Here is a 285,641-nt window from a genome sequence, read left to right on the forward strand (position 1 = left end):
TTTTTGATCATGGTGAATTGTGTCTCGGTTTATTTTCTTCTCACAATTATCCATTTTTGTGCCTAAATTTAACGATGTTTCAATCTATTTAGTATCACAGAAATTGAATGAGTAAAATTTATCTCTTGGTATTTTGCCTTGTCTTATTGAAGAATACTACATTGAAACTAATTTGTTTTTACTACAAATATGATCAGTGTATCTAAATATAATATGTCAAAATCGTTTATGATGATATTGTTTACACTGAAGGTATCAATTCATCTGTTTAAACATTATGCTAACAATATTAAGAGTTTGTCGACGCATACTGTCAATGTACTCTTGGATCGTGGTGTCGATCTGACTAGCTTCGTTTTTTTCTACTTAAAGTAACTTCGATGAGGAATTGAAATCAGGGAATTATAATATTGATGTCAAATTTTGTTTAGTGTCCAGTGTTCCGATCATCGTTTAACGATTTGAAAAAATAAAACGATAAAAGCTGGAACGAAGCGACGCGCCCGAACGATCATAAAATTGTTCGTTAATTACGAATTGTTTGAGAACTCGGTGGAAAAATTTCAGTACGATGATGTTCGCGACCTGATCAGATTACGACTCAATTGTACAGTTAACATAACTTATTCAACATTTTTTAAATCTTCTTTTAAAATGATATATTCAATGATTTTATATTCCCTTTATTGACTAAACAACGACAAAAAAACTGCGGTCAATTCATAGGCAAAAAGCTTCCTCCTACTTTTATAAAATATAATGCCAATAAAACAAGCACAAACAACTTATTTGAAAAAATTATTTGGAACCATGGCCATTGGACGAGAAAAGCAATTTTTTAAAAGTGGTCTTACTTCTGTAGCAGGCTCTCCGGAGGAGCCGGCGGTCGTCGTCGTGGCAAAGCTGCGTCGCCTCGGGCACGCGTCCCGAACGTGAGGAGGTTGCTCGAGAGGAATAAGTTGGAGTCGTAGTTGAGCTTAAGGAGCTAAACTTTATTGCGTGATTGTGCGGGCCATGCCGCCGTCGGTACAAGACTGACTCTGCAGCGCACTGGGCCGTACGCGGCCGTGCGCTGCGCGCACGAACACGTAGGCAGCCGCCGACACTTCATACATTATTAATTTCAAAGTTATGCTGAAGAAAACATAACTCATCTGGTTGAAATTTTAACAAATAGTCGTGTACAGATAAGATTTATTCGAACGACAAACAATAAACCAAGTTTTAAAAATGGGAATCTTTCACTATAGCGCCGAGGTTGGAATCAAAATTTGCCAAAACCAATGAGCGAATTTTCGTCGAGTGTAAAAATGTAATACCAACACTTTACAGGAAACAATATGATGTATATTGATAAGTAGCACACAGTTCGAGGTAAGATACAGTCACATTGACTATAATTTTATTTCAGAAAGTTGCGGCATCAATTTGAACACTTGTCAAAAAAAATTATAAACGCTTTCAATTCTTTCATACATGAAATATCTAAAAGACTATTCAGCACGTATGATTGAAAAAAGGTTTGAGTTACTCGTTATAAAAATGCATTATTTGTATCATAAAAAATTTATAATTGCGTCTCCCTTGACATCATACGCAACGGCGCATGCTGGCGATTCACGAAGAAAATTGGGTGGTTCTTCACCTTCACTCGTTGCGAGTCACGAGCTTTTTTTTGACTTGGCTCCAGCTTTTTTTTTTTTTTTTTTTTGACAACGATCGTTGGTATCGACAAACTAAACAATTATAGCATCTATCGGTAAGATTGTCTTTGCGATTTTTCTTGGATTTTTTTCTTCTTCCAATCGAATTCGATGTAGGCTTAGATTTCCTTTTGATCTCGTTCGTTAATTCATCTTTGCGACATTTGTGGACTGTTTCTCGATGTCGTATCAAACCGCTTTGAATGCTAAATATCTGCTCGCACTTGTCGCATGTGTAATCTTTGCGGCCATTGTCTACTATTAATTGGTGTCCATGAACAACATTTTTTTGATCCCCGAATTTTTCTTCGTTCTTATCGCTTGCTAAATCCATGCGATCTTGTCTTTCGGAGGATCTTGTCTTATGGTAGATGATCGAATTTTTTGAATCACCTAATTTCTGCTCGCCTTTGTCGATTGCGTAATCTTTGCGACTTTTGTTTGCAGCTTCGTGAACCTTCAGGTGCAAGATCAAGCTTGATTTGTGTCCAAATTTCTTCTCGCAATGGTCACATTGGTAATGATCTTTGCGCACAAGGGTCTTTGGGTGTCTGATCGATTTCATTTCAAGTCCGAATTTCTTCTCGCAATAGTTGCTTTCAAAATCTTGGTGACTTTTGTGGACTGTCTTTTGGTGTCTGATCAATTTGCTTTGAATCCCAAATTTCTTTTCGCACTTGTCGCATGCGTGGTCTTTGCGACCTTCGTGTACTGCTCTTTGGTGACAGAGCAAATTAGATTTTATTTCAAATACCTTCTCGCATTTGTTGCATGAGTAGTCTTTGCGACCTTCGTGTACTGTTCTTTGGTGATCGAGCAAATGTGATTTATGTCCGAATTTTTTCTCGCATTTGTCACATTCAAAATCTTTGCGACCTTCGTGAACTGTCTTTTGGTGTCTAATCAATTTCGATTTTTGTCCAAATTTCTTTTCGCACTTGTCGCATGCAAAAACTTTGAGATTTTCGTGTACTGTTTTTTGGTGCTTAACCATGTCTGATTTATATCCAAATTTCTTCTCGCATCTATCACACGCGTAATCTTTGCGACCTTCGTGGATTGTTCTTTTGTGAAAAACTAAAGATGACTTTTGTCCAAACTTCTTCTCGCACTTATCACACGCGTAATCTTTCCGTCTATCGTGGACTGTTTTTTGGTGCTCAATCAAATGCGATTTTTGTCCAAATTTCTTCTCGCATTTGTCGCACGCATAATCTTTACGACCCTCGTGTATTGTCTTTTGGTGTTTTATCAAATTGTGTTTAATCCCAAATTTTTTCCCGCACTTGTCACATGCGTAATTTTTTTGACCTTCGTGGACTGTCTTTTGATGCTGAACCAAAATCCATTTTCTTCCAAATTTATTCTTGCAGTTATTGCATTCGTAATCTTTCCGACCTTCATGTACTGCCTTTTGGTGCTGCAACAAATGATGTTTATATCCAAATTTCTTCTCACACTCGTCACATGCGAAGTCTTTGCGACCCTCGTGCACCGTCCTTTGGTGAGTGAGCAAATAAATTTGCCGCGCAAATCTTTTCTCGCACTTGTTGCATGAGTAGTCTTTGTGACTTTTGTGTACTGTCTTTTGGTTTCTTATCATAGTTTCTTCCTGTGCAAATGATTCCAGAAAAATATCACGAACTACTGTCGATTTTTTTTTACTAATATTTATGTCGGTGCCTAAATTTACCAATCGATTCTTCTATTTAATGTCACGAAATATGAATAAATACAATTTATTTTCTGGTATTATGTGTTGTTTGGACGTTAAGACAAAACTCACTCTATAATTTGGTCGGTTAGAAACATGCTCTGTGTTTGAAGAGGCCCTGTCGTGACTCTTAATAATCGTGTTGTTGACAATCAAGTTTAAAATTTATTTATTTGTATATTGCCCGCACATCTTTGAACTAAGTGAAAATTCCTTGTCTAGCGATGATTGGAAATAATTTTTTAGTCTTATAAAACCAAGTACTTACAAAAAGTTCCCAGTAATATAAAAAGTACATTTTTACATTTATAACTATGTAATCATATTGATAGATTCGAAATTTTTTAAACTTATCTGCGTGATCGGTTATTAAATATTAACCATTTGTCAGGGACTTTTTTACTTTAACAAAATGGTTCAAAAATCTCTGTAAGGTTGCTTCAAAATTTTTTAAAATCTATATAGATACATTGTGACAATTCTAGAAAACTTGATGTTTTTTAGATTTTCAAACCACAAAATAGCGCGAAATACAAAAGTGAATGTTATAATCTTTTATATCAACTTAAAATTATTACGCTTAAACTTATAAATATTGAGACTACAATGCTATCACTTAATATATCTTAAATTTTACACTCTATATCATGGAAAAATTTACCAATACATTTCATTATTTTCGATTGTCAACTAGTGTCATCTGTGTCTCGCGAGCGGCCGCGCGTGTACCACGGCCAATGTAACGGCCGCGTGCAATATAGCAATCAAAGATAAAGCAGATCTCTCTCGACTTTTTGCAGACAAGATCTCTATATAACATTTATCATTGGCTTAAAATCTTTAAAAAATCAAATCAATCTTTGACTTTAGCGATCAAACTCGATCCATCCCTCCATGTATCGAGGTACTTTCAAACACGTTTATACTTTTATAAAAATAATGAATAAGCTGGGCCCGATCTCGCGTAGTCGGCTATTCGGCACGCGCTCAACGGTCAAAGAAAGAAAACAACGAGCACAAAAAAAAAGAAGAATTATCCGCAGCTGGAAGCTTCGAATTAATCGATGCATAAGATAATTGCGAAATTCGCGTAAATGACTCGCGGAAACGCGCGCAGACTCTCGCGCAGATATATAAAAGAAAGCTTCCGTTGTTGTCTACGCCCGTGCATCTGTGCGTCTGTGTGTGTGTGCGCGCGTACGAGCGTACAGTTTTTTCTCCCGCCTGTACGCGCATAGATTTTTATACCGATAAAGCGCAGGTAACAATCATCGGTACGGCGATTCGCAGAGACTCGCTATCGCGCGAGTGATTATAATGCGCGCGTATCGAAAAAAAAGGAGGAAAGATCCTGGAAAATCCGATCGAAAGCGAGCGTTACAATGCGCGCGCGCTTACGCTGGAAAGAGCTGCCGATTTTTTTTTTTTAGTTTTTAGTTTTTACTGGAGAGTCACGAAAATCGCTCTCACTTATACGATCGCGAAAGATTGCAAAAAAAAAAAAAATCGGTCATCGCGTCGCTGTCCCCCTGTATAAAAACAAAAATTTGATAATCCCATAAAAAATCCGCTCGAGGTTTATAACGCGGTGCGTGTATACACACAGCTCGAGCGAGCCTCCGTGTGCATTATCAGCGGTAAAAATCGAGATCGCAGTTTTTTTATTTTCGTGAACGTATTATACGTATGTGTGTGTGCTCGGTACCGCCGCGAGAGAAAGTGTTTTCGAGCCGTATAAATGCTCCGCGCGTTATCTTTTCACTCGCGGATTATAAGGCTCGCGCGCGGCACGCGTGGATTAATTCAATTAATTTGAATAAAAAGTGTATCGAGTAAAGCCGGAGGGGCCGCCGGCGCGAAGGAAGATTTTGGAAATGAAACGCTTTTCTGCGAGTGTAAAACAAACGTGGTTTGCTTTTTTGATTTATTTTAAAACTACAAGGAGCATATGCATTAGAATGAAAATGCAATTTTGTCACGAATCGAGTCAACGCCACTGCTTACATCACTTTAACGTCAAAATACTTTTATACATTTTTCCACTCATAAATTACATATGAGTATTATTAGTGGCTGCATTTTTCCATTCACAATTATATTAATATTTATTTGTGTCCTTCCCTTGGATTCCTATGCCGAATCGATTGATCGCTATTGTGCTGCAAATTGTTGTGTATTTGTGGATGAGCGTTAGTTACGAATACTGCGTTGAGAAATGGGAGGGACTGTGGTCGAAATGGATTAAAATTTGGAAATTGCATCGGACCTTGTGGGAGGGAAGGAAGCATATTGTTATTGATTTCAAGATTCATATTAAAATGTGTGTTGAAATTTGGAAATTGCGTGGGACCCTGTGAAATGGGTGGAAACATATTGTTATGGATATGAGGATTTATAACAGTTTGGTTATCAAAATTTGGAAATGGCGTGGGACATTGTGAGATAGGTGGTAACATATTGTTATTGATTTGAAGATTTACATTAAAATGTGTATTAAAATTTGGAAATTGCGTCGGACCTTGTGAGATGTAAGGAAACATATTGTTATTGATTTGAGGATTTTTATCAGTTTGGTTATCAACATTTTGAAATGGCATGGGACCTTGCGGAATGGAAGGAAATATATTGTTATTGTGTTGAGGATATTCATTAAAATGTGTATTAAAATTTGGAAATTGCGTGGGACCTTGCGGAATGGAAGGAAAATTGATATTATGTTGGGAATAGTTAGTAGAGTATGTACTAACATTTGAAAATTGGATGGAACCTTGTGAATTGGAAGGAAAATTGATATTGTGTTGGGAATAATTAGTAGAATATGTAATAACATTTGAAAATTGGATGAAACCTTGTGAAATGGGTGGAAACATATTGTTATTGTTTTGGGGATTATTTTCGAAATGCGTATGAAAATTTGAAGATTTCTTGGGACCCCATGAAACGGGTGAACAATTTTTAAGAATATATATGAGTTTTTGATTCGGTGGCTGTCCATTCAAGATACGACCCTGATCCTCGAGACACATGTTCTTCAATTTACTTCTAGGAGAAACAGACGGAGGAGAAGACGACTTCGTCGTCGATGAAATTTCGGTTCTCTCGTCGCTCGGATTTTTTTCTTCGGTTAATTCACGTTGATCCTCGCCCCGCCAAAAAGCTATCAATTCTTTTGCCGTACGAATATCATCGCGATCGGGAACTGGTGTCAGTCGTTGACAATCGATCTGCGACAAAGTTTTTTTTTTCTTGCAAACCAAGTGGATATAATTTCGAAATTAATTTGAACTTACGTCCTTACTGTACGCTGCGAAGGGATCGTGTGGGTCGAAAGGCTCTTTTTTACGCGGAGTCTCTTCCAAACTCATATGACGAAATGCCGCATCGAGCTGTCGCTCACTTGGGTCCGTAGGATTCCTCATTCTGTTTTCCAATTTGTTTGTAACTATTTTTAAAAATTGACGAACTACTAGAAATTATTTATTATTAAAGAGTGCATTAAAACGGAAAAACTAATGAATTAAAAAGAAAAAACTAACTAACACTGTTGTCACTGTGTCACGAAAATTAAATTGTAAACTTAAGCCTTGGGGCAGTACTTCGAGCCCTGCTTGAGACCGGACTGTCGTGTTTATGTTTTCTTCGTTTCTCTAGATCGGTAGAACTTTCACGAAATACAAACGAGCAGTGACAGCAACCCTCCCGTTGTATTCGCGCAGCTCTTAGTCGTTATAGCGCGTAAATTTAAAGTATATTTTACAAAAATAAAAAAAGCTCATATACGATTGCTCTCGATGGACTCGCAGCAATTTTACAAAAGCTCGATACAGCAACGTAACGATTTACGAGCAGAGTTATTTCGTCAGCCGATAAAACACGAAACAATAAAAAAAAATACGCATCTCGGCATCGGCGCGTCTCAATTGTATCGCGTGTCAAAGGACGATCATACCTATCCTACCTACCTGTACCGATCTCTCGGCGTATAAGATCGGATTTACAAAATACAATTGAATCTCGGCTCAGCTATTCGCACGATACACGCGTACCTATACATATACAACGATATAAAGACGATCCGTACGGATGATGATGATGATGATCCTCGCCTCGCGTGGTCTCGCACGCGCTCGCCATATTTTTTTTTCTTCTTCTTCTTCTTTCTTTTTTCCTCTATCTTGTGTGTATATAGTATACACTGCTGCTGCTGCTTGCGCTTATGCGGCTTAACGGTTCCAGGCCGGCGCGCAGCGGAAACCGTAATGTTTTCCTCCACCTCGATCTCGACGCTGCACACTGTGCGCTCTCGGAGCTCTCTCGCTGCGGCATCGAGAGCTGCATCTCTCTGTATTATATTATACTACGTTCGTATACGCGCCGTGAGGAGATTACGTCCGGCTATTCCCAATATCATATACTCGTTGTGCGGTGTGCCTATTATACGATCCCGAGAATTCCATGAAACTTGTATTCGAATGGATTTGGACGGTAGCTGTCGCACGTGTATATTTTAAAAGCCTGAAAAGCCTCGAGAGCGAGACAACGCGTCGGGCGCGATAATTGCTTTATTTATTTTTTTTTTTTTTTTTTGTGTTACACATTAGACATTAACGAGCGCATCTCGGACGTCAATCTCTCTCGCGATACGTTATTATGTAGCTCGCGACGGCGCGAATCCGTGACGCGTCTTACGAAATCTCGCGCTATACGGACAGAGAGAATCTAGGATTTTTATATCGTTCATGTATATATAATAATGTTACCGGTGAAATGACGATCGATCGAGCGAATTACGTTGTCTACGCGATGAATATTGGACGCGCGACTTTGCATTGTTATACGAATTCACTTTCGTTTTTTTTTTTTTTTTTTTTGTTAAGCGACACCGACGACGACGCACCTGTCGCGCGAAAGTAAAAATGTACGCCAATGCTGGGTGATAGTTATCGTAATTTCCAAAAAGAAAGAAAGAAAAGATTGAAAAAAATCGGTATACGCACTCGGGTCGATATTTTTATTTAATACACAACGCAAAGGATGTGTGCCATGTGCCGCGTGTAGTCCTCGTCATCGTCGTCGTCTGATAATCGTAATAAATGAGCTCAGCAAAGTCTCTTTAATAATGAACAGGTGAGTTAGAGAGAGAGATCCTCGTAGAGCAAACTAGTCCCTCTCTCTCTCTCTCTCTCTCTCTCTCTCTCTCTCTCTCTCTATACATTTTCTGCAGCAGCATGAACAGCAGCAGTCTCCGCCGCTCCGACTTTCTGCAACGCGCCGCGCGGGAGAGTAGAGTCGCGGTATATACCTGCCTGCCTGCGCGCGATATAGGCCTACGGACCGTAGCCGCGGCGTCAGTCGTTGTTAAGCGGTCGCTCGAGTTCGTTGCCGTTTCGTTGCGCGTTTTACACGCGAGAGAGTATAAAACTCGTACATCGTGTGCAGCCTATAACAAAACACACACACAACATCGTGTGTATCGTATATATTATACTGTTTCATATATAGATGTACACTCGTGGCAGGTGTCGAACGGTATAATACATCGGAGTCGCAGCAGTTCGTGGTCCAGATTGATATTTCTACTTGTGGGTGATTCTAATATATTGTATGCGATTGATAAAAAAAAAGAGTGACCGAAATAAAAGAAGAAGAAGAGAAAATTGAAGTGTCTCTTCTTGTATTTATGATGATATATAGTGCGGAGATGTGAAGATTTGATCGGTGTGCTCCGATACATAGATAGCTTATACATCCAGCGACAAACGGATCTTTTACGGCTCTCTTCGTTCCGATGGGGCAAGGACTCGACGACGACGAGCACGATTGACTTTTCGCATCATTGGAATATATATGGTAAGTGCCATCGCACGACTGTTACGATATAGTCTCGCGGGTTCACGAATCTTGTCGAAAAAACGTGAAAATGTTAAAAGGCACACAAATTTCTTGATGTATTTGTTTAATATTTCAACTCCGACAGAATAGCATAAATACGATGCAGCATACGAAAATGTTGAGCGGAAAATTTAGAAAGTTTCACTTGTTTGTGTGTATTATAGGTGTATTGCGCGTGTACAAGCGGCGTCAGTTTGATGGAGCCTTTTTATATCGTGCGCGTCTGGAGTATAATTTTTAATATCCAAACTGACATCGATATGAGCAGAAATTGGTTTACTTTTTACACTCAAAAGATTCGTCTCGTACTCCCGTGCGAAAGCTCAAAAGACCGCGGAAAGAAAGAAAATTAAAAAAAAAAGAAAAGAAACGAGAAGAAATGCAGAATCGTCCGTCTGTGCTCTCTCGCGCGGCTACTTAACTGCGGCAGCAATGAAAGTCACACACTAATCACGTACAGCACGGCCGATAATTACGATCCTCGTGCACTGCGCTTCGCTCGTGAGCAACAATATACAACATAATGCACATAATAATATAATATAATGCGATGCTGCTGCTATATAGGCCTATATAGGCAACACACGCACAAGTGCACCCGCGATGTATATAGCTGCTCTGCGCGTTTGCGCGTGTTGTACACCAAAGTCACGTCTTACCTCAGCCTCTTTTTTTTACCTTCGCCGTTTTCGTGCGCCTATTCGTCTCTCCCTCGTTTTTTGCCGCTCAATTAACAACGATATTTATATGTAATAACGCCCTGTGGCGCGCGCGTAATGCAACGCGGTATATCGCACGATATTCGAAGCACCTGTATACATATAGTTCTAAGACGAAAAGATTTAATATCGCTGCAGCGTAACAACGACGACAACGACGACGAAAAAATACGGCATCAAATTTTTCCCTCCGAGCTTTTCTCCCGCGCTCCCGCGCATGGATCGTCAACGGCATCGTGCGCTCGCGCTGCGTACATATACCGATACTTACCGATCCGTATATCAACGATATAAACACACGTACGACTCACGTATGTGATCGGGTTTTTTTAATTTTTTTTTTTTTTCCTCGAGAAGCTGGAATTTTTTTTTTCGCGAGAAAACGATCTCGGGCGTAATTATCGTCCGATGCTCGTTTAATACCGGCAAAGAAAGTTATTAGTGAGAGTTCGCGCTGCTGCTACTTCTGCTGCTCTTACGCTGCGCAGATGTATGTACGAGCTGCGTATATATATGGCTAAGACGCAATAATATACACACACACGCGTTGCAGATGAAAGTTTTGCAAGAAATAGGTGCATTTTCGCTGCACGTGCTGCTTAACTCGTATCTATATATACCGTAAGAAGTTTTTAATTACAAAAGATTCGAGTCGATTTTTCAAAAATCGAATAAATTTTTGGTGTCGCATACCGATACCAATACCGATCTTTCTCTCGTTCGCCTCGAAAAACTAGATCGATCGATGCTTTCGGCACGTAATGTATCGCGTGCATGCGTATAAACTTCGAGCAATCGAACTGCCTCCGCGTGGGGATGCGCAACGGCTTATAACGCAACGTTATACATATCTATACACAACAACAATAACAATCGCCACGAAGTAGGCCTATCCGCGCGCGAGCGTATACAGAAGCGATTGGGATTCCCCACGTGCAAAGTTGCGTGGTAAGCTCCCATCATCATCATCATCATCTTCGCGAGAGAAGAATAGGATCGACGGGAGATGTATAGACTCCCGTGTATAAGTAATCGACGGCTTGGATTCGGCCGTAGTAGTAAGAGATAGAGAGAAAGGGGGACACGGAAAATGCGCTAAAATAGATGCTTTTCGTCGTGGCGCGTTGAAGCCGATTCTCTCTCGTTTTTTTACGAGCGATTATCGCGTTCTTGTGTTATAATAACTCGGGCGCCGAGTGTATACAGTTTTTCGTGCGAGAGAGAGAGATATAGAGACCATGTTATATTATAAACAATATTGTGTCAAGACATGTAGGCTAATTGTTTCGACGCGCGTTAATGGTCATAGGATTTTATTATCCGAAGGAACTCATATATCTATCGTGAATATATTTATTAGAATTAATTATACGGATAAAAAATAATAATTCACGCTCGCGTGGATATGCGGTGGTGCCCGCGCGCGTACCGTGCAGATTTTTAAAACCGCGACGTCGATCGGCCGACTTTAGAAAAACGATCGAGCTCTTTTATTAATGTATTTTATTAATACACAAAGAGCTTCGATCGCGGTTACTCGTTTTTTTCTTAATTGAAAAAAAAAAAAAAAATAATAACGATAAGCAACGAAATCACGCTATTTAACGTTCGTTTTGTATTAAATGAAAATAAAAAAAAAAAATTAGCTACCGCGCACACACACGGTGCTGTATATCATTAAGGTACAAACGCGTTACAATCGCCAGCTAGAATCGCCTCGAGCGGTTATTCGCACCTTGCACCTCGTTAAAATAAAAGAATGCGAAAAAGAAGAAAAAAAAACGAAGAAGATTAAACAGATGTAACGCGTTTTGCCGTTATATCCGCGTGATAATCGAGGCAATAATAGCTCGCGCACATAACGCGCGTTGCGGCACGTGTGCGCGTGCAGCAGCAGGATCGAAGCGCGAAGATTCGTTTGGACGTCCGACACGACGACCTTCACCCACTTCGGCGGCGGCGCACTGGGCATCGACGTTTATATCGTTGAAATAAATGCATTGTCTTGAATATAACGAAACGATCGTCTTTTCGGACTAATCGTCCGGGGGGGACTTTATTACACATCGTGTCGCATTGTTTCAATTTGTGTTTATTTATTAACTTTTAGGTTGTATAATAAAACATAGATCATAAGCGCTAGAGTATAAATCGAAATGAAAATGACAAATGGGTCACGCCGCGTGAAGCTTTGACAATAGCTTCACAAATCAAATTAATGCTCGCAACGTTTACAATACCCATACACACACACATGAATTATATACGCAAACGAGGCAACAACAATACAAAAAAAATAATAATAATTCTAAAAGTATAGCAACATCCATCACTCGCGCGCTAATATATATCTAAACTTTTTTTGCTCGCGAGTACAATATAACGTGCTCTGGATGCTTCCAAACGCATCTTTCTCGCTTGGATATATACTAACTACGTGTGTGTGTGCATTTTTTTCTCCATCGTTCGGAACTCTGCGCGCTATAAGGCGTGTTAAGCGCGAGCTCGGCGCCCGAGAAAGAGGAGTTTCACTTTGTGCAGTGTACTTGTGTGTATGTGTGTGCACGAGAGAGAAAGAGAGAGAGAGAACAGACAGGATGGAAATGGATTTTACGAGGCAATTACATCGACTTTCGCGCGCTGTCAGCCACACGAATCGCTTCACTACTTCGCGCTACGGCGCCGAGCAGAGCTCGCGAGGTTTATATATATCTATAAGCTTGTGCGTATGTGTGTTTATAATATAAAGCCGCGATTATTTTTTGTCACTCGACAACTTCTTGACTCTTTTTTTTTTTAACATTTCCTTCTCGATTTTGCGAGAAAATTTTAATTAACGAATGTGGCCGCTGATCGCAAAATTCGATCGACGAGATTTCGCGCACGGCGCGGCGAAAAATTGAAAAAAGAAACGATCCGCGCGCGCGCGCCAGCGAATCGTTATTAAAATTTTACACATATTTTTAATTCTTTTTTTTTCCCCCTTTTTTTTTCAATTGTCTCGAAAGCGAGGAGAGGCGCAGTCGTGCGTATAAAATAACTAGCATTTTCGTAACGCCATTATAAACACGCAAATTTCTCCCCACTACTACGCGCGCGAGCTGACAATGAGAGAGAGAAAGAGAGAGAGAGAGAGAAATAATAAAATACAATGCGCGCGCGTTTTACGCGGCCGGCAATGGCCCGTTGAGAATTGACAAAAAAAACAACAACAGGAGATAATTAAATCGCTATGAATCGAAATGCGTACACGCCGAGGCGCCGCAAATTCATAACTCGAAAGCGTTTCATTTTTTGTTTGGTTTCGTGAATATATTATATTGAATTTGCTTGTCGGTAAAACGATTTTGCATTCGTGTACGTATCTGACATTAATATACAGCTGAAATATTTTCACTTTGACTCCGGAAGAGTAATAAACAATCGTTGTAAGCTTGGAATAAAATCAATTTTTACGTAGGCGATCGACACTTTTTGAAATACGTATTTATGTACCAGAAACACCGCTCGGATGATCGATGCATCTGCTGCGGTACATCACATGCAAATAGTGATTTTATTTCGACACGCGCCAGATTACTTTTCAAGTCACGAACTTTCACTCTATACGTGCACGATTAGTTTCTCTCAATAGACACAATACGAATACCTTCGGGTCCAAATCGATGAATATCATTGAGAGTGATTGCATTTGATTAATTCGCATTAATAATGCAGGAAAATATATGTTTCATGGTGCGTTTAAATTGACAAGAATTTATTAAAGTTATAGGCAATATTGTAATTGTAATTACATCAACATACAAGTGATATGCTCATAAAGAAAGCTGTTTGAACATTAAACATAATAAATGGTGATATTGATAAATATTTACTCATCTAACATTTTTCAGTTTGCAGTTCATGCACATACTGTTTATAAATGGACAATATTGTATTATTATCTAAATTCTCCAATATAATCTCACAACAAAGATCTGGTAGATACATTTGGGTCAACAATCGTACAAGATTAGCCTCTCTTGCTACTTTTTCAAAAAATCCGCGAATTAAACTTTGAAGTATGTGACCTTTGAATATTCCATTAATGTCACCAAATTTTTTTTCAAAATCTTCTGAATTTACTACAGACGAATAATCACAATGATCTAATAATCGGTATGTTTTCCTTAAGTTTAAAGAGCATAAATCATGGAGTGATAAGGTACTATTAATCATTGTTTTTTTGGCTTTGTCAAAGAAGATTTCATATTTGTTCATATCATTTTTGTACTTATAGATTGTATTAATCATCTGTAATTTCTCTTGAAGATAATTTCGCATTCCTGGATCCAAGTATACCTTTCCAATTTTTATAATATCCAGATACTTTCTGATAGAATAGTACACTTGGTCTTCATCTATGTAAAAGAATTTTTTCCCATTGATGCATCTATCAATTGTGGTTACATATCCTGAAAAAAGAATATTTCATTAATCACTATATAATTTTTGCCAATTAATTAAGTAAATAATAGCAGTCAACAGTAAACCTAGTAAATAAGTACCAGAAGATTAAACATTTTTAATTGAATGTACAAATATAATTCTCAATTATAATTTGTCTATGAATAATATCTTATTTTTACCTGATTCTATCTGGTTATAAGGATGAATTTCTTCATAGGTTTCATCAAATCCATTAAAAAATTGCATGACATTGAGCTTTTGATGATTATTTATTAAAAATCCTTTGCTCTTTAAAAGTTCTATGATAGCTAATAGATTTTGAGTCATTTCCAAATTTCGTAAAGTCATTTTACGGATTCCACTAGAAGGTTCTAATAAACCTCCTTTAAAGTTCACAGCCTCAATCAAAGCGTCATGTTCCAACAGAATTTTAACTGCATCATAGTTGCAGTATGAGACAGCCACATTCAATGGAGTATTTCCATCATGATCTTGAATGTTTACATTTGCTCCATGCTCTAATAGCATTTCTACTACCTCATTTATATTGACATTACTTTTTTGAAATTCTTTTACATTAAAAGCAGCATCTGTCTTTTTCCTACGAAGAACCAAGTGCAATACTGTTTCACCTTTGTTATTGACATGTGTTACATCAGCATTATATTGCAGAAGCAGTTTCAATGCTTCCTTTTGTGATTCGCTTACATCAGAATGGCAGCGAATTAGGTTTATTATTGGACTATATCCATTTTCATCTTTGATATTAACATCAGATTTATACTGAAGTAACCTTTGGATAGTGGACAAGTGAAAATGGTTATCTTGAGTAAATAGTTGAATTCGTAAGCATATACTATTCAAAAGTGTCAAGTCTTGACTCAATTTAACATTAGGGTCTGCACCATTACTCAACAGCATAATAACTGCATCTATTTGACTGGAGCATGAAGCCAAAGACAGTGGCGTTTTTACTATAAATTTATCATGGCGTTCAGTTGTAGAGAACCAAAGTTCAGTTATACTTTGATTCACGTCGACGCCTTGATCAATAAACCTTTGGATCACATTAACATCGCCAATTAGACAGGCCATATGAAAATGAGATAATCCTTTCTCATCGGTATAATTAAAATGATCGTAAATGTTGAATAGTACACGCACAACTTCTCGTTTTTCCACGCTCATGAATACGTCCTCTGCGAGCAAAACGTGTCTATCTTCTTTGCTGCGAGGTGAATTGCCGTTTCCGTTGACTCGTCGAGACGACCGACTTTGATCTCAGCTCGAACAAAATATCTCACAATTCGAAATAATTCTTGCTCGACAGCGCATTTTAGTATCCAATTGAGGTCCGCGTGACTGATATGAAGCAAATCCTCATTGAAAAAAGAAATAGGAAGATCGTTGACGTCCTCCACGTTGTAACACACCGACGTCATTTTATTCAAGAGTTTCTCCCTTGCACTTGTTGCACTCATTGTAAGTATTGTCTGCTATTAGATCAGAATTTTAAATATCAATCGGTACTTCTCACTTTGTTTAACAAACGCGACTTATAGTTTACAGAGTTATACGTGTTTATATGTAAAAGTGAATGGCGGAGGGAATCCCGCGTTAATAGCTGCATTGCCGTATGTGGCGCCACAGGGGCGATATTGTGTAAGCCACGAACTAATAAGAGGCGTCCCGCGTCATACAATATCAAAATCGTCATTAACTGAATTTCTTTTGATTTTTGCCTATATTTGTTTGTCAGGGTCAATTAAAAAATAAGGACACATAAGAATTGAATAAAAATTGTAAAAACAAAAAATATCAAGAAATGATTAAAATATCTCGATCTAATGTAAAGCCACCGAAATTAAATTATTCACTAGCTAGGAACTAACCCGTATATAATGTAAACACAATTTATCATATAAAATGATAGACACAATTAGCAGTGGCAAATTAGAAAAAGTACCGCCCCCAGGCTAACTTTCTGCTACTCGTAGCAGAAATAATCAGTCCGTGAATAAATTTATCAGAATCGTCCACTAACAAAGATTTGATAAATTTGGAGTAGAGGGTCATTTCGTGAAGTTATCAAAATTCCCATAGCCACCTAAATGATCGCCCACTTATAGTTTCGAACAAGACGCGAAAAAATTCTCAAATCGGGTCATGAAGTGCTGTTGGAATGATAAAAAGAAGTATAAGAAAATACACCGAGAATATTAATTTCCAGTACGCCCGAGGTTCAGCGACATGATCGTTTTGGCACAATTTTTATTAAAACTTCAGAAAAACATATGTAATCATATGTCAACATATATATCAATACATATTTACAATTGTCAATTATCAGTTGTTCTCGCAATTTTGGCACGCTTAATCTTTGCAATCTTCGAGTATTTTCTCTTGGTGTCTGAGCAATTGAATTTTGTGTCCGAATTTCTTCTCGCATTGGTCGCATGCGAATTCTTTGCGACCTTCGTGGACTGTTTTTTGGTGGTCAAGTAAATGATTTTTACGTCCAAATTTCTTCACGCACTTATCACATGCGTAATCTTTGCGACCTTCATGCACTGTTTTTTGGTGGTCAAGTAAATGATTTTTACGTCCAAATTTCTTCTCGCACTTGTCACAAGCATAATCTTTCTGACCTTCATGTACTATTCTTTGGTGCGCCAACAACTCTGATTTTCGTCCAAATTTCTTCTCGCATTTGTTACATGCATAATCTTTCTGACCTTCGTGTACTGTTCTTTGGTGCATCAACAAATCTGATTTTCTTCCAAATTTCTTCTCACACTTATCACAAGCATAATCTTTGCGACCTTCGTGGACTGTTTTTTGGTGCAAAAGCAAATGCAGTTTACGTCCAAATTTCTTCTCGCAGTTGTTGCATGCGAAATCTTTACGACCCTCATGTACTGTCCTTTGGTGCTTAAATAAATGCGATTTTTGTCCAAATTTCTTCTCGCACTTGTTGCATGTGTGATCTCTGCGACCCTCATGGACTGTTGCCACGTGTAACAGTAAATTCCGATTGTTTGCAAATTTCTTTCCACAATCGTCACATAAGTAATCTTTGAAGATTTTGGCGGCAAAATCTTTCTGACCTTCATGAACTGTATTTTGGTGCGTAATCAAATCTGGTATTGATCCAAATTTTTTATCACAAGTGAAATCTTTGCAACACTCATGGGCTGTCTTTATGTGCGCGAGCAAACTCTGCTTATTTCCAAATCTCTTGGCGCACTTTTCACACAAATAATCTTTGAAAACTTCGTGGAATATCTTAATGTGTTTGAGTAAAGTTGATTTATTTTCAAATTTCTTCTCGCATTTTTTGCACGTCAAATCCTCGCGACTTTTGTGTACTAATTTTTGATGCGTAAATAAACTCGATTTTTTTACAAATTTCTTGTCGCACTGGTCACATGCAAAATCTTTGCAGCCTTTGTGTACTGATATTTGGTGTCTACTTAAATGACTTCGGAACTCGAATTTCTCTTCGCACTTGTCGCAAGCAAAATCTTTTTCATTATGATGAAGTGTATTTTGAATTGTCATCATGCTTGATTCGAGTGTGAATACCTCCTGATAAATGTCACAAACTTGTTGTTTGTCGTCCGAAACCCTAATTTCATGATCACTTAAATTATTTTCCGAGACGTCTCCCTCGAGGTTTTGTTTACGTTTGTACAATTTAAAGTCTCAAATAAACGACGGATTTTTCTGTTTAGAAAATTATATGAGTAAAATCTATCTTATGGTGTTATAACTTGTTTCATCTGGGAAGACGACATTCAAACTAATTTATTTTTACTATAATCATGATCTAAGTGTGTCGAGGAACTATTTAGAAATCGTTTATGATCTTATTGTTTACACAAAGGTACTAATTTATCTGTTTATTCTTTGTTCTTACAAAATTTGAAACAATTTAAAATTCTAACTTGGCAACCATTCCTTTGGGAAATTTTTTGAAAACTTTTCTTTTCAAATTTTTTGGGAACTTTTTAACGAAAAAATCGTTACTAACATTACTCAAAAATTGGACAGGAATGCATTCGACAATAAGAGATGGAGCTGCACTACAGAATCCAAAAATCATTATTATGCCTTCTACTTTATTTGTTTCTATCAGCATCGTAGCCTGATAATAGAACAATAAACAATGATAAGTGTGATTTTCGCAGGGATTTGAAAAGAAATCTGCAGTTGAAATAACTTCATAAGAAATAGTAGATTACAGTTACACGGACTCTGAGGCTTCCCAATTTATCGCTTCCTATGCTCGTAATCCACTATTTTTTCTTCTATATTTGATAGTACAATGCAAGATTCAAAGGTTATATTAGTTTACCTTAAGCTCCACTTATAACGAGATTTAAAAATCTTGAGACTAAAGCCACAAGCATGACAGGACTAACGATGTCCTTTAAATATATCAAAATCTTTCACTAAAGTGAGTTTGATCAATTCGCGGTCGCGCGTCATTTCACGAGGTTTATCAAAGATCCAGTACACAATTAAGTCCTTGCCCTAATCACAGTTCCAAACAGGATATGATACAAATTCTCGGTTGATCGTTGCATGCAAGACATGTAAAAAGTATCAAAAAATATATCTGTAATAGATTCACATCGTCAGTGTATAAAGGTGTAATAATAGTTGTACGCCTGAGGTTCAGCGACATTATCGTTTTGGCACAATTTTTATTAAAAGTTTAGAAAAATATATGCACAAATATCAATACATATTCGCAATTGTCAATTATCATTTCTTCTCGCAATTTTGGCATGATTAATCGTTGCAATCTTCGTGTATTTTCCTTTGGTGTCTGAGCAATTGCATTTTTTGTCCAAATTTTTTCTCGCAATGGTCGCATGCAAAATCTTTGCGACCTTCGTGGACTGTCCTTCGGTGGATAAGCAAATGATGTTTATGTCCAAATTTTTTTTCACACTTGTTGCATGCATAATCTTTACGACTTTCGTGCACGGTTCTTTGGTGCTTCAACAAATCTGCTTTGTATCCAAATTTATTCTCACACTTATCGCATGCATAATCTTTCTGACCTTCGTGAACGGTTTTTTGGTGCTTCAACAAATCTGCTTTGTATCCAAATTTCTTCTCACACTTATCACATGCGTAATCTTTCCGACCTTCATGTATTGTCTTTTGGTGCAAAAGCAAATTCTGTTTAAGTCCAAATTTCTTCTCGCACTTATCGCATCCGTAATCTTTACGACCTTCGTGGACTATTCTTCGGTGTCTTCTGAAATTGCTTTTATCCCCAAATTTTTTCTCGCATTTGTCGCACACAAAATCTCTGCGACCCTCGTGTACTGTTTTTTGGTGCTTTGACAAATCTAATTTATCTTCAAAGTTTGTATAGCGCTTGTCACATATGTAATCTTTGCGACCTTCGTGGACTGTTTTTTGGTGTAATAGCAAATGCGGTTTTTGTCCAAATTTCTTCTCACACCTGTCGCATGCGTAATCTCTCTGACCTTCATGTACTGTCTTTTGATGGAGAAGCAAATACTGTTTAGATCCAAATTGCTTCTCGCATCTATCACACGCGTAATCTTTCCGTCCTTCGTGGATTGTTCTTTGGTGCCTAGACAAATCTGTTTTTAGTCCAAATTTCTTCGCGCACTTGTCACACGCGTAATCTTTGCGATCTTCGTGTACTATCTTTTGGTGCTGCAACAAATGATGTTTATATCCAAATTTTTTCTCACACTTATTGCATGCATAATCTTTTTGACCTTCGTGGACTGTTCTTTGGTGATTAAGCAACTGCTGCTTATGTACAAATTTCTTGTCACATTGGTCGCATGCGTAATCTTTCTCACCTTCATGTACTGTCTTTTGATGGAAAAGCAAATACCGTTTAGATCCAAATTTCTTCTCGCATCTAATACACGCGTAATCTTTCTCACCTTTGTGAACTGTTCTTTGGTGCATCAACAAATCTGATTTTCTTCCAAATTTCTTCTCACACTTATCACAAGCATAATCTTTGCGACCTTCGTGGACTGTCTTTTGGTGCAAAAGCAAATACAGTTTACGTCCAAATTTCTTTTCACATTTGTCGCATGGGTAATCTTTGCGACCTTCGTGTACTGTTTTTAGGTGAACTTGCAAATGGGGTTTTCGTCCAAATTTTTTCTCGCACTTATCACAAGTATAATTTTTGCGACCCTCGTGGACTGTTGTCACGTGTAAGAGTAAATTTCGTTTAGCTGCGAATTTTTTTCCACAATCGTCACATGAGTAATCTTTAAAGATTTTGGAGGCGAAATCTTTCTGACCATCGTGTACTGTCTTTATGTGCACGAGCAAACGATGTTTATTTCCAAATCTTTCTGCGCACTTTTCGCATAAGTAATCTTTGCAACCATCGTGTACTGTTTTTATGTGTAAGAGCAAACTATGTTTAGTATCAAATCTCTTCGCGCACATTTCACACAAGTAATTTTTGAAAACTTCATGGAATATTTTTTTGTGTTTGAGTAAAGTTGATTTATTCTCAAATTTCTTCTCGCACTTTTTGCACGTCAAATCTTCGCGATCTTTATGAACTAATTTTTGGTGCGTAATTAAACTCGATTTTTTCACAAATTTCATATCGCACTGGTCGCATGTAAAGTCTTTGCAGCTTTTATGTTCCGATATTTGGTGTCTACTCAAATGACTTCGAAACTCAAATTTCTCTTCGCACTTGTTACATTCATAATTTTTTTGTTCATTGTGAACTCTGTCTCGGTGTGTTATCATGCTTGATTCTAGTAAAAATGTGTCTTCACAGAAATCATAAACGTGTTGTTTGTCGTCCGAAACCATAATATCATGATCACTGAAATTATTTTTAGAGACGTCTTCTTTGGGGTTCTTTTCACGTTTATCCATTTTAGTCCCCCAAATAAACGACGGATTCTTCTATTTAGAAAATTATATGAGTAAAATCTATCTTATGTTGTTATAGCTTGTTTGATCTGGGAAGACGACATTCAAACTAATTTGTTTTTATTATAAACATGATCTCAGTGTGTCGAGGAACTATGTAGAAAACGTTTATGATCATATTATTACAATTTAGGTACCGATTCATCTGTTTATACATTATTCTTGAAAAATTTGAAACAGTTTAAAATTCTAACTTGTCGTCCATGCATGTTAGAAAAATGAGGCCCTTCGCATGAACTAGTGGCTCGACAAAAAAATATGCAGCGAGATACGTGGGTGTATTCTACTTTTTAAATATTTGCTTCTAGTCTTCGAAATTGAATAATAATTATCTTACCTATGAAATATTTTTAAACGATTGCTTATAAGGTTAAATTCTCAAAACAATAAACACCCTTGAACTGCTCTGAAAAATGAATAATTGATTTATGTATCTTGCAGCTCAATAAGTACTTGACATTCCCGATTTAAAAATTTTTTTGAAATAAATACAGCTGTTTCAAAGATAGCCAAAGTTTATAAAAAAAGTTTCTCCTTTCAACAAAACGTTACGATCGATAAAAGTTACATTTTTTAATTTAAATCACGTGAAGATCCTGTCTACTGGATCGAATAAGTATGTTGAAAACAGAGAGATTCTTATTCAATTCATGCATGCCACTAGTTCGAAAAGTACATGAAAAATTATGAAAGCTACTTTTTTACATCCGTTGTAAAACCAAAATGTTCAAAAGAATGGCCGACTGATCTATAGTTTCATGCTTTCAATAACGATCGTTGGCTTAGTAATTATATTTGTTATAATGCTTGCACCCACCATTTACGTTAATATATTCAAAGGTTTATCCCGACGATTGTTTTAGAAATTAATAAAGTATAGTATTTATTGACAGTTTTCTTTTGGCGCAGACTTTATTTGAATTCATATATTTGGCAGCAATTCAAAAACATAAAAAATGCATTTCTGAATGAAAGGAAAAAAAAACAAGAAATCTTTGTACTCCGAAGAACTTCATTACGCCGCAGCCGTAAGAAATGAGATTTTCTTCGACGCAACTTTCGATCGGAAGATTTTCTTCGCGAGTAGACGATGATGTATCCTTCCCCGAGCACACGAGTCGTCCACGCTCGCAACAACAAAAAAGTACCGCAAGCGCCGCACTCGGACGTCTATTTTAGATGTACTCTCTTATTGCTCCTCGAGAATCGCCGACCTCGCGAGTCCTCGTCTTTTCACGTACACGTCGTAAATTGCCCGAGCTATTCGCGTACCTATGTGTGTACACGCAGCTGGTAAACGAGAAAAATCCTCGCGCATCGTGTAAATCACGAGCCGAAGTAGCGGTCGCGGCCACTCGTAGTGCTGCATTTTCCACGTGCTCGTACACATATATAGCTGCAGCGGTTATAATTTAAGCTCGAGCTGCGCGTTATATATACTTGTGTGCATTTAGCTATATGTACGCATTGAATCTCGCACACCTGCTTATGCAGCACGAAGCTTAGAAAATTGTAAAAATTGCGAGATAAATTCGGTCGATCGTTCCAAGGAGCTGCGCTCGCGGATCCTCGTTTTATATATTACCTCGTAAATTGAATTATTTAATTTTTATCTTTTATAATATCCCGTACGTAAGACGCATGAGTTTGTTTATCAGTGGCCACAGAGTCGCGAGTTCAAATATTTATTTCACTGATTGGTGATGCATCGCTGTTTAAAAGGAAGTTTCGATATATGCCCTGCAGTGGTGGATTAGAAAAAGAGCCGTCCCATTCAAACTTTCATCCGCTGCTCACGCAATTCGAAAACGATTATGAGAGCAAAACGAAATTAGATTTGACTAATTTTTCAGACACTTTGAAAACATTTTTGGGCTTAAATTAAATTATTAAATGGTTTCTACATTGGTATTTCAGGTAAAAACTGATTCTTACAACCAAATACGTCTCTCGTAGCAGACATTTCATGAGGCTTATCACAAAACCAATAGCCAACTAAATGATCGCCCCTATTCCTAGTTTTGAATAAGACATGGAAAAAACTCTCGGCTGATCGTTGTAAAAGGAGCTAAAAACTAAGTAGCAAAAAATGAACAGAAACTATAGTAATTAGTGGTGCGCGAAATCTGAAAACAAACCACAACGCCAAAGTACAAAGGGGTAATTATATAGTTGAACGAACGAGCTTCGGGTAATAAATAATCATTTCAGCGCAATTTTTATTGAAATTAAAAAAAATTGTCAATTATCATTTCTTCTCGCAATTTTGGCATGCTCAATCTATGCGACCTTCGTGGACTGTTTTTTGGTGGTAGAGCAGATGATGTTTATGACCAAATTTCTTCTCGCACTTGTCGCACCCGTAATCTTTCCATCCTTCGTGAATTGTTCTTTGGTGCTTCAACAAATCTGCTTTGTATCCAAATTTCTTCTCACACTTATCGCATGCGTAATCTTTCCGACCTTCGTGTATTGTTTTTATGTGCAGGATCAAAGTATATTTGTATCCAAATTTCTTCTCGCACTTATCGCATGCATAATTTTTTTGACCTTCGTGGACTGTTTTTTGATGGTAGAGCAGATGATGTTTAAGTCCAAATTTCTTCTCGCACCTGTCGCACGCGTAATCTTTCCGTCCTTCGTGGATTGTTCTTTGGTGCCTGGACAAATCTGTTTTTAGTCCAAATTTCTTCGCGCACTTGTCACACGCGTAATCTTTGCGATCTTCGTGTACTGTTCTTTTGTGAAAAACTAGAGATGACTTTTGTCCAAACTTCTTCTCGCACTTATCACACGCGTAATCTTTCCGTCCTTCGTGGACTGTTTTTTGGTGGTAGAGCAGATGATGTTTAAGTCCAAATTTCTTCTCGCAATTGTCGCATGCAAAATCTTTGCAACTTTCGTGGACTACTTTTTGGTGTATTATCAAATTGTGTTTAGTTCCAAATTTTTTCTCGCACTTGTCACATGCGTAATCTTTTTGACCTTCGTGGACTATTTTTTGGTGATCGAGCAAATGTGATTTCCTTCCATATTTATTCTTGCAGTTATTGCATTCGTAATCTTTCCGACCTTCATGTACTGTCTTTTGGTGGGAGAGCAAACTCTGTTTTTGTGTAAATTTCTTCCTGCACTTGTCACACGCGTAATCTTTCTGACCTTTGTGAACTGTCTTTTGGTGCATATGCAAATTCGATTTAAGTCCAAATTTCTTATCACACCTGTCGCATGTAAAATCTTTACGACCCTCGTGGACTATTTTTTGGTGTCGTCTAAAATTGCTTAAATTCCCATATTTTTTCTCGCATTTGTCACATGAGTAATCTTTGCAAATGTGTACTGTCTTTTGGTGGTAGAGCAGACTCGGTTTTTGTGTGCATTTTTTTGCTGTATTTTGGTGCTTAATCAAATCTGGTGTTGATCCAAATTTCTTCTCGCGCTCATCACAAGTGAAATCTTTGCAACCCTCATGGACTGTTTGTATATGCACGAGCAAACGATGTTTATTTCCAAATCTCTTGGCGCACTTTTCACACAAATAATCTTTGAAAATTTCGTGGAATATCTTATTGTGTTTGAGTAAAGTTGATTTATTTTCAAATTTTTTCTCGCATTTTTTGCACGTGAAATCTTTGCTATTTTTGTGGATCAATTTTTGGTGCGTAAATAAACTCGATTTTTTTACAAATTTCTTCTCGCACTGGTCACATACAAAATCTTTGCAGCCTTTGTGTACTGATATTTGGTGTCTACTCAAATGACTTCGGAACTCAAATTTCTTCTCGCACTTGTTACATTCATAATTTGTTCGTTCGTTGTGAATTGTGTCTCGGTGTGTTATCATACTTGATTGTAGAGTAAATCCCTCCTGGAAAATATCACAAACGTGTTGTTTGTCGTCAGAAAAAACAATGTCGTGTTCACTTGAGTTATCTTTCGAGACAACTTCTTCGGATTTCTTCTGACTTTTATCCATTTTGTAGCCTAAATTTAACGATAGATTTTTGGTATTTATGGCTTGTTCCATCCGGAAGTACGAAATTCAATCTAGTTCATGCTCAGTATAAACAAATCAGTGTGTCGAGGGACTTAAGTCAAAATTATTTTTGATCATATTGTTTACTTCAAGGTACTCATTTATCCGCTTATACATTGTTGTTACAACATTCGAAACAATTTAAAATTTTCACGTGGTGACGATTTCTTCGAGGAATTTTTTGGCTTTTTAAAACCAAGTACCAACAAAAAAACTGACAGACAACATCGAGATCATACAAAGAAATATTTTGTAAATAGATTCACATGTGACGTATTCCACGCTCGACCAGGCAGTGCGCTCGCGCGGGGCATTTTTTAATGAATCGCCACTTTTCTAACTCACCGTGGCTGGCGCAATTATGTCTGAAAAAATATTGCGCACATGCATTGCGATAGATATTCGTCTGTTCTTTCCAATGATGATATCAATTTTTCAAAAAAAGTTAATTTTCATGGAGAAAATTGAAGGCAAGTATGCCCGCTTCGATTTTATTCGTAGATGTCTCAATCGATAGGTAATCTAATAACAAAGGTCTGTATAAAATTTCAAGTTGGAGACGCAAACGGTTCAAAAGATATGAACAATTAAGTAGCAAAAAACGTGGTTTTCGGACGAATTCCGGCCGAGCGCGTCTATTCTCGTTGACTCCTGTTACCCCCTCTTCTACCGGCTGAGCGGAGAGCAGCCGCGCGCGGCCGGAATTCGTCCGAAAACCGACGACCATCTACCACTCTCTTCGAGAAGTCTTAAAATCTATAAAAAAGCGTCAAATTTGGGCCTCTTGAATTAAGTAATAAATGGTTCCAAAAATTCTGAAAAAATTCAAGGATTCTTTGAAAAATTTTAAAACTTTTTATCTTTGCACTTTTTCGTTTCAATACTTCTATATTGATATAGAAATTAACAAAGATTTTTTTATAATGTAGAAAATCCTCTGAAAAATGGGCCCTAAGGCCCATGAGATCAAACTAAGCACAGAGAGCTTCAATATTGGGTACCAGGAGACCCCAAAAAAATTTTGGAACAAATCCATGACCCGGAGCTGGGGTGGTCTCCTTGTAAGTAGCAAAAAATGAACAGAAAGTATAGTAATTAGTGGTGCGCGAAATCTGAAAACAAACGACAACGCCAAAGTACAATGGTGTAATTATAGTTGAACGAACGAGCTTCGGGTAATAAATAATCAATTCAGCGCAATTTTTATTGAAATTAAAAACAATTGTCAATTATCATTTCTTCTAGCAATTTTGGCATGCTCAATCTTTGCGACCTTCGTGGACTGTTTTTTGGTGGTAGAGCAGATGATGTTTATGACCAAATTTCTTCTCGCACTTGTCGCACCCGTAATCTTTCCGTCCTTCGTGAATTGTTCTTTGGTGCTTCAACAAATCTAATCTCTGTCCAAATTTCTTCTCGCACTTATCGCATGCGTAATCTTTCCGACCTTCATGGACTGTTCTTTTGTGAAAAAGCAAAGATGACTTTTGTCCAAACTTCTTCTCGCATTCGTCGCATGCGTAATCTTTGCAACCCTCGTGTACTGTCTTCTGGTGCACAAGCAGATAATATTTTTGTCCAAATACTTTCTTGCACATGTTGCATGCGAAATCTTTTCGACTTTCATGCACGGTTCTTTGGTGCTTCAACAAATCTGCTTTGTATCCAAATTTCTTCTCACACTTATCGCATGCATAATCTTTCTGACCTTCGTGAACGGTTTTTTGGTGTTTTATCAAATTGTATTTAGTCCCAAATTTTTTCTCGCACTCGTTACATGCGTAATCTTTTTGACCTTCGTGGACAATTTTTTGGTGATTAAGCAAATGTGATTTCCTTCCAAATTTCTTCTCGCAGTTATTGCATTCGTAATTTTTCTGACCTTCGTGAACTGTTTTTTGATGTAAGAGCAAGTACGATTTTATTCCAAATTTCTTCTCGCACTTGTCACACGCGTAATCTTTGCGACCTTCATGGACTATTTTTTGATGTCTAGTCAAATAGCATTGTTTTCCAAATTTCTTCTCGCAATTGTCACACGAATAATCGTTGCAACTGCTGTGTACTGTCTTTTGGTGGTAGAGCAGACTTGGTTTTTGTGTGCATTTTTTTTCTGTATTTTGGTGCTTAATCAAATTTGGTGTTGATCCAAATTTCTTCTGGCGCTCATCACAAGTGAAATCTTTGCAACACTCATGGACTGTTTTTATATGCAAGAGCAAACTCCGTTCGTTTCCAAATCTCTTCGCGCATCTTTCACATAAATAATCTTTGAAGACTTCGTGGAATATTTTATAGTGCTTTAGTAAAGTTGATTTATTTTCAAATTTCTTCTCGCACTTGTTACAAGTGAAATTTTCACGATCTTTATGAACTAATTTTTGATGCGTAAACAAACTCGATTTTTTCACAAATTTCATATCGCACTGGTCGCATGTAAAGTCTTTGCAGCTTTTATGTTCCGATATTTGGTGTCTACTCAAATGACTCCGAAACTCGAATTTCTCTTCGCACTTGTTACATTCATAATTTTTTTGTTCATTGTGAACTCTGTCTTGATGTGTTATCATGTTTGATTCTAGTAAAAATGTCTCTTGACAAAAATCACAAACGTGTTGTTTGTCGTCGGAAAAAACAATGTCGTGTTCACTTGAGTTATCTTTTGAGACAACTTCTTCGGATTTCTTCTCACTTTTATCCATTTTGTAGCCTAAATTTAACGATAGATTTTTGGTACTTATGGCTTGTTTCATCCGGAAGTACAAAATTTAGTCTAATTCATGCTCAGTATAAACAAATCAGTGTGTCGAGGGACTTTAGTCAAAATTATTTTTGATCATATTGTTTACTTCGAGGTACTCATTTATCCGCTTATACATTGTTGTTACAACATTCGAAACAATTTAAAATTTTCACGTGGTGACGATTTCTTCGAGGAATTTTTTGGCTTTTTAAAACCAAGTACCTACAAAAAAACTGACAGCTGACAACATCGAGATCATACAAAGAAATATTTTGTAAATAGATTCACATGTACACATGTATAATAAAAAAAAATTGTTATTCAATCTAAAATTTGTCACTCCTACGCCATGACGCGATTGGCGTGTTCCATAACTCACCACTGTATATCTCAGCTAGGGTTCTTACCTGCATTCCTCACTGTTTTCAACCGTAAAAATAGATAAAGCTGGGGTTTTCATGGCATAAAAAACATATTTCAAAACTCAAATTTTCTAGTAATGACGCATAGTTTATAAAGTTGAATTCTTGAGTTATTTCTAATATACATTGCTCTACATCAATGTTGGACAATGAAAAAAGTCTTGAGTGTACAAATTAGCTATAATCTAGCTAAAAACGATCTTCTAAAGTTACTTGTGTCATATTTTGTCTGATGCATATTTAGCGTATTAAAAATCGTTAAAAATTTGAAAATGAGCCCATTTGAATTTCGTTAAAGTATTTTTATTTATATCATAGCATAAAGATCATTCTTAAACTTTACTTTCAGAGAAGGATATATGGTTAATAAATAGTAATAATAATAATAATACGATTCACTCGAATAATTAAAAAACAAAAATATTCAACTTATAAATAATCTTAAATTTTCTTATATCGTCTTCCCGTGGAAATTCTGCAAATTTCACCTCTGCTAATTAATACCCGATAAAAGCGAATAATTACTGCACGATCGATCAAGCCCAAGTCGGTATTATTTCAGAATTACTGCACACGAAGTCGTGTTTTTCGCTCGTTCGCTCATTAATTCATGCGTTTTTTTTTTAACATTTACACGCGTATTATAACGATTCGCTTTCGGTTCGGCTTGCATTTGCATACGTTATAACGTAGCATCGCGAACACGCATTTCCAATTTCACTCGATCCGTCGTAATTTTCCAAGCAGGCCTATCCCGATGTATCTCTCTCCCTCTCTTTTTTCTCTTCGTTTTCCTTTTCGTTTTCGAGAAGCCGATGTATATACGATATAGAATTATCCTCGCGCGAGGCGAACTTCCGACGAGTATAGCTTTGCGCGCAGTGAAAGTGAAAATGTATACATGTATATCGATGATTTGGATCGCGTTTAAAATTGAATGTACACAGAGCGGGGACGATCGATTGCATCATAATTGTTCGTCGGTAGAGGTGAAATTTTTCAATGTTAACCGCATCTCTACCGGTGTGCGCACAATTGAAAAAGTCGCCGATGTGAAAAGTTCGTTACGTGCTGACTCGATGATTATGAACGATTGTCGAGGGGATCTAGTATAGGGAATAAAACTGAAAAAGAAAACGGAAAAAACGATGATAGTTTCATCAGAAATCTGAATCAACGAAAAATTAAAAAATACAACTCGCAGTAAATTTTCCACGTCTCATGCATGTATTTTACCGATAGATTATATCTGAAAAATTATTTGTATCGTTCGTTTACTTTTCGAAATTCACTTTCAGCTATCGATTAATCGCCCCTACATGCATTACATTTATAAATAAAATACACAATTCCGAATAATCCAATCCTCCTGCGATATCCATAACTTTTCTTTCTCCGATCGTCGTAAATATATTATAATCAGCGCTGCTCCCCGAGAGTTCGAGAAAGCGCACTAGAGCGAGCTGCGAATAATAATATTTCCATCGATATTTTTCAATTTCTCTCGAAAATAAATTCACCTCCAGATCTGCGTTATTATTATACACGTTAGATTTACAATGTATGCATGAAACGCAGACTCGTTGCGTAACTCGCGCGAAGATTTATGAATTTTGCGTACATGAATTTGTACGCGCGGAGAAAGGTAAAACGTATACGCGTTACGATGCGTGCCGAAAGATTGTTATTCTATATACTTTTATTGCCAAGGGCGTGACTCTCTTAACACGTGTGTTCATCGCACATGTGTTGAGGCAGATCCTCTCGCGGGTCTATTTGTTGTAGCGAGCACAGAGAATTATCATCGATGCAATAATGCATTAGCTTTCGATTCCCACGCGCAGCTGGCAGCAGTGCTATGTAACTCCAGCCTTGTGTACACACGTAGACACCCACGCGTGATTATTAGTTAAATTTCACCTCTACACTCGAGCCCTTATAATTATTTTTTTTTTTGTCGCAATATCAACGAGTTTACGAACGTTTTAACATTTTTAATTGTCATCGCGACGGTTGGCGCATGAGTCAAATTATCCGCGCTAGCAATTTACCGCGCGCGCGTTTTATACAGGTGTACGACCTTTTTTTTTGCGAAACTCAACGATTCGCACACGACGTTCGTTGGTACCGGGGAGTTGGCGTCGTTTGACGATAATTACGTCACGACTTTGTTCCTATTTTTTTTTTTTTTTCTACCGAACGAATTGTGTCTAGACCCGCGAGTATTTCGAGCTTTTTTTAACGATCTCGCTGTTTCCGAGCGTAGGATCGGTGGCTCAATTAGACTCGTAATAACGAACGATCATCGGTGCAGCGGTGTCGAAGCGTATTAACTTGTCAATTTCGCAGAGTGCAATAGCGAGATCAGTGCTAAAACGCGACCTCGAAATGTGTTTTTTTTTTTCTCTCTCTCTCTTTCTCCGTGTCTCACTTTCTTTCATTGGAAGCGATTGAGACATTACATTATATTGTTTCTCGTCGGTATATAATAGCGCGGCCTGACCCCGATTCGTTCGTATTTATTTATTTTTCTTTGCTTTTTTCGCAACTATTCCAACGTTTGACATAATTAAATACGGACGACGATCCGTTGCCGCCGCCGCTATAAGGTGTATAATGCACAAGATGCGCTATTCTATTGTCACGTAATTCAATTGCCAAATCGATTATAAATCATTCGTAGCCATATATTTATTGATGTATATTATAATATTTTATTGCGTCGCGTGCACGTTCGTTGGTATAGAAATTCTCGATACATCAATAGTGGCCTGGTGGTCAAAAAATGATAATTTAACATGTTCACCGATAATTGACTTATTTTTTCTGATACAACTGTACTTAAAAAATTTAGACCAGTTTTCAACCACTTTAAGCCTCAACCGTTAGAGGGCAAATACCCATATTTCTGTAAATCTGCAAGTGGCAAAGTCAAAATAATGGTATAAGTCGAAGAACGGTTTTAATAAATTTCAGCATTAGATTTTTTTTAAAATGTGTTAAAATATGTTAAATGTTAATAAATTCAAAAATTAGCCTAAAGCAAATATACATTAACAATTAGTGGTAACATGGGCGCCTACACTATCTACAAAAATTTTGTACATTAAGCTTCAAATCGTGCTTAGCACGCAAATGTATTACACCATCGTAATAAAAACATATATAAAAACTAAGAACTGATAAATTTCAGCATCACGAGACCCTCCCAATTTATTTAATGTTCTTCTTCTCATCCTCGCAGGAGGTGATAAGCAGCGAATCGGTTCAATGTCAGCAGCGTCGCGCGCCGGGCGTCTGCCAGTTCGGATCACCGCGGGCTTCTTCTTCTGGTACTGAATTCGCCGGGCAGCTGCTTACCCGAGAGCATGAGCGAAGCCACGTCCTGTAGCTGCGTCGCCAGCTCCATTGGAAAGGTATACGACGATTCACTTTCCTTACCGATTTTTCGATAAACATTCCGAATAGTTGCGATACCGATCTCTCTCTATATATATCCGCCGGCAGGGCTCGTTACACAGCGGTAACAACGGAGTAGGTGGAAGCAACGGCGGCAGCAGCGCCATGTTCCAAGAGCCGTTCTTCCTTCATCCACCGGGCTCGCGTGCCCGGGACGGCCTCTACATCAATCCCATGACGGCGAACGCCTTCGTGGTGGCCCCGACGACGACGCTGCCCTTGCCTCTGCGTCTGAATAGCAACGGCGTTAATCACAAGGATCAGTTGATACTGTCGTCGAGCGCCTCGCAGTCCAACGGAATCAGCAGCTTGGGCAGTGCCGCGAGCAGCGGCAACAACACCATCGCCACCGGGGGCAGCAGCAGCGGCTCGTTTTTCCTGCACAGCCCGCACGAGCTGGTCTACACGCGGGTGGCTCATCTGTTCGACGACGCCGGTGGTATCGCGAACACCGGTGCCGGCGACATCATCGACTCGTCGAGTTGTCCGATTCGTGGCTCCGTCGAGAGGAAGGACGAGATAACCGGTGAGATATAACGACGTGACATTTTCTGATTTTCTTTGCGCAGCTTGTTTACGTTGTTGCTTGTTTCCAGTGAAAGCCGACGTGCATCATCATCAGCATCATATCAACGGCGGTAGCAGCCCCAGCGTCAGCAACAGCAGCACCGCCAAGTCCTGCAAGAGCGTCAAGATGACGAACGGCGGTGGCCTGGCGTCGGATTATTCCAAGGACAGCGTGAGCGAGCACGCCTACGAGCAGATTCCCCAAGACGACGATGAATCCGACGAAGACGACGGCGACGATGTGATCGAAGACGTCAACGAGGACGTCAGGACGCCGACAGCGGCGAAACGCGGCTCGAGTCCGGCCAAGTACAATAATAATAACAACAACAACAACAACAACAACAACTCGATGTCGTCGCCGTCGCAGCTGAAGAAAATCATGGAAAACGGCAACGAGATCGGGTAAACAATTCATGCGTTATATATTTTTAACGATTTTTAACCATCGTCGAACGTCGCGACTAAAGAATCGTTCATTATTTTTTTTTTTCCACTGCAGCAGGTGTCGGTACGGCAGATCGAGCAGCGCCAGCGAGTCGTCCTCGTCGACGGTCAGCAGCAGCGAGACCCCGGGCGGCTACTCGTCCAGCGCCTCGACGCCCCCGCTGTCACGCAACAGCAGCAACGAGCGTATGAATAACAACAACAACAATATAAACAACATCAACAATAGAAATAAATTAGTCAAAGTTACAGGTAATTACGATCCGACACCTGCGATCGATATAACGATCGTTTTTAATTATTCAACGTCATCTATGTGGATATCGTAATCGAAATTTAGAGCCTCGCTCGTATAGATAATTTCTTCTTTTTCTTGACAAATGTATCATAGTCTTATATACCAATCGATAAGCGCTAATGCATTCGTCAATATATATATATCGTGCATTTACAAATACGAGTCGGTGCTCGCCGCTACTATTTTGTAAAGTAATTGGCATTTTTATACGATTAGAAAACTCGCTCCGGAAGTGAAAGCGCGCCAAAGCGTATGTACACACAAACGTATGTGCACGGGCATAGATACAAATATAGTAGTCTAGTACACGCCGATACGTGCATTATTATCGTACATTTGATTACCGATCGATCGAGGTGAATAGAAAAAAAAATGTTAGCCGCGATTGTGTCTGACGTATGAAAAAAAAATAATAACCATCATTTGTTGGTATATAATATAAAGGATTCTTGTTTTATCTATTCGACTCATATTCGTTTCGCTTATCTCGTTGCAGAGCGCAAAAATCCAGCGACGACGGGCCCGACGAGGGTAGAAAGTGAAAAGGATACGAAACCGGCAATCTCCGGACCAGGGTAAGTAGGCCGACTGCTCGATACCTGTACAGGATACTTTGTAATAATGAGCGATCGAGATGTATATCTGATGTATTGGACTTGTCGATCATGTCTGTGTGTGCTGCTATATGGGCTCGCGCGCATATATATAGCATCGAGTCGTAATTACTCGACATCTGTGTGTATAATGTATACGAGTCGAAACTCGAAATGTACTTAGTTTTAACGCGTTTGCAATTTTACAAATGCGCGAACGACGCCTGTGTATATTCAGCTTTCTATTTTGCGCGATGTCGTTGGTCTTTATGACGAAGGAATCTTGGTAGAAATGCTCGACTTATCGTAGCTATAAGTTTTTGGTTTTTGGAATGCAAAAGAGTCATTGGAACTGGGGATATGTGCTGACAAGCAGTGAAACAATAATAGCTCCACAATTTTTGGAAGATCGCTTTCGACGATATAAAATTCGCCCAATATTACATTTTCACAGTCGTGCAATTGTTATTTTTAATTTTCTAGATTTCAAGTATAAAACGTTAATAACAATAAGATTCTCAAAATTGTTTTAGGAAATATAGTGACCCAAAAGCTCGCTTTGATTTATACAATTATTTTGAGATTGCCACATGCACATTTACAGAAATAAGGATACTCGCCATCTAGTGTTGGATGCTGGCATTAATTATGATTGAATTCTTATAAACTTGTGAGCATTTTCAGTCAAAATTGATGAGAATAAAGTTTGACGGGTAAAAGCTGAGATCTAAGCTACAATGTGAACAGATTATTGATTAATTTGACTATTTAATTTGTTTATTATTGGGACCGTGGGGTATAAACCCCATACGGCCCCGAGGTAGATTGATACAGATATTAAGAAGATCTGATAGTTATGTTCGTAAAAACCGTGTTTTGACTTATACGATCATTTTGACTTTGCCACTTGCACATATACAGAAATAAGAGTACTCGTCATCTAGCGGTGGATACTCAAAATGGTATTATCGTATTGAAAGTGGTTGAAAACTGGTCTAAATTTTTTTAAACGGTTAAATTAATATTGCTAACATAATATTGCTAAAATAATTGTAATAGAAAAATCTCTAAAAACAAGCCAATTAATGACAATGTAATTAAAACACTTTAAATGACCATTTTTTGGCTATTAGGTCGTAATCAATCTTGAGCATTTCTACCAAGAATCTTACACTGAATAATTAGAGATGACGAACGAAACAAAAAATTCATTCGTTGAATTAAATTCTTTGTGCAGCGGATTTTTCGGATCTGTACCGCCCCCGCCACCGCCTCCCCTGCCACCGGCACCGGAAAACAGCGAGGAAAGCTCACGGAGCTGCAGCAAAAATTCCGCTCACGGCGAGAACTCGACGAAGGACGAGAAGAAAGACGGCAGCTTCGACCAGGTGGCCAATAGCCGAGAGTCAAAATGCGAAACCACTGCGATATCCGGTAAGTAACATAACGAAGTATACATATGTTATTACGTACACGCATAATACGGAGCATTCCTCTGCTTTTTTTTCGCGTGATTCTATTGTCCAAATTGAGCACGTGAGAGAATACGATGTTCACGCCCACGACTAATAAACAGGTTTCTCGATGGGAAGCATTTTTTTTTCTACCGATCTTTTGGCATTTTTACGAGGTTTATTTTTTGTGCCGTATCGCGGCAGTGCGAAATCGATTAATTATCAAAACGAACACGCGACAACGTCGTTCGAACGATTTTTTTACTCTTTCTGAAAAATCTCGAGGCGATACAAGATCGAGACCAAGGTTGAAGTGAACCGCGTTCGAACGAGTTTTCCCAGATATCCACTTGACATTTTCCTTATAAAACGTAGCCACTCGCGTAGCTTTATATCTAAAAACGCATCGAGTGGAAATGCCGGAAAACTCGTGTATAAAAATGTTCACCTCAACCTTCTCGGCTTCTTGATATATCTCCTCTTGTACACACGTAGCGTACGTATACGAAAACTCGGCGCGTGAATTATCTCTGATTCCGCGTCAATCAAGCCATTATCAGAGCGAGCTGCGGCTGCCTCTCCGCTCGGTGCTGCTGCGTGCTTTGCATGCCTCGGTAATGTACCTACATATACATAAGCGCAGGCCCGAGGCGAGGAAAAGCGACGCTCCGTCTGTCTGTGTTGCTGTGTGTGTATGCATGTATAATACCTCGTTTATAAAAGCGTCGGACTGGTACTGGTACTGGTACTGCTGCACTTATACACACATATGTATACGCATCGTATCGCGTTTAATTGGGCCCCGTTTTTCTACGTGTCCGCGCGCGCGTCGAAGAGGCGGTTCCCCCCGCATACATATACACACATGCCTCACTGCCAGGATACACACACACATGTGGCAGATATATACACGTGTGTGTGTGTGCGTGTATTGGTTCGGTGCGGCTATTATGGATGTGCGCGCGGCTATTACTAGACCATGGCGCTCAGGCGGGCATACAATACACTTACCTAGATTTCACTCCGACTCTGATCTATGCGCGTGTACTACGTGTATGCATGTGTGCGTTTTGTACGTAATATAATGTTTTCTCACGTCTAAAGGAGCGAACGAGGAGGAGTCCACAACTACTGCTGGTGGTGGTGGTAGTCGTCATCACCACCAACATCATCCTCATAATCATCACAGTCACAACAATCATCATCATCATCATCATCATAACAATCATCATCCGGAAGTCCATGAAAGCTCATCGACGCCCGCGTCGTCGTCAGTCGCGAGCCGAGCCGTCAACGCCAATGGTTGTAGTAACAGTAGTAGTAGTAGTAGTGTCGCCGCAGTGCCACCCGCACCGCCGCCCCCTGTAATCGCAGCCGTGATCCTCGCCACCACCACTACGGCTACGATCATCGAGGAAGAGGATCAAGATAATCAGCCTCAGCAGCAGCAACAACAGAGCAGCAATTCCAGCTGCAGCAGCAGTAGCGTTGGCAACAACGGCGGCAAGAACCAGGTGACAGCGCACCTGGTCAACAGGCACATGGTGCTGCCCTTCATACCGCCCCAGTTCGCCAGCCAGGCCGCCGACTCGGAGACGCTGCTCAAGCCGTCCGAGTATCTGCGCAGCATATGCAAGTCCACGGTGCAGCTCGCCCATCGTCATCATCAGCACAACAGCTTGTCCAAGGCCAGGTTGGTATACGGATAAACATCTTTCGATCGAACGCCTACCGTTGTCGTCGTCGTTGTTGTTGTTTTTTTTTGCCTCCGTTTTCAATCGAGCGTAATAATGTATAAGGTGAAAAATCCTTGCGGTCGGCGCGAGCGCGCGATACACACGAGATTCGAAAGTTGCGCGCAATTTTCCCTTTTGGCTTTTATGTACGTGTGCGTGTGTGTATTTATTATATCGAGGCCACTTTTTTTAACGTGCTATCGCGCGCGTTGTAAACGTATAGGCCTTTTTTTTGCTTTCTTTATTATTATTGCCACCTTTAATTTTCATCCCATACGCTATGACATAATTACTCGCGCGGGTCTCGTCGATTATTGTTTCTCTCGTCGCGCGTATACGTACACCTAATTAACGATCTCCATCCGATTTCGAAAACTCACTAAAAACGACGACGAGTAAACAAACTTTCGTCGTTTCGTGGTCGTGAAAACATTACATTAAGTACACACACACACACACACAACGATCCTGACAAAAGTAATAATATTCAATTCCATAAAGTAGCCCATGCGGATATAATATTTGAATTATAATCCTGCCACGCGGAGCGGAGGAAACGCGATCGCTAATATTCATTCTGCTGTTGCTCGCGTGCGCGTCACGCTGCAGAGAGCTCGCGATATTTTGACTCTATGTGTGTGTGTGTGTGTGTGTGTGTAGGTGTATGTATCTATCTAATTTTTTTTTTGCACGTGATCCACTTTTTTTCTTTAATGCAACTGCACATTAAGGTATGATCAATTTTTATCCAAGATCGAGGGATCGATTTTGTGCATTGTATGATATCGGTATATAAAGAGAGAAGATACATTATTGTACAAAGGAGACACGTGATACTCTGCAAGGCGATGTATGCGTCTATGTACAGTGAGCGAGCAGAGGGGAAACTCATCGGTCTGTAAAATCAAGAACGCGGAATCTTGTAAATTATTCGCGCTGAATAGAAAAAAAGTAGAACAAGAGTAGAGTGTATGAGGATAGCCGAGAGCCCCGCGTGCCAACGCGTACGAACCGATCGACGATCTACACTCGTATATAAACGAATTTAATGCATTATACCTCGTTTCGATTCTCATATTTCTTTTTTTTTCCTCTTTTTTTTTTTTAAATTCAGATCGGTAGACAATTTGGATCTGCAGGGCCGCCTGGTGGTCGAATCGATACGGCGCAAGAGCGAGTGCACCGAGGAAGCGGCCGAGGAAGAGGAAGAAGAGCAGCAGCAGCGACCACATCAAGAGGAAGAGGAGGAGGAGGAGGAGGAAACCGCAGCTACCGGCAGCAAAGAGGGGCGAGCGACGAATGGAGAGACTTTGGGACCGCCACCGCCGCCGCTACCGCCACCGCCCATGGGTCCGCTTTCGAACGGTGGCAACGGCGTCAACAATAATAATTCGAGCGTCGGTGCCGCCGCCGCCGCCGCAGCCGATCGACAGCAGCAGCAGCAATTGAGACAGCAGCAGCCGCTCGCCACCATCAGCATACAGGATCTCACGAGCGTGCAGCTGAGACGGACCAACAACAAGATGCACGCGGCCAAGACCTTCTCGGCGCCACCGAATCGCAGCGTGTCCATGACCAACGGTGAGTGCGAGCGAACTCGCGATGATTTTTTCGTTGCTTATTATAATTGGTGTTCTCGTTGGTGCAGTGTCGGAATCGTTCTTCGTCCAAAAAACCGATCTGATCGCCGAGTTGAAGAAGACGAAGGACATACCCGGCATCAAGAAGATGAAGGTCCAGCGGGCCCAGGTGGAAAAGTCCCAGGAGCAAAATATGATGTCGGAAATCAGCAAGACTTTCAGTATAGCCAACTTCGTCGATCAAGTGAGTAATAAACATTTTTATGTATCCACTTATCAATACCGATCAGATCTGCTAGAAAACTCGACGAGAAATTTTGCTTTCAGATCCCAGAAAAAGATAGCTCCGGCAACGTCATACCGATCTGGAAGCGGCAGATGCTGGCGCGCAAGGCCGCCGAGCGGGCCAAGAAGGAGCTCGAGGAGCAGATCGCCCGCGAGAACGAGGAGAAACGACAGAAGGCGATACCGCCCTGGAAGAGGCAGCTGCTCGCCAAGAAGGAGAGCTGCGGCGGCGACGCCAAGACAGCGACGACGGCGACGACGGTGCTACCGACGCCGAGGATCGAAGTGCCGATCGTGGCGAAGAAGAGCGAGCCGGCGGTGCTGGAAATTCCGCCGCCGCCGATCGAAGACAACAGCGGGAATAACAACGGCTTGAGCAACGGAAAGGCCGAAGAGACGACGACGACGACGTGCAACAACAATAACAACAATAATAATAATAACAATCACAAACGACCGAACAACGACGAGGACGACGACAACGAGACCGTGCACATCATACCCTGGAGGGCGCAGCTGCGCAAGACCAACAGCAAGCTCAACATCCTCGACTGAGGGGGCAGCTGCCGATCGACGAACGAACTTATATTTTTAGCAAAGAAAAAATGACGATGATAATATTGATAACGATTTAACGATAAGGATGTGTGTTACTCGATGCGCGAAGTAACTACACGTATGTGCTAAGGACGAAGAAAAAGAAAAATCAAAAGATGATTGTGTTTCGTTGAGTGTCTATCTATCGCGATACAAGCGAATGGAATGCGATGAAATTTGTTTAGCGTAAGAAACGAAAGATGAAAGATGTATCGTGAGATTTTTCAACGGTTGACCTTCTCTCTATTCACTTCTAATGCTGTACTCCATTATTATCATTAATTCATAAATTAATTACAATTGTAATAATTCGTTAGGTGTAAATAAAATTTATTTCGTTTATATGACTCAGGCGTACTTGATTAATCTGATTTTTTTGTGATTGGGGTATATATACAAGGGTTGAACGAATAATTGACACTTGGCTCGATGTATAAGATAGTATTGTTTTTTTTTATTCGAATGATTTTATACAAGGCAGTTACGGAAAAAGATTTTTATACAAAGAAAAGTCGAGTCGACTCCCCCTCCCCTTCCGGCATTTCGCACGAAGGAGAGTATTTCCTTACACTTTATATGAACGATATAAAAAAAAGAAAAAACAGAGAGAGGAAAAAAAAACAGAAATAAATCCTTCGTACAAATCACTGTTTCTTAGAATCTAAAAGTCAGTATGATAAAAAGGTATGTATAATGTATAATATGTATATAATAATTATTTATAAATATATTAGACGCAGATTTCATATTAAATTATACACGAAGAAAAGTATAAATGATATTAATCGTAATTTCAATGATCACCGTATCATTTTATCCGACGTAAAAAGACAAGAGTGCAAAGCGCGATCGTGTGTACATCATTAGTGTATCATGGTAATATATAAATACAATTGTCGTGGTAAAAAAAAAAAATTAACGAGACAAAAATAAAAGTAAAGGAAGAAATTGATCGATGAAGATGTCTGCGTAACTTCTCAAATCGGGTGACAGAACTCATGACGCGTGAATTACGGACCAATAATCGTCGTTCGACCAATTACAAATTACAACATGGCTCTCCGCTGACGCTCATTATCGTTCGATATTTCAGTACATTACAATGTATGCTTTATGATTTTTCGTCCTTTTATATCGCCGATTTCGCGCATCATCATCGCGAAGTCCAATAAAAGTAGCGGTGGAGAAAATATTTTCGGGATATCTCGTACCACGCCGCGTTTCATTTATTTCCTTTCCTTTTCAATACCACGATACCAACATTATCATACGTTACATATCGTTATCTATAATATTGATCCTTAACGGCTAATGTTTTTTTTCTCTCTTTCTTACTCGCATCGTTCGATAAATGTACAAACTCTCGTCGGTCGCATATACACATTATAATGTACGGGCACTTTCACTCGGAGTAACAAAAATGGAAAAGTGAACTCACACCTTTACTAGTACGCAGGATTATATCGCTCGTTTTTGACGTTTAATTTTACTTCTTTTTTTCCCTCCTTTTGATATCTTATTTGTATTGTATATCGTTTATCGTGTATATAATATTTTATGTATATAATATATTTTTCATGTCCATCGTTTTTTTATTTTATTCGTTATTGTATGTAACGTATCCGTCGCACTCTCACTTGCACATGGTACAAAAAAACACTGGCACACAAATACGCACGCACACGCACATTGATAGCGGTAAATTTTTTTATTTATAATTATTTATATCACACTCGCGTGCGTTGTGAATCAATCGTCCGAAATATTTTCTCCAATCGGAATTGTGTTCGTCGTTCAGCGCGACGCAGCAGCGGAGGAGAGATACGTCGAAAAATTTTGGTTCTCGATTGCAACTATAATACCGGCGTTCGTCACGCGATTTTTCATTGATTTTTATTTTTCCTTTATTTTTCAGGTCTTGGCCGCGCTTTGCGATATGTACATTTACATTTAGTCTAAATTTTTTTGTCTCAAATTTTTTCTAGCTCTTCGGCTCGCGATCATCGATCGATATCGTTTTTAATTTTCAACTAACTACTGGTAATACCTCTTCTAGACCTCGTGTTCGCTCAAACTCGATAACGAATCATTTTTTTTTGCGTCGTACGCGGCTTTCGATTTCTAATTATCAACACAAAAATGTTCGAATTTCGAACGGAAACCTTTTTGCTATTACAAACATTTGTTCGTCGCAGATTTATTCGAATTGGCACAAACATCAAGAATTATTTATTTTCTTTTTTAAGTCGTCAATTATCAACAAAAATCACGCACGATATTGATGTTCAGTAAGTTCATTTACTCTTGTCTTGCTTTTTTTTTCATTTATACGCGAAGCAGTTTCGATTATAAATCGGTAAATCTTATTCATAATAGTCCAGTAATAGAGAGAGAGAGAAGAGAGAGACAGAAACAACGCGTCGCTTAAAAAACCCGAGCGTTGAAATTCAAAGTCTTACGTGGTCCGCTAATATGAATTACAGTTCTGTTCTCGAGGAAGATTTTTGTCGTTGGATTCGTGAATCAGTTGTGTTATTTATACATTTTTAATTCGATGAAAAATGATTTGATTGAGTCTCCGTACAAGAATACAATTGGTGAATCGATGAATTGGTTTTTTTTTGATTTTTAGCGTCTCTCGAGTGATATCGTCGAATCCATAGACAAAGATTGACTGAATATATCTTATCCGTATTTGTTATGTTTGCATGTGTTTTTTTTTTCGTTTCGCAAAACCCTGATGGATACAAAAAATGAGTCGATGAAGTGCGATGAATTGTCGTATGTTGTGATTTATTTTTTTTGTGTATACTTTCGTCCACGGAGTAATTGGTAGACTTTTGAAAAATGCTGCAATTACTTTTTTTTTTAATTTTAATGTTCTCTTATCGTGTAAAGTCTCACGTATAGTGTGTAAAAGTTTGGCTGCAAAAGTCTGTAAAAACGTACAAACGTACAAGAATGCAATTATCAAAAACTTCACTCGTCCGTTCATTCCATATTAAATTTTTTTTTGCATTTTTTCCCGCTTTTTTTATTCCAATAATTTTCATTTTATAATAGGTTCTTAAACGTTAGGAGAAAAATCGTTTTTCATATTACGTCGCGTGACAGTCCATTATCGAAGTCTCTAAGTTACAAAGCTTTCGTTCTATACGCTTGTTATAATGTTAAGAATTTTTTTTTTTGTTTTTTTTTCGGGATTATTTTGTTATTAACTTTTTTTTCTTCTTATTCATTCTTAAACGTTAATAAGTATGTTGTGTATCAAAGTCGAATACGTCGTACGTAAAAGTAGATTAATCGGTAGACGTTTATTATTCATATACCATGTATATTATAGCATAATTACTATAGGTGTATTTTTCATCTCTTATCGCTTCAAAGTGTCAGCATTACCATTTTACTTGATTATTGTAAGAATATTTCAGCTTTACATTATATCGTACAAAGAATTTAGAAACTGTTTTTTGTTTAATATTTATATACGAATATAGATATCATATGTGTGTATACGTAGCCAAAAAGTTTTCACTACCGTACGGGTATTATCAAAGTTTTTGAGAAAAAAATTGACGTTTTTTGTGTGAAAAAAGCTTATTATTATTTGTAATTATCTTTTTTTTTTAGAAGCACGCGTTGTACTAAATTTTGCCTAATACAACGAATACCGATTGGGTTCTTATCGTAAGTTAGTCGTTTGCAGTCTCTGTCTATTTATTCAGTTACTTTTTTTTTTAATTAAATCAGTTCATTTTTTCTCCAAATATAGTCATGCATCACCTCTCGTTCTCTCTGTTTTTTTTAATCATTTTTATTATTTATTTATTTTTTTTTTTTTTTAATTTTCCAAACCCTAGCTTGTTTTATCTTCTCACACTATAGCTGTAGTTATTTTAAAGACACGCTCTTTGCAAGTTAAACAAATTTAATATCATGAAATTACGACTTTAACACAGCCAAAATCTCCTTGTATTACAGAAAAAAACCGCTCGCAATTTTTTACGGATGTTTTTTCCCCCTGTAACAAAGCTGCACGATGAAAAATTAACGTCAGACGTCGGCATCCCCCCTGTCATTTATGCAAGTGTACATTATATTATTTAATCAACAGTACGTACGTGTAACTTTTCATCATTTACCAATTATTTCTTCATTTTATTTTCATACTTTCAAGTGGTATAATTCGAGACAAGATCGAACCGAGCTCGCTGCCTTTAACGTCCCCAAAACAGCACACGCAATTAATCGTCATTGAACACTTGGTGGTTCTATATGAATTTTTTTTTTCTTCATAACGTTATTTTATTCTTTATCTTAAATTGTCGTACGAGACCAGCTAACAAATTACGGAAAACTCTATCTCGTATCGTAACACTATTATTATTGTACGAACCCTTTCTCGATTATCAAGAGTGATAATAATATAATAATAATTACTTTATCATTTGGCGCGTTTGAAAAACAAATACGCAGCAATTTTTCTTTTAAATTCAACTTGTCAATTAACTCTCGATAAATAATTGCAGTAATACAACTATCTTTGTGTAACAAAAATTTCAACTTGCATGCATACGTGGCCCATAGAAAGAAAATCGCACACCTGCAAAATCCTGCTAGAAACGCTGAACATTTAATGGCTACTTTTTAGTTATTAAACCGTTCATATTAATGATCGATTCATTAAAGTTGGTATCTGGTGCTTTGACTTATACAATTATTTCAACTTTGCCACTTGCAGATTACAGAAATAAAAATACTCGTCATCTAGTGGCGAAGTGATGAGGTTACGGTATAGTAGTAAGCTCCTCGATTTAAGGTGGTTGAGAACTGATTTAAAATTTGGTCTAAACTGTAATTTTCAAGTCATTTAAAATGCGCTTAATTTTTTTAATATATTTGTGATAATAAAACGGGCCAAAAACAAGCCACAACAATTTACTGAAAGGTAATTTAATACAATTGAAATGCCCATTTTTTGGACGTTAAGTCATCATTAATGTTCAGCATTTCTTAACAACTTTTGATTAAAAAAAAATCAAAAAAATGAAAGATCTATGGCGTTGGAAAAAATACTAATAGTCTTATTTGGAATTAATGATGCGTGCCAATAATTAAAAAGAAAAGTATCTATTTATGGTACTCAAAAGTTTCTTTATAAAAATTATATTATATTATATTTTTGTTTCATTATAATAGTAGCAATAATGATAATGATAGTAGTAATAAAAATAATAATAATGATCGTAATAGCTAATAATAATAATAATAGTCCAATTACAATATTAATGACAATAATAATAGCTAATATATATAATAACATAATTGCTGGATTCAACTTAACACTAAATAATAATGAGTATTGATGCGTGTGCAGAGATGTCAATGTGATTCACATTTCATAATAAATAAGTTAACGTGTCAAACGTAATAATCTTTAAAAAAAAAATTGATATTGTACATGGGTATTTTATAATCTACAAGTGACTTACATGAGTGTGTATCAATAATAAGCATCAAACGACTACGTGAAAAATTTTACATACGATTTTCTTTCTAGGATCGAGTTTCATTGATTTTCCCTTCTTTCTCATCTTTTTCTCCTTTATTAACAAACGCGCCTAATGTAATACAAGAAAACACACTCTGCATATTTTCCAGCTTCGCCGATGCGACCAACGCCCGAAATGTCATTTCGTCGCGCGCGTTTTCTCGAATCGAATTTCACGTGGCCTAAAAATCATCGTCGTCATCATCGTCGCTATTTTGCTAAGACTTCGTCGCTACATTCTTCGTCCCTTTCATTTTTGCTAAAAAACTTTTAACATTCGTCATCGTAATTAATAATTGTTTAATTTTTCTTTAATTCATTTATTTTTTTCCGTTATAAATACGAGCCTCCGCGTGCGAGGGCGTCTCGCGTCCGCGAGAGGCACTTAACACGCATATAAAGTTAATAGATATATTTTTTTTTGATAATGAATAGATCTAAAAATGTACAAAGTCGCAATTTTATTATTATTATTATTATTCTTTTCATTTTTTCCACATTTTTATGTGTGTTTGTGCACGCGGGTGTACGTGCTCGACAGCGCGAGAGCCGAGCGTACGATTAAAAAGCAGCGTATGTCCAATGAGTCGTTCAATTTCTCCAACCCTGTCCGTGTCACGACAAAATTTATTTTTCCGATCGGACAAAATTTTTCGCATCTTATTGTGATAGCCCACTTCTGAACGTTCAACGTTCGAATTGTGCCGTGATATTTCACAAAATTTTTTCTATACGATGCTTCGTGCACATCTAGACGCTTTTTTGTTCTCGATCATCGCGCTGACCCACGTACAATGCTTACACAGACACACACGCGCATCTTAGCGTAATTTTCCTAAAGTTTACATGGCAGTATTGGTGGTTTACTTTTTTTCTTTACATTTTTTTCACCTTGTCGCAAGGGTAAGAAAAATTTTCCTTTTTTTCTCTGTCAATTGTGTTCGTGTGTATCTGTACGTGTGAAGGGTGTGTGTTGTGTGAGTGTTACTTATGAGTATATACGTTTAAATGACAATGACAACAACTACATGCTAACGTGTACGCGCGTTTCATTACATTTAAAAATAAGAAAGTATTCAAGTATAAAATTATCATAGAAAAAGAAAGGGTATATTTTATTAATTGCAAATTAACGACGGATCTAATCGGTACCGCATCGCCTATTATTCATATATATAAAAAAAAACTCTTACAGCATAAAGTTTTGGGGTTTTCATCGATAATCCGCGATTGAACAAACGAAAATTATACAAAACGATCGTTTTCAATCATGTTACTTCGATTGTATCATATAAAACCTTCGAATCGCACGTGTGTGTTTTTTTTCTTTCATTTCTTTGTATAAAAATCTGCGCGCGTATTTATAAAAAAAAGGTATAAATAGGATCGTTTTATCGAAATCTACTTGTCATTATTTATACATCGCTATCGGTTTGTTTCACGTTCGTGATTCAAGACTTAGCTTATATTGATATAAGAGCTGTGCGCGGAATCGCCTCCGTCTGTGTATTCGTCAACATTTTATATTTATAATATATTAATAATTATAATCGAAAATTTCAAACCGTGAAAGCCTCTATATTTTTTAGTCTTTAATTTTGTAAAAATCGAACTTTCTCAGTTCTCCAATAACGCATACTTAAAGTTTTTGTTATTTTTTTTTTACCTTTATTTTTCCTGCGCTCGCTTATCAATTATATATCATTTAACGCATTTGATAATAATAATAATTATTTCTTTTATGAATTATTTTTACTATAAAAAAGTCGCGAGATGACATAAATTTCGATTCACGCATCTCGTTTAGTCTAAAATGCAACGGTATTTATAAATCGACTTACCGCAATTGTACACTCTCTCACATACCTTCGTTTTTTTCCTACGCTTACAATATATTTATAATATTCATCATATATATCTTATATATATACGCAATCGTACATTACAATTCTTACGAGCTAACTTTTTTATATAATTTATATATAATTTATATAATATATGCTTGGTAAAAAATTTTTACAATATAGTCTTGTCCGCCAAGTCTCTTAGTCTCGCTTAACACTGTATTGCTATCATACAAAATCACTTACAATAGACGAAAAAAAAAAAAAATCGAAAGAAAGAAAAAGAAAAAGAAGAACCGATCGCCAATGCCGCCCACACAGCCGAGACACGCGCGTCGTGACGCTCGTATCAATAGTGTTGTCCGATGTGCGTATAAAAATTTCTCTCCTTTCGTCAACGAATTCGAGAAAGAGAGAAAATGAGAAATGTATGTTTGTGTATGTATATTATTAATAATAGTCGAAATAGTATCGTGCGTCGTCGTACACACGCGTACGCATCGCTGCCACTTGGCGAGCATTGACAATCGTATCAAGCGCTTGATTATTTTTTATTTTTATTTTTCCTTCTCCTCGCGTCTTAGACATTAACCGCAATTCGCTTACCTATCAACAGTAAGAGTGAATAATATTTCGTGTCACAAAAATAACTAATAATCATAATGAGAGTAATCATAAATAACGTAGACGCATAGTAATAATCATGATGATAAATCGTAGCAGTAATCGTAATAATAATAAATATCGGTGATAATAATGTTTGACAATATGTAGCCAAGATAATAATCTAGTATAAGGTAGCAAATATAATAAATATGTAATAATAAAAAAAAAAATGACGAATTATCATGATTCGTGAACAAAGTTTAAAAACAGAAGGGTAAATTGTGATTAGTCTCTCTCTTGGCGTATATTTTTGCACGGACTTTATCTATGATGTACGTGCAAAATATCGCTTGGTATAATTCTTTCGACAGTAAAAAATCACACAGACACGCGTATACACACTCATACACAGAAATGGTCGTGGCATTATTATTGTTTTTTTTTTCTTTTTCATTATCGTGGAGCGTAGAATTGAAAAAAAAACAGAAATAACGAAGAAAAAAAAACACATAATTTCTACACAGCACACAATATCATTCAGTTACACCAGCTTGCCACACATACACACACATCATCGTAATAATAATCATACACACAGATCACACAAACTTGTACGCCGAGCTTACTTGGCTAATGGAGTGAGTGAAAAAAAAAAAACAAGTAAAATATGTATATATTTATATGTATAATTTTAAAAGCGGCTTCACTTTGGTACGCGATAGTAGCGAAGCACGAGGTAACCCATCGTCCTGAACACGATCAGGAAGGCCAGCAGCACCGCCGTGTTGGCCCAGAGTGGCAGTCCCTGGCCGCTGGCGCCGCCCTGCGCCTCCAGGATCGACTCGACGCGTATCGTCGTGCCGTTCTTGCACTCGGCGAACTTGCTCGGCTGCGAGCACCTGCAATGCGCGCCACACACGCACACACACACACATGATTAAAATAATGTTTGTACAAAAAAAAAAAAAACGTTTATAATAACGAGAGAAATTAGAGAGAAAGAGAAGGGAAAACTCACAGTACGGGCCCGCCGACGCCGAACTCGAGTATCTGCATGTTCTGATAGGCGTAGTGTACCATGCTGGCGTAGCGCGCCCAGGCCAGCCAGGGTGGCACCGCCGTGGCCAGATAGCCGCCCAGCAGCTGCGTCGCCAGCGTGTAGAGCGCCGAGGCCGTTATGCTCACCTGCAGATCCAGACAGCAGGCGCCCACGAAGAAGCCCACGCTCTATATGACAAAGAGAGTGACAAAATTATCATCATCATTACGTTTAAGTACGTTGCAGAAGAAAATTATGGAGCTTTTTTTCTGTATATATACCTGAGCCACGACGGTATTGAGCAGCAGGAAGCCGAGCAGAGTGAGAAACACGCCCATGCTCTGGAAGCCGAGCATCGGATAGCTGATCATGTGGTAGACGGCGGGCAGGGTGATGGTGAGCGGCAGCTCGCCGACCATCTTGGCCATGTAGTAGGCCGACAGCCGATACGAGCCCGACAGCCGCTCCTTGTTGATCACCTCGCGCTCCGGTGGAACTGGACGGATGACAAAAAAAAAAAATTTTTCATTATCGTCGTTGCGTCGATAGCGTCGTTATATTATATACCGGTAGAAATGCTAACGTGACTTAATTACCCAAAAAAATGACCATTCAAAATATTTTAAAATATATAAAAATTTTGTGTTTTACGACCCGAAAATTAATGTAAAGTTTTCAAGCGCTTTAGATACGGTAATATCACTTCGAGTCTCTACCACTAGATGGCGAGTACCCTTATTTCTGTAAATCTGCAACTGGCAAAGTCGACATAACTGTACAAGTTGTAGCCGTTCTAATGGCCTTTTATTTTAAGATATTGAGTGACTTTGAATTTGATTGAGTGACCAGAAAAATCATATCGTGCAAAAATATAAAATGAACAACTATTCAACGACGATAATATTATACTACTACACGCACAGCTCGAGAGGGCGCCGAAGTGCGCGAACAGCATCCAGTAGGTCGTGCTGAAGAACATCCAGCCCTGTATGTCGTGGAGGGAGGCCTCGGTGCGCGGCAGCCGGAACCAGAGCAGACCAGCGAGCAGGCCCAGCGCGATCGTCTGCAGCCAGTTGAGGCGCGACAGCATTCGCGGCCTCGCCTCCTGGAAATTTCTCTCCGATAATACCTGTCGCAAAAAAAACATGTCATTTATTACTCTATCCCATGTGAAATTGTATACTATACATTTATTTTATTATTATTTCGCGTACTTTGAATTGGGACCAGAAGCTCGTGGGCCACTGCCAGCTGTAGTCGTCGTCGGCCGAGCTGGCGTTACTGCTGGCGTGGCTCTGCGTGTCCAGCCACAGTGTGCGTCCCTCGTCTTCCTTGACTGTTGTTGTTGTTGTTGTTGTTGCGTCGTCGTACCCCGATTCGCAGATGGTGTGTGTATCCAAAAAAAATGCAAAGAGAAACAAAATGCTCAGACACGTTAATCATATACACACACGATGATTTGCCCAAGCCAAATGTCGTGCGCTGGCCACACATTGTATTATAGACGGGACAGGTATATATGTAGGTAGGCAGGTGGGCTCGTATTACGATAATTAGGATCTTTCCTTCCTTTTTTTTTTGCATACACACAAACGCACAAGGTCAAGGACGCAGACGTTTTATAGACGTATACTTTTCTAGTCTGCTGAGCATTAGTGGGTCATCGACACACACACACACACCGGGGCGGGATCGTGACGCGGAGGTAACAGGTTAATTATAACTCGATTCGGTGTATTGTAATGGACGATTGTATTTACGACGACGTTGACGAGTCGACGTCGACAACGTGTAAGAAAGTATAAGTATGTATTTGCAATATGTCGCGCATTTCGCATAATAAAAAGGAGCCGCGTACCATGTACTTCCGCGTCTGGCGGTAAAGAAAGCACCGAACAACGACGATACCGGGGGTAGGACGTCTCGAATCGATCATTAAGCAAAAGACACGTTATTGCAGCTCGCGTGAATTATAATAATGCGGGAGCAGCATCTATACGTGGTTCTCGCCCCCCCAAAAAATTAATCGTACAACGTACCATTATTGGTGATGTGATGCTCGTGATAATGGATGAGATGCTCGCAGAGCTGGGTCTGGCTTGGATTGTAATCCGGGCGCAGTTCCGGCGGGCAGTCGGGTCCCTGGCGGGCGGCCCGCGCCGCCGCCACGATCCGATCCCTCACCTCCTCCGGGCCCTTTATCTGTTCCACTGTAATATAAGAGACAACATTTTAACCTTATGTTCTTGAAGAAAATCATCGGTGTTTGCGCGCGATAATGATCGGTATTTATTTTATATTGATATGTACGTGCGATGCCGATTTTGCAACCGACGAAAAAAAAGAAGAAGTAGGAGAAGAAGAAACCCCAGCTGCATTTCCGTTGCGACTGCGGTCGCGCGTTAATGACCGATATCGTACGTTATCTGCACTGGACGTATGCGAAGCGAAAAAAAATGTAACGTGTATATCATCAAAATACACACACACGAGTCGCCACGACGCGAATATGTAATGCAACGTATAATATATTTTTGAGCATTTCGTCGAGTTATTTTTGCGCGCGGGTCAACGAACCGTAACAAAAAAAGAAAAGAAAAGAACGAAAAGAAAGAAAGAAAGAAAGAAACAACGAAAAATAAAAATTGCTCGTAAAAAATATAACGGATGTGCTCTCTTTCTCCTCGGCTGCAGCGTTCAATCAAGTCCTCTTCGCGCACTCGCGAGTGAGAGAGAGGCAATCATTCGCAGCGCGAGAGAAGCACCAAGAGAATAAAAAGATTTTACTTTTCTTTGGGCGACTTTCTTGGGCGCGCAGCAGCAGCAGAAGTGCATGAGTGAGTAAGCGAGAGAAAATTATCATTACTCAAATTGAGAGAAGCTGCGCATATTACGTTTTTATTATTTCTGCGTCCCAAATTGATTTTTCTTCGGTGTATACAGTGCAGCGCAGCGCGAAACAAAAGAAATACTTACACACGTATATTTGTAATAATAATAAGTCGAGTACTCGTAAACCTATATAACACAAATTACTCGGCAGCTCGCGATTATTACTCGGTCGTGTGCCTTCGTTATACATATCTCGCTCGCGTTCCTATTATCATCATTATCATCATTATCGTCATCGTTTCCTCGTAATAATTAATATCGAACGAATGTAAAAAAACTTATATATTATATGCTCACGTATAAGATCGGCAGGATTGTAATGTGGCAGGAGATTGAGGCCGATGGTGGAGAAGAAGCGGCCGATGTTGGCCGTCGAGCCGTAATAGGCCACCTGGCCGCGACTCAGCAGCAGCAGCTTGTTGAAGCTGTGAAACATTCGAGAGCTCGGCTGGTGCACCGTGACGACGATGCTCTTGCCCTCCTGCTCGGCGTACTTCTTCAGTCGGGATATCAGCGCCTGGGCGGAATGCGAGTCCAGGCCGCTCGTCGGTTCCTGCGGCGGCGACGAGATCATTATTTTTTTGTAAATTTTAATTCGCACGCGAGTGAGAAGAATGAAAAAAAGAGAGAGAGAGAGAAATGAAGTCTCGCGAGTTTCACCCAAATTCGCAGGATTGATGGGATGATGATTCTTCATTTTCTTTCTCTCTCTTTCTTTTTCTTTTTTCGTCATTACGTATGTGCATAATTCGTACATACGTATACAGCAACAAAGTACAGTATGAAAGTTTTCACTTGGTGTCGACAGCGTTGAAAAAAAATAATTAAAAAATATGTACACAATACTTACGTCGAGGAGCATCAACGACGGATTCGTAAGCAGCTCGCAGGCTATGCTCGTTCGTTTTTTCTCGCCACCCGACAGACCTCGTTTCGTGTAATCTCCAACGACTGCGGGAATGAGAAGAAGAAAAAGAAAATAATAATAAGACATGCAACACGTATTAATCACTTACATTATCGATCGCTTCTAATCGTGCGTAATGAAGAATTTTAATGCGATATGAAAAAAAAATATATACTCACTGGTATCCTGACAAGCACCAAGATCGAGGACCTCGATTATATGATCGACGCATTGCATCTTCTGCGAATGAGAAAGTGTATCCGGAAGCCTGAGGCGCGCCTGGTACTGAAACGAGACCAAGCGCAACATCGTCGTTTTAATAATGCGTATATATTCATTTATTTATCGGTACGCGGCTGCACCTCGCGTGCCACAGCCGTGTTCAGTTTATTTTTATACTAGTACTATTTCTTCATATTATTTTTTTTTTTGTGTTACATTAATATTATACAGGTTTCTAGCAGTACGGTCGTGCGCGCCATTGGAACGTATGCAAACATTTTTCTTTATTCTTTCAAACATTTTGTACTCGCTGCTATATAATATGAAGCTCCAAAGCAAGATGGTCAATGAACTCGTTCGACGATGAACGCATAAATCATACGATCGTTACGTATATCGGTTGGACTTTCAACGATCGTATTCTGTGCATTATATTTTATAAACAAATCAGGGCCCCACTTAAACACACGGACGTACGATGGGAGGGTAAAATCGCGGCGCCGGAGGGCATTGGACTTGGAATTACGATTTTGCGACCTAGTTTTGTTACACACGCACACACACACACATATTTATATATTATGAGTATAACTCTCGTGCCGGCGCAATGAAAATATTTAATTGCGGCTTTTGTGTTTATGCCTCTTACACGAGCTGCTACACACACACACACAAATGTAATATACATAACATCTCGATGTACACGTGAGCAGTGGCACGTACGTATAGAGCGCGGCATTACTCCCTCTCTCGAGCTTTCGAATAAAAAAAAAGAAGAAGAGATGTATAGGAATTCTAAAGCGACAAAAGGATCACCTCGTGTTTATAATAATATTCTACGAACGCTCGAAAAATCCTGTCCCATTTAATATGTAATATATAACGATCGAGTCTGGCCTAATAGTGTACTATACTACTTGATACGAGCTAAATAAAACTCGATGCCGCTTCTAAATATTCACGCATACGCGTTCGCAATTACATATACATCGGACAGCAGCAGCAGCGGACTCGATTCTATCTAGACAAGCCGATCGTCGTTAATTGCATTAGAGTATGCGCGCATACACGTATATGTATGTAGGTAAAATAAACCAAATTGAGCTTTGATCGAGCTCGCAACGAGCCATATGTAAACGAGCGAGGCCTGCGCACATTTGGAAAGTTCTATTAATCGGAGCTCGTATATAATATACATATGGATATTATTTAAGCGTGTGTGTGTTTATGTATGTGCTGCAGTCGCTGCAATATGCGCGTCTCAACGGGCGAGATGCTGCCGCTGCTGCTGCTGAACATCGTTTTGATATATTGTAACGTTACATACTGCTCCCGTACATATAATATGTGCGCAGTTGCGACGTTATCCAAACTTTTGCGCGATATTATGTACACATAGCGTATGCGCGAGCGTGTGTGTGGATGTGTGAATTTTGAGACGCGCCCGCGAGCGACACATGCAAAATAGCACTTCACGTGCACGAGAGAGAGAGAAAACTCGACGTCATAACTCGGTCAGTGAACCTTTTTCCCGTTTAACGACGTTGCGCTCGTTCGCCATCGGTAAATACGCGTGTGTACGTGTGTGCGCGCGTTTGTGTTTACACACATACGAAAATGCGAGCGTTACACATATAATAACCGCGTGGTATACGTTTGCGCGAGAAACATGTTTGCCGCTGGAGCTTTTTTAAAAATATGTATACTTACAAATTCGCCAGCGGCAAGTGGGAGGCGGGGACAAAAAAAAACGAACGAGTTCGCGCGAAACGCGTCTATTTTGTCGGTTTTGATTATATATCCGACGAGATCGGATTTTATCACTGTCTTATACGAACGCTTTTTTTGTGGCGCGAATTCCAAAGGAAAAAAAGAAAAAGTAGAAACGCTTAACATTGATTATGTCCAAAAAGTGACCATTTAAATTTACAGTGTTTTAAATTACACCATAATTTTTCTGTTGCAGTTATCTTGCAAATACATTTTAAATGATCTGAAAATGACAATTTAATTGTTTCGAAAAATGCAGACAAGTCAATACTTATACTTCGAGCCTTCTCCGCTAGATGGCGAGTACCTTAATTCTATAAATCCACGAATGGGGTGTGTATTGAAGCCAATAAAGCTTCAATTCCAAATAGAGTACTTATAAAGTGATAAACATATAATTCAGAGTTCAAAAATTTGAAACGGATGTGCCTACATCAACTGTCTCAAAAAAATTGATTAATGAAATCATTGTAACAAATTATTCAGCATACCTTACTCTTAAAAATATAATAGAAAGGATAATCGGAATTAACGATGTCTTCTATATTAGCCATTCGATTGAAAACCCAAGACATAGGCATAATTTTAAGAGTTTCATAATCAACTCACAACAATTTAGGACTATTGGTTGCCAAATATAAGCGTCAATGTTATTGAATTCAATATTTATTGACGTTTTACATTTCAAATGTGAAAATTTTTATATCGGTCCAAAAATGATTACGAAATGTCTAGAAGAACTTTTTCGTTAGCCAAAAACTATAGCCACAAAATATCGATCATAATTTCTACCCAGTACATTCGCGTGAACTCGAGCTTGAGCAAACTCTCTTCAACGCACAAACTACACACACACACAGATACATTTTCGGCCGAGCTATGTTTATATTGCATATTTTTGCGTGCGTGCGTGCACAGAACGTACATACGCGTACGTGCACGAGCAGCACTCGAGGCCCAAATGGTCCTCCTCCTCCCCGAAAAAAAGGCCCGTTACTCGAGTGCACATTCGACGCACGCGCGTATATACGTACTTTAATACGCATCGAAACGCACGAAGAACGAGAGAGAGAGAGAGAAAGAACGCGGAAGGAAGGGCCAAATAATAGTACGGCATTATGCGATATGTATTTGCAGCGCGCGAAACGAGACCGGCGCATTCGCTCACGCGTCGTACGCATTTGCGCGAATGATTTTCTTTTCTTTTCTTTTCTTTGCATCTGCGTAATTGTCGATAATTTAATGCCGATTTGTGATTATACCTTACCGATCATTTCGTCATTTTTGACCTTACGCCGTATCAATCCTATTATTTAAATTTTCTTTTATAAGAAAATAATGTACAAATTCGTTTATCCTTTGTCTGAAATGTATTAAATATATATTGGTCGAATTCGTGAATCTATATATACGCGTTAGTATCCGCGTGTAAGTGTGTGTGTGTGTGTGTGTGTGTGCGAGTGTGTTTGCGCAGAGATCGGTAACGGTGTATTATTTACGCGTCGCCGTTTCTCAATATAAACCACGACCTTCTTGAAATTCATGGAATTCAAGGTCGGACATTGACTATATAACACACACATACAAACACACACGAACACTCGTGTACAAGTGTGTGTGTGTGTATGCAATATATGCAGCAGGCCCCGCGAGTCCAGACCCATGTGTATACATATACCCACACGCGTGCAGTGCGTAAATGTGCGTGTATATATATGCGAAATGCTCGACCAAACGGTATATTACCGACGCCCGCTTGCGATACAACGAACGTGCTGCAGCAGCAGCAGCAGCAGCGAAAGAAGCAGCTCTCGGCGCGCATCAGCTGCGAGCGAGCGCGAAAAACCAGTTCGGACAAAAGGTGGCTTTTATGCTCGCGTAACAGTATTATATATCGCGTATAAGTGTGTGTGTGCGTGCGTGCGTGTGTAAAATGCACAAACACAGGCGGCGCTCGATGCACTGCAGCGGCAGCAGCGCCCGCAAACGAAAGAAAGAAAGAAAGAAAGAAAGAAAGATGGAAGGAAGAGAAAAAAAAAAGCGCGTGCGTACAAAGTGTAGTAGAAGGCAAAGATGGAACGAAAGAAGACGAGAGGACGGAGGAAGAGGACGAAGTAAGAAAAGGATAGAAGCTGGTCCAAGATAGTATACATGTAGTATAAGTGCGCGGGGTGAAAAGAAAGAGAGAAATGTAACAGTGACCGTAATTTCGCGCGCAGTGTGCGTGCCGTATACGAAACTGCACGGTGCATAATGCATAAGCACGACTCTCCCTCTCCCTGAGCAGTAAACACACACACACACACATACATTTATACTCGAGAGAGACTCGAACTCGGAGAGGGACGTGACGAATGCACGCACACACTATATACACGATGCAAATGCATTAGTGTGCACGTGCGCTTATATATATGCTATATACATGTAAATGAGCAGCTGCGCTTTTTTCGCGGTTTCCGCTATTGTCGTCTCGAGAGAGAGAGAGAGAGAGGAGGCCGCATCGCGTGCGCTACGGATCCACTACGGGGCATGCGTATATAATATAAACTCGGCCCAAGCCCAAGATGACGACGAGTGTATAATGTTTGCGGGGGAAAAAGGTAGAGAGAGAGCGAGAGAGCAAGAAAGAAAAAAAGTTTGAAAAGACTCGTTCTTTCATCTTTTTATGGGTCATTTCTTTCGGCAGCTCGGGCGCAGCGCGGCAGCGGCAGCAGCTTTTCCATTAGGTACGCACCAGGAGTTGAAAAGACCACAAGAGAGAGAAAGAGGCAAAAAAGAGCAAGAACATAGTTATAGCTTTCGGTAAGATTGTAATGCACCGAAAAAAAAAAAAAAAAAAAAAAAACTGGTGAGAAAAATTAATNAAAAAAAAAAAGGAAGGAGGAAAAGAAACGGGGCTTTTTTCGGCATTACTCTCGAGAGCATTATGCGCAGGTACGTGTGTGTGCATATGCACACGCGAGAGAGAGAGAGAGAGAGAGAAAATGTACGGAATATGAGAAAAGACAGGCGTTGATGTACAAAGAACGACGCAGCACACGTGTGCGGAGGTAGGCGATGCACATACAAGCTCGATATGCAAATGGGGACTATAACGTCGAAGCTTTTCGCTCCGAAACGACGAGAAACACACACGTGCGCGTGTGTATCGCGCTGCGAAAAGCTGGAAAAACGATAATGATACGGGCCGGGGAGTGTAGAGAAAAGAAGAGCTACTGCGTATTACGCGTCATTTGCCCGCGCGACGATGATCGGCACACAAAGGTATAGTACTGCACGATAGCACGCGTCGCGAAATTCGCAAGTTGACGATCTTTTTCTATCTCTCTGTCCAGCTATCTAGGCACATTTCATGAGACGTACAGTGCATAGCCGCGACGGCGCCGGAAAATATCATAATCTAGCCTGACGTAACGCGTGTGTGTCTGCACATGCACGATGCCCGAAATTTATCGTAAATACGAGTAGGAGAAAACCCCCAGAGCGAATAGGTGAAAAAAGAGCGAAACGATATAATAAATAAGCGTTCGGAGCGGGAGGTAAAGAAAATCTTACATAAATCCGACGACTGCGTGTACACGTATATACGTGAGAATTGCCGATGTGCCGTTTGTGCGAATAAACGCCGCGCGCGTACTACGCGTAAAATAGAGAAAACGTCGCGCGCGCGCGTAAATAAGCTCTCCATCGCGACGAAATAAAGAGAGAAAGAAAAATTCATGCGTATAATAACACGCGGTATACGGGCACCGCACCGAGAAAGAGAAAAGAAAAGCAAAGCCGCACGCGGGACGGAGACACGACACACACGACAAAAAAAAATGAAGAAGAAAAAGAGGCGCCGTGTGCTTATACATATACCTATATAGAGAAAAGCTCGGCCAATTGCACAACTCGTGTCATTCGTTAAATCACGTCGTCCGTTTGTGCGTGCGACTATACCGCGATCGTATCCTATCCACAGCAACCAGCCACTACTACAACGCGGCAAATATTCTATTAATGTAATTGTATATCTATACACGACTACCTGGCGCTTATAGGTGACGTGTTTTGCGCTGCTTACAGCACATATATGTATATACGCACATTGGAGAAAATCTAACCGATTTCACCGGATGAACAGGTCGATGTTGCTGCTGCTGTTGCTACGACGGCGGCTATAATATTGTATCCTGCTGCTGCTGCGATTTCTATAATGATAACCCGCTGCGATCGACGACGCGTAGGTATATAATACATATGTGTGTGCGACGACGACCCCTTGTTCCGGGGGACTCCTATATATGCGATATACATAAGATTTAATTACCGCAGTGGCGGCAGTAGTAGCAGCAGCAAACGATCTCCGGATCGTAAATATGTTTTTCTCTCTCTCTCTCTTATCTCTTTCACTCTCACGAGAATATCTTTCTTTCTTTTTCTCTCTATACGTTCAGGCTCGATTCTCGATTCTCGCGCGCGCGAGAAGAAATCAATGTGTCTCCGAGCGCGCTTACGTACAGCAGCAGCAGCACACATAATTGAACTTCCTTCTCTTCGCGCATATGTATAGATATCCAATACATAAATGTTTTCCCTTGGGACGCATAGCTTCGGTGGCAACTGTATACACTACCTGCTGCCGGCTTTCACGAAAGAATCGCAGAGGAGCTGACTCTTCTTAATACTAGTCTCTTCCTCGAGCGCACGCAGTCGATATAGCAGCTTGTGGCTGTGGCAGCTAAAGCAGCAGCAGCAGCAGCAGCAAAGGCAATATATTAAAACAGGAATGGAGCTGAAATTTTCATGGGGGATATACGTGTTTGTGGGACAGGTCGACGCTTCGTTGAGCTCTGTGTGACTGCGCACAGACACAGACACACAGTCGTAGCACAGCCACGACTCCAGTGTGGCGAGGCACATACAACAAGGATATCCTAGTAGAAAGGATCGGAAAGTAGGATTTCGTATACGATTATCAATATTTATTGGCCTACTATTTGCCGCGGCGCAACCTGTATACATACACACGCGGTATCGCGAAGAAAACGTCCGCACGCGCGCGTTTATTTATACAGACGCGAGAGAGAGAGAGCGGCAGAGACGATAATTATTTTTAACAAATCGATAAATCGCAGCGATCGTTAATTGCTTATCTTTAATTCGATACAGCATGAATACGCGATTTATGCAAGCACGTCTTCCTCGATCAACGGCGACAAATTATCATAACGGTATGACACAAACCCGTCGCGCTAAAATTCATCCTATTTTTCCCAACGTCATATGTATGTACGTACCTCGAGCGTCTGCCTCAGGGTGAGATCCGGAAAGAAGACGTCCTGCTGCTGCACGTAGCAGATGCGCCGGCGCCAGCGCTTGGTCAGTCGCTCGCGATTCATCCAGATCTCGCCGCTGTCGTGGCCTATCCTGCCCGACAGGCAGTTGAGGAGGGTCGACTTGCCGCAGCCCGACGGTCCCATGACGGCCAGTAGCTCGCCGGGCTTGACGACGCCCGAGACGTCGCGCAGCAGCGAGCGCTTCTCCTTGACCACTTGCAGATTGCGGAAGACCAATTGGACCGGGCGCGAGTCCAGCGGACACGCCAACTGTAACGCCGAGCTTTCCACTCTGAAATACGAAATTACATCGATATTAAGTATATGATTTTCAGTTCGATTATGCAATTTATCGATACTTATACGTATATAAGCTTGTAATAACGGTAATTTGGATGTCGGTGCGCACATAAATGTGCGTCAAAATATTAATCGAATATCAATTCGCATCGTTAATCAAAAGGGGGGGGGGGGNAAGGGGGGGGGGGGGTATCGTAACGTTATATTCCCCACCGCGAGGCGATAATTACGTTTTGTGCTCGACGACTCGAGCACCGAGCCTCGCGATGTGCGTCCGCGTGTGCGCACATTATTATATTATGTACATATGAATGTGTCTGACTTGACTCTCTCTCTGTCTCTCTCTCGAGTAGCGGCCAATCGATAAATCGATTATAACGTAGGCCGCGATGCACTCGACGATCGTAAAATATTCCTATATAAATGCATATAACTCGGTTATGTATAAATTTTTTACCATCGCGAAAATTGTCAAAATAAAACGCGTCTGTTTATATGTTATTTATATGCATCGACGATTAAATAGACATCGCTATGCTGAAATTACGTAGCGAGTCTCTCTCGCGCGATTTCTTATTGCCTCCGCCACATACGCTGCGTCGAAAGAAAAGAGAGAAGCTGCAGCAGCAACGATGAGAAAAAAAAGGCGTTGACATAATCTTGAAATGACGAACGATGGAAAGCTGTATTACATGGACGTGAACGTTCGTGGCATTTAGGATATTTCCACGTCCGCGTATCTCTCAAGGTCACGCAGCAGCGGCAGCGATGCATGTGGAACGCGCGAAAGAATTTTCTTCCTTTCTTTCGCTATATACTTCGCTTCTTTCTTTCTCTCTCTCTCTCTCTCTCTCTCTCTCTCGTGTTCCTATCTTTCTCGCTCGCTATGCGTCGCAATTCACGACGACGATGATGATGATGATGCGCGCCTGTCATCGTGTATACGCGACTTTCTAACGAAATACCAGAGTCGCAAAAAAGAGCTATGCGCTATACGAGTGAGGCAAAGTTTTGCGTTTATCGTACGAATAAGTGTGCATTCTAATGGAATAATCGAAGTGGGTATATTTTGGGGAACGTGATACACCGGATTATTTATTTTCGTAAGAAAAAGTTACAATTTTTCAAGGGAAACTAGAGTTTTCTAGGGTTATTTGGGGTTAAAATTAAATTAAAAAAGCAAGTAAACATTTCATCCCGATGTAAACAACTTCGAAAAAGCACTATCAGCAATTTCTGTACTACTCGAGTCTCTTTCTCTATTTTCTCCTATTTTCCTCTCTCTCTCCAACTCGTATTTATTTTTCCTCGCGCGAGCTTTGTTCTTTTTCCGCTGCCGATCGTCGCGTGCCTCGTTGCGTATACACATTTGCTAATACCGATCGCGCGCTCGCGCTCGCGTACGTGATGCACACACACACACATGCGGCAACAGCAGTACACATCATCATCGAGTGTAACAGTTTTCATTTTCTTTCCTTATATATACCGCTCGAAGCACGTATATATATATAAAATAGTTTACGCGCGCGCGCTCGCGTGAAAGTGAGAGAGAAGTTAAAGAGCGCATGTAATTGCTCTATTCTAAGGCCGGCACAGCTTCGCGCGGGTTGTCTTTGAGTCCCGATAATTGCGAATTGATCCGACGATTACAAATTGCGACCGATCGAGACAAAAAATACATGTATCTATGTGTGTGAATGTGTGTGTAAGCTACGTGCGATCGATCGCTTTAATGTACGAAAAGGTCACTAGCCTCTTTTTCTTTCGCTCGCGATTTTCTCTCTCTCTCTCTCCCTCTTCCTTTGGTTATCGATACTCGAGTAGCTTTTTTTTTCGCACGCGCACTCACACATCCCGAATAATGTACACAAACAAAAGGTTCGATTACCGATCGCGAACGCTGCTACTTGCTGTTGCCGCCATCGCCTCGAAGACTCCCCCTACTCGACTTTTCGCTTCTCCGATCTTTTTTTTTCTTTCTTTCTTTCTTTCTGTTCCTCGCGTGTACACGAGCTCTCTTTCTCTCTCTCTCTCTCTCTCTCTCTGTATATATACGTATGTATATCATGCGATACATATAGCCGATATAATACAGGCGTAATGTGGGGCTCTCGAATTTCGGCCCCAAAGTGTGTATTGTGTGCGCGCGTGCACGCGCGTGCATTTTCGGTGTCTTTGACCTCTGCCTGCTGCTGCTGCTGCTGCTGCTGCGTACTCGGTGTGTGCGCCATGGGCCGTTTTATATATACAAAAAATATATATATAGATATAGATAGATGTATACAGTGCAGTTAGGAATTAATTACCCATTGTCGAGAAATAAAGACAACGACGGCGGTGCACGTGTGTGCGCGCCTGCATGGAAACTATATTCTGTATCGTACTTGTATTTATATATATACGACGATGATGATAAGCGACTCGAGCGCGCGCGACATCTGCGGCGGCGGCGGCGGTGTTGGTTGGTTCATATTATAAATATATAGGCATATGTTTTCAAGTGCAATGCACCCGCACGACATCTGCATGTGTGTATACGTGTGTATGCACATATATAAAGCGACAACGATTTTTGCGCCGATGGGAGAGAGAGAGAGAGAGAGAGAGAGAGAGAGAAAGGAAAGCGTATGCATCAACAACAATAACAACAACGACGAAAAAAAATGAAGACTCCCTGCGTGCAGTGCTCGATTATATATACACACACACACACACACACAATATGCATTAAAGGCAAAAGCAGCACATAGGAGAGCGTGTTATATATGAATTGCCACGGCAATATCGCGTCATCTTTCACGCCGACGACGACTACTACTACTCCCGGCTGCGGCTCTCGCTCGAGTCGTCGTCGTCGTCGGTTCGTTGAACCGCCTCTCTCGCTCGCGACTGCACTCCGTGTTGCTCCGCTGCCGCTGCTGCTGCTGCTGCACTTTTGCGATATGTATAACGTTCGACTCTATATATTGCACTGCGCACAGCTTCTTAGCTCGTGCGTACGCATACGTGCGCGTTGTAATATACGACGCGTGGGTATCTATTGCAGCAGCAACAGCAGCAGCTTCTATGTGTACTGCGGCGACTCTCGTTAATGCGGACGATATATTTATCGATGTATATATATTTCCGTCTCGCGCGATAAACATTGCGAGGGACGATGATGGTCAATGATCCAAACCGTGTACTACGCATACGGAAAAAATACTTTTAGAAATTTCTACGCAAGGAGGAGCTTTTATCTCCAAAGTCACTCGTCCGTTTGTTTTCCTACCGATTGGAAACACCTCGTACGCGAAGAGCTCATCGCGAAATCGAACCCAAAGTACCCGAACTCGGAGCGAAAAAAAAATATATATCGGTGAGTACATATATTACACGGTGCAGTATATGCGCGTCCGATATAACGGAGCGTCCGTTTTCTCTCTCGGCCTGCATGTTCGCATGCGAATTCTTCGAAGTTTGCTCGAAAGCTCGTTTTCATCGATCGATCGACGCGAGCTTTGTGTGTGCACATTACGTGCAACAGCAGCAGCAGCAGAACACGTTGAAAAACAAAAGCCTACACCGAAGAGTAAAAGAGAGAACGAGAGAGAGGGAGAAAGGCTTGTGAGCCGCTCTCTCAGGGCGGCGGCGTCGGCAGCGGCGGTGCTTTAAAATGTAGGCTAATATTAGACGCTCGCTCGCGCGCGCGCAAGAGCTAATAAGACGTATACACACACATACACGAGTTTCGAGAAAAGTATATAGCGCGCGCCTCGAGTCTCGTGGAGAGAAAATTGCGCGCTTCGAGGCGCTTGATGAATTGAAACGTATTTTTCAATTACCGCGGCCGGCGTAGTAGGAGAAAGAGAGAGAGAGAGAGAGAGACCGAGCTTTCGGACGAATGTATTATATACACGAGAATGTATGTATAAAAGCTCGGTCGCTCGACTCGAGAGCGAAATAGTTTGTAAACTCGTCACGAAAGTTGTTCTCTCGTGCCTGTGTATCTCGTGTCGCGCGCGATGCATTTATAAAAGAAACGCGCCCGCGCGCGCAATTATATAAATGTAATTTCGTACATCTCTTTCTTTCGTGTAGAATAGATACTGCGCTCTACGCGGGAGCTTCTGTCGATCGATTGTATAAACTTCGAGAGCAACGGCAGAGAGAGAGAGAGAGAGAGAGAGAAAAGAAGCAGAGAAGAAGAAAAAAACAACGATACAAACATAGTATAAAGTGAAAGCAGGGAGAGCCGTTTAAATTGACCTTTTTTTATTTTCATTTTTTTTTTTTGTTTTGTTTACCCACGCAAGACTTATCTTATCTCGAACGGTTGTGTATTTGCTCGAACGCGAACCCGAACTACCTGCTCCACTGTGCGTATCGATACGCGTGTGCATCAGCGAACGACTTGCAGGAAAAAAAGCGCAGACCAAACGTGCCGAGGAACGCGACGGCGAGCTTAAAAACGACATGCCCGCGCGTGGGCGAACGTTAAAAGAGAGAAGCCGAGAAAGAAAGAGTGGATTATCGATCGAATTGTAAACGCAGAGACGTAATCTTCGGTCAAACGCGTAATACTTACATCTTTATTATGATGTATACGAACGCGAGCAGGAATCTCAATTTTTGTCATGTTGTTTTCGTGTTGTGTACGTTTATAAAAGCTCTCGTGTGTATCGAATTTTTCAGAGCGAACGTGTGCCTACGCATAACGCATGCGAATCATCTCGCAACATAACAGGAGTATAGGTATATCGCTTATTGTAACATCCAAAAGTTTTTATACGTTTTCGCATCGATCGACGATATTCGGACACGGGGAATGGACGAACGTATCGCGTTTACGCGCAACTTTACTAAAGGCCGCGTACATCCATTCTTCCTTCCTTTTTTTTTATTCCTTCTTGTCTCTTATTCTTCTACTTTTTTTTTGTACGCTCGTCGATGCTCAGCCTCGACGCGCATATAAACGTAAAAGCGCCCGAGAAATCAAGCGTACGCCTGTTTTCGGAAGCCTTGGTTGGATGGAAAAGCTTTCGAAAGCTCACAGCCACTCAAAGGCACACACAAACACAAACATAAAGCCACACACTTATCATCATCGATGCTGCCACTGCTACTCAGCTACCGCTCGGCCTCAGACTACTCGAGAAAGCTCGAGAGAGGCATATATACTACGTACATATATTGCGTATATATATATATATATGTACAGACGCAGTAGATATTATCTCTCTGCCAAGCAAATTAAGCTCGATACACACGGAGCTTTCTCTCTATTACGTACCGTCCGCAGAGCGAGCGAGCGAGCGAGATAGGGAACGAAGTTTATGTATGTGTGTATGTGTGCTAGTGTAGGATATATGGAAGCGATCGCCGACGCGCGCGAACGGCCAACAGTCGTTGTCGGAGTTCGTTGAACCTTTCCCTATTGCTATAAGGTGATCGAACCTGTGCCTCATGTGTGTGTGTGTATATTGCGATATATAGAATTCTCTCTCTCTACGCGAGGCTGATGCTGCTGATGCTGATGCCGATGCTCTCGGCACTTGCAGTCGGTGCATTTGAGAAACTTTGAACCTAACGGTATATACGTGTACTGACTCTTTGGCTCCGATCTTGCGCTGCTGCTGCCGCTTGATTTATGCGCGCCGTGAGGCATTAATACATGCATAATATATCTGTGTGTGTGTTTGTACGTGTATATAAAGGAGACCCGATGACCTTGATAGACGTCGCGTTTGAGCTCGTCACGAGCAGCAGCAGCAGCGGAGACGGAAAAAAGATCCAGATGATAAATGGATCGTGATGCATACATACACATGGCAGCGATAACACCTTTCTCGTAACGAAGATACTACTACTTTTTCTTCCTCCCATTTCTTTTTATTCTCCCTTCCCGTTTCGTTTCGTTTCGTTTCGTTTCGTTTCGTTTCGTTGAGGTGCATCGAGCTGAAAGTAAGCTCTCTGTGTTCGGCTGCTATTTTTTTTTATTTTTATTTTTGTTTTTAATTTTCTCCAGCACTGCTGCTGCTGTTACAAATGCTGCTGCTGCTGCTGCTGCTGACCTCGATGTGCAAGTTGTACACCCCGTAATTACATGCATTCTTTCTCTTTCTCTCTTGTTCTCTTCGTCTAATGTACATATCGAGCGCGCGCCTGCCTCTTGGAATATATATGTATACGTGCACGCGCGTACATGAATTTTTGCCATTTCACGCGAGTCTGCGCTCGCGCGCATATTTTTACAGACGCATATTACAAACGCGCGACGCGTAAAAATCTCGGTGACTATTCTTCTAACCAAAGCTCGAGCTTTTCGGCTCGAGATCGAAGGATATATCTCAAGGTTCACGACTCGAAAGTACAGAAAAGACACTTTTAGACGGATCTCGAATCGTAGCGGTGTCTCGCACTTCGCCATATTCTATTTTCGCATAACGCGCGTATTATATGCGCGCGCGAGGAGCACGTGAAAGCTGCGACGACGAACAAATGCGCAGCGAGCCCGAGTGAAAAACGCACACTGCAAGCGCAAACGTGCATATGAAACCGTGCATTATTTCATGCAGCTCGTGTATTCATGTGCCGTGAAAACATCACATGGGATTCTCAACGCTCGCAAAAAAGCTCGCGCGTACAAAATTTCTCGATGGGCGTTCGAAATTTTCACGAGTTACGGACGAATCCATGCGAATGCGTACGTACGAGGCTCGAGCTTTTGTTTTTAACGTAAAAATGCGTTACATTTAATTTGCTGCTAGATACGCTTTGTAAACATCAAAGTAGCGCACATGCGACTCGTTGGAATCGGTACGAATGGCGCCACGATTAAACACTCGTGTGATCTTTTTTTGTTTTGGCTTCTTGCTGCTAAAACGCGATTCAATGGTTCAATCGATTGATGCGCGTTTTGCATATGTACATGCACGAACGACACTTTTAAAAGGACAAAGAAATGTTCGAACTACAATGGTGTACGTACACATGTGCGTCATAGGTGCAGAGTGAAAGCTGCAAACGCGTAGAGCGTTATTTTTTCATTTTGCGTCGACGTAAACAACTCTATACAACAACAACAACTGCTTTACGACGCTCAGAAGTGCTCATTACGTATACACTTTGATTTTTTAATTTTAAATATTTCTTATATGTTTTTTTTAATTTACTTCATTAAAAAATATATTAAACAGAAAGAAAAACGCTTAAATATACTATAAATTTGGTTTGTAGCTACACGTATATAAACATACACTGCAATGATTGGAAACTTACATGCATCTGTCCATACAATTTATATAAAAGTAGATCGACTACATTGTTTACGTTAAGAGATACGACATCTATTGGTGATTACTGTCATTACAAGTTTGAAAACTAAGGTATCACAACATTGATTAAATTTATTATCCGGCACCTTCCAAAAATCTACAGATGTCCATACGTATTTTTACTTCAGTTATACAATGTTCAACATAGACATAGACATTGTTGTACAATATCACATGTATGACTCAATTATGCATTGTGTCGGTGTGAGTTCAGAGATATATATGATTCTTTTGCGTGAATATTTCTCTGCATATATCGCAAGTATGCGCAAGCAAATTATGCGCCTGTACGAACGACATCTTCATTACAGTTTCGGTGTATAAGTTCGGCGAGTTCCTTTATTTAACGCAGTACATGACTGCGTATGGGATGTCGACGGTAGAGGGGGAAAATATCACTGAAGAGCTATCCCAATTACGGCGTCTCCTCGCTAATATACGCAGTAGTGCGTTCAGTCTCTAGCGAGTATACGAATTAGTCGGTAAACAAGTGCTCATAAGGTGAAATCGAGGTTCAGTGTTGTCAACTCGAGGCGTATAACCTCAAATATTTTCTTTGCAATTCACAGTGGAAAACCCGTATGATTAAGGCGAGAGATGGAAAACCAGAAGGACACAGTTAGGTATGATTTTTTTGTGTACATATGCAATGATATTTTTCCAAGTGATCGTCTCATCGAACTTGATTATTTTCCAGAATAAAGGAAGAACCGTACGATAATTGGCCAGATGTAGACCACGATTGTAATTTCGATTCGACGGAATTCGGCGAAGTACAAAACGTTGAAACATTAAACGTGAGTTCAATCATTTGGATTATGTTTTGTTTTTTCACTATCCAAAACTATTGCAAAATTTTAATTTTAGACAAATAACATAAATGAGGTTATGGCGTCACAGGAAAATTTAGATGAAAAAATATTCCCGTATTTTGAGTGCAAAGATGTTAAACTTGAACTGCCGTCTCTATCGACAATCATCTGCAAATCTGAGGACCAAAGTTATTTACCTATTTTGAAAAAAGAAAAACAAATACGTACTAATTACTTGAAAGATAAGGAACTGATAATTTTGATAAAAAAAGAATTCGATTATTATAATAAGTGTCAATTTCAAGTACATGAGTTCAAAAAGTGTCCAAAAACTTATAAAGAAAAAGCGAGTCTAAAAAGACACATCAATACGATACATAAAAACATTGGACCGTATGAATCTGATCTTGGCCACGAGACATTTGCACACAAACGTAGCCTTGAAGCTAACATAAAAATTATACATAATCCTAGAAAACCCTTCGAGTGTAACATTTGTCATACATCATTTGGACAAAAATGGCTCCGCAACCGTCACGTGAATATAGTACATAATCGTATAAGTCCTTTTCAGTGTGAAATTTGCCATAAATCATTCGGACGAAAAGATCATCTCAAAGTTCATATAAATGCAGTACATGATCGTACTAAACCTTACGAGTGTGATATTTGTCAGAAATCATTTGGATATAGCAATGACCTCAAGAAACACATAAATGTAGTACATAATCGTAGCAAACCTTTTGAATGTGACATTTGTCATAAATCATTTGGACAAAAAAGTCACCTTGAAAGACACGTAAATACAGTTCACAATCGAAAAAACCTTTCAAATGTGACATTTGTCACAAATAATTTGGATTCAATAGTCATCTCAAAATTCACCTAGTCCAAATACATAATTATGGAAAATGATCCGAATGTGAGATGTGTCATAAACGATTTGGATACAAAGATAACTTCAAGAAACACTAAATTTTTTTCACCAACTAGTACGTTGGTGACCCTAGGACCCCTAGGAAACCCTAGGAGGCTGACATTTGTCTGGAGACGTGTAAACGCAATGAAGACTTCTGTAACTAAATTAATACGCTACGTGATTGTCGAAAATTTTTCCATATGCTTCAATTTTGGGAGGAATAATAAAGTATTTAAAATTATTATTAATTTTTTTGTTGCGTTAAAAAACCTTTCCGCTCGCCTATCTTACATTCATCAAAATATAAATAATATTTCCTAACTATCTTCCTCTTATTAGTATACGCCCGTACATTCACAAAATTTAACAGCATCAATGCCCATGAAAATACGTTTTTCTAGGCCCACCCCTAGCGCAATCGACAATAACTGCAATTTTTCCAATACGATTTTACATTTTTATGACTCGCGGTATTTTTTTTCTCCACCTCCCTCATCCTCTTCTTCTTCTTCGCCGTAGCGATCGCGAGCTAGAAGCAGCACGCGGAAAACTCGTTCTCCTTTCTCGATACGATCCTTACCACCAGTTGCTGTTGCTCGCGTATAATATAGGCGCGGCTCTCCGAACTATATCGTCGCTCTACGCAGCTATATGCATTCACCAGTTTTGAATTATTTCATTCAGCGTCCATTCATACACGCATTACACGCTTATATACATAGCCAAGCCGCTCGTTTCCAAGATAGCTTCGTCCCCTTCTCTCGATCTTCAGCAATAAAGTACACGAGTTACCCGCGAAAAAGTCAACGACCCCAACGCCGACTTATTTTCATTTCGTCCTCGTTGTTGTTGCTGTTATCGCGTTGTTACGGTTGTAGTCAACGATTTTCAATACATACGCACGATCCAATTGAATTTCCGTTTCGATCCGCGAGCCAATTAACTCTTTTCCCGATATCCGTCGAAAATTGCCTCCGATATAACTTGTCTAATTATATAAAGCTGCACAGACACACACACACACACGTGCGGGCGGGGGGGATCGATCGATGAAGCGTATAAATTTACTAATTATTCGTAAATACGCTCGCGCGCGTGCTCCGTCACTCGTGAGAGTAATCAATTTCCGCGAGCGATGATGTAACTCGGCCACCGCACGTGAGCGCGTTTGCGAGCCGTTCGCTCGACGATAACAAAAAAAAAAAAAAAAAACAGAAGAAGAAGAAGAAGAAAAACTTGAGTAAAAACACGAGCCTCTAATCATCCGCGACAAGTGTTTATTTTGGCACGAACTCGAGCTCGTCGCGTAGAAAAAAAACCAGCAATCCGTAATATGAACAAAAAAAAAACGAGAGAAGGAAAGAAAGAAAGAAGACAATGACCGCAGCGACGAAACCGGTGATCGTGCGCTGCGCGAGAGGGCGGACAAATCCCTATTACGCTTCGCAGAAGAGGATCAAAACGAAGCGCGTTATACGTATATGTATAATCTATAAATGTAACGCGTTATACGCACCGGCTCGAGCTCTCACGCCTCATTTATCTCTCTCTCTCTCTCTCTCTTTCCCCTCCCAACAACGATGTACAACGTACCAACGACCCAACGACAACACGCGTATTACGTGGATGTGTATACCTGCCACCGCCGAGCTTGCAAAAATGTGTGTGTGTGTGTGTGTGTGCTCGGCCCGCAAGGAACGGGGTGACACGACCTATAGGCGTGTATAATGTATCACACGCGCGCGCGAGAGGTCAACGAACTCGATAATATAACCCGAGAGAGCCCGAGAGCGATGCGCGGCGCTGCCGAGGTGTATCTCCTCCGCAGGTGCTGCTACACGCGCACATGCATGTGTGTACGCGGAATGACACTTTAACCGGCGAAAAAAGAAAGAGAGAGAAAAGAAAAAAACGAAGTAAGTGTAACGTAAGAAGGCCGCGGAGGAGAAGGAGAGGGCTTTACGTGTGTGTATACACTCCGAACAAAAAAAAGAATAATACAGTCCACGTGCGACGCACACACATACACGCGCATATACCGTACACATTTCGGCTTTATATAATTTATTCTAGAGACTGCACAATGGGCTCCGGGGCGCGTCCGATATATATATATATACGCATGTAGCGCCTCGCGTGACGATATACTTTTACACACGCGCATTCATCGTCGTCGCGTATATAGATATCGTGCGAATGATATACGCGATACACGTGCGCTCGTTGTATATATACGAAAACGTACCGTAAACGATCTCGCTGCGCGTTTGTGTGTACGCGCGCGGGGGTGGCGGGTGAGATAATTAGCGAACGTCGCATCACTGGAGCCATCGAAGTCGAGGAGGCGCATTCAATTTATGTAATGTACTTTTTCGGGTAGTTTTATTATAAGGAGTGTAAAGGGTGTATCCGTCGTAGCCGTCGGGATTAAATTACTTAAAGTTTGATTGAACATTTGTATTTATACTGATCGAAAATTCGTTTGCCACTTGCGGATTCGTCGTACTCCATCTGTCGACGGAATCAAAAATCTGGCACCGTACACGTTTTATAAACGTCGGAACTCGATTTACGAAAGTCTTCGGATACTGTCGTTTGTTTACAATACGTAGAGTTTGTACACAGTGCTCAAATTCTCGACACTCATGGTTATGGCTCTATAGTCGATATGTTTCTGCGATTATCGCGCTCGCTCGTCTTCCTCGTCAACCAAAGTTACCATTCTCGTAAAAGACGGATTTCTTGATAGATTTCTTGACGGATTTCTTGATAGATTTCTTGACGGATTTCTTGGCTCTATTATTTCTAAAACTTTGCCTTTTCTCTTGCGATTTCCGAAAATTCGGGTAGCGCCATCTAGCCTTGACTTAGGTACCATTTCGGATGATTCGCTCGACAAGAACAAGGTTTACTATAACCTCTCAAAAAATACTTACAACAATCTCATAATTTGAAAATTGTTGAATCAATCGTTCGAATCGTGTAATTTTCGTAATATTTACGTAATATTTTCGTAATTCAAATGCGATGAAAAAATTGTAAGTATAATCGATACGAACAAACGATCCTACATCGGATATATACGTCTTTCTCTTTGACTTTTTCTTTCAACTCTCTCCAATCTCTCGTTCATTCAATCCGAGAGCTTTCTCGATCGTAAAAGCTCCCCAAGAAAATAGCCGAGCATTTTTATCGGCCTGCAGGAAAATTCTAATTTTTCTCCGATATCGCGCGCGAGACGAGATCAATTTTCGACCTCGATTCCGCTCGGTGATGCGTAATGTATAGGAAAAAATCATTTTCTCACGCGCTCGTAAATCAGACGCATCGCTTTACGAATGCGACTGATCGATGCGTACGTATCGACGGATCGGTAATTAAAATTTCATCCACGGACGTATATATAATGCTCGAGCGAGATATCGTCGGATAGAATCGAGCCGATGGCCATATATATAATAATAAATAAATATCATCGAGCTCGAGAGCTTGCGAAGAGTCGAAGAGCCAATTCACGAGTAAAATGCGCGCGAGTCCCAATAATGTACCACGATAGCTGAAAATTCAATGGATCTCATTCAGTTGATATAGCGAGCTCATCACGCAGTCCTGAGAGCTATTTCACCGCGATGCTTATATTGCACGCGAATATAATTTGTCCGATATAGGATTAAATATAGAGAGCGCAGCAATCCCATCGCGAGCTTTCGGCCATCTCCGAGGCTAATGCGCAAAAGTATTTAGAAAACCCCGTTACGAATGACCTACAATCGTGGATCGGCTCTCTTCCTTGCGACAAAAAATAAAAATAAATAATCGACGATGCGTAAAAAAAAAGCTCTTTCGCATTTATATACAGGCGCAACTTTGGACAGAGACAGAGCGCGTTAGCTGTATATATAGTCGCGCTTTGGCGCAGGGAAAGAAAGAGGAGCGGGCAAGACGAAAAATCCAATCAGCTAATTGAGAGAAAGAGAAGAGAAGAGAAGGAGGGTAATGAAAAGAGACTCGTAGAAACAGTCAAGCTCGAGTTTAGCATATCTACGTGCATAAATCAACATGAGTAAGTATATGTATTGTAATATATGCCGACTGACCCGATAGGTCGAAAAATATAAATTTTTATATATCGGCCCAAAGTAGGCCCCCATTTGCGATCTCTCGCTAGTAAGTCAACACTTAGAGATGGAGATGGAGAGAAAGAGCAGCAGCTGTAATAGATGCACACGTGTAACGATATTACGCGCGCGCGTTCCTGCTATAAGAGACACGCCGCCGACTCGCTGTCGTGAGCCACCGGCGCCTTTTTGCTTCTCTATATATAATATCGTGCGTATACGCTCATTTGAATACTCATTTATCGTTTGCTCGTGTGCACCGGCATGCATGGCTAGACCCGCGTGTGCAGAGACAAATGAGTCACACACTAACCTAGTTCCATATAGAGTCTAATAGAGCTTTACGTACGGCGAGTTTTCACGAGTTGTTAAAAAGGTTGTGCCGTATACGCACGATTCGCTCCCGAGCGTTATATATACGTTATAAGTCCTGATACGTATGGACGTAAGGTACAACGAGGTTTATTGCAGCGAGATATCTTTGTGATGTATCGTACGAGTGTATACGTGCATTATCATCATAACGGAATCGAAGGTTCGTATTGTATCAAAGATTTGCACCTCGGTACAATACACGGCTAATACCCACTCGAGTGTCTCTCTCTCTCTCTTTCTTCTGAGTAGGCCTAATCTCGGGCTACAAATCCCTTCCGAGCACTTCCTGCCCACTTGTACACACACACACACACATTTATTTCTAAGCCGTATTGTTCGAGTATATACAAGTCCGATTGGAGAGCGAGAAAAAAGAAGTGGCAAGAACCAAGAAGAAGAAGAATAAGAAACGAAATGGAACACGACAATAGAAGAGACTCGGAGTTGAGAGAGATAGATAGAGAAAGAGAGAAAATAGATCGAGATATATAAAGTATATGTATACTGTCGCGAGAGACAGTTACGGGGGCGGACCATAATGCCGTGAGACGCGCACGACGGACGAGTAGCTGCACACACTATATGTAGGTGCCATATAACAGCTGTACGAAGAAAGAGAGAGAAAGAGAGTTTGAGTTTGACAAGGTTTATTCAAGTTCATCTCATAGAGATAGTGAACTAATACCAATTAAATTACATACAATTTTACATAGTGTTGCGTTGCATAATAGATAAAAGTCGCCACACATTGGATTCAAGCCCATATTGCACAACAACGAACGTTATTCGAATAATTATTTTAAGATTTCGAGTTATGGTCATCGCCCCGGCTCGCTAGCGACGGCTCGCAAGGTAGGTGCGCAATCGGCGTCGGAATAGCGGGAGCGACTCGGTGTCGCGAACCGCCAGCGGCAGCTCGTTCCACAATCTTGCGCCCATGATGGAGAAAGAGCGCCTTCGCACCTCCGAGCTCGAGTCAGGCACCGTCAATTGGGGCAGGGAACTGCTCCTGGTTTGCGGCGCGATCCTCGTGTCCCGGCGCTGAAACATCTCGCTGAGGTATTGGGGGCGTCGCAACGATACAGCCCGGTACATCTGTAAGCCCAGGAAAAATTTTCTTCTTTCCTCGAGACTGGCACAGCCCATCCTTTCCAGGAAAGGGGCCAATCGGTCGTCGCGGCGGAGGCCAAAAACGAATCGCACGGCCAAGAGACAAGGTATTATCTATTCCGCCGAGCGGGTCGTGGGTGTCTATCGTAGTGCTACAATATACATGCACATAGACGCAAAAAAAAAATAAATAAAAATAAATAAATAAATGAAAAAATAAAAAAATCAACAAAGTCGTTGCTGCTGCTGCTGCTGCCGCTGGCCCACATTACAACGTACTACATTACAGACGCGTGCATATATGTATGCAAGCCGCCCATATCGCGCCTACGAGACAAGCCTGCGCGGAGAGCTATAGGTTGACTTGTCAGTCGTGTATCGCGTTCCGCTAGATCACTTCTCGAGCCGCGAGGCTTGAAGTGAAAAAAAACAACGACGTGGTACATTGGAGGCAACATCGTTCGGAGAGCAGAGAGAGACGAAAAAAATCATTCGGGATTTAGACGCGCTGAGGCTGCACTGCAGGGATAGAAAAGTGCGCGCGATGCCGTTAACGCGTGCGGCGCGAAAATTTCACTCGGACAATTTATGCGGCGGCCTGCTGCTGGGACGACGCAGAGGCGGCTAATTTTTCCTTTTTTCATACTTTTTGTCGTTATTCTTTTTTTTATTGCGGCTGCGTTATAGAGTCCGTCTATAATTTTATTTTTTTGTTGCCAGATGAATAACGCCGTCGTTGTCGTCGACGTCGTCGTTGCGTCCGAGAAGCCAATAACACGTATACGCGTTTATAATAATTATGCAAATTTGTTGTTCTTTTCTTTTGTTTTTTTTCTCTCGTTTTCTTTCGCTCGGTCTCGAATGTATATTAGCGTATGTATCTCGCGTGAAAGTTGAGCGCCTGCGTTTATGCGTGGCTTTTTCTACTTACGCATTCCTATACATGTAAATGGCAATTATTGTCGCGTACGATGGAAAAGCTACGCGTGTGGAAATATTTGTAAAATTCAATTCCCCGACAATAAATGCCCCGTGTCCCAATACCTTGAGTCGCATTGAAATGATCAACGAATTTTGTGTACAGCCGTCTTACCTGCAACAGAAAGGAGAAATAGATTTTTAGTTAAAGAGCTTTACGTTATAGTACAATTGATTATATTGGAGAATAACTTGGTTGAAGTATTCAACATTAATAATTTTCCAATGACCATTCAAAATGTTTTCAAATATATTATTATTATTATTAATAATTGGTGCGTCAATATTGATATTTCTTATTACAATTATGTTGGAAATAAAAAGCACATTTTAAATTATCTGAAAATGAAAATTTAGCCGATTCAAAATTTTATATCATTGAAAAATACGATGCCACTACTTTCAGTCTCCACCACTAGAGGGCGACTACCTTAATCTATAAAAATCCGCAAGTGACAAAGTAAAAATAATAGTATAAAGCAGAGCACGGTTTTAAGAAATTAACTTTTCTGTTCGATTTTATAAAAATTGCACTCGATTCGTCTTAGTCGCACCGGCTACACTAACTATAAGTAAACAAAATTTCGTTATACGTTCGCAAGCGTTTATTATAAAGCCCGACGGCACGCGCCGCGTCGATATACTCGCATACGTCGCGCGCTGCGTCGAAAATTGCATAACGACGTTACGACGTTTTGGGGGGGAGGTCGAAGTTCGCGCGCTTTATTATAAGCTCGGGATAATAATATTGCGCAAACGTACGCGTGCATTATTGCACAATTACGCAGACGAGATCGGCGCGTACGACGACGACTATAACAATACCCAATACGAGTTTACTTCGAACTCGTGCGTTGTAATATCGGTGAATTTTCTCCCGAAGCGGGAGAGGCAGGATAAATTTACGCAGTGACTCGAGAGCACTGGAGGCACGTACGGATATTACATATTATTATAAAAGTGCCCAGCCGCGACGAGTGTGTGCACATACGTACGCTACCATACCGTCTTGGCGTCCTCATAATAAGAGACTCTCAGTATATTCTATTCTCTGCGTACCCATGACCGAACGTATGCATATAAAGTATGCGGAAACGAAACCTTTTCCTTTTCTTTACATTTCAAATGTTTTTTTTTCTGCTCCTCGTTATTTTTGTTCCGAGTTAAATACAAAATTTCCTACGTCTGCGGCTACGCCGGTATCAATTATTTTAATTTCGTGCGCAGCAGGCGAACGTCGCGAAAGTTCCAAAAAAAAAAAAAACCCCCCCTACTGCAAGAAACGATCGAGAGGAGGATGCGCTCCCATGGAATACAACGGGGCAGCTGAGTAGAAATCCGCAGTGGCGTACAGTTGGGCGCTATTATGTTGCATATTATATATACGTATATCTATACATCGATCGAGAATTGCCCGGTGCCCGATGGTGGTGACCGCAGGAAGAGAGAAGAGAACTCTGCGCCGCTCGCAGTAGTATAACAGTGCCGCGCCTCTCTCTCTATACACTTCTCGTGCTGCGGTCGTTTTTCCTATACATATATATATCGTTCGTTTGTCTGCGAAGCGGGTCCTGTTGCTGCCACTGCTGTTGTTGTTTTCGTGCTCCACTGACCCATTTGCCGTGTGCGGCGCAGCAGTTGCAGCGGTATATGTTGTATGGCGCTTTGTATATAAGTACGCGCGGGTGGATACAAATGAACCTAAGCGCGAGCGTCTTATCCTCGTTTCGTGAGTATTATAATGGCAGTGAGATAGAGAGAGGGACTTTGATCCCGTGGTAAATACACAAAGCGCATGATGTATTAGGTTCGACGCTTTGTATTATGTACTTGACGTTGATTCGTTAACGTTCGTTGAGCATCCACCTGTAGAAATGCTCGGCATTAGTATAAGCCTATACTGATTATGGAATTACCATTAAAAAGGTTTCAAAAAAGTATTATCATTAATTCTCTTTTTTTGGCGATTTTTTGTAACAATTATATTACAAAATGTTAAACTTCACTTTTCAGCCGCTTTAAATATTATAAGAACACTTTAAGGATCCACCACCAGATGGCGAGTATATACATTTTTGTAAATCTGCAAATGACAGAGTCAAAGTAAGTGTATAAGCAAAAGCAAGGTTTCGTGAAAATATGAGTTTTATGCAAAAGAATTGGTCGAACAAAAAGAGAGGGAGAGAGAGATACCTCACGCTTTATCCTTCGATAGAGGGCGAGCAAACAATCGAGTACAAATTGAGATTGCATTTATTTATTCGCACAGGCGCACGATCATTCATTCGCCTCAATCAAAGAACCAGGGGCCTATATTGTACAATGAGATATCGAACGCGAATTTTCTCCTCCCTCGTTCACGACGTTTTATACCGTACGCGTCTTTGTAATCGTGTTTTATGGCGTAGGTATATATATCGCGAGTGCTTATCACGCTTCCTCGCTGCTGGTCTATAAAAGCAAAAAAATTGGTAAGAGAGAAGGAGAGAGGCCAAGATTTTTCGTCGCTTTATATATTGCACGACGATATACATACGGTACCGCTAGTCGACCTATCTTCTCTCTCTACTGTATATTGCCTTACACTCACGCACAATTGCAATATCATCTCGTCCGGCATCTCGTTGTAATACCGAACAATACACTCAACACACACACACACGAGTGTATATATATAATGTTGTCCGCTGCTCGGCACACGGACCTGTCCTGCGCGTCTAATCTATTATAATATGTATCGCTCACGGGCTAAAACATTTTTATGACCTCGAATCATCGAGTTTACGATTCGTGCGTGTGCGAGCGAGTGGGTGTAATGTAATGCGTGTTATACGGTATACAGAGCCTCGAGTAAAGTAGAGAGAGAGATGAAGGATGTATATCGTATGATATATATAAACTAGGATAGGATATAGGCTACGTCGATTCTTCCGCAAATGTTACATATATGTATAAGCGCGTGTGTGTGTAATGTAGGTGTCGAGGCTGCGTAGAGAGCTCAACGCCCTCGAATAATGCGCCTCTCCGCACCGAGGATATATACAACGCATATAATGGAGAGGCCGAGCTGCGAGAGAGCATCTGCCTGTTTTATACGATTTTTCTCTTCTCCCGCCTTCTTTCCCTTCTGTGCTTTTTTTCCATTACCGGTATTATGCGAATATATTTTCAAATCCACGTGCATTACATACAGTCGTGCGGCGCAGCTGCATCTCTATTCGATGTATGTACACACACACACACACACACACACACACACAGATCGTAAGGAGCACAGTATGTGTATACGTTTTGAAGCAAAGATTAAAATCACGTTGCGCTTAGAACGGCCTCTGAGCTCTGTGTGTAGTACATATAGCCTGGATAAAGATAGATGCAACACGAGAGAGAGAGAGAGAGAGAGAATTGGGTTTCTAGTGTGCGAGCCTACTATACTTGCAATACACAGTACACACACGTGCGAGCGTGTGTGTTTGCAAAGCAGCGGGAGTTAATCTGGGATGAAAAATCTTTATATATGTACCGGGGCGCGCGTACAGTGCAACGTGCTTAATTGACTAGCAGAAAGAGAGAGAGAGGACGCTTACACGAGATTTGCTGCTGCAGCAGCAGCTCACAGATCTTATATATACACTACTCTGCCGCATGTATAACATACACGTGTGCGATATATTGGATGTTGTGTGTTTATAAGCCTATATATACGGCCTGTATACGGAGGCACGTATATCCTGTTGGACGTCTCGGAGGTAATACACGGTAATATTATTAAATACGTCCCGCGTGGCAAATTGTTTTTCCTAAACATCGTGAGCGAGCGAGCGAGCCATCGTATAATAATGATATAAGCGGGGGCATTAACTGCTCGACGTCGTTGCTGCGAGCTCTGCCGGATAAAAACAAGTAGAAAAGTGCGATATTAGTCAGACACTCGCGCGCGCAGTCGTCGTTGGCCCAGATGCCTGGCGATATCTCCTATGTATATACATAAATGAATCGCGAATTCGGAACGCTAATGCGCATAAACGCCAGGCACGTATGTTTCTAATCGCTCTTCGGCTATACGGCTCGTGTATAAATTAGATTAAATTTTATCCGCGCCGAGAACTAATAAAGCTCGCTGCGTTTGCTCGTACACACGCGCGCGTATATTATAAACGTGTGCGTGTGCAATGTGTATCGTATACTTGCACGTGTATCATATATAGGCTCTTTCAATGCGGTCTTTCTTCGCTCAACGAGTCGAGTGCGTGACCCGTTTTTCCTGCGCTGTGTTACAGACACTATATTGGCCTGCCGGTCTGACTACTCGTCTTGGGGTCAGCGGGCGTTACAATGTATTTGTGCTCAAGTTTTTAGAGATGTATTTATCGAGCGCTGATTATTCCTATATGTGCATGTGTAATGTAACGCGAGATCGTTTATTTCTCTTTTCGGTACTTTTGAAGTGAAACGTCCGCGTTGAATAGAGGTAGTAAACTCGTAAAAACCGGCATACGAGCGAGCCTCAGGGCGATTCTACATGAGATTTTCATCTGAGTTTCGGGCTCCGGACGCATCGAACCGATAGTGCCAACTTAAGATTTAACCTCACAATAGAATAAAATACAATAGAAGGAATATTTATTATTCGAAGTTGGCACTATCCATCCGATGCGTCCGGAGCCCAAAACTCAGATGAAAATCGTATGTAGAATCGCTCTCAGGAATGTTTAGATACTTCGCGGGCTGCGTATATTAATGCCGACTTTCGGATATCACTCGCGACTGCTGCTTGACGCTCGACGCATTTGCCACAGCGTTGCAAATCTCAGCGTCGCGCTCATTTGTTTGCGCTGCGGCGCTGCGCTCACACACGTTCGTTCGCGTGTTATATAGTCGGTACACGTTACGACGCCGCAGCGCAAACAACGAAGGAAGATTGCAGGGAACGATTTACGTGAAAAAAAAATCTTGTGTTCTGTGCGAGTGCGCAAAAAAATGTCCACGTCCGACGTGCCGATAGTTGGGAAGATCAAAGAAGAGCGTCACCGATTACTCCTTCGACTGGACACTTTAATGGATAATTGGAAGGGCCAACTTCCTAAACTCCTGGATATTTTTCAAAAGGAAGAAATCGAGCGGCTTCTTACGGATTGCGTAAATTCTAAAGAGGAATGGAAGAACAACGATGCGGGTGAGCGATTTATCGAGTTCGTGGTAAGGACCGGATACAAAGACGTGCCCGACGAAGACGGCGAGCCATCGTCGTCGCTTCGCACCACACCGATTCATCGCGCGGCCAGACTCGACCACGACCACATGGTACGCGAGCTTTTCAAAGTGTACGACGGATTCGACGTGAATTACGTCGACGAGTCCGGCTACACGCACTTCCACGCGGCTTGCCAGTCCAGCTGCGTCGTCGCCGTCGAGAAATTTCTCGAGCACGGCCAGGATCCCAATCTCCGCGTGCCCGAAACGGGAGATACGCCGCTTCATTTGGCTCTGAACCACGACTACAGGTTGAAGATCGTCGCGTTGCTGCTGAGAAGAGGCGCGGATCCGAATATAGCTAATTCGAAGGGAACGACGCCGCTGCACGTACTAAGCGATGGATACTACGGCAACGATTTGGAACGTATTTTCTTCGAGATAATCGACGAACAACATCGAACGCTGGAGGTCGACGCGCGAGACAAAAAAGGCAACACACCGCTGCACTTGGCTCTGCGCAACGACAACACGAGCACGGCCGAGTCGCTGCTGCGACGAGGCGCCGACCCGAACTTGGCGGACGCGGACGGCGCGACAGCTCTGCACCTCGTTTGCCGTAGAGACAAGGACGACGGCTCGTTGCTGCGATTCTTCAAGATCTGCGACGAGAGACATCGGCCCGTGAAGATCGACGTCCGGGATAAGTTGGGTCGGACACCGCTGCAATGGGCCGTGGCGAATTTTTTGCCGGACGCCGTGGATACGCTCTTGGATCGGGGTGCCGATCTGGCCGAGTTCGTGTTTCCCGATGCCAGTTACTTCGGCGAGGGACGAGGCCCGAAACATCACGTGTGGGGCGATTTCGAATTGAATCTGGCTGCCGGAGCCATGATCGTCGTCGAACGCCTCGCGAAACGAGGATACGGGCTGCGCCGAAACGACGCGCTGATGATCATGGAAATGTTCTCCAAGTGCAAAATGTTCCACAAGTACGAGGACCTCGAGGAGCGTTGGTACGACGAGCCGTGCTTCAAGAGAGAAGCCAAAGAGACGACGATCGTTCCCGGTCTGTCGCTCTACGATCTCATACAGTTGCGACCCGACGACGACGAGGCGGCTAAACTGCTCACGTACGAGGACTACTTTCGTTTCGCGAGCTCGGGCCTGATCGTCATGGTCTCCTCGAGGAAGTACAGAAAGGTTTGCGCCAATGATCTGTGCGAGAAACTAACGAGAGAATTTTACCGGCGATGGGCACTGGAATCTTTCTCGGAGAAGACTCGCTACCTGGGAAACGAAGATTTGCATAAAATTTGTTTGGAGGCTATAAAGTGATGCTCGCGATGGCGATCGTACACGTATTTGCCATTCTTTTTTCATGTAATAAGCTAATGTTGAATATTTTTCGTATCGCTAATATAAAGTAATCAATAAAAAACATTTTTGATTTTTCTATTAATTGTGATTCTATTTTTATTTGTTTTATATTTCCTTCAATACTACGAAATTCTCGTAAAATTTAATCATTTAAAAAATCATCAATTTTGTGAAATCCAATCGTTTCGAATTTTTAATTACTGCATGCGGAGTATCTCGTGTATATAATATTCCATTTGTAAATTGAAAATCCAGTTCCGAGCCGCAGAGAGGTCCATTAAGAGTACGCTATTTAGAGATGATATTTCATTTTTGGACTGCATCAATCCAACCGTAATTCGGTCCACATAAACGTGCGTACACAGCTTGCGAGACTCGTATATATTATTATTGTACGTAATAATATTCATGCAACGATCTGGCGATTATTTTACAGGTCGTTATAACTACGCCGCCGCGTTACAACTTCGTTCCCGCGTGCGTATCTGCGCCTGTACGTTCTACATAATATATATGCTCATCGTGCCTTTTGCGCAACGCGAAAATCTAATTCGTCGCTGCTCGGCGTCAGTTAATAATTATATATGCGCATGTGTATGTGACAAGTGCCACGTGCAGCGTCTGATTGCAAATCGCGTTGTATCATATAGGCTGTTTTCAGAGACCGTCACTAATCGCTTCGCACGAACAGCTGATTTGCCTGTAGGCATAACAAACCGAGCTTCCATTCACTTTATATGTTAAGTCGATTAGTTTGACTGCAAATTACAAATAAATGAGATGCTCTAAAAATATATAAAAAATATGTCTATGTAGAGGAAGACTTCATCTTTTCATCTATCGAAGCGGAATTTACGATTTCTCTTTAGTTATTACAAAAAAAAATTGTTGAAATTTCGGTTATTTCGGAGTTTTACTCGCTGCTCGGCTGCTGTCAACACCGAGTTGCGCGTGTCCGTGATCGTTTTAGCGATATTTGAGATTTGATTTCGTTTTTTTTTTATCAATCTGCAATCATAAAATAATAAATGGTGTTGAGGTGTTATGTAACAGGATGCAAAGCAAATTCCCAAAATGGAAAGTTTTCCTTCTTTTGTATACCAACAGGAAAGCCGAAAAATAATAGAAATTCTGAAGAATTAAGGGAACTGAGTCAAAAAAGGCAATATACTCATGCTTTAATATTTAAATGTATTTTCAAATATCGCTAAAACAATCACGGACACGCGCAAGTCAGTGTTGACAGCAGCTCAGTAGCGAGTTCGACTCTGAAATGACCGAAATTTCAACAATTTTTTTTGCAATAACTAAAGAGAAATCGTAAAATCCGCTTCGATAGATGAAAAGATGAAGTCTTCCTCTACATCGACATATTTTTTATATATTTTTAGAGCATCTCATTTATTTGTAATTTGCAGTCAAACTAATCGACTTAACATATAAAGTATATGGAAACTCGGTTTGTTGTGCCTACAGGCAAATCAGCTGTTCAATCCTGACCGTCAGTAACGCTTTGTGAAAACGCCCTATACATTATATACGCTGCTTAGTTATATAGGATAGAGAAAATATGTAACGCGAATCGCGCGCGCAGCTGACACTTTAATGAAACGAGAAATGGACATTTATATCAAACAAGAACAAGCACAATTTGAAGATTTGAGTAGTTTTGAAGAAAAAATTACAGAACTGCAATATGAAATAGACGATGATATTGATTCGGATTCAAATTCAGCGAGATTGAATTATCATTTGATAGAATTGAATTCAGCTTCTCTGAGAAATAATCCACAAGACGTTTTTGATTGGTTCAAACGAGTAGAACTGTTTGAACTGTTTGATCCTGAGAAAGCTTTTGGAGAATTACCTAGTTTGTGGGTGGCGAAAAAACTTGTGAAAAATACCGTGGTGAATTTTTCAAAGTAAGGTCCCTGCTTGTACATTTAGAAGAAAATTGTGGAACCTTTGAAACTTGTAAAGCAGCGTATGAAGGTTACCATGCAATTATAAATATAATGTCCCACGACAAATGTATAATTCCCGTATAAAAAATGTATAATCTTCGTTATTGTGTACGGGTTTCTCGAAAATTAAGACAAATCCATCTGGCGGTTGGTTGCGGTACTTTCTTTACTCGTTAGTTTAGGCGAATTGATTTCATAGAGGGAGCTGTGTGAATTTACCTACTTTGTTTCTTAGATACCATTTGAATTTTCTCATTATTTTTATTAAATCTAATTACAAACGAGCTTGACAATCGAATTTTTCGTCGAACCGTCTTCGTATGACCAAGTTCTCATTAAAGTTAATGACACAAAATGAGTCGTTACTTATATATACAGCTATTATTTCGCGTAGCCATGTGCAGCTGCAACGCGATAAAAAGAGCGAGAGAAACGACACTAGTGCTGATTTAGGTGTTACAATATATACCTACATCTTTCTACGCACCGAGCATATTACGAACCTCCACACGGGTTTGATTTACACCCGCGAAAAATCTGCGCTTGCACTCCCAGCATCGCATCGTCGTCCCGTGTATATCGTATAAAATATTTTGTTTACGGGCGTATCAAATGCGACACGGATTTTTTTTTTGCTCTTTATCGTACTCCGCGGTAACTCTATACATATTATACCGCTAAGCTAAGATGCTTCAGCTGTTACGTATTATGGTATATACAAAAATGTGCAAGCGTTTGCAAATCCCGCGAGTGTCATTGCCCTCTCCATCTCTCTCTTTATCATCAAGCTTCTTCTATTATCCTCGTCTCTCTCGAGACGCGTTATAATAATAATAATACATAAATTTTCTATTACGGGCCCGTAAAAGCTGCGTCGTTGCGTTACAAGCACACGCGCTTTATATAGGGTAAGCGCGCAGCTGAAAGATGTTTTCCCGATCCATATACCTTCCTCTTTCCCTTCCTTCTCCTTATTCTCCGTTTTTTATCGGAGCTTTTTCTCTGAAAAGCTCTACGCAGACTCGAGCTTTTTTGGCTTACAATCGCGCACTCTCTATTGGCAGAGCTGTGGCCGGTCGAGCAGCAAGCTTCTCTATATAAATTTAATATATTCATCGACTTTGGGATCGCCGCGCGCGTGCGATATTAATACACACAGGGTATGCATTATGCACCTGGTACGAGCTCTTTCAATACATACGCGGCTCAAAAATATCCGAAAGTCCTTTTCAAAGCCTCTGCGCGCCCATGTCCCATTACTGCCGATGCTGGGAGCTATGTACAGCTGTTGCTACGTCCGTTTTTTTTTTTTTTTTTTTTTTTTNTTTTTTTTTTTTTTTTTTTTTGCTTCCTTACCCTCGCGTCGACGCGACGCTGCACTCGTAATCAAGAACATCTCTCTCTCTCTCGCTCTTGCCGCTCTCTGTCTACGTATACATACATACTCGTGTCTGCCGCTCGTTGCAGCTCTTCTGCCTCTTCTTTTACTGTACTACTATGCTACGCTATATATACACCTCGCAGTCACTCTCTCTCTTCTACTCTTATATATATGTGTGTGTGTGTATTATATACAGCCCATAGCCGGCGTATACACGTAAAACCGGAAGCATCGCAGACCCTCCGTCGTTTTCCCTTTCTAAGACCTTCGCGTGCAGTTGCTCGTGTATGTGTGTCTATATGTATGTGTGTGTACGCGCCTACCGCTAGAACGACTACTACTACCGCCTTTCGTCACTCGTGTTATACACACGTGCATAGCTGCGTATATGGAGTCTATAAAATCCCCCCGCGTGCGCGATGCAAGTTTAAAAAAAAAAAGCAAAAGCAAAAGCAAAAGGGAGCTTTTTTCGCGAGAACTACAGCGACGATCGCGTCTCATCAGAGAGGGTACGTGTACTATACAGAGAGGAAAGTCAGCTCTTTTTTCCCCTCTTTCTCTCTCTCTCTCTCTCTCTCGTTTTGCGAGCTCGCTAGACTGCTGCTGCGATGATGATAATACGTCATCGTCGTCGTCGACGTCGTCTTTCAACGCTACGCTACTATACTCCCCCTTTCGACTTCGCGTATATATATACCAACTATATACACATAGAGCTTAAGTAAGGGATGGGGTTAAGGTTGTGCGCGCAGAGGCAGGTAGTTACGAGAAAGAAAGAAAGCGAGAGGCTTATAATGTATATGCTATATACAAAGCCCCGTGTGGTGCGCGCGACTCGGTAACCTTGGATCGAGATATAGTTTTTGAGTTTTTAATTAGCCGCAGCGCACCGGTGGCGCCGCCGCCACCGCCGCCGTCGCTGCTGAATATAACGCACACGTGTATAATAATCAATTTTTTAAAACGACCTCCGACGCGATACACGATCCTTTTATGTTTTCATGCCTTTTTATCGTCGTGTATCGTATAATACACACAACACACGCGTATACATCGGCGCAGTCGGATGAATTCGATTGCTGCTGCTGCTGCTGCTGGTGACGGCGGTGGTAGTGGTGGGGGGGGGGGCTCAGGTTGTTGCACCCTATATACACACGTACATCCGTACATATATGCATGTGCGCGACGAGGCTATAAGTGCACCGCACTCGCAGGATGTACGTGGGCGCTACGCGTATACACACGCGCGATGCACCGCCAGGAGGGGAAGGGGCGCCCCGACAACGACGGGCGATGACGATGACGCGAGACAGACACAAAGCTCTTTTCGCTCCTGTTTATATACCATCGCGTACACGTGTATTTGTGCGTGTGCGTTAGACGAGAGACCCATCGCGTATACATGTAGAGTGTAAAACTACGCGAGAGCGAAAGAGAGAAAGATGCGAAAGACGACGAGAGAGAGAGTGTGAGAGATGATGCTAATACCATGTTTACTATATTTACATGACGAATGGATTAAAAAAAGGAGATAAGTTGCTGCTGCTGGTGTCTCTGTGTCGTTTTCCTTACTTCGTTGTCTTTTCCTTTATTTTATAATAATTAATTGCAAGTTTGGAATATGGGCGTGTGCAATACGAGCCTGGTGCGTGTAATCGAGCCGAAATGTGTGTGAAATTGATGCGAAATAAGCCGCGTTTGACTTATACTGTAATTATTACTTTGCCACTTGCAGATTTACGGAATTAAGGCACTCGCCATCTAGTGGTAAGGCCTTCAAGTGTTATCGTCGTATACGAAGTGGTTAAAAACTGGTCTAAATTTTTTAGAAAATGATGAAATTGTAATAGTGCAGTAATTTATTTTAAAGCAATTGAAACTGTAATTTTTCGGTCATTGATGGTGTCTCTGTGTCGGGATGCGCACAACGCCATTTCGCCAAAGCTCCATTTCGTAAACAAAATTACTCAAGAATTGTTTATAACGATGCGGGCTTGTATCGAAACAGATCGCGCGGTGGGAAGGACCTACTCGAACGTAAATATTTTCAATCTCGTCCCGCTCGCGGTATACACAGTCTCAACGCGATCGTGTCGTAAAAGCCCGAAGTCACAACTGTATATACACAGTCGCGAGGAAAAATCGTGTCCGTCCGTGCGTGCGTGCGTGCCCCCCGTTGAAAAATGGTGATTAAAACAAGTTTGATACTGCTCTACAAGGCGATACTGGCACTGAGCAGCTCGAAGGTGGACGTGTTCGGGCTCGGCGATCACGGTGATCTGCCGGCCGTGCTGAGGTCGCTGAGCAACCACGAGCTCAACTCGATGCTGATCCTGGCCTGCCAGGAGGGCCACGAGTTCGTCGTCGGCTTCATCCAGGTCTGCCGTATCAAGATACGCGGCTTGCCGAGGGCGTGTCGCACGGCGATCCACGAGGCGGCCAAGTCGCGCCAGGTCCAGATCTTCAACAGGCTCTGCCACATCTACGACGCGCGGGTGAATCATCGGGAGACCCAGGGCGACTTCACGCACCTGCGGGCGGCCTGCAGGATGGGCCACGTGGGCCTGGTCGAGCAGCTGCTCGGCACCGGCCGCGACAAGTACCGGGAGGATCTGAGCCACGTGCTGTCGAGCGTCACCATCGGGCCGGCGCCCCAGCAGCTCGATACCCGGGTGCTGGATCTGCTGCTGTGCCACGGCGCTCGAGCGGATGTGGCCGACGGCGCGGGCGCCACGCTGTTGGCGCGCCTCTGCCGCCAGTTGGCCACGAATCTGAACGTGGCCCAGGACGACAAGGTCGACGATCATCTCGAGATGATCCGCCTGCTGCTGAGGCACGGGGCCGACGCGAACGCCATCGATCGGCACGGCGTGTCCCCCGCGCAGCAGCTCTATCGCTACGGCATCATGGCGCCGGAGCTGCAGCTCGGGGCGCTCCGCCTACTACTCGAGGCCGGGGCGGACACGCGACACCGCGACAATCGACGGGAGACGCTGGTCCATTACGCGCTGCGTAGACATCATCTGCGCCGCCTGCACGGCCCCGTGTTCGATCCACCGAGGCACACCTGGAACGTGCAGCAGGTGCTGCGGATGCTCGTCATGGGCGAGCACAGCGCCGAGCTGCTCGAGGCCTGCAACGAGGAGGGCCACACGCCCCTCGGTCTCGCCGTGTCCCACTGCGACCTGGACGCCGTGGAGACGCTGCTCGAGTTGGGCGCCGATCCGCGCCGGGTGAGCTTCGAGGGCAACTTTTTGGAGCCGATCAACGAGATTCTGAGGAATTTGGAGCTGGCCCAGAATCTGCTGGCGATAATCGAGCTGCTGAAGGCGAAGGGATTCGTGATGAAGGAGAGGCACGAGGCCAGGGTGTTGAAGTTCCTGCTGGGATTCGAGACGACGCGGCCATACTTCGACACGGCCTACGTCATAGCTTTAGGTATGAAACGTCGTGTTTGAAATACGGCGATGATTAATGATGATAAAAGGAATGATTTTTCGTATACAGCGTCGAACGCGACGACGATAAAGAACCACTGCGCAATGGCCAAGAGGCGCGGCAACTCGGTGCTCCGCGCCATCGGCAATCATCTGAGAATCGTCCATCTCGGCAATATGTACATAAGCCAGGGCGTCAAGAAGTGCCTGCTCAACATGTCGCTGGGCGCGAACAAGAAGGATGATAATTCGAGCGCCGTGGAAGAGGAGAAGACGAAGACGACGAGCAAGCTGCCGAAGTCGAGGAATAATCGTCCGTGCGGCCGAATCCACGCCGAGGCGCAGATCCTCGAGGAGTTGGCGCGAGCGCGCGGAACGATGATCAAGGAGTCGGTGTCGCTGCTGGACGTATGCACCTGTCCGCCCGATGAGGCCTACCGGCTGCTGGAGAACTCGTGCTGGGAGAGATGGTTGGCCAACGCGGGCGCCTTCGACAGCCACTTCAGATGCATCGGACCCACGATCAAGGGCTACATCGCGCGAGCACTGGCGAGGAGATACTTGGACGGGCTGAAGCCCGAGGTGGCCGCCATGGCCCTGGCAGAGGAGTATTTCTGATTTTTACGTATATTATTTGTACGTATTTTATACGAACGCTCGATTGTACACTTTGTGATTGTGATGTGTAATTTTAAACGTTCTGTAACGATATGATCTTTTTTACTTGTGAATAAAAATTACGCGGTTCGATAATTTTATCTATAAACGCGGAATTTTTTCTATTAGGGAAACTTTATTAGGGTGAGGGAAACTTTACGATTTTTCGGGCGACGCATACGGCGCGCACACACGACTTTGACCTTTTTTTTTCTTGCTGGTCGCGGTGTATAAGGGAAGGTCGTCGGTGGGCACAATTTTCATGTTTCACGCGAGCATGTATGCGTATCCGAGTTTTATGAAAGGTTTTTACGATCTCGAAAATGCGTGAGCGACGCGTATGCCGTGGCTGTACGTCGTGTCATATTATATATCTATGCAAGATTTACGGAAATTTTTATTTGAAAAGAATGGCATACGGTAGTGGCGTATAGGTGGTGATGAAAAAAAAAAAAAAAAAAAAAGAAACCAAGAGAGGTTCGATAAGACGCGGTTATATGGGCCAAGCCGAGCCTATGATTCACCGCGTTCTCGAGCAGCAGCGCCGAGTATAATCGGTCGGGCGCATGTAATACATTTTTTTATTGTCGTGCGCTTTAACGGCCTGCCGAGTCGATGGCTTTTGTTTTTTTGCTTTCGTCTTTACTATGTTCTTTATTTCTTCTTTTTCGCTGCCGCAGTAACGAAACGTGGATATATCCAAAAAAGACGTCGACTCGCGTTATGGAATAATAAAAAAAAGTACGTATTTCGTTGCTCATGGAGGCAGCTTATTCTATATAACGGTAATTCGCGTGCACCGCGAGAGCACAATGGTCGTCGCGGCGTTCCGCGACGTGCCTCGAGTACCCGAAATTTTCCATTCTATTCAAATGGATACAACCCGCGCGCGCCACGCAATACAATCGAGACATCGGGAAAAATCATAATCCTCGATCTCCGCGAGCTTGTCCATAAACAAGCGCAGACAATGGTGGAAAAAAAATATCTACATAATACTGCTGCTACGGGCCATCGTTGGAATATTAATCAAAAGCGAATGGTGCATTATGATCGTCGCCTCTATATAGCCCCGGTCGATTTCCTGCACTTCCCCTGCAGATCTAATCGGCTCGTATCGTAAAATGTGCGCGCATTAACGTATTTAATTATTCGTATCGCGAACGATTCGCGATTGCGCTTTGGCACTTTGACGCTCGCTCGTAATAATTATACCTCGAGCGTGGAGTATATATATATCGTCGTAGATGAATATAAGGAGGTTGCATTGTGTGAGTCGCGCATTAAAAGAAAAAACAATTTTTTCTTTTCCTCTGTTTACGCATTATCGAGTACGACAACCTTTTGCAAAACGCGTCAATGAACCTTTTACGTATTATGTACGAGTGCTTGGTGGCGTTTGATTTTCTCCGTAGGTCTGCGCGGAGAGAAATACTGTATTGAATGACTTTTCACATTCGTTAGGCAAAAATTGTTATGTTTCACTGGGAAAGGAGTCACACACACATTGACCTACAGTAACAATTTTGAGATTCGTTAAGATTAGTATTTCAAAATGCGTATTGTATTGTCAACACGATTTATCATCAGAGCTTTTTGAATACATCAACAGATGGAGTACTGTAAATCCACAAGTGGCAAAACAACGTTTTGGTAGGTATAAATAACAATTTTTCGAAGATTCTTCCTCACTTTGAATAGCCATAATACGGAAATATTGTATTATAATTTGTCAAAAATTGTTATGAACATATCAAAAATGGCGAGGAAAAAATGACTTCACACCAACTGCCGGTATAATTCTGTGAAATTTCTGAAATTCTCTGGAAGAAAAATGCGCTTCATATCGCCGGGTGTCGTAAAACCCCAAATTTTCACGCGGCACGAAAAAAAGTCAACTGCCACGGGGGAAATTTTTTTCGTAGTAACGAGAAAATTTCAGTTATCATTCTCCCCACGACGCGAAACACATTTTTCCGGTTAACGAACCGACGAATTCCACTCAGCGCGCAGTCGGCACGCACGATCGGCTCGAGAAAGGGACATTTCTAAAAATATATATATTAATAACAACCAGAGACCTAGTTCTTCAATAGGCTGCGCTCTCGTGTGCACGGAATCCATTGGTCAGAAAACACTCGTTCTTTCCGCTTTTCATCTGTTACCATAAATTTTTATATTACGCTCGGCGCAAAGAACACGATAATAAATATACACCACAAGTGGCCTCGGCTCTCGTATAGACTCGCTGCACACTGCAACCTCTTTTTTTTCTTTTCCTCGACTAGCGTCGCTCGCTTGAGCTTTCTCTCTCTTTTCTCGAGCGAGTTTCTTCGTTATCGTCGCGCGTTTTCTCGTCTTCGTTGTGTATATAATGCACATACGCAGCGGCGCAAGAAAAATCCAATGCGTCACGAGGCGCTTGATGTATAGCGTGCAAGAACGGCTAGGCAAGTATGTACCGAGCTTTTACGCAGCAGCTGCTTTCTCGAGTGTTCGTTGATGTATGAAACATTTTTTTTTACGTTACTCAAATTAATAACAACGAAAATTCGATCGTGCAGCATAAAGGATTGAAAATTTTCAGATGAGTTTTCCGACATCTGTTCTACATATTTTTCTCAAAAGCTGTACGTTCGTTTCTGGAGAACAACGAAGCAAATTTTCATTCTTCCTCGCGGAAACCTCTTAAATATTGAAATTATGCGCATTTCGTTAGATCGACGTATCATGAAACCCTGTTGTATGCAATTTTACAACGCCCGCCGCTCGGGCGCTGGAGTAAACTATGATTACAAAATGAGGGGGGAAAAAAAATCATAAAATAAAGAAATGCGGGCAGAAAGAGAGAGAGAGAGAGAAGAGAAAAGAAGTTACGCGCTCGAGCGAAGTTTTATACCGCGCAGGCAGCAGGCAGGCAAGCTTTCTCGCAGAAATGAAGTTGCCCCGCGCACTTCCACGTTGTTGTAACTCGTTCGCTCGCGGAAAAGTCGGAAGTAAATTGCGTGAAGTATTACGAACTCTGACACACCCGCAGAAACACGCACACAAATACAAGTGGGGGTTTGTATATACGCAGATGTATATTTAAACGCAAAATGTTGCAGCGGGTGGGTGAGGAAAAGGGCGCACACAGTAGTTACGTGCATAAATCGTAGCTTGCCAAGTCGTTTTCTCGCGCAACGACATTTTTACGTGTAAAAGTATGCGGCTCCGTTGGAATGCGTGCGTTTTTCCGGTATTTATACTGTGGTAAGACAGGTATATAAGGAGAGTCCAGTCTCTCTCTCGGTTACCGAATGTCGGCCTTGACCTCCTTCGATAATAGATTCGTTCATCGTTCGCGCGTATATAAATATAATACAATAACCAAAGGAGCGCACAAGAAATCGCGTCGATCGACCAAATATACAAGGAGAAACAAAAAGACGCGTACGAGACAACGAGCCGGAACGACGACGATTCACGCCGGTGTAATGGATGCAGACGCGTAACGCCGTAATAAGCGCGCGGAAGATGCAACTCTGGCCGAAAGTGCGCTCGTAAAGGGTCAATTGATTGATCGGCGCAAAACGCATTTACCGAGTACTTGCGACGCGTAATACACGCGCGGCGGCGGCGGCGGCTGCTGCTGCATACGCAAGAAAGGAAAAGAATAATCAGAAGAAGAAAACAACCGACGACGACGACGGAGAACAAATGGCAATTATTACGCGGCGCGAGGCGCAAGTATTGCACAAGTCTCTCTCTCTCTTTTGGTGCGTAATGTAATATATATTATCTGCTGCATCGGGCATTATTACACACGCACACGCACACGCACACGCACACGCGAGACGCGCTATAATCTCATTTATTTTGTGTACGAGGCAAAAAGAGAGAAAGACAAGACGAGAAAGGGATGATTGCTTCAATTGAAAAATGACACTTGTTACGAGCAGAGTGTGCGATATATATAATATACGTGCGAGGCGTATACACACAGCGATCGCATCGTTGCGCTTGGTACACGACTCGAGAGCCGATTCGGAGTTTTATCTCGGAGTTTCTCTCACGCGCCGGCCCGAGAATAAAAGTACCCGTTGCTAGATATGTATTTTTTTCATCTATACTTGTGTAGGAATGCTAAAAATCGTATGTCAAGTTTTTTTACTGATGAAAAAGTTTCTTGAACATGAAATAAAAGGGCAACGATAACTGGACATGCACTTACCAAAAAGGTAATATGACAATACCATAAGGGTACATTTTTTCAACTTTTATGGCCATACGATGCTCCACCGTATAATAGTTGCGTAAATTACCCTTATCTGGAGATTTCCAAAGACAGATAATTAAAGTTGTATTGAAACTGCGTTTGACTTATACTGTAATTTTTACTTTGCCACTTGCAGATTTAAAGAATTAAGGCACTCGCCATCTAGTGGTAAGGACTAGAAGTGTTATCGTCGTCTACGAAGTCGTTAAAAACTGGTCTACATTTTGTAAAAACGATGCAATTGTTATAGTGCAATAATTTATTTTAAAGCAATTCAAACGGTCATTTTTCGGTTAATAGGACATTAATAATGTTCACTTTTTTTTTACCAAAATAATAATTTCTTATATTGGTCAAACCTAACCGTGCGAGCGCGCGTCGACGATAGAAAGGCAGAAAGAAAAACAGATTATAGAGAAGAGCATAGAAGAAGACGCAGCAAAAAAAAAACAGAAAAAGAAGACAGCTTACAAAACGAATAACGCGCATTTGTAATTGTGAAATTTGATGTAGCAACGTGAGAGGCTCTCTCGTGCGCGCGGCTATCGCCGTCGATGCACACACACACACACACACGTATAAACAGACACGCGGTCGCGTCGTCGTCGTCATTGGCTACTCTCTCGCGAACTACTACATTAATTGCAAAGTCTTGTGCAAGTTGCCACTAGTAGTATTATACACAGCACGCGGTTATATGCGTACTAAAAGAAAACATTTATCATATCATTCGATTGAACCGAGAAAAGAGAGAGAGAGAAAAAAATACGAAGAAAATTAACGTTAATGCCTCTTTGATATATATTTTACTATTAACGACGAGATGCGCTCGACTCCGCGACGTATATGAAATAAATATAAATAAGGGAAATTGCGCCGTATACGCGCGCGGCTAGCCGAACGATTGTGCAATATATAGGCACATCTATGTGCGCGCGGCGTCAAGAAAATCTGAGAAATCACCGAGAGTTTAGCGAGACGCGAGATTACGGTAATTTTTCGAATCGATTCGCTATACGCATGATATCGTGCGATATCGAACCCCCCGCCAATAATTTTTCATCCAAATCCTCGAGTTATACCTTCGAGTTTCTTTCATTCGTACGCGCATTGCATAATCGAGAGTATACATTATAAGCCCTCGGGCGGTCGAACGATTATATACCCGCGGACAAAGGTATATATTTTTTTGGGCTCTTTTTTTTTCGTACATGCAGCAGCAGTAGCAGCAGCGCAGCACCGGCTTTGTTACACACACGATCTGTGCCGGGCTGTTTTTTAGTATACGTATAGAAACTGCACGAGGGCGGCTGCACTATCTATATACCGGCGCGCTCTCGACGAGCTCTGTGTGTGTGTGTGCTCTACCACGGTACTCTCTGCCACGCGCGTGCTGGCTATCGACCCGTACTCGGGTCGCCGACCTCTCTCTCTCTCTCTATCCGTCACCTTCCCACCCCACTGCACTGCTGCTGCCTGCCTGCCTGACTGCCTGTGCCTGCTACTATTACTACTATACAGCCACCGACGACGACGACGACGACGCCGCCACCCCCTACCCCCCTGCGCGCTCGTGCACCCCCACGTTTTCGAACGAGCCGGCGTGTGCGCTTTTCAACCCTCTTTTCGGTCTCTCTCTCTCTCTCTCTCTCTCTCTTTCACTGCTTTGCTTGTGTATGTGTATGCGGCCGATGCCAGTTCAACCCTATGCGCTGTATACACACACACATGTACTACCCTCCCTCATTTCGGTCTATGCGCGCGTGTGCACGAGGCGCGCGCTCCAACCCTATCATCCGAAGCGGTCCTATATATATATACTTGTGTCCGTGTGTGTACATGCACACACGAACGCACTTTGTTCATCCCAACCAGCCACCGCCGCTGCTGTTGCACAAATTTATACACATACACTTGCTGCATCTTTGGTGCACATTTATCGACACGGTTATTGCGCATGTATAATTTATATTTATATTTATATTATAATGCCCGCTCGGTGTATAGAGTTATTTACTCGCGACGAGTTGGATCGAGTTGATTTTTTCCTTTTTTGCTTGTATCTCGTCGACGCGTGCAAAGGAATGATGATTCCATCATTTATACGTCATTATTTTACAGGGTAATAATGACGATATCGGAAAAGCGATGAAACGCGCGAACAGATTGAATCGATAATTGATTGGGTGTCGGAGGAATCGGACCCTTCGGGGCTCAATATTTATCTTTCTCTCGCTATACGCACGCGAGACATCGTGGGCGAGAATCGCTTTCGGAATGTTTTATATATATAACACACGCACACACACACTCGAGCTTTATTATATGCAGACGACACGCGCATGCATACATGGACGTAGGCCGAGCCGGTGGCGATCGGGCAAAGGGTTGCTGCTGCCTGCCGTTTGCATACATTAACCCGCAAGGCAGGCGCGCGGAGGCGTTTATTCCACGGGTAAATAGGCTCAAACGTTCGGGATGATTTGACTTGTACCGAGGGCGCGAGCACAACACGAGTACAGAGAGAGAGAGAGAGAGCGAAGTAACGAATCGCGAAATAACTCCGTCCGCCTGTAATATATACACATTTTGCCAGCCGTGTGCGCATGCGGACGACGACAACGACGACACGTCGCTCTGATGCGCAATAAAAGTTCAATCGCTCGGCGATCGTCGCGTACTCGCCGAACGAGTCAACAAATCAAGGCGCGCATGCACACGAGTGCAAATATTGTCGCGTCGCGTCGACAATCGTTAGAGAGAGGTGCATTTTGATTGCGAGTCAACGGTTATGTACGCACGTTATTACGAGCGCACACACACATATAGACGCACTTTCGTCGTTACATATATTTTATTAATTTGGGCCGTGGAAAAAAGTGGATAGGGCGATGCGACGGAAAATCAAGTCGTGATTCGCTGCTGCAGACGATTAGATCGCCTCGTGCTCGGACGAGTAAATAAACGACGTAATATTCGACTGTGTCATGAGCGTGTGTGCGTTGTATTTTGCTCGAGGCCAATCGTTCATCGACCAATGAGAGAGAAAATAAAAAAAAAAATAAACAACAACAATCATAATCGCAGACAGTTACCGAAAAGCAGACGATTGAATTTCTCTCTCTCTCTGTTTCAACGCACTCGTACAAAAACGGCTATTTCGACCCTCTGTATGCACAGACACACACGCAGCACCGCAGTTATGCTCTGCGTCGATTTTCGACGAATGCACGATGTATCGACTCTCTATGTACAATCTGTATAACGTAATATAAATCGATCCATTATTATTACGAAAGGCGCCCGCCGCATCGTCTGTCTCTCTATTTTTGGATTCGTGGGATAAATCGAGCATAAAAAAAAAATAATAATAATGATTAAATTACGTCAAAATGAAACGCAAAAAAAAAAATTCAAGACGCGAGTGTACGCGGGGGGTCCGTGCGGGGTAAAATGCATACAACACAGCGTACAACGTAGAGGCACGTGTGTATGTGTCTCGAGCTATATATATACTCGTGAGTGTGTGTATGCGTGCCGGAGGGGGATGATGGTGGTACGCTGCTGCTGCTGCTGCTGCCTGCCTGGAGAGAGAAAGATAGGAGGAACATATACAGATATATACGTACACGTGCAGCGTGTAAATATAATAGAAAGAGGAGAAAAGGAGGTGGGGCGGGTGGGTAGCAAAACGTCGGGACTATATACCGGCCGGTCGATACAGGCTGCGCGCAGCAGCAGCAGCAGCAGCAGCAGCAGACGAGGAAGCGGAGCCCGGGCATCAACCTCTCTTTCTCTCTCTCCTCCGTTGCTGCTGCTGCTGTTGTTCACCCTCTGTGCACGTATATACACGTATTGTATGTATATATGTGCTTTTAGTTGTGCTGCTGCTGCTGCTGCGAGTATTATAATGCAAGAAGAGAGTAAGATAGAGAGAGAGAAAATAAGAGTCAGATCCCCATGGGAGCTTGCGACCGACCGAATACACACGCGCGCGCAGCAGCAGCAGCGGCACTCGCCGATCTATATATCGCGTGGTATTAGAGCTTCTCTCTTGGATTTTGAACTTTGCGCAAAGATCGGCCTCTGCGCCATGCCCACCTATATATACCCAACCCATTGTTATCGCGAATCTCGTATATATGTATATAGCTGTGAAAATTTCAACGATTTTCATTAGCGGGAATTTGCTAATTATATATACAGTGACATATTTTTGCAGCTTAAACAAACGCTCGCTCGCGCGCGCAGACACAATAGCCCTCGCTGTGCACAATTTATATTATAATACGTGCACCTCCTTTGAGTGCAAAGCTCGCTTGACACACACACACACAGACACACAGACACACATAGACACTGCACTCGCCGGCGCTGTGCATTGTTTGTCACGACGTATACGTGTATTGCGCTAAACATCGTTCGAGTTCGATATATATGTATAAAATACGAAGTAAGGAGAGCCATGCGCTACTAGGCGCCTATCGCAAATACCTCGTCGCGATGTGTCTGCAGCGAGGCGCGAGCTCCAATCGATGCATCGATTATTTCTTTTCTATGCTACGTACGTTGTGTATCGACGCGCCGGTAGAACTCCTCCGCTTCTTCAATTCCGTTTAACTTTTCGCTCTCTTCCTCCGCTTCTTCCACTTTTTATCCTTATCTTCGACGCGACATAAAATGAAAACGGAATGCGAGTTTCGAAACGTTCCACGCGCGCGCGCGGGCCGATCGATATTTTTATATATAAATAAAACGCCGGCGCGAGCGACGCGCTGGATAATTGCGATCGACGTATGCGAGCTGCCGCAAGCTCGCCGATACCGTTTCTATATACGCGTGTTTTGCGCGACTCACTGATACATTCCGAACGTACGTGAGTGTGTGTGTGTGTACAGCATGTAAACGACGTCTAGACGGGCCGCGTTCGATACGTACACCTGACGTTTTCATTTAATAATTAAGTCGACGCGAGCTTTGAAAGCCGCATCGGGGTTCTCTCTCTCTCCATTAAGCCGCGGCGTGGCTAGCTCTGCGCGAGAATACACGTATATATACGTACGAGGAGGCGAGTGCTGATTAATATACACATACATGTATACGCGTTAAAGATGTGTAAGCACAGGTTGCGGACTGTGGAGCAGTGCAAAAAGCTCTCCTGGCGAACGCGATCGAGCTTGCAGTCGACCGTACGTATATAAACGTACGGAGCTTTAGCGTGGAATTTGCGCAACTTTACGTACTACGTGTAAGCGCGTATATGTCCGTGTGAATAGGCAAACTTTCGACTGCTTACCGCGCGGGCGGATGAAAAATTTATCGAAAGTATGATTTTTGCCGGCCGAGCTTTTTTGCGGGATGAAACGAGAATAATTCGTAATTCTACGGTCATTTTTTTTCTTCTTCCTTTTACTTCGTGCTCGTTTTCGCAAGCTCGCGTTCTCGGCTGATGTATAATATGCGCCGAGCGTAGAGCGTGGTTACGACCCGACGAATTTTCAATTTTCATCCTAAATGAGCGTGGGCGCGCGAGGTGAAAATTTCAATTTGAAATACCGAGTGCCGAGTGGGTACACGAGCGAATGCAAATTTCAGCTAGCTTTTTTCCGTGCGATGCTCGTGGTTTATTATTTAAGTTCATATTTTGAAAGTACCACGGAATCGAAGCGTTATTTTGTATTGAATCAATTTTCATTCGCAATTTGTATAAGAGTAAATTCGATTCCGATTTGAATAAAACGCACGCCCCGCGTCGATACCCTTTACCAAAATTAGAATTCATGAGAAACCCGCAACTGGGGCACGCGTATACGGATAGATGAATTGTACGCAGTTTCTGTATAGAAAAACAACCGCAGAAACAGAGAGACCAAGTACTCGAGAGAGTTTGAACATTTCAACTCTACACTATTTCAATAATAATAATAATGAGTAATAAAAAAAAAAGGGAAAAAACAACCGACGGAGAGTAGAACACGCTCGGAGATAAGGTAATTTTAGCTTCTCATCGATGCGCGCAAAGAGACGCGTATACATGTATACGATACTTTTCTTTTTTCCCTCAAAGAAATCTTTATTATCGCGCGCGCGTGTGTATGTAGTTTTTCATGAATATTTTATTCCGACTCATTCAAACTGATACACTCTTCCTTCTTTCTTTCTTTTTTTATGCTTCTTATCGCTTCTCTGTGCCGCGCGCGCGTGCACGACCCTTTCGCAGAATGAATATACGATTTGCTCCGGCATATATGTAAATGAGAATCGAGCATCGGTATGGAAGAAGAAGAAGAAGAAGCTGTATCGGCTCGCGCACACACACACACGCACACCATCGAGCACGCAGGATATTATGACACGTGTATCATACTCACACACGCGCAGGCGACGATCTACCGATTGGAATTTACATGAAAATATAAGAACAACTTCTCCCTTTTGAAAAGTGTATAAAAGAAAGTTTCGAGTTAGTACAGTCTCGTGAATTTTTTTTCTCTTTTTTTTTCTCTACTTGCAAAAAAGCACCACACACGGGTGCGCGTGTACAAGTGTGAATCTATCTCTCTTCCTCTCGTTTCCGATACCCGATTTATTCGCAAAATATATACGCGTATCGTATCACGGATAAATCTATACGTACTCGTCGTTCAAATCAAATATAATAATCCTCTTCCTATATACGGACGATGGGAGTACGCGTACAGTCGTATGCGTGCATCGCAAGCTTGCGTTCAGAGTTTGATGCCCTCTTTTAAACTAGCTTAATAGACGAATGGAATATAATAGCCATCGCAGCCGCATGAGCCATCGTCGTCGTCGTCGTCGTCGTCGTCAGTGGTGGTGGTGGGCAGCTTACGCGCGCGCAAGCTCGCATGTACTCTCTTTCTCTCTCTCTCTCTCTCTGTCGTTCGAACAAATGGTGTATTATAAAGCGAAAGAGAGAGAGAAAACTGTCTCTACGCATGTGTGTGCGTAGTTTGATTCTTTGACACTCACGCCTGTGTGTGTGTGAGTACGTGCGTCGATGATCGTTCTTAGAAACGATCGCTGCACACAGTTTTATATGTATAGTATATATCGCATCGGTACCGCACACTCTGCAGCGCGCGCGTCTCGGGCGTCGAGAGAGGAAATCGTTGCTGCTGCAGTACAGTGCGTTGGCATCGCGTCGGAAACGACATGCAGCAGCATCGAGATAATAATAAGCGTACGCGTGTGCGTGTGTGTACGTGCATCGACACTGCCGATCGCATAGTACAAACGCTAGGCTATACTACCACTGCGCTATTTGCTTTGAAGGAACTATACATACAGAGAAAGAGAAATGGAATCTTGCGCCGTATATAACGCGTATATATACGTCGAGCTTAGAGACGCGTAAGTGTAAATACGTTTGAAATGAATCGTGTATATATACGTCATGTGTATAAGCTCGTTTTCTTTCTGGGAAGAGATGCGCACTGCGGCTACTAGCTAGCTCTCGGCTAGTTATGAGCGCTTCTCTATACGGTTGCGAGCTGCAGCGAGCGCGATAAAAGTGTCCCCTCTTTTCTCCTCGCGCGAGAATATACGCAATATTTTTGTATCGAGGGGGACATTGGCCTTATCGTATGTCTGTAAACACGCGTATACGCGTTCGAAGCAAAATCGAATTTAATCGAAGAAACGAATCTTTGTAGTTTGCGCAATTGTAGTACAATATCTCCATACATCTAATTAGCGTCAACGTAATTAGCTGCAACGTATCAAGCCCATATAATAATGTAGGCGAAAAGTGCCGCAACGCAATTACATTTTAATAATTGCACGTGTTTACAAACGCGATAATAAATTGTCTTTTCGCGTTATATTATACGTATACGTATACGGTGGGCGCGCAAATACGAGCGAGAAGCTGTGTGCGGGGGTCGGGTAATTAGAAGCGCGATCCAAGAAGTGCACAAACACACACGCATGCACGATGCATGTGGTTATCGCGTTGTAATATCAAAAGGCACGACTGTTATTAAATTAGTAACGTATATAAACGCGACTTTGATTGACAATGAAACGCGATCGCGCGCAGCTTGTAAATATATAGCTGGTATTCACAGAGAGAGTCGCATAATTGTGTATTAATATTATAATATAATCGATCTCCGCATATATACGCACACGGCTCGTTATATTCCAACGCAATTAACACGATCATTTATACATTATAATTATAATCACGAGGTATTATACATTATACACGGTTCGAAAATGTAACGCAGCATGGCTTGTAATACGTTTTTTTCTTTTCGCAGCGACGAAACGATCGCGCGCGGCAGCTGCGAACACGGTATACGTGTATTATATATATATGCTGATGCATGCGAGCGTATATATATATACGCGATCGGTTAACACACTGCCACACTAACCGCGAGAAAAAGAGAGAGAGAGAGAGAGATGCCCTAACGGTACACGCGAGCTCGTGCTACCGTTCCTCGTATACTCGCTCGTGTATATACAGCACGGAGTCTTTTATAAACCAGCATCACAGCAGCTTCTCTCTCTCTCTCTCTCCCTTTGAGTTGTGTACGTGTACTTGGTTTTTCCTACTCCTCCCTTCTTCTCCCTTCTCTCTAGCTTCTCTAGCTTCTTCTATTACTCGGGCACGGCGGCAGCTTGTGCTATATATGTATAATGTATACTGCGGTACGCGGCTCTAGCCGATCTCCGCACGGTTGAGTCCACTGTACCGGCCTTTTTTGCTGCACCATCTATCCTCTGTAAATTATGTACTGCTTTCTATTGTAATTTTTTTATGTATTGCTTAAACACACACACACGCGCGTTTAATATATAGTTATAATCGAGCTGTGTGAGTATGGCTCGTGTGACATCATTGATTCGCGGTTGTGCACTGTACGTATAAAGATAATAGCTTTAAGTTTCACGCGAGCAGCTACACCTTCTGAAATTGTTCGAGGCAAAAAAACACTCGATAGCCGCAAATCGATTACGGTACAATTATCGGGCTTCAATTTGAATGAAAAAGCGCTAAAAAGTTCGTGTAATATGCTGCACAATCAGCGTAGAATTTATGCACCTGTGTGTATAATTTAGCCATGCGCTGCTAAAACTTGTTGAATTTCGATTGAAAATAGCTCTCCTCATTTATATGAGTACACACACACACACACACACACACACACACACACACACACACAATCGAGTCCGATAGAAAAGTCCTGTACGCGTATATAATTGGACGTGACATCATCGCGAAAGCATACACACTCATATATACCATATATAAACGCACTTTATTATATACGTCGATCGAAGCTGCTGCTGCTGCTGCTGCTGCTGCGCTTCAAGAGTATACGCGCGTGACAAACTACACGTACGCACGCGGGTAAACAAAGATGCTTATAAAACCCCGTTGACGTATAGCGACCAAGACTAGAGAAAGAGAAAAAGACGAATAAATGGGAAGCATTGAATTAGCCAAAGCTCGGCGCATATATATACAATAAAGTAATATAACGTCCTTTGGGCTCCGATGCCCAGCGGCAAGTCGCGTAATATATTTAAATAATTATTGTACTTAGCTCACACATGTATGTGTGTGTGTGTGTAACGTGAAAGGCCGTGCAGTACGTTGAATTAATATACGCATGCAGCTGACAAAGTAAAACTGCGTATATAATACTATATACAGGCGTATATACTGCAGGCGATAGTCCCTTTATACGCGCTACGTATATGCACGCGATAAAAGCTCGTCGCCTGTAGCAGCATACGACGCGAGGAAGATTCTCTATTCGCTCGAAGCGCACAAACTGCACCTTATACGCTCGCGCGTATTGCATATTACCCACACACGTGCATATTGCGGAGGGGTTTAAAAATAAAATAAAGAGCCGGGGCATATCGTATCTGCTGCTCGACCTAGTCCCTCTACACATCTATACTCGCGGCACATATTGCGCGTCGCAGCTACTCCTCCGACATCGCCACAGCCGTTTTTCCATCCCTTTTTTCTCTCTCTCCTTCTCTCTTCGCTATGTGTGTGTGTGTACCGAGACAGCTCGTATAGTAAGGTACAAATAAGCGCGCATAACTTTTCCCCGCGCACACGTTGAATTACAACGAGATCGAGTCACACGGCATATAGAGCCTCGAGTCGCGTGCAACAGCGAAAAGTAGCCGAGTAGAAAATGGAAATTTAACGAAAATATATTGCGCTCGACGAGAACGACTGCGCGAGAACCGAGAGAGAGAGAGAAGATCCGTACGCATATATATGAACGTGCCTGAGGTACAAATTTCACTTTTTCCATGTCTTTTCTTCCTCTCGATTTTTTCCCTCTTCCTTCTCCTTTTTTACCACACGCTGCTGGGTGACGAGCTTTTTCGCGCTGCCACTGCACTTTGGAGCTCTCGAAATACACATCGCACGCACACGGTACACGATGTGTACAACAGCTGACGCGCATGCAAAGAGCCTAACGCAGCTGTGTACTCTTTGATATAGGTACGATGTGTACGGTCAGCGTACAACACGACTGCATCGCTGCGCGGGTGGCATAGATTTATTCGCTTCTCTCGGCTCTTCGTGTAGAGGGGGAATAGCATCTAGCGCGGGATGCGACAAATAAACGACGTATTCAAGGATAAAAGTATAGGTGGTACGATCGCAGCAACGAGTCTTGTGCACGTGAGCTGAGACGCGTACGGCGTCGCGATTGACATTCGCGAGCGTCGTCGCGACGTACGGAGAGAGAGAGATCATCGGCCGCCCGTTGCCAATTGTCAATCATTATACATTCGACACTTTTTTCTCGCTCATTCGTTTATATATACTTCGGAGAGAGAGAAAACGTGAGTACGCTCGTTGATGTCGAGGAAAATTCTCGATCATATACCCGTCAATTGTGTGACCCGAGTTTTATCGGCCTTGAACTCTTCTCTCTGATATTTCACAAGTCAAATGAGAAAATGAGAGAGAGAGAGAGAGAACAACGTAAATTTGCCTCTAAATTATATATCATATATTATATATGCGTATGTCATACGGCGAGCTCGCAAGTTTGACGCGAGATATACATTCGCGAACAACTTTTACTTCCTCCTCCCTTTCTCGGCAGCGTGGCGCGCGGTACTTCTCTCTCTCTCTCTCTCTCTCTCTCTCTTGGCCGCGCTATGGGGCACTAAAAATATGTGTCATACATGTGCGCGTATGTAAGTGAAAAATTCGCACGTTATATACGCGTGAGCAGGAACTCGAGAACCTTCCAGCGCACGCACACATCGTTTTATTACAATGCCTTTATGTACGATATAATATACGTACAGACAGGCACAGGACTGACGCGTCATACTTGTATACATTGCGAAACGTATTATAATACAATAATGATAAACGCGAGAGTGCGCGAACGTCGAGTTTACATCGACGACGTCGAATAACGTACGACATCGGATAAACAATTAGCATCTTGTATTATTATTATAATGTACGCGAGAGCAATGTGTACGTATTTTGTCTCCGTCGCACCAAAAAGTGAAAGAAAGTCGACCGCTTGCGTATATATATCTATATGCGCGATACGGTAGTCCTTGATAGTGTCGAGTGCAGCGCAAGTAGCAGTGCAACGCGACCTTATAATGTACATCCGCCAATAATGTCATCCTGCAAGAGAGAACGGATAATATAATCGAATATATAGTATCAGCCGTCTTTGTACTTGCGGGTATCAGATGCGCCATCTACAAGTGATTTGATACAATTTGACTGTATAAAAGTATACTTGAAAACTACAAATGATGCATATAAATGATGCAATGATCTAAGCTGATTGTATTCGAAAATTCTCTTCATTTCTTTGACTTATACAATTATTTCGACTTTGCCTCTTGCAGATTTATGAAAATAAAGTTGCTCGCCATCTAGTGGCGAAAGCTCCATTAAACCTCCTAAAAACCAGATGTTTCAAAGTTTATCAAAACCATGATCTGACATATACAGTTAGTTTCACTTGGGCACTTGCAGATTTGAACTTATACAGGTCCTCGACATCTAACGGTGGAGGCTTAAATTGGTATTATCGTATTCAACGTGGCAGCTGGTTTGAATTTTTCGGAGCCATTAAATATTTATTTTCAAGTCGTTTAAAATGCACAGCATATTTGTCACATAATTGTTACAGAAAAATCACTACTATCTAGCGAATTAATGTGTTCATGTACTTAAAACATTTTAAACTGTCATTTTTTATCATTAGGCCATTATTAATATACAGCATTTCAGTCGCGTCGCGTAAACAGGGTACCAAGACATCAGATTTCCACCGATTAAGATTTTCGCTACAATATCTCGGTCTTGCGCCGCTACGCCGGGGCTGAAATTCATCTTACTCCCGCGACGAAAAGGTGTAAACAACATGTCCGCGTTTCAACGCACGAACGCAAGCGCCACTGCTCGTCTACGAATGTTAATCCGCGTTACTCGTCGTATCGGTTCGCAAGCTCCGGTAGCTTTGGATACACAGCAAAGCAATATTAATCAAGTAATCAAGCTCGCATACGCGAAGCTTATATTTACGCCAGAACGACGACAAAATTTCAAAATCTCTCTCTCTCGCGCGCGCGTGTGTCCGTGCGTGTATATTTGTCATGCAACAACCTGTCGGGCTTGCAGCCAAGAAGCCGCCGGGGAGGCGCCTCTCGCGAATGCACACACGCTTGCGCGCGCAGCGAAATACATACGTATATATATATAGCATGCGCGAATTCGACCGGCGCTGCGTACATCTATATACATGTCGTGGCGTTATATTACCGTGTACACATACCACCGGCTCGTTTGAAAGAGTACAATGAAAGGCTTGTATTTCGATCGTTATGGATAGCAGCTGACAGCAGCGATCGAAAAGCTCGCTCGAATTGCGTAATTCCTCGATTACGCCGGCCGGCCGGTCGAGGAAGGACAGCTCAGCGCGCTGCATTAGAATAAAGTAACATCTTCTCTCTCTCTCTCTCTCTCTCTTTCTTTCTTTGTTTCTTTCTTTCTTTCGCCGGGCGTGAGCAATTGCACGAAGATGAAACGCGACACTGCCAGTCACTAACTAACCAACGACGACGAGGACGGCGGCTTCGTCGCCGACGAATAAAAGAGGAAAGGTACGCGAATAAAGCTCTACGCTGGCAAACGAGGGATACGGAGATAGAGAGATGCGCGAGCAATGTTTTGACCGTGCGTCGCACGCAGAGACTGGCACGTCGTCGTCGTCGTCGTCTTTGGCCAAAGATAGGCGAGTCTCGAGTGTGCGAGCCGAAAGCTCCCCGAACTTGATACATTATGCATGCGCATTTCGTATACAACGCTCGCAAGCTCGTGCGTATACACATTTACTGCATTATGTTACAGAGCTCGAGTCGCGAGTCCAAAAGTTCGCGGCGTATACGCGCAATGTATACGAGCTTGAATAAGAGCAAAAATTGCATTCACGACGCGGCGAGCTTTTTTACCGCGCGTGGATGCAACGTTCGTTACTGTATCGAGTTATGCGCGCGCGCGCACATAGCTATGAAAGCCGAGAAAGAGATATACGGACGCGCGCGTGCAGTGTGCATTTACAAATATGTACACGGGGAATTAGCGCGACGGACGTGCTTTATTAACGATCTCGGGGCTTGGGCGCGAGCTCCAAACTCCAACTTTCACGAGCCCTAGGCTGCATGCGTGTGTGTGTGCGTGTGCGCACGTGAATAATCACGAAGCACGAGGGAGGTGCAGAGAGGGCGAGAGAGAGAGAGAGCGACAGGACACTCCGTGCATGTATATAGGCTTGACTGATGACGTGACTGCACATACTCACGTACATACCAACTAATACGCCGCTGCATATTACGTACTACTGCGAGCTGTGCTGTATATATAGCTGCAAACGTATGTAATGCGGCGCTCGACGCCCGAGGAATGCTCGCTATTTTCTTCGGAAGGTAAATATTATCGTAAACGCGTTGTGTGTAGCGTGCACACGAGCGAGAGAGGCGCGCACTTTGACCTCGTTTTGCCTGCAGACGCGATGCTAAAAACTATATAGCCAGTGCTACTACTTACACTGCGTATAGGAGTAGCAGGAGTTGTTCTTTTGCTCTTTATGCCTTTTTTCGGCCTATCCTGTCGCCCGAAACGTGCTGAGAATTTCGAAAGTTCTTTCGTTAAAAACACCCACGTTGACGAGTGCACGATGTAGTTTTATTTTATATCACTCGATCTAATTGTAATTTTACCATAATCGTGCACAATGCCGAAAGTTAGTTACGAATGAAAATTTTAGATGTAACGTGGAGCTTGCGCCGAAGAAAAAAGCTCGTGACCATGCTCGAGCCGCTGTCCGAGCTTGCGAGCACGAGACGAGAGCGCGCGGGGGGGCCTTTGCAAAACAAAACAAACAAAAAATATACAAAAGACTGCTGCTGCTCGGCTGCGCTCGAGCCACCGGATCGAGCTGTGACAAGTTCAAGGTTGCGCATCGAGCCGCGCGCGAGAAAAATACGGCCATTCGATTCACGCGGCACACACAGCGACGAGAAGATGACGGCGCGACGACGATGATCGGGACGCTGTGCAAGCTCGCACACGTACGTGTCAATAAATAAAGACGCGCAAGCAGGCTGCACACACACACGACAAGAAAGAGAGAGAGAGAGTGAAAAAAGCTTTCGCAATCGCCGCAAAAAGCTCGCGTAAAATGCGTGTACGGGCGCGCGCGAGGGGGTGGATTAAAATTAGACGCGCGTCTTGAAACGATCGCTACCGCGCGAGCAATAAAGCAGAGTACAATAAATACATGGCACGAAAAAAAAAGCGATGATCTGCTGTGGAAGCAAATTCGAAGCCTTTTGTTCGTTACGAATTCGCTCGAGAAAGAGAGAGAGAGCTTTTTTGATGTTACGAGCTTGCGCTATCTTGAACTCACGATTGTCGAAAAAGCTCGATCAACGAAATTCAGAAAATAACGTAGATCGAGCAGGGAAAAAAAATCGACCCTTTGATTAAACATGTGTTTCGGCCCCGTTCACGGCGCTAAAGAGAATACATTCGAGTACGCAAACACACAACGGAGAGCTGCTGCTGCGCGTACGTGCACACAGGCCGGCTTTCGGCGAGGGTATTTTAAGAAAATCGCCGAAGTGACTTTAGCTTCTCTTTCGCTATAACGTATACACACATGAGCACGCACACAGAGACACACACATTTGTGTATGTACACGTGAACGAGCGACGTTCCGAGAAGCAATTTCGATCTTTACGATGCTTACATTACTGTATAGCGAGCGCGGGCATGGCGCGCGTTTGGGTGCGGTCATGCGCCCGATAGCCTGCGTGTGTATACGCGCCTAAAAAAAAAGAAAGAGAGAGAGAGAGAGAGACATTTTTTTCAGCTTCCTTTTTTTTCCTTTTTTTTCTCGTCGTTAAAGAAGACTTTTCATCTTGGAGAGCCCTGTGCTCGAGACTCGGTAATGTACATAAGAGGTTAATAACTCGCAAGGGAATGTGTACTTGTTATTTTTCCCTTTTTTCTCTCTCCTCCCCGTTTTTTTTTTTTTTTTTTACTTTTTACTCTGCAGGGGTGTGCTACTGCTGCCGCTGCTGGTGACACGAGACACGTCGCGAAATTTCTGCTCCAAGGAAAAATTATCCTTCCGTTGAAAGGAGTGTGCGTGCGCGTACTTGTAGTACGTTTCATTAGTAAGAGTTTTATTAAAAGGCGACGAGTAGTTTTAATTTTGCTCGACGGCGCGCGTTGATTCACGGGAAAAGCATCTCGATATGCGTATAATGATGTCGAACGTCGTCGCGAGACGATCGTTACTTTAATCGACAGCACAAATATGCACATACGCGCACGAGCGTACTGTGTGTGTATAATTGATTTCGGCAGGCTGAAAAAACGTTGGACGCGGATAAAAGCGCGCGTGATATATTTTTAGCCTCGTGCTTACGAGCGCGTACAAAAATTATCGCGAGGTTTTAAATTATTACGTGTTCGATTTCGCGCGTCAATGTCATTTTACACGAACAATCGGTCGAAGACGAATATGGTCAGGGTGAGTTTTTCAATGATTATAGGTTGGGAAGTTTACTGTTAAAAAAAAAAAAACGTTAAATTTGATGCAGATATAATGCAAAGTCAGGAATTAAAATTGAAGTAACCAATACGGAATTTAATTTGAGGCATTCAATTTTTTATCTTGATTGCTCGAAAAATTCATGAAAATCCAATCATAATAAGTATCGGTCTTGGCCGATAGATGGCGGGAACCTTTATCTGTAAATCTGCAAGTGACAAAAAGACAAAAGGTGTATAAATAAACGCAGATTTGGAAGGGATCAGTACTCATGGATAAATCTTGATTTCGGAAAGTCTTATCAAATTCAAAATGTAGAAAACTAAAAAATCACATGAAAATAAAAGTAAATTACAAGAATTAAGCTTTAAGAACTTTGACTAAAATTTAATGGAATATGATTCGTAAAAAAAAGCATATTAACTTCAATGCTTTCACATAAATTTCAATGCATCTACGCAAATGATAAAAACTTACACTGCCATTAGATTAATTTTCATGTAAATATTTTGACAGTGCACAGTAAAATCGTCCGAACCTCTTAATGAGAAATTTCGGATGCTGCTCCACAAACCCAAAGAAGGGGAGGAGTGAAAGATCAACAAAAAAAGCTTCGAAATTAGAAAGTTCAACGGTTCACCGGGCTTCAGTCTAAACATCGAAACATATCGTGCGCGGGCTCTGTAAACGATGTACCTAAAGCAGACATCGTGGCAATTGCAGCAGCAGCAGCAGCAGCAGTAGCAGCTCGAGTGTTGTATACTTGTACAACATACACACGTTGAAAAACGAGCGATACTTTTTCATACGCGCCGCGCGTGCGAATATCTCGACAAAGACATTTTTACGAAAGGCTCGAGTTGTGAGCAACAGCAATATAGCAGCAGCTGGCGGGGGAGGGAGGAGAGAATAATATACAAGGCATACCTTGTGCGAGCTTCTTCGATAATTACGCATGCAAATCTTGAACGGATGAAAAATTGTCTTTTGCTCGGCAGCTGCTGCTGCTGCTGCTATATATACGCCGTCGCGCATACATCACATTGTTTAAGAGACGGGATAAAAAATCTCCGACATCGTTCAACTGTCAGATGTGCGAGAGAGAGAGGGAGGGAGAGCAGAGGGAAGCTCAAAGAGATTCCGGCTCGTCGTCTTTTCGATATCATTTTTCATCGGATTGCGTACCCCCCCTATCCTCCCCTCTGAACACCCCCGCTCGTGCATAAGTATACGTTCTAGATTGCAATTTGCATGAGGCATTCCTGCGAACCGAGTGAAAATTTTTCACGGCTCGTTGCGCGCGTACATAATATATATTTTATAAGGAAATAGTTCAGGATCGACTTACCGGTGCCCCAGAGGTGCCACACGAGCGAGCGAGAGAGCACAGAAAAAAAATCGTACCAGTGACCGATATAAGAAACGGCGGCGGTGGTGTACGTGCGACTATACGTCTCTGTGCGCGCAATTTCGTAATATCGATATGCAGCTGCAGCACCACCACAATTGTGCGGTGCACACGCGTTTCCCATTCCACGATATATTAACATGTACCAACCTGCAACAAAGAAACAGAGAGAGAAAAAAATTAGGAGTCAGTGATGTATTTCGTTAATTATATTCCATTCGCATGGCCAAGCATGAAGAATTAGGTGTATGTATAAGAAAATATATAGGATATAAGCGCAGAATCGCGCGGCGAGAGAAAAATTCTATTAATACCGCGTGCATGTGCATTTAGCGCTCACAATGTAACTTACTGCACCGATACATCGACACGCGTACGTGTCCATGTGTATATAATATAATATATATAAAATAGAGTCTGCGCAACGGCTCGAGAACGCGGTAATCGCAGCCTTGTGCACATTCAAAACCTTCACAGTGCATTAACTTTTTTTTTCCTTCTTCTTCTACTGTATAGCGTGTACAGTCGATTTGAGCCGCTGTAGCCGCTGCTCGTTCGCTCGCGCTCGCACACGTACGCGCGTCCATTATACGTATTACATTCAATTTTACGTACGATTGAATCGTTACGGCGATAAGTACGAGCGCGCAGTACTACCCATGTTATTATAATGCGCGAGGCAATTCGTTACCTCTTTTTTTTTTCGCTCTTCTGTCTTTCATTCCGTGGGATGCCTCTCGTTCGCGAGAGAGAGTGAGATCGTTATAAGGATGAAGAAAGAGAGAGAGAGAGAGAGAGAGAGAGATAAGTCGTGAATCATCATCGACTCCAATATATCATAACTCGAGAGCTTGCAATTTCGATCCTTTTGACTGATTCGACGTTCGAGAAAAGTACGTATATCAAGTATGGTAGAAACGTACCATAAGAACGAAGATCGACTCAATTTATATACCTACTCACGAGCGATAACAGTAAAATGAAGATACCCTTCAAAAAGTGTATCGGGCAATCATCACGATATCGTGTATGCACACTCGAGTCAAAAGCTCCAAAAACAATGGACGTGCACACGACAAAGTGTTTAATTGGCTCTGCAGCCGCGGAAAGAAGTTGTTCGTACCCGTGTATCTGTGCATTTTTGTTCGTGTATGTGTCAACACACACACACACACACAGCCATACACACGAACCACGTCATGGTCGCAACGCGGCGCGTGCGCCGACCTTGCGAGATCCGGTTTTTTCGCGCTCGCAAAATTTTATGATACTAAAGGAGCAGGAACAGCAGCCGCCACCGCTCGTATCGCGCCTATATAGTGTGCGCGGCGTAAAAAATCCGACAAAAGGCCGGGCCATGATACACACACACACACACACACACGTGCGCGCATTAAGTTCACATGGCTTTGAAAGAGGCGAGCGGGCCAAACTTACGTATACGAGACGTCGGCGTTATAATGGCCATTAATCGGGTGCAAGATCATCTCTCTCTCTATACTCGCGCGCGTAAGTTAAATTGCGCCCACGCGTGTGCGATTGTTTCGAGCCGAAATATCTCGAGTACTACCCTTTGCGAGGCCGAATCGACTTACTTATATATAGTGATCCGAAATATTCTTACCACTTGGGGGTGCGAGGTACGCCCTCTAGGAGAATTATCGAAACTTTGGTCGAGGGTGTGTACGTAAGTTGGTGGTAAGTCTGTAGGGACGAGGTGGTGTAAGTTGGTCAGTTTTATTATCCAGCCTCGAAGATTCACTTTCTTTAAATAGAGACGAGCACGCCCACGAGATCTCGAAAAAAATGTAAGGTATTCAAGGAAATGTTTCAAAAATCCATAAGAAAATTGGACGAGTTGGGACTATTTTGTTAGCAAGATTCATGAAAACTTTAAGATTTTATAAATTTCACGGTTCACATTCGATGTAATTTTGAAGTCACATAAATTGTTTATGTAACGCTGTGCGATTGTGAATGTGACTAGTACAGCTGAGCGCTGCAGTACCGAAAAGAAGTATAGCGCTTGGATGCAAAAGTTCGACGCGTAGCGTGAATCATTATACATATGGATGCGCTCGCGCACCTCTCAAGATTAGCGAGAAAAAATGAAAAGGAAGGCATATAGTCTAAACCCTTGAGAAAAAATAATACATGTTGCAGGGTTGATTACTCATTCGCTGATACATCTCGTCTGACAGACCAATTTATATTATTGTTTACAAAAAAAGAAAGAAAGAAAGATGGGCGTGAGATAGATCGTAGACTAAAAAAAAAATATCTTTAGAATATGCTGGAAGAATATATAGATCTTTCCAACGTCGAAGAGTAATCGTTTAGAATATCGGATTTGAATATTTCGAGGGGGTCGGCTAAGCGCTACACATAGTAAAATGATCATCGAGAGGATGCGCCGCTATAGCTCTTTTTTCAATAACAATAATTCCGAATCGATCTGCGTACGATACGCGTACGTCATATACGTCAACCGAAAATGAGCCGAGAGAGAGAGAGAGAGGGGGAAAAGGAACTTGACCTTAGCGCGCAGCGCGACCAATTACGTCTCATTAGTAGCGATACTTATTATCCGCGCGCTCGTTTCGAGGAATATTTATAACGTCGTGCGGAGAGAGAGAGAGAGAGAGATCGGAGATGGAGAAAGACGGAGAAAGAGCAAGTACCTCTGCGTCAAGGTAAACTTCAAAATTTTACCCTTCGCACCTCTGTACGCGTATATACACCGCACGGCGTTCGATAACGAGGAATATTTTAATCCTTCGATATTATTTTATTTTCTCTCTATCGACTTCCCGTCGTTATATCGTACGAAGGTGCACGTGTACTCGGGTTTTATATGTGTTTACAAGGTATGCAGCTGCAGAAGAGTCAGTCACTGGTTGCGGTATATATAGCAACGCGTGTGCCTCGCGAGTGCAATATACTCTTGCTCCGTAAGTGTCCAAGTGTTGCTGCTGCTGCTGCTGCTGCTGCAGCTTCTGCCGTGTTAATGCCGCGTATGCAGCGACTACATAGATGAGCAAAAACTACACACTCACACACACACACGTGTGCATGCGTGAACACACACAAGATCCGAGGCGCAATCACCGCGGCGGCGTTTCGCGAAGTTGCCGCGCGTCGCCTCTCTGCGCGCGTTTATACGTATACAATGCGACCTTGGACCCTCAACGCCGAGTCCTTGGGTCTCTTGCCGTGGGTATGCGTGTGTGCATGTGCAGAGTGCCGCGCGCTACACACACACACATAAGCAACGCGTGGAATGCAGAACTTCTAGAGATCCGGCTGTTATATATAATATACATAGGTATATATATTGTATATAGGCAGGACATAGGCACAGCAGCAGCAGCAGCCATGCCGATCTCTTCGGCTAACTTCTCGAGCGGCTCTCTCGTGTGCACTCCCTTGCACACACACATATATATATACGTCGTACTTCGATTACACATGTATATATATGGGTCAAAATAATACTTTTTTACAAAACCGTGCGCACGTATGTCACCGATCTTGACGCGCTTTTGGTATGTTATAGTACATGGTAAAAAGGTCCCAAAAACAAAATTTTAGACCCCCTCCCCCCTCCTACCCCCCACTTCCGGTATAAACGTCCATTTTCGATCTATATTTTTTCTGAGGACATGAAGCAAGTAAAAAATCTGAAAAAATTCATAAAAATACTTTTCCACAATCCAAACAACCTTGAATTTTTTCAGATTTTTTGAGTGCTTCAGGCCTTCAGAAAAAATTATTGAAAATTTCAAAAATCGAGATACGGCGGTATGAGCCGATGTAGTACTCGGAAATTTTTTCAGTTATTTTTCGCATTAAAAAACATAACCTCAATTTTTTTCAGATTTTTTCAGATTACCTAACGCACCTTTTGAAGCCAAAAACCGATTTTTTTGACGAAAATAATTTTTTTAGGACAGTACGGAGCCTCGAAAAATCTGAAAAAAATTTTTTCTTGTTTTTTTCATCAAAATACGTAATCTCAAATTTTTTCAGATTTTTTAATTGAAGGCGATAGCTTCTAGGGCCGAAAAATGCTATTTTTAACAAAAAATGGTTCCTAGAACCCGATGGTTCCGGTGAAAAAATTTGAAAATATTTTTTTTGAATTCCTTGTCAAATTTTAATAAATTTTGACCGTTTCAAAAGTTCGATTGAAGCTTCCTAGCTCATTTTAGAGCATCAAACGAGTTTTATCATTCCTTAATGTCTTCAGAAACGTCTTCAGATATTTTGCACTAATCTTTGTCCTGCTCTAAAATGAGCTAGGAAGCTTCAATCGAACTTTTGAAACGGTCAAAATTTATTAAAATTTGACAAGGAATTCAAAAAAAATATTTTCAAATTTTTTCACCGGAACCATCGGGTTCTAGGAACCATTTTTTGTTAAAAATAGCATTTTTCGGCCCTAGAAGCTATCGCCTTCAATTAAAAAATCTGAAAAAATTTGAGATTACGTATTTTGATGAAAAAAACAAGAAAAAATTTTTTTCAGATTTTTCGAGGCTCCGTACTGTCCTAAAAAAATTATTTTCGTCAAAAAAATCGGTTTTTGGCTTCAAAAGGTGCGTTAGGTAATCTGAAAAAATCTGAAAAAAATTGAGGTTATGTTTTTTAATGCGAAAAATAACTGAAAAAATTTCCGAGTACTACATCGGCTCATACCGCCGTATCTCGATTTTTGAAATTTTCAATGATTTTATCTGAAGGCCTGAAGCACTCAAAAAATCTGAAAAAATTCAAGGTTGTTTGGATTGTGGAAAAGTATTTTTATGAATTTTTTCAGATTTTTTACTTGCTTCATGTCCTCAGAAAAAATATAGATCGAAAATGGACGTTTATACCGGAAGTGGGGGGTAGGAGGGGGGAGGGGGTCTAAAAATTTTTTTTTGGGACCTTTTTACCATGTACTATAACATACCAAAAGCGCGTCAAGATCGGTGACATACGTGCGCACGGTTTTGTAAAAAAGTATTATTTTGACCCATATGCATCTACACGCGTGCGTGTTCGTACGATATATTTTCTTGTATACGGCACATACTCGCGCTCCTTCTGGAGTCTCATCTTATCCGCTCGCGCGTCTTGCAGCGTATAAGAGAGAGCCTCGACTGACCTATGCGCGTCCTTTTTTTTTCTCTCTCTGTTCGCGATCGGCTTTAATTTATTCATTTCGTTACATTTATAATCGTGCCGCTGCAGCAGTCGCGGCGATATGTAGAACATTTACCCCCGCGTGAGCTTCGCTGCATAAATATACATATACGCCGCGGCGTGTATATACACACATATACGAAACTTAATGGAATGTTCGTTTTTTCTTCCTCTTTTTTTTTTTTTGGTATTCGCTTTATCGCGTGTCTGTGCCCTCCTACGTATATACACACACACAATATACAGATGCATGTGTGTATGCGAGCCTGTTGTATTTGTATCATATATGTATATATGATACGTGCGTCGCATCCGCTAATATGAATCGGAATTCATAGAAACGATCTAATCTCTCTCTCTCTCTCTCGCTCGCTCTCAGTCACTGTGCCATGCGTGCGGCTGCAAAATTTCATGGGAAACAAGGCTGCGCGCCGAAGAATTACTGGTATGCAGAACGGATAACAAAATAACAAAAAAAAAGTTGCGGAGGGACAGACGGAGAGAGAGAGAGAGAGAGAGAGAGAGAACGAGGTGAATCACACAAAATTTCCTCCGCGCGGCGCGCAAGAGCTGCACTGCGAACGACGACAAGTCGAGCGCATAATATATATTTTCGACAAATAACATTAGCCACCTACGTATGTATGTGCGCTTGTTTAATTCGCGAGAACGTTGCTTGATTATTTTATATTATATGCACGACGTACTCGAAGGTTAATGGAAAATCGGGATTTTTCTGCGCTTATTAATGATTGAGCCGCGCTGCAGCGGCAGCGGCTGAATAATTGGGTCTCTCTCTCTCGGATTCATCGTCGTGGCGCACACATCGCGATTAAATTATCTCGCGAATATATCGCAAGAGAGACGGAGGAGATAGTCCGATCAATGTCAAGTTTCGTTTATTAATGTACGCGAGAAATTATTAATAATTTTTCCTTTTTTTTTTTTTTTTGCTCGGCGTTGTCGCTGTCGCTCAATAATTTCCGACGCGCACGTCAGAAAATATATATATGCTCCGCGTGCTTAAACGTCGTCGTCGAGGAATGTTCTCGAAACTGGTTGACGCTCGAGTCACCGCCAATGCTGCTGCAGTTGCTGCTGCGGTTCAATAATCGTCATTAACGAAATGAATTTTTTTTCGGCGGAAAAATCACACCGAGAGAGAGAGACGAGGAGGGCTGCTGCTGCTGCTGCGAGACGGAAAGTTTCCTCGCGCTTCTTTCCAAGAACAAGAAGAAGAAAAAAGGATGGGAGAGACCGAGTGAGGTAAGAGAAGGAAGGAAGAAGAAGAAGAAGAAGAGGAAAAAAAGGACGCGCTAGCGCACGAGCAACGATCGAAAATTCGAAAGCAACGAACTCCGCGCGCGGCGCGCAGTGTCGATTCTCCCCGCAGATGTGCTGCTGCAGCGGCAGCGGCGGCCTAACATATTTCCCATTCTGATCTCTCTCTGCAGCAACAGAGCTCTCCTCGAGTATTTTTATTGCTAAAATATTGACGCAAGAGCGAGAACGCCGAGGCAAAAAAAAGAAAGGAAAAAAGGTAACCAAAACAAAAAAAGGAAGAATAGCCGGGGAAACGAGTAAGCCAAAAGGAAGAGCGACGAAAAAAAAACACACACGCACACGCACACGCACACACGCGGACGCCAGAGAGTCCCTATGTATATCGGAGCGAGAGAGCCGCTGCTGCTGCTGCGCGGCTACACGGAGTCTGGGCTGTGTGTCGTGTGCGAGGAGCGCGCGCGCGCGCGAGCCGCGGCAGAAATCGTGCGTGTGTTCGTGCGTGTGCGTATATATATGTGCGTGATACACATGAACACAGGCGCAGAGGCGAAAAGCGAGAGAGCGGCAGCAGCCAGCCAGCAGCAGCGGTGTGGTGGCGGCCGTTGTGCAGCGGCAGCAATCCCAGATGCAGAACACGAAAACAGGTTCGGCGAGTCGCGCGCTCTGCTCTCGCGCGCGCCAGCGTAGGCACACTCGTGTGCGATATACGTATACGTAAGTGTGAATGCATATACATGCACACGCACACGCACACGCGCGTTTATTTATTGCACGTATACATATCTCTCGCGCTCCGAGAGCCGATGATGCCGAGGAAGAAATATTTTTTTGACGAAAGAGATGATGAGTTGTCGTCATCTCTTCGGTGCATATACGCACACGCGCATGCATATGGTATATATATAGGTATATAAGACGTAGAGCTCAATTTTGCGCGTGCGCCACCGCCGATGCTGCTGCTGCTGCTGCTATTATTATTGTGTGCCGTAGTATAAGGCCGGGGACGACTTGAAAATTCTTCTTACACGCCGAGGGAATAAATTAAAACTTCTCTCTCTCTCTCTCTCTTGCGCCCGTCTCGAGTCTCGAACTCGAGCAGAAAAAATGAGAGGGACGAGGAGAGAGAGAAAAAGAAATGCACAACTTCGGGCTCGGAAGAGTACGAACAATTATCTTCGAATACATTTGCAGAGGTCGTGCACGAGCTAGTAGCAGCAGCAGTGGCGCGGCGGTGGTTAAAAAATAAATAATAAAAAACGAAGAAAAAAAAAGAGGTGCGTAAGCCAACGCACAATTCATAAAGTTTAACGATTGCCCTCCCTCCCTTCCCTCCCTGTCTCTCGCTCGCATATATATAATATAATATAGAGAGGTACACTGCGCCGTGGACTGTATAGAGGCGCGCGCTGTGCAAACAAAATATTCCACTCCATAAAATTATCCTTCTCTCCCTTTTGCTTCTTCTCTTGCGCTCCTATGTGTGTATAAATGTGTATATGGCCGATTCTCCGTGAAATCGAGCGGCTCGAGATATTTCGCGTTGTTAGCAAGAATGAGCAACTTGTAGTTGACGCGTCCAAAAATGTTATTACAATTTTAGGTACCTTGTCTACTCCTTCCTTTTTCTGAGGTCCGAGGTTGGCATTTTTTCGAATGCTGTGATATTAACTATGATGTTTGCATAGTCCTAGCTCGCCATTCAGTCACTTTGGAAAAGAGAGCGTTACACCTTTTCGATTGAAAGCTTCGATAATTTTTAAAAAAAGCTCTCGAGCTTTTTTTCCACCAAAAGTCACTCGAAACTGAGATGAGAATTTTTTAAATATTAACAATAATCATGAATTGCGAGAAATTGCCAACTTAACCTCTCTGGTGTCAGATTATTGACGGTCCCGAAAACTTTCAATAAAATTAGAAGAAATTAAGTTCCCGAAGTTAATTTTTTTTTCAAGCCATTCGATTTCGCCGAGAATCGGCCATATACGTACTCGGGCACCGGATCGGCCTCTCTCGCAAGTACTCTTGCACTCGTGCAGTGCCATACGTATCCCCGTATCCACACGTATATACTCTCTGCAAGTTCCTCGCTGAACTTTTTTCTCTCCTCTGTATATACGCGTGTTCCCCCCCGGACGAGAACAGCGCCTAGCGGGGGTGTGCTTGCGCGTATATTACACACAATAAACGATCGAAAAGGAACAACTTTTTCGGCTCTACGCGTACGGAAGATCAGCTTTTTTTATTCTTATTATTATTTTTATATACGAGTGCTCGATGCAGCGTGCACGCGCGCGCGTGTACGCGGGAAGGTCGATGACCCTATCCACAGCCGCTGCCGCCGCCGCCGCCGCCGCCCCACCTTCCCCCCGCGGAACACGACCGGCGCAAAAGTCGACAGCTGCCATTGTCACACGGGCTCGCGCACTATAATGTGACAAAAACGATAAACTCGACGCAGGTTTCTTTCGAATGTAACGCGCGCGATATTACGTGTGTACCTCGACGCATGCACATTATAGATACCAAGTGCTACGAGCTTCTCGGCGAGCGAAATGTTTCTGCGATACACTTGTGTGTGTGTGTGTCGTATGCGTGTGTGCACAGCTTTCGCTTCGTTAATATTATCGGGACTGTAAAACGAGCACTCGAGACTCGTGCGTAATTTTGAGCGCAGCTCACGAGGCTTGCGGCAGCGTCGAAGGCGTATTATATCATTGCGCTTTACGTTGTATAGCTGAAACTGCGATTTCTCGGTAGAAAACAAACCGTTCGAAAATGTATTTTACCATTTAATTGGTTTATTTTTGGCGATTTATCTTTCGCAACGATGCTAGAGATATTAAGCGCATTTAAAGTAAGCCAACATCTTTTAATACGATCGCACCCATTTTAAGCTTTTACCGCTAGATGGCGAGTACCTTAATTTCAGTAGATCTGCAAGTGATAAAGTCAAAATAATTGTATATAAGTCTGTAACTTTCTTGTAACACTTCGAAATGTTAAGGACAATACGATTTTCAATATTTTATTTCTCCCTTAAACTTCGTTCGCGAATGTACCCGGGGGTAAGAAGGACTTCACAATTGTATACGAATCCCATTACGAACCGGTTGATCCGATGCGCGCACGCCAGAATGACTACATCATCATCATCATCATCATCTTGGTCGTTCGTAAAATTAAGAAAGAAAAAAGGTAATAATTGAAAGTGAAACGCGCGCGCCCACTCATCGCTCATGAATTATGCGCGCGCGCGCTTAAATATATACCAAACGAGAGATAAGATTATTGACTGAGACGCGTACGAGGGGGTAACCATTTTTTTATTATTATTGTTATAATTCACGAAAAACGAGTGTGATCGTCTCATTGATTCATCGTCTGTTTGTACGATCGCGACGCAGAGCCATTGCGGTCATTGTCTCGTTACTATACGATTAAAAAAAAGGGAAAGGGCAGATTTCGATATTGCAAATTACCCGCTTAATCATCTCGCAGCGTGCACACGCTCGAATCCTATATTTCTGCGCACGCAGCAGAATCTCAAATCGGTGCCGAGGTAAACAAAAATTTAACGTATGGTCAAAAACTTGTAACCTAGCGTAAGTAATAAATACCATTCCAAAAAAAGCACAAAGATTACAATAAAAATTACAAAACGAACGGCTCCACTGCTGCTTCTGCGGTGGCTGGCATGTTACATACATCAACGTGCTCTCGTGCGTGCGCACAGCTCAAGCTAGCATACAGCGGGAGCGGTGGCAGCGGCGGCCGTTGTCCTAGTTTTTAAAGGCTGCATTATATGTACATACGTATAGTACGTTTATATACATATATAAAAATTTTTTTTTATATATGCACGCGTGCGCGCGCGTATACGCGCATGCGAATGCTCTTGTGTGTGCACTTTAAAGCTGCTGCTGCTTTTACTGTATATAGCTGCTCGGTCGCTCTCGCAGCCGATTATAACAAATTCGATTTGCTCGACTTTATAGAGACTGAAAATTCTCGCGCGTACAGGCCGATTGTCTGCAGCTTTTCATTTATTATTACTATTTTTTTTTGTACCAGCCACTGCGTTGCTATCTCGTTATAATTATTCCTTAAAAATGACGAAATAAACAAACGTAATCGGGAGAACAGCGCGAGTGCGATACGCGATGATCGTTTTCTATTATTGGCCAAAGCCATCATCCGCATACATTGTTATACATCATTGTGCCGCAGCTAATAACAAAAGTAAAAATAATTGTAAAACAAGAAGAAAAAGAAAAATCGCTCCGGAGAAAGAGCTCGCGCGAGACGATAAGCGCGCTGAGTTTAGTGCGCTCCACGCCGCGGCGAGCTGATAGCGCGCGGCTAAAGTCTATACTCGCATGCATGCATATTGCGCTATGTAACGCAAGTGCATATATATAGCCACGACGAGAGTACATATTATATACATGCATAGAAAACGCCAAGTTTTGTTACACGGCTCGTGCAGTCAACAGGTTGTTTACATTGGACTGTTGCTGCTGCTGCGTCGCAAGCTCATATTTTTTAGATTCGCGGAAACTCGCGTGTGTCGAGACGGTATTCCTCTTCCTCTGTTTTTTTTTCGGGAGTTTGCATATTATTTAGTTCTAAAGCGAGAGTGACAAAATACTTAGACTACAGATTTCATCGGTAAATTTTTTTCTCCTTTTTTTCTCTCTCTCTCTCTCTTTCTCTTTTCAGCGAGAGACTTTACGTAAGCCAGTGACCCTCTCGAGGTCTCGAAGCCACTGGATAAACATTATATATACGTATAGACATTCAGTTTTCTCGGAATGATGCATACTTTCATACGTGACAAATTGCAAAAGTCCCAGACTTGCATCATCGGACGCGGCAATAGTATAGTAGTAGTCTCTCTCTCTCTTTCCAAGCAATGCTCGTACGCACACGCGCAGAATCAGACAGACAAACACAGAGAGAGAGAGACGTGCAGATACTCGCGCGCGACCTGCAAACATTCTAATTAAAACTAGAACCAAGCGGTGTATCCAACTTTTCTTTTCCATTGGCTCTGTTTTTTCTTTCTTTCTCGTAGTCGTGAGATTTGAATTGGTTTTTTAAACGATGCGAGTTTCGAGAGAGCTTTCATCGATGCGGAGTAGCACGTATTGGTATTTTTTGCGTGCGAATAAAACGATCGATGATCGAGTCCATCCCCACGAGCGTTGCAATAGTATCGCATATAAAATATAACCTTCTAATAAAAATAAATAGAGAGGAAAGCAAAAAGCGTTAAAAAAAGGCTCAAAATCTGATAATTTAGGGCTCGTTCGTTCGCTTGACCGACTGCCGAAAGTCTCGCGCATTTGTTTTACAATCCTATCCTGGATATATATATTTGTGTGTATGTACACGTGTGTGTTAGTTGCGTTACGGACCGCGAGCAGCAGATCGTGTCGTGTGTCTTTTGCATTCACATTATATATATGTAGGCTATAGATTTTTTCTTCGATTACGTAAAGCTCGCGAGTACTGCGCAGGCGCAGCGCGTCGAGTTCTAAACTCGATTTTACGAGCAACTGAACGGACTCGTTTTCTCCTTTCTTTCCTCCCTTTTTCAAAAAATTTAGACCAGTTTTCAAGCGCTTTAAATATGACAATACCATTGGGGCCAGATAGGGTTATACCCAAAGGTCCCTAATAAAAAGTCAATCAATCAATCAATACCACTTCAAGACTCCGCCACTAGATGGCGAGTACCTTATTTCTGTGCATCTGCAAGTGGCTAAGTCAAAATAATTCTATAAATCAGAAAGCACGATTTTGAAAAAATAGAGACTTCTGAAAGTGTCATTGAAGGCTGAGCACGCGCAAAAGCTCAATTTGGGCCTCATTCGTACAAATATAAAAGCGTCGAATAACATTTAAGCGTACAGCTCGTCAACGTGCCACGAATGACGAATCGTTCGCTTCTGTCTGCCTCGTATTCGTGTTACACCGTATTTATATATACATCGCACTTTGTGCGCATCGAAAAAGATTAGCGCATCGTGCGTCCGTGCGCCTGCTTGTATCGTAATATATAATATATATCGTACATCCTCCTGACACTGCTGACTGAATTTCTCTTTTGGCGACGACGACGACGACGAAGATCGTCATTTTAGATTGAGTAATCGACCGGCACTCGTTATTGTTACACGTCGAGCAGCCGTCGTCGGGGGGCCCAATTGACCGATACTACGTGCGCCGAAATAAAAAAAAACAACAAACAACAACGAGATAATCGTAATATCAAAGCGAAAAAAAAAAGAGAAAGAGAGAGAAACAAGTGCGAATCGCTTCGTTGCAATCCTCGTTACTACTATACGCGCTCGCTTCGGTTTAGCTTCGTTTTCGTTTAATAATTTTTCATTTCTTTTTTTTTTTTCGTCAAGGGCAATTCGCCACTCGACCGGGTGATGGTCTCGTACTCTCGTCCCTGAACTTTTCGCCATTACTTTATCACACGTTATATAGCTATATACGCAAGCGCATCGGTGTTTATATGCGCTCGAGTTCTCGTGCATCGCGTCGCACGTTCGATTCGCTTCGAGGCGCGCGGGGGTGTGTAACGATATGATTTATGTAACGCGCCGCGGGATTACATGCACAGACTGCGCGCGCACACACACACACACACACACCGACCAATGCAAACGGATAATGCAGACGCGTCGACGTGGCATAAGTTTGACTGCGGATATAGTACCGTAATGGTCAATTGGCCCGAATACTCCGAGAGAGTGAGAGAACGAATTGGCTCCTCCGAAACGGACGCACATTTTTGCGCACTTATATTATAATACGTACTGTGCAGTGGGTCTGCACTCGTCGCACGCAAGTGCACCGCCGCGCGCGTTATGTCAAATGTTACATTACGCGCGTAAGTACATATACGGGATTATTTGTGCGTGCACGTACATATATACACATACAAGAGGTGGTGGCGGCGGCGGCGGCGGCGGGTACTTTTTCGGGGTTAGCCGCAGAGCGAGTACACAGACCCTTTCTTTGGCGATTTTTCAATGAACGAATTAACTTTAATCACATGTACTGCGCATATACACACACACACATACGATCGGGACACACATCCTCCGAGTCTCTCGCGGTTTCTCTGCTTCCTCGTTGTTGCGCGCTCTTGCCTTCCTTTTTTTTCTCTTTCTCTCTTTCCTTTTTTTTTCTCTCTCTCGCGACTCTTACATACACCCGCATCTCATTACAAGTATATGCAACTTCTCTCTGCATCTCTTTCTTTCTCTCTCTGTCTCAGGGGGAGAAGAAATGGCGAATTTAAATTTTTCGATCTCGCGCGCGCGCCTTGTGCTTTGCATTGTGTTGTTGTGTGTTTTGAGCCGGTGGCCGCACACAGACACACACACACACACGGCGAAACTGTTCTTCGGAGAAATTGTTACTCATTACTTTTGTTCAGCTGCGAACTTATATCCTTTCCTTTTTTTTCCTTTTTCGCTTACTCTTTATCTCTTTTTGGTCTCGGGTCTAATGGTACATTTTCTCCGTATATATATAAGAAGAATAAGAAGAAGAGTCGCCCGAGCGAGTGAAAAAGAAAAAGAGGATACAAAAAAGAAACGTTTAAAAAATCCAACGAGAATATAAACGCTCGATACTGGCTAGCTTCCTCTTCACCTTTTGCAATTACTCAACTATGAGGGTAAAAGGCGCAATGTAAGTCTCGAGTTTTTCCTCGAGTATTATTACGTCTGCCGAACGATTATTGTAAGAATTATTGCACGCCCCGCTAATATGTAAGAAAAAAAGTCATCGTTTATCGCGCGACGCTCGTATTAGCCGCGAGATTTAATTGTCGGTATAACAATAGACGTGTATAAAAAAAAAACAAACAACAGAAATAATCGAGCTAACAACGGCATGATACAACGCTGTATACGTATACCGACCTGAAGGAGGGAGAAGCAAGACCGAGAGAGAGAGAGAGAGAGAGAGACACTTGTTGACTCGCTGACTGAGTAAACTAATGACATCGTTACTGAGTGCCCTGGGCCTGTAACTTTACTCTATCTTTATATTCAAGCCTTTCTCTTCTATACGCACGCGCGCACACACACTCGCGCAGCGGACTACTCACACTTATACACGTAAAGATTGCTCCTCTTCGCTTTTCTCGTTTCTTCTCGTCTCTTTCAAATTTATAAATTTTTTTTCTTTTCGCTGCTACGCTTATTCATCTTTTCTCTCTCTCTCTCTCTCTCTCTCTTGCATTCCTTTTTCTACGCCGTTCGATTCTTTTTTTTTTCCTCTTGCCAATTCCGAGCGTTACATCTCGGCCAGGCGCGCTCGAGCGCGGGGTCATGCAGCGCCAAGGAGAAGGAGGAAGAAGGGGATGACCTTTTTCGGGGTCCGGTGCAACGTACAAGACCACGACGGCGATGTATCTCTATATACATACTGTACTCTCTGCGCGGTCGATCGAGCATCGATGATATTGCGGATGAATAAAACGCACGAATTTTAAAAATAATATAAATCAATAAAATATCGAGAAATTCAGCCGTGGTTCTCAATTTTGCTCGATCGCGTGGGGTACGCGCTTGTGTTTGTATGTATATAGTATTATACAGGTATATATATATATTTGTGTATAACAACAACGTTTCGATAAAACAAAAGTCGCGTATATATTTGTGTATGCACTTACACACACTTACACACACCTACGTACACTCGGTGCATAAAAGTGTTCGACCTCAAGCTCTGCAGCGTACATTGCCCCCCGCGGCAGCAGCAGCAGCAGTCTCACGTCGTTCACAAGCGTTGCCACACTATAATATCGTACCTCCTCCTCCTCCTTCTCTCGTCGGCCTCACAGTCATTCCGTATACACACACATATATATCTATATCTCCTCTCTCGCTCTTTCTCACATGGTAAATTGCAGTGGCCTGCCTCCTGTATGCATGTGTGTAAATGTGTGTCCGTGTGTATTTGTGTGCCGTCCGTATGCACTCGCATAGATATATATATAGTTCCGTTCGGCAGCAGCAGCAGCAGCAGTGCCCTGACTTTGCGACTCTGTTCACAATATGTAATACACAGATGTTGTATATCGGTAAGCATATACATGTGCAATAACATTTTCCTATTTAATATTGCACTTCACTTCCTCGGCCGACTCGGGTTCATGTGTGTGCCGAGATACTCTCGATCGGCTTTCTTATCACGGTTCAAAGTATATTTCCCTCTCTCTCTCCCTCTCTTTCGCCAGCTCACGGTGTATTATACCACGCGCGCACTTTATATAACATTTTTGTCTATTATTACTGATATTATAATAATTATTATTATCGATATTGTTAACGTTCAATGGCAATGCTAAATGTTGATTATGGCCGGACGAACGAAAAATTACAATTCAATATGCTAAAAAATACACGACTATTCATAAAGTTACAATTTTTTTATAATAGTCATGTCACAAATATTAACCGAATTTTAAAGGTTCTAAAAAGAACAATTTAACTGTATGAAAAAAATGTAGATCAGTTTTCAAACACTTTAAATATCGTTAGATCGTATTTGAAACTTCACCGCTAGATGGCGAGTACCACTATCTGTATAATCCGCAAGTGGTAAAGTCAAAATAATTGTATAAGTATATAAGTAAAGCATGATTTCGTACCTGCTGCGTATACGCAGTCACACGATGCATTATTATATTATAAAATAAGATCGCGACAATCGATTCCTCATCAGAGAGAAAGAAATGTCCCACGCACTCACGCGCACGAAGCGATTTTTTCTCCACGCGTCAAAGCTGCGATTACTGCACCTCTATAGACTACCCGTGAAGATATATCTATATACGGAGAGGAAGGGGGGATGTCCGCGACGCGAAACTGCACTCGTGCACCGTATAGTACTCTCCGTGACCGATACCGCACGATCAGCTCGCATGGCGAGTTTGCACAGATCATCATCCATCGAGGCCCCTGAGACAGCTCGCACGATCACCGCGACGACGACGACGATCGTCGTGCGTGTTATGCACGCGGCCGCCCCGAGTTTATTACAAAAGTTTGTGTATTCATGATAAGCGCATTAATGATAGATAATACATACTTCGCACAAAAAAAAACAGGAAAATGTAGTTCGTTTCGTAGCGAGCGTATATATTTTATGAATTTATAAAGTATATACATAAAATATTTATATCGAAGTATACTATACGCTCGTACTAAAAGTCCAAACGCATAATGTGTATCATATGTGGGTTGGCAGCCGCAGGTTTCCCTATAAACACACACACACATAATGCAATATACGCATCGCGAGTGTTGGTGCCACACGGGCTGCTTGGGTCAGAAAGTCGCGCGCGCCTGCATTATTACGATATTCTCCTAACCGCGCGATTCCAGGTGCACTGCACACACACACACACACACACACACACACACACACTCGAGATATCGTATTATATACACGCCGCGATGCTTCGTATATCAACTGTGCATTATAAAATATCCGGCGAGGAGAGCATAACACAGTTCACACGATTGATTCATTGTTTTTTCATCGATTTCGACTCCGAAATATTCTCCGCGGCGGAGAGCTCGATTAGCTCGATTCGGTATATACCCATCGTATTATAGGCTCGACAGTTATCGATCGTTCGAGACATTTGAGGACCATCGGCCACACGCTCTCGAGTTCCATCGTATTATAATGCGATAATAATTGCGCAGTTGCGTTACACGATATTGAATATATATGTAGTATACGCGCACACGCAAAAACTTCCTAAGCTGCACTTGCGTGTGCATGCATGACAATTTTGTATACGCGCGCATATAGTTGGCGCAACTCTTGGTTTACATACATATGTATCTGTGTGTGTTTGTGTGTGTGTACGCCGATACATATGCGCAACTCTCGGCTCTCGGTCTGCAGAAACTCTTATAACGTGTGTGTGTGTGTGTGTGTATGCGCGTGCAAGACGGCAGCCTCCGGTGGGTCGCCTCGGCAGCAGCAGCCGCACACCAGCAGTGTACGAGAGAGAGAGAGAAGTAGTAGTAGTAGTTGTAGTAGTAGTAGTCGTAGCAGTAGTAGTATGAGAGTTCAACGCACTTCGCACTCCCTCTACATTACTCTTTCTTTCGTTTTCTCTCTCTCTTTCCCTCTCCGTTGGCTTTGGCTGCCGCTGCTGCTGCTGCTACTCGCCACACGAGAGCTAAAGTCCACTCCCGATGTGTGAGTGCAGTTTGCTGGCTCTCTGTCCTTTTTTCTTTTTCTTTTTCTTTTTTTTTTTTTTTTTACTTCTTCTTCCATCTCTCTCTTTCTCCCATATATCTCGTGTATGTATATATATGCACTGTGCACTAGTGCACTCGTGTAGCAGCAGCAGCAGCACACACGCACTCACTCACACATACACAAATGCGTAAGGCTCTTATATACTTTGCGAAAACGAGCTCTCTGGGTGTTGGTGCATGCGGTGCAGCAGCAGCAGCAGCCTGCAGTGCAGCCAGACACGTACACGTACACACATGTATAGACTTCTTCCTTTTTTACACCGCAACTCAGTTATATCCCGTTCGACTGCGGCTGCTGCTGCTGCTGCTGATGCCGATGATGCTGCCGCTTCTGCTCTTGCTGCGCTTCTCCTCTTCGTCGTCGTCGTCGTCGTCGTCGTCGTTTGCGTTCGTTGTTTTTCCCGATGCTGCTTGTACAGACGAGAAACTCCAAAGACGAAGACGACGACGACGAGCGGCAAGAGCAGTTCAGAGCCCAGAGTGTAGCAGACGAGGAAAGACGCGGTGGTGGTTTTTAATTTTCAAGGTGCCTTGCACATATCCGTCGTATAATATACGAGTCGGCATCTTTCTTTCTTTTTTTATTCATTATTTTACGCACAAGGCGTCAAAAATTGGTACAACAACGAAGCCGAGATAGCGCGAGAGAAACGAGGGGGGATAAGGGAGAAAAAAGCTTTTTCAATTCAAGATGTATACGGACAAAAAAAATTGGAGTTTCCGACGCCGAAAAATACCGCGCAGCCACGATTCGGGGAGAAATGCGGGAACACGAGCTGCAGCAGCACACGAGGCGAATTTGCGATCGCGCGGCGCGTGCCGAGATAGTATAGTAAGCCGCGGCGGAGGCAGTTACAGCTGCTTGCGCGAGCCAAATCGACTTTCTAATTACGCTGTATGTACCAAATGTCTATGTGTGTCTGTGTGTGTGTGTGTATGCAAGTGAGCCCGTGCGAGTTTTTCACGCGTGCACACGGGCGCGAAATTAGGTAGCGCCTTTTTCTCTCTCGCTCGCTCGCTCCTTTTGGTTCTTGCTTTATTTTTCTACAATCGTCCGACGAATAGGCGCATACGCGGGGGGTTTTCCGGGTCTCGAGAGCTTTATATACACAGTACAACACTGTATACGAACCAAAGAACACAAACTCCGTGTCTGTTTAACGCCTATCGACGCGTTAATATAGACGCGTACATTACGTGCTTGGTCCACTCGGGTACACGAGGATTTTTTTTTATTTTCACCCGATCCAATCGCGCATACATTAATGTTACAGGCTTCGTCATCTCGCAGCGCGCACGCGCGATTTCGCGAATCGTATATATACATACGCATGCGCGGGTGCGGTGAACTTCGACCGATAAGATAACGATCCTCGAGCAACATTTCTTTTTTTTATATAACGTATTTTCTTACGATTTTGTTGTTTTTTTTCCTTCTTCTTCTTCTTTTTTTTTAGCGGTACTTTGTTTACTATACATATATTTATACGCGAGGCCTGATAAAAAAAAAAGACGAATGAATAAAAAAAAATCGTATATCGAGCCGTGAGAGAGAGACGCGAGAATTTCGTCGAGCGAAAAAAATAAATAAATTCCGCGTTGATGATGTATTTAACAATGTTAAATTTTTTAATCGTGCGCATGCCTTACCCCGATATTCGTTCACTGGGTTCAAAGTTCGTAATGAAACATTCCTCGGTGTTAATGAACAACCTTCTCTCTTTTTTCTCTCGCTTTTTTTTTCCTGATCGAACGTTGACACGAACGCTTACCTGAAACATGGCAAGAAAAAGACAGGTGGATTAACAATTATTTTCAATCAATCACGGGTAATCATCGATTAAAAATATTTCCTCGTCGCGCCTGTATTTTACGAACTCATGGTCGACGAGTGTAAAAAAAAGTCGAAATAAAAATAGCTGCGAGTTATAGCGAGAGAAAAAAAATAATAATAAAAAAAAAAAAGAAATACGTTCACGCGTGTGTGTGACATAATAACCGGCGTAATCGTGCAGCCGTTTTTTGATAAGAGCTTTTTAGCCGTATATATGTATGTACATACATTATGATCTGTGTACGCAAGTATTATATACAGGAGAGCACGAAACGCGCGCATGGCAATGATGGCTGTACACAAAAGGAGCTGAGATGGAATAAAGAGGCTTCGTAATATCGCATACATCGTCACGTGGATGTACGAGAATTTTTCGGCTCTCTGCGATTCGTATCGCGTTCGAAGTCGTGTTGCTTCTCTCGCACGCGTCTCTCGGAACATCGAGTACATCGCGACCGGTATATAAATACATTACACGGCGCGTATATGCGAGAAAATCGATATATCGATCATATATTTATGTTCTTTTTTTTCAAACAAAGATAAGGTCATCGTCGCTCCGCAAAATACTTTTTCGCTGCATGTCATGAAGAGAGAGAGAGAGAGAGAGAAAAGTATACACGTAAGAAAAAGGAGCGGAATAAATAAAAAAAAAAATAGCCGAGCCAGCGATCGGTATCTTCAGAACGCGTCATTGCTTGGGTATAGTTCTCTCTCTCTTGATCTCAGGGTGCTTCGAAGAGGCTCTCTTTCTCTCTCGCTTGCCTTCGGCTCGACTATACACACACACGCATACATATACGCACGCACGCAGTGCACATCTCTTTCTCTCGCGCATTCTTCGACGGAAATAAACTTCACCGGTGTATTTGAGTTTGGTTAAAGAATTGTTGGTGTATATATAAGTTCGGGGGCTCCGAGGCAGCAGTAGCAGCAGCAGCAGCGGCAGCAAAAGAGACATGAAGAGGTGTTGAGAGATCGGCGTACGGGATTTCGCAGATGATGTGCTCAAAGGCCGCCCGAGCGCCTACCGCGATCGCATTCGTTTAATATTATCGGGCGGTGCGCGCCTCTATAAATTCGCCAGTGATTTATCTTCTTTTTATCGGTTGTATTTACGATAATATTAATTAGAATGGTGCTTAGACTTATACAATTATTTTCACATCGACAATTGCGGATTTACAGATAACGATACTCCCCATGATGCCAAATTCTTCTACTCGGCTTTGACTTATACAGTCATTTTGACTTTGTCACTTGCAGATTCATATAGACGAGGGCGCTCGCCATCTGGCGGTGAAAGCTCAAAGTAGCAAAATCGTATCTCAAGAGGTTGAGAATTGGTCGACAATTTTGGAACGATCATTTTTGTCGATCATTCACCTATCGCGGTATCGATTGTACAATTTGTGCGTCTCTATCGGACGCACTCGGGGTTGCCACTAGTACTTTCTACAAGCTTATACGTAAGTTCCATGCGTCTTTCTCCGATTCATCTCGAGAATGAATTGATGATTTCCAGAGCTAATATCGCGGTATAACCATGTCGCGTTCTCGCTACGATCGTAAATCTCTAAAATATATCTCCGCGTCGTATCTTGCATAAAGCACGTGCGTATACGTACTGCCGCCTAATCTCTTCGTTCGCGATCGCGAGAGTCTTGCCCTCTTCCCCCCATTCGCTCGCTCTGTAAACGATCTCATTGTTTCGACCCCCGGCGTGCGCTCTCGAACGCCGAAAAATAAAAAATAACTCTCGTACGTTATAATGCGACTTGCGTTATATAAACTCTTCTGTTCTTTTTATTTTTGGGAATACAAAAATTGACAACGCCCCTGCATCACAAAAGAAATGAACACACGCGTGTGTGTGTTGTATCCGTGCGCGCTTAAATCACATTTATATGTATTTGCGCGAACGCGGGGCATTTTCGCGCGCATCTCTCTCTCTTTCTCTGGTTATAACGGTAAAACCCCATTCATACGTTTTCGTTTCTCCTCTGTTATAAGTATCGTTCTCTCGACTCTTCGTTTCTCTCTCTCTTACAACAGACTGTCATTTAACTCGGCATAATGCAAACGTATTATATGTACAAGAGACTCTCCTTGCTCATTGTATGTGCACTGGCGTGCGCATGTGTATACACTGCCTTCTGGCTGAGGAAGAAGTAAAAAAAAAAAAAAAAAATCGCGTACGTATATATGCGTATTTAAGTACGTATACACACACACGCTTTTATATTACAATATACGATATCATTGCGGACGCATCGACCGATTCAGCCTCAGATATATCGCGTGTAATAATGTACACGCGGTTCGAGAAAAGAGAGAGAAAAAATTGTTACGAGAAATTATTTCTCTCCGTGCGCGTATATACACGGCAGCATTGTGACAGCCCGTGTGCGCGAAATATGCATACGCGATATAATAATATCATAGAGAGTGGGGCAAAAAAAAGAAGTAGTAGAAGAAGAAGAAAAAAGAGAGAGAGAGAGAGAGAAAAAGTGGGACGATGACGATGCGGCGCAGCTAGAAAAAAAGTACCACCGCCGCGCCCCGCAAGCACGCGCATGCTATGCACGTATGCATGTATGTGCTTGCGCGAAACTGCCTAGAGAGATAACACGAGCGAGCACTTGGTCGTTTCAGCGGCAAAAGCACGCGGATGGAGAGAGAGAGAGAGAGAGAGAGAGAGAGAGAGAGGCACCGCATACACATACAGCGGTGAGAGCTTTTCACATACGAGAGCTTTATCCTATATATCTTGGCCGTATAGTCGAGCTTTTTTTTCTCTCCTCTTCTTAACATGCATCTCGAAAGGGCCTACATACGCGCGGCCAAATATAATCTTTGCACTTGTGGCTTTGGCTCGTGTGTGTATATCATCGCACTTTACACGCGTAAAATTCAAGCGAGCTTTTTGCCTAGATATATTATATCTCGAGCGCGTCATCGGCAGGCCGATCCCCAGCTTTTAATTTCGCGCGAATGAGAGCTTTGCGAAATCACGTTACACGGCGCGTGACAGCTGAAAAAAAAGTTACCTTTGGCGCCTCGTGTCGCGATAAATACGCACAGAATCCGAGCTTTCGAGGAGACTTATACTTTCGACGTGGAATTCCCAATCGCTGTTACGACCTGCGCACGTATCTATATTTTATCACCGGTGGGTGTTAGCCTCGATCGGTCGGCAATGCGATATCTCGTGGGCAGACAGCTACAGCCTGTTCGACGTCGTATAGTAGCTGGACTTTTTGAGCGTGGTTTGGATAAGATATGCAAAAAAAAAGCCAAGAGGAAAACGAAGAATATAAGTATAGCTAGATTTTACGTTCGCGAGAGATGACCTTTTTGAGCTTTCGTTTTTGGAGTGCGCGCGTGTCCCGTAAATCGCGCCGACGAGACGTTCACTGCGCAGGATCATTAATTGAATTACGCATCATGCTCACCGTGTATAATACACAGTTATAGATTAACATTGTTATACACATATAATTATAAGATCGGGTTGTGCGGGTATATACTGATGTATGTTGTGCGATGAGACGATCATGGTTCGCGTTGACATTGTTATGATCAGTAAATTAGTAAGCATCGACGCCGCTAGGCGGCAGACTACTGCTTGTCGCGATTCCCATTAACAGAAATGCAAACAAGTTGTTATAATTGTATTCAGAGAAACCTCATCAATAATTACTCCAATGCCACCACCATGTATATCGTCGATACTCGGAGCTTTCTCTTTATACGAATGAAATAAACAACAACAGGCCATGCGTGTGCATGCGTGTGGGAGCAATTGGCACGTACCTACGCGAAAGGGTGCGATAGATAACTCGAGCCGATCGATACGATGATAAATACACATTTCGTGCGAACGGAGAGGAAGCGTAACGATCATCGCTTCGCGCTTCGTCGCCGTTGTTGGCTGTTGTTGTTATTGCCGAAAGAAGAAGAATGCGCGCGAACAGGCTCGTATATTATATACATACAGGCGCTTGTTATCTCTCGCGCGTCCAAATTGTATTTCATATACATTCTAATAAAGATATATTTTATACGCCTCGTTCCTCGGAATTGTCATCGCTCGTTCCACAATGCCCACGACCGGGCGATCGGCGCACGGGGGAAAAAAAAGTGAAAGAAATGAAGAACGAGAAGAAAAAAAAGCTCGTTCTAAGAACGTCGAGGAGAGCGTACATATATACGAAATATTTTTGTCAACCAACGAGTTAGCCACTGCTGCTGCTGCTGCTTCTGCGATCAATAATAAAGAGCTTTAATTCGAAATGATGATGGTGGGCCTTCCCCGCATATACGCGCGGCGATGACCAATTATTCTCGCGGCGAACGGACGATTAGACACATATACGAGTCAAAAAGCATATATACACAAGAAATCATTATTATAACGTGGCAGCTGCCGCTCTGCCACTGGCCGATACATAAAAGTTGTGTATTAAAAAAAAAAAAAAAAAAATATGTTATATGTATTTTGGCAAGTGTTCTTCGCGAGCCGGAGCGGGCGCAAAATAATGTACGTTATATACGATCGAGTTGCGAGCGCGGGTGACTGAGGTCACTGACACGGAGTGAGTTAACGCAACCGCTCTCACACACACACACATATAGCACTGCCCTATTATAATATATACGGGCACACGAGCGATAAATGTTACAATATATACACAACGCAACACGTCGACTCTCCCTCCGATCGCCGTGCACGATCTGCGACGATGTGATCCCTTTTTCTCCTGCGTGGGACCACGCAGTAGTATGTATGTTTGTATGTTGTAATGGGCTGCATGGCGAGCCGTTATTGCTCCCTTCGATCGGCCACGATTTTTTTTCGCGCTCTCTAATCGTCATTCGGTTCGGCTCAAATTTGCAAATCGATGTTCGAGAAAATGTCTACGCACACGGGACAAAATTTGTATTAGTAATAGATATGCAATCGCGAGCTTTTCTTCTAATTATTGTGCCACACTTGAATAAATCGTCAAAGGGCCCGCCGCGGCGGTGGTAAAGATGCGATGTATGTACACATGCAAACGTACTATTTTGGCGGCGCATACGCGTCTAAAAATAAGCTCCTGACGACGATGGCTATATAACGTGGTCGGCTCGTGTATTAGCTGTGTACGCGACTTTTACACACCAGCGTCATTGTTAAAAGAATCTCACGCACTCTCTCTCTCTCTCGTGTATAACGACGGCGAGTACACATGCGCGCGGACGATATCGCGCGACGAACCCTATGACCTTGCCTCCATCTATGTATATATATAAATGCACACATACCGCTCGACATTAACTCGTTCGCGTACGTATAGAGATCGGAGCTCGTCGACTGCGGCGGCGGCGGCAGATAAGTAGGAATTTCTCTAAAAACTTACTGCACTTATTTATACATACGTAAACACGGTGTATAAAACGAAAATCTCGACTATATAGCATAGAGAGAGAGAGAGAGAGAGAGAAAAGTAATGAGGCGCCGACGCGATCGCCGGGCGCGCGACTCGAGAGAGAGAGACACATATGCCGATCGTGTCCTTGAACGTACCACTGAACTCGCTCAGGCATTTTATATAGTATACACACGTATACACATACACACATATATATGTATTTGTTTTAATGCGATCTATAGCGCGTATGGTATTGTATGCTGATGTCGCGCTCACGTTTTGTGTTATTATTATTAACGGATACGCGCGCGCGTGCGCCTGGCACACCGCCGCACATTAATTAATTGAATATAAATAAATTATATCGCGACGAGCTGCTGCGACAATTCGTACGCGATCGAGACGATCCACGATCCGGTCTTTGTCTCGAACCGTATGATGCACAAGTCATAAGTACATTATATATATTCCCGAGCGAACGAGGCTGCATGCCATCGGTCCTATATATTTCGGTTCTTCTAAATAAGGCAGGCGCGATATACAATATGCAAGTGTATCAAATACATCGCTCGTCGATCGAGTCATTCGTTATTCCCTTTTTCTTCTCTCTCTGCGCGATATTGTATTAGGTATATATCGAAGCCGGGAGAGGGCCAATCGATACATGTATTTACCGAATATAATATCGCTCCGTTGCTGCTGCCTGCACTGCGCTGCGCTGCACTGCTCTGTCTCTCTCCCACCACCCTTTTGGTGTGCGGCTTTCTCCGCAGCAGCAGCAGTAGCGGCTATAATACCGTCGCAGCCGCTGCTTACTGCACTCGACTGCTGCCTGCAGCCGATCTGTTGCGGCAATGCGAGAGCCCCGCGGAGTGCATTGCACTCGCGGACAAAAATTAGCCTAACGGAGTTTGAAGAAAAACGGAGAGCTGCTGCTGCTACTGCACACAAACTCTCCGCAGTCCTCTCTCTCTCTCTCTTACACCACTGCTTTCGCATTATTACGATCAATCTCTCGTTGCTGCCGCGCTTGATTCTCTCTCTCTCTTTTTTTTCATTCTTTTTTTTTTCTTTTCCTTTTTTTTTTTTTTTATTCATTCTGCTTCCCCAAGGGGGGTCATTATACTCGAGCTCGCTTGCCAGAATCTCGCTGGAATCGGTTCTGTGCGGGCATATATACACGTACGAGCGAGCGAGATTATATCGAGAAATCGGAAGGTAGAGCCAGAGAGAGAGAGAGAGAAAGAGAGAAGGGGAGCGCGCGCGCGCGACTTGCGCAACAACATCGTAAAAACCGCATCTAATAGTTTCGCGATCTCGCGCAAAAGCTGTGTGCGCCGCTGCTGCCTGACTGCCTGCCTGGCTGCGAAATGGGGAACACGAGGACGGAAAAAAAATCATCTGGCAGCAAATATCGTACGACAGGATGGAGAAGGAAAAAAAAGGCCGAATTATAATTATCGCGCATAAATAAATTGATCTTAGCGTCTTTGCATGGGCGTGTGTGTTCGTGCGTTCGTGCGAACGCGACTATAACAGTAAAATTACGAATATAGTATCAGCGAGATGATAAAAACACGAAAAAAAAAGTTGGTATAGAAAAAAAAGCCAGCGAGAGAGACCGAGAGAGAGAGAGAAGAACGAAGCGAGACTCTCTAACAGTAAAAAGATGCAGGTGGTGGGTGATATTTAGACACATAAACACACACACACACACACTCACATGTAGTGCAGTCATTGCCTCGCGTCCAAGAGAGAGAGAGAAAGAGAGCTTATCGTTGTATTTTATCTAACGCGGGTATATAATATACGCACATGGCGAGCGAGAAAGAGAAAGAGAGAGAGAGATTCTGGTTTGCCGCTGCTGCTGCTGCTGATGCTGCTCCCGCTGATGTTAACGGCTACGAATCTAGCGCGATTAACGGTTTGTCAGAAGTGCATACACACACACACAGAGCTTGATTATATACATACATATACTAACACGAGTGTGTATGCGCGTTAAAGGCTGAAAAAAGCGTCGAACGCGGCCGGCGCGGCGACCGACGAGATCGGGATCGACGATTTTTCAATTCGTATACGCGACGCGAAGCAGATATATATATATACGACCCACGCGCGCACGCAGTGATTAGATCGGTCGCTCGAATGATTTGCGCCTCGCGTTTACAAAAAAAAAAAACATCGAATTATGTTCGGGAATGCGTACGAATAAATGTGTTTACATAAATTATCGCGATCGTAAAAGATTAATGAGATGTATAAAGTGGCAAACGAATCAAGACTCCGACAAAATATCATCGACCCACAGATCGAGCAGGTATAATCATTCGCGTAAACGACAATAATTCTGATGTAAACTGTCGAAAGGATTGCGAATAAAAAATTATAATGAAATAAGAAGCACGAGAAAAATTCGGCAACGAAGTATCGCGCGTTCGGTAGCTGATTGTGGAGAACGTCAACCACGTCATGGCACGAGGACGGCAACGAATAAGGGTGGCGAATTTTTGAATGAATATTACAATTTTTTGTAATTCATGATACATTGTATAAGGATCTAGTGAAGTACATTTAGTTTTAGAAAGCCGAAAAATTTCCTCTAAGAAATCGTCTCAACTCATGAAAGGAGAATGAATAAACATATCGATCGACAACTTGATTGTAAACAAAATATGATTTGATATCGTCCCTCAAACTCTGATCATGTTTATATAGTGAAAATTGATTAGTTTGAATGTTGTCGTTCCCTATGAAGCAAGTCATAATACCAAAAGATTAATTTTACTCGTTTAATTTTCGTGGCACTAAATAGAAAAATCCATCGTTCAATTTAGGCACCAAAATGGATATAAGTGAGGAGAAATCCTTGGAAGTGGTCTCAGACAACAAAAAACATGTTTGTGATGTTTGTCAGGAGGTATTTACACTTAAATTAAGTATGATGATACACCGATACACAATTCACTATGAACGAACAGATTACCCATGCGACAGATGCGAGAAGAAATTTGTGAGTCAATCGTGTTTATTTATGCACCAAAAATTAGTACATAGAAATCGCGAGGGTTTCACGAACAACAAATGCGAGGATACGTTTGAAAAAGAATCAAATTTAATGAATCACAAAAAATGGTTACACGAAATATTGAAGAATTACTTATGTACAATGTGCGCAAAGGAATTTGGAAATAAACATAGTTTGCTCTTGCACATAAAAACAGTCCACGAAGGTCGCCAAGATCACGCATGTGATAAGTGCGAGAAGAAATTTTCACATAAAGCGAGTTTGCTCTACCACCAAAAGCTAGTACACGAGAGTCGAAAATATTACGCATGCGACAAGTGTGACAAGACATTTGTGACTCAAGGCGTTTTGAATACGCACCGAGAAATGATCCATGAAAATCGAAAAAATTACTCATGCGACGATTGCGAAAAAACGTTTGAAAATGAATCAAATTTACTCCAGCACAGAAAAGTATTCCACGAAGTTTTCAAAGATTATTTATGTGAAATATGTTTGAAACGATTTAATACTACACATAGTTTGCTCTTGCATATGAAGACTGTCCACGATGGTCGCAAAGATTTTGCGTGCGACGAATGTGAGAAAAAATTTGGACGAAAAATGCTATTGATGAGGCACCTGAGAATAGTCCATGAAGGTCGTAAAAATTACGCATGCGACAAATGTGGGAAGAAATTTGAACAAAAACCGCATTTGCTTGTCCACCAAAAAACAGTCCACGAGGGTCGCAAGGATTATGCATGCGACAAGTGTGAAAATAAATTTTCACAAAAAAATAATTTGCTCTACCACCAAAAGACAGTACACGAAGGTCGAAAAGATTACGCGTGCAATAAATGCGAGGAAAAATTTGGACAAATATCTTCCATGCTCTCCCACCAAAAAACAGTACACAAGCGCTGCAAAGATTACGCATGCGACGAATGCGAGAAGAAATTTACACATAAGTCATCTTTGCTTTTTCACAAAAGAACAATCCATGAAGGTCGGAAAAATTACGCATGCGACAAATGTGGGAAGAAATTTGGACAAAAACCGCATTTGCTTGTCCACCAAAAAACAGTCCACGAAGGTCGCAAAGATTACGCATGCGACGAATGTGAGAAAAAATTTGGACAAAAATCGAATCTGGTAAAGCACCAAAAAATTATCCACGATGGTCAGAGAGATTACGCATGCGACAGGTGTGAGAAGAAATTTGGATGTAAACGGCATTTGCTTGTCCACCAAAGGACAGTTCATGAAGGTCGCAAAGATTTCGCATGCGACAAGTGTGAAAAAAAATTTGGACAAAAATCACATTTGTTTCGGCACTTAAGTATAGTCCATGAAGGACGAAAAGATTTCGCATGCAACGATTGCGAGAAGAAGTTTAGACATAAACAACATTTACTTTTCCATCAAAAGACAGTCCACGAAGGTAGGAAAGATTTCGCATGCGACAAGTGTGAAAAAAAAATTTGGACGTGAACATCATTTGCTGGAGCATAACAAAATAGTACACGAAAGTCGCAAAGATTTTGCATGTGACAAATGTGAGAAGAAATTTGGACGAAAAGCCGATTTGTTTGGGCACAAAAAGATAATACACGAAGTTCGAAAAGATTATGCTTGTGATAAGTGCGAGAACAAATTTGGACGTACAAATGATTTACTCCGCCACCAAAAGACAGTGCACGAAGGCCGCAAAGATTACGCATGCGACGAATGTGAGAAAAAATTTGGACGTACATCAGATTTGTTGAGGCATCAAAGGACAGTACACGAAGGTCGGAAGTATTTCGCATGTGACAGGTGCGTGAAGAAATTTACAGAAAAAAAAGGTTTGTTTGTACACGTGAAGATCATTCATGAGGGTCGGAAAGATTAGGCTTGTGACAAGTGCGAGAAAAAATGTGGACATAAACCGTGCTTGCTCAGCCACTAAAGGACAGTCCATGAAGGTTAGAAAGATTATACATGTGACATTTGCGAGTAAAAATTTGAACATAAGTATCATTTGCTTGAGCACCAAAAAACAGTTCATGAAGGTCGGTAAGGGCATACGAAAATGAAAAGAAGAAATTCGGATAAAAAATGAATTTGACCAGGCACCAGAAGACAATACATGAAGATCATTAAAATTTTGTGTATCTCTAACGATATTAAGTTGACACCGAAAAACAGTCTGACTGAAAAATTCTCAGAGAATACCTATCGGACATTTTCGAAATCTTGTAAGCTAGCGTATATGCTGAATACGCTTTTTTCTGATCATATTCGATAATATTTGCATCTAATTTAAGGTCATTTTTTTAAGATAATATGCTTGAAATAAGCGAAATAACTAAATGCGTTCATTTTTTTGCCAATTGTAAATATGATTAGATACTTATATGGATGTTGAAGTAGACTTTTCTTCTAAAATTGAAATGAAAATAGTATGATTGTATCTCATTTGAACCTCTTACTATGAACTATCTTTACAATCTTATCTTGTTTGAGCCTCAGATGGGACGAGAGAAAGATTAAAAATTACGTGATTGGTACTAACAATAATTTTTTATTGAAAAAAATCAACGTGGAAACCATTTTTTTATTTAACCGAAACCATTAAGTGTTTTTTACATTCTTGAAAATTATTAGAAGTCTCCTAATTGATACATTGCTTTTCGTAGTACTTTACAAATTCTTATTTTAATTACGGTTTGATTTCAATTTTCCGAGTTTTCAAAAATCAACTGCCTTAACTGAGCGGCAAATAATGATTTGCGTGGGGTGGCCCTTTCTCTAATTCACCACTGATTGTGTTGTGACAAATTAATTTTGTATCGTGACTAACCGCGACGTCTCGATATAGGTACTGCGCGCCTGACCGATCCAACCGATTCGCGTGCCGATCGATCGAAAAATAAAAAGGAAAATGAATAACCAAGTTTTACATTTTCATTCATACTTAGCACGCGTGCTTGCACAGAAAGACGTAACGTTAGTAAAAAAACCGAAAACCGTAATTAGATTCGTGTACATGAGCAATGGCAGGTGCAGCTTTGAGTAAGGGCTAAATCAGAAAATGATTTATCATAATTAAAATTGGGTCAGTTGTCTACGAAGATGGTACCTTAGACTTATTTTTTTGGCAAGATATTAGTATTTCTTATCAATTAATTTTTTACTGTATTGGTTTATCCAAGGTATACGTGATCTCTTAAGCAGATATTTTTACAAAAGTAATTCGTAGAACCTTAATATTAGTTCATACTTTTGAAAGCAGTCTAATGTAGACAGATAGATTGTGTTTCATCCAAAGAAACATCGGGTGGTCTTGATTCTTCTAGTGAAAACCGTTATATACATTGTCAGTTCACGTATGAATTTTATTTAGCTAATTCAAAATCGAATCGGATACATTGAAATTGTTTTGTTTACACTCGAGTATCAAAGTATACCATTGTATAATGAATTTTCCAACGCTTGGATTTTTGACGCGAGCTTGAGACCATTCAAAATTCAAGACTTGTAAATTAATTATCATCACCCAAGTTCAAGTGTTGACCACTAGATGTCGAGTTTTATTTTTATGTAAACTCGCAAGTGGCAAAGTAAAAATAAGTGTATAACTAGAGCATGGAAAATATTATGCTTATTCTGTTAATTCTAAACATAATTTCCAGCTGCGGGGCGAAGCGAACGCCTATCAGTACAAAGGGATTAATCGAGAAAATAAAGCACAGATCGAAAGGGGATCAGGGGGGGGCTTCGCCCGAGCTCGACTGCTCAGCACAGCAAGAGGAGAAACTAATCAATGGTGTACGCGCGAGGCGATCCCGCAGATAATTGAAACAAAGTGATCTGCCCTCTCGCACCATCACCACCACCGCCGAATCTCGCTCAAAGTGAATTTTATCGTTTATTCGCGAAATCACGTAGTCGTCGTCTTATATATATTATGCGATATATTATATAGTCTCCGCGAGTCTCGTCGCCTCTGCAGCTCTCTCGATATATATATATATCGTGCGCCGCCGCCGCTGCTGCGCGCTTCGACGAGTACGTTGACCTGAAATCGAGCCGCGTGTGTATATATGTGTTATATATATATATGCACGCGCGCACACCGAGAGCGCCACGTTATTTCTTTATGCTCGATAAATATATGGGCTATTCCACAACAGGTGTTGCAGGCCCAAAAAATGAAGTTGAAAGTAACCATTTACTCTTCAAGAACACAATGAAAAATGAAAATCCTGAAGGGCACAGCCCCCTAGGTCCAACCCTTATGGATCTACAGGGGCTCAAAGTTGGATTTTCATGGTATGAGGATATTCTGCTTCTTACTCTGCTTTTCTGGGGGGACATAAGAAAAAATTTTTAAACCATGTTTTTTCATGTAAAATTTGATGTAGAATTCAAATCTGTACTCAAATGAGACATTCATAAGCTCAAAACCCCTTGAAATAGAAAGTATGGTGTAATAGGACATAAATGTCAAAAAAAAAACATGTTCGTATACCTCAAATCAACCCATATTGTAATATGTTCATCGATACACCAAAATACAACTTCTGATAAAGTTTGGTAACTGAGTCTCCATTACAGATCATTTTGAAGCTTTTGAAAGCCCAAAAAACATGGTTTTTTCCTCATTTTCCATGTTTTTTGCCTCTTCGCTAGCTACCAAATTGTCTCTATTAGAGACTCAGTTACCAAACTTTATCAGAAGTTGTATTTTGGTGTATCGATGAACATATTACAATATGGGCTGATTTGAGGTATACGAACATATTTTTTTTTTTGACATTTATGTCCTATTACACCATACTTTCTATTTCAAGGGGTTTTGAGGTTATTAATGTCTCATCTGAGTACAGATTTGAATTCTACATCAAATTTTACATGAAAAAACATGGTTTGAAATTTTTTTCATATTCACCCCAAAAAAGCAGAGTAACAAGCAGAATATCCTCAAAACATAAAAATCCAACTTTGAGTCCATGTAGATCCATGAGGGTTGGTCATAGAGGGCTGTGCTCTTCAGGATTTTCATTTTTCATTGTGTTCTTGAAAAGTAAATGGTTATTTTCAACTTCATTTTTTGGGCCTGCAACAACTGTTGTGGAATAGCCCATATAGATGTATTCGCGAGAGCTGTGTGTCGTAGCGAAAAAATTTTTTATCTTTCTCCGTCTCTCTCTCTGTCGACAGCGCCAACTTGCCGATATATCTCTATACATATAATAAGATATACATAAGGCCGTAGGCAAAAAAAAAAGCTCTACCTCTCTCTGTCTTTAGGCTGTGTGGTCAATTCGATCTGGCAAGCGACCAAAGCTTCGCGAAGATCCACGAGCAAAAGAAATCTCTCTCTCTGTCTCTCGCTTATTTATTATTCATTAATTTTAGTTTATTTCTTTTTTTTTTTGTAAACCCAGAAAACAATTCAGTCAATCTCTGTAGAGCCGAGCACGGATTGCGCAAAATGTATACCTAAAATGTTATATAGTATTTCTCGCGCGCGAACAACAACCGCGCGAGCGCAATCTAATTCCCACAGATGACTGCATGCATATACCACTGCACGGGGAGGAGGAGGCGAGGGAAAAAGAAGATCGACGCACGTGCAGTGCGGTGAGTCGCAGAGATATAAGGAGAGCTTGAAAAACAATAACACGATTTTTATGTGTGTGTGTACGACCGACCGGCGCTACATTTATATACATGCTATATACGAGACTGCTGACAATTAGAAGCAAACGCAACAAAAAAAAAATCGTCCTCGACACGTTGCTGGATTAGTGCAATTCCGCGCGCATAATGCGCATACTACCGTAGACAAAGCAGAAAAATCAGCGTTATTATCGAAACCCAAATGTTCGTGTGTACGAGCACGATTATGTACACGACTGCGTAATTTTTTTCTTCTCCTTTTTTTTTTTTTTTATTATTTACTTGTCTCTTCGTAACGTAATATATTATTATATTATATATAAGCGCGTATATGTAAGAAGGAAAGAGAGAGAAAAAAAAATTAAAATAAGCTGACGCGAGCCACTATATGTACGACGCCACCGCCGCTGCGCAAGCAAAAGTCTGCGAGGCAAAAATTTTCAATTCTAATGACACAATGCGAATAATATACAGACGGAGAGAAAGAGAGAGAGAGAGAGAGAGACAGACAGCGAGAGACACACACAGTGCACTGATAGTACACGGCGCGCAGGTTGTAAACTCGGTCGCGCACACATTAACCTGCGACGCCAAAGCACAACTCTAGATATATGTATAATAATACTGAGGCAGAGTCTGACAAGTCTCTGGGATTATTCTTCTCTCTCTCTCTCTTTCTACGTTATATGCACCGATGTCGGATCGTTTCAAGGCCACTACGTATATATGCATATACTCGGCGTCGTCGCGGGTTTTATAAGTAAAGGAAAATTGAAACTACTGCTGCTGCTGCTGCTGCGCTACGACGCGAGAGACTATATAACTTGGACACACAGCCGCACACACATATATTAATATAAGCCACCTTATTAGTGCCGCGAGTACAAAAATTTTTCGCTCCCTTTGCGGTCTTATATTATCGCGGGCATCGGCGGCGCACCACCACCGCCACCGTTAATAAACCGCGCGCCGTAGTAGTAGTTGCCGTTGCGGCACTCATTGTTTGCGCGTCTGTGCGCATATAATATAATAATGACACAAACACACACACACAAGCCATAACGTGTACACGATATTATTATTTTTCTTTTGCCGCGCGCTCGGTCTCGATACTGCAGCAGCAGCAGCAGCTGTGTGAGTGTGGTTTAAATAGCCTCGATCTTCTTTTTTTTTTCTTTTATTTCAGCCGTGCGCGCCAATTATACGCAAAAATCTCGAGGAATACAAGATGGAAAGAATGCCGTGTGCATGTATGTATACGCGAGTTCTATTTTTAAATCTCGGAAAGTCGTGTGGTCTCGTGCACAGATACACGCGCTAATTTTTCCATCTGCTTTGATAATTTTTTTTTTTTTTGCATTCGTCATTATGATAATATTTCGCGAACAGCGTGCGGAGAGAGAGGCAGCAACGAGTTTTATAAACCATGTCGCAGTATATATACTGTAACGACTAAATTTTCAGATCTCTCTCGCTCTCGTTCGAGTCGAGACTCGCGATTTAATTGCCCTCCCTGTATATATACACGTCTCTGCGCGCGAGCTTTATATTTTACTCGGCTCGACTTGCAAGGACGGGTGATTAATTTCGATTAGAGATTTAATGCTCGTGTATATATTTGAGCGCGCGACCGGCTAGCGCGAGAATCGAAAGATATATGTTACGCAGAGAGAGAGAGAGAAACAACAACAAAAAAAAGACAATTAATCAGCAATTTTAATTCGATGAATTCGGGTATATAGGATAGAGAATTCGAGTCAATGACCCACATTTATATACGTGTGCGTAAATACATACATGTATGCGAGCGACGATCGCGCGTTAAAGCTCCTTTCGTCAGCCTCGGCTCTCTGTTATGCATAAACAGTTTGGTGGATCTACGAGTTCATTAACACGGCGTATTAGACTCGAAATCGGACAGGCGGAGACTAAATACCGAACGACGCGCGTGCCGCTTCGTTTTATTTATTTTTCTTTCTTTCGCAAAATACGATAGATCGTTTTTCACTTCCGTTAAAGATTTTTCTTTTCCTCCTCCTCTTCTTTTTCTTGCTCGTCTTCGTATACAAGAATTACAACATAATAATAACGCGAAGCGTTCAAGGTTTTTCTTTGCTACTTGCGTTATATAGCGTAAAGCTCTGTGGCAGCGTTGATCTCTGCAGCAGCCCCTCCCCCCGCGAGCGCTCGAACTTCGAAGATTTTCATTGGATTTTTACAGAAGAAAAAAATAACGAACGAATTAATGCATATATGTACAACACACGCACCGCTAGATACGTCAATTAGAGAACGTTCAACGTTATTAAGTATGTTATGTGCCGCCAAAGCGAAACGCGCGCGCAGTATCGATATCGCAGCAGCAGCAGCAGCAGCAACTACGTGTACCGACCTCGAGCTTATTGATAAACAACCGTAAATATCGCGAATCGAGGTGATTTTTTATTCTGCTTCTTCATCTTCCCTCCCTTTTTTTCTTTTCTTGTGCTGCGCGATTCGTCGTATTGTACGGCGCGTCTCTGTCTCTTTCTTTCGCCCTGGTATAGAAGTGTGTTCAACATTTTATGGCTAGTTTTTGGCTATAAAAAAGGTTCTTCAACGTTAAAGGGCCATCGAATTGGATAGTCTAAGTTAAACATCGCTTCGGTTGTGTTCTTCTTACGTGATTTATACAATAATTTTGACTTTGCCACTTGCAGATTTACAGAAATATAGGTATTCGCCATCTATCGGTAAAGACTTGAACTGTTATTAACGTATTGCAAGTGCCTGAAAACTGGTCTAAATTTGAAAACTATTTAACTGGCTTGTTGGCTCTTTTAAAATGCTCTCCATATTGTTATCATTTGGTCATCAGGTCATTGTTGATGTTGCAACTTCTTTTACTCCTCCTCCTTCTTCAATGAGTGCCCGTGAATTTTGTAATCGCGAAGCATGATTTCGGGCCATTGCGTTTGATTTTATATGTATCGTCAAAAACACCGTAAGAACTGCAAAATTTCAGGCTAAGTATTGGCATTTCACGCGTCGACGGATCGATATATCCTTGTCACGAGCATTATAGACGCACGAACTGACGCTTATATTCTGCCACAAAAATGTCTGTCCGGCTGCTCGTCGCGTCGTCGTCGTTCCTCTCATCTTTTCTCTTTGTGCGGCAACATTAGGGATACACATACATATACACGGCCATGTAGCTCTCTCTTTTTGTCGCTTTGGGGCTCTTTTATTAACAAAGGGACATCCCTCGTGTCGCGTCGACTGCTGCTGCTGCTGCATTTAAATACGCTACTATCTACACACTCCGCTCCGCTGTAGGCTGCGATGATGGGTGCACTTTTAAATACGGCGCCGAGGTATATAATATTGGCTGCTCCTACACTTACGGCGCGACGGCGCGAGGAGGAGGTCGATACAATCTGTCGTCTGTGTGCAGCAAAATTCGAAGCTCGACCGAGAGCTTTTTATTCTTTCTTTTTTTTTGTTCATATGCAGATAGAGCGAAAAAGTTAAACCGACGGTGAAATACGACGTACTACGATTCATTGAAAAATATTTTTTTGTAAGTCTAATCTGGAAACCCGGGTGGGTGTGTATTTTCCAGCAGATCGAGTTCTACCTATATATACGTAGCAGCAACATCGACAGCACTGCGGACGTAGGCGTATATTCGTCCTTTTTAACGCGAAACTGCATTTTTTTCCCCTAGCTCCATCTCTCTCTTGCAGTCTTGTCTGTTTCAGTCTGCTGTCTCTGCGCGCACATACGCGTATAGGCCTTCCGTCACACACAAATACGAGACACGCTGCGCGCGCGCAAGGGAGAGGTGAGAGCGAGTCGTAACTGCACGCGGTAAAAAAAAAAGCTCGCCGGGTATCTCTTTTCTTTTTTTTTTCAAATTTGCGCACAGCAGTCTGTGCAAAGGGACTCTCGTGTATATGGATGCGTCTACACGCACACATACTTATAAACGGTATATATAGAGGCGTTAATATTTAGCATGGAGCCGGAGAGAGAGAGACAGAGCGGACAGACAGGGAAAAGAGGAAGAGAACCGAGCGTGAATACTTCATGTCAGACAGGACGCGCCGTGAAACGTTCCCCCGAGGGATGCTGACGTTGCCACACTGCGCCGTCGGCTCTCTTCTCTCTCTATCTCTTGCTCTCACTCCTTCCTTCGTTCGAGCTTTCAGTGTGTGTAAGTGTGTGTGCGGCGTTATGTAATTTTCATCGGCCCTGCAACGACGTCGCCACCACCGCCGCCACTGCTGCTGCATCGAAATTTCCAAATTCTTCTAGAGCTTGCGATGCTCGCAGTATACAGCGTTAGATCGTAAGCGCGGCGCGTTAACCGCGACCAACGCGAAAAGAAAAGCTCATTTTGCGCGAGTGCATCCGAAGACTCGACGCTGCAGCTGCTCGTTTATATAAACGAAATTTCAAAAGGATTTAGATTGATCGATCGTCGTCGTGGTTTTTCGCTCGGAACGTATATGAAAAAGCTCATCCCGCAGCCCCGAAGCAGCTAGATCCAAGCTCTAATACTTTTCAGTCAGTCAGAGTCAGCGTCGCAATGTGTAAACGCGAGCGCAGGAGTCGAGCTTATACCTATACGTAAACCGCGCGGCGCTCGCGGGCTACGCGATATCATTAATCACCCGACGCGAGCTTTTAAAGCTTGCCTCGTGGCCGGAGCTTTGCCGTATTGTACGTCCGAGCGCTTGAGAGAGAGAGATAGAGAGGTGACGCGCGTGGACAGGAGAAATATTTTTTTACAAATATGTGAGAAAACGGAATGTGTTATTTTTTCGCAATTCGAAACTTGGAGGAAGTAGCCGTCTTCTAACTTATTCGTTTTTTCTTCTTTCTTTATTTTTTTTTTGTTTGTAACAAGAAGAAGATGAAAAAAAGCTCGTGTCTCTCTCTCATTCTCGTCCGTGCTTATGCTTATTCATGAAACTTTTATCGGTCGGTCGCTAATTTTTTTGTCAAATCGTCGTCTCTCGTATACACACGGTCACACATATACATTACAGTTTGCCAGCTGATCTCGATGTAGTTTTAAAAATAGCTACAACTATTAGTTGTGTTTTGCTGCTGCTGCTGCTGCTGCGTTCATCTCGTCTCGTCTCGTCTGCGCGCGCCGCAGTCTGCCGCAGAGAGAGAGAGAAAGAGTTCGCAGAGTAGTAAAGTCGCAGCAGCGCCGACGCCGATCGACATGCGTAAAAATGTAATTTGCATTCGCGACTTTTACACCGATCGGGGTCCGCTGCGGCCGGAGAGAGGTGTATACGAGGAAGAGAAAAAAACGAAGTCGCCAAGACAAAGGCGACACTCACGCAACGAAATATCGCGGGCTCGACTTAGCACTGGGTTCTTTCTCTCTCTCTCTCTCTCTCTTTCACTCGCTCGGTCTTCTTTTTTTTCTTAATTCATGATAAAGATAACCGCGATCCACTACTACCGGCGACCAAAGTCAACTTTGCGACGCACACACACATACACGCTGGCGCATACATACATACGGTTATAATAAACTCTTCTTTTGCCCGCGGTTGTCATTCGGCTCCGAGAGGTTGACTCACTTCTCTCTCTGTCTCTCTCGTTCTCCGCAACGCGAGGTGCGTATGTATAATAACTTTTGCTTTCGATCAATGATGTTCGTTTTTTTTTCACTTCATTGTTGAGTAGGTGTTAGAATGAAAAATATTCATAGAAATTTTGCCCCCTCGAATGCACCCCCTCGAATAAATTTTATCGCTTCACAATTTCCCCGACCTTGGTAGAAATTTTCATGGCCTAATGACAAAAAAATGAACATTTTAAAGTTTTTTAAGTATATGAACATTTTCAACCACCAGAAAATGACAATTTAACTGCTTCAAAAAATTTAGACCAGTTTTCAATTGCTTTAAATACGATTATATCGATTCGTAATTTCAGCCTTCACCGCTAGATGGCGAGTACCTTGTTCTGTAAATATGCAAGTGGGAAAGTAAAAATTATTTTATATAACTCAAGATATAGTTTCAAAATAACATTGAAACAAAAAATGCAGCCAGAAAATATGTAAAATATTACACTTTTGGTTAGTATATATGTTCAGTTTTAATGACTCTTTCTAGCCCAAGAAACTTTTGAGTCAAAAATGAGAAAATGTTGAGCATTTCTACCTGGGGTAACGAGCCTGCTTCTCGAAAAAGTCAAGGTTTTCATTTATGCTCATGCTTCAGATAAGGATTTTCATATTTTTTCACTATACCGTACGAGAAGAACGCTATTCGATTGATACTCCTCATTTCTTCGACCTATCGTGCCTTATCGCAATACCTTTAATATCATAGGCGCGTAGTAACAATAACGGCTCCCGGAACACGCCGATCGTTATCGAGTAATAATTTTCTTCGATTTTTTTGTGCCTTCGCACGTTGCTTCATATATATATGTCACGAGTGGGTGTGCGTAAGTGTGCGCGGTGGGATTCGTAATTGCACACTGTGTGTGTGTGTGTGTGTATTATAGCCATTTCATCGATTATCGACCACTCACCCGATACCGATTAAAATCGAGTCGAGTCGAGTTATTCACTTTTCGAGAGAGGATAATACCACGTATCGCGCGAAAGATGATGATATATACAAAATACATATAGCGTATATATATATATATATTGCACTTTATTGTGTATTGACGAAGGAGGAAAAAATTTCAGAGCTGCCGAGAGCCGACTATTTTCACATGCATGACCTCACGCGAGCTCGAACGACAAACGACGACAACGAAATCGGTCTCTCTGTTAAAAAAAAAAAAAAAAAAAGAAAAGGTTTAACTCGCCGCCGCGCGCGAAGGTGTACGAGTGACCAATATCTGTATACACACACACACACATTTACACGTATAACATGTGCATTTAGGTGTGTGTACGCTTTATTGTTTACACAACCTACTTATCGTCGGGTGAAGATTCTTTTCCTCGTGCGCAGTTTTTTAAACTCGCAGACGACGATCCTCCTCCTCCTCCATCTTCGAAATTCTGTATTCGTATATCATATATGGGTCGTATCGCGTCGTATCGCGACCCAACTGCATGTCCGCACGGTACTCGTCGTAATTGTAAACGAGAGCAATAGACGAGACATTCGCGAACGATTCTAAATATAGACTCGCGTTACATTTATAGAAACTTTAACTTTGACCCTCTTAGTTTCTCGACCGATCGCGGCGGGGAGCGTGCGTTTTCGATAACGAAGTTCGAGGTACCTTTTTGAATTTTTTTTGGCAGGGTCAATCATTTTTTTTTTTTTTTCATACACATATCTCAAGTTGTATCGCAGTTGATGCAATATGGTAATATTACATAGAGAAAAACACTGCGTTAGTTGTTATCACATTCGCTAGTGAAAATTGGTATGTTGTCCGAAAAAAGAGTCACGGAGTCGAATTTATAGGGTTCACCTGCTACGTGAATGCTAAATATTACTGTTGATACCAGTTCTTTTTGTATATCTGCGTTTCTGGTAATATTTCGGAATGGGTTTATATTGTTGCAAGATTTCTCATAATGAAAGCTTTTTGAATTCACTAATAGATGGAGTATCGTAAACTCGTAAAAGAAAAAAGTTTCCGTTAATTTATAGGAAGTAAAATTTTATAATTATGATGAATTCAAGGAGGTAAATACATCGGTGACGATCAATTATTTGGTTCATTTGGAGCGCAATTTATAATTTATCGATACTATGACACGTTCGAGTGGCTTCCGTTAAATAAAATTATTTTCAAAACGAAAAAAAGTTGACAGGGGCAACGGCAGCGAGAAGAAACAAGTCGACGCTTTATGAATATTTAATTCAAAAATTCAAAGTCACTTCAAGCGGGTAATACACTCGCGATATGCACAACGCACAGACCCGTGAAAGTTACGGCGCAAACGCACACGCGGTTATAACGACGCGTATACAGAGGACCGTAAAAGTCATAAACATCGATCATACGTTTACTTTTTTCCAATTTTTTATTTATTTATTTATTTATTTTTTTTTTTTCAACAAAGTACGACGTAACGTACGATACACATCCCGCGGTAGTTAATATTTTGTGCGCGGACGAGCTCGCGGTCGAGCGATTTCTCATTTATCCAGCCGCGAGAGACGTTTTAATTGGCGCGCGAGGCGCGAGAGACTACCTCGCTTGCGCGCGCGGCCCGCGATATACTTGCATTAATACGGGTATGAGTGTGTGTATGTGTGTGTGTGTGTGTGCGTTAAAAAGTTGAGAAAATCTTTTCGTTGTACGCACACACACATACATACATATTTCTATATATATTCAAAGGCAAGTAACAGCTGCAGCTCGTCAGCCGCCTATTGGACAAGCGTATATGTATGAAAAACCAGTATTACCACCGCTCGCGAGAGAGAATTCAGGTTTTATGCTTTTAAGGATAATAATTCGTTTCTCTCGATGCATTATATGCAGAGCGAAGGAGCTGCGGTGCGTGAACGATCAGGCGCTGGTGGTGGTGGTGGTGGTGGTGCTTGTAGGGAAAGACCGAGCGAGCGAGATAGAGAGACTCGCTCGATTTAATTATTTAATATACATCGATTGGAAAAAAGTTTAAAATATATTTTCTTCGACATTCTTGCTGGAGTAAATGTGTGTGTATTAATGTATATCCATATGCAGCTCCGTCTCGTTTGACACTTTATCGAGTTTCTCTCGTCTTCTTCTCCTTTTTTTTTTGTATCTCTTTAACGTCGATAGGCCCCCCCTCTAATCTATCAGTTCGATGACGTTTAATTAATTAATTTCTTCATCTTCTTTTCTTTTTTTGTATACTTAATCGTTATCGGGCAGAGAGTTTAATGCGACGAACGATTCGCGTGACTTTGGCTACGTGTATTATTATATACAATAAAAACGTGACTAATCTATCTCTCGGCGTTGCATGAAAAAAAAGAGACGAAGACAAAAAAATTAATACAATAATTACGATACAATAATGCACGCGTCCCGAAATTAAAATATATACAATAATAATGACAAAATGCAAGAGGATCCCATGGCAAAATATTTTGTCGATCGATCGCGGCATATCGTCACGTTTTCGACGATGCGAATTACAATTTATAAGTTTTATCGTTATTATTATTATAAACAATTTTTTTTGCAAAACATAAATATAGCAATAATCTCTGTCTGTCTGTCTCTTTCTCTCGGCTGATCGGTGCGCGCACACGGTCGTCGTCTGCGCGCTTCGCTCGCGCTTGCAATATAAAGTCGCGTGTGCGTGTATAAAGGTCATGGAAAAAAGGAAGACGAATCGCCGCCGACGCCGCCGCGAGCCATGCCAGTGTGCAACGCGCTGCGAGACTATGAATAAATGCAATATAAAAGAAAAAGAGCGAGTGAGAGAGAGAGTCAGAAGAAGAAATAACAATTGTTATTGCCAATGACTATCGTTGCGCACACAGACACACGCGCTATATAACGCTCGTTGCATATTATTAAATGCACACATACTCTGCCACGAACCGGACTCTCGTATTATACGAACATGTGTTGGTGTGTGCGCAGTGCGCGCGTAGAAAATCTCAGGGGGATCCCTTCTTTGTCTCGTACTCGTACTCGCTCGCTCGTACGATAAATTTTACGACGGGATGCAGTCGTCTCGCTTACTCGCACACACACACACGATGCATAAATGTGGATGCATATATGTACAGTCGACTGGAGCGAAATTTTTCGACTCGTCGGCGCGAAGATATATATTAATGATAATAATAGAAGCGCAAAATAATACAACTGCCCCACGTACCTGGGAGGATTGATGATCGGCCGTCCCATTGTCCGCTGCTGCTGGCGCTTCTCGTTGCTGGGAAGGCGCAGGTAGTCTTGGTCGCCGAGGAGGAAGAGATCCTTTGAAATAATCATGTCCACTGCACTCCTCGATGCGGGGGCTGGCTAAGCTGCGTCGCTTCGCCTTGGGGCCGCCACAGCTCTTTTTTCACACACGCGCGCGACAATCGACGACGAGACGCGCGTACACGAGGGAAGAAACAGCCAAAAGCACAGAGAGACGGAAGATTTTTTTTTCTCGCAGCTTCTCTCGTTGCACCACTTCCTTATTTTGATTTTCTTCGATTTTAATAATTAATATATTGTATAAAAAAAATGCACGCGCTGAAATTCAATTATTTTTTTTTTTATCCTCGATGCCGCCTGGATTTATTTATATTTTTATTTTTACTTTTATCACAGCACGTATCATCAGCACAATTTTTCTTTCTTGCCTTCGACTTCTCTTGATTAAACTTTTGTACGACTCGTATTATAATGATAATAATAATATATCGTGTACTCGAGCTCTCTCTTGGCTCGATTGCGATCGCTGTTGTTTCGGGTAACTTTTTACTTCTTCTTCTTTTATCGCTCGTTGCAGTATCTCTCCCGTGCGACTTGTTCTGCTCGTTCGCACACGCGCCGCAGGAAAATCTTGACTCGACTCTTCTTCTTCTTCTTCTTCTTCTGTCGTTTTCACAGATTTAAATGAGTTTCCGCGAGTCTCGAGGTCTGCTCGTGATACCGCTGCTGCAGTAACGACGACGACAACGACGACGACGACCGGTACGATATCATGCTGTTTCACTTCCCAATCGGATCGATCGATCTTCAATGATCCAACGGACCGCACTTTTCTTTTTTTTTTTAATTAGATTAAAATACGAACAACAACATTAACAACAACATCAACAACGAAAAAATGGCCCTGGGTAATAAAATCACGCGCACAAATCGGAGATAGAGACGACGATATAGAAATACACACAATGAAACACGCGCACTCGTCGATGTCCCCTTTGAATCTCGAACGAGACGAGATATTAATGAATAATTTTTGTAATTTTTCTTTTTGGCGTTTGGTAACTGTCGGATAGATCGCACGGAGTAACGAGCGCCTCTCACTGGTATTAGTAGCTATGCTGCTGCTGCACTCGAGGCTGCTGCTGCTTCGCTCGATTAAACTTTGGGTCGGAGAGAAGATGGCACTGCTGCAGCCCGCTGCTACTCGCACGACATTTATCTGGAAAATTAAACATTGGCAATTGTTGTAGTGACGTTTTTTTTTTTCTTTCGTGCACACATAAATATATCGAATTCGTTGATAAACGATGGATGGCAGGGACTGTATTTTAATGTCTCATTATTTCTATCGTCGCGAAGAATATTGTAATAAATTTATATCGCATCTACCCCCCTTTTTTCATTAATTTTTGCGCGTAGCTTGTATTATTAGCGTTGTGTATAGTTCCGTTGTTGTGGTGTGCGCAACGTGCGCACGTACGTACGCACATATAAACGTCGATTCAAACAGTTGTAAATCTTGTCCTCTCTTATCGTAATTCAAGTTAAACACGCAGACGCGTTTTCACGAGGCGCAACGATATTAATAAGACCGAAAGAATTAAGAAAGAAAGAGAAAGAGAGAAACGATAGCGAGGAATTACACGTCGGATAAGTCAGGAAAATCTATACTGAACGAAAAAAAAAAAAGAGCCGACTAGTTTTTCAACGTGTTTTTCAGCGTGTAGTTGTTTTTTGGTGGCTGCGCGCGGACTTTAATAAACTCCGCGCGCCAGAAGGTAAACGATTTCGACCGAAAAGCAAAGAAAGGAAATTTATAAAAGCTTTTAGCTTCGGAGTCGGTCCGACGAAGAAACGCGTTTTACAAAAAAAAAATCCTTGCACACCGATACGTGCATTTTTTGTGCGTACGTATGTATGAGCGACCGGTGTTATATAGGAAGCTGCATAACGTAGATACAAGCTACTATATACGCGCGTGCGATCGTGCGCATAAAAGATGCACGTAAAATCCCTTCCCCCATCCACCTTTTTTCCGAGAGATAGGGCAAAAAAAAAAAATTTCTCAAAAAAAAGCTCGAAAGAAAGAGAGAAGGAAAACGAGGAAGAAACGCTCGAAAAATATCGCGTATAAAAAAGAGCGCACGTATATCTATAAAAACGTAGTATACGAGGCGAGCGCGTGTACACACACACACACACACACGCGTACATAGTATAGATGCTATATAGGAGCGAGAGAACGAGCGAGCGAGAAAGAGAAAGAGAGCGTCGCAGTTTTTAGCTCTTTCGGGTTCAACAATCTGTGTCAAACACAAACAAGGCGACTGCTGCCTGCTGCCTGCCGCTGCCTGCCTATGTGCCTCTCTCGCAGCCGTGTGTCTGCGCGCCTCTGTCCGTGTGTGTGCATGTGTGTCGGTGTTTCAGCTCGGTGTGCGCGCGGCGCAACGCGAGAGAGCTTACTGCACTCACCGAGTCGACACACACACACACAAAGTGCATATAAGCGAGCGGCAGCAAGAGTCCGCCGACGCTCGCTCGGCGTTTAGTAGTAGTATAAGTCGGCTCGCGCGCGCATGCACTCGCTCCGGCTTACGTGTGTATGTATGTGTGTGTGTGTGTGTGCTTTAACGCCGCATTAAAATACATACGTATACGAAATATATATATGCACTGGCGTACTCGTACATATATACATTTTGTATATTAATTATATATTTACGCGACGGCCGCGTGCGCGCATATATTATTGTTACATCGAAATGCAAGCACCAGAATGTACATGTACACGAGTGTGTATACAAATGCACGTTTATAGGTAAATATGTATATGTATGCAAGCGTGTTCGGTCGTTACTTTTGTCAACGCATCGACGGGACGAGAGGTCCAAGGCGAGAAAAAAAAGATTTAGAAAAGTTGTAAAAATATTCGTAATCGGTCACCTATATAACGCGCGAATGTTACACGAGATACGTATAGACGAATAATTCACAACACCCACGCACTGCGTAACACTCTCGCACACACGAAAAATTCCTCGACTCGCGCGGGAGATTGCGTCGCAAACGCGCATTACAGCTGCTACGTATAGCAGTCGATCGATCGATACGGAGATGAAAATTTTTTAATGGATGAAAACGACTCCTCTCTTTTTTCGCTCGCTCACGCGCTTTTTTTATGCAACGACGAGAAAAACAGAAAGAGCATAACGAAAGAAAGGAAAAAGAGGAAAAACACCGTCGCCGCGGAAAATACGTCCATTCCCTTGGACGAACTTTTATCGCGTGTATATGTGTAGCCTAGTGCCGCTGCTGCTGCATACGACTCGAGCGAGCGAGAGGAAGAGAGAGAGAGAGAGAGAGAGAGAGACAAGCCTCCCGGCCGGTGCATAACGATTGCGCAGTCGCCGTGGCTGCAGTCGAAGCGGCAGCGGCAGCAGCATCAGCATCAAAACAAAACTATCCGTTATTATACGTGTGTATGTGTGTGTGTGTATGTATGGGTCTATGGGTCCGTCCGTTCGTCCGTTCGTTTGTTCGTTCGACACACCGTATAAAACTTGTACTGCTGTTTATGCTGTTTTATATGTGTAATAACGATATATTTATATATGAGATAACGCACTGTTCCGTCCAATACAGTCGCTATATAGCGGCAGCAACTACACTATATAACGCGCTCATATATATACCTATGCACTCGCCGGTGTGTGTAATATACTCTCCCGATCTGCTAAAGCTGTGCAAATGTGCTGTGTGCACTATTGCCTGCGCTGCAGCAGCAGCAGCAACACACTGTGAGCAACACACACACACACACACACACACCTTTCGCTTTCTTCGCGCCGCAGATCGACCTACTTTCATCGGCTCGTGTGTGTACGTGTGTGTCTGTGTGTGTGTGTGTATAAACGCGCGCCGTACATTATTTAAACATATATACTATATTGCAATGCGTTTCACTGTGTCTGTGTGTGCATATACATATATACGTATACAACATTATATACGTATGTATGCACACACGTTGGTGCATGTCAAAGTCTCGCGCACTCTGTATGCTGCTGCTGCTGCAGACTGCTGCACACACCGTATGTAACGCGCAGTAGATCCAACTTCCCAACCGAAGTGTTATTACGTGCACACGCACTTATGCATATATTTGTCTATGTACGTGTGTATGTGTTTGCAGTTATGTATCGACAGTCGCGAGCGCGCACGCCGGCCCATCGATTTTCGAGATATATACATTATCCCACAAGAGCAGCGAAAAAATCGTATCGTCTCTTTTACTCGACTCATTTTGAATTGTATTATTTTACGCACACCTGCACTTTACAAATTTATCTCTCACAATTATATTGCGATACGAACCTAGAGCTAAACTGCAGCAGGGGCGCGGACCGACACGCAGTGCAACGTCTCTTTGCGCGCGTCGATGTGTATGTGTATGCGGTTCGTTCGTATATGAGTCTAGATGCATCTCTATACACACACGGGTGTGACTCTCCCGGCTGCAGCTGTGGTCTTTTTCGCGTTACGATATACGTCCGACGACGACGACGATGCCTATAATCGCTATCACCCCGCAGCTTCTCGCGTATATCGCGAATTCTTTTGATGTAAAAAAAAAAAAAATTATAGACCGGTTAAATCTATCTTTAATAAACGATATAGATACCTCGTAATAATGCTCGCTTCTATGTCTCCCTCTCTACGCCTTTGCCGTTGCACCGCTGCTATAATCTGTCATCGACTTGGGCAGCGACGAGACGAGGAGCTGCTGCTACGGCGACGATGCAGTAATCGTACGCTGACCCTTCTTCTTCTTCCACCACTGTTACAACTCGACGTTGCCGCGACTGCTGCTTCTGCTGCTTCTGCTGCTGCTGCTGTTGTTTTTGTCGGCTGCTCGTGTCAGACATAGCAGACGAGTAGCAACATATATGTATACGGATACTGGTATCTGTACTTATGTGCGAGTGCAAAATCTGGATGATTTGAGTCGACTGATTTTCTTCTTTTATTCTTCTTCTTCTTCGGAAAATTTGGTTATTTTCTCTTCGATACACTCGCGCACATGTGTCGTCGTTGCGAGAGGCAGCAATGAGACAGACGGGAAGATGAGCTTTTTTTCACCTGCGATTCGAGAAGAATGAATCTCGATGCCGGAGAGAGATTTGAGTGTAAAACAAAAAAAGCTCACGGGAGGCGCGCGCGCACATATACAACACACATGCACACACACACACACACACACACTCACACTACTGATGCTTGAATGGAACACTGATTTTTCATAACATTTTAGAGATGCTCACGCACGATCGAAGTCGCGATCGGTGCGTGCGTAACAACGACCGTTTAGAACGCAAAATTACGACCGAAATCTGATCGGACGTTAGGAAGATGCAGCGACTATCTCGCGCTCTTTATTATTATTTACCGTATATACTCCGAGTCGACACGGATTTAAAGCTCGAACGTACGAAATTTTTTTTTCTCCCCGGCGCTCTATCCCGGCGTGCAATCGTGTGCGTTGTTACAGCCTCTCAAAGAGTCGGGGCTGCACACTCGCACACAGAGTAGACGAGAACTGCACTGCACTCACACACAGGAGCGCTTGCGAGACAGAGAGAGAGAAAGAGATCGAGAGAGCAGAAAAGACTCGCACAACAGCAGCACAGAGACAGACTATGTAACCGAGAGTAGTGGTGCACTTTGCGCAGCGATGTATATGCAACGATATTCCGTGCCGTGTATCTCTCTCTCGTCGAAGCGCAGCAGATGCGTGTACGTATGGTTATATACGGCGACAACAATAACCAAGAATCAAGGTATTCGTTTGTTTATTGGCAATCGGTAAAAGGGTTGAAAGAAACAAACGAATTTTCGTAACGAAAAAAAAACAGAGTCGTTCGTTACGAGCCGGGCGTGTTCTTTTTTTCTTTTGTGTATTTATTTTAAAAATCTCGACGCGTTTTCTCGGCGCACGTTTTCCGCTTCATTTATTCACACGCACGCACAATGCACGTATATATTTATTATATACGACGCGCCGTTATATATGCGTGTACGTTTTTCTCGTGTATTTTGTTATATTATATAGAAATGTGGGTTATATACGCTACACGGCACCGACGGAGGCCGGACGCAGACTGAAACACCGAGGCAGCGGTCGTGTCGTCGTAACGTACATATAACCCAGCGGCGCGTGTGCGTGTGTACATATATTCGCGCACACATCGATACGATATACTGCACTCACTGACTCGGCGCACAGCCGCCGATGTATAAATGTGTGAGTGTCTCTCTCTCTCTCGATATACATATACGTATAGTATACGGTTATATAGAAGTGCCTCGGCCACCACCACCGCCGCCGCCGCCGCCGCCGCCACCGCCACCGCCAACCTCTATACAGCACGAGAGAGAAGGAAGAGAGATAGAGATAGCGCGAGAGAGAGAGAGAGAGAGACCTGCTCCGACTCGACTTTACACGGCCGTGTGCGAATATATATACATCTTCCGTCTCTGTTTTATGCACGCGCTTGACGCACGGTAAGCGGTATATGGCGGCGGCGGCGATGCTGATATGTGTTATATATGTAGTAGTGTGTTTTAAAGTAATAACGTGTGTGTGTGTGTGTGTGCGTGCAATAGGGCGCCGTTGCCGGTCGCCGCCGTGTATCGCTCGACTGTTGCTGGTGCTGCTGCTGTCGCCGCCACCGCCGCACCATAATCTGCACGTATATTTTGTTATGTATATTGTATGAAAATATGTATGTAATTGAGTAATTACGCTAACTCGTGCGTTGACCCCCGTTAAAATTATTAATTTAAAGAGTTTAGTAGATGTATTGAAAAATCACGCATGTGTTCGAATATTGAATACCTGTACCGCTCTAATGAGAGAAAAATGAATAAAAATGCTTCATCGGGTCACAAATGTTGTGAGCAAATCACAAAAAAATTAGTGACATTTCAAAAAACATTATTATTCTTCATCAAATTACATTTACGTAAAAGATTTTTCAAAATTACATTAGGCACACATGCGATTGTAAAAGTTTTCATTGCGCCCCAATGTCTCCAGACGAATCCCACGCTCTTAGGGTTTGTTCCGATTATGTACTTTAATCATATGAGATTTGAGAATAATCTTGCGAGTATAGAACTTGTGACAAACCTTACATTCGAAGGGTTTGATACGATTATGTACTGCATTTGCGTGAACACTGAGATGGCCTTTCTGTGCAAATGATTTGTGACAAATTTTACATTCGAAAGGTTTGATCTGATTATGTACTGCATTTATATGCCTTTTGAGATTTCTTTGATATCCAAATGATTTGTGACAATTCTCACACTCGAAGGGTTTGCTGCGATCATGAACTAAACTGATGTGACATTTGAGAGTTCTTCTTTCTACAAATGACTTGAGACAAACGGCACACTCGAAGGGTTTGATACGATTATGTACTGAATTTATGTGTTTCTTGAGGTCACCTTTTAGTCCAAATGATTTGTGACAAATCTCACATTCGAACTTTTTGATACGATCATGAACTGTGGTTATGTGGGTTCTGAGGTTATCTTTGCGACCATATAATTTATGGCACACATCACATTCGAAGGGTTTGCTTTTATAATGCACTGTATTTGTGTGTAATTTGAGGTTAGCTTTGCGTCCAAATGCTTTGTGACAAATATCACATTCACATGATCGAATGTTCTCCTGTGTCGAATTGATATGTGCATTTAGACTCGCTTTTTCTTTATACGTTTTTCGATACAAATTATAATTGTGAGATAATTTGGTTTGAGGTGTTTTTCTTATTAATACTTTCTCATTATTATATCCTTCATAATTCAATCTGGACTTTTCTTGAAATTGATAATTACCATCGTAATTAAATCCTTTCTTAATCAGAATTATTAGACTTTTTTCGCGCAAATAACTAGTCTCATTCTGGTTTTCTATCTTTACAAAAGATGAAAAACTTTGATACTCAGTTTTACACAACGTTTTTGATGGAGGCTTCAGTTCAGGTTTTACATCTTTGCACTCAAAATCAATGAATATTTTTTTATCTGATTTTTCGTGTAATGACATAACCTCATTTTTGCAATTAGCCTGAAATTAAAATTGTATGATAGTTTTTGATGCTGGATAATTGGAAGATAATTCAAATCACTGGACTTACTGATGATTTATAAATCGAGACATTTCTAATGCTTTTGACTTCGCAAGAGTTTATTGAGTCGAAATCATAATTGTTGCCTACATCTGGCCAAGTATCGATAGGCTCTTGCTTTAAACATCTAAAAAGAATCAAATCCGATAATACGATCGCTTCAAATAAATCATGGCATGTACAAAAAAACATGTTATACCTAACTGGGTCCTCTTGGCTTTCCATATTGTTAGATTATAGTTGTAACTTCATTATGTGAATTTTCACGATAAAAGCAAAGAAAATATTCAAGGTTAAGTTTCACAAGCAGCCAACAGTGTAACTCGAATTCGCCAATTTGTAAACACTTGCAGTCGGCACTGCAGCTCCTTGACGATACTTTCCCCCTCTACCGTAGATTGGCCATACTCAGTATTAGGTCATTCAATGAAACTTGACTCGGCAAAAATATTTCACTCAAATTATGACTGGAATTATAAATCACAATGTATTTTTATAGTACCACGCGGGAAAAATTACATATTATTCAGAGACTTGAAAACTCGCTCTAATAAACGTTCAGACTACTACATCGACAAAATTCCAAGAGACTGCTCTTAACATGTTTTTGGGGTTCACACTATCAATGATCAGTCTTTCAATCCAACTTGAAGTTGATAAGTAATAAAAAGAAGAAAAAGAAGAAAAAAATATCTCGTGGGTATGATCTGCCGAATCACCTACGCAGTCGATGCGAGTGTTATCCTGCCCTCAGCTCATTTTTTTCAGTGCTACTGAGAATAAAAACGCGCGAGAACTCAATATATTTTCCAAAAATGTGAAGCAAATTTTCCTACGACGTCTGGTTCGAAATCTCTGTTCAGTTATCGCCGCTTTACAGCCAAATCGGACAGTCCAAGCTGGACCATGAAAGCCCGTCAAGCTTTCGACACAGTTGCGCGTCACTCGCTTTTTTCGCCGTCAAGCAACGTCGAATTACCGACGAGAACTTGGTTCATAAATTTATTATTTTTTTGTTCTGTTAAATTGGCTAGAGCCAAATCATTTATTATCCTCTCGCGAAACAATCTCATTTTCGAGCCAATCACATAGCTTCTTTTATGAGAAAGAAATAACATGAATATTTTTAACTTATTTTCAGAATTCCACCTTGGCTCAACGAAATTACTCAAATAGCAAAATTTTTATTGAAAGTTTTAAAAAACTATGAGTATCTATATACATATTGAAAATTATCAATCATCATTTCTTTTTGCAATTGTGCTATGCTTAATCGTTGCGACTTTCATGGACTGTCCTTTGATGCTTAATCAAATGTGAATTTTGTGCAAATTTTTTCTCGCATTGATCGCATGCAAAATCTTTGCGACCTTCGTGGACTACCTTTACATGCTTTGACAAATCCGATTTGTATCCAAATTTCTTCTCGCATTTGCCACATGTGTAATCTTTCCGACCTTCATGTACTGTCTTTAAGTGGATGAGTAAACTCTGTTTTTGTGTAAATTTCTTCTCGCATTGGTCGCATGCAAAATCTTTGCGACCTTCATGGACTGTCCTTTGGTGGACAAGCAAATCATGTTTCAGTCCAAATTTCTTCTCGCACATGTCGCATGCGTAATCTTTATGACCTTCGTGTATTATCTTTTGATGCTTTATGAAATTGCTTTTATCCCCAAATTTCGTCTCGCATTTGTCGCACGCAAAATCTCTTCGACCTTCATGGACAGTCTTTTGGTGGAGAAGTAAATCCGATTTTCGTCCAAATTTTTTCTCGCACTTGTCGCATTCGTAATTTTTCCGACCTTCATGGATTGTTTTTTTGTGGAAAAACAAAGATGACCTATGTCCATACTTCTTCTTGCATTTGTCGCATTCATAATCGTTGCGTGGTATCTCGTGTGCTCTCTTTTGGTGTATGAGCAAAATCGATTTGCGCCCGTATTTCTTCTCGCATTTATCGCATGCGTAATCTTTGCGACGTTCGTGAACTGACTTTTGATGCCGAAACAAATCTATTTTTTGTCCAAATTTTTTCTCACAGTTTTTGCATGGGTAATCTCTGCGTCCTTCGTGTATTATCTTTTGGTGCTTCAACAAATCTGATTTATTTCCAAATTTTCTTTCGCACTCACCGCATGCAAAGTCTTTTCGATCTTCGTGAACTGTCTTCTGGTGCCGAAACAAATCTATGCTTTGTCCAAATTTCTTCTCACAGTTTTTGCATGGGTAATCTCTGCGTCCTTCGTGTACTATCTTTTGGTGCTTCAACAAATATGATTTATGTCCAAATTTTCTTTCGCACTTACCGCATGCAAAGTTTCGATCTTCGTGAACTGCCCTTTGGTGCCTTACCAGATTCGATTTTTGTCCAAATTTCTTATCGCATTTGTCGCATACATAATCTTTGCAACCCTCATGGATTGTTGTCACGTGTAAGAGTAAACTCCGTTTATTTGCAAATTTCTTTCCACAATCGTCACATAAGTAATCTTTGAAGACTTTGTAGGCAAAATTTTTCTGACCGTCGTGTACTGTCTTTATATGCACCAGCAAACTTTGTTTATTTCCAAATCTCTTCGCACACTTTTCACACAAGTAATCTTTGAAAACTTCGTGAAATATTTTTTTGTGCTTCAGTAAAATTAATTTATTTTCCAATTTTCTCTCGCACTTGTTGCATGAGTAGTCTTCACGATTTTTGTGTACCAATTTTTGATGCGTGAACAAACTCGATTTTTTCACAAATTTCTTCTCGCAATTGTCACATGCAAAATCTTTACTGCGTTTGTGTACCGATATTTGGTGTCTACTCAAATGACTGCGGAACTCAAATTTTTTTTCGCACCCATCACACGTGTAAGATTTTTGTTCATTGTGAATTGTATCTCGGTGAGTTATCATTATTGATTCTAGGGTAAATGTCTCCTGACATATATCACAAACGTGTTGTTTGTCGCCTGAAACAACAATATGGTGTTGATTTAAGTTATTTTCCGAGACATCTTTCTCGATCTTCTTCTCACTTTTATCCATTTTGAAGCCGGAATGAAACGATGAATCAGTTTACTCGATGTCACAGAAATTGAACGAGTATAATTTAGCTTTTGGTATTATGTGTTGTGTCATCGGTCGAAGACAACATTGAAACTAATTTGTATTTACTATAAACATAATCAGTTTATGAAGGGACTAATGTCAAAATGGTTTATGATCATATTGTTTACAATTTAAGTACCGATTTATCGTGATTATTTGAAAAAATGCAAAGTTTTAGAATAATTCTAGTTTAGAGGTGAGGATTTACCGATAGGCAATAGGTATTTAAGACATATTCTTTACATTTTAGTTAATGTAAGACAGGTGAGTAAAAGACTTTTCACAGTCAATTAAAAACAAAAATTAGTAGCAGTTTAAAAAACTTTATTGTTCTGCAAAAGAAATTTATGTAAATTATTTTTCAAAATTTGCATGGAGTATACATGTGATGGTAGAAGTTTTCATTGCGTCCCAATGTCTCCAGACAAATCTCTCTTAGGGTTTGCTATGATTATGTACTGTTTTTAAATGAGCATCCAGGTGTTGTTTGCGGCTAGATGATTTGCGACACATCTTCCATTCGAAAGGTTTTCTTCAATTGTGTACTACTCTAATTTGCTTCTTGAGTACATTCTAGTATACAAATTATTTATGATAAACCTCACATTCAAAGGATTTTTTTCTATTGTGTACCGTATTTACATGAGTTTTGAAATTACCTCTTAGTCCAAATGATTTGTGACAAATGTCACACTCAAAGGGTTTGCTGCGATCATGTACTGATTTGATGTGTCTATTGAGTGCTCCTATTTGTCCAAACGATTCATGACAAATGTCACACTCGAAGGGTTTGCTATGATGATGTACTACATTCACATGATTTTTGAGGTCACATTTTCGTCCAAATGATTTGTGACAAATCTCACACTCGAAGGGTTTTCTCTGATAATGCACAATATTTATGTGACATTCAAGGTGCTGTTTTTGTCCAAACGATTCATGACAAATGTCACACTCGAAGGGTTTGCTATGATGATGTACTACATTCACATGATTTTTGAGGTCATATTTTCGTCCAAATGATTTGTGACAAATCTCACACTCGAAGGGTTTTCTCTGATAATGCACAATATTTATGTGACATTCAAGGTGCTGTTTTTGTCCAAATGATTTGTGACAAATCTCACAATCGAAGGGTTTGCTACGAACGTGTACTGTATTTATGTGCACTTTTAGTACCTGTTGGTATCCAAATGATTTGTGACAAATTTCACACTCAAAGGGTTTATGTACTGCACGATTATGCACTGCATTTATGTGAGCTTTAAGGGTATCCTTGCGACCATATAATTTGTGACAAATGTCACACTCCACGAGTTTGCTCCGATTATGTATTGTATTTACGTGTGTAGTGAGGTTACCCTTTACTCCAAATGATTTGTGACAAATCTCACATTGAAAGGGCTTGCTACGATAGTGTACTGATCTTATGTGCTTATTGAGATTACATTTTTGTCCAAATAATTTGTGACAAATCTCACATTCGAAGGGTTTGCTACGATCATGTACTATATTCACGTGATTTTTGAGGTCATATTTTCGCCCAAATGTCCTGAGACAAATGTCACACTCGAAGGTTCTGCAAAGATCGTGAACTGTAGTTATGTGGGTTCTGAGGGTAACTTTGCGACCGTATAATTTGTGACACACATTACATTCAAAGGGTTGGCTTTTATAATGTACTGCATTTGTGTGTAATTTGAGGTTAGCTTTGCGTCCAAATGCTTTGTGACAAATATCACATTCACATGATCGAATGTTCTCCTGTGTCGTATTGATATGTGCATTTAGACTCGCTTTTTCTTTATGCGTTTTTCGATACAAATTATAATTGTGAGATAATTTGGTTTGAGATGTTTTTCTTATTAATACTTTCTCATTATTATATCCTTCATAATTCAATCTGGACTTTTCTTGAAATTGATAATTACCATCGTAATTAAATCCTTTCTTAATCAGAATTATTAGACTTTTTTCGCGCAAATAACTAGTCTCATTCTGGTTTTCTATCTTTACAAAAGATGAAAAACTTTGATACTCAGTTTTACACAACGTTTTTGATGGAGGCTTCAGTTCAGGTTTTACATCTTTGCACTCAAAATCAATGAATATTTTTTTATCTGATTTTTCGTGTAATGACATAACCTCATTTTTGCAATTAGCCTGAAATTAAAATTGTATGATAGTTTTTGATGCTGGATAATTGGAAGATAATTCAAATCACTGGACTTACTGATGATTTATAAATCGAGACATTTCTAATGCTTTTGACTTCGCAAGAGTTTATTGAGTCGAAATCATAATTGTTGCCTACATCTGGCCAAGTATCGATAGGCTCTTGCTTTAAACATCTAAAAAGAATCAAATCCGATAATACGATCGCTTCAAATAAATCATGGCATGTACAAAAAAACATGTTATACCTAACTGGGTCCTCTTGGCTTTCCATATTGTTAGATTATAGTTGTAACTTCATTATGTGAATTTTCACGATAAAAGCAAAGAAAATATTCAAGGTTAAGTTTCACAAGCAGCCAACAGTGTAACTCGAATTCGCCAATTTGTAAACACTTGCAGTCGGCACTGCAGCTCCTTGACGATACTTTCCCCCTCTACCGTAGATTGGCCATACTCAGTATTAGGTCATTCAATGAAACTTGACTCGGCAAAAATATTTCACTCAAATTATGACTGGAATTATAAATCACAATGTATTTTTATAGTACCACGCGGGAAAAATTACATATTATTCAGAGACTTGAAAACTCGCTCTAATAAACGTTCAGACTACTACATCGACAAAATTCCAAGAGACTGCTCTTAATATGTTTTTGGGGTTGACACTATCAATGATCAGTCTTTCAATCCAACTTGAAGTTGATAAGTAATAAAAAGAAGAAAAAGAAGAAAATAAAACACTTCGTGGGTATGATCTGCCGAATCACCTACGCAGTCGATACGAGTGTTATCCTGTCGTCATCGGTGTCACAGCTCATTTTTTTCAGTGCTACTGAGAATGAAAACGTGCGAGAACTCAATATATTTTCCAAATATGCTAAACAAATTTTCCTACTACGTCTGGTTCGAAATCTCTGTTGAGTTATTGTTAAGTTTTGGCAAGTAAAGCGCGATTTTGTGGGGCACTTGATGAAAGAAGTAGCGCCAATAAAATATTTATTTTGTGTGTATCGAGTTAGTCGCCAATTTACAGCCGGATCGGATAGTCGAAGCAGGACCATGAAAGCCTGCAAAGCTCTCGACACATAGCTTCCTTTATGAGGAAGAAATAACATGAATATTTTTAACTTATTTTTAGAATTCCACCTTGGCTTAACAAATTACTCAAATAGCAAAATTTTTATTGAAATTTTAGAAAAACTATTAGTATCTATACATATTTAAAATTGTCAATTATTATTTCTCTTCGCAATTGTGCCATGCTTAATCGTTGCGACTTTTATGGACTGTCTTTTGATGCCTGATCAAATGTGCATTTTGTCCAAATTTTTTCTCGCATTGATCGCATGCAAAATCTTTGCGACCTTCGTGGGCGATATTCTGGTGTAAAAGTAAATACGATTTTGTTGTAAATTGCTTCACGCACTTATCACAAGCATAATCTCTGCGACCTTCGTGGATTGTCTTTACATGTCTTAATAAACTATTTTTTTCTGTAAATTTTTTCGCGCACCTGTCGCATGCGTAATCTTTGCAAGCTTCGTGGGCCGTCCTGTGGTGCTTTAATAAATTCGATTTTTGTCCAAATTTCTTCTCGCACTTGTCGCATCCGTAATCTTTCCGACCTTCATGAATGGTGTTTATGTGTACGAACAAATTTTTTTTTCCTGTGAATTTCTTTTCGCAATGGTCGCATGCAAAATCCTTGCGACCTTCGTGGACTACCTTTACATGCTTTGACAAATCCGATTTATATCCAAATTTCTTCTCGCATTTGTCACATGTGTAATCTTTCCGCCCTTCATGTACTGTCTTTAAGTGGATGAGTAAACTCTGTTTTTGTGTAAATTTCTTCTCGCATTGTTCGCATGCAAAATCTTTGCGACCTTCGTGGACTGTCCTTTGGTGGATAAGCAAATCACGTTTCAGTCCAAATTTCTTCTCACACTTTTCACATGCGTAATCTTTGCGACCCTCGTGGACTATCCTTTGGTGGACAAGCCTATGCTGTTTAAGTTTAAATTTCTTCTCACATTTTTCACATGCGTAATCTTTTCGACCCTCATGAACTGTAGTTATGTGTATGAGCAATTTCCATTTATTTACAAATTTTTTTCTGCAATCGTCGCATGAGTAATCTTTGAGTACTTTAAGGGCCAAATCTCTCTGACTTTCGTGCACTCTCTTTATATGCACGAGCATACGATGTTTATTTGCAAATTTCTTCGCGCACTTTTCACATAAATAATCTTTGAAAACTTCGTGAAATATTTTTTTATGCTTCAGTAAAATTAATTTATTTTCAAATTTTCTCTCGCACTTGTTACATGTGAAATTTTCGTGATCTTTATGTACTAATTTTTGATGCGTAAACAAACTCGATTGTTTTACAAATTTCTTCTCACAGCTGTCACACGCAAAATCTTTGCGGCCTTTGTGTACTGACATATGGTGTCCACTCAAATGACTTCGGAACTCGAATTTCTCGTCACACTGATCACACGCGTAATTTTTTTGTTCGTTGTGATTTGTGTCTCGGTGTGTTATCAAGCTCGATTCCAGTGTAAATTCCTCCTGACAAATATCACAGAAGTGTTGTTTGTCGTTCGAAACTACGACGTCCAGTTCACTTAAATTATTTTCCGAGGTAACTACTTCGAAATTCTGAGTTTTATCCATTTTCGAGGTTAAATTAAACGTTGAATTCTTTCTATTTAGTACTACGGAAATTGAACAAGTATAATTTATCTTTTGGTATTATGTGTTGTGTCATCGGTCGAAGACAACATTGAAACTAATTTGTATTTACTATAAACATAGTCAGTTTATGAAGGGTACTTTATAGTACCACGCGGGAAAAATAACGTATTATTCAGAGACTTGAAAACTCGCACTAATAAACGTTCAGACTACAACATCGTCAAAATTCCAAAAGACTGCTCGTAACAAGTTTTTGGAGTTGACACTATCAATGATCAGTCTTTCAATCCAACTGGAAGTTGATAAGTGAGAAGAAGAAGAAAAAGAAGAAAATAAAACACTTCGTGGGTATGATCTGCCGAATCACCTACGCAGTCGATACGAGTGTTATCCTGCCGTCATCGGTGGCCCAGCTCATTTTTTCAGTGCTACTGAGAATGAAAACGTGCGAGAACTCAATATATTTTCTATACCAAATATGCAAAACAAATTTTCCTTCTACGTCTGGTTCGAAATCTCTGTTGAGTTATTGTTAAGTTTTGGCATGTGAGGCGCGTTTGTGTGGGGCGCTTGATAAAAGAAGTATCCCTAAAAGAATATTTATTTTGTGTGTATCGAGTTAGTCGCCGCTTTACAGCCAAATCGGACGGTCGAAGCTGGACCACGAAAGCCCGTCAAGCTCTCGACACAGTTGCGCGTCACTCGCTTTTTTCGCCGTCAAGCAACGTCGAATTACCGACGAGAACTTCGTTCATAAATTTATTATTTTTTTGTTCTGTTAAATTGGCTAGAGAAAAATCATTTATTATCCTCTCGCGAAACAATCTCATTTTTAAGCCTATCACATAGCTTCCTTTATGGGAAAGCAATAACATGAATATTTTTAACTTATTTTCAGAATTCCAGCTTGGCTCAACGTAATTACTCAAATGGCAAAATTTTTATTGAAATTTTAGAAAAACTTTGAGTATCTATACATATTTAAAATTGTCAATCATTATTTCTTTTCGCAATTGTGCCATGCTTAATCGTTGCGACTTTTATGGACTGTCTTTTGATGCTTGATCAAATGTGCATTTTGTCCAAATTTTTTCTCGCATAGATCGCATGCATAATCTCTGCGACCTTCGTGAACTATTTTTTGGTGCTTAAATAAATTCGATTTTGTTCCAAATGCCCTCTCACAATTGTTGCATGCAAAATCTTTGCGACCCTCGTGGACTGTACTTTGGTGAACAAGCATTTGCTGTTTAAATCCAAATTTTTTCTCGCACTTGTCACATTCGTAATCTTTGTGACCTTTGTGTATTGTTTTTTGGTGTAAGAGCAAAGTTGATTTAAATCCAAATTTTTTTTCGCACTTGTCACAAGTGAAATCTTTGCGACCTTCGTGAACTGTCCTTTGGTGCTTTAGCAGATCCGATTTTTGTCCAAATTTCTTTTCACAAATGTTGCATATGTTATCTTTGCGACCTTCGTGGACTGTTTGCTGGTGAAAAAGCAATTGTACTTTTTGTCCAAATTTCCTATCGCATTTGTCGCATGCGTAATCTTTGCGACCCTCGTGGACTATCCTTTGGTGGACAAGCCAATGCTGTTTAAGTCCAAATTTCTTCTCGCATTCGTCGCATGCGTAATCTTTTCGACCTTCGTGGACTGTCTTTTGATGTAAAAGTAAATTCTGTTTTTGTGCAAATTTCTTCTCACACCTGTCACAAGCGAAATCTTTCCGACCTTCGTGAACTGTCCTTTGGTGCTTTATCAAATCCGATTTTTGTCCGAATTTTTTCTCGCACAGGTTGCAGACGTAATCTTTACGTCCTTCGTGGACTGCTTGTTGGTGAAAAAGCAATTGTACTTTTACTCCGAATTTCTTATCGCATTCGTCGCACGCGTAATCTTTACGACCCTCGTGTACTGTCTTCTGGTGCACAAGCAGATAATATTTTTGTCTAAATACTTTCTCGCATCTATCACACGCGTAATCTTTTCGACCCTCATGAACTGTAGTTATGTGTATGTGCAAGTTCCATTTATTTACAAACTGTTTCCTGCAATCGTCGCATGAGTAATCTTTGAGGACTCTAATGGCCAAATCTCTATGACTTTCGTGCACTGTCTTTATATGCACGAGCAAACGATGTTTATTTCCAAATTTCTTCCCACACTTTTCACATAAATAATCTTTGAAAACTTCGTGAAATATTTTTTTATGCTTCATTAAAATTAATTTATTCTCAAATTTCCTCTCGCATTTGTTACATGAGAAATCTTTTCGATCCTTGTGTACTAATTTTTGATGCGTAAACAAACTCGATTGTTTTACAAATTTCTTCTCACAGCTGTCACACGCAAAATCTTTGCGGCCTTTGTGTACTGACATATGGTGTCCACTCAAATGACTTCGGAACTCGAATTTCTCGTCACACTGATCACACGCGTAATTTTTTTGTTCGTTGTGAATTGTGTCTCGGTGTGTTATCAAGCTCGATTCCAGTTTAAATTCATCCTTACAAATATCACAGAAGTGTTGTTTGTCGTTCGAAACTACTACGTCGTGTTCACTTAAATTATTTTCCGAGGTAACTACTTTGAAATTCTGAGTTTTATCCATTTTCGTGATTAAATTAAACGTTGAATTCTTTCTATTTAGTACTACGGAAATTGAACAAGTATAATTAATCTTTTGGTATTATGTGTTGTGTCATCGGTCGAAGACAACATCGAAACTAATTTGTTTTTACTATAAACATAATCAGTTTATGAAGGGACTAATGTCAAAAAGGTTTATGATCATATATTGTTCACAATTAAAGTACCGATCTTTTTGTTTATACATTATCCTAACAATATTTGAAATTAATTTAGAAATCGAACGTAGCGACGATTCCTTCGAGGAATTTTCTGGCCTTCCAAGACTTACAAGGAGTGAATTTGATCTCCAGGTCATCAAATGCAGTGAAATTGTTTTTGTGGACTCCTCGTACCTTGCAATGAAGCCCCCCTGTAGTTAGTTTGAACCAATGGGCCCTTTAACCCCCATATTAAGCATGATGAAGTTTTTAATATTATTTGATGTTAATAAATACCATATAATAGCATATCATGGTATCCGGTTCAAACTGTCAATTTCAACTGATTGAAAAGTATTGGTACTTTGACCTTTTCAAATTTTAAATACTTGTTCAAAAAATAAACACTAACACAATTGGTTTACTGTGCAAGTCTTAAAGAGCGGACCAATTTGAGCTACATTTTTTCTTCTATTGCGTTTTCTAGCGAGTAGTGTTTTTGGTCATTTGTCGTATTTTTAAAAGGGTACCGATTGAGCTTCATCACCAAGGTCGAGTACACTTTTTCAGAACATGAATGGTTATGGACACTACTACGGGTGAGACGATCGAACTCATAGGTCACTCTCAAACAGTACTTTTATGACTTACATTTCGGCAATAAGGTAAAATGAAAAGAAATGTGTGCTGAACTGCTCATACAGAGCAATCTGCGCGTTCGATCATCTCATCCGTAGTAGTGGCCCAAAGTATTGAAAAAATTTTACACGTAAAGTATATGAAAAAGACTCACGGAAACAGCTGTATCTCAGTACAAAATCAAAGTTTTGGAATTTAGAGTAATGCAATGAAAAGGGGGGAAAAAATCCTATTCAAAAATCCAATAAAAATTGGGAGTTTAAGGTGTTTACAAGCCTTTACTAGTACCAATACTTTTTAATCAGTTTGTCTTGACTGTTTTAGCCTGATACCACGATATGCTATTACGCGGTATTTTGTAACATTAAATAATATTAAAAACGTCAACTAACTATTGGGAGCTTTGTCATTAGGTACGAGGAGTCCACACAAAAATGTTCACTACATTTAATGACCTGGAGATGAAATTCACTCCTTAACAGTGCATTACTATAGCTAGACTATTTAGATACGACCATTTAGAAAACCCATTCAGATGCGATCAATCAACCTCTCGAGTTCATCGACTCTAAAATGTTAGAATAAGTAACTGCCCTTTGTAGAAGGCCGCAGTGGTAGATTAGAAAAAGTGTCTCCCCCACTCGAACTTGCTTTTGGTCTCACGCCATTCTAATTTAATCACGAGGTCTCTCAATAATTTTTAAGAAATTTAAAAAAACATTTTTAAATTTAAATTTTATCATTAATTGAGTAAATTTATCTGAATCGTTCACTAACAAAGATTTGATCAATTTGCAGAAGAGGGTAATTTCGTTAGGTTTATAAAAAAATTCTGTAGGCAGCTAAATGCTCGCCCTATTCACAGCTCCAAACCAGAAGTGAAAAAATTCTCGGCTTGACGTTGCATAAGCCAAAAAGTACATGGAGAATGGCAATTAATAGTCGTTTGGTTAAAAATGAAGCACAATGACAATGAACGAAGATGTAATGATAGTGGAGTTGAACGTCCGAGGTTCACATAATACACAACTATTTCAGCACAATTTTTATTGAAATATTAGAATAACATATGTACGAATATCTGTAATACATATTTAAAATTGTCAATCATCATTTTTTTTCGCACTTGTGCCATGCTTAATTTTTGCCACCTGCAAGAGTGAGTGCTCCTTTTGTCCGAATTTTCTCTCGCATTTGTCGCATGAGAAATTTTTGCAACCATCGTGAACTATTTTTATGTGCATGAGCCAACTATATTTATATCCGAATTTTTTTTAACACTTGTCGCATGCGTGATCTTTATGTCATTTGTGAACTGTTTGTTGGTGGAAAACCAAATGCGATTTTTGTCCAAATTTTTTCTTACACTTGTCACATGCAAAATCTTTCCGACCCTCATGAACTGTAGTTATGTGTATGAGCAAGTTCCATTTATTTACAAATTTTTTTCTGCAATCGTCGCATGAGTAATCTTTGCGAAGTTCGTGAACTGACTTTTGGTGCCGAAACAAATCTATTTTTTGTCCAAATTTCTTCTCACAGTTTTTACATGGGTAATCTCTGCGTCCTTCGTGTATTATCTTTTGGTGCTTTAACAAATTCGATTTTAGTCCAAACTTCCTTTCGCAATTTTCACACACATAATCTTTGCGACCTTCGTGGACTGTTTGTTGGTGGAAAAGCAGATGTAATTTTTGCCAAAATTTTTTCTCACACTTATTACATGCAAAATCTTTCTGACCTTCGTGTACAGTCTTTTGGTGGTAGAGCAAAATCGATTTCTGTGCACATTTTTTTTCACACTTGTCACATGTGAAATCTTTTCGACCTTCGTGTATTGTCTTTTTGTGCACGAATAAATCGGCTTTTCGTCCGAATTTCTTCTCACATTTGTCACATGCAAAATCTTTGCGCCCTTCGTGAACTATTTTTTGATGTTGTAATAAATTGCCTTTTTGTCCAAATTTCTGCTCACATTTGTCACATGTGAAGTCTTTGCAACCCTCGTGCACTGTTTTTTGGTGTCTGAGCAAGTGACATTTTAGTCCAAATTTCTTCTCGCATTCGTCGCATACGTAATCTTTGCGACCTTCGTGGACTGTTTTTTGGTGCTCTATCAAATGCCATTTTTTTTCCAAATTTTTTCTCGCATTTGTCACATGAGTAATCTCTGCGATCTTCGTGAACAGTTTTTTGGTGATGGAGTAAATGGGATTTGAATCCAAATTTTTTTTCGCACTTGTCACATGTGTAATCTTTGCGATCTTCGTGGACTGTACTTTGGTGCTTTAACAAATCCGATTTTTGTCCACATTTCTTCTTGCACTTGTCGCATTCATAATCTCTCCGACCCTCGTGGATTATTTTTTGGTGCTTTAGCAAACTCCTTTTATATCCAAATTTTTTATCACAATGTTTACATTGGTAATCTTTGAAGACATCGTGTACTGTCTTCGAGTGGAAGTATGAATGCGTTTGTTTTTTATACTTTTTTACGCACTTGTCATCTGCAAAATCTTTCGCACTATCGTGTATCGTTTTTATGTGCGCGAGCAAACTTCGTTTTTCTCCGAATCTCTTGGCGCACCTTTCACACAAATAATCTTTGAAAATGTCGTGGAATATCTTATTATGCTTGAGTAAAGTTGATTTATTTTCAAATTTTCTCTCGCACTTATTGCAAATGAAATCTGCACAATCTTTGTGTACTAATTTTTGGTGAGTTAACAAACTTGATGTTTTCAAAAATTTCTTCTCGCACTGGTCACATGAGAAATCTTTCGAGCCCTTGTGTACCGATATTTGGTGTCTACTTAAATGACTTCGGAACTCGAATTTCTTTTCGCACTTGTCACATACGAAATCTTTTCGTTCATTGTGAATTGTGTCGCGGTGTGTTAACATGATTGATTCTTGTGTAAATGCCTCGTGGCAAATATCACAAACGTGTTGTTTGTCGTCTGAAACCACAATTTCATGATCACTGAAATAATTTTTTTTCTCCTCATTTTTATCCATTTTGGCGCTTAAAATAAACGATGAGTCCTTCTATCTCGAAAATTGAATAAGTAAAATTGATCTGTTTGGCGTTATGGCTTGTTTCGTCGGGAAGGACAGCATTAAAACTAATTAATGTTCACTATAAACATGACCAGTGTGTCGAGGGACTAATGTCAAAATTGTTTATGACCATATTGTTTACACGAAGGTACTATAATCTATCCGTTTATACATTGCTGTTACAAAATTTGAAACAATTTAAAATTCTAAGTTGGCAACCACTCCTTCGAGGAAGTTATTACCCTTCCAAAACTATGTTCTTCTTAAAAAACTTCCATTATACAACATTGAGTTCGCAACAAAAATCATCGAGTAAATAGATTTACAATGAAAAAATTTGATATTCATTCCCAAATTCGCCGTCCCCCACGCCATGGCGGGATTGGCGTACTCCGTAATCCAACACTGTGGAGTGCCGATGTTACCATTTATTTATATGTATAATATCGATCGCCAGCAACTATCGTAAGAATCGGAACCGAGATAAGTAATTGTTGAAAAAAGATTGAGGGAGAATAAATTAGATGTAAGAAGGCAGCTCGCGCGCAAAATAGTTCCGTCCATTAGCTAATGTGCACACACTGCCGCCCTGGTATTATATTATTAAAAAATACGAGGTGCCGCAAATAAACTTACGCACACGATGTGCGCACCACGAAATTACATATTATGCATATAGGTACGTACACGAAGTACTGCTAGCAGATATAGTCGCGCGCAGCCACTAACCTTTTTTCACCGATAATTTCACCATACACGATATAAAGAGAGCAATGCAGCGTTGCCCATACGTCGTACGCAGCTTATACACTTGGAAGCGCGAGAGCATTTGTATATACGACACGATCGTAATAAACGACAAGTTTTAATGTATCATATATGCGTGAGTGTGCGAGTTGCGTACGTGTGCGTACCCGGAAGGCTATATCGCGAGAGAGAGAGACAGACGGACTTCAACTACTTACCAGTCATTATGATGCATTAAACACATTGTAAGCTCTATTGCTCCTGTTGCAGGCTCCGCTATGTAACGCGCGTCTGTATATCATAATGGAGAATTGAAGAGTGCACTGCACCGCGCATCGTGTCCATGCACTTTGGATTTACCGAGCACATACATGCGTTTGCGTTTGGTTTATTGCTTGTACTTTTTCTCTGTACATCACACTGTCGATTGATGAAAAAACAGTCCAATCGCGGTTGATTGTGTGGATACTTTCAAATTTTCTTGTAAACGTATGTAATGATGGGAATGATCGAGAAACGTGAATTGCGTGTTAGAACACACTGATTAATCTTTGCGTTATTTACTAATTATCATCGTACGTGGAGTGGATTATCAAAGCGAACCGAGCCGATTTTTGCGTCCAATTTTTATACAAGCATTACATACTGAATATTTGATAGGTAAATCTTGACGATCTCTACCCTATCATATTCCCGGGGAATATAATCGTGTGAACATAAAAATTTTTACTTAGCTGCCACACGCACATTTCTTTTCCTCCCTCTCGCTGACTCGATCTCCGCACACACGAGAGAGAGAGCACGTGTTCTCTCGGGCGCGCAATGTCGATCGTCCTTGATGAATCTCGATAATGGATCCTTGAATTATCACCTCTTTTTTGTCGCTCCATCTCTCGCTCTTTCTCTTATCGACGCGTGGCGGTACGTGGCAGCGCATAATATATACACTTACGCACACTCGCACGAGCGCGAGATCGAGATCAAAATTTTTTCACCGCACATAGATACTACCATGTATGTACGCGAGATAATTTGAATAAAGAGAGCAGCGTTCGCGGGCCGCGTTACTATCTTTTTCTCTCTTTCTCTCTCTCGCTCGCGGTCGCTCTTCGCGGCGCGAGGTGTCCTTGCGGTTCACGGTCATCTTTATAAAACATATATAATGACAATAATAATGTCTCACTCGGCGGCAGCTCGACCGAGCTCGCTTTTATATGTATAATCCAACGAGTATATACGTTTTGCAGCCGCGAGTCTGTGTCTCTGCGACTCCGCGCGATCGAGAATCGAGGTCTTTGGGCCATGCAAAAAGACAATTTTATCTCTCTCTCTCTCTCTTTCTCTGTCGCGCGCGCTTTTTCAAGTACACGCGCATACTCGCACGATATATACAATATACTTCGAACAAGCTCGGTTAAAAGAGCCAAATTGCTTCGCACCTTTTGTCGCGCGCGCACAGCCGTTTCTTGCAGCTGCAGCTGCTGTTCTGTATAGTCATTGTTGAGTCGATCAAAAGTATGTGATCGCGCGACGTATCGATCTGAACGATTATGAAATTTCGTTTGCAACGAGTAAGGGGGTCTATACTTCCTCCTATAATGCCAAATACCGTATATAAAATGTTTCTCCCCTTTCTTACGAATCGATCCCGAATCGGCACGCGATATTTCAAAAGTTTTGAAAGAATCTCCACACATAACGCGCGCTCTTCGACTTTTGAAATTTCGATTTTTTTATGCTTTATATCTTGTCCGAGTTTATTTTAAAAATCTCTCGACTATTAATACCTTTTTTTTAACAGCGTCGACAAGGATCTCTCCATCTCCTATTATACAGAAGGTGATTTCTGCCGATTACGCAAAAGAGCGTAAATAATCGAGTAGCGCGATGATGACGATCGTTGCGAAAGGAATCTTTCCTCCTCCTCGTCTGACCCGAACCAGATAATACTTTTACACGCTTTTTGGGTCAAAATCGAGATATACATTTTTACCTCTTTTTTTTCCTTTTCATCTGTCTCGATTCTTGTTCAGCTGCCACCGACCGAGAAACATTTGGGGGATTACACAATGATTTTGACGATAATATTCCGGGTCTAATATCGAGAGTCCTTGAGAGAGTGTATCATTTTTCGAGAGTCGTCCTCTCTCTTGATCCCTATAGAGAGCCCCCGCAGCTAATCCTCAAGAAATCTCACCGATTTGAGATACGCATAAAATTCAACAAAAATTAAATCATCACGTGTCCGCGCGACTCACCGCCGACGATTTACACGCGTTCGCGACGGAGCTTCGATAAAACGCGATATATCTAAGGGACACATCATCGCCGCGGTAACGACGGTGTATAGCCGTCTCTGTAAATATACGCGAACGATATATTACATCTATATAGACGCGATGCGCGCAATACACTTACGCAGGAAATGCGATTATCGTTGTCAATTTCGTGTTTTTTTTTCTCTCTCTCTCGATGCGCTTTCCCATTGCCTTCGTTCGTTCGTTCGTTCGTCTCTGCCAACGCGCAAATACACACACGCACCCAACGAACGCTCATTACGCCTCGTTTGCACCGTAGCGAGCTAAATGCTCCTCCGCATACATGTCCCTTCGCAATTGATTCGCAAAGAGTCAAAGCGAGCGAGAGGCTCCCTTATAAACACAGTAGATGTACATAATATACATTAAAGCGCACGTATGCGTATACGTACGCGCGCAACAGATCGTAACTGCGGCACAATCACGACGTAAGCTGCGCTGCGTGTATCGGTGCAGGCAGTGCGCGTATGTGTGTACATATTACGCGGGTTCGTTGCGCTCTGCGGAGGAACAGCGGCGTATATGTATAATATATACGCAGACTCTCGCTCTTTCTCTCTCTCGCAAACGGCGACACGTATTACAGACCGCTGTGTGTAATTATTAATGTTTTTTTTTTCGTACATGCTCGTACACGAGCGACAATTGTCATCTAGTTGGACGGAGCGAACGTACGTACATACATGCATATAAACGCGTGTACAATGATAATAATAATAATGATAATAATAAAATGTGTATGTATGCCTGCGAGGCGATAACACCTCTCACTCTGCTGGACGTGCATCATATGCCCAGAGTGCGGAGGAGGCCGAGAAAGAGAGAGAGAGAGCGAGTGTATAGTAATAATACGCGCGTTTTATTATTATAGATATATATTTGCCTATAAAATCGTCCGATGAGAAAGGGGCAGGGTGACACATAGCGTAAACATTATACACGATAAGAATTACGCGCGGAAACTCTGCTGCTGCGCGTTATACATTATGCACACCATCGTCGTCGAGGCTTTTCGTTCGATGAAAAAAAAAAAAAAAAAAACGAGGAGTCGTCGCGTAATAATGTTGACTCTCTCGATGAGAAAAACAAAATCGTAACTTTATATTGTGTGTGATAGATGAACGGCGCCTTGGAGTAGCTACACAGGCAGCGGTCAACGTCGAGAGAAACAAGTACAACACATTGTTTGCGTCTGAGGTTATCAACTTTCTCCCGCGTATGTGTGCGCGCGCCCGGCTGCCTGCCAAGCGTTAGTTCGTTCGCGCGCGCGAGGCTCTTTCCTTATCATCGCGTTCGCGGAGAGCTCTACGCGTCTCAAAGCTCTCTCGCTATATTACACTCGTGCCTATAATAAAGACCGGCCCCGCGAGCGCAGATATACACGCACAGCAGTCGCGCGAGCTGACTCGAGCGCGTATCGCTGCGCCGGGGGCTCCGTGCAAGAGGAAAACATCCGTCTTTCTCTTTTATAATTTACAAAACGATACATATGCGTGTGTATGTGCACGACTAGCCCGTACGCACACACGTGTGTAACATTATATATATGCGCTTTCTTCGCGAGCACTTGCAGTTATTTTGCTTTTGGCGCGGCCGAGCGGGCAGTGACGCGTTTTCACGCAGCCGCAGCAACTAAATATATACAATGCATATAATATGATAAAATATGTCCCATTATATCCGAAGCACAAAAATGAATTCCTCGATCTCTGGCGTTTTAGTGAAAAATTATTTTTATTTTCGAATACTCGTAGAATCGTTGAACCCCCATTAAGCGCCTGACAACAATACTCGTAACAATGTATGAACGGAGTAAAAGTTCGAGCTTATTTTCTACAAAAATAATAATACAGATTTTTGTTCTCCCTTTCTTCTTTCGATACGCTTCCAATAACTCAATCTAATCGTCGAGATCGGATGCACTATTTTCGTCGTACGTTACGGAGTAATCGTAACGTCCGGAATCTACGCCCATGTTCTCATCGCCTACTGATAAAAGCAGGATGATAGCCCTGAAATTCCACAAATTATGCATTTTTCAAATTAAAAATATCTTTACTAATTCGCAGTATGCGCGGAAACATATCTAATCGTACCTTAAAATATTACCCTCGTTACTGTTCCAGTCGATGGTTCCTGGATGATTAATTTTATTCTCTAATAAAGCGTCGAGCTTTTTGTGCAATTTCTGCGAGAAAATAATGCGATTATTAATTATCTGTATAAATTGAGACGGAATCGGATAACGTAGACGGAAGTTCTTACCTGAAATATATGCGCAGTGCCTGACTCGCAATTAAATTGCAGCATAGGACCTAGTTTGATTATGCTCTTATTACTTTTTGAACCTGAAAAAATTTACAATCATAAAACGTTAATGCTGATTATAACGAGCGATACGGCGAAACGAAAAAATCAAAAGATAAACTCTTACTTATCGCGCCATTTGCATTAGGAGATGCGAAAAGCAAAGCCCAGGGACTTACGCAAGTCGTATCGAACAAGAAAATTCCCGTGGACTTTCTTTTTAAGTAGTAAGTGAGATAAGGACTCGGAAACGAGCGCGCTTTATCGTTTATGCTGGATATGTGCAATTTCACCTTCTCTTCTTCCGTAGTCACGCATCTGACGCCGCCTTTCGTGACCCCTCTGCGTAGAACATGAAAAGAAACACGACACACCGTTCGTCAATTAAGCAATGAGTTTCAGCTTATTTTATATTCACGCTTCGCAAGAGCGCCCGAGAGAGAGAGAGACTCACTTGACAATGGCCACGTTCGGATACAAGCCGGCGCAGACAATGGCTTTGACGAGGGACTTGTTTAGCGAATTGGTATTCGCCGAGCCGTCCTTCGGATTGCTGTTGGCCAAGAATTTCATTTCGCACAGGTAGCGGGCGAACTGTTGCTTCATGTCCGACAGCAGCTTGAGCGTGTTCCAGGACAGAAAGTACCTACGGCAGAAGCTGTAGGCGGCGTTGCCGGGCTGCGAGCTCAGCTCCTCGTAGGTGCTCAGCGCCTCGGCCAGGGCGATGTGATCGCTGTACTGATTCTGGCCCAGTTCGAGCTTCTTCTTGCGCGCCTCCTCCTCCTTGTTCATGGGACAGTAGAAGGCGTCCTTGAACGACAGACTGGCGGCTATGGAGAAGACCGGATCGATGCACGAGAACATGGCTGCCCAAATTATCATTTTGCCTGCGCAAAAGAAGAAGGACGAGCGGCGCGTGATGAGAAAGTTAAAAAAAAAAAAAAACAAAATCGTATTACGTATTTTAAAACGGCAGATCGGTAGCGAACGCTATTGTTTACCTGTTCTGGGGTCGAGAGGCAAACGAGCCAAGTGATAGCCCAATGGAGTGAGGTTCTCCTTCTCGTCCAGGGCATTGAGTTCGCGCAATAATTTGAGCGAGAGATCGATCGCCTTGGCTTCTGGCGGGTCCATCATACTGGCTAAAAATCTGTCAGCTTTGCCGATCTGGAGAATTTTCACCTGCAATATGACTTCGTCCAAGCGCGTTCTCAACATTTCCGGTAGAGGATACTTGTCGAAGGCAGCGGCTCGGCATTTCGTGTAAAGATGATAGCAGATTCCAGCTTTGACTCTGCGCAATGATTTTAAAATTATTATTCGACGATTCAACAACACAAATCACTTGAATTGCCGATTGCATTACCTGCCAGCACGTCCCTTGCGTTGCAGGGCGTTCGCCTCGCTGATCCATTCCGAGTCCAATGTGTCCAAGTTATTCTTCACTTGGAAATTGGTAAGCTTCGTTCTGCCGCAATCGATCACGTAGACGACGTCCTCGATCGTGATCGACGTTTCCGCGATCGAGGTGGCGATGATTATTTTGCGCACCTCGTTGCGCGGTACTTGGAACACGCGCTTCTGGTCTATGGTAGGCATCCTCGAGTGCAGCGGGTATATATCGTACCTGCCTGTGAATCAAATAATTTGGGATGAGTATTAAGTTTCAAGAACTTTGAATTTTTGCCATAATTTTAAATAATTACTCGAGGGGAAGAAATGACTATCTTGCATCTGCCTATGCAATTTAGTGATATCCATCACGCCGGGTAGAAAGATTAAAATTGCTCCAGGATTATTTCTCTGTGAGCAAATGTGCCTCACTAATTCAAAGACGAGATCAATCGAGAGTTCTTCGCTTTTTGGATTTTTTAACTGATCCAAAACTCTTTGCGGATACTTTTTCTGAAATAATTTTTTTTTCACTATTTCTTAAAGGAAAAAACTTTACTTTTAATAATATCGAAAATATCTTACTGTATGTTGCAACTGTCTAATATAAGGCCCAATGAATTTTTCAAAAGTGTCGTTTGCCGCTTCTTGTTTTTTCATGCGTTTTTTTCCATTAGTATATACAATATTTTCTTCAAATTTGAAACTGAAAAGAATATTTAAAATTATGTGTGTTCTGAGACTTTTAGTTATAAATTTATTACTTTGTGAGATGTAGTACATCTTCCAAGTAATATTCTTCTACTGGATATGTAAATCCTGGGATGTGCAAAGTTGGACATTTGTCATAATATTTTGAAAATTGCTCAGAATTTAACGTGGCACTCATCAGTATAAGCTTGAGAGTAGGTCTCTGCAATCGAACATAAATTAACTCCTGTTCTTATTTTTAAATGCCAAATAGTATGTAACTTTCTTACCCTGGGTAAAATTTGTTTTAATAAAGTAATGATGAAGTCACTTTGGGTACTACGTTCATGAATTTCATCTAAAATTATGTGAGAATAATTTTTCAATGCAGGATCCATTTGTAAGAATTGTAATAACATAGCTGTAGTACAAAATGTGACGCTGCCATAAGGTCTTGCTAATTTTCTGTATAGAAATAGAATGTTATTCAATTCAATATCTTACTGATATTTATTTATTGGTGTTATTACTTATTAAACTTGCATACCGTTCCAGACGAATATGATATCCAACTGAATTTCCAAGTCTATCTGCCCTTTCTGCAGCAACTCTTTCAGCCACCGACACAGCTGAAATTCTTCGAGGTTGTGTGCATATAATATTCGTTGTGCTACCTCTTCCACATTCGAGTTCATAGTCCAAAAGAAATTGGGCCACTTGTGTTGTCTTTCCACAACCTTTTCAATTTTAAAAATTATCAAATTAATAGATGTATCAATAATAAATTAATAAATGATGTTCTTACCAGTTTCACCACTAATTAAAATAACTTGATTAGAACTTAATAAATTTATTATGTCTTGCTTCTTTTCGTAAGCTGGTAATTTCATACGAAATTCCATCATTTTTTTATACCTAGGTTGGGCTTGTTGCTCAGCTAATTCATCTAGTAACTGTATATCTAATCTTTCATTTCTAACTAATTTGGATTTTTCAGCTAAAGCTTTTTCCAGATTTTCATTCAGAGTACCAGTTATTATACTCAAGAATTTCTTTTTAAATTGAGATTCATTTATGTGATTATATCTAGATTCAAAACTAGTATCATCACCAACATCCTTAAGATTAAAATGCTTATCGTAGGAACTTTTTGGAACGTCTATTAAGTCTTTAATTTGCCTTTCTGTACTAGGATGTAGCTTCAAGGTAACTGTATCATCCTTCCTGGCATTTTTGGCCTTTTGTTTATCCCTATAATATAAACCTATTTCTTTGCCTTTTAATCCTGGTGGATGGCTTGGACCACTGTGACTTTGTTTATCTTTGCGGTGAGGACTTCTGTCTTTTGCGCTCTTGTCTTTGCGTCCTCTTGATTTATCAGAAGTTGAGCCTTCATATAGATGAAAGTCATCAGTTTCTGCAATATATTATCAAGGTTTACATTAAAAATAGATAGAAAACTCATTATTCGTTTATATTGCATTGCATTAAGCCAAGTCATAATTTTTTATACGAGTCAATTACCTCTTCTGCCATGTTTACTGTAGGCTCCTTTTCCTCTGTGTTTATGCGACATATTTAAAATTTTCTTCGAAGAATCTTTATAATGTGTCAATCGATCGGTAAAAATAAATCACAGCACTCTGAAAAAAAAAAAATGTAAAAATTGAAACGATCGGTCACAAAAACGACAAGTAGTTTCGACGCTCCTTCCAAAACAAAGAGCCATAACCTATGTGCAAAATTTTCGCAGCGACATTTAACGTTAAAATTCGCCTCGAACGTTGTCATAATACGGCGATCGATAGGTAGGTAAAAATGAGTACTCACGAAAAAACCATCGGTCCAGGCGTCCAAGATGACGAACCGTATCGGAGAAACGAAATTTCCGATATTACGATCAACTACGTAATTGACAGGTAGTCGCTTGTTTCGCGCAAGGCACGACCCGTCGAGCAGAAATATTTGCTTGACTGCTGCAGCGACCAAACGGCTATACATGTATTCACCGCGCAATGAGTCAGCTCGCCTCGGTAGAAATGTTCGTGTGTGTGTTAGTGTGTGTGTGTTGTGCTGCCGCGGCTGATTTGAAAGCGGGAGAAGGAAAAACGAGTGCGCGCCAATTTGTTTCTTTGTCGATTCGTTCGACGGTAAAAGGCGAAATGCGTTGAATCTCGAGTATGTATATTCAAAACCCTTTCGTAAAATAAACACATAGTGTTTTTATCGGTGAAATGAAACGACTCGACGACGCTGCGTCAGTAAGGTATGTTGGCTGTATAGTGATACATTACTTCTAAGAATTTACAGAAGTTATACGATAAAGAGAAGTGAGAAATTCGAGAAAAGATTGTTGCAGCCTAACGAACAACAAAGTACGAGGGGAAGACTTTTGACTTCGAACAAAGAGTCATATTATTTAGTGTCGAATAATTTATCAAAATTACAAGTTCAGTGCAAAAGAAAACATGAGGTCAAACAAGGGTTTGGCTCCAATAAGCAAAATCGTTTAATTTCTTACTCTATCGAAAAGTATCAAAAAATAATTCATAATTTCAATGTTTTTACTTCAGCTTTTCAATGGCGTAGTCACATTTTTCGATCATTTTTCTTTTTTCATCCGAAAAACTAAACATTAACTACCAAACTCATAATTGGAAAGCGGAATTTTATGAATACATTTTGTTAATTTTCAAGTGTTCACTTATTTGAGCCGCACAACGACAATGACGCGCTGCGTCAGTTAACCTGAAATGTCTCATACATAATTGAATACTTGTTAATCATGGTACTATAAGTAGTGTCCTGCGCGTTGTATTCTTAATGATTTTAATGAGCTTCTATTTACACACCTGACACCCTAGACTACTTACGCGATAATTCCGTGTAACACCTTTTACTAATCACAGTGCAAATAACCTACTGTTAAGGCGAATCGATTAAACCATCATTGATTTTTTCTTGCATCGTCTCTTTATTTTTTCCTTATTTATTTTTTAAGTCGGTATACCTGACAGTCGCATGAAAATGAAGTTGATTCGAATTTATTGCTCGTGCTTGGTCATGATTGTTTCCGTGAATTCGTGTGTTCAGTACTCCTTACCGATAAATTCGTTAGTCGATCAGATTCACGCTCAACAGGTTTTATTTTTGAATCGAGGTGACTTTCAAAAGCACCAGAAGAGCAGCGAATCATCGGAAAAGATAGAAAACTGTATATACTCGAGTTTCGTGAGTCGACTGCCTTGCACCTGGATTGACATCGACGATGATAGTGCGCCAGTATTATTGCAAAAATCTAATAGCCTCTTTCTCTATGTTGGGGTAGAGGATGACGTCGACGAAAGTTTCGTGAAAAATCTCAAGGGTTTAACGTTGAATTTTCGAGCACCAATTCGAGTATTGTTTATAATGTTAAATCGTAACACCAACTTTACGGGAAGTTACCTCGATTTATTGGAAAAATTTTGGCAAAAGCAATTAGTCGACGTGACAATTATCGGCATCTCGTCGAGTGTCTCCAAGCATCTTCATAAAATCGAGATAATGCATCGCAAGGTGGACTACGCCTTGAATATTCACCAATACAATCCCTTCACGCGTGTTTATACGAATCAACCCCTTGACTCATCGAGCATAATATTTCCCACGAAACTCAACGATCTTCACGGCCACGAGCTACGCTTTGGATTCGTGCAAAATCCGCTCCATTCTTTGCACAGCCGGGATTCGCAAAAAATCGAGGCCTTCGTTGACCAGTTGCTTTCCACGATTCAGCGCAATTTAAATTTCAGCGTTGAGCTGGATTCGATTCCGGTTTCGGATATCAGTCACCTGTTGCACAACGACTCGATCTCGGACACAGTACAAGAGATCATTTCGTTGCGTCACCTGGACGTTTATGCTAGTGGAGCTCATCTAACTTACAATCTAAATACAACTTTTCCGGTACGATGAAAATTGGAAAATTGGTATAAATCGATGACTCGTATATTATAATTTATAATTGATATGCAATACAGACGTACGTAACGACTACTATTGCGTGGGAGCAGCTGTGCGCTGTGGTACCGGTCATGAGAAAAAAATTGGCTTTTCAGCTGAGCAGCAGCGTCCAATGGTCGCTGCTTGTGATTCTCGGTCTCGTCAGCATAGTCTGGCTATCTTCTTTGCTGCTGATTCGTCGTCGTGGCGCTTCTTTGCCATTATTGCAATGGAGACCGCTGGACATATGCCTAATGATGATGGGCACACCGATTACGGCCCGAGCTGTCACATTTCGGGAGCGACTTCTCTTCGGATGCGTCCTGCTGGTGGCCTCGTTCTACTCGTCGACGATGCTCGCCCACTTGACCGGACTGAATTTCAACATTGAAGCCCACAAGAGATTCGAGACGTACGGTGATCTGGACGAATCGGGCCTCAAACCGGTAATAGATCCCAGTTTGATGAACATAACTTTCGGAGATAGTGACGACCCTGACTTACGCAGGTGCATACAGAGTGTGTCAAAAGTATGGGAACTCCTGGAAATCTTGTAGAGAAAATGCAAAAAAAATTAAAAAACTCTTTAGCTTACTTACTTTTAACGAGAAATATTAAATTTCTCGTTGATCTTAAATTTGATTTTGAACATAACTGCAAAACTACAAACCCTTTTCTTTACTGCAGATTTGAAAAAATTTTGCGTTCATATTCCAATATGAAATATACGGAAATACTTTTGAAAATGTACCAAATAATAGCCCATTTACTAGACCATTACGCCTAATTCATCTTCAAAATCTCATTCGTTTTTATCCGAAAATAATCAAAATATACGTCATAAGGTACCGAAATAAAAAATTACCAATCAGAAATTTAGGTGAATTTCTGACCCCAGAGAGTTGGATGACTAATGAGAGTGAAAAGTTAAGATTGTCGTTATTCTGTCATTTTCACGCGGAATTATAAAATAATTATGTGGGAAAACAAATCTGATACAAGGTAACTGGTTCAGTGGCTGGTTTTTTTTTGCGTAGGGTTTATATCGATTAGTATATGGTTGTTTTTTACAATTTGGTTAACTGCGGTGCTGCTCATCTCCGCATAAACTCGTGTACCCGGTATTGTGGGTCGCATTTGGGCATCAAATCTCTTTTTATGTCGCCAGTATAAGGCAGGTTGGCATATTTTCATCTAATCGATGAAAAGGCAGAATAAATTTCGATCTAATGGGTTTAATGATGTTAGCAGTCAAAAGAAAAATTTATTTTCAATACTTGGATGCTTGCTCTTAAGATTTCCAGAAAATTCCATACTCACAAGACACCTTGTAAAATATTAATATTATGCTTACAATGTAAGCCTTACATAACAATACTGTACTGTAATAACAGAGATACTGTCATGTGCACATGAATTATTGACTGAAATAGCACCTTTTTAACTCCATTTAACTTGCTAAATATATATAATATATGCGCAGATTGGGCAAAAAAGCAGTCCAATTCACGGACAAGGTGACGTGCTTGGACTGGCTGCTCAACTACGCTAACGTCAGCTGCGTTATGGGAGAGTTCAGGATTTTAGCATTGCTGTCGCGCTATAGCAGGTGGATGAAACAGGCCAACCCCTGTTTCTGGTCGACCTTTCAGGTCTTAGTCATGCGCCAAGGTTCACCCTATACACCGAGCTTCAATCGAATAATCCGCGTCGCCCAAGAGTCGGGAATTGCCCGATTGTGGAAAAACTCACAACAAAAGCAGTTACACGTGTCAGGATTTACTGAAAATAATATTTCAACAAACAGACTGGAGGACAATTCTCACAAGAATGTCTTTTTTCTGCTTCTCATGGGGTACATGATGTCGTTAGCGGTTTTTTTCACGGAACTAACTGTTAAACGCTTCCACGCGAAATTTCAACAACTATGGCGGCACAATTATCGATTCGCAACTCGCAATGTGTTATTATCGTTGGAAAAAAGTGATTACGCAGTGATTAAGCGTGCTTATTGTAAAAGCTTGCCGCAGATGAAAGACGTTGACTTGGGATTTAAGAATAGTAACAAAATTTTGAAGTACCATCGTAAATCTATGAATAAAATAACCACCAAAAGTACTCAAACGCTTCATGCGAAGTCAAACAAAGTGTAAACACCTTTTGCTTTGATTTGAGGTGCAAAGGTAAGCTGCTGTGTCCTTCATTGACCAGCACTTCGTTGCAATACGTTGATGTATGTGTAAGTTAAGGCGCCGGTACGCGTCGACGATTGATCAATTTGTAAACAAACGCGTACGAAAATAAGAGAAAGGGATGTAACGGTTTTAGTTGGTAAGAACAATTGAAATAAATTTATAGAGAGCTTCTCGAGACTTCGACTCGAGAGCAGAGGAATTTAAGCGTCTCTATACTATTTCCGAGACCCGTCCGTCTTTCCCCAGGCAACATCATCGCCGAAGACCGAACCGACTCTCAAGCTAGCTCTCATCAACGTATACGGTGCCTTTCATCTTTTCTCATTGTGAAAATATACTCGAGTAGTTTCTCAGTGCACATTGTTAATTTTATTGACTAATCGAGCTTGCAGCATATATTTGCTCCTCGAGTTATTGTTGAATTTTACTTGTTTTAACTCATTTTTGGCGTTTCTCTTTTTGGATTTTCTCATGATTGGTGTCTCCTATTAATAACACATTTGGCTTTTCTTTTTTCGACACGATCACGACTTACTCGTCGAACAGAATAAATCACACAGCAAGTTATTCCGTTCGATAAGTTGATCACCGCTGGAGCATATATGCCAGCAGCCTCACTTACTCTCATGCGGGAATTACGGCAGCTGGTGTGGACGCCACCTAGCGGCAAATAAACTGAACAATTTGAATCATTCGAATCGCACATACATTTTAAATAAGTTTTCTACATGTTAAACATCTAACCTGGTGCATAAGTTATGCAATCTATAGTTATCCTTACATTATTTATCTCTAAACCGTTCTACGCATGTACTTTTAGTTCTGGTACTCTGATTTAATTTCGTGTAGTTCGCATTACTCTTGAAAAAAGCTATCATGTCCAAAATGTAGATTTCTAAAAATAATCAGATACGTATTTTATTATTTTTCAATAAATCAATTATTACGGAGGTACGCAATTTTAAAGCATGAGCATGAGCATGAGGTCCTGCTTCTTATAATAATTGTCATTGATCAATTGGAAAAAACCAAATACGGATCAAATGATTTTCACATCAAGTTCACATCAAATGTATTACGTGCAAATTTCCACGATCATCATCCTCTGTCCAAAACATATTTATCAATAAAAAAATTGAGGACGTCTCGCACCCCTCAAAACCATTACCTTAAGGGCATCCGCTTCAAGTAAAACCCTAATAAACTCTCAATGCTCGTAATACTTTGGACTAATTACAGTGTAAGTACTACTACTATTATGTACAATTATGACGAATCGATTTAACTATAATTGTTTCTACCTAGAAGCAGCTCTTTATTTTTGCCATTTTTTTCACTCATAATTAAGTTAGTGTATCCGTCGGTCACGAGACGATGAAGTGGATTCGAATTTATTGCATGGGCTCCTTTCTGATCGCTTTTGTGAATTCGTATCTTTGGCACTGCCTACAGATAGTGCCGCTGATCAGCCAGATCAACGCTCGACAGGTTTTACTTTTGTACCGAAGCAACAACCAAAATTATCAGAGTACCAGCGAATCGTCCAACTACATGGTAAATTGGATATACTCGAGTTTTGCGAATCGGTTGCCCTGTGCCTGGATCGACATCGACAAGAATAATGTGTCAATATTATTGCAAAAATCTAATAGCCTCTTTTTGTACGTTGGGGTTGAGAACGAAATTGACGGAACTTTCATAACCAATCTCAAGAGCTTATCGCTGAATTTCGCAGTACCTATTCAAGTTTTGTTAGTAATGTTTAATCGTAAAAAACATTCCTCGGGAAATTATCTCAATTTATTAGAGCAATTTTGGCACGAAGAATTAGTCGACGTGGCGATCATTGACATTTCATCGAGAGTTTCCAAGCATCATCACAAAATGTCGACAAAACATCCTGAGATGAATTGTGCCGCAACGTTACACAACTACAATCCATTCACACGTGTTTATACAAATCATGACCTCGACTCGTCCAGCATATTATTTCCCCCGAAACTCAACGATCTTCACGGCCACAAGCTACGCGTGGGATTCGTCCAGAGTCCACCTTACTCTTGGCACAGCAAGAAGTTGAAAAGAATCACTGGCTACTTTGGCCTCATGATTGATATGATCCAGTACAAGTTGAAATTTAGAATCGATCCGGTTTTCAGACCGATGTCGGGTTACGGCGAGGTGTTGCCCAACGGGTCGGTCACGGGATTGTTGAACGAAATCGGCCCAAAGCGTACCCTGGATGTGTTAGCTTACGGACATTTTCTATTTCACATTGAGCACCCTCTTCTGGTACGATAAAAGTATACATACTGTCAAATTGGGATAAATCAATGATTCACATACATTACATTCAAATAAAATGTATACAGGCAGACAAAACGACTTTTAACTCATTCGAAAAAATCTGCGCCATGGTACCGATCATGAGAAAAAAACCGGCTTTTCAGCTGAGTAGTGGCATCCAATTGTCGCTGCTTGTGATTCTCGGTCTCGTCAGCATAGTCTGGCTATCTGCTTTGCTGCTGATTAATCGTCCCGGCGCCTCGTCGCTATTATCTTACTGGAGACCACTGGACATATGCTTGATGATGATGGGCTCACCGATAACGGCGCGAGCTGATTCAGTTCGGGAGCGGCTTCTTTTCGGCTGTGTTCTGCTGGTAGCCTCGTTTTACTCGTCGACGATTCTCGCCCACCTGACCAACTTGAATCTCGATATGGAGGCTTACATTCGATTCAAGACGTATCAAGAGCTCGACGAGTCGGGTTTAATACCAGTCCTACATCCAAATTTGATCGACACAACTTTTGGATCCAGTGACGATCCCGCGTTACGCAGGTGTGCATAATATTAACATCATTTTAATATACCTCATCGTTTATGTATGCACGCACATGACTGATACATAGAAATCGCAATGAGCATGAAATAGGACGCGACTCTTATACGCTCAAGTAACATGTGTATTTTACGCGTAGGTTGGCTGAAAAAGCATTTTACCTATGGAACATGGACACGTGTCTGGACTGGCTGCTTAACTACGCCAACGTCAGCTGCATTATGGGACAGTACAAGATTTTATACTTGATGAGACTCCACAGCGATCAAGTGAAACAGGCCGAGCCCTGCTTCTCTCCGGCCTCTCGGGGCTTCATCATGCGCAAGGGCTCACCGTATACGCCGAGCTTCAATCGAGTTATCCGTGTCATCCAGGAGTCGCGATTCGTTCAGAAGTGGTCGGAAGTGTACAGGGCGGAGAGCAGAATCGAGCTACTAGCTAGTGGCAAAATTAACAAAGTCCATTCGGCAGAATTCATCAAGAAGAGTATTCTGAAGGAGAGGATGAGGGATGACTCATATAGAAACGTCTTTTTCCTGCTTTTCACGGGCCAGATATTGTCGCTCGTGGTTTTTTTCACGGAACTTGTCTACGCAAAACTTCAACGACGACGGTTACGGCGACGAATAACCGTTTTTTTTAAATAATTGAACATTGTCCCCCTCTATAGCGTACTTTCTTTCGCTAATAATTTTTTTGCACGTTATTCAAACATTTTTCGAAAGCCATATGTATGATAGAATCTCTCATCAGCTGTCACAAAACCAAAAAAAGTTTATCCTCCCTGGACAAAAATTCTTCACAAGTTTTTTTACTACGAGTGCAGTTAATTTATGTACATTTCCAGTTGTAATAAATCATATAAATTGATACAAATTTATTTGTGTATAGGTAGCTATCATTAACCAGGGGACAACATTTTAGTAATCTTCAATAAATTCTTAACAATTTGGAACTGTCCATATTGAGGGGTAGTAAAAGTGCAGACAAATTCGTAACTCTTTCTAACATTTTAATGGGGGGCCGCACATTTTTATAATTACTGTGCAAATAGCATACAATTATAGTAAATCGATTTAAACATCATTGTTTCTTCCTAACAACGGCTTTTTATTTTTGTCGTTTTTAAGTCAGTTTATCCGTCTGTCGCGAAAGAATGAAGATGATAAAGATTAATTGGTTGTGCTCGTTTTTATTCATTTTTGTGAATTCGTGTCTTCAGCACTCACTACCATTTGAACCTCTGATTGGACAGATTTACGCTCGACAGGTTTTATTTTTGTACCGAAGCAACAACCAAAAGTATCAGAGTACCAGTGAATCGTCCGACTACATGGTAAATTGGATATACTCGAGTTTTGCGAGTCGGTTGCCCTGCGCCTGGATCGACATCGACAAGAATAATGTGCCAATATTATTGCAAAAATCTAATAGCCTCTTTGTGTACGTTGGGGTTGAGGACGAAGTTGACAAGAATTTCGTGAAAAATCTCAAGAGCTTATCGCTGAATTTCCCAGTACCTATTCAAGTTTTGTTGATAATGTTTAATAGTAAAAACGATTCCTCTGGATGTTACCTGGACTTATTGGAGAAATTTTGGCAAAAACAATTGCTTGACGTGACGATTATCAGCATATCATTAAGAGTCTCTGACGATCGTAAAATCGGGATGATGAATCGCGAGATGGATTACGCCACAACGATACACCATTACAATCCCTTCGCTCGTGTTTATACGAATCAAAACCTCAACTCTTCCAGCAGACTATTTCCCACGAAACTAGACTATCTTCATGGTTACAAACTACGCGTGGGATTTATCGAAGATCTGCCCTACTCATTAGGTATCCGGAAGAAGAAAGATTACAAAGGCATCTTCGATTTGGTACTCGATTTGATCGAATCCAAGTTGAATTTCAGCGTCGAGCCGGATTTCATGAAGGATTATGCGTGGCAAAACGACTCAATCACGGGATTGCAAGTGCACAGGGTCGTCTCGACGCGTCGCCTGGATGTCGTGGTATTCGGAGCATTGCTAGATTACAATGAGTATCCACTTATGGTAATTATAACTTTCATTTCTAAACCCAATTACCTATCAATTGATGCACTATTTGATCGATATCTATTCATGTGGGCGGAATTGCGATTTCATACCAAAACACTGGCTTATTCAAAAACACGTCAAAAAATGATTTTTATTCTAAGAATCGCCTACATTGTAAAATTGATGTAAATCGTTAATTCATGAATATAATGATAAATTCAAATCTACACAGGTTGACAGAACGACATTTATCACAGGAGAGAAAATCTGTGGCCTAGTTCCACTAATCAGAAAGCCAGGTTTTCATCTAAACAGTGGCATCTAACAGTGTCTGTTGGTGATTTTTTGCCTTGTCGTCATAATCTGGTTATCTTCTTTATTGCGCGATTTTTTTCATGGAACTGACCCAAGTGAAGCAAATATGGGGTCGATTATGGCGATGTCTAACAAAATCAATGAAATCATGTTTTTTTTTCTTTGGCGCGTATTTTTTTCCACAAGCTCTTCGAGCAAACTTGCAGTTCAAGTCTCTGGGGTCAAATTCGCATAACACGTTTTACTAATCATTGTGCAAATAACGTACAATTATGGAAAATCGATTAAACCATTATACTTTCTTCCTACCAACGGCTTTTAATTTTTTTACTTTTGTCCATTCTCAATTAATTCAGTGTATCCGTTGGTCGTGAGAGGATGGAGTTCACTCGGATTTATTGTCTGTTCTCGTTTGTGATCGTTTTCGCGAATCCATGCCGTCCATACTCCTTACCGATAAAGTCGTTAGTTGATCAGATTTATGCTCAACAGGTTTTACTTTTGTACCGAGGTGATCATCCGAAGTACCAGAGGATTAGCAAATCGTCTGAAGAAATAGTCAATTGGATATACTCGAGTTTCGTCAGTCGGTTGCCCTGCGCCTGGATCGACATCGATCAGTATGGTGTTCCGATTTTATTGCAAAAATCTCATAACCTCTTCTTATACGTTGGGGTTGAGCTTGAAGTTGATGGAACTTTCGTAACAAATCTCAAGAGCTTATCACTGAATTTCCCAGCACCTATTCAAATTTTGTTGATAATATTTAATAGTAAAAATGATTCCTCGGAAAGTTACCTCAATTTATTGGAGCAATTTTGGCAAAAACAATTGCTCGACGTGACAATCATTAGCATCTCATCGAAGGTCTCCAAGCTTCTACGTAAAATTGGAATGATAAGTTACGAGATGGATTACGCTGCGACAATACACCATTACAATCCCTTCGCTAACGTTTATACGAATCAAAACCTTGACCCTTTGAGCAGAATATTTCCCGTGAAGCTTAACGATCTTCAAGGCTACAGACTACGCGTTGGATTTTTCATGGATCTGCCTTACTCTTTGGGCAGCCTGAAATCGGATGAACGTGAAGGTGAAGGTATTTTCGATACTGTGCTCCATCTAATCAAGGACAAGTTGAATTTCAGCGTTGAGTCTGATTTCGAGATGGATGACCCGTTCTTTAACGACTCGGTTACAAGACCGCGTGTTGAAAGGATCGTTTCGGAACGTCACTTGGATGCCTTGGTCTTCGGAGCTTTGATAGATCACCATGAGCATCCGCTTTTGGTACGATGAAAAATGTGGGCAATTCTCAATGTTAAATGTGCTTTTAGCACTCTAACCTAAAAATCGCAACTTTACCGCTAGTTTCAGGCTCTTGTGCTAAATATCGTATGCAACTTGTGTGAATAAGCTTTTTTTGGCCCTTGCTGCCACCCCTCGTTTTTCAGAAAAAGTATATCCACATCCGTTGCATGTTGGGCATAAGTTCACATTTATGGCACGTTTTTCGGTGTCATAAATCGCATTTTTTGATACTCGTTACGCTCGTGCACTAAGCTCACTCCGCATTACCAAAAAGAGTTCTTTCTGATGCGGTTATTTGGAAAGTATTACTTAGGCGCTAATACCATAATATACTAATAGAACTTTATTAAATTCACACACCTGCCAAATGGAAATTCTACTCGATTCTACTACTTATGCACGTTTTTTGTATGAAATCATATTGGTAAATTAGAAATTATTGTTAATACAAGAAAAAGTTGCAAATTTAACATAAAAATGATCAATGTGGAGTTGTCATAAATATTAAAGACGCACGAGATTTTCTCATATATTATATAAAATAAAAATTTATAACAGGTAGATAGAACGACTTTTATCTCATGGGAGCAAACTTGTGCCTTGGTACCTCTAATGAGAAAGCCAGTTTTTCACTTAAACAGTGGCATCGAATGGTGGGTACTGGTAATTCTCTGTCTCGTCGCAGTAGTGTGGCTGTCGTCTTTACTGCTGATTCGTCGCCGCGGTAGCTCGTCGTACTGGCGACCACTGAACATATGCCTGATGATGATGGGCTCACCGATAACGGCCCAAGCTGTTACGCTTCGGGAGCGATTTTTGTTCGGTAGTGTCCTGCTGCTGTCTTTGTTTTACTCGTCGTCGATTCTCGCCCACCTGACCAACTTGAAACTCGACCTGAAAGCGTACGTGAGTTTCAAGACGTATCAAGAGCTCGACGAATCGGGACTTATACCAGTCGTAGATCCCTATTGGTTCAACATGACATTCAGATTTAGCAACGACCCTGCGTTAAACAGGTATATGTATGACATTAACATTCTTTATTGATACAATTATCATGTACTAAAATATGTACGATAAACAAACTTACATTTTTTGAATAATAAATAATACACACACAGATTGGGCGAAAAGGCATTCCTGTCCTCGGAGAGAAAGCCATGCGTGTACTGGCTACTCAAATACGCCAACGTCAGCTGCATTTTGGGACAGCACTATGTTCGATTATACACGGCTATCTTTAACGGTAAAATGAAACAGGCGGAGCCCTGCTTCTGGTCGACATATCGAGCTTTTATTGTACCCAAGGGTTCACCCTACTTGCCAAGCTTCAATCGAATAATCCGTGCTACCCAGGAGTCGGGAATGGTTCAGTTGTTGTGGGAGAATTATTATGAGTTTCTTGCCCAGTTACGCAATGAGCACCGGGTCAACGTGACGGGACTTATCGAGGAGAACTTTCTGACAGACAAATTGAGGAACAACTCGTATAGGAACGTATTTTTTCTGCTTTTCGCAGGCTACTCGTTGTCTCTTGCGGTTTTTTTCATAGAACTGGCTTTTAAATGTTTTCACACAAAGTTGCAACGACTATATCGCATCAGCAACGGCAACGAGTAACAATTTCTATGAAATAGTTGTAATTTTGTTTACTTTGGTAGGTATTTTTTTCCACTACGTTTTTCTTCACTATCTTCTTTGCCTTATTACTTTTGTCTCATCATCAAAACATCTTCTAGGAAGTATGTGTGGGCATTGGTCCAATCAAAAAATCCAGATCCTTCCTCGAAAAATAACAATTTGTTTTTAATGTATACCGGTATGTAAAACTGAATGTAAAACTGAAGTACACCTAAAAAAACAAAAATATTAATGTCTAAACACGTAAATAAATTGAATAAAAAATCATTATGAAAAAAAAAATAAACTAAAAATATCCCAGAACTTAATTGAAACATAAAAAAAAAGAACCCTAAAGTTTCACTTATGGGTACTTCATTTATTACTTGGCATTATCATAGTCGGCATTGAATTTATTGCATAGAGAGTTCATAATTTTCGAGCGAAACTGTAGTTTACCACTCACAAGATAATACTCGTAACGCATTATACTAATCGAAGGGTAATCTACGCACTTTTGTAGGAAATCGATTTAATTATGATTGTTTCTTCCCCACAGCGACACTTTTTTTTCACTCTTTTGAAGTTGGTGTATCAGTCGGTCCCTATAGGATGAAGATTCAGTTTTTTTGTCTGTTCTCGTTCATAATCGTTTTCGTGAATTCGTGTCTTCAGTATCATCTAACGATAAATGCGCTAGTTGATCAGATTCGCGCTCAACAGATTTTATTTTTGAACCGAGGTGACTTCCTAAAGCACCAGAAAAGCAGCAATTCATTGGAAGAGATAAAATATTGTATATACTTAGCTTTCGCGAGTCGACTGCCCTGCGCTTGGATCGATATCGATAAGAATGGTTTATCGGTATTATTAAAAAAATCGAGCAGCCTTTTTCTCTATGTCGGGGTGGAGGAAGATGTTGACAAAAATTTTGTAAAAAACCTTAAGAGTTTAACATTGAATTTCCCAGTACCGATTCAAGTTTTGTTAATAATTTTCAATCGTAAAAACGATTCCTCGAAAAATTACCTCGATTTATTGGAGCGATTTTGGCAAGAGCAATTAGTCGACGTAACGATTATTGGCATCTCATCGAGAGTTTCCGAACATCGTCATAAAATCGCAATAGTGCATAACGAGGTGGATTACATCGTGAAGATACATCATTACAACCCCTTCACACGTGTTTATACGAGTCGAGACCTCACCTCGTCGAGCCTACTATTTCCTGCAAAACTCGATAATCTTCACGGCTACAGGCTGCGTGTAGGATTGATTCAAAATACTTCCTACTACTGGCGCATCCCTGAGTTGCGTAGAATCACGGGCTACTTCGACCTGTTGGTCGACATAATCCAGAATAAGTTGAATTTCAGCATTGAGCTAGATCTTATACACGCTTCGGAAATCGGCCCGCTGTTGTCTAGTGGCTTGGTTACGAAGGTTCTTGGTGGAATTGACTCGAAGCGTCGTCTTGATGTTTTTGCTTTTGGAACTTATATACACAATGTGAAACAATCTTCTACGGTACGATAAAAATATATACGGTATTACAATTAATATATCAATACATAAATCTTTGATTGAAATGTAATAGTAAATTTACCGACCATTGTATAATAACTGGCCACTTTATGACTTTCTAATAATTATGAGTACAATTTTTTATAAAGTACTATTTATTGATCAAAACTGATCAAAATGAATAATCTATTTTAATTAATTTTGTCCACAATAAGTCAAAGTTAATTCGATGCTTAGCTCGAGGTTGCTTTTATGGCCAAAGGTATATTGAACTAAATGAGACCACATAGAGCTAAATTAAGTCATCCACTTCGGGTCAAATACTCAGTTTAGAATGTTTATAGAACTGTTGTAATGTAGTTAATTGTTCTTATGGATCTAACTCGTCAAAGACTTTTCTAATATGGTACTGAAAATGGTTATTGTGCCTGATCTTTAAAATCAATTTTCTAGCTTTTTCATTCAAACGCGTATAGAATTAAAAATGTTTTAAAATTCAAGCATCAGTTGAGCCCTCAAGTGGCAATCGGTGTTTTACCTAATGTACGTTTAAAATGTATGCAGGTAGACAGAACGTCTTTCATCTTATCAGAGCGAGTCTGTGCCTTAGTACCGCTGATTAGAAAGTCAGCTTTTGAGCTGAGCAATGTCATCCAATGGTCACTGGTTGTGATTCTCGGTCTCGTCGCCATAGTCTGGCTATCGTCTATTTTGCTGCTTCGCCGCCCCAGTACTTGGCGACCACTGGATATATTCCTGATGATGATTGGCTCATCGATACCAGCCAGAGCGGTGACATCTCGGGAGCGGTTTTTGTTCGGTGGTGTTCTACTGGTAGCCTTGTTCTACTCATCGACGAATCTCGCCCACCTGACCAGACTAAATCTCGACTTCAAAGCGTACAGGAAATTTGAGACGTATCAGGAGCTCGACGAGTCGGGCCTTGTACCTTTCGTTTTTCCCTTTGCGTTCAATATTACTTTCAGAAACAGCAACGATCCCACATTACTCAGGTGAAATCACACCGTTAAATCATCTGTTTTCTGAATAATAATACATAATATTAACGTAGATTGGGCGATAAAGCAGTCCAGTCCAGGGACATGGAGACATGTTTGGACTGGTTGCTCAACCACGCCAACGTCAGCTGCATTTTGGGACAGTACGCCATTGTATTATTGACGGCGCGCCACAGTGATCTGATAAAACAGGCCAAGCCCTGCTTTTGGTCAGCCTATCGAGCCTTCGCCATGCGCCGAGGTTCACCCCACACGCCGAGTTTCAATCGAATTATCCGCATCGCCCAGGAGTCGGGAATCGTTCAATCGTGGTGGCAGAAGTTTGATCACGATGTTGAAAAGTTACATAATAAAAGAAACAACGTCAGCGAGTCATTGGAGCTTATCGAGAAGCATAATTTGACAGACAGGTTGCGGGACTATTCTTACAAGAACGTATTTTTTCTGCTTCTAAAAGGCTACTTGTTTTCGTTCGCGGTTTTTTTAACGGAACTGATTGTTAAACAATTCCACGCGAAGGTTCAACGACAATGGCGGAGGCTAAGGCAACGAGTAAAAATTTGTATGAAATAATTTTTGTTTTTACGGTGTTACACCTACCTTACCATAGAACTGTTTTCTTTACCGTCAACTTGTTCTTATTTTTTCTCCTCGATTAAATATCTTTCAAAAGCCATGTAAAGTTAAATCTAGAAAAACATGTTTTGTCTTTCAAAAATAGAAAAAAATGTTGTATTTTTTGACATTGGAGACTATTAACACCTGAGGGTCTTAATAACAAGAACGCATGCATAAACAAGTAACGTTTTAATCGGTAATTGTCTTAAAAAATGAAAAACAACTGTGTGGCATTATATTGTAAATTACCATTTTGCTAATGAAAGTTTTTTCAAAATGTTTGAGGGCTTTTTTTCCCCTCTATCTGTAGTTGAATCGTGCATAATCTCTGGAATTCGCTTTAAATGCACAAAAAAAAATCATAATCTTCAGAGCCATTCATAAATTACCTAATGGAATTTTTCATAACTTTTTATTTCTCCATTTCCTTGCCCCCGTCTATTACGTAATTCAGGGACGGCCTCTTCAGGTGAAGCTTTGGTCGAATACTCCACGCAATACACTTTAGTAATCACAGTGCAAACAACACACTTTTACGGAAAATCGATTTAATTATGATTGTTTCTTTCTCACAGCGACACTTTCTGTTTCCTACTTTTTGTTTTTATCCTTTTCAAGTTGGTGTGTCGGTGGGTGACTGGAGAATGAATTTAATACAGATTTATTACCTGTTCTCGTATGTGATCTTTTTCGTGAATTCGTATCTTCAGTACTCGCTACCGATTGAACCGCTGATTGGACAGATTTACGCTCAACAGGTTTTATTTTTGAACCGAAACCACTTGCAAAAGCCACACAGGAGTAGCGAATCATCGAAAAAGATAGAAAAATGGATATACTCGAGTTTCGCGAGTCGGTTGCCCTGCGCCTGGATTGATATCGATAAGAATGGTTTACCGGTATTATTAAAAAAATCGAGCAGCCTTTTTTTCTATGTTGGGGATGAGGACGAAGTTAACAGAAATTTCGTGAAAAATCTCAAGTATTTAACATTAAATTTCCCAGTACCTATACAAGTTTTATTGATAATGTTTAATCGTAAAAGCGATTCCTCGGGAAATTATCTTGATTTATTGGAGCAATTTTGGCAAGAACAATTGCTGGACGTCACGATCATTAGCATTTCATCAGAAGTTTCCAAATATCGTCATAAAATCGGGATAATGCATCGCAAAGTGGATTACGCCTTGAATATTCACCAGTACAATCCCTTCACGCGTGTTTATACGAATCAACCCCTTGACTCATCAAGCATAATATTTCCCACGAAACTCAACGATCTTCATGGCTACAAGCTCGGCGTGAGGTCTAAAACGGATGCGCCTTTCTCTTGGCTCAGCCCGGAGTCGCAAAAACTCTCGGGCTTTCTCGGGCACTTGCTAGAACTGACCCAGAACAAGATGAATTTCAGCGTCGAGACGAATTTCGGGCAAAACGGAACAATGCGTCGTATGGATGTCTTAGCCGTCGCGTTTCATCTAGTTTACAATGAACGTTCTCTTCCGGTACGATGAAACTTTGTGTATAAATATTTTTAAAAACAATAATTCATCGTGTAAATTAAAATGTACACAGCTCGATAGAACGACTTTCATCACGCCGGATCGAATCTGTGCCCTCGTACCCATGGTGAAAAGACCAGTTTTTCAGCTGAGCAGTGGCATTCAATGGTCGCTGCTTGTCATTTTCTGCTTCGTCGTCGTGGTATGGCTGTCGTCTTTGTTGCTGCTTCGTCGCCCCGGTACCTCGTGGTTATTATCGTACTGGCACCCACTGGACATAGGCTTGCTGATGATGGGCTCATCGATACCGGCCAAAATCGTCACGCTTCGCGAGCGGCTTCTCGTCGGCTGCGTTCTGCTCGTGGCCTTGTTTTACTCGTCGTCTTTTCTGGCCCACTTGACAAGTCTGACGTTCGACCTGGATGCGTACATGAAATTCGAGACGTACGGCGATCTCGACGAGTCGGGTCTTATACCGTTCGTAAATCCGTTCATGATGAACTTGACTTTCAGAAATCGTCGCAATCCTGTGCTACGCAGGTACACGTGATATTAATGGTATTTTTAAGGGCTTATAGGTACCTATAACTAATGAAATAAAATAAGTATCTGAAAATTTTTTTTTTAATTTTCATAGGTCCAAAAAATCTCCTAATAACGCTCAAGCCTTGGTTGATTGAGAGACTTGAGTGCATTAATATATAAACGTTATTAGGGAAATTTTTTGGACCCTATAAGTAATAGAGACCTTCAAAAATATTTGACAAATTCCAGGCATTTTTGCTAAGTCTATAAAAGTTATGAAATAAATTTTTGAGATACTTATTTTATCTCATTAGTAAGACGTATTGTAACACACCCGATTAGTGTGTATGAGTTATCCATCGAAATCGAAAAATAAAATTATCCCTTTTATGAATATTAATACGCAATTTACACGTAGATTGAGTGAAAAGGCATTCGTGTCCTCGGAACGAGACACGTGCGCGCACTGGCTACTCACTTACGCCAACGTCAGCTGCATCATGGGACAGCACCATGTTCGATTGTTCGCGGAGCTCCACGGCGGCCGGGTGAAACAGGCCGAGCCCTGCTTCTGGACGAGCTATCGGACCTTCTTCGTGCGCCGGGGCTCTCCCTACACGCCGAGCTTCGATCGAATGATCCGCGTCGACCAGGAGTCGGGATTGGGGCAGAAGTGGTGGAAGAGTTACTACGGTACCGTCGATCCGTCCTCGGGACTCGCCGAGAAGAGTATTCGGACGGACGAGCTGCGGGACAACTCGTACAGGAACGTCTTTTATCTGCTTCTCGCGGGCTACCTGATGTCGCTCGCGGCTTTTTTCATCGAGTTGACCGTTGAACGATTTCACGCGAAGCTGCAACGACAATGGCTGCACTGGCTACGACGGCGAATAAAAATTTCGATGAAAAATAAAAGTGTCAAAGTAAAAAAATAATCATATAAATGAAACTTCATAGTGATGTAGTTCTACGTGTATCATAAGCATACTAATATTAAATCCGTAATAATCCGAAATCCCATAACATTGAATTGTTCTATTGTAAAAATTTCAGTAGGCTAACAGTTTAAAAATTGTTCATGTTATACAGATATATTATCCCTTCGTTTTGTGTACTTTAAACGATTCATTTTAGGTCAATATTTGACAAAATCGTTTTATTCGCAAACAAATACGCTTATTTTTCTTCGTATCTCGCTTAGCAATACGCGCGCGCAAAGGTCGTTCTCTTTTAAATTTGTGTCCAATTTACATAAGTATACGAAGAAAAGTCGAGAAAGAAAAATTTTTTACGGTGCATTATTACATTGAAAGATAACTTCATTGAGACAACAATCGATTTGCCAACAAATCCACAACTATCAGAATTATCCAGAAACTTTGATTATGAACAAAGTAGAGCTATTAAAAGACGTTGACTGAGCAATATATAAATATAGAAATCTGTGTCTGACTGTAAACAATAGCAAGAAGCAATCATGTTGTAGCCTTCTAATAACTGAAAATAATTGACTATTAAATTAGTTCAAGAGTTGCTTTTGTGCCCTACGTAATATCCTACGTACATTTGACTCATTGAATTTCATAGTATAGATGGAATGATCCTTCTTTCATATAAATGTAAAAAGAGATCTTAAATTGTGCAAATAAATCAAGTGAAGGCAAGAGACACTCTCGTATCATCGAAAAAAATACGTTTGCGTAATTTTTCAGGCAATTTCAAGATAAAGAGATAAAAAATGATTAGGTCCAGTGACACAATTAACGATGCACAAAAAGAATGTGAACGGGAAGAAGGTACTATAGATATCGCATCCAAAAAATACCAACGAAAATCTGGATATAAATTACGATTGCTCACCTATAAAAATACGGTACATTTAGTAAAAATTCGCATATGTTATAAAGACCCCAATAGTAAATATTTCGCATGTGACAAGTGTGAGAAAAAATTCGGGTTCAAATCAGATTTGTCCAGACACCAAAAAGAAGTCCACGAAAGTCCCAAAGATTATGTATGTGACCAATGTGAGAAGAAATTTGCAAATAAGCGAAATTTAGTCTTGCACGTGACAACACTCCACGAGGGCCGCAAAGATTACCAATGCGACAAGTGCGAGAAGAAATTTGGATATAAACAGCATTTGCTTGTCCACCAAAGGACAGTACACGGCGGTTGCAAAGATTACTCATGTGACAAATGCGAGAAAAAATTTGGGGAACGAGGCAATTTTAGAAGACACCAGAGAATAGTCCATGAAGGTCGGAAAGATTACGAATGCGACAAGTGCGAGAAGAAATTTGGACAAAAATTAGATTTGTTTCGGCACCAAAAGACAGTACATGAACGTCGTAAAGATTACGCATGTGAAAAGTGTGAGAAGAAATTTGGACTGAAACGTGATTTGCTTGTCCACCAAAGGACAGTCCATGAAGGTCGCAAAGATTATGTATGTTACAATTGCGAAAAGAAATTTGGGGAACGAGGCGATTTGATAAAACACCAAAAAGCAGTCCACGAAAATCGCAAAGATTTTGCATGCGACAGGTGCGAGAAAGAATTTACAGAAAAAAAGAGTTTGTTCGTACACGTAAAAACCATTCACGAGCGTCGGAAAGATTACACATGCGACAAGTGCGAGAAGAAATTTGGACAAAAATCGCATTTGATTGACCACCAAAAGACAGTCCACGAAGGTCGCAAAGATTTTGTATGCGATCAATGCGAGAAAAAATTTGGACATAAAATCAGCTTATCTAGGCACCAAAGAACATTGCACGAAGATCAGAAAGATTACGAATCCGATAAGTGCGAGAGAAAATTTGGACTCGACGGTAATTCGCTTCTCCACCAAAAAACAGTTCACGAAGATCAAAAAGATTGTGAACACGAAAAGTGCAAAAATGAATCGGAGGTTTCGACAAAATCGAGTGGACACCAAAACCTAGTCCACGAAGTTCGCGAGAACAACTCACCATTCGCAACTGCGGAGAATGATATGCAACGAAATATTATTTGCGAAAACCTCAAAGAATTTCTTGTTTTTCATTGCGATAAAACTATTTTAAAATGAAAAGACTTTGACCTTTACTGAAAATTAGTTCACTAATTATTAAATCTCATTCCAATCGTCAAAATCAATTTTCAAACCTTTGACTCAATTATAAAATTATCAATTTTTACCAAAAAAGCGATCGAAAATAATCATAGGTAAACTGTAAATTTTGCGAAAAATCTGATCAAAACAATTGAATAAACTGACACAAAAGTGAATGAAAATTATACCATTTTATTGATTAATCAACATTATACCGTTTTTTTGATTTCTGACCTCTCCATATATAGAAACTTGGAAAAATGAAGTGTTTCTTAATTCTAATAACCAATCACTCAGAAGACATACCAAGACTTGTCAGTCTATTATTCTTAGTAGAAACAGCATAAAAAAATATGTAGGACTTTCGTGTCATTACTATTTTAACCTGGTGAATATTTTGAACTAACGGTAATCTCTTTTGCTTCTTATTGAACCTTTAAACGACTGAATTGAACGTCTTCCCACAAATTTCTTAATGTTGTATTACATCGACTTGAAATTGTTCAAAAATTTTTCATATGTCATCTCTTTCGAAAGTATATTTTTATCAATTTTTACCAAAATACGATCGAAAATAATCATAGGTAAACTGTAAATTATGAGAAAAAAAATCTAATTATAACAATTGAATAAACTGACACTAAAGTGTATGAAAATTATACCATTCGTTCGATTAATCAAATGCACACAGCTGTAAGCTAACGAAAGCAAGGGCCCATTCAGAGTTTGAATGACTAGTACAAATCTATAGTCGAATCGCTCGAAGTCGCTCTACATCCCAGTTTGATGTAAGCAGCTTAAACGCAACCATCTCTGTAGGCGGAGTCTATCTTTCTCTCTCTCTCTCTCTCTCTCTCTTTCTCTATCTATCTCTCTTGTGTTACGGAATTCTAGCTACTTTCTCTCTACTCCGTAAAACGACACATCGCTTCAAATGGTTCAATTCGATGATATCGACTAATGCTCATTTTTCGTTTCTTATGGCTCTTTCGAAACATCTCTCCTAGCTTTGCCTACGCGTTGTTCCATTACTTTCTATTTATAGATAGTAGTGTATGTGTACATAGTACACGTTGCGACGCCACAGCGAGCGGTATTATACTCGCGTCGAATTTCCGAAAGTGTTCTTCGTGTAAAAAATAATTTAAACTATAAACAAATTGCAGTCCACCTCTGCAACCACATGTGTTTGTGTTCGTGTATGCGTGTGTGAGTGCGTGAAAAAACAATGTCGGCGTCCGGTGAAAGTTTACACGGCGAAGAAGACGCAGTCGACTCGTACGAAAAACAGATAAATTGCTTGAAGAGTTTGCGCAAAAGTACCGGTGGCAGTTGGTTCAATTATTGGCGGCGAAAAGATGAGCGATACGATCTCGACAAACTCCACTCCTTGATCAGCAACTGGCAGGGCGAACTTCCGAATCTTCTGGAGATTTTTTCCAAGCGAGAGATCGAGCGTCTTCTCTGCGAGTCGATCGATTACATGCGCGCGGGTCGAGAGGACGAGGGCGAGCTGATCATCACGTTCGTGGCTCTCACGGGCTACAGGGACGAGCCCGAGCTCGACGAGCACGGCGAGCCCCGGCTGCATCGCACCACGGCGCTGCTTCATCTGGCCAGCGAGAGGAATTATCCCAAGCGTTGGCTGAACGCGGTCAAGGAGCTGTTCAAGATATACCACAGGCGCGACGTGAATTACACGGACAAGCGCACGGGACGCTGCCACTTCAAGCTGGCCTGCGCGTCGGGAATTCGCGATACCGTGAGGGAATTTCTCGATGTTGGCCAGGACTGCTACACTTCGCGCCGCAATCGCGCCTTCGTGCCGCTCTATTATTGCGCGCTGCTCAATCGTCAAGCGGACGTGTACAGATTGCTGCTGAGCCGCGGCGTCGATGCGGCGCTGACGGACGACTGGTCGTGGTGCACCCCGCTGCACTTGATCAGCCAGAGTACGTTCTACGACGAGGAGATGGTGGAGCTGTTGTTCGAGACGACGCTAGAGGCGCAGATCGCCAAGATGATAAACGGCCGGAATCGGATCGGCGACACGCCGCTGTTCTACGCTCTGTTCAATCGCAACGAGGCGTTCGTCGAATTGCTGCTGAGGAGAGGCGCAGATCCCAATTCGGCCAATTTTAACCAGGAGACACCTCTGCACTACGTGCTCGATTCGACGCTGGAAAACGAGGAGGCGTTGAGGACGCTCTTCGAGATCAGCGACGAGGTGGGTCGGCCGGTGCGGGTCAACGCGACGACCAAAGACGGCAGGACACCTCTCGACATCGCCGTGACGCGTCTACAGGTGCGCGCGGTCGAGATGCTGCTGGCTCGCGGTGCCGATCTGGCCGGCTTCGTTTTTCCCTCCGAGCTCGTCTTCGTCGAGGAAATGAAGAGGCAGAATCGACTGGACAAAAATTTCAAATTGAAACTGGCGTCCGGTGCTCTGGCCATCGTCGACAGTCTCGCGAGAAGAGGATACCAACTGACCCGCGGCGACGCGACGACGATCATGAAATCGTTCGCCGAGTGCGGATTGTTCGACGAGTCGGCGGATCTTGAAAAATTTTTGAACGACGACGAGGCGTTGGCGAGAAAAGCGAAAAAAATTATGATGAGGCCGGATCAATCCCGCCACAATCACGACGACGATGATAACGATACCGATAACGAAGAGGTGGAGTTATCGCAGCATCCGAATCTGTCGCTCTACGATTTGATCCGTTTACGACCCGAGAAGGCAGCAAAACTTCTCACGTTTACGGATTACTACGACTTCGCGCGCTCGGAAAAATTGTCGAAGCTCCCCGAGAGTCATCGAGATGCTTGTGCTCTGCATCTGTGCGAAAAACTATCGAAGAGATTTTTCCGGCGCTGGGCACTGGATCCTTTGTGGGAGCTGATACATTATCGGCTGCCGATTCTGTGCTGCGAAAGTATCATCGAGAATCTGTCGAACGAAGATTTAATGTATATTTGCTTGGCTGTCGAAGGCCAAGACAGCGTGGAAAATCGCGACTCTTGGTGGCAATACATATTGAATTTAAAAAATTTTTTCTCGATCCCCTGGTTCAAAGTACGCGGCGAAATTTGTACTTTAAGCCATTGCGATGAAAAATGCCACTGCTACAATTTTTCGTTCAGTGGTGGTTCGTAGCCAAGCGACCGTCATTTAATTTATTTCCGAGCTTCAAAGCGAACACGAAATAGCATGGAGAGAACAATGATAACATGTTTGCGCAGGGTGAAGATTCGTTTTTAAATTTTTAAACGAACGCACTCGACTTTTCCGTGGTCGAGATACGATTCTTTCTAGATTCGTATGATTTTTTGGACGGTACGTAGAATTCGTCAATGCGATTATCGTGCAATCGATGTAATAATTAAAGTGTAATTCGGCCAGTTGTGTAAGAAATTAAAATTAAGTAAAATTTTCACTTCGAGTTACAACAATATTTAGTACACTGTTGATTTTGTGAAAAATGTTTATAATCCTTTATGCATAAAAGTGAATGTGTATAATTGTTGTGTCTAAATGACACGTAGCGAAGTCGGCTAAGTTTTTTTAATTCGATACATTCTTTCTAAGTTATGAAAAAAATATTTGAAAACCCGTAATATGCAAAGAATACATAATAAAATATAACAAAAATGTATATAATATAAGATTGTTTAGATACGATTGCCTCGGGCCTCAAATTCCCGCAGTAGCGGAACTTCAACTTTTGTACCGCAATGAACTATTCCATTTAAATTCAAATAAATAAATTTTGAAAAATAAGTTCGATCTCTTTATTCAAAAGCACACGAGCAAGTGATATGAAAAATCTCAAATTGCAGTGGACATAAACAAAGCGTGGGTACTCGAAAAAAACTCGAGTATTCGAAAACTTGCGCTCGATCAGATTAAAATATCTGATTGAGATTAGAAAAAAAAAATTAGTCAAGCGCGATAACTTGGACCTTTTGTAATTCTGCACAGTATAAGGAGCAATAAAATATCTGACTGAAATTAGAAAAAAAATAATCGTTTCACCCAAAACACTTCTCAATCTGTAGTATCATACTTTGATGATAATTGGTCTACCATCACGGAAGATTGAGTTCGATGCTTAATGCTCGAAAATTTTGAAAACCATACCAATAATCGAACAGAATCATTGAATTGCAAAGTCATATCATTTTGTTTTGAAGTTACTTCATTTAAGGTGTTCATTGATTTGATATTCGATTATATTGAAATTCATGAAAATGAGCGTAATCTATATAAGCCATAGAATTGTTCAACACTGAACCAGTTTACGAGATGTCCCGTGAACAAAGGTTATATCGTCAATTATTAACTACCCATGCCTACAACATCGTTAATAAACAACTGGAAAAATTTCTATTCAACTTTCTTGTTTGCTTTCTATTTAATTTATTTTCTCTTTTCTTATGCTTCATAGTCTTATCACTGGATACAGACTATCTTTTTAAATTTTCCTAATATCCAAAAAATCTTGACATATGGCTGTAATAAAATTAGAGAGAAAAAAACGAGTAAATTTTATTAATATACGTCAATTGATCAATTGAATTACGATCATTAGGGCCGTAACTAGTGGGGGTGTGTCAGAAATTTTTAATTTTACCTTCTCGAGTGGTAACCCAAGCTACGTAAGTAACCCAGGTAACCGCCTCCCCCCTTCGAAAAAATTTTCTGGTTACAGTCCTGATGATCATTAGGTTACGTAAATATAGGGATCGTAAAACCAGATAAGGATTTAAAAGAACTTTTAGAAAAGTATTAAGACCACTATTATTATTTGATGAATGAACGAAACCCCAATGATGATTTTATAGAAGATATATATGACGGAATAATGTACAAAAAATTACGTGAAAATGTAAAAGAAGAATTTTAAAATCAGTACGTCTCTGCGGTTCTCAATACTGATGGAGCCTCCAAGTTTGAAATTTCAAAAAAATCGATTTGGCCATTATACTTAATGATAAATGAACTCCCAAAGCAAGATTGCTTAAACAATATTAATTTGCTGTGGATTATGGTTCAACAAAAAAAACTGGACATGGCAATTTATCTTTAAAATTTTGTAGATATGTTTAACTCTATTGATCCTATTTCTTGCATTATCAAGTCCAAGAACCTTTTTATAAAATCATACATTTTATCATGCTGCCACGCAGTACAATAATGGATAATAATAATAATAATTATTACAGTATAATAATGGATACTTGGGGTGTAATTGGTGTTTGCATCCAGGTTTTTAAAGTGGAACTATGCTGTACCCTATCGTACACACATCTCCAATACCAAGAATATATGAACAAATTTTTGACGTCGATCGATTCACCGTGTAATGTGCCGACATCATACCGATGTACTAATGCCCTGAAGAATAGCCTCCTTCTTGCGGGTACGGGTTTTCCTTGGCGCTGCGCCACCTAGCGGTCGAGTCAGATGCTTCCGATTGCAGATAAATTTCTCTAACTTTATCTCATTACGTTGAATCAATGTTTTAATTTTGAAAAAAATCAATAAACTTTTGGAGCAAAATATAGCACCTTATTAATTTTAAAGCTCATAAAATGTCGAGCCCTCGTTAGCGCTCGCGCTAAATTCCACAAGCTGTGTTACTACGCGATCCAACTTTTAAACTATGTACACTGTTTAGAACATCCATCAAATTTTCATACAAGGACGAATTATCGTTTTTTTTCACAGCTTCGTTTCCGCGAACGCATTCGTTAGCTCCATTAACAACATCAACATAAATAACGAATTATCGTGTCTTACGCACGCGGCAAATAATCGAATCGTAATCGTACACCTCGAATCTTGGGTCAACTATATAGTTCTATACTTCGATTACACGGACACGAAAAAAAAAAAGATGCAAACGTATATCGTTACCTAAAACTCCGTATACCATGTCACACGACGTAATACGCGCATAATACGTTGCAGCGCGGGTAACAATGATAGCTATATATATATGCGATACGAGCTGCGAGAGGCACATTTCGCGGGCACGCGCGCGAAACTCACGGGGCCGCCTCGCTCGTGGAAATGAAATACCTGACGCGTACGTTATATTATTCGGAGCATCGATATCCGATGGCCTGTGTCCGTCTATGGGTAACAAAGTCGCAGGATAAAGGAAAGAGAGAGACGGAGAGACATGCCTTGTACGTAGGAAGAGAAGCCTCGCTTCTATAGCCTTTGCTGCAGTCTACTCCGCTCAAAAGACAAACAAAGTAAAGCTATATACTATATAGCGTGTATACGGTATCTAGATATATATGCGATTGCAGCTCGGCCCCTGGTGCAGGGCAAGGCGCGCAGCAACGCATGAGCAGCAGCGCCGTATGACGAGGCCGAGCTGCTGCTGCTGCTCCGCGACTCCGACTTGTGCCACAGTCAGTAGCGCCTACATCATGGAAAAGTGAACGTCGCTGCTGTCTCGCAGCTCTCGCGGAGTTCCGTGTCTGCTGCTGTTTTGTCTATACACACACATACACAAAGCTCGATATATAATTCGCGTGTGCTGCACAGCGCACGCACGCCACGAAATCTCGAACGATATTATTGCGCGTTTGTGTTTCCGTGTGTGCGCGCGAGTGTGGATATTTATACGCATCACGCGCCTCTGCACCGTATAAATAAAGTCAGAGAGAGAGAATTCCTCCTTTTTTTTTTCCTCGTTTGCATTTTTGAGTAATAAAAATAAAATAGGTATATACACGCTTCTTTTTTATCGGAGCAGAGCGTGAGTGCGTGAGTGAGTGAGCGTGAGCCCGTTATCTGCTGCTGCTGCTGCTGCTAGGCTACTCGGCCTGCCAGTGTCAAATGTGCTCGTACGTACGACATGTGAAGAATCTCGCGGGCCTTCCGTGTTTTGACGAAAACGTGCGAGGAGGCCCATCATTGGATGCTGTGGTTCAGGCAGCTGCTGATGCTACGATGAAGTGTCATCGCGAGAACGAAACAATAATAAACTCCGCTTGATCCTGTATACTCGAGCACAACAAACGCACGCAGCATAATAATATAGCGTCGAGCGTCTCTTTTTCTCTCTCTGTCTCTGTCTCTGTCTCAAGTTGCAAGTGTAGAAAATAAAATGCTGCCGATATCGCTGCTGCTTTTCATCTCGTTCGTCGTTTTTCAAGCTGACGCCTCGAAATGCTACCCCGATTATTGTCGCACAGTGGTGAGTATATGCATCGTATACAATACCTACACACATACACACACACACATACAAACAAGGTGTCCAGTTGTGCTGCATGGGGAGTTTACCTGCAAAGTAAGCGCAGCAGCAGCAGCTCCGTCTCTTTCTCTCTTTACTTCGCTGAGCTGCTGCTGCTCTCTCTGCACTTATTGTAGGTACCTTTATTCCGCGAAGTTAGTATATACCTGCCTATATACCACTATAGTACACAAGTCCGCGATGCATTGCACTGCACGGAGCAGCGGCACACGGAGCTGCTGCTGCTCTCGGCGTGTTTTCATTTGGGTCAGCGACTCTTTAAAAGAGGACGCTTTTGCACGGAAAGCACACACACACACACACAAACACATGCATATATATGGCATGCATGTATACAGTTCGTGTTTACTCAGAGGGCTCGTGCATGCTCGTATAGGTATACATGTAGCGTGCTCTTTCTATCTCTCGACTCCGCCGCGGAATCATGACCAAGAGCCGTAAATTCAAAAAGTATATAACTCTTTTTACGCTCTTCATCTTTTCTCTTTCTTGCTTTTTTTTTTGCAGAAAAACTTTGAATTCACGCCCCAAGATGTGTGTCTCATAGAAAAGGTTCAGAGAGGACAAGGTAACATTTCTCTAAGATACTGATGTTTTGATAAATTTTGGAGCTGGTGAATTTTTATTCATGGTAAATTAAAATTTTTTCTTCGTTTCAGACTGCTTGGAGAAGAGATTTGATCTGATGAGCCATGTACCACCTAATTCCGATAGGATCGTCGAGGTGTTTCTCACAGCCTATATTAAAGATTTTGGAGGAGTCAATCCAAAGGCAACCGCATTGAATTTAACCATTGATAATGTTGATTTTGCTGGTAAGTCAGACAGTGAACAAAATTTGAATAGAATATATATTTACACGATTGAATTTGTATTTTGTAGGACTGACAACACGTTTTCAAGGGCTTGGTGATGAGTCTGCGACATCGGCTTGTCGTCATGCTGAGTTTCACCACAATGTCACACAATTTCCACTGACAGATTTTCATGTATCATGTCCATTTTCTAATTATTCTTTTGAAATGGTTTCCTATCGTTTGGAGTATGCTATTTATAATGGCACATACGAGTACAGCAGAAAACTATTATTCTTGGTTCCTGATCATAGATTCCTTGGTAATTTGAATTTTCATGCATTCAAAACTCAATCAAAGTGAAATGAATAACCAAAGTTTTAATTTTTCAGAAACTACTACAGAAAATAATAATCTTACACTATTCTCTCCATTCATTTATACTGATGTTTCTGAAGAAACTTCTGTAGGTTTATACATACAACCCATATCACGTAAATATAATGTAACACAATATAAAGTTTGGGCTATCAACCGAGGAACTAATCATACACAAGTAGTAGTACTTGAAGATTCTGGTAAAAATCATCATATCCATCATAAATTCATTATGGGAGATGGAGAAAATGTTATTCATGTAGCAGCTCTTCACCCTACATGTCCAGATAATGGTTGTAGAAATACTACATCCCCTGTTATTAATATACGTAAGTAATAAATACTACCTATAGATATTCTAATTTACATTATTTTTAACAAAATCAATTACTTTATTTCAGTTCCACCTCCCGGTCGTTTGTATATCATGATTATAAGTGTTGTTTGGATCCCACCTGTGATATTGTATCTTATTCTTCGATATTTTCAATATATTAAAAAACGAGGTAAATTTATTATACTGATAATGAAGTGCTTTGTTATAATACATGAAATAATGATGAAAAATTTTATTTTAGAATTTTTACTTGCACAAGCAAGAAAACCCAAGTGCCTTTTGGTTTATTCACCGACTCATATGGCTCATGTAAATGTAATGTTAGATCTGGCGCGTTACTTAAAATGCTGCAATATCGACGCAATGATCGATAATGAAGACATCCCGTGTAGTGAACACAAGGTAAAATATAAGCGAGAAAAAATTGAAATAACTGTCCAACAAAAATTCAAATATCGTTTCTTTTGTCAGGATCCTTATCTTTGGTGTAATGAATCTTACGCCAGGGCCGATATAATAATCATCGCAGCATCACCTGACACAGGTCGAATAGCACCGATTATGTATCGCAACTTGGACAAACACGTCATGGCTTTGCTGAAAGAAAACTTTTGCAGAGGAAATAAAAAATATTATGCCTTACAGTTTCCGTATTGTAAGCCGGACGATATTCCGAAAGAAGCGCGACATTTCAAGCAATTTTCCATGCCAGAAGATTTAGACAAATTAGTTAGGACCATTCATCAGAATGATTATATAAATTACTTCAGAGCCTGGGACAGGGATTTCGTTGATTCTATCCAGATAGCGTCTATGCAAATGTATATAAGCGAAAGAAGCACACCGAGTACTGAAGAAAATGGTAATAAGGACTTTCTTTGCTAAATTTGAATATCTTTTGTTCCATGGTACAAAAGTGAAGTTAATTTTCATTTTTTTCAGACGATTTTCTCTTGCCAAATGATAAAGATAAGACTGTCGTTGAAATAAAAGCTGTTATCGAGACACAGGGTGAAAAGAAATCACCGCCAATCATTCGAAGCGCGCCAAAAATGTTCAAAACAGATATAGAGGAGTTGAATTTGCTGGGCGAGAGCAACGACGGCGACATTGAGACTCAAAGTTTCAACGCACAAGCCGGTGGCTCCAAATTTTGTATCGACACATTAAATTTGTAGATTTTTAACGATGCACAGTTTGAAAAACTGCTTTTGTATAAGATTTTTACTTTTATATATATTTAGCGACGTAAGCGAAGAACAAACGATTGAATGAGAAACAGAATTTTATTTATTTCTGTAATAAAAAGAAAAGCAAAGAAACGTACGATTTGATTCAACCACGACGAAACATTTATTCTCGTTATTCCGACTTCTCATCTATATACAATTTATCTTAACAACAGCACCTTCGTTCGATTATGAACGAAGATGAAATAAACATCTGCACATTATGATATTTGAAACCAATTACCATCAGCAAATATATAATAACACAATGTTTATCGGGATGATCTTCGCGAACTCGTCGTTCTGGTCCTCGTCTCGTTTTCCTGTTGCTGCGCCTCGAACTTCTCTTGCTCCACCGTCGTTGAGACGACTCGACGAGCAGCTCTCCTGTTTCCCAGCTCGAGCAGATCGTCGAAGACGAAGTTTATCAGGCAGACGTAAATCGTGAACACGTACATGTGCACGAGTAGCATTATAATTTGGTCGCTTCGGCTCAGTTGATAGTACGCCATCTCGGAGTCTTTAAAATCTTCGTCGGAATCTAGACAATCAATTAACTTTATATCGAACTCGGTTCAAAAACGCGTTCTTTTCGTTTTTTTTTTAAACTTGCCTGTAAAATCGACCGTTACGCGAACTCCGGAGTCCGTGCGCGCGCGCGTCGTGTGTCGTTGTGTGTTGTGTCTGTACCTGCGAGACGCTCGGCCGAATCGTCGGCCTTTTAAAAGTATGTACTTACAAATTATCGGAGCAAAATATTACGGAAGCTCACGAGCTGACCCCGATCGTAAATCATAATATTTTGACTCTCGTTTGTGTTTACCCGTCGCGTTTGGCGCCAAAATGTTGGCAGTGCGCGTCGGAGCACCGCGCGAGCGAGCAACCGTCGCTGCAGTGGCGGAGTGCAGCGATCGTCTCTCCCGCCCTTTCGCGAGTCGAGACGAAAAAAAAACCTCGAACGAAAGGACAAAGAACAAAGTCGCGCGTGTGGTGGGTGTTATTTACAATTGTATATCGTTAAAAAAAGCACATTTATTTTTCATCCAAAAATTGTACAATCGAAAAATGTGAAATTAAAGTGAGACATCGAATCGGCACAAAGACGATGATTATTTACAAAGAGTTCGAGTCATCGGCCACATCGAGTGCAGTATACCGACACATTCGAGTAAGCATTAAGAATACAAACTAAATCCATTGTTTTTTTTTTTTACGAAAAAAATGTACAATATCGTGTTCTGCCTTGGCGAACGAAATTATTCAAAAAATGTACAGTAATGCCATTACGTTCTGTAACGTATTTGATATAATAAGCTAAAAACTTAAAGCTACGCATGTATATAATATGTACAATTATCAAATCACAGAACGAATTCAACAAATCATATGTACAGCATCGATCGATGAAAAAGGGTTATTTTTTTGTTATAACGTACACAATGTGGAAGAAAACTTACGTTAATTTGATTATAATTCTAACATTTCTTATTCGTCTATTACAGTCCTTGCCACGATTACAAATTCAATTGCTAAATCCTACTTTTTCGCTACGATGATTTCGTTAATTTTTCATCTATTATTAAAAAATATCGTTTATTTTTCTTTGTCTTCGAAAAAATGAGAAAGAATGCGCGAGAGAGCGATAAAAACAAAATTCAAGTCTTTGGTTAAACGCCTCGACAATCGACTCTTTTTCTATCTATAGCTGATTGTCACGATGTACAAAAAAAATACCCATAACACGAGTTAAAAATACGAACCCTGCATTTTTTTCATTATTTTTCATTATAAACATTAAACAATGGAATGTCCTGCGGAGGGGGAGGGATATAAAGTATGGGGGTAGGACTAAAATCGCGAGATCATCATTCCACTTACTACATCGTTAATTTACTTAAATATAAACATCGAAGACATGGTTTTAATCTATTTTTTAAAACATACATTTACATTAATAAAGTATAAATGAGAGCTCTCGTCACACCGTATGAATTTCTTCCCGGAGCTTCATAGATATATTACACAAAGATTTTATAACGATACGTTTGACTAGGCTGCATGTGGAACTTTTCTTTTTATCTTTCTATAAGCGCGTGTGTCACATCGATTACCTCGTTTTACACGATCGCGTTCACACGATGCTCTGTTATACGCAAGCACATTTTCATTATTATTATTATTATTATTATTTTTCTCTATAAACTACATCGTTGCTACATAGACTATATGGTAGTTATAAAATGTTTTTATCAACCGTATCAACGCTACATCGAATATCGTAATTTTCGTTAAGGCTTGATTCATAATTATTATAACCGATTTTACTTAAATCTTCAAGACACTTTAATTTTTTTTTCCCCCCGATCGAAGAATTCATACACCCAACCATTCATTCACGCGCTTAAACTCCGATTTCCGAGCCGCCCCCGAACGACATGAGCAGACTCTCGGCCTCGGCTAGTTTCATCTTGGCTCCTCCGTTGTCGGCGGCAGTCGTCGTCGTCGTCGAGCTCGCCCCGGCGGTTCCGGACTGCATGTCGATGTACGACTGCGGCCTACCACCACCAGCCTGAATATCCTCGTCGTCGTCCGGCGACGGTCCCGTCGGCGTCGTCGTCGACTCGTTCTCGCTGTTGCTCGCCACGCTGCGATTCCTCAGTCTTATCGGGCTCTCGTAGTGGCGCTGATAGGCCTCCTGGGCCGACTCGTTCACGTAGTTCGATCTCGACGGCTGACGCAGACGATGATCCACCTGCCACAGGTCCTCGAGTTTGTCGACCTTGTCGCACTTGGACGTCAGCTGCTGCTGCTGCTGCTGCTTCGAACGATGCTGACCAGCCAGAGATTTGTTCAGATAATTGACGGCCGTGTCCTTGTCCGACTCGTCGCGCTTGATCGAGTCGCTGTTGTTGCTGCTGCGACTGCTCACGGTCGAGGCAGCCGAGGCGGCGGCGACCGATCTCGGTATTTTGCGCGGCTGCTCGTACTCGCCGCTGCTGCTGGCTGTGCTTCGCGGACTGTCGAGCGGATTCAGCGACGTGAAGTAGGCCTGATTGTGCACCATTCGCGGCTGAGCCAGTTGGAGATAGTCCGCGGCGGCCTCGAGCATACCCTCCCAGACGAGGGCGAGCTCCTTGAAGGACGGCCGCAGGCCCGGCTCGTCGTGCCAGCACGATGTCATCAGCTTGTAGCTGTAAGGAAAAAAAAATATATGTTATTTACTTTTTTCCCCTATTCATTTTTGTTTTAATGTTTTAATGCGTCGAGGAGACGCGGTATAATACGAGTTACTTTTTATATATATTAAAATTCCTAGGCGCAAGTTCGAGGACTACAGCGCGTGGAGAAGCGCGACCTTTTTTCTGTTTTACAACAACTGCGGAATTTTTTTGAATGGAATTCGCGTAATGGAATTGCGCGTCGCGAATGGAAATGAAAAAAACGAGGACACCTCGCAGCGTTTCGAGTTTCTTCATCTGTTTTCCTTTTTTTTTTTTTTGCTTTTTCTATATGTTTAGGATTGCGAAAAAAGAAACGAGCTTCAAGTAGTTACGCTCGACACTCGGTCAGACTGTGTATAGTGCAATTTCGAATGCAATGCGTGGATGAGATATTCGTGTCGATTAAACAATTTGTTCATCGTAATTTGGAATTAAAAATAGATCTAGCAATAATTTTTTGAAGCTTTGAGTTATTGCAAACTCGTCGTCGAAAAATTGGAACGATAACCAAGATGAAAATGAAATATCTCGAGCACGTTCATCGAGATGTCAGAGGAAAAATGTTGTAAGACGCGAGTGCGTTTCTCCTGGGGGTTTTCCGCAGACATCAACGAATTTTGTACTAGACGTGCTGGAAAAACTTCACTTCCACTCGTGCTTCGAGCGCGTAGCTTGGAAAAATTTTTCATGTATCTCATTTTAGAGGCAAAATTGAATTTTCCCATGCTCTTCGTATCGACACTTTATCGATGTACAAATCGTTCGAGAAATCAAAATAGTTCGATAAAAAGAAACAAATAAACAAATAAAATTAAAAGCAGTAACTCACAGCTGCGTGGAGCAATTGGCCGGCCTGTCCATGCGGTAGCCGGACTTGAGCAAATTGTAGAGATTGTGCACGTCGACGCCGGGATAGGGCGAGGCCCCCAGCGTTATCAGCTCCCACAGCAGAATCCCGAAGCTCCAGACGTCGGATTTGCTCGTGTAGACGTGATCCGCCAGCGATTCCGGTGCCATCCATTTCACCGGCACTGCGAAGTCGTCGTCGTCGGTGAGATCAGAGAATTAACGTGAACGAAAAAAAAAAAAAGATAACGAAATAAAGTTATCGGCATCGAGTACGGTTGCAGGCCTAGTTCTCGAACGTCGTTATACGCGGGCGTGAGAAACTTTCATCGATACCATATAATACGTTTATGTAAAATATCGATTTTATCGAGTTTTCGGAGCGTAAAGAGCAGCCTCCGTCGTTTGATTGACAAATGCGCGCTAGTTATAACTTTTTATACATCATATCTATATAGGTAAAATAAAGTCACCGAAAACAATGTCACGTATAGCGTACGGCCTAATAATATACGTTACCTCTGCCTTTGCTGCGCTTCAAGTAAGCGTCGTCCTCGTAAATATCTCGAGTCAGGCCGAAGTCGGATATTTTGCACTGCCGGCCCGCCGCCAGCAGCACGTTTCTCGCCGCTAAATCTCGATGTACCAGCTGTGCGAAGAAAAAAAAAAGAAGTACAAGTTTGCGCGATATCGCACATCGAGAGAGAAAAAATCGTTCCGTTTTCTTTTATAATATACCTTGACGTCGGCGAGATAAGCCATGCCCTTGCTAATTTGCCAGGCGAAGGAGATGATGTCGCGGGGCGTGATGGACTCGTTGCTGCTCGTGAGCGACGTCTCGTCCATAATCGTCGTCGTCGTACCCATCAGGCCGTTGTTCGACGACGACGATAAGAGCTGCTGCGACATGGCGCTGGGCAATCTGCCGTCCGTGTCCAAGTGTCGGCTCTTGCGCAAGTAATTTCTGCAAGATTCGCAATTTAGCATTTCTTTCTGTCTTTCTTTCCGCATTTGCTTTATATAAATATTCAGGAATACATATAATGCAGGAAGTAGTTTTAAGTGTTGCGAAACGCGCGAGAAATTATTAAGAAAGGTATCTTAAGATGGAAGTATTTTAATAAAGGGGTGTACGCGCTGAACTGGAGCTTTATAATTGTGGAAATTTGCTGGCCAGAACGTGGCGTATAAAGCGTGGCGAGAAGGAGAGGAATTGTATATATAGGTGTGCTGCTGCTGGTTATGGAACGCGCCACGACTCCGACGACGATCTGTCGTGTCCCGTCGGCCGCTTATTTGCATGCATATTAGTTGTTTCCCTTTCTCGCCCACGTTTACACACGCACACACACATTCACTCGTAGCAGACGGGGATGATTCATCCGCTCGTTTTTTTCTCTCTCTCTTTTCATTCGTTCAAAGTCTAAAAGTGTCACGTATACACACTTTCTCCTTACCTGAGCGATCCGTACTCGGCGAACTCGATGATGAGATAGACCGGGCCGCTGGCCCCTGTGCAGGCCCCCAGCAGCCTGATCACGTTCGGATGCTTGACGTCCTTCAGCAGCTCGTACTCGGAGAGCAGATCGGCCAGCTCGCCGCTGTTGGCGCACTCCTTGAGGGTCTTGACCGCGACCGTCTGGACGCCCGGCTGGCCCGCGATGTCGTGCGCCTTGGCGCGCAGCACCCGGCCGAACTCGCCCTCGCCCAGCACCTGCTCGATCTGCAGCCTGGCCCGTGGAAATTCCCACTTGGGGTCGGTCTGTCGCGGAGAAATAGCAACGAGTTTGAGAAAACGATAATTTTTGACGCGTGTAAACGATGATGATATTTTATAGTGTTTTTGGGAATTTTTTAATTAAAATTATGTAACAAGTATTAAGCGCATTTTAGATGACACGAGAACGACAATTTTATTGTTTCCAAAAATTTAGAACAGTTTTTAACTTTTAATGTGATAGTGCGACTTTGAGTCTCCATCGCTAGATGGCGAGTACCCTTAATTCTACAAATCTGCTAGTGACAAAATCAAAGTAACTGTATATTATAACTCAAGGCACTGGCTAGTAATTGTAAACATTTCCTTTTTTTCGTACAAAAAAGTATAGAAATATTTCTGGTACATTTGAAATGCAAAAAGTAGGCAAAAATTTAATTTTTCTAAACGCATGTGAACCTATCTTATTAAAGACGGAGTAAATAAGAAAGTATTATACAATAGTCAAATGTGGATTTAATAATGCGACAAAATCCTCTGTGGAATCAAATCATTATTGTATGTTTCTGAAATAATTTGACTTATTTGATATTACTTGAGATATACTTTCTAAGCTAAAAAGACTCGAACTAACATAATGTTTTTCATTGAATAGTAAAAATTAAAAAATAATATTTTATTTTCTATTGTTTCCAATGTATAGAAAAAAGCACCTATGCGTCCTTACATATTATAATACGATAATGAACATACAAATGCCTATACGAATAAATCGATGTAACACTGAAAAGCACTTTGCCATCTTACCCGAGCAACGGTGGCGACTACTCGATTTATCGGAATATAGGTTGTAGAATTTCATCGCATAGAATAATAACCGAGGGGTGCTATACTGCCACCGCTGCGAGAACTCCGATGCATTGAATTATGCTTTTTTCCGCACACCCTGGGGCTGTGTGCCGCCGCAGCCTCATATATATACGTACGAGTTTTTTTTCACTCTCTCTGGCTCGTTTGTGCTCTCCTCTCACGTACGTAAACTGTATACATATAGCTCTCGAGGCTTGACCGTTTTTCAAAACGTCTCGGGCGCGCGCGCGCGCCCCGGCTTGGTATATATATAGGTGTGAAAGAAAAATAATCATGTAAAGAAGAAGAAGCGAGAAGAAGGAAGAAAATAAAAATGGGAACGAAATTGGACGTATGCGACTCTAGCTCACGCAGGACACGTATCAACGTATATAGTACGGCGAAAGAGAGCAGTATATAAATACGTGTGAAAATATACATTATTACGGATTAAAGTCGGTCGCCCGACGCGGCGCATATCAAAGTATTTATATGCGCTTTTATATCTAGAATATATCCTCTGTGTCTCTCTCTAGAGCCCGCGTGAAAGTCAAACAGAATACGATATTTATCCTTGCGGCATATGATACCTCGTGATAAGATTTTATATATATATATACTGTTGTGTACACAACGCAGAAAGCGTCTTGATGATATTATTATATGTACACACAAAGACACACACACACACACTTACCGTGAGACTCTTGGGTGGCATTAGCGAGCGATTGATTGCAGTCATGGAATCTAGGCCAATCAGCAGGCCGTTGCCTACTCCTACGCCGCTCGAGTCCGCCGCCGCGGCTGCTGCTCCTCGCTCGACGTAGTCCTGCGGCAGTATGCCGAGGCCGTGTGCGTCCGTGTCGCTGCTGCCCCGGCGCATGCAGCCGCCCCCGTTGCGTCGCGACACCTTCGACGCGATTCTGGAAAGGGAGGAGGAGAGAGCAGAAATTAGATATTTTTTTGTCGTTGTTTCACTTTCGTGCGCGATCTAGTTTTTTTTTTTTTTTTCATTTATTTATGTGTCGTTTCATTTTACGGGGCTATAAAAGCGAGGCGGGTGTATTACGTGTATCAAGCGCTTTACGATCATTTATTAATCAAAGCTCGAGCGAGGACGCGTGGGAGAGACTCTGTCGTCGCGGAAACACACCGAACGATAATGTAACGTCACGACTCACACACACACACACACACACCGGCTTGCGTATATATCATCACTCACGCAGCACAGTGGGTTACGAAAAGGTGGGGGGTGGGTAGTTAAAAAACACACATACACGCGCTTTGGCTAATCGCGCGCATTATCTGACGTTTACACAGTGGAGCAAAAAAAAAAAAAAAGGAAAAAAAAAGATAGAAGAGTAAAAAGCCCAGAAGCTGTTGTACATACACGTATAAACGCGATATGTATACGCGTATATATATCTTCTAGTATACGGGGGGCACAGGTATGAGAGCTCAGCCGCTCTGCATTCGTTGCATTCAGGTTATGCATACATGCCGGGCGCGGGCGCGCGTGCATATTTCCCGCGTCTATTTCTCTCTCTCTCTCTTCTGCTATGTACGCCTCTTATGGCATGTTGCAAAAAAAAAGAGAAAGAAAGAGAGAAAATAAAATATCACCCGTGCTTGCGGAGAAAAAAAAACAACAAAAATAACGCGGAGAGAAAACCCAGTGGAGCTTGCGACGAGAAAATTAAACTGCGCGCCGAAAAAAAAGAGCCGATACACGCGCTTTTCGTTAAAAGCTCCGCGTATGTACGCTCGAGCTTATATGCACCGAGCGACCAAGTGCTCGACGATAATGACTTTGTATAAGTCGTAAAATACCAAAAAAAAGAGCAAAGGTTAAAATTGGAGCTTTCACGATGTGTACGTGAATTAGTTGTTATTTTTGAGCTTTATTACGACGCGCTGACTTACCTCGTTCTCCAGAAGCAGACAATGGCCATGAAGCTGACGAAGGCGAACGAGCAGGCCACCGAGACCCCGATCAGGCACGAAGTGCCACACATGCTACCCGCGGCTGGAATGAATTACGTAATGTTATGTATATGTCATCTTAGATATAATATATACTTTCCGCGGAAATTGCCTGTTCGAGGCGAAGCAATCAAAACATCGAGCTTAATTATATTTCAACGACAATTTGCCGCAGTTATAAATTCAATCGTAAACGTTCGTTATGTCGCGTTGAAAGTTTTCCAATTTACGAATGTAGTATATATATAAGCATTGGCTCGAGTTACCCTCTATACATAGCCGCGCGATACTTACGCACCAAAACTTCCAATAACCAATTATAAAAATATTTATACAATTAAAAAGGACTCGCGAGTCTATTTATGTACGAACTCACCTTGCTGAACGTCGACGGCCGTCGGTTTGTCTCGTCCCTGCTGCTGTTGATCCTTTTTCGCGGAGCGAGCGAGCGAGTTCTCGCCGGACATGGGCATGTCGCGAAAGCTCGAGCCGCAGGTGCATATGAGAAAGTCCTCGCACCAGCAGGTGCCGAAGCCGCGCTTGATGCCGCGGCCGGCCTTGTTCACCTCGGCGAAGCGCAATTCCGCTGCGGAGGGGGGGAAGAGGGAGGAAAAAATTGGTAAAGAAAGTTGGACGATATAACGTATTTACTAGCGTGGATATTGCTCGTTTTTCGCTCTAGTTCTCGGTCGTTGAGAGATTTCGTATGGTAGCAACTTTTCAAAATATAAATTGAGAAATTTGTAGAAAAAATGGAGAAAAAACTTCTTACTCCTTGGCATTATTATTCATGTAGTTAATTTTGAATTTCTACATTTTCTACATTTTAAATGAAAATAGTCTACTGCAAAGTCTCGTCAAATTATAAATGTCTAAAATAGTACTTTATCTTTATTTATAAAATTATTTTCACTTTGCCACTTGCAGATTTACCTATTAAAGTACTCGCCATCTGGTGGCAGCGGCTGGCTTTAATTACGATTGCATTCTTATGAATTTTCGATTAACTAATGTAAAACATTAATCAGTACTTATAAATTTCTGATTTAACGAAGTAGACTTTTTCCGTCGCGATTAAGAAATAAATTAATCTTTACTCACTCTCGATGGCGCAGTCCTGAGGGCAGATGCGCAGATCGAGATACTCGAGCTCGTCGCACACGTTGTCCGGACAGTACTTGAGATTGGCCGAGCAGGTCTCGTACTTTTCCGTCATGGTGCTGCTGGCCTGGCCGTTGCCGTTGGAGCGCCAGGCGCAGCCGCTCGTCGTCGTCGTCGTCCCATTAACTTGGCTCGTCGAATTGCCGCTGAAATTGCCGCCGGCCGCGATGCCGCAGCGTCCCTGGCACTCCTGGGCCGTCTTGGCGTTGGCGCACGAGCGGCCGTTCGCGGGATTCTGCTTGCAGGCGTCCGTCAGATCGACGATTTTCAGCGACAGTATCGCGTAAGAGGTTGGCTTCGCCTCGTTGGCGGCTTTCCACTCGATTCTCAGGCTGATTGGAAAGTTCAAATTATTAAATTTGGTTTTCTTCTCTATTTATCCTTCTTAAGAAGGAGTGCAGGAGACATATGCCTATGCGAAATTCGATTTAAAAAACGACAGGCACATTTTTGCAAACCTGTGTTATACCATTATTTTGACTTTGCCACTTGCAGATTCACAGAATCAAAATACTCGCCATCTAAAGTGGTGAAAGGTTAAAGTGGTATGCAGTAAAAGCTATCGAAAACTAATCGAAACTTTTCGAAATGGTCAAACTATCTTTGTCAAATTATTTAAAATTCACTTTATAATTTTAATAGAAAAATCGTTAAAATCGACCAATGAATAGCATTGTATTTTGAAACATTTTGAATTTTAATTTTCCGAATAAAAAGCCACGACCAATGTTCAGCGTCGTCTACCGACGTGAGCTACATATCGCATTATGCATCAAGACATATTATCCTTACTTGATCGCATTGGAGATGGCAGCCAGCGCCTGGGGATCGGCAACGTAAACGATGCCGCCCTTGCTCGTGACGTTGAATGCCTTGGGGCCGCGCAGGCTGAACTGCACGGCCGCCGCCTCTCTCTGGGCCAGCAGCAGCGGCTGAGTTATCCTGTAGTACTGGCCGGAGTAGCGAGACACCAGTATCGTCTCCTGCGTGTAAACGATCGCCGCCGTCGCCCCCGGTTTCTTCGAGGCGGTCAGCGCCGACAGTCCGTCGGGATGATTGGACGGGGCCGTGGTCGACGTGTAATGCTGCGGTCCCATCAGCGACAGCGTGATGTTGATCTGTACGGGATACAAGAGTGAATTTCATCGTATACGGTTTTGGGTGAAAGGGGATGGAAAATTGGTAGAGAATTATAAGGCAGGGATAAAATGGATTTAGCTGCGCGCGACACGTGCAGGACGACTTTATTCCGGCCGATCGATCCTCGATGCCGCGGGAAAATAAGAATAAGAGGGAAAGAAAAAGAGAAGAAAAGCGACCTAATCGGGATGTATCCCCGACGTACGCTCATACATAGGCCTCTTTAAAATCCTCATTGCTCTCCCTCTCTCTCTCTCTCTCTTTCTGTCTGAAATATAGTGAAGGACATTGAATCTAGATCGAATTTGAAATACGTAATAAATAAAAACCCATTATGACTTTTTATCAAGTAACGTTTTTTTCATCATGAAACTTTCCGTTTCATTCTTAAATGATTACGTTATCTAAACCACTTGCGCGATGCCATAATTTGTGCCACGATTCGCCACCTATACTCGAAGCTTCGTACTACATCATTTCGATCCCGCTATAGCTATCGCGATGCCTATCCCCAACGCGTACACTAACATAAGCCTCTTTAAAATCCTCATTTCTCTCTTTCTCTCCGTCATCGCGAAAAGAAAAGAAAGAACGAGGAAGAAAATAGTAAATAACTTTGCGGCTATACAGCATCGCAGGCAAGATAAAGAAAATATACATATTTTTTTTTCTCGAATAAAAAAAAAAAATGAGGGAAAAACGTCGCGCGCGATCCGTGACGAGCTACTTCCTCTCTCATCTCTCTCTTTTTCTCTATATCTCGTGGCGTCTATTGTCATTATTGCTCTCTAGAACCGCGGAGAGAGGCAGAGATGAGCAAAAAAGAAGAAAAAAATGTAATACCGCGCTGAATGCGTCAAGGCTAGATTTTCTATAGGCATTTTTAACGAGGATTTTAGTATCTAAAACTTTTCACTCTCTCTCTCTCTCTCTCTCTTTCTAGCTTTTTTTCTTCGACTAGCGCCAGCAAAGCCGATGCGCGACTTTTTTTCTTCCACTTCCTTCTCTCTCTCTCACTCTCTCGACCATTGGCTGGGGGGTACGTACGCGCGGCTTATACTTTTGCGAAAAGTTTTTCCCGAACGCCGCGCGCACTATTGTACACATATAAACCCTCTCGTGTGTATGTATGTGTGTGCGCCTATGCGTGCGCCGTTATAAGTATCAGAGGAAACGTATTGCGCGCGTATATATATAAAAACAATGGCGCCCGATATTTTTCTTAATTAACGCGCCGCCGCCGTAGCGGCCTCCTCGTCGTTGTATCGGGGAATTTTTTTTTTTTTATTGAGGATGCAATCGATGCATTATTATTCGCATCCGCGAGTCGGTTATGTATAATGCGAGGCGTGGCTCGTCGTCGAATCGGCCCCGAAACCCGCGCGGCAATTAATTTCCGGGAGGCGCGCTAATGAATTTCTACGAATGTAGCTGAGCGTACAACGAGCAAACGATCGCGAGGAAAGAAAGGGCCAATAACTTACCGTGTTATTGCCGTAGCCGGGAAGCAAGGATACGTCGGAGACTTGGAGTATCACGTGATACGGCGATTTCGGCAGCAGCGTCGTCTTCGAGTACAGTCCTGTGTATAGATCAATGCAGCAGTGGTAAATAAATGGTTTACTTTTTTTTTCTTTCGAATGACGAGTTTATGGCTCGACGATTGAAAACTCACGTGCGAAAATGGCCGTGGACGGCGGCATCTTCGGATGATCGACCGACATGGTGTTCCAGACCAAGTTCAGGGCGTTGTGGTGGTCCTCGAGCAGCCTGATGTCGTAGCTGTTGGTGCTCACGTCGTCGGCGTCCTTGAAAATCAGATCCTGCTCGTCCAGTCTGTCACCCTGAAAACGAGACAATCGCACAATTTATTTTTTTTTTTCTTCACATTTTATTGTAGATCGTTTTCAAACGATCGAGAATGATATAGAGCGTAGAGCTTTACGAAGCTGCCGTGTTTATATCCAGCTCATTCGTAACACATCAGAAGCAGCCCACGATCCCATCGATCTCGCGGCACTGTTACGCGACGCGCAATTACGTGATTTATAACGAGAAAATCTCAAGAGTCGAGTTATATGGGTTGCGCCGACGACGGTGTATATAAACCCCCGTATAAACGTTTTCCTTGCAGATTCCGCCTCAGTCCCGATTAAAGAGCGAATTCAGCTCGACAAACGACGCCCCGCAATATGTATCGTTACGCGTACGTCTCTTCCAGCAAGTGCTTACCCTACATATGTCTCCGAACAGCTTATGTATATAATCGCTCTTTGCGTCTCTTCGGGTATTTTAGAGCACCTCGTCTTACAATCAATATGTATACAAAGTCGAAGGAAAAGGAAAATTGCCGCGCGCGGCCAAAACGTCGAGTAATATGTACAATAATAATAAAGCGGGAGAGGAGCCAAAATTCCGACTAATGAGAAGCGTCGTACAGCGATACAAAGATTGCGCTGCAGCGAGCCGTCGAGTACGGACCGATGATGATGCTTCAATCATTTCGCCGTCCGTTTTTTTTCCTCTCGTCGATTCTTCTTTAACGTTTTCCCCTAAAGTAGAGTCACTCTCGAGCTAATGAAGGCGCAATCATCGAAAGTTTGGCACGTCGCACGACGTCTTTCCAATTGCTCTCTCGGGTCTCTCGCGCGCGGTGCCAGATCGTAACAAGTTCGAGCGCGAAATAAACCTCTCGCGAGAAAAAAAGTTCGCCTCATGGCGTATACTTAGCTATACAAAGAGAAAGAGAGACTATACTGCATAGCCGAGCGTGTGATATATATACACGGATCGAAAAAAAATGGGCGTGTACACATAAAGAGCGAGTATGAAATAGAGAGAAAGAGATATTTTTCTCGCTCGTGCGCCTCCTCATCCACGTGCAGAGTTTAATCAGGATCAGACTGTGCTTTCTTCCTATGTCTTTATGTTTCTCTCGCTACGGTGACGTTTCGCGCGTGGCAGTTCTCTCTGTCTCTCTGTGTGTGTGTGTGTGTTTTTTTTTTTTTTTTTTTTATCAAACTCGTCCGCGCGGAGAGCACGCGAGGTTATACAAACGCCGTCTGATGTACACACAAACATCAAGACGTTTCGCACGCAAATACATACGTATATATAAATAACAATAATCACGCGTCGTTCAGCTCGTTTATCAATCAACCGAGCTCTTTTACCTGCAAAAAGTCCTTGAGGTAGATGTGCACGCTCGTGTTGGTCTGCGACACGGGCGGATTGTCGTTCTCGTCGAGCACGTCCACGTGCAGGACCTTCTCGCGGGTGTACTGTATGCCCGTGGTCTCGTCCCAGACGACGCAGCGCACCTCGCAGGCGGCGCGCGGACCCGTGCCCCGAGGCTTGTCCCAGCTGTCCCGGTCGAGCGAGGCGTTGGCCCAGAGCCGGTCGTTCGACAGGTGGAAGAATTCGGTGCCTTGGAGGAGGAGGAGAAAATATATAGAGATGAATGTATATTGCGATCGACGCGCAGATTTTGTTATTATTTTGATGCTTTCGTTGTTGTTTTTTACCATTCAACAAGTCGTACTCGGGCTTGAAGAATTGAGGGCAGAGCGTCTGGTAGAAACTCGGGCCCAGCGTGCCGAGCATCGTCGTCGGCTGATTCTCGTAAATTCGGTACCTGGACGAGTTCCAAAAGCATATGTCCTGCGTAACGGAGAGGGGAACAAAAACAAACAGAAGAAAGAGCAGCGAGTGAATCGTGCGCACCAGAAACAAAAGTAATAATTTTCGAACGCTCGCGCGAGCGTATATAACACCGTCGAAATTAATTACCTGCACGTAATCGGTGCAATTGATTTTGCCATTCTTCGCGTACTGGGGAAGAACTTTTATCTCCAGGAAGGCCTCGGCGCCGGCCTTGCCCGTCGCTTGGACGACGATGGTTTCCGTGCTGCCTGCGAATCGAAATCCAAGACGTGTATGAGCGATTCGCGATAATCGTTAAAAATTGAGGTGTATAAATATTATGATTTTTTTTTATTGCAGTAAAACTTTATTAAAAAACAACCCTTCGAAAGCCAATTAGTCAATTTTGAAATGAATTTTATAAAAGTTGTCTGCAGAAAAAGTTTTTAGAATTGTTCAAAGAATACCCCTAAATTTTTTTTTTCTGTATTTTTGGATTTTTCAAAGAAATGGTCACGCCCAAAAATCCAAAGGTCGCTCTAAGAATTCTGAAAAAATTCAAATGGGTCTTTTCAAAAATTCTGAGTAATTTTTCACGTATTAAATTTTATAGTTAAATGCTTAATGTTAGAGCTAAAAGATTAAATTATTATACAATTAAAAACATAAATCATTTTTAATGTGAAACGTTTTTTCGACATTCAGAAATATCTGTGAGATATGTTTTATTATGTTCGTATTATTTTTAACGTTTCAAAGCTGCTAAATCACTTGCGTGATCTTATAATTACACTCACTCGCCACCTATGCGTGAAACTTCGTACTAACGTTTCGATCCCTGCGTCACTCTGTTATTACGATTATCATCAATCGTTCTTTATTGCCACTCACCTCTTCTGGGAGCGTCGAGCAGAACGACGCTGCCGTTGACCAGAGCCGCGGACTTGTCCTTAAGCGGCAAAATTTGATAGGTCGCCTCGGTGGGCACCGACGAGTCGTTGTTCAACGTTCGGGCCGACAGCAGCACGATTCCCGATCCCAATTGATTCTTGCCCAGGCTCGGCACTCTTATGCTCAGATCCGATTGCGGAAAGTACAGCGCTGAAACGAGAGAGAAAAAGGGAGATCGATAGTTAAAAAAAAGTTATCTCATTTTTCTCGACAAAGAAGGCATAACGGCGGAGAAAATCGTAAAATTAAACGGAGCGTTTGCTCGAAAAGAACCTTTAAAAAAAAAAAGAAGAAGAGAACCGAGTATACACGCATCCCTATATGATACGCGTGCGCGTCCGATCTAATTTCAGTAAATGTTTCCTCGCGGCAGCTCGTGTCGCGTCGTCACCGTCGCGCAGACGCGCACAAAGGGGGCTGGTGAATATTTGCGGATGAGGAGAAGATACGAGCGTCGTACAGCGAAGAATAAACAGCATGAGCGCGTCTATACGTCACGCGGCTGTACACGCGCGAAGGATCGCGAGCTTTTTTCGCATTACATCGTGTGGTGTTTACATGCAAACTACTCGCAAGTTTCCACCCTTTTTTCTCCGTCGTTGCCTTTACCAGCAGCTCCGTATTTTTGTGTTTAAGGAAATCCAGGACATCGATGAAAATGTGTATGTGTGTGTGCCTACAGCTTGTATGCGAAAAATGACATGCGTCGCGTTCGAGAAAAAAGCTAAGGTCAAACGCGCGCTCGCTTGACATTTTGTACAAAGGATTCTTTTTTTGCGTACGTTGACGCAGAGCTACATCGCTTTCTTACGTGCATTATATTCGAGCATAGCGTCTTCGCGTGTATCACGTGATTATTTTGTTTATCATCGATCGTCTCCGAGATCGAAGGAAAAAGTATATGGTCAGAGTTGAATGATTTGAAAGATGTGTTTTTTTTGTCTTTTCGGATGTTATATTTAAAAATCCTTTCTTGAAAAAGTGATGATCTTATCGCATCATCGGGATGAAAGAGTTGTGATTGGACATTGGAATTTTCGCTTATAATCGAACGACAATTGTAAAATAATAACTCCGTCATTTGACATGAGATATACTTTTTAACGGGTGAGCTAAATTATCACTGCTTTTAGGGGTTTGTATAGAGAACGATATGAAATTAAACCAAACAATTACATTTTTAATTTTATTTAACATTTTATTGTCCTTCAAAAAATTGAATGTCGTATGGAAAAGACCATTGAAAATGACCTATTGTTAACATGTGAATGTAGACTTCCATCCAAACGCCTCTGCACAAATCTTATTCTGCTAGAGTTTGCTCCGATCATGTACTGTATTAACGTGAGTATTGAGGTTAGATCTTTGTCCAAATGATTTATGACAAATCTCACATTCGAATGGTTTGCTGCGATTATGAACTGCATTGATGTGAGCTTTGAGGGTCCCTTTGAGTCCAAATGATTTGTGGCAATTCTCACATTCGAAGGGCTTGCTTCGATAATGCACTGCATTTATATGAATTAGGAGGCTATCTTTTTGTCCAAATGATTTGTTACAAATTCCACAATCGAAAGGTTTGATACAATCGTGTACTGCATTTATATGAATTTGGAGAGCACCTTTTTGTCCAAATGATTTGTGACAAATGTCACACTCGAAGGGTTTGATACGATAATGTATTGCATTTACGTGGCATTTAAGGTGACATTTTTGTCTAAATGATTTGTGACAAATCTCACACTCAAAGGGTTTGCTACGATAATGTACTGCGTCTATGTGTTGGTTGAGATTACCCTTGAATGAAAATGATTTGTGACAAATATCACATTCGAAGGGTTTGATACGATCATGCACTGCATTTATGTGAGCTTTAAGGGTATCCTTGCGACCATATAATTTGTGACAAATATCACATTCGAAGGGTTTGATACGATTATGCACTGCATTTAAGTGTCTTTTGAGTTCGCTCTGGAATCCGAACGATTTATGACAAATATTACACTCAATCGGTTTGATACGATCATGTACTGCTTTTATGTGAGGTTTTAAGTTAAATTTGTATCCAAATGATTTATGACAATAGTCACATTTATATGGTCCATTGCTTCTGTGTGATGTTTTGATGGATCTTTTTACTCTCGCTTCTTCTCCTACTCGAAATTGATATTTATTTTCGTAATCGATTTCTTTTTCTATCAAAGTTATCACATCTTTATCTTTCAAATTATTAGTCTGAATTTGGTTTTCTATTTTCGCAATGTATGGGTATTTTGGATATTCAGTTTTGCATATTGTTGTCGATAAAGGCTTATGTTCAAGCTTAACACCTTTACACTCAAAATCAATCAATATCTTTTGATTTATGTCATTTATCCGATTTTCATTTTCTATTTTCACGCTAGGTTGATAATTTTGACGCTCAGTTTTGCAGATGGTGGCCGATGAAGACTTCAGCTCAGTTTCAACACCTTCGCACTCACAATCTACGATTATTTTTTCAGTTAACTTTTCCTGTGACGCCGTAACTTCATTCGTGTTATTTTCCTAAAATTAAAGTTGCGTAAAAATTGGGGATAATGGAAAAATTGAATATCATTCGAATCATTGTTAAACTTACGTTTAATTTTTCTAAGTCTTTTACTTTGCAAAAGTCAACCGAATCGAAATTACAATCGTCATCCACACCTGGCCAATTATCACGCGGTTCTTCCTTCATCACGAGGAACTATCAAGTTTTATAAAGCGACCGCTTGGAAAAAATATGGCACGAACTAAAAAAGTAATACCAAAGTGTATCTTCTTTGCTTTTTACTCTCTTGATTACTATGTAAATTAATCGCTGTGAATTTTCACGACACGCGTTGAGAAAATATTCTAGGTTAAGTACGCAGAGTAAGCAACACTGTACATCGATATCACCAATTTGTAAACACTTGCTTACTATAGGAATTCAGCTTCTCGCTATACTAGCGACTGAACTCTTCTCGTATATGACCGCAAAGTGGCCCCACGATTACGATAGCTTCTTCGCGATGCTTTCCCCCTCCATAGTTTACTAGCCCTACGCAATTGGACACTCACTTGTCATTAAAAGCTACTCAGACATTGTGATGAAAATGCCATTCATTCAGGCGCATGTTGGTGATATCTCTGCATAAATATATTCAAACAAATGAGAAGTACATCTCTAAACTCCAATGTACAGTACACGATTGTATCACGCGTGATGTTATGAATTTTCAATTTCAATTAGTTAGCGAAGCTACGGGTGATATAACGTCGATATAATTTTACAAAATATGACTCTCTTCCTCTATATCATTTTTATCATTACTTTAGGAGTACTATGAGCTTTGTGTGCGCGCTAAAAGGTGCCAGCAAAAATATATTTAATTGTAAGAAGGCACGGGCGCGTGTTTGTATATCGATTGATCGAACGTTCAGAGAAAAACTCGATACTCCTCTCTGTCTCGCTCCCCTTGGCCCGATCTCGATGATGAATATTCTCCAGATGTATCTCTTGTGCGCGTATGTGTGTACATAAGACACGTGTGCATCAGCCGTATCGCAGAAGGAACACTGCAAAAGTGTATATTATATACATCTATCGAGACTCTTTCTCTCTTGAAATTCGTACGTACGAGCACTTCAACGTCGATGCCTGAAGTGTTACAAGCTGGGCCTCGCCCTTCCCTATTGTATTTATACCATATGTAATATCGAAAACACATCGCGAGAGCAAATGTGCGTAAATACATACGCGCGTCTTCGTAACAATGTTTTTCAGTCGCAAGAGTGTACATTCTGCACTCGAAAGTTGAATAAACTCGAGCAAGACGCTATGACGATCGATTTCGAGAAATTAAAATTCCACTTCGCCGAGAGCGCGCGCGAATTAGATTAAATTGCATAAACGGATACACACACAACGGGCGTTTCTCATCGGGGATGTATATATACCAATTCCCGCAACCATCCCTTTTTTTCTCTCTCTCTAGCGCACTATAATAGTTATTACATCCGCAGGTTGGATGTACGTAAGGACGACCTGTCGCTCGCGAGAGCTCTTAAAAAGAAAAAAAAAGTCCGCGTGTCAAGGAGAACGTACATTCACGAACGTTATAATGTTATGTACTGCGCGGCACCCACAGGCTTGATCGATATTATCAAGGTGCTTAATTTCAATCAGCGAGAGACAGAGACCAAAGGTTAAGTTCTTATATGTATACATGCGACACGACTTATATGTGTGTGTATGTGTTTGTACGCCCGCCTTTGGTTTCTCGCTTTTTACGACCCGTTGTATAACGACGGCACACGACTTTTTTTTACGATAATGGGCCGGGCAGCATGGGATACAGCAGGATACCTTTGCAGGTTCGTTTAGGCACGCGTTGTTTCCTCCTTCCCTTTGTATATTTTACTACCGACGTAGGTGTAAATCGGCTTCGCGTACTTTCGAGCTTTATAAGGGATTTTTTTTTTTTTTTGGTTTCGTTCTTTACGAGCTTGCAGCGATAATCGTGTACTCATTTTGCGTTTATGTATATATAGTAGCGCAATGTAAACATTCCGAATGATTTTAAAATCATCCTTTTAGCGTGTACAAAGTAGAAAAAAAAATTCCTAGTACACTACACGTTTGTGCTGTAATACAAATGTACTCGATGTAGCACAGCCCACTGCCGCGAGTACTCTATATAATTGTATTTACCTCGGGCCGGCGGAGCACATTTTAATTAAGAAGCGCGCGGATATGTAATGTTATATTGCAAATAAATGAATACGCGCGACTTTCAACGGAAACTTGCCAGAATTAAAAAATAACTCTGCGAAATTTGCACTTACGCGTTCGCGTGTATCTCGTATCGTATGCAAATGTTGTAAACACGAATTATTAATTAGTGAGAAATCTCCAAAGTATTTTCATGTAATTGCGCGTTGTTAATGTAATCAAGGTGATTTTAAATAAAACAACTGCGATGAGCTTTTCTACGTGTACAATATAAAAGCTCCACGACGCGCGAGATCAAAATTAACGATCTTGTACAACACGATTTCGTGAATTATAATACACTTGCGGCTGCGGCCACATATAGTGTGCTCCAAAACGTGTATAGCGCGGCCAATCGATTCCGAGCGGTTGGCTCCTTTCGCAGCTAATAAAATCGCTATTATACAAAAACTCGCTCACCCGTGAAATCGCGCGCCCCCCTCTTTTACCTTCCTCGTTCTGCCGCAGTCGCTGTAAGGACCCGCTGGCGCGCGCGCGCGAGGACCTTAATTGCCTCGGTCAGGTCCATTATTAAAACTACATTTTATTGCGTTATGATGGAAAAGCTCGAAGCTTTTGGGGTTGAAAATTTTACCTGTATATCATTGCGTAATCGATGCGACGAATATTATTACGTATATAATATTGTACACCGGTTGTCGAGAGAGAGCGAGGAAAAAAACCACAACGAGCCCACATGTATTATATTATTGCGCTAAATATAAAGCGTGTAAAAGTGCGGTTTGCTTCAAAAAAAAAAGACAACAGAGAGAGAGAGAGAGAGAAAAGAATACGAGATACAAGCCTACATGCAAGCGAGTCGCATTCTCTGCGCCGTATATATATTCGGAAACCCTACTGCAGTAGTACAACGTACGTATGTGTGTATTGTATTGCATCGTCCTCGTGGTTATGTGTGTGTGTGTGTGCGTGCGGCCGGGTGAGGACTGAGGAGGGAGACGACGACGCGTGCGAGAAAACGAGTGACACACAGACACACCAACACACGAAAGTACACGTATACACATAAGAAGGGGAGAAAACGATACGCGGCGTCAAAAGGGCAGCCGTAGAAAGGATCCTTTTTGATCCCGAGACGAGAGTACAACTCTACGAGTATATATACGCAGGCACTGCAAATGAAAATATATACGCCGCGTACGAAGTGTATCTGCAGACGTGTACCGTCGCACATCTTCGTGTATCCGAGAGAGTTTAATTAACTGTACGCTCGGAGAATTGGGCCGATGTATCCAGTGACAGTTACGCTTGATTTGATTCTTTCTTTTCTTTTTCGCATTGACGCGTCTTTGTTGACACGCAACACTCGGAACGACGTCTCTTTCGTATAGTGTAATTAGTGATAAATCGTGACGTTCAAACTCGAGTTTGTCACCGAAAAATATATATTATTATATTCTCTAATGTGTGTGTGGGCACGTGCATTTTGTCCTCACTCTTGCTCTTGCTCTCTCTCTCTCTCTCTCTCCTAAACGTGCGTCGCGCTGCAAATGTAAACACGATATTTACTCAAGGCGAAAACAAAAGGGCAATCCCTTACTATACAGGCTATACACAACACAACGCTCGTTCAATAGTCACTCGATGTTTGCACCGAAAATAGACCCGCACCGACGGCGCAGCCCAAGTTTACGTACTTGTACTACTACTACTACTACTGCGACGAAGCGATGACGATGTCGAATGGATATTTATAGAGGCGTGTATACCTGCGCGACACGCGACCTTTACACACTTTTTCGCGCGCGTCAATGCGTTATAATGCACATGCGTGCTCGGGTTTGACAGATACAACCGCGAGAGTCGATTTTTCGTTGTATTCAATTATAGAGTTGTGTCGACCGACTGACTCGTTATAGCTGCACGACGAGTGCGGGCGTACGCGGATTAATTTTACATATACCTGAATATAACGAACTTGCCAAAACGAATACATCACAAGTGTAAAATATAGTCGAGTTTTGAGTATATTACATATCGCGTAAAATATGTCAACCACGCCGGAGGATATCCTTATAGGATCGGGTCGCTCGATTATTAACGTTACGCCAAATAACTGCGTGCGCCTAGCTGCATCCCAAAGTTACGATATTCATGGCCGTGTAAATTGGTCGCGACCGCACGCGGCAAACTTCGATGCAAGCCAGACACGCGTATTTAATTATTAATTGAGGCTTTTTGAGCTAACGATTTCGACGAGTTCGGAATTATACGCGCACCACGCGTCTCGCGATGCAATAGGTACTCTTGCAAATTTACGGACTTTGGTGCTGGAAATGTCTGCTTCGAATGATTAATAATGACAATAGGACCAAAAAATTTTAATTCGCAAGGTTTTAAAATACATTACAATCGATTTTCCTGTTGAAATTATGTAAAAAATATTTAGCGCATTTTAAATGACAACGAAGATTCAATCGCTTACGAATTCTAGTCAAGTTTTCAATCAAATACGAAAATATCTATTTAAGCTTTCCCCGCTAGATGGCCAGTACCTTTATTTCTGTAAATCTGCAAGTGGCAAAGTCAAAATAATAATATAAGTAGTATAAGTCATAGCACGGGAACCACAGAAGAAATTTTATGAGACTAGCCATAAATATTGAGCATTTCTATCAGGCTTAGCTATTGTGTTTTATTTATTTATTTATTTAATTTATTTTTTTATCATATATACTTTTATAGCATTTAAAGTGTTATCTCAAAATGTCACGTGCGCCACTACACTTGATCAATCATCGTTCTCGCCTAATAATTAACGAAATTAGTCACTGATAACAGAGTGAACCTGCGCTTGATGGATTATAGATTTTCCTTTTAACCGAGCGACCACTCACGAATCGATGTAATACGCGTAGGCAGAAAAGTGAGCAAGAGATAGAGAGAGTGAAGTATGGGTACTTTGGTATGCACGGCGCATCGACTGGCTTGTAATTAGCGTTAATGCCCGGAGAATCCGCGATGGAAAATCAGGCCGAAACTTCCAGCACCGAATATTATACTCGCAGGCAAAAATAAAACGACGAAATGAAAATATAATTTTTTCTTTTTCGTTTTGTCATGACCTCTCTAACGAGAGATACTTATCTCGATAAAATATGAGTCTTTGACGTGTTTTACACGTGTATATCGTGATGCTCGTATTATTTGAGCTAATTATTTTTTTTTTCCTCGTTAACCAAATGTTAGAGTCGAAATTTAAAGAACTGAAGTAAAACAAAATAAGTTACATCGGTAGATTTTCATTTATTATTTAACGTTCGCGACTCCGGCGCAGCAGTTTGCTTTGAAAAATCAACACATCGCGTTTCGTTGCAAAACACGCGCAGAACTAATGTTTGCCGGGTCGAAGTATCGAGTTTCGTATTTGCAAAATGTAACCAATTGCACACCTATACATACGTAGTGCACGTTAAAGGCCAGAAAAGTTGACGAGTTAATTGGTAATTTAATTTATACGGAATCGAGGCGATCCGTATAATGTATTAATTGGCCGCATTGAGACGCGACGAAAAAAAAACACACTTGAAAAGCTCGAAGATTTTGCAATTACAAGTATTGCGTAGCGCAAAAATTTTCCTGAAATTTTAATTGAATCAATCCGATCGATGGATGAAAATTACAGCTTACGCGTTGAATGTAAGCGAAGTCATTATAATTTTGTTGAGAGTTTGAAAAGCGTCAATTTTTCCTCGCGCGATTCGTAGTACATCTCGAAGTTTTTCCGTTTATCGTTCGACTAAATGAGAAGAGGAAATATTAAAACTATTGGTTTTCAAAATTTTTTTTTCTTTTTTTTTTCGTTCGCTTCGAATTATTCGACCAAAGTCCAAGACAATTCGTAATGACATATCGAGATTATTGTAAATAATCCGAATTTCAAGTTTCTAATCTGCTTTAACACTTGCACAAAGTTACAATTGGGCGCATTCGCCACCTATATGTGAAGCTTCGTACTATCGTTACAATCTTAGCGCCACTCCGTTATTACGATCATTATTAATTGTCCTTTTACACTCGGCTCTTTTGGGAGCGTCGAGCAAAATGACGCTACCGTCGACGATAGCGGCGGACTTGACTCTCGCGACCGATGCGCTTTTCCATTAGAGAGAGAGAGAGAAAAAATGAAGGCGCGGCGTTGATCTACTTTTTTAAATTTATCCTACATGCAGTCGCATTGTCGGTTATTATTATTCTTTTTTTGCCGTGCAAATAACGTGGATCAACGTTGTATAATTAGCAGCGAAGTGTCCAGTTTGAATGCCGCTGATAAAAAAATAATCAGCAGTGTTTGATCCTCGTCGAAAATCTGCTGACTCACGAAAAACGCGTCTACATATTATTATATTGAAGCTCGATGCGCTTAGGAAAAACAAATACACAGTCGATATCCCTCTCTCTCTCTCTCCCTGAAACGTGGGGAAAAAAGAAGGAAGAGTTTGTTTTCGCGCGTCACTCGCGCAGTTATATTATTAAAATTTATCAGCTCTCGTCGACGTCCCGTGAAAACAGTTACGAATGAAAAGCAAAGTTCAGAGAGCTTATCGATCATGTCACATCTCTTTCTCGCTCCCACCTCGTCGCAGTTATAACATAAGTTACACACGCGTATTTTGAGGCGGGTAAAATCGCTCCGCGATCGGTAAAAGTCATCGTGCCTATACGCGTAATACACGTAAGTGTCGTGTGTGCACGTATTACGAGCGACAAAACGGATATTTAGATAAAGGTCCCGCTGCGTTATGCACACAATATATTACTATATACATTCGATTGTACATAGTTTTTATCTCTCTTTCTCGTTTTCGAGGCGCTACAAAAAAAAAAACCCGCATTTGAAATACATAGTTAATGTACAGGCTACTAAACGTCACTTTCGCGCGATAGCGGCTGGATGACGTTGACGACGGTGACTCCGAGACGACGCAAAAGAAAAGAGGAAAAACCGAAATAGGTCGAAAGGAAGTTCGCGTCGAGCTAGAGCCGAAGTGTGTCCGCGTGTACGTGCGGCATATAATGCGCTTGCAAGTTCTTCGCGCGAGCGTATACGTATACCGATATAGCATAGAAAATGAGTTCACCAACGACGACGACGACACACAGGCTTAATTAGCATCTGCGGAAAAGTCACACACCGGTCACGTCACTTTAAATAATGTATTATAAATACATCATGTTCGGCGGCTGGTGACCGCAGAGAGAGAAAGAGGACGATCATCGTCATGCGTGATATAAACGTGTGTCGCGAAGTGTCGATTTTATAATCCGAGCTTGGATAATGTTATGTGGTATATATACATTTGTATGGGATGTAAATTAGGGTGATACGATATAACGAAGAGCTTTGTTTCAGCTCGAGACTCTTGACGAATTGGGAATTACATCATAACATCGTGCGTCCCTTTCTTTCGATCGTCTGCGCGGGGGGAGCCGATTATCGTCTCGGTGTATATATACATACTCACTTCACACGTCCATACAGATAAGTGTCTCGAAAACAAGCCCGACAACAAACAACGAACGGTATTGATCAGAAATTTGTCGTCCGAGATTTGATCTTTTGTGTCTGCATAATATAAGCCACATGTCTCCAGCTTACATTGGTGTACAGACGAGGACGCGAAAAACGAAAATTGACAAATTTTTACATATTTATCTGGCACGATTGAATCCGGGGGCAGATATAATACGCACAATAGGCGTTAAAATCGCCGCGTATGTACATAATTAACGAGTATCGAATTAACGCTGTATACCTATAGACTGCGGCGAATCGAAGGCTAATCAAATGTGCCGACGACAAAAATATATATGTCCTACGCACACCCGCATCTATATTCTATATGTGCGTGAGCTTATGCGTCGCGTCCGATCGCGTGCCTATATATGCTCATGCGAGGTACATATATAATAATATATATACACGGATTGCCGGTGACGTTGAATTTTCGTCACGTACGCACAGCAGCAGCAGCAGACACCGAGACAATTGATTTTCTTTATAACGGTGCGCGAGTATATATACGCCCGTCTAATATAGAAAAAAGGTTCAGCACGCGTTTATATCTACAGCTGCGGCAAAAGTTGGTCGAAGCTTTCTTCGTTTTCTTTTTTCTTTTTTACATTATAGAAATTTGCAACGCGAGGCGTAGTAGAGCTCGCGGGCGAGTTTTAGACAACAACGATCGTATATATACGGTGCAAAGTTTATTTTTGAACCCTCATGTGTCCTACAATGCTAAACATGTATAATGAAGAGTTGAACTGCCTGCACGTAAAAGATAAGAACAATATCGCGTGTGTGTCTCGCAAGCCCACGTATATTATTATACTAGGCGCGCGGAGGCGAGCTTTTATCAAATTCGAAAGTCAAAAGTAAAAACTGCTCGTTCCTCTGCTCCTGCTCCCGCACCCACCCTTCCTCTGCACTCCCGCGTGCTTTGTAGGTTCATAATATGTACCTCTAAACTATATGTATATAACGTAATACACTTATATGCTTCTGTTTTTTGTATGTGTGTGCGAGTGCGCGGCACTTTTGCATTGATAACGGGGCGGAGAATGTCTCTCTCTCTCGCAATCGGGGGCGAGCTTTTGTCTCTGCTCGTCCGTCCGATGTTCGTAATGCCGGACTAAAAGACGTCACGCTCGGACGCAGTAATGATGATACTGCGCCTCTTTTGACAGCCGCAGCTCTGTCTACATATCTATGCGTATGTGTGTGTGTGTGTGTGTGTGTGTGTCTATATGTATATAATTACGTAAACGTCAAAGGTAATATATAGGCAAATTCGTGTTGGCCGAGCAGCTGCCGCAGCAACGAAACACACACACACACACACACACACACATTTCGCATCATCCTTATAACGCAGTTATTATTCGATACTAATAACGTCGTAATATTTGGTTGTGCGACCACGAACTAGACCGAAAGAACAGCACGTCGATGTATATGCATGAGATTAATTGGATAATCCAGTTGTTCGAGCTTCGATGCCCACTCTACTACTACACGGCGCGGCCAATATTTGATACAATTTGGTCCTTCGCTGCCGTACGCGAGTTCGGCGTCGACGGTCGTGTACAGTGGCTTTGTGTGATCCTCGCTATATATATAATACAACGATGCGGTTCGTCGCGCGACGAATAGTAGTACACCCGCGCGGAATTTATGAAATTCGCGTTTCGAATTTAATAAGTGCAGCAGCGAGTCGCGCGTGTATAGGATCTCGCGCGTAAACGCGACGCGTGGGCGTGTATGTAATATATACCGATCTATCTTCGTTTTCTAATCAAAATATGTCATTGTTTTTGCACGCGTCATGCATACAAGCATCCCAACTGTCGCTGTTCATTACGCGCGCGGGGGGTACATACCTGTGTTTTTCTTCTCTCTCTCTCTCTCTCTCTCTCTCGTATGCGCATCCGATCGCGTTACTCGTACACATAGTCGCGAGCTGTCCTTGACCTCGCGGTACATGCAAGGATCGATATAGAACATATATTATAGAGAGTCATGCCCACATACACCCGCTCAAATATACATACATACGTTATGTACGCGTAATAAACTTTTTGAATTGCGCGCCCCAAGTTGTGTTGTGTTGCGTCGCGCATAATACTACGTAAAAGCTCTAGGCATAAATTATGCATCTCGCGAGCTCGAAACATTAATTTCCTTTCGCGCTTCGCGAGTCGTGAATTCAGCGAGCTTTTCAGAGGAGAGCCCTTTCATGCACGAAGCACAGTGTGTAAATCCGTCAATTGTATTATCGGCGCGCGTTCTCCGTATACGAATGCGCCCCCCGCAGGTCTCGTAAATTCGATCGTAACTCTCGGAAAAATCCATTGTTACAAGAGAGACAATGAGTTGAAAAAAAGGAAAGTTTACAAGCTCGTCGTCGTCGAGCGATCTTTTAATTTTACTCTTTCGCCGCACGCCGCATTAACATCTCACCACCACCGCCGCGCACACGAAGTAGCTCGAATAAAGAAAATTGCACGATTTTCCAATCTTGCCGATATTTACGGCCCAAGTATTCGCGACAAAAGATCTATCTCGCGGAAAGTTTTTGTGTTGTCTGCGTATATAGTGCATGTGCAGCGGTATCTATATATAGCGTATATCTTTATTTTCCTAGAGTGTATACGAGCGTCGTCGTGCAGTGCCTCGTATGTCTCGTGATTTTTTTTCCCCTTCCTCTTCTCTCCGCAGGCCAAAGTATCGGAAGTCGTCTCTCCTTTTTCCAATCACTCTCGTTCGTGCGCATCGCGGAGAGTAAAAGGCCTATAAAGCCGGGTGTATCCTCTTTTCCTCATTTTTATCCAAGAGAGAGAGAGAGAGAGAGAATCGATCTCCCGTTTTTCCTCTCTACCTTTACCTATTTCTTTTTTTTTTTCTACCTCTGCGCCGCCGTCGACGCCACGACGATGTTGATGATGATACGTAGTATACGCGCCCGGTCTATCAACACGCGATCGCTACAAGCTCGCCTCTGTTTACTCTACTCTCTCTCTCTGTCGATGTTGTGTACGAGGATAATAAAAAGGGATGCATGGGCGCGTTTCGCGCGTAACCGTTTTTTTCGCTATCTCTATCAAAGCGACGCGTAAATGATGATGCATCGAACTCTCGTCTCTTTTTTTTTATTATTTTTTTTTTTTTTCATCCACCTGTACGTGCCGTCGTGATGATATTTATCCGCGTAAACTTCGCGCGTGGAATCGATTTTAAACTCGTTACAATAAACAGCAGCGTGCCCACGTAGATTTTTTCTTCCAACGCGCGCGAATAAACAAAATTAACAAAACACGATTACACGATCCACCCGAGGTGTACGTAAAAATACTTCGCATCGATTTTCATCGATAAATGCGCACATTTGTATTATTACGTTACAGCGTGTCCTTGGAAAGAGTCTCGTTAGAAGCGCGCGCGTTCCTCAAAAGTTGAGGCTAGCTCGCGCGCGTGACATAATCAAATTTACGACTGCGAACGCAGTCGGAAAAACTCTTTGCATCATTTACGACGTATTTGCATCGACGTGTACGATGTATTCGCGTTTCGCTGAGTATATGCATGCGTGTATGTGCTGGCCTTTTTACCTTCGAACTTACGAAGCAAACGATCGAGAACTGGACATTGAGCAAAGAGATTGTTCGCATTTTTGCCGCTAATATTATACACAAAGACGAAATATCGGTATCGCGGATTGAATTCAATTTAGAGAAAGAGAGAGAGCTCCCTTTGAATATCATTCGGGTATGTTGGAATTAATAATTATACGCGTGGCAGCGATCCGCCTTTGAAAAAATTCGTGCCCTCCGATAATTACAAAATACATCTTTCTCTCTCTCTCACTCTCTATCGCTGTGCACACGTATAATATATAAGCAACAGTTTTATACTTTGACCAAAGAGAGATAGAAGAAATACGCGAAAATGACTTGATACACACACGTGCATATATCCACGCATCGTTGTGTATATGCTAATGTAGAAATCGTCGAGCAAATATTTGCAAATATGTGTCTGTGTGTGTGTATACGCTTTTGCTTCGCGTGACTCGTCTCGTAAAGTCCGTAATACGGACACGCCGCCGCCGCCGCCGCCACCCGCGTCCTTCCCATATGATGTATCCACCAACGCGAACCCCGCGTTTATATACCAATAATAATAATAATACATACTAATACAGCAATGTTGGTTTTAAATAATTTTCCACGCTTAATTATTAAAAGCTCGTTTGCACATGCTACGTAAGCGTTAATGTATTAATACGTCACGATTTGGTGCACGGGCGGGTATAAATATAACATTTATAATAACATTAAATGAAAGAAATTATTAAGTTGCAATGTGTGTATAGCCGAGCGTCGGCACGCGCGATTAAGGTGTGTTTTTTTCTGTCCCTGTCGTCTCGCATGCTATATCGTAGATTTGACTCGACACATCGTATATATACATGTAGAGAGTAATTTTAATGCGACGCGCTAATCATTTCACGCGTAAGTGTTATCGAGGTCGCGCGCCGCCGCGCATTTTCTCCTCCCCCCCCTCCGCGGGCGATAACGCTCGAAGGAATTATATTGTAAATTCACGCTTGGATCGAGCTATTTAACAAATTGAATCGACGCGTTATTAATGAATTTTACTCTCTCGTGTATAATAACGTACGTCTATCTATACATATATTGCGTATTTTATTATTATACCCGGGCTATTAACGAAGGAGAAAAGAAAGAGAGAGGGCAATATAAGGTATTGTTGGGCGATTCGAGCGCGCTAATTTCGCGAGTGAGCTTTCAAGTAGAGCGAGGAAAAAAAAGAAGAAGAAGAAGAAGCGAGGCATATCTACAGAGTCGAGAGATTAATCGAGAGAGAAGCATTTTGCCTGTTGGTACCTATTTTTTTTCTTTCCTTCCTTTTTTCGTTGTATAGTCGAAAAAAAACACTAACGTGTATACGCACACGTTTGTACCAACGCTATAAATATGATATATATTTTATGAAAAGCTCCCCGCGTACATAGCGTTAAGTAGACACGCGAAAAAAAAGCTCGCGTGATGTGCTTCACAATATACATATTCCAGACTTTGAGAAATTTTTTCATGGTGTACATTTATGCACGCGTACGTACGCTTGTAAATGGGCGGCGCACTATAGATGGGTTGCGAAAGTCAAAAGTTCAGAACTCGACGTTATTTATACACAAGGTGGAAAGAGAAGAAGATCGAAAGCGCGTGACCACACTATACACTCGAGCTTTTCTGCGACGTTCGTTCGCTCGCGCATAGTCTTCCTTTGAAATTTATAACGCGTGAGTTTGTCGCGAAGAATCGAAGGCGATGCGATAATACAAATCGAATCGTAAATCATGGGCGAGGGTGAAAAGTAAATAATAAAGTTCGAGAGGGAGAAAAGGCTTTTTGCGTTATTGCGTCGAACTGGCCGCGAAATCGCCGAGAGCACGTCGATGGTGAAACACGACGCAGATACGCACGAATTTCGCGGGATACGTGGCATGATTCGATCGCGCGATCGAAAGCTCTCTCATTTGAGCTTGACCATGACTCAATCAGTCGAGTTATTATGGCCCTCGGTCGAGGCCTCGTTGCGCCCTGCATACTCAAAATCTCTTTTGTAATAATTCTCGCGCGTGCACATCGTCCATATAATAACGTAATAATACCGCGAAAATTAGAAGGCAGTGAACTATATTAAATGTGAGATAACAGAGAAAAAAATGGTATAGCTTTCTCGATGCACCACGACGGAGGAAAAAAATTACAAAAATAAAAAAAAAAAAAACACAGCGAGATCGAGTTTGTTACACTTCCGGTGGACGCGCGTGTGTGTGTGTGCGTCGCGCTAGAACGAAAACACTTGAATCAACGTGGAGCATTGTCCGGGACCCGCGCGCGCGCACACCTCTCCGCACATACACATCCAACTCTCTCGCCTCCTTTCTCTCTTATCGTTTATTGACTAATGGCGCAAAAAAAAACTTGTGTGTACTCCTTGCGTCGTACTCTCTCATCGAGAACCACAAAGACGACCCGAAAAATAAACGCCTCTTGCTATATATCGATAAACTTTTTTTTTCTCTATTTCGTCGTCGAGATTTGTCACCAATCATAGATATAGGATTATTCCCATGCGATATATCATCGTATATACAGGTAAACACTTTGTACGTATAGATAAAGCGCGAGGATCAGCAACGGAAGTTTTCGAGTCTCTCCATACATATAAAATCATATTAGACTCTCACGGCACGTCTCTCCTTTTCCGCGGAATTTCGAATCGCAATATAATCTCGATAAAAAGATATCGGCCTATTTCCGGGCATCGATCGATTGGAAATGCGCGCGCGCGGGGGATGATGTACACAAACACACGCAACATACGTCGGCGAATTAAACTCTACGCATTTCCCTTTGAGAATTATTATATCGACTCGTTAATCCCGGCCCGTCGATATACGGATCGGGAAAGCTGCTGCGCGTATATAATAGAATCCATCTCTCCGCGCGTATATAACACGAGTCCAATGATAAAGGAAGATAGGATCACTCCGCGCGCGCCTACGTTTACAGTTAATTTTCCCGATCCCATTATAGATATAGATTTTAATAAGTTGGTATATATATGTCGGTGAAGCACACGGCGCTTTTGGCGATTCTTTCTTTCCTCTTTCATTGTTGGTATATAGTCGAGAGTTACGTGTATTACACTAGCGTTACGCACAGATGCCAGATAAGCTCGAAGATGTATAGGAAGTCGCAAGAAATGTTGCTACATTTGTCATACGTTATAGAAAATAGAAATATCTTTGTGTATACTCTTTACGGAGCTACGTTCGAGGCTTCGGAAAATAAAAAACAATTTCGCAAACGTGCTCTCGAAAATTCGACGGCAAAATTTTTTTTTTTTTTGGCTCGTTTACCTGAAGTAGTAGTAGTCGACCAGGCGCAGAAGAAAACGACGAGCGTCAACAGCCGAGCGATGGATTTCATCATCATCATTTTGTGTGTTGTTGTGACTGCTGCTGCTGCTGCGACGACTAACTGCGTCGCGCGCACATAAATAAATAAATATTATACAGGCAGGCAGACAGAGTCGCGTTTGAAAGAGGCGGCCCCGAAATGCACTACGCGCGACGCACACGATGATAATCAGCCGGAGAGTCATCGGCCGCCGCAGCTACTACTACTACTGTCGTCGTTGTTGCTGCTGCTGATGTTGCGCCGCTCGCATGCATATTCATCGTGCGTATATTGCGTATGTATATCGTGTATATATATATAGGTGATCACTGGAGCACACACACACGGGTAATATAACACACGCGCACAGATACACGGAGAAAAAACTCACGGCGATCGGATCGATCGATCCCCGGGGCTTCTTGATAGTGGTAAATATTGGCGAATATTTTTTTTTTAATTTGACGATGATAACTGCGAGTAATTCGACACTGCGTCGTCTTCTTCTTCTTTTTCCTTTTTCGACCCGTTCTTTTGTTTCGATATGCTGATTCGTTTCTGTCCTTTTTAATTTTTTTTTTTTTGGTACTTTTTATTCCAGGGCCAGGCCTCTCTCGGTCTTTTGTTCCCTTGCTCTAGGTCCTCTCACGTATCTATTTTTGTTTTTAATACTTATTTTCTCTTGTCTCGAATTTTCCTTCTTTTTTTTTTTCGTTGTACCGATTGTTTTTTCGTCGGTGAACTCTTGTCGCGCACACGCTCGACGACGACTGCTTTCGCAAAGCGTTTTCACGATGTCGCGTGGCTGACGCGCAGTAGAAGACGCTGTCCCGTGCTTTTGATCCGACGAGCTTTCGATGGCATACCAATTAATTCGCTACAAAAGAAATAAAAGGAAATTGATATCAACATCGACTATCCTCTGCGGCCAAAGTACGTATACAACGAATGGAATCGGCAGCGGCAAACACGTCGAACGATGCGTCGCGGAATATATATCGGTGTTTATTAGCGCCCGTCAATTTTGCCGAGCTACGTATACATCAACGCGAGGCGCGCGCATATATATATTCATCGCGATGCACATACGCCACGCATCGATGATAATATTGGGCAACTTTGGACGTGTGTGCCGCTGCCGCTGCTGCGGCGTTTGATCTATTTTTGCTCGACTTACCTTAACTCAAAGAGCCACGCGATGATGAGAGTCGATAATTCGCCTGCACCATTTGCGTATATTATTCGATCGCGATCTTCTTTATATGGAAATCGCGAAACAATAAATGCGGGCCGCACTTCACTCACATAAACGATTTGTAAATAAATTACAAACCAAAAAAAAAACAGAAAAATCGCACGGCTACAAATCAGCTCCAAAACCTAAACACACACCAACAGACACTCCGTCGAATATTGCACTTAGAGCAATGATATTCTATAATAGACGCGCGTATTATTATCGTATTACGAAGAGGAAGAAGCAGAGGTAGAGCAAGAAGCTCCGTAGCATCGCGCGTCCCGGCTTAAACTGACTTCTCTCTCTCTCTCGCTCGCTCGGGCTCGTCTTCGGCGCGGCGGCACACGCGGCTTTCGAGGGCGGCTCGCATATATATATATATATATATATAGTACCGCGCTATTATGCGCGCGGCGAATAGCGTATACGTATACGTATATGAGCAATTCCGGAATTTAGTTTCGAATTTTTCGACTAAAAACGGAACAATTTTTTTTCGTTGGACGCATACTTTGAACATTGGGTATTGTTCTTGAAGGTCCTAGGAAGCTAAAAAAATGCGTGAACAATCGAAATTTTAATAGGTAATTTTTTTATAAGCATTTGTGTTCCGAGGAAAAATAATTAGTGCAGGCAAAACGCGCGCTCCATTATCCACCGATCAAAACTTTTCTAATTCGCTGGTAAAACTACTAGTGACCTTGAAAAAATAATCGACACATGTATTTTGAAAGATTTTTACATGCTCTTTCCGATGGTGACCTTAGATTTTTCGAAAAACGCATTATATGGCCAAAAAAACGGCTCAAAAGTCAAGCGTATTTATACAAAAAAAACACTTTTTTGAGCTATAAGCATATATAGTAGGGTGGTCCACTTTTTCAAAAATTTTTTGTATCTCGGGGGATCCATCGGAATCAGAAAATTTGAGGTTTAAAATGAATTTTCCCATAAACTAGAACTCAAAAAAATGATTTTAGATGGTGTCGATGGATTTTTGAAGTTTAAAAACGAGCTCCAAAAAAGAAGCAAAATCGGGCTATCATTCGATTTATTTCAAACTCTGTTTAGAGTGTAAAAATAATCTTGACAATACATTTTCTTATTTGTTTTTGTCAGCAGAATTGAATGCTGTAGTCAGTTTTGACCTAGGAGCACAATTTCATTCAAAAAAATACACTTTTTCGATCGTTCTTTTTCGCAAATTCCGCAAAGTTCATTTTCGAGCGAGTGGCAAATGAACAGAAAAAATCTAGAAAATTTTTTGACACCACCAAAATTTAGGATTTTTTATGACAAATCCAATGGTATAAATTAGTATACACTTTGAAATTATTTTAATGCAGAAAAATACAACTTTATCCCAAAAAACGACATTACGAAAAATTGAAAAATCGAAAAGTGTATTAGTTTCTTTCAGGAAATGGCTAAGTAGAATCAACTATGGAAAAATTGCATGGAACTATCTGATAGGTTTTTTTCTCACCTTTCCAACGCCGGTTTCAGAAGTTAAAAATTCGCAAGATTCGCTGAGATACAGCTATTTTTGTACGATGCATTTTTTAGCTTAAATTCTGCTTCGCTGGTTTTTTAATGAATAGAGCTAGCTCAGAATTATTGAATTTAAAGCCTTAACTGTGTTGGGTAAAAATAGTTGAGCTAAGAAGTTGTCACATAAACGAGAGACCTTAATTTTGTTTTACCTCCATGTGCAAATCAGTAAAGTGACTGCAGTGTTAACGCAACTGTGAAAATGACCGATATTACCTGTACCTGAACACGGCATTATATAATCGTTCATGCGCTGCAATTGGTCAGCGCCTTTGAGTGTCGAAACTGCCGAGAGTCTGCTTGCTAGCTTTTGCTGCGAACCGTTCGACGTGTCTTTGCAACGTCTAAGCGGTCCAAACTCCAAGCGTAGCGTCGGTCGTCGTGCGTGTCATCTGTCTTTGTCAAGCGAGTTGCCCACTCAAACAACGACGTATCGCCGACTGCAGTGTTGGTAGTCATATATATATATCATTGTGCACGTTCAGTCGGTACAGGTTAAGTACCAAGAAAGATCGCATCGACCGAAGCCGCAGTGATTCTCAGCGAAAAAAAGTGAAAAATACTTGATAATAATATATCGTATAAGCGACTGCGTTAGCGAGTGAACTGTGAGTGTGCAGAGCAGCATGTCTTCGTCCAGCGAATCATCCTTCGAAAGTAGCCTGATGAGAGTTTTTGCCAAAAGAGACGACTCCGATTCCGAAGACGAGAATCGTCCTAACCAAGACAGCTCGGCAAAATTGAAGAGTTTACGACGCACGATCAATTGGTCGATCGAAGAGGAGCGACGCAAATTTCTCCGTCAACTCTATCCCTTGCTCAGAAATTGGAAGGGCCCGCTGCCCGATCTCCGTGACATTTTCGGGCGCGACGAGATCGATTGGCTTCTCACGGAGTGCGTCGAGTCGGGTAAATACCGGAAAGAGCTAGTTCCACTCGTTGTCTTTGTGATTTACTCCGGCTACAGAGACAAGCCCGACTTCGACGATTACGGCAAACCATTGTCACGTCGCACCACTGCACTGCATCATGCCATTGAGTCTACGAAGAACAGAGATATCATCCCTGATCTTTTTAAAATATACGACAGGTTCGATGTGAATTACACGGACGAGTCGGGCTACACGCATTTTCAAATAGCCTGTTTGAAAAATTGCGACGGAGTCATCGAGAAATTTCTCGAGCTCGGACAGGATCCCAATTGCGTCGTGACGGAAACTGGCGATACGCCGCTTCACCTAGCTCTGTGCTTCAATAATCAGGAGGCGTTCGAATCGCTGATGCAAAGCGGCGCGGATCCGAATGTCGTGGATGAAAAAGGATTGACACCGCTGCACTTGATTGCCGAAAAAGAAGACGACGATGACTTGGTGGACCGATTTTTCAAGATATGCGACGAAAAAAATCAACCGGTGCCGATCGACCCTCTTGACAATCGTGGCCGGACACCACTGTTTATAGCTGTGTCGAATTTTTTGCCGCATATAGTCGGCGCACTTTTAGATCGTGGCGCTGATTTGTCTAAATTCGTTTTCCCAGCTGAGAATGACTTCAGATCTAAACTTTGGGTTGATGAAATTTGGGAAGATTATAAATTGAGACTGGCGTCCGGGGCTCTGGGCGTCGTCGAACATCTCGAGAAAAGAGGGTATCGAATGGACCAAAGTGACGCCACGACTATCATGAAATTTTTCGCCAAGTACGACATGTTCGAAAAGTCGACGGATTTGGAAAAATTTTGGCATATCAAGGAGTTCCGGAAAGAAGCGAAAAATATCTTCATACTTCCGAGGGTGTCTTTCACCGACGAAGTGCTCTTCGATTTCGAGGAGGTAGAAAGAGCGATTGAAAAATTGCGCAAACGCGGGAGGCTATCGCTCTACGACGTGATCCGGCTACGAGCCGAAGAGGCCGAGAAAGAGCTCGCGTTCGAGGACTATTTTAATTTCGCGGCCGCGGGTGATTTCGAGCGGTTCCCCGATGAAAAGTACAGCGAGGCTTGCATCCGGCATCTGTGCGAAAAACTGTCGAAAAGATTTTTCCGGCGATGGGCAGTGGAGCCGTTCCTGCAGCTGACTCACAATCGACTGCCGATTCTTTGCTGCGAGATGATCGTTGAGAATTTGACGAACGAGGATTTGTGGCATATTTGCTCGGCGACTACGAGACAAGGTCGCAAAGACGATAAAAAAAAAGTAAGAGCAAACGTTGTAAAATGTAATAGCCAAAGGCCTGTGAGGGCCAAGAAAGCTCCAGAAAAGCTGCAAATTGTATGGTGAAGATTGTAAAGGTTTTCTTTTAAAATTAATGAACGAAATGAAAATTCTATTATTTGTGGCGTATTGTTATAAGTTAAATGTGACATATGATTTGCATATTGTTCAAATAAATAAACTTGAAAAAAAAAACAAATTTATTAACTTTTGTTTCGTTTCAATTATATCCAACTTTGATTCAGTACTTTCTCCTGATCGAGAAAGAAAATATAGACGCTGCAATCGCACACAAGGCAGCGCATAAGGCCTACAGCCAGCTTTTCCGGTCTATCGGCACCGCGCAGCTATATTACCATGTGTCAGGGTGTGTGTTACACACTCGCACACACATATGCACGAGTCGCGACATCGTCGTCGTCGTCGTCGTCGTCGTCGTCGTCGTCGTCGAGACTGACGTCAAACTGCTTATGGCTATGGCACGCGCATCTCCCAACAGCAGCAGCAGCAGCTTTCCAATGCCTCCTTATGTAGCTTCCTCCAACTGTAAACTCGCGCCTACTATAGATACCGCGTGCCGGATAGGATAACAAGGCGAGAGACGCGTTAGCCTTTTTTTTGTCACGCAGGAAGGAAATTAGAAAGAAAGGGGGGAAAAAAAGAGTCGTTGGTTTTTCTTCGACACTTTAACTCGCGTGGCTGTCGCGCGACAGCCCCGAGCCTCGTTATTACACATACTTATAATGTACCCATATATACAGGGCTCGTATCGAGTTTCGTATTTGTAAGCACGAAAATATAATCGTTTTTTACGAGAACGCAAGCGTGAATGTTTACTCAACTGTATCGTGTAAGTTCGTTAACTTACTTGCGAGATGTACTCGGCGTTCGAGTTTAAAACGACTCGCAGCATCGCATGGACTTTATTACGATTCGCGTTCCCACCTTTCGTATTTATGAAAATTCTTCGTATCGAGTGAAACACTCGATAATATTGAAGTGTATCGTAATTAATGAGCTCTACTCCGCGACGCGCGTGTGTGACCCTTCGACGGACGTCTCTCTATCTACCTACGTATATTTACTATATATAAAAGAAACAATCTCTGTAATTTCAATCAAAGAGCCGAGAGTCACGCGCGGGGAGGGTTGGAAATGCCTGCGCCACTCGACGAACGCGAATCGCTGTACACACACCAGCGCACGATATAGCAAATAAACGACCCTGTGACGCTACATACAACTGTATATACATGTGTCTGTAATATGCGTCACGTATATTAGGCCGTAAATTCACGAGCTTTTCCCGCTTTTATTAGATCTGCGTTTCGCGCGCACGAGTGTGTACACATACATGAACTTTGCCCGACGCGTGGGTGTGATGTCGCGTATACGTATACACTCGCGGGGTATAAAGAGAGAGAATCTCAGCCAATTCGACGATGAAAGTTTCTTACATTATAGTAGAAACAATTATCGGTCCTTCGTGTGGCTCGAGTGACGCGTACACACGAAGACGGGGAAGGGGAAATATTCCTTTCGTCGCGAAACGACGGAGAAAGAGAGACGATTTATCGAAAAATCACGACGACGTGTGCAGTCGGATTATCGGTACATCGGATCCCGAAAAATGAAGGCCGATAATATAATGTAACTGATATATATAAACGTGACTTTTTCATATCTGTAACGTAACATCGGGGTTACGCATCGATTCGCCCTGCAGTAACAGCAGTCCTTCGGCTTTTCCTTTCTTTCTGGCCAGAACCAGAACCATTGGCCTCGCTCGCTCGCATCGTGCACGAGAAAAGAAAATCTGACTCATCGCGCCGGCCGCGGATTCACTCGCTCATATCTCTCCCCCCTTTCATCCTTCATTCCTTCCTTCCTTTATTTTTTGTCGGGACCCCCGAATACGCATACGCATCTATGTATATACACGGGGGTGGAGGGGGGCTATTTATTCCGAACACTGGCATGCGCGCGGGCGCGCGGGGGACGATATAATAAAGTTACACATGTTCTCGTATTTGTGCGGCCGTTTTGGTGTACGTTTCTGTGCGCGAGCTTCAACTCGCTGCCTGACAAATCGTTCGGCGCGTCACGCGCCACTGACTTTTCTCATCTATATACGTATGTATCGTTGTACGAGTGTATGTATACTATACGGCAATCAAGGGCAGAGCAAGAGGAGAAAACATTTTTCCCACATGCGAACGCCGTGTACAGCAGATGTGTCGGCATTACGTTATACACCTACTATATACATATTGTACACGCCCAAAGCTCGTAATCTTTTGTTTTTTCGCGCGAGCTTTTTCACGCGGTTGTCGCGGGGGAGAGATTAAGTACGCGCGAAAACGCCAATATAAGAAATCGAATGAGAAAGAGAGTAATTTTTTTCGAGTCCGATGACTCGCTCGAAATACTCCGTACACCGCGTGGCTGTAAAAATCAATTTTGCTTTTCTTCTTTACGTACTTAAAAAATGGCCATTGCAGAGTTCACGCCCGCACATACGTCAATCTTAGCCATCGGTACACGACGCGAGTTATTTTTAAAAAAATGTTGCGGTATGTTTTCGTTTTTTCTTTTGTTATTTCTAATATTTTTGAACGCTCTTCGTGCGCGAGTGAACCTCCGTGGGACGCGATTCCGTCTCTCATCGAAGTCGGACACTCAAAGAGAGCACTTGCTAAAAAATACACTTGTGCGGGGCTCGAAGCTTGACGAGATTTATTTGTTCTTCGCGATGAGCAATGCGTATTGATAAGTGAGTGCCGTATGATACTTGATGTATTCGCTTGTTACCGATCGAGACCGGACGATTTTCTTTTTGATCGATCATTGATTGATATGTACCTTCGAAAAAAAAACAAAAACAAATTGAGACACTAACGATAAGCTGTAGAAATTGTTTACTTACATATAAGTTATTTTTCGACGGTCGGTACAGCAACTAGCTCGTTTCTATATATATTATCACGGCCCGATCGCGCACCATCATTATCTTCGCTCACTCAAGCCGCAATCGCGCTTGGGATTTTACGCGTGCGCTACTATGTATTGCCATACCTGCGCGTAGAGTTTCAGACGCGTACCGCTCGATGGCGCGCTCGGCCGAAAAATTCGCACTCGAGTATCGGATGGCATGCGCAGAGTTCGTTTTTAAAGCCCATAAAAATGTTACAATGCATATTGCTATTCGCTAAAAAACTTTTCAACAAACTCGTATAAATTTTGTAATTTTCCACGAACACAGTGAAAATCGTACTGAATAGTATATGCTGCAAATTCTTAATGTCAAAACCAAATAGACTGTTGAGCATTTAAAATTTGAAATTATTGAAATTTTGAAAAAAATTCAAGGCTGTAGCGTAAGCAAGAATTATTTAATTTGATTCTGAATCTATGCAAGCACGCTTGAAAATGTTCAAAATCGAGATAATTCACGCGTAACCCAAAATAATAAATTCAATTAACACTAGAACGTAAAATTTTTATTAAAAATATCAACAGATAACACTTTTTGATGGATGAATATTGTACTATTTATCTGAAAAGTATCATTCAAGCAGGTTACTTTTTTCCAGAATGGACAAGATGTTTAGATTGTGCTTCGAGGTGTCAAAATTTACCTTTTTGGATTAAACGTGTCCATCTTGTATACTACATTTACACGCGAGAATCGAAAATTCGAAAATTTTTGTTTCATTATGACTGGTAGTGAGTTTGACAACTTGCACAGAATGTAAAATGCTCAATTATATTACCTTTTGATCTTGATTGAAATTTGAAGCAATCTCATGAGATACATTGAAATATTTTACAAATCAACAAGGCATCGATTATGAATTTGCGTGAGATTTGTCAGTTTATGAAAAAAAATTTACTAATTCCTCATTCTTGCTAAAGGACTCGAGTATTTACTGGGCAAAAAATGAAAATATAACACATTTATTTTGCTGTCGAAGATAAAAAAATAGCTTAATTATTTAACATTTGTGTAGATAAAAACATTCGTGATCTTTTAACTGGCAAAAAGGCTATGAAAAGTATAAAAATAAATACATATTGTCAAATCCAAAAAGAAGGTAGTTTCGTCAATAAAAAAATCAATATTATTTGCTTGACCGTGGGCCGCGAGTTTTGGAAATTGTTCCTGGGGAGTTTAGAAACAAGAAAGAGCGCATGAACATGTCATTTGAAGATGGGTATTTTTGATATAGCTACTTTTGTGTTCCAGAAGACGAAGCGTCGTGTTTTTCCAAGGGTATAGTTCGATTTTCCGATAACATATGAGTTAATTTTTCCGTATTATGTTTTTTGAGATACATAGTGAATTTTGGTGATTTTTTGGGTGATTTTTTCAGTGAAAAGCCAAAGCTTTGATATCTTTCACCGATGATACTGCATTTTTTTAGATTTAACCATATATAAACATTGCATATGCGTCATGCGTTTCGTGATCATGTATAAAGTTATATTTTTTGAACGAATATAAATATACTACAAATTTTGCAAACTCAATTTTCACTTGTTGCCTTGAATATTTCAATAACATGAGTTCAACATTAGTAAAATTATCATTTTTATTCATATTCATTATTGCGCGTAATGTAAAATCAGAAGTGGATCCTTTACAAGTCTTAGGAGCTGGATTCGAAATCATAAAATCTGCCAGCAATCCATTAGAATTTGGGAAATCTCTTCTTGACTTTGCTTCGTTAATATCTTCGGATGCTTCAGAGAATGAAATCGGTGACACTCTCCGTGTCATCAACGATAAGTTAGATGCTATTTCTGAAAACCTTGAAAAGTTTAAGGTTGAAGTCGACAGCGAATTAAAACAGATAAAATTACTCGTAGATACGAAACCTCTAATAACAACATTTTGGGGCCTTGGAAGCGATATAGACCGTGATTACAAGACACTCAAACAAATATTAAAAGGACATAGCACTTTGCGATCTTTGAATAGCTTTGCAAATGGTGTTATTGATCATCGTAATGGTGTTACACACACTTTAGAGAGTATGCACGCAAAATTATATGCAGAAGAGGGAAATATTGTTTATAAATATTCGACGCAGTATGAGTTGGTGAGTGTGCTTTACTATTTGGAAATACGTGGAAAAAATGAATTGGTATTTATCATTCCTCTTGCAGATTCTTTTGCCTGTTTGTCCGAGTCGCCTTTCGCAGGCAAAAACTATTCTGCTTTTTTATCTAGCGCTTCACAACGCTGAATTGAAAGGATTGGCTGTACTTGCGTACGCATTGAAACAATACTACAGCACAATCGAGCAAACAGATCAAACAGAAGAAGGTTAGATTGAATTTATTAAAAATCTTTTAATAAAACTGAATTGATGTATATATTTAAAAAAATAGACTTGGAAACAGAACTAGATGATGTGAAACAAAATTTCATTGAAAGATCAAATGAAGCGTTCAGAATTTTGGAAAAAACAATGAGCAAAATTTCTCGTGCGTTGTGGAACTGTACTTTAGAAACTCCTCGAGAAGGTAAGCAGTAATGATTTTTCCAAAACGAAAATCGATCATGAATATTATTACAGGTGTCACTTATGCGCAGTTTGGCCCATTTATATATAGGACATTCGAACCTGCGGACACCATATCAAAGATGTTTACTGGCTATTCATGTCCCGCCATACAAAATACTCAAAGTGTCTGTCACGAAAGTTCTAGATCTACGTGCCATCAATTAACGTATTGTCGTGGAAAAGTAAAGTCTTGCGAATCATTGGCCGGAAAAATAAGAGTTTGTCAAACATCGGTAATGAATTCAATTTAACATATCGATAATTATGTTTTGATGTAAGATTTTTTATTCAGAATGATAAAGCGCGCAAGTACGATTATGCGGAATACTCTTGGGGAAAGATTATAGGACAAAAAGATCAAGAATGCAGAGGAAGAATATATGAACACAAAGCTAGAGTATACGTGAATGGTTACATGGGCTCATTCACTGAATACGACAGTTCATGCCTTTGCTCATGTGAAAATCCCGATTTAAACGTTTACATCAATTTGAGGGAAGTTGTATCTGATGTGCATGAAAATAAGTAAGAAATTTATATTATTATTTTCAATGATTGAAATGAGTTTAACAAAACTATCGTCGGTAACAGGGTCATCACAGGCATTCGCATTAGAAAAATCAATGATGTTTTTCATCTTCAAGTACAGCAAGCCAAACTTTTGCCATCAGTTGCAATTGATCTGAAAACTAAGTCTTGGGTAAAAGTCAACGAGTATAAGACATCTGATAAAGGCGTTTCGGAAGGCAACGATTATCATAAATTGAGCTGGGATCTTAGATCATTCGAACTGGACGACGTTGAGCTCGATAGAAAATACGTTGTAACTGGTGCGAGATTCACTGTAGATAAAGGTCTTATAAGATTGAAAGTTCGAGGCACTCGATTTAATTTTCAGAATGGAAAACTCAAAGTTAAACAACATTTGTGGCACCAGCACACAAAATCTAAAGACCAGCTGAAGTAAATGAGACATACTTCATTCAAATATCGACTTTTTATGACATGTTGAACATAATTAATTGATTACAGACACTTTGGATTGGAATACACAGATTTGCCGACTAAATATCCGATAAGCCAGCCCGTTATTACGGATCCAGGACAATATATGACTTTGACGACGAGTAGTATGGATGATGATGTCGGACAAAGTGTTGTACCATTCGTAGAGTTGAAGCCGATTGAATCAGAAATCCCTAATGTTGCATTATCTGGAATTGGATTGATACATAAAAGCTACCAAAAGAATGCAGCTGGATATCTTGCGCCAAAAATTTTAACTTATAATTTCACTTGAATGATCGTATTTTGTAAGTGCTGCCTATTCATTGGTAATGTGCTTTTTTTTTAAAAAATCATTAAACTATGATATCAATGAAATCCGAGTAAAGTTTTATAACAAATTGAAAGCATGAATTATAGGTCTAAGTCGTATTCGAAAAGCCATCTTTCAGCAGTTTAACTCTGATATTGGACATTACTGGGAAATTTCACGAACAATTGCGTGTAATTGCGATGATGATGAAAAAAGCGAATACAAAAAACCCTAGCGGTCATCTATTAGGGACTGAATCATACCGCAACGCCTCTATGCTCTAAATGTATTTTTCCATAACCGAGGATGATGAGTAAGGCAAGCCAAGCAATTAAACTCATCATTAATTGATTCTTTCTTTTCAGTTAATCGATACGCAAATTCTCGTTTTTTACTCGATATATTGATTGGCATGTTCACGGCGATTGTTTTATTGTTTCCTTGAAATTTATGTCAACCCCTTCATCATCATCGAATTGTTAAAATTAGTCGAATTTTCTCGTGCACACAACACTCTATGTGCACGAGAATACCCATGCCCGTAACCATCATTCAAATAAACACCCACATCTACACACACGTATACGCGAGCGCGCGTGTACCATGTATTCTACATCTTAAAACCACAACGCGAGGCTGACATATTTAACAAATGGTGTTGTGAACGCCCGAGCATCATCGATGGTCGCCGCGAACACAACAAGTTTCAATTTCAGAATAGCGCCCGAGGCATCAGGTTTTGACTATGACAAAAAATCAACAAATTACTCATGCTAGCTTTGGATGTATTGGCTAAAAAATGCATTAATTAGGTTTCACGCAATGATTCTTTAATGTGAATGCGAATAAAAAAGAAAGGAAAATTTTTTAATTATTTAACAATTGCGTAGAAAAAACGATTCGTGTTCTTCTAAAAGACAAAATAGCTATGAGGAAAGTATAAAAGTAATAAGCTCATTTATTGAATTTGCGTCATACATTTCATGATCTTGTGTAAAGTGTTACATTTATGACAAAATATGTAATGCAAAAAATTTTTCGAAGTTGACATTCAAAGTTTTTGCTTTGAATAAATCGAGAGCATGAGTTTAATATTAGTAAAAGTATCATTTATATTTATATTCATTACTGTGCGCGATGTAAAATCGGAACTGGATCCTACAAAACTTAATAAAGGTGGATTCGAATTCGATAGATACACTGTAAACTTCGCTACATTATTACTTTTCGACGATAAAGAGGACGATACAAACAAAAATTTCATTGGTATCAATGATAAGTTAAATGAAATTTTAGAAAATCGTGATTTTCTAAAGAGTTTGATTAAAGTCGCAAACGATAAGAAAACTTTAGAATTTCATGATACAACAAAGTCTTTAATAGAACAGTTTTTTTCACTTGGAAGAAAAATAGACAAACTTTACAAAGATTACCTAATAGTAAGAAGAGAGGTGCCACCTTTGAACCGCACATTTGAACAACTTTATGAATTAAACCATTTTATACATGATGTTTTAAAAAAACATGATGTAGAAAAAATTTTAGAAGAGATGCATTATATTTTATACAAAAAAGAGACCGATATTGCTTATGATTTTGCTAAAATTTTTAGTGAGGTGAGTATGTTTTACTCTGTTGAAATACATGGAAAAAAAGTTAATATTGTTTGATTGCCCTAGAAATTTTCGACTGTTTTGTGGCGTTCAAAACGCTATTTTGAAACAAAAATTATTCCGGCATTTTATCTGACGCTTCACAACGCTGAATTTAAAGGATTGGCCGCACTTGTTTACGCCCGAAAACAAAAACTCTACGGAGATTCATTAAGTAAAGGTTAGAGTGCATTCATTAAAAATTTTACTATTTGAGCTGAACTAATATATGTTTAAAAAATAGTATTAGAAGAAGAACTATATAACATACAACAAGCTTTCAATACTAGGACAAGAGAAGCATTCACAGCTCAAGAAATAGTCATGAACAAGATTTCTCGTGAGCTGTGGTACTGCACATTAGACAGTCCTCGAAAAGGTAATTGGTTATATCGTTTTCTCTAAAACGAAAATTGAATATAAATATATTCTCAGGTTTCACCTATGAGCAGTTTGGACCATTTATCTATAAAACTTTTGAATCTGCGCGAACTTTAACACCAAACTATGCTCGTTATTTTTGTGTCGAAATTAAAGATGTTGAAAGTCTTTGTCGCGGGCAGCCAACATATAAGCCAGAGTGCAACGAATACGCATTTTGCCGTGGAAAAATAAAGTCTTGCGAGATGTTGGATTCCGATGCAGATGTTTGTCAAACATCGGTAATGAATTAAAAAAAATTTATCGTTAATTATATTTTGATGTAAGATATTTTAATTCAGAATGATAAAGCACGAAAGTACGACTATGCAGAAATTGGCCCTAAAACTTACGGTAAAAAAGAAAAATCATGCAGTGGAAAATTATACAGACACATACGTTCTTTAATACCTACGACATTCTCCATATATTTTGCCAGTCTACCCCATAATTTCTCCGAATCTTCATGCGTTTGCACGTGTGAAAACCCTGATTCAAATGTTTACATCAACTTGAGAGAGGTTGTATCTGATGTGCACGAAAATAAGTAAGAAATTTAAATTATTATTGTCAATGATTGAAATGAGCTTAACAAAACCATCAACGGTAACTAGGGTCGTCACAGGAATTCGTTTTAGAAAAGTCAATGATGTTTTTCATCTTCAAGTGGAACAAGCCGAACTTTTACCATCGGCTACAATTGATCCAAACACTAAATCTTGGGTAAAAGTCGAGGAGTATAAGACAACCGACAGTGATGTGTCGGAAGGCGAAGATTATAATAAATTGAGCTGGGATCTTAGATCATTCGAGCTGGGCGACATTGAACTCGATAAAGATTACGTTGTGACTGGTGTAAGATTCACTGTAGATAAAGGTCTTATAAGATTGAAAGTTCGAGGCACTCGATTTAATTTTCAGAATGGAAAACTCAAAGTTGAACAACATTTGTGGCACCAGCACACAAAATCTATAGACCGGCTGAAGTAAATGAGATACTCCGATCATTGATAGATTTTTCATTGAATCAAAATATTTTATTTACAGACAATTTAAACTGGAACACACCGATTTACCTCCTACCCATCCGATAAAAACAAACATTTCGTATTCTGAATCAAATCAGTACATTACATTGACGACGAGCAGTATGGAGCAAGATGTCGGACAAACTGTCGTGCCATTTGTAGACTTACAACCTGTCGTATCGGAGCACCCTGACGTTGCATTGTCTGGGGTCGGATTATTCCATAAAGGCTACAAAAAGAAGGCGGCTGGATATTTATCTGTAAAGATTTTAACGTATAGATAGAGAGGAAAACAAATTCCCATTAAATTTGTAATAAGTTTTCGATAAACTTGTGACCTCAAACTTAATTTTCCCCCTGCTCGGTTCTATATATAATATTTCCAATTTAGTTACCCGAAAATCACATTTCCTTGATACCCCAACCAATAGTAACATCACTGACTAAAATGAAAATGTTATTTTCTGTTACCCAAGAAAAATAGTACACCCAACATCCTAGGTGAAAAATAACGCCTTTATTAAAAAATAAATAAAACTAATCCGTATTTCTTTCGATGTGTAAAACTTGTTGAATTTTAACAAAATTAAAATAGCCATATTTATGATGTTCAACTTGATACTGGCCACTGCGGTTGGTATTGAATTTGAATTGATGCGATTGACATATCTCAAAATCAGCGTGATAATCTGTTTCAGCGCAGCAACTGGTTCGCCCGCAAAAGCAGCCTCTTGAGGAATCGTTGCAGCGAGGGTAAGAGATAAAGTGTAGTATCCTGATAGTAATTAAAATTCTATAAAAAATGGGAGCACACTGGGCGGTAAAATAGAAGCGACAAGATACTTGCTAATTGCTTCTCGCTCACGGGAATGAACTCTCCAAATCGGAATTATCGAGTCAAGTGATAATATTAATAATATGACCAATCCTTTTTTTTAGTTAATCACGCGAATATAAGTTTTCTTATTTTTTACTCGATATATTGATTGGCATGTTCACGGCGATTGTTTTATTGTTTCCTTGAAATTTATGTCAACCCCTTCATCATCATCGAATTGTTAAAATTAGTCGAATTTTCTCGTGCACACAACACTCTATGTGCACGAGAATACCCATGCCCGTAACCATCATTCAAATAAACACCCACATCTACACACACGTATACGCGAGCGCGCGTGTACCATGTATTCTACATCTTAAAACCACAACGCGAGGCTGACATATTTAACAAATGGTGTTGTGAACGCCCGAGCATCATCGATGGTCGCCGCGAACACAACAAGTTTCAATTTCAGAATAGCGCCCGAGGCATCAGGTTTTGACTACGACAAAAAATCAACAAATTACTCATGCTAGCTTTGGATGTATTGGCTAAAAAATGCATTCGTTAGGTTTCACGCAATCATTCTTTAATGTAAATGCGAATAAAAAAAAAGGAAAATTTTTTAATTATTTAACAATTGCGTAGAAAAAACGATTCGTGTTCTTCTAAAAGACAAAATAGCTATGAGGAAAGAATAAAAATAATAAACTCATTTGTTGAATTTGCGTCATACATTTCATGATCGTGTGTAAAGTGTTATATTTGTGACAAAATATATAATGCAACAAATTTTTCGAAATTGACATTCAATGTTTTTGCTTTGAATAAATCGATAGCATGAGTTTAATATTAGTAAAAGTATCATTTATATTTATATTCATTACTGTGCGCGATGTAAAATCGGAACTGGATCCGACAAAACTTAATAAAGCTGGATTCGAATTCGATAGATACACTGTAAACTTCGCTACATTATTACTTTTCGACGATAAAGAGGATGATACAAGCAAAAATTTCATTGGTATCAATGATAAGTTAAATGAAATTTTAGAAAATCGTGATAGTTTCGAGAGTTTCACTAATGTCGCAAACGATAAGAAAACTTTAGAATTTCATGATACAACAAAGTCATTAATAGAAAAGTTTTTTTCACTTGGAAGAAAAATAGACAAACTTTACAAAGATTACCTAATAGTAAGAAGAGAGGTACCACCTTTGAACCCCACAATTGAACAACTTTATGAATTAAACCATTTTATACATGATGTTTTAAAAAAACATGATGTAGAAAAAATTTTAGAAGAGATGCATTTTATTTTATACAAAAAAGAGAGCGATATTGCTTATGATTATGCTAAAATTTTTAGTGAGGTGAGTATGTTTTACTCTGTTGAAATACATGGAAAAAAGTTAATATTGATTGATTGACCTAGAAATTTTCGACTGTTTGTCCAAAACGCTTTTTTGAGTCAAGAATTATTCCGGCATTTTATCTGACGCTTCACAACGCTGAATTTAAAGGATTGGCCGCACTTGTTTACGTCCGAAAACAAAAACTCTACGGAGATTCATTACGTAAAGGTTAGAGCGCATTCATTTAAAATTTTACTATTTGAGCTGAACTAATATACGTTTAAAAAATAGTATTAGAAGAAGAACTATATAACATACAAAAAGCTTTCAATAATAGGACAAGAGAAGCATTTAAAGCTCACGAAATAGTCATGAACAAGATTTCTCGTGAGCTGTGGGACTGCACATTAGACAGTCCTCGAAAGGGTAATTAGTTATAATTAGTTATAATTATAATTATAATTATATAATTAGTTATAATTTTCTCCAAAACGAAAATTGAATATAAATATATTCTCAGGTTTCACCTATGAGCAGTTTGGACCATTTATCTATAAAACTTTTGAATCTGCGCGAACTTTAACACCGAGCTATCCTCCTTATTGGTGTGTCGAATTTAAAGATGTTGAAAGTCTTTGTCGCGGGCAGCCAACATATAAGCCAGAGTGCAACGAATACGCATTTTGCCGTGGAAAAATAAAGTCTTGCGAGATGTTGGATTCCGATGCAGATGTTTGTCAAACATCGGTAATGAATTAAAAAAAATTTATCGTTAATTATATTTTGATGTAAGATATTTTAATTCAGAATGATAAAGCACGCAAGTACGAATATGCAAAAATTGGCGATAAAAATTACGGTAAAAAAGAGAAATCATGCAGTGGAAAATTATACACACACGTATCTTCTATAACTCCTGCGACACCCTTCATGTATGTCGGCGATCAATCCCGGTACGAATCTTCATGCGTTTGCACGTGTGAAAACCCTAATTCAAACGTTTACATCAACTTGAAAGAGGTTGTATCTGATGTGCACGAAAATAAGTAAGAAATTTAAATTATTATTGTCAATGATTGAAATGAGTTTAACAAAACTATCATCGGTAACTAGGGTCGTCACAGGAATTCGTATTAGAAAAGTCAATGATGTTTTTCATCTTCAAGTGCAACAAGCCGAACTTTTACCATCGGCTACAATTGATCCAAACACTAAGTCTTGGGTAAAAGTTAACGAGTATAAGACATCTGATAAAGGCGTTTCGGAAGGCAACGATTATCATAAATTTAGCTGGGATCTTAGATCATTCGAGCTGGGTGACATTGAAATCGATAAAAATTACGTCGTGACTGGTGTAAGATTCACTGTAGATAAAGGTCTTACTGCAAATGAAGGTCTTATAAGATTAGATGTTCGAGGCACTCGATTTAATTTTCAGAATGGAAAACTCAAAGTTAAACAACATTTGTGGCACCAGCACACAAAATCTAAAGACCAGCTGAAGTAAATGAGATACTCCGATCATTGATAGATTTTTCATTGAATCAAAATATTTTATTTACAGACAATTTAAACTGGAACACACCGATTTACCTCCTACCCATCCGATAAACGAAGACGTTTCGTATTCTGAATCAAGTCAGTACATTACATTGACGACGAGCAGTATGGAGCAAGATGTCGGACAAACTGTCGTGCCATTTGTAGACTTACAACCTGTCGTATCGGAACACCCTGACGTTGCATTGTCAGGGGTCGGATTATTCCATAAAGGCTACAAAAAGAAGGCGGCTGGATATTTATCAGTAAAGATTTTAACGTATAGATAGAGAGGAAAGGAAATTCCCATTAAATTTGTAATAAGTTTTCGATAAACTCGTGCCCTCAAACTTAATTCTCCCCCTGCTTCGGTCTATATTTAATTTTTCCAATTTAGTTATCCGAAAATCACATTTCCTTGATACCCCAACCAATAGTAACATCACTGACTAAAATGAAAATGTTATTTTCTGTTACTCCAGAAAAATAGTACACCCAACATCCTAGGTAAAAAATAACGCCTTTATTAAAAAATAAATAAAACTAATCCGTATTTCTTTCGCTGTGTAAAATATGTTGAATTTTAACAAAATTAAAATAGCCATATTTATGATGTTTAACTTGATACTGGCCACTGCGTTTGGTATTGAATTTGAATCGATGCGATTGACATATTATCTCAAAATCAGGGTGATAATTTGTTTCAGCACAGGAACTGCACCTAAAACTTGGTTCGTCCGCAAAAGCAGCCTCTTGAGGAATCGCAGCAGCGAGGGTAAGAGATAAAGTTTAGTATCGTGATAGTAATTAAAATTCTATAAAAAAATAAGAAGCGATGAGATACTTGCTAATTGCGTCTCGTTCAAGCTCGCTACGGGAATGAACTCTCCAAATCGAAATTATCGAGTCAAGCGATAATATTCCTGCGATGACTAAACCTTTTTTTTCAGTTAATCGCGCGAATATAAGTTTTTTTTTTACTCGATATTGACAGGTGCCCAACGATTTTTTAGCGATTATTGTATTGCTTACTCGAAATTTATATCAACCCCTTCGATCATCTATATTTGTAATCAAGTGTACATTCTCGTTCACACAAAACTCTAACGTGCACGTGACCACCATTCAAAAAAACACTCGCATCTACATACACACGTAATATACGCACGTGTGAGTACCACGAATGTGTTACATCTTAAAACCACAACACGAGGCTTTGTGCGAAGAGCATAAATAAGTCACGTACATGCCCACGCGAGAGTTGGCCTTTAATGACATACACGGCGTCAAGTACGTACACATGGCCAGCACCTTCTAATTCATAATGTTGCCAGTGCGAAGTGCGCGTAAATACGAGTTCGCCACGAAGCTCGCGAGAGGAAGGCCGAAAAAAAAAGGACGAAAAAAAAGAATCGACTCCATTCGACGCGAGGGTATCATTACAGGAGGTGTGAAAAAAATAGGGATCGGCCAAAGAGACGCACCCCTTCCGAGCGATTCCACCGCGTCTTGTGTACATTTTTTTTTCTCTCGCTCCTATTATTACCATACGCATCTTTCACGCGAGCAGTGGTGGTTTTTGCCTTTTCAGTCTTTTGTTGTACGCGTGGGCCTCTCGTATCGCTCCGAAAAAAAATCTAATCACACGTGTATACTCGTACCCGCGACATAATGTAAATAATATGTATAACACCGTCACTTTTCACCGCTTCGGAGTGCAAAGAAAAAATAATTTCCTGCCTCACACCTCGCATATACAGTCAAACCCCGTTATCCGCGGGGGTTCGGTTCCGAAAAAGTACCGCGTATACCGAAACCGCGGATACCGAAGCATTGTTCTTATGGGAAAAGGAGGGTTCGGTTCCTCGTCCAGCTGAAATGTCAATGTACGAAAGAGTAAAACACCTTTTTTTTATGAAAAATCAAAGTATTTATTAATTTTCGAGTAAAATACTTAGTCAAACTTTTTTGCTTCGCTCTGTGCATCAAATCTTTGTATAAACTTTCATAACACTGCAATGATTTTGTTATATCTTGCTTGAATTGAAGGCTGCGAGTCATTATTGGATCATGATTTATGGCTCGTTCAATGAGTTGTTCTGCATCAGCTAAAATTTTACTTATGACTTATCTTGCATTGTTCTGCATGTTTCCCCAAAGATTTTGCACTCTCTCGAGTTTTTTTCTCGTTGTCGTGGATTGTTCTGATCGAAGACTCGTTGACGTTGAATCTTCTTGCGATTGTAGCAACTTTTTCACCAGCTGCCAACGCGTCGAGAATTTTGATCTGTTCGACCAAATTAAGAACTTTTCTATCGCGCTTTTTTTCGATTGAAACTTTTTTTTTTCGTGTTGGTCGAGACATAATTAAATAAAAAATAATAAAAAAATTTTTAAATTTGACGCGCACAAAATGTTAACCTCCAGAAAAAAACCGCGGATACGAAAACAAAAAACCGCGGATACTGAAGTTGGGTCACAAATAGGGGTACCGCGGATACGAAGAATCGCGGATAACGAATCCGCGGATAACGGGGTTTGCCTGTACTATTTTACACAATGGCTCAAGTAAACGCCGGATTACAGATATTAAACGTCAACCGATAATAATCATCGGGAGCGGCGCGTCTCAGTGCACGCGAGCTCGAATCGCGAGTTTCGAGTCCTTTGGCTGTGCAGCAGCAGCAGCAGCAGCAACGGGTAGAATTAAAAGGATGCGAACGACGCGATTAGTTTAGTCGAATCCATAAATTTCCACGGCTTCGCGGCACACACACACACACACACGCACGTGTCACGCGGGCCGCGCGCAGAAACCGCCGAAAAGTACGTCGCGTATAGTTGCGGCGGGGAGCTTTGCGATATCTCCTTCCTCGTTCCTCGTCCTTTTATATATACGCTCACGTCCCGCGAGGATATCGAGAGAGTGAAAGAGAAATGCACACACGAGTATGTACAAACATTTATATATATGTGTGTGTGCGCACAATAACAAACAGCCTTTTGTGTATAATACGGAGCTCCCCGCGCGCGCACACGGACGGTAGGTGTCACTTCCGAACTCTGCGCGTGTTTGTGTGCGATACGCGCGACGGTCGTTTACCCTACCACCACACCTGAACAGCTGTATCTGTGCGAGTGTGTGAGTGTGTGTGTGTGTGTGTTTGTAAATCGTATACACCGGCGACTCGCTCGCGTATACGCGCTTATATAAAATAAGAGAGAAAGAAAGAGAGAAAAAAATAAGAAGAAGAAGAGAAAAGAGGGACAGAGAGAGAGGTCCGTACGGCGCGGCAGTCCCCACGGCAGAAAACTGCATCTCCCGAGACACCGGCTGCAGTGTATATATACACACATGCAGAGCTCGGTGAAAGAGAGTAGTAGTAGTAGTAGTAGTTGTTGTTGTTGTTGTATAGTAGTAGGGGACCCTGCGGCAGTGGGCCCCCGAGATGCACCGAGCGGCGGTGGCAGCGGCGGCGGCGCAGCATAGCACCGCACGCGGCGGTGGCGGCAACAGCAGCAGCAGTGGCTACTATTATATACCACTACCGAGAGTAGAGACTGCCGATTCAGTTCTCCGCAGTCTTATTACCGAGCAACGACGACGACGGGGACGACTCGATACATTATATACAGTGATATATAAAAAGCCGCGCCGATCGGCAAATATCTCGCGGGTATACTCGCTCGCGTATCCGCAGTGTGTGTGTCTCTCTCTCTCTCTCTCTGTCTTGTAGTTCGTCCTTCGCGCGCCGCGGGACTTGGAGCGAGAGTTCGCGCCAAAAATTGTGCCTCGATCTCGGTAACTGATCGTACACGTATTATATATATAGGTGAAAAAAAGCTCGATTCGGATGACGAGTGCGCGTGTATACGAGTCACGTGTGTGTGTTGAGTTTTTGTTGTTGTTGTTGTTTTGAGTTGTGGTGCGCGCGACACGAGTCGACGACGACTTTTGTACAGAGGAGGTCGATAGAAGAAAATCTTTACCGATCGGAGCCTCGATAGAAGACGAGATAAGGATCGCTTGTCGGAGCAGGATGACAGGTAACGAAGATCGTAGTTTATTGTTTGATGCGACGTATGACTTAAGCGCGTGTATAATAGTGATTTGAGTTTGTTTTGATCTCGGACGATACGTCTGACGTTTCTCAAATCTCTTGTTTGGTATTAACTTCTACTCCTCGCGAAATACGTTTTTCACGTTTTTAATGCAATACATATAATATATAAAGAAGTAACGAAGAGGGAGTAAAAAAAAAAGTAGGGGGGACAATTTGCGCTCGGTCATTTTTACCCGAAATTGACCCCGACGTTTCGCCGCGCAATGAGTTACAAAGAAAAGAAAATGAGGCAGAGCTTCGTCGTCGCCGCCGCCGCCGCGCGGTGTGCATTATCTCTCTCGCTCTTTGCTCCTTCTCGCTAACGTTTCAAAGAAGTTATAAGCAATTTTCGTCTCGTAATAATATAACAATAACGACCCTTTTCTGTCTCTCTCTCTCTCTCCCTTCATCGTGTGTATATGGCAGTCGTCGTTGTTATTATTTTTTTTTTCTTCATAAGTATAACGGGGATTCGTCGACGTATATTACGCACTTCCGAGCACCCGCGCGCGGTGCGGCGTGCACACGAAATTTCAAAGAACCACGTCTATCTGCGCTAAAAACAGAGAGAGAGAGAGGCCCGCGCGAGCGTGATGCGGTTAAACAGAGCCCGAGAAAGAGAGAGAAAGAAAGAGTTGGGTCTCGAAACAGAAGAAGACGACGAGGACGACGAAAAAAAAAGTATATATCTCATCTCTCTCTCTCTCTATCTTTCTTTCTCGGTCGTCTCTGTTTCACCTCAAAAATCTTTCTCTCGAAAAACTACATAATGACTACTTGCGAGCACGTATATGCGTGTGGGTGTATACGAAGTGCGCGCGTATAGCGTTTCAAGGCTGTATGATGTACGTCTAGAAGACGACCGAAAAATGAGACAAAAAAAAACACTATGCGTGTGCGTGTGTGACTTTTGCGAGTTGAAAAAAAGTTAATCATTCGTCTAATTCGCGTTGGCGTATGAACCGAGAGGGTAAAGTCGATATCATTCGATGTTACCTAGCGCTTACACGATTACGAATCGAGCTTGCGATACAATTAATACAAGTACATGCGAACGGGCGAAAAATGAAGTCATGAAGCGAAAATTATCGGTTACGCGTTGCGGGGGCTACTCGTTCGTTTTGTCCGTGTCTTTTCTTTTTCACTCGGGTGGCTCGTTATGTAGTAGTAGTGGTAGTACTCGCGAGCGGCAATCGTTAAACGCATTGCCCGGCGAATCGATCGACTATATATATATGTACGCATGCGAGGATCGTATCGCGAACCGAGCGTAACTCTCTCGTAAACTTACAGCACGAGCGTATTGAAAATTACATATCATTTATTCCGGCGTGCAGATGTATATATGTATAAATAAAGGTAGAGCTCGATCTCGATTTTCCTTTTTAAATGGGGCCCCGTGCTATTATTACATTGTTATTTTTATTATTAACGACGAGACGATGATGCGTAACGACGATGACGACGACGATGATAATGATGATGATGAGCCGCGAGGCATTCCGATAAAAATCGAGATAAATTAACGTTGTATATTGCGCCGATTTTTTTGCTACCCCGCGCCGCGCCGATCGCACGAGTTGTGCCTTTAAAACTCCGAGAGGTCGCGCTTGGCTTCGTTGATTATTTTTTTTTTCACTCTCAACGTTTTTACGATCATTTGACATTATTATACATACATTTTTATATTTCCCTACCGCGCACGCGCGAGGGAGTAAAAACGCAAATACAAGCGAAAAAGCGAGAGAGAGAAAGGTATAAAACGCCGGGATTTGCGATCTTTCCCGGAAAGAGATTTTCGGAGCCGCTCTCGCGCGTGTCTTTAGTACTACTACTGCTACTTCGAGGCTACCGCCGAGGAGCCTTTATTTTTTATTTTTAAAATTTTTTTCCGTCTCGGGCGCGAGCTTAAAAATCGCATTACATATTAACGATCTTGCGCTGCGAGCGCGTAGGGTTAATTTACGTTTACGGGATAATTTTGGGTCGAAAAAAAATAAAAAATAAAAAATAATACAGAGAGGAAGAGAAAAATATGCATTCATCCGTATCATCGATACGTACACGCTAATTTCGTAGCGTATATAGACTTACGAACGAAAAGTGTCGTATCAAATTTTCTCATGGCCAGTTAAAGTATACTGTCTCTCGCTAAAGTCCTCGTTTAATGCCAGAGAACACAAGCTTCGCCGGGGTCTCTCTCTCTCTCTCTCTCTCTCTCTCTCTCGGTGAATAAATAAATGCAGCGCGCGGTGGCATTATAGCGGCAACATCAGCAGTAGCAAAAAAAAAACAAAAAATAAAACCAAAACGAAAAAAAAAAAATTACCACAAGCATGGATGAGAAAGAGAGGGAGACAGAGAGAGAGAGAGAGAGAGAGAGAGAGAGAGCGAGCGAGAGGGGAAGAAATGAAAGAGCGCAAGAAACATCTACCTACCACGCGCTGCTGCGCGGAAAAGCCGCCTCTCTCTCTTGGCTCTCGTACAGCAGCATCAGCAGGAGCTTTGGTTTAATGAAACACGCGCGCGCGCATTGTCCATTCGCGGATCTCGGGGAGGCAATTAGTATGCGGTCGCGACTTTAAGCGAGCGATCCCTTCTTATAGGTCCTGCAGCGTACGTATGCGCGACTAACACAGACACACACATATAATGCACATGTATATAGGAACGTATCACAAGACGCAAGGACTAAACTCGTTTATCGAGTTACGCTCCTCAGCTGTGTGTGTGTGAGTATGTATGTGTCTGCTGTGTCTTAGTCGTATGGCGTATTTCGATTCCACGAAGTCAAAGCTGCGCTATATAGACGCCGTATTTAACTACATCGGGCCCTTTTTTTCGGAAGGGCCTCTTTAACGTATACGTGTACTGACACCCGCATTATTTTGAGCTGTACATATATATACTCGTTTCCGTGAAAGACGATGTCTTTTTCGCTCAACTCTTGAGTCGAATCTTATATACCCCCCGACACGACGTATAAGGCGAATGACGTACGTCATCGAGGCGCGTATCAACACGCGGGCTTTTTTCGCGCGCTCTCGTCGCGATATTATTAACGAGCCTCATTTGCGTTGTTAATTTTGAGGCCCCCGCGAGCGTACGTTATATTATATACGTGCGTGCGAGCGCGAGAGTATTTTTCGACCAGAAAAGCACCCTCTCGACCAAAGTCGTTCCTTTTTTCTGTCTTTTTTTCGAATTTTTTTCTCTCTTTCCCTTTTTTTCGCGCTTCTTTCGACACACACACACACACAGGCGCACGTACTCTCACGTGAAGCCACGGGCGAGCGCGGGATACGACGCATGGCTCGCGAGAAAAACACGACGACGACGACGACGACGACCAAGTTCTCTTATCTCTTCTCCTCTCGGCTCCTCTCGTGCCAAGCGAATATGTGTGTATATATATATATATACGTAAGCTCTTGACTCGTCGTGATCGAAGGTGTTTCTCGTACAGCACACGGGGTTTGCAACAAAAAAACCAGAGAGAGAGACGGCAAAAAAAAAAGATTAGAAACGATCGTGTGGGTAGAATGATTAATTAGTAGCCCAACGTGTTGATGTTGCACTATACAACTCCGCTTGTGTGCCTTTCTCTCTCTCTTTCTTGCTTCGGCTCGCTCGGGTATATATACAGGAGAGTCTCGAGCCAGGACACACACACACACACTTATATACACCGAGAGTAACATATAATGCATTTCCTTCAATTTAGATGCCGCGAGGTAATTTGCTACATACGGTATAGATCCTAGATACGGTAATCTCTTATAGCAGTCGCAGCCGCAGCCGTCGACGTTGTCGCGCGCGAGTTCAGAGTGACTTGGCTTTTTATATATATACACGAAAGCACCCCAGTGTGCAGTACGCGGCCAGAAACAGCGTCTCTCTTTACCGATGCGTGTGCGTTATAAAAGCACTGATTGCGCCAAAGCTATTCATTAGCATTAAGACAATGATGATGAGTATACACTCGAGATACGCGCTCGTATGCGTTAATACATAATAACGCGAAAAAAAATCATTTTAGCATCGTAATACACCTATATGAGTACGTAAGCGTATATATACGAGGCGCGTAGCTTGCGTAAATTTTTTTCCTTCCTTAATTCTTCCCTCTTTTTTCGTTGCTGGTCCTTCTTACTGCCCCATGATGATTCTCTCTCTCTATATTATATTATAATAAATATAAGAGAGTAGCCACTCGAGGCGCATCGGTAGCATAATATCGCGCGTATAATATATATAAATATGCACACCGTATAGCTCGCATGCTCATATACAATATATACTTCGTGATGATGTGCAGCAGCGGCAGCAGCCCCGCGTTATAAACGTATATACCTACATATACGGTCGGTGCATCGCGAAGTTGGTGCGCTCTTTTCGCTTATATAGCCAGCGTGACTTGTCTCCTACTTCGTTTTTGTCCCTTTTTTGCTGCCGCTGCTGCTGCTGCTGCTGTTCGTGCACTTACACACACACACACGTATATACACACACATACACGAGCTAAGGAAAAGAGCGCGGTAGGGCCCATTGTCATGCTTCTCTTCTTTCTCTCTCTCGCGGATTCCGCTGCCGCTGCCGCGCGCGCGCGTTTGTGTGCACGAAGGAGACTGCTGCTGTTGCTGTTATTTGTGTATGCATACAAGAGAGAGAGAAAGAGAGAAAGAGAGAAGCTGCACACGGAACGAACGACGACGAGAGGGTAATGACGATGTGGTTTAATTTCATTAGAAGATTTTCGAGATTGCCGCTCTTCAGCTTCCTTATACAATATATAACGCACACGTATATAGGCTATATATAGGCTCTTGCTCTGCTTCCCTCTTTGCATGTGTATGTGTATGTGTGTGTGTAATGTGCAAGGGCGTAATTGGCCGCAGCCTCCGCTGCTGTTCTCTTACTGCCCATTGATGCTGCATCCCGATCAAAGATTTTGCGTATTATGCACTGTTCGCTCTTCGTCGCTCTCTCTCTCTCTCTCTCTATATATATTTCTTTTTTGGTACCTTTCTTTCTTTTTCCTTTTCTCCTTTTTGTTTTTACATAATTCTTTGTGCTACTCGCTGCGTGCAGATACACACATATACTCGTTTGATGCGGTCTTCTGTCGTCGTCGTCGTTGCGACCCGCGCTAAATTAATAATATACCTATGATATAAGCATCGGTCGTAAGGTGCACCAAGTCCAAAGCAGAATTAGCAACAAGGGTTACTGCATCTAGTCGCTCGACCGAGCAACTGTAAAAAAAATTCGAGTCTCGCTCGCGACTCCATGTACGCATCGGTGAGCAGATCATCGAAATACATCGATGCCTATCGCGTTGCTTTTGCGACAGTCGCCCGATCGACCAACGATCTAATGCCTCGAGCTGAAATTATTGCTGACGAAAACTGTCTTCTCTTGTCTCGCGAAACCAACTTTTTCTGTGCTGGAAATGTTATTTCTTTCAAAGTTGGGCGACTCCGAAATGTATAAAGGGTAGCAACGCGCTAAAAACTTACACCGCTACGATCGTTCTGCATTTTTCCATCACTCTTCGCGTCGCTCGGCAAAACATATACATATTTAAAGTCAACAGCTGCCGGACAGCATGACTATTGTTTTTTTTTTTTTTTTTGCCTAATCGCGATAATGATCGCACACACAGGTGCATCTCGAGTCGAGCGGCTAATCACGAAACAATCATCGCGTCGATCGCCGCGCGCAATTTTTTTCACATTCGCGCATGCTATATACATTGCACAATCGCGCGTGTATCGTATGTAAAGGGAGGGCTGCGACGCAAGTTCGGTAGCTTTTCTTTTCCTCTCTCTCTCTCTCTTTTTTTTCGCATCTCTGTTACAAGCTGGCTTCTCGTGCTCGTATAATAATCCACATACACCATATGTGTGTACGCGGTATATAATACGCACTCTGTCGCGCGTTGGCGATCGCGCGCGCGGCTTTAAAAGCTGTCGTCGTCGTCGTCGTCGTCGCCGCGACTCGCGGCTGTACCTATACATAGTATAGTAGTATAATATAAAGCTGCGCTCAGCCACACACATACACGTATATACATATGCATCTGCATGCAGTTTGCCGGCTATATAGAGTATATGGGAAGCCTCTTTGCTTCTGCTGCTGCATCCTTATTTATACAAGGGTAAGATGACGACGACGACTACGACGCTTCAATGTAATCAGCCGCATTCATCCTTGACTATATAATCGCGTACGTATATAGTCTTGCGGGTCCACTCTGTCTTTCTATCCTCCTCCTCCTCCTTCTTTTTTTTTCCAACGCGGAGAGCTGCTCGCATTGTTCCAAACGGGCACCACCGAGAGAGAGAGAGAGAGAGAGAAGAGAGAAAGAAACTCTCAAACGTCGTCGTCGTGGTCGTCGTTGCTGCTCGGCCGCGATTTGTGCTTATGGGAAGGAAATGCTCTCCTCTGGTATATATATGGCTCTGCTTTTGCTCTCTCTCTCTCTGTCTTACTACATACGTCGTCTGATGGGCGAGGGAGATGCACAAGCCGCAAACGCGCGCGCGCGGACGAGGACTCTTTGTTTATCGCACATAGAGAACCTATACACATTTAAGCAGTGTGTGTGTGTGTGTGTGTGTCTGATGTGCGTATGTACATGTATGCGCGAGTGCATACGTATGCGTGTGACTCTCTCTCTCTCTCTCTCTCTCTCTCACTGTCGTTGATATGCCCTGAGCCATGAGATTTATTTATTGATTCTTGGGGAGAAAGAGAGAGAGAGAACGAAAGAAAAGAGAGTCTCGAAATATATAGCTTCGTTTGCATAAATGTGTATACGCAACCGTCGTTGGTCGGTCGGTCTCTCCGCGAACGAGAGAGAGAGAGAGAGAGAGAGAGAGGATATGTCGACGTCGTTGTGTGCACTGCAATACTCGGCCGAGGCATACACGCGTTCCCGCAAAAAGAAGGAAAAGAAGACAGAGAGAGAGAGAGAGAGAGAGAGAAAAAAATCGGCCTTTATCCGTGTATTTGGAGGAAACTTATTCGCCTCGTGTATGTTATACCGTCGACGTTCGTCGCTCGACGAAAGGCGCTTGTAAACAGGTGTGTGGGATAACGCGCGGTGTATGGTTGCATTGGAAAAAAAAAGGATTCAAATGTATATAACGAGTCGACGACGACTCGTGGAAATGGGATGTTGCGTTTACTTTATTCGCTAAGAAAAATAATAATAAATTGTAGATAATAAGAATAATAGTAAACGAAAGTAATCAACGATAATGATTATATTGATTCGTATCTGTCGTTCGAGCACCACTTCGTTACTTTTACGTCGAGACAAACAAAAATGCAGGGTCTAGTTGGTACAACGATACGCGATATATTTCGCTAATTCTGCCTTATAGGACTAATGTAATATATCCCCGAATCGGATGGGCCTTCGACCGGTTTTCGCACTTGGTCACTCTATATCTCTCTCGTTCTCTCCAGCTCCCTTAATTTCTTTTTATATTAATTTATTTTTTTTTTTGGTCGCTCGCAAAATAACTCGCTCGATCGATCGATCGATCGCCACTCCAAGTTATACGACTGGAAACGCGCGACCGTCTCGTTTTTCAAACGCGAAGAAAAAGCAACAGAGAAGAAAGGAAAACAGGACGGTCGACTCGTATATAGGGAAATAAGGAATGGATTTTGTGGCGTTGAAAGTAATAAAAGATTCGCAACGAGGCGTTTATCGAAATCGGCTCCTTGAATATTAATACGTCTTCGATGTGCAGCGAAAACCTCGATGCATACACTATATCGCGTACAGCGATCGTTGTTCATCGATTTACCCGCCAAAAAAGCAGAACAAAAAAAAATTAAAAAGAAATCAATGCACTCGTATGCCGCGTGCATGCGATTCGAAGTTCGAAGCGAGAAGAGCCGCTGCGCGAATTCACCTTGATAAATCGTTGGCGCGCGCGCGCGATATTCAGGGCCTCCGTGCGCTTCGTGAATTATATCGCGCCGAAAAATCTTTATTACCTCATATTCAACGAGACGTAATATATTAATAGATATCATCTATGTATGTGTGTGTGTGTGTCCGGGGGCGCATACATCGAGCTTTTCGTCGGGAGATCACTGAATGATCGGCGGCGCGTCTGCATAAAGTCATGAATCACATTCGTCTAAGAGTGTACGTATATGAGTAATTTTATGAAAAATCCTTCGAGTTCGAAGCCGAAATTACTATTGTTGATGGCCATTTTTTCTACAGCTATTGCTTGGTTCTCTCTCTGGCTTTGGGATATCGAATAAATAACTATAAAGAAAACCCCATATGAGATGAAAATGACACTTTTTTCTCGTAAACTAAACGAACTCAACGAATACGTATGTGAATTTTCTCGAATTATTTCAAAAGTTTAGCTCGGCACGGCCATTAGATGCACAAGTTGAGCACAAGTTGGCGCTCTTCGCATATAGACGCAGTTTTCCATAATATAGCGAGCACGCACGATGCTCTTCGCCAATATTTCCACATAAAGTTAGTGTGATTTATCAAATCGTTGCAGAGAGATCAATTTACGGTGATATTACACGTGAGAAGCATGGAATCAAGTGATACGTTCAATTGTCTTGTCAGGTAGTTTTCCATTTTCTGAAATTGAAATCATGAAAACATCATAACCTAATACTCGAGTTTACTGGGATTGTTTCGTAGGGTGAAAGAGGAGCCAAGTGATGTGTCGCCCAGTGGGAATAATTATGAAATGATCGACGAGAAACCCGATCTGAAAAACTTCCAACTGTTACCATTTGCGCCGGAAAATTCAGTATGCGTTGATAATTATACGTAACTCGTATTGTAATTTTTTTTTAATTCTTATACAAATTTGATTTTACAGCGGATCCATACCCTTCGAAAGTGTGACGGAAATCAGAAAAGTAGACTCGATAACGACTTGAAAATAGTATTTGAGTGCGAAGATGTGAAACCCTATGTTGATTTATCAATAGTTAAAAAAATTGACGACTTGCAGAATGAAAAAGATGGCAACGGTTGTAATACTCAAAACATAAGTAAAATAGAACCCGTAGGAGAAGTGAAACCGGAGATTTTTGCTGAAGTAGCAAAAGAATTGAATTTGAATTTCGACGGTGAACTTGTCGAACAAAATAAAATAATTGCAAAAAGTGTTGTGCATAATGAAAAAACCCACGAATGTAAAGTATGTGGAAAGAAATTCTCAAGTAAGAGTATTCTGAAAACGCACATTGATGCGATTCATAATGGTACACGCCACGTATGTGATAGTTGCGGAAAATCATTTACACAAAAAATGCGACTCAAAATCCATATCAATGCGGTGCATAACGGTGTTACTCATCCATGCGATATTTGCGAAAAAAAATTCTCACTGAAGAATAATCTCAAAACTCACATTGATGTGGTGCATAATAAAATCATTCATGAATGTGATATTTGCGGAAAAAAATACTCACAGAAGAGGTATCTCAAGAGACACATCGATGGGGTGCACAATGGTGTCACTCTTGCATGTGATATTTGCAGAAAAAAATATGCAAATTATTCCAAGCTTAAATACCACATTGATACGGTGCATAATAAAATTATTTATGAATGTGATATTTGCGGAAAGAAGTACTCACAGAAGAGTGGTCTCAAGAAACACATCGATGTGGCGCACATTGGCGTCACACATACTTGTGATATATGCAAAAAGAAATTCTCCACTAGCAGCAATCTAAAAAACCACATCGATGTGGCGCACAATGGTGTCACACATTTTTGTGATATATGCAAAAAGAAATTCTCCACTACCGGTAATCTAAAAAAGCACATCGATTCGGTGCATGATAAAATCGTACACGAATGCGATATTTGCGGCAAGTCATTTACTCAAAGAACTAGTCTCAAAACTCACATTGACGCAGTGCACAACGGAGTCATACATACTGTAACGAATATATTATTCGTTAGACTCTCTCTCAGCAATTGTTATTAAGTATAATAAAGATAAATATTATATGATGTTATTTTAGCACGACGGATCGTCGATCGACGGGTCGCGGCGCCGTTGGTGTGCGATGAGAGAGGGGAGAGAGATTTTCGAGGCTCGCGCCGATGATTGAAGGGCCGCGAGCGGAGACTGTTACGAGCTGTGATACCGCGTACCATGTTAATAGGCATACGCTGGCCTGATTAATTGATTGTAAATTCGCGATTGCAAATTGAAGTACAAGTCGAGACACGGTTTTTTGTGCAAGTGCCTTACGATACGAGGGTGCCAAGCGAGCCATCCCGAGAGGCCGGCTGCCAATTGTAAGTACCTGTTCGACTTAAAAAGCAATCTCTCTCTCTTCGCGCACTCAGCGGAGCGGCGGCTCGCCGAGATCATAGTCGTGCACGCGTATTATATTTGGCATGAGCCAACTTGATCTATTGCTTTATCTATTCGCACAGGCCATTGCCTGATTTCATTTTAATTATTTTGTGTGTCCTTAGCTGTAATATTAAATAAATCGGTTTGTAATAAAATGAACAAGCACGACTAGTCCCTCAGCTGAACCTAATCTGCTCCTACGTCCCACGGATCCAAAGGATCAACATCCCGTTATAAAATGGCGCCCAACTAGAAAAACGTTAATACGTGATTAGTAGATAGGTTGAGGATAGTTTATAGGCATAAAAATTAATTGTAACGGTCATTGAAGCGAGCGACTGTGAAAATACGCGAGCGCGAAATTTGGAATAGTCCGAGATCGAGGTGTAAACAGACGCGCGAGATAGGTAGCGAGCAGCGGTAACAGTTCTCCCATATACGAGTTAAAGCACCGAAAAACGTAAACATTGTCGCGGCAAAGAGTGTTTATTCGGGCCATATATGATAGTATATGTATACTTCGGGTTATTGTCCGAGAGACTCTGATTTCGGCAGACGATCGAAAAATACGCGGCTGCGGCCTATGGTATCGAAATTGACAACGATCTAGTAAGCGGCAAATTTGAACGAGTTGGCAAAGCGGCTAGTAGTAATATCTACCCCTAATGTTATTATTAATCTACGAATTTGGAAAATTGTAAGATCGTGAGGCCGGTGCCTTCCTCGGCTCGAGCCGTAGTGTAAAGGTCGACTTGTTTTTCCTGGGTCTTGTAAATTCTTTTATTATTCTTTTCTTTTTTTTATTTAAAATGGCCTCGAAGTCAATGAATGAGACTCTGGCAAACATCACAGTAGCCGACGTGTCATACGACTTAACCGAGTATTTAAGAACGTTATCAACGTCCCAAATGATGGAGGCGTATGATGAACTCGAGCTGAAAGATGCGGGCCACGCGATCGATAATTATTGTAGGTTTTTGAAGCATGTAGCAGGTGAATACACCGAATCAGATTTTATTATGAAGGAGGGCTACGAAACCTTAGATAAAGAAGAATTGAAAGCCATGAGGATGAATAAGCGCGACGCATTCGTCGCACGTGTCGGCGAACAAGAAAGAACTAGATTGGCTGAAGCGGCCAAGCAAGAGGCTGAAGCAAAGAAGAACTCGGCGGCAACTCAATCTCCTCCAGAAGGCGCAGAAGACATGGCACTGGAGCCCTGGACAAAACCAGATGGGCAGATAATTTATTTACCTCGAGAGGCAACGACGTACCTAGACAGCATGATATCGGCCACGGCCAAGGAACTGAAAGAGATCCGCAAAACTGCAATCGAATGCATGGAAGTGAAAGAAATGTTGCATAGGCAGATGAATGAAGTAGCCAGCAGCACGCGGATAAACTCGAATCCGGCACCGGGTAAGACGGGAATACTGTCATCAACTGGCAACTGCAACGCAAACAATAGAAGAGTACATTTGAACGACACATACGATATCCATGAATATTTTCAACCGTCGATGGAGTCAACCGTCCATAGTGCAGATACCAGCAAAGTCGGCATTCGGCAAGATCAGGAAGACCTCCCGCATAATCCGATGCACGTAGAGCGGCAAGACAGGCCAATACAGAACGCTGCAGACGGCCGGAGGCCTAGTAATACGTATACATCGGCGGACCTCGGAAAGACGGTAAGGTCGTGGAATGTCAAGTTCAATGGCTCGAGCGGCATGGACGTCGAGGAATTTCTACGTCGAATAAAAGAGTGTATGGATTCAGCCAGGCTGTCGGAAGCG

At 41.3% G+C, this 285,641-nt stretch overlaps 14 protein-coding genes across 20 annotated transcripts; 6 read left to right on the forward strand and 8 right to left on the reverse strand.

Annotated features, from left to right (window-relative positions):
- Window positions 1-5,327: 5,327 nt before the first annotated feature.
- LOC106649399 (GATA zinc finger domain-containing protein 4-like) lies at window positions 5,328-7,047 on the reverse strand. Of its 5 annotated transcripts, none has more exons than XM_023460400.1 (3): window positions 6,958-7,047; window positions 6,708-6,880; window positions 5,328-6,641 (listed from the first exon to the last, which is right to left on the reverse strand). In XM_023460400.1, exons 2-3 carry the CDS (start codon window positions 6,834-6,836, stop codon window positions 5,523-5,525), a joined length of 1,248 nt encoding a protein of 415 aa, XP_023316168.1. In that variant the 5' UTR covers window positions 6,837-6,880; window positions 6,958-7,047; the 3' UTR covers window positions 5,328-5,522. The 5 variants fall into 5 exon arrangements, with proteins under 5 accessions (XP_023316168.1, XP_014222264.1, XP_023316171.1 ...); XM_014366778.2 differs by having other exon boundaries at window positions 6,708-6,859; window positions 6,958-7,031; XM_023460403.1 differs by having other exon boundaries at window positions 6,954-7,027.
- Window positions 7,048-31,982: 24,935 nt separating this feature from the next.
- LOC106649357 (nuclear transcription factor Y subunit gamma) lies at window positions 31,983-39,826 on the forward strand. Its single transcript, XM_023460509.1, has 10 exons — window positions 31,983-32,063; window positions 32,155-32,632; window positions 32,703-33,078; window positions 33,176-33,372; window positions 33,915-33,993; window positions 35,249-35,445; window positions 36,570-37,158; window positions 38,316-38,782; window positions 38,850-39,025; window positions 39,109-39,826. Exons 1-10 carry the CDS (start codon window positions 32,016-32,018, stop codon window positions 39,619-39,621), a joined length of 3,120 nt encoding a protein of 1,039 aa, XP_023316277.1. The 5' UTR covers window positions 31,983-32,015; the 3' UTR covers window positions 39,622-39,826.
- A 5,889-nt stretch (window positions 39,827-45,715) lies between these two features.
- LOC106649449 (ABC transporter G family member 14) lies at window positions 45,716-155,444 on the reverse strand. The gene is made up of 11 exons (XM_014366878.2): window positions 155,069-155,444; window positions 59,780-60,110; window positions 52,682-52,787; window positions 52,446-52,546; window positions 51,893-52,148; window positions 50,743-50,913; window positions 49,918-50,039; window positions 49,625-49,832; window positions 48,985-49,199; window positions 48,683-48,891; window positions 45,716-48,563 (listed from the first exon to the last, which is right to left on the reverse strand). Exons 1-11 carry the CDS (start codon window positions 155,182-155,184, stop codon window positions 48,368-48,370), a joined length of 2,031 nt encoding a protein of 676 aa, XP_014222364.1. The 5' UTR covers window positions 155,185-155,444; the 3' UTR covers window positions 45,716-48,367.
- Window positions 67,924-69,373, forward strand: LOC106649451 (zinc finger protein 530-like). The gene is made up of 3 exons (XM_014366880.1): window positions 67,924-68,060; window positions 68,135-68,234; window positions 68,305-69,373. Exons 1-3 carry the CDS (start codon window positions 68,035-68,037, stop codon window positions 69,136-69,138), a joined length of 960 nt encoding a protein of 319 aa, XP_014222366.1. The 5' UTR covers window positions 67,924-68,034; the 3' UTR covers window positions 69,139-69,373.
- On the forward strand, window positions 87,746-89,857 carry LOC106649450. Its single transcript, XM_014366879.2, has 2 exons — window positions 87,746-89,105; window positions 89,175-89,857. The coding sequence occupies exons 1-2, from the start codon at window positions 87,851-87,853 to the stop codon at window positions 89,720-89,722; spliced, it is 1,803 nt and encodes a 600-aa protein (XP_014222365.1). The 5' UTR covers window positions 87,746-87,850; the 3' UTR covers window positions 89,723-89,857.
- A 6,733-nt stretch (window positions 155,445-162,177) lies between the features above and the next one.
- Window positions 162,178-163,627, reverse strand: LOC106649404 (zinc finger protein 28-like). The gene is made up of 3 exons (XM_014366787.2): window positions 163,513-163,627; window positions 163,323-163,440; window positions 162,178-163,252 (listed from the first exon to the last, which is right to left on the reverse strand). The coding sequence occupies exons 1-3, from the start codon at window positions 163,536-163,538 to the stop codon at window positions 162,227-162,229; spliced, it is 1,170 nt and encodes a 389-aa protein (XP_014222273.1). The 5' UTR covers window positions 163,539-163,627; the 3' UTR covers window positions 162,178-162,226.
- An 823-nt stretch (window positions 163,628-164,450) lies between these two features.
- LOC106649356 (zinc finger protein 271-like) lies at window positions 164,451-168,950 on the reverse strand. Its single transcript, XM_023460513.1, has 6 exons — window positions 168,836-168,950; window positions 168,646-168,763; window positions 167,592-168,575; window positions 167,453-167,504; window positions 164,868-165,823; window positions 164,451-164,462 (listed from the first exon to the last, which is right to left on the reverse strand). The coding sequence occupies exons 1-6, from the start codon at window positions 168,859-168,861 to the stop codon at window positions 164,451-164,453; spliced, it is 2,148 nt and encodes a 715-aa protein (XP_023316281.1). The 5' UTR covers window positions 168,862-168,950.
- Window positions 168,951-169,569: 619 nt separating this feature from the next.
- LOC111694012 (zinc finger protein 436-like) lies at window positions 169,570-178,753 on the reverse strand. Its single transcript, XM_023460519.1, has 2 exons — window positions 178,747-178,753; window positions 169,570-170,257 (listed from the first exon to the last, which is right to left on the reverse strand). The coding sequence occupies exons 1-2, from the start codon at window positions 178,751-178,753 to the stop codon at window positions 169,854-169,856; spliced, it is 411 nt and encodes a 136-aa protein (XP_023316287.1). The 3' UTR covers window positions 169,570-169,853.
- A 3,808-nt stretch (window positions 178,754-182,561) lies between these two features.
- Window positions 182,562-187,215, reverse strand: LOC106649380 (ATP-dependent RNA helicase DHX36). The gene is made up of 15 exons (XM_014366751.2): window positions 187,066-187,215; window positions 186,760-186,878; window positions 186,041-186,652; window positions 185,783-185,972; window positions 185,526-185,700; window positions 185,310-185,458; window positions 185,131-185,251; window positions 184,860-185,058; window positions 184,520-184,784; window positions 184,155-184,447; window positions 183,608-184,040; window positions 183,281-183,495; window positions 183,112-183,194; window positions 182,943-183,034; window positions 182,562-182,858 (listed from the first exon to the last, which is right to left on the reverse strand). Exons 2-15 carry the CDS (start codon window positions 186,809-186,811, stop codon window positions 182,747-182,749), a joined length of 2,991 nt encoding a protein of 996 aa, XP_014222237.1. The 5' UTR covers window positions 186,812-186,878; window positions 187,066-187,215; the 3' UTR covers window positions 182,562-182,746.
- A 27,075-nt stretch (window positions 187,216-214,290) lies between these two features.
- LOC106649417 lies at window positions 214,291-217,950 on the forward strand. Its single transcript, XM_014366812.1, has 9 exons — window positions 214,291-215,055; window positions 215,623-215,683; window positions 215,775-215,930; window positions 215,998-216,231; window positions 216,302-216,616; window positions 216,689-216,793; window positions 216,866-217,026; window positions 217,096-217,486; window positions 217,567-217,950. The coding sequence occupies exons 1-9, from the start codon at window positions 214,966-214,968 to the stop codon at window positions 217,800-217,802; spliced, it is 1,749 nt and encodes a 582-aa protein (XP_014222298.1). The 5' UTR covers window positions 214,291-214,965; the 3' UTR covers window positions 217,803-217,950.
- A 917-nt stretch (window positions 217,951-218,867) lies between these two features.
- Window positions 218,868-252,165, reverse strand: LOC106649415 (proto-oncogene tyrosine-protein kinase receptor Ret). Of its 3 annotated transcripts, XM_014366805.2 has the most exons (18): window positions 251,834-252,165; window positions 250,617-251,533; window positions 233,307-233,516; window positions 232,563-232,684; window positions 232,298-232,433; window positions 231,947-232,200; window positions 230,449-230,617; window positions 230,258-230,355; window positions 228,426-228,751; window positions 227,574-227,965; window positions 226,849-227,058; window positions 226,413-226,515; window positions 225,184-225,409; window positions 223,378-223,682; window positions 222,659-222,884; window positions 222,440-222,569; window positions 221,904-222,105; window positions 218,868-221,044 (listed from the first exon to the last, which is right to left on the reverse strand). In XM_014366805.2, the coding sequence occupies exons 2-18, from the start codon at window positions 250,693-250,695 to the stop codon at window positions 220,255-220,257; spliced, it is 3,978 nt and encodes a 1,325-aa protein (XP_014222291.1). In that variant the 5' UTR covers window positions 250,696-251,533; window positions 251,834-252,165; the 3' UTR covers window positions 218,868-220,254. The 3 variants fall into 3 exon arrangements, with proteins under 3 accessions (XP_014222291.1, XP_014222292.1, XP_023316144.1); XM_014366806.2 differs by lacking the exon at window positions 233,307-233,516; XM_023460376.1 differs by lacking the exon at window positions 251,834-252,165 and having other exon boundaries at window positions 250,617-251,600.
- Window positions 234,603-236,317, reverse strand: LOC106649418 (zinc finger protein OZF-like). Its single transcript, XM_014366813.2, has 2 exons — window positions 235,987-236,317; window positions 234,603-235,913 (listed from the first exon to the last, which is right to left on the reverse strand). Exons 1-2 carry the CDS (start codon window positions 236,083-236,085, stop codon window positions 234,678-234,680), a joined length of 1,335 nt encoding a protein of 444 aa, XP_014222299.1. The 5' UTR covers window positions 236,086-236,317; the 3' UTR covers window positions 234,603-234,677.
- Window positions 252,166-260,219: 8,054 nt separating the features above from the next.
- LOC111694014 lies at window positions 260,220-262,527 on the forward strand. The gene is made up of 7 exons (XM_023460523.1): window positions 260,220-260,759; window positions 260,827-260,986; window positions 261,052-261,186; window positions 261,240-261,460; window positions 261,520-261,752; window positions 261,819-262,190; window positions 262,260-262,527. The coding sequence occupies exons 1-7, from the start codon at window positions 260,220-260,222 to the stop codon at window positions 262,525-262,527; spliced, it is 1,929 nt and encodes a 642-aa protein (XP_023316291.1).
- A 2,672-nt stretch (window positions 262,528-265,199) lies between these two features.
- LOC111694016 lies at window positions 265,200-269,856 on the forward strand. The gene is made up of 3 exons (XM_023460527.1): window positions 265,200-265,494; window positions 269,198-269,324; window positions 269,386-269,856. The coding sequence occupies exons 1-3, from the start codon at window positions 265,200-265,202 to the stop codon at window positions 269,648-269,650; spliced, it is 687 nt and encodes a 228-aa protein (XP_023316295.1). The 3' UTR covers window positions 269,651-269,856.
- The last annotated feature ends 15,785 nt before the right edge of the window (window positions 269,857-285,641 follow it).

This window comes from Trichogramma pretiosum, unplaced genomic scaffold (genome assembly GCF_000599845.2).
Source record: "Trichogramma pretiosum strain Unisexual culture from Peru unplaced genomic scaffold, Tpre_2.0 scaffold50, whole genome shotgun sequence".
Classification (NCBI taxonomy): Eukaryota; Metazoa; Arthropoda; class Insecta; order Hymenoptera; family Trichogrammatidae; genus Trichogramma; species Trichogramma pretiosum.

Bases quoted from the DNA above. Each gene is read 5' to 3' on its own strand.
- LOC106649399 (XM_023460400.1), bottom strand. From the start codon at position 6,836: ATGAGGAATCCTACGGACCCAAGTGAGCGACAGCTCGATGCGGCATTT. The intron at 6,642-6,707 runs GTAAGTTCAAAT...ACTTTGTCGCAG, and splicing joins TCGCAGCGTACAGTAAGGAC to ATCGATTGTCAACGACTGAC.
- LOC106649357 (XM_023460509.1), top strand. From the start codon at position 32,016: ATGAGCGAAGCCACGTCCTGTAGCTGCGTCGCCAGCTCCATTGGAAAG. The intron at 33,373-33,914 runs GTAATTACGATC...ATCTCGTTGCAG, and splicing joins TAAATTAGTCAAAGTTACAG to AGCGCAAAAATCCAGCGACG. The intron at 35,446-36,569 runs GTAAGTAACATA...TCACGTCTAAAG, and splicing joins CGAAACCACTGCGATATCCG to GAGCGAACGAGGAGGAGTCC.
- LOC106649451 (XM_014366880.1), top strand. From the start codon at position 68,035: ATGGAAAACCAGAAGGACACAGTTAG. The intron at 68,061-68,134 runs GTATGATTTTTT...ATTATTTTCCAG, and splicing joins AACCAGAAGGACACAGTTAG to AATAAAGGAAGAACCGTACG. The intron at 68,235-68,304 runs GTGAGTTCAATC...TTTTAATTTTAG, and splicing joins AAAACGTTGAAACATTAAAC to ACAAATAACATAAATGAGGT.
- LOC106649450 (XM_014366879.2), top strand. From the start codon at position 87,851: ATGGTGATTAAAACAAGTTTGATACTGCTCTACAAGGCGATACTGGCA. The intron at 89,106-89,174 runs GTATGAAACGTC...TTTCGTATACAG, and splicing joins GGCCTACGTCATAGCTTTAG to CGTCGAACGCGACGACGATA.
- LOC106649449 (XM_014366878.2), bottom strand. From the start codon at position 155,184: ATGATTATTTCAAAGGATCTCTTCCTCCTCGGCGACCAAGACTACCTG. The intron at 60,111-155,068 runs GTACGTGGGGCA...TTCGTATTTCAG, and splicing joins CCGATCATCAATCCTCCCAG to AGTGGAAAGCTCGGCGTTAC. The intron at 49,833-49,917 runs GTACGCGAAATA...TTTTTGCGACAG, and splicing joins GCTTCTGGTCCCAATTCAAA to GTATTATCGGAGAGAAATTT.
- LOC106649404 (XM_014366787.2), bottom strand. From the start codon at position 163,538: ATGGAAAGCCAAGAGGACCCAGTTAG. The intron at 163,441-163,512 runs GTATAACATGTT...GATTCTTTTTAG, and splicing joins AGCCAAGAGGACCCAGTTAG to ATGTTTAAAGCAAGAGCCTA. The intron at 163,253-163,322 runs GTAAGTCCAGTG...TTTTAATTTCAG, and splicing joins TCTCGATTTATAAATCATCA to GCTAATTGCAAAAATGAGGT.
- LOC106649356 (XM_023460513.1), bottom strand. From the start codon at position 168,861: ATGGAAAGCCAAGAGGACCCAGTTAG. The intron at 168,576-168,645 runs GTAAGTCCAGTG...TTTTAATTTCAG, and splicing joins TCTCGATTTATAAATCATCA to GCTAATTGCAAAAATGAGGT. The intron at 167,505-167,591 runs GTACTAAAAGTG...GGACAAAAACAG, and splicing joins AATCATTTGGATACCAACAG to CACCTTGAATGTCACATAAA.
- LOC106649380 (XM_014366751.2), bottom strand. From the start codon at position 186,811: ATGTCGCATAAACACAGAGGAAAAGGAGCCTACAGTAAACATGGCAGA. The intron at 185,459-185,525 runs GTAAGAAAGTTA...GTTCGATTGCAG, and splicing joins TAAAACAAATTTTACCCAGG to AGACCTACTCTCAAGCTTAT. The intron at 185,059-185,130 runs GTAAGATATTTT...AAATTATTTCAG, and splicing joins TTAGACAGTTGCAACATACA to AAAAAGTATCCGCAAAGAGT.
- LOC106649417 (XM_014366812.1), top strand. From the start codon at position 214,966: ATGCTGCCGATATCGCTGCTGCTTTTCATCTCGTTCGTCGTTTTTCAA. The intron at 215,056-215,622 runs GTGAGTATATGC...TTTTTTTTGCAG, and splicing joins CCGATTATTGTCGCACAGTG to AAAAACTTTGAATTCACGCC. The intron at 215,931-215,997 runs GTAAGTCAGACA...TGTATTTTGTAG, and splicing joins TGATAATGTTGATTTTGCTG to GACTGACAACACGTTTTCAA.
- LOC106649418 (XM_014366813.2), bottom strand. From the start codon at position 236,085: ATGAAGGAAGAACCGCGTGATAATTGGCCAGGTGTGGATGACGATTGT. The intron at 235,914-235,986 runs GTAAGTTTAACA...CTTTAATTTTAG, and splicing joins AAGACTTAGAAAAATTAAAC to GAAAATAACACGAATGAAGT.
- LOC106649415 (XM_014366805.2), bottom strand. From the start codon at position 250,695: ATGATGATGATGAAATCCATCGCTCGGCTGTTGACGCTCGTCGTTTTC. The intron at 232,685-233,306 runs GTGAGTGGCAAT...TTCGATTCGCAG, and splicing joins GCTCGACGCTCCCAGAAGAG to GCAGCACGGAAACCATCGTC. The intron at 230,356-230,448 runs GTGAGTTTTCAA...ATCTATACACAG, and splicing joins GTCCACGGCCATTTTCGCAC to GACTGTACTCGAAGACGACG.
- LOC111694014 (XM_023460523.1), top strand. From the start codon at position 260,220: ATGAGTTCAACATTAGTAAAATTATCATTTTTATTCATATTCATTATT. The intron at 260,760-260,826 runs GTGAGTGTGCTT...TTCCTCTTGCAG, and splicing joins ATTCGACGCAGTATGAGTTG to ATTCTTTTGCCTGTTTGTCC. The intron at 261,461-261,519 runs GTAATGAATTCA...TTTTTTATTCAG, and splicing joins TAAGAGTTTGTCAAACATCG to AATGATAAAGCGCGCAAGTA.
- LOC111694016 (XM_023460527.1), top strand. From the start codon at position 265,200: ATGAGCTTAACAAAACCATCAACGGTAACTAGGGTCGTCACAGGAATT. The intron at 265,495-269,197 runs GTCTTATAAGAT...CTGTAGATAAAG, and splicing joins AAGATTCACTGTAGATAAAG to GTCTTACTGCAAATGAAGGT. The intron at 269,325-269,385 runs GTAAATGAGATA...TTTTATTTACAG, and splicing joins AAATCTAAAGACCAGCTGAA to ACAATTTAAACTGGAACACA.